At 44.5% G+C, this 288,358-nt stretch overlaps 1 protein-coding gene and 1 long non-coding RNA gene across 7 annotated transcripts; both read left to right on the top strand.

Moving 5' to 3' along the window:
- The first annotated feature begins 41,537 nt into the window (after positions 1-41,537).
- LOC128348883 (uncharacterized) lies at positions 41,538-124,904 on the top strand. 2 transcript variants are annotated; one of them, XR_008318399.1, is made up of 5 exons: positions 41,538-41,647; positions 41,968-42,191; positions 47,657-47,750; positions 74,700-74,840; positions 124,243-124,904. It is a non-coding gene; the product is annotated as an uncharacterized LOC128348883 (long non-coding RNA). The 2 variants fall into 2 exon arrangements; XR_008318400.1 differs by lacking the exons at positions 74,700-74,840; positions 124,243-124,904 and adding an exon at positions 64,998-66,693.
- A 42,116-nt stretch (positions 124,905-167,020) lies between these two features.
- ERCC6 (ERCC excision repair 6, chromatin remodeling factor) lies at positions 167,021-283,379 on the top strand. 5 transcript variants are annotated; one of them, XM_053309151.1, is made up of 21 exons: positions 167,021-167,449; positions 168,762-169,198; positions 171,868-171,988; positions 174,422-174,527; positions 180,726-181,449; positions 209,064-209,189; positions 215,734-215,892; positions 219,710-219,845; positions 229,103-229,273; positions 239,484-239,660; positions 241,530-241,646; positions 243,571-243,666; positions 244,203-244,421; positions 245,197-245,307; positions 248,737-248,856; positions 255,138-255,232; positions 257,450-257,595; positions 257,679-258,350; positions 260,634-260,835; positions 261,797-261,875; positions 273,329-283,379. In XM_053309151.1, the coding sequence occupies exons 2-21, from the start codon at positions 168,765-168,767 to the stop codon at positions 273,746-273,748; spliced, it is 4,431 nt and encodes a 1,476-aa protein (XP_053165126.1). In that variant the 5' UTR covers positions 167,021-167,449; positions 168,762-168,764; the 3' UTR covers positions 273,749-283,379. The 5 variants fall into 5 exon arrangements, with proteins under 5 accessions (XP_053165126.1, XP_053165125.1, XP_053165124.1 ...); XM_053309150.1 differs by lacking the exon at positions 167,021-167,449 and adding an exon at positions 167,457-167,662 and having other exon boundaries at positions 261,800-261,875; XM_053309149.1 differs by lacking the exon at positions 167,021-167,449 and adding an exon at positions 167,457-167,662.
- The last annotated feature ends 4,979 nt before the right edge of the window (positions 283,380-288,358 follow it).

The following is a 288,358-nucleotide window of genomic DNA, read 5'->3' as shown; positions in this document are numbered from 1 at the left end:
GTCCTACAGGCTGCCAATTGCTAGCCACTGCTTATATTATTTTATTTATTACATTTACTGTATATACCAACTCATTCAAATGTCTCATGGCAGTTCAGTTTACAAATAAATGATACAACCAGAATTAAAACCCAACAATAAAACAGTTTAAAATCAAAAACATTAAAACGGTTTAAAACAACCAATTAAACAGCATCAAGCATAAAAAACCCAACTTACAGCTGGTTGAACGCTTCATGAAATAAATGTGTCTTGAGTGCTCGTTTAAAATCTGCTAAAGATTGGGAAGTACTCCCAGACTATGTGCCTGTTTCTTCTGAGGGAGTGTGACCCCTTGCAGAATAGGAAGCTTGTTCCAGAGCCTTGGGGTAGCTATTGAAAAGGCCTGATCTTGAGGGCAGCCCACAGGTGGACTGCTATAAAACACCTTGATAGGCAATGGGGGTCCTGAAGTAGAAGGTATTCTCTTAAATATCTGAAGCCCAAGCTGGTAATCACCATATATTCCCCAGAAACATATGGGCAGCCAGTGTAATGTTCATGAAGTGGGAGCAATGTGGTCTCCTTGGGTTGTCCCGGAGACCAGTCTGGCTGCCACATTTTGTACCAACTGCAGTTTACAGACTGCATGCAAAGGCAGCGCCATGTAGAGCACATTGCAGTTGTCACCTGGAGGCTTTACACACAGGGCTTCTGCCCTGAATCTTCTTCAGAAGAGAGTGTGTGCATTTACACACCAGCCAAACTTACCTCAAAGTTCCTTCGAGATTTTTGGACCCACTCCACACACAAACCGGGCTTTGTGATGCAAATTCTAGCTTATCTGAATGAATGTCCGGGTTTTTTAAAAGCTGGTTTTAAGCTACTTTTTCTGAAAATGAAGGAGCAAATGGCAGAGGCATTGACATAGAATCATTAACATGATAAGAGGCATGCTCTCTTCAGAAATGCAGACCTATCTCTGCGGGAGCTCCTGGCCTCAGCTCAAGAAACCAGAGGGAGGTCTGGGTCAAGAAGTACTTCCAGATTACAGTGAGGGAAATAAGTATTTGATCCCCTGCTGATTTTGTCCGTTTGCCCTCTGACACAGAAATGACCAGGCTATAATTGGAATGGTAGGTTTATTGTAGCTGTGAGAGACAGAACAACAACAAACAAACCCTCAAAAGCCCAGTGCCCAAAAGTCAGCGATGGATTTGCATTGTAGTGAGGGAAATAACTATTCGATCCCTTCACAAAAGATGTCTTAGTACTTGGTGGCAAAACCCTTGTTGGCAATCACAGAGGTCAGACGTTTCTTGTAGTTGGCCACCAGGTTTGCACACAACCCAGGAGGGATGTTGTCCCACTCCTCTTTGCAGATCCTCTCCAAGTCAGAAAGGTTTCGAGGCTGATGTTTGGCAACCCGAACCTTCAGCTCCCTCCACAGATTTTCTATGGGATTAAGGTCTGGAGACTGGCTGGGCCACTCCAGGAACTTCATGTGCTTCTTCTTGAGCCACTCCTTTGTTGCCTTGGCTGTGTGTTTTGGGTCATTGTCATGCTGGAATACCCATCCACGACCCATTCTCAATGCCCTGGCTGAGGGAAGGAGGTGCTCACCCAAGATCTGACGGTACATGGTCCCGTCCATCGTCCCTTCGATGCGGTGAAGGTGTCCTGTACCCTTAGCAGAAAAACACCCCCAAAGCATAATGTGTCCACCTCCATGTTTGACGGTGGGGATGGTGTTCTTGGGCTCATAGGCAGCATTCCTCCTCCTCCACACACGGCGAGTTGAGTTGATGCCAAAGAGCTCGATTTTGGTCTCATCTGACCACAACACTTTCGCCCAGTTCTCCTCTGGATCATTCAGATGTGCATTGGCAAACTGCAGACAGGCCTGTACATGTGCTGCCTTGAGCAGGGGGACCTTGCAGGCACTGCAAGATTTCAGTCCTTCACGGCGTAGTGTGTTACCAATTGTTTTCTTGGTGACTATGGTTCCAGCTGCCCTGAGATCATTGACAAGTTCCCCCCATGTAGTTCTGGGCTGCTTTGTCACCGTTCTCATGATCATTGCAACTCCACGAGGTGAGATCTTGCATGGAGCCCCAGACCGAGGGAGATTAACAGTTATTTTGTGTTTCTTCCATTTGCGAGTTATCGTGCCAACTGTAGTCACCTTCTCACCAAGCTGCTTGGCGATAGTCTTGTAGCCCAGTCCAGCCTTGTGCAGGTCTACAACCTTGTCCCTGACATCCTTCGACAGCTCTTTGGTCTTGGGCATGGTGGTGAGTTTAGAAGCTGAGTGATTGCTTTCTTCTATGGACAGGTGTCTTTTATACAGGTACTGTAACAAGCTGGGATTAGGAGCACTCCCTTACAGAGGGTGTTCCTCATCTCAGCTCGTTACCTGCATATAGTGAAAAGACACCTGGGAGCCTGAAATCTTGCTGGTTGATAGAGGATCGAATACTTATTTCCCTCACTACAATGCAAATCCATCACTGACTTTTGGGCACTGGGCTTTTGAGGGTTTGTTTGTTGTTATTCTGTCTCTCACAGCTACAATAAACCTACCATTCCAATTATAGCCTGGTCATTTCTGTGTCAGAGGGCAAACGGACAAAATCAGCAGGGGATCAAATACTTATTTCTCTCACTGTATGTACCTGTTTCTTCTGGGGGAGTGTGACCCCTTCCAGAATAGGAAGCTCTAACCCATCTCCTGAGTTATGTCCCCCCACAATAAGTACCTCAATTGCTTGCTTGGATAAGTACCTCTGACTTGCTTGAATGGCTTGTATGCAACAACAACTCTGGAGGGAATGGCTTAGTGGGAAGAATGAACACAGGTTAATGACAGAAAGTTTACAACTAGCTAGTATGCAACAACAACCCTAGAAAGAGGCAATCAGTGAAACTCTATTTGCTTGCCAAACTACTCCTCATTCTACTATAGTTAAACCACTTTTTGAACTGCTGAGAGAACCCAAAGTTACCACCAAGCATACTCAAGGGCAACAACTGATAGGGCTTTCCATGCCATCTCACTCTGAGGATGTAGAGATTTGTGACTGGGTAAGGGAGAAGCAACAAAAATTACAAATTGTATGTGGATAAGAAATGGAGTGAGAAACAGGGAACATTTCAGGTTTGTTTGAGTATGGCTGCCTTATAAAGTAAGAAAGTGATGTTCCCAGTATTCTGAACAAAACAAATTATCAAAATCCAAGAAGATTCTGTCAGATTGGATGATGGAAAGAAATGGAATAGTTTGAGACTTTCCCGTATGCATACTCTGAGAAAACAGGGAAGGGAGTCTGATTTCCAGAGAGAAATTTCATCTTGCCTTCTCCAGTTTTGACCTCACACAGGAGGCTTATGAAAGTGTACCAAATAAAACATCACTAACAGCTCCTGTGCCAGAGAACCCAAGAATTAAAAGTGTATAAAACAGGAGACCACCTAAAAGGCTTCAAAACTTAGTCACTGAATTTTAAATTAATTCAATTCTGATGGATATAAAGGGGAGGGTTAGGTTATATTCTATCTAGAAATCTTTCATGTTTTGTTGTTGAGAAGTTTGTCACAAAGGAGATCATGTAGAGAGTGGGCTGGGGGTGGGAAAGGGAAAGCCAGATAGAAAAGGAAGGGAAAGGAGGAGAAAATGGAGTTGTTTCTGAATAAACCTTTAGTTAAATCTACATATTTTTTCTTTGTGTTTATGAGGGAAACACTATAAAACATTTGAAGTCATTCCTTATGCACACTCCAGTTGGTTTATTTCTTTTATTTGAAAGACCCCTGAGTTTGTAATCAGCTCGAAGTTATGCATTGTTAATGGCTCTAATCACATTTTTGAGGACTACATGTGAATGCCATGTGTTTTTCATCAAATTGCCATTGTTAATTCAAAGCTGCAGCTTCAGAATATGCTTTGGCATTTTCTGTTTTTTGCCCTGAGGGCACTCATACTTCAACATTTTTGGAAGGACCACAGAGACAAAAGTATGGCTCATATGGGCCAGCAAACTTTACTTTCTATGATGCTTCATAGCAAAGTTTTAAGATCTGCGTAATCTGCCAAAACAGAATAGCAACAGAGTGTGCTCGTTTTACAGAAGGCAGAAATTAGGTGTCAAGAAAACAAAAAAAAAGGAACCAGATTTAGAGCCAGTTTGAAAGAATGGTTCAGGTTAGATAGGCATTCAGATTGGTTATCTGTTTCTGGCACAGCTCCTCACTGTTGCTATCCACCTACCTGACAAGGAGAAGAGTTAACCTGCTTCTGTGGCAGGTGAAGGAAGGGGACAAGGAGGAATGTGGGGGAACTCTGGGAGAATGGACAGTGGGTGGGGAGAAATGGAGTGCTTCATGCCAGTGTGGGGCTGGCAAGAAGCCCAGCCCCACACTGCTTACCCCCATGACCAGAGGGGTGTCTGCTCCCTCTGCCCTTGCCAATCAAGGCTGGCCCCTGCAGAGAAATGGTCCCTGCTGAGGACGAGGGCTTGCCGATGCCTGGGAGCATCCCATATGACTGTGGGGAGCTCTCACAAGATTTTGATCTGAGATCTCAGCCTCTCGCGAGAGTTGCCTCCTATATTAAGGGCTGTGAGGAGGGCTCAACCTGGAGGGAGCCTGAGGACTTGGGCTAAAGGCCCAGGTCAGCAACCTCCAAAGGGTCTCATGGAGACAACAAGCCCTTACATAAAGGATGCACGCCTACCCTGTGGGAAGTTAAAGGACTTTGCGCTGTCTCTTGTCTCAGACAGTGGAGGACAGACCAGTGAGTCAGAGGGCTAGAGGGCCAAGACATTGTCACCCCTTCTTCACTGCTCTGACACTATCCCTTTGAAATATAGATTGCTAATCTCAGGGATTAACTTCCTTCCTCTCTCTCTTCACTACCTGCCCTTCTACCTTGCAACATGGCAAGCTCCTCTCCCTGCACCATGTGTGCAGAGAAGATGCAGAATCCATCTGCAACCAGCTAGATAGATAGAGATCCTAACTCCTCACTTTCCTATCTAGAATGGAGTTCCTTAATAAATGCCTTATATATTGATTTGAAACTATGAATTGGCTCCAAGTTACTTTACTCTCAGCATACACGCATGCCTAACTAAATTCCGCTGTGTTGTGCCTCTGTGCACTCTGCTATAATGAGAAAGGGATTCTCTCACCACAGAGAATTTCCAACATACCCTGCCAGAACTCTGAGGCCCTGAGTGGGGACCCGCCCAAGGGAGGGCCCGACAAGGAAGTTAGGGAGGAGGGAAGGAAGAATATGGCCACTCATCAGCCTCATATTAGGAGTGATGTTGTTGCCTCACCCCATTTTTTTAAAGGTATGGGGCCTCAGTCTTGCCAATGGAGTGGCAGGGCCCAGAAGGCCATTGCAGCCATTCCACTCCTTCCCAGGTTCTGTCTTTGCCAAGTGGGCTCTCTTTCCTTCTCTCCCTGAGTGGAGAGAGAGTGGGCTTTGCTGGTTGTCCATTTGGGGGCCTGGTGTCATGAACCCCAGTCCCTGTGACTCTTGCTTCCCGATCACTGCCATGATATTCTGCACTATTCCCACTGCTATAACTCCCTGTGTGCTTCTTCATGCATTTTTGTGCCAACATTGTTTATGCCAAGGACTGTGAAAGGAGGAATATGGCTCAAGAAAAACAGCACACAAGATCCATTGAATTAGCTATAAGCAACCTTGTGAAGTTCCAGCTGTAGGTTTCAAAGAGATTAGAATGGAATTTCCCTTTCCTGCTAGTTGCATCTTTGTATTAGGGCCTAGCTTGGAAGAAAACTGGTCACCATATTATGTATTCTTAGGTTGCAGATTTACAAGGCTTGGCACAGCATCCTGTGTATGAAAAGGACTTTGTTATTGCAATTGCCCCCTCCCGCCACATCCTCTCTCACATTTATGGTTATGGTAACTGAAATTTTCCAAGTGGCCAGGAAACAACTGCCTTGAGATTTTTTCAATGAAAGGTGGTATACAAATTTAACAATTTTTTTTTAAAAAGGACAACAAACAACCAGATGGATGTTTGTGGCCTATTAATAGCTTACATAAAAGTCCATTGGTCTTCCCTGTATGTTCTCTAAAAGGGGTAAAATCAATCTGCTAAGTGGAATGCTATAAAATTTACAATAGGGTAGAATATGGGCCAAATTTTTGACTTCATCTGGTCCACAAGAACACTTACGTAGGTGATAGGGTATCTTTTTCTATAGATACCCCTCCAACCAAGCTGATGGCAAAACATTATAATGCTAAGGTAAAGGCTCTCTGATGGGTTGGGCATGTCAGTTATAAAAATAGCTTGCTGGGGATAAAATTGAGGTGACCCACTGGTTCTTGATACAGTTAGAGATGTAGGGAGCTCAGAGGCTGGCTTTTATTGTCTTGGGGAATATCAATTTTCATGCCAGGGCTCCCCTAGTAGGAGCAGTTCTGTCTTTCATGGCCACCCTGACAACCATGGACCTATTTTAGTTGGTAGCTCATTGGGCTCTACCGATGTGGCAAGACATATGCTGGGTATGATTTTTGCTGACCAGGAAATAAATGATTTAGAGGTTGGAGTGTGCACAAGAGATATCTAATGCCTGTTGCCTGCTTCTGGCCTTAAAGGCACAGCTTCCTGCCCAACAGTGAGTCCAGTGGCTGGGGGCAGCATCATGATCTCGGCGGGGGGAGGTGAGACTAGCAAGGGGGGATGTCAACTTCACTTAGAGCAGCACCCCTCTTTGTGTCACCCCTGAAGATTTAGCACACCACTTCTGAAAGGTTGCCGACCCCTGGACTAGACTGAACTTCCATATTCAGTACACAGAGAGTAAAAATTAATAGCTGTTTTGCTCCTCTCCATATATGGTAATTTCTACACAATATGCAATGAGCATTCTTTGGAAGAGCAGCGAACACAACAGCTGGTGGGGTCTTCAAGCTGAATTGGGTGAAAAAGCAGAGAAGAAAATTATGTAAACATCTTAAGATGAAGCTTCCTTTCTGGCACATGATTGATGTGGGCCTATGATAAAAATGAACATGTGGGCAGGGAGAGAGGGTTTGACTTTGAAATATATGTAGAGAAACATTAACAAAATCTGAATGTAGGAAAATAAATCAACATAATGGCAAACGATCGCCAGCTGCCAACTTGGGTGACTGTTTGCAGCCTTGGTGGCAGAGTTATATAGATTAAAGCATCTCCTCAGAGACAGCCGGGAACAAGTCCTTTTTTCATATTTGGTGTTTTTGGAATTGCTTGAGGCTAAAGAGTTAGCATGGTGGAAATATTTGTTCCTTTCACAAGAGGCACTAGTTTCTGGAACTGATGTCTGGGAAAGGCAATGATGTGACCAGGGATGCCTTGCTTCCTTTATTCCACAATTGAACTCTAGTCTGTATTCCATGGAGAGAGGAGACTGAAGGCAATATTACATGCAACATTTCAAAATCCATTTGAAAAATATGGATGCAATATGATCAGAAAAGAAACAATAATCCAGTTTGGCATGTGTTTTCACAGCAAAAAGCCTCTAAAGAGACACAGGGCAAATAAGTGAGAAACAGTGAAGCCATGACCCACTGCATAGCATGCTTTGGTCCAGAGAAAGCCATGTAAATGGAGGGTGTCTTTGCTTAGATTATTGCACAAGGCAAGGAATACTGAGAAAGATGGGTAAACTCTCTTGTGCCCTACACATCTGATTTAGCAATGACGGGACATCAAAAAAATGACCATGCATTTTAAAAACAGCAGCAGAGGCACTAAGCAGGAAGAATATTATAGCACTATTTTCAAGTAGAATTTGTAGCCAGTGTAGAGGAGTAGGTCAGATGCTCCAGCTAGAGTTGCCACACATCCAGGATTGGCCTGGACACTCCAGGATGTAGCAAAAGTGTCCTGATTTGCTAAATATCCAGGAATTTGAGCAGGAAGATTGCTTTATTTATTTATTTATTTATTTATTATTATTTTTTAATTAATTCAATTTCTATACCGCCCTTCCAAAAATGGCTCAGGGCGGTTTACAAAGAGAAATAAAACAAATAAGATGGATCCCTGTCCCCAAAGGGCTCACATTCTAAAAAGAAACATAAGACACACACCAGCAACAGTCACTGGAAGTACAGTACTGTGCTGGGGGTGGATGGGGCCAGTTACTCTCCCCCTGCTAAATAAAGAGAATCACCATGGTAAAAGGTGCCTCTTTGCCCAGTTAGCAGGGGTTTCATGCATGTTACCCATTTTTCTGGTGCTTCTCTCCAAGTGAATGTTTAAAACTCCCATTCTCTTGGTGTCAATGTTTAAAAGCCCAAAATTCTTCTTTCCAAGTGAATGTTTAAAACCCCCATATTCTTACCTTTTCTCCAGTGCTGCTGACTGGCTACATAGGTGATCTGTGTTTGGCTCAGTAAACCCCTTCCCCTCATTTCTGGATCATTCCAAGAGTTGGTGAGGGTGATAGTGGGCTTCTGGGCTTTAGCTGTGAAGTATATGGAGCCCCTTTTTTGATTTCTCTCTAGAACACTCATTGCCTGTGAAGGCACGTAACCCAAGAAGTACATTACAAAACCATGCACTATATTACGAGCAATTTCTCTAATTTCAGTTTATCTAGACCATTGTAATCACACTTCTGCAACATAGGTGCAGATATCAGGTGGCCCTGACTTCTTCAACACGATCTTGAGTAATCTTGCAGCACAAGTCTTCATACACAGTCAATAAGATTTTATGCTGGATTTTCTTCCTGTATTTTTATGCTTCCATTCGCCACACAAAATTGTACATAATTTTAAATGAATAGGGTACAAATCTTCACCACTGCCTTATCTAGTGGTTTTCTTGGTAAAATACAGGAGTGTTTTACCATTGCCTCCTCCCACGCAGTAGGAAATGATGCCTTTGTTGTTGTCACTGAAGTGATCGTCTGCCTCCAGCACCTACCTATATCGCTGCTGCTCAGTATAGGTGCCTGCTTGCTTTAGCTGGGCATCTGGATCGTTGTCACCTCTAAAATCCCTTTTTGCATTCTTTATTGATACAGTCCAGTATACATCACACTTTTGCTTTGTTGAGCCTCTGTAACTTGTCTGAATACACTGAGGCTGTTCACACATGCAGCCAAGAGTGTGCTAAGGCAGCCAAGCCTGCTCTTGGCTGCAGGGGCATATCTAGGGTGGGGCAGGCAGGGCATGTGCCCCGGGCACCACTTGAAGGGGGGGTGCCATTTTTAAAAATTTAAATTTTTTAAAAATGGACGCCAAAAACAAAATGGCCACCGTGCATGCTCAAATGGCCTCTGTGAGGCCCTAGGCCATGCCAGGCCTTGCAGAGGCCATTTGAGGATGTGCGGTGGCCATTTTGTTTTCAGTGGCCATTTTTTTTTTAAAAACCTATTTTTAAAAATGGCCACTGCGCATGCTCAAATGGTCCCTGCGAGGCCCTAGAGGCCAGCGGGGGAAGGGGGGACCTTTACAGACCCCCCATGGCCTTTAGAAAATGGCCACTGCACATGCTCAAATGGTCCCTGCGAGGCCCTATAGGCCAGCGGGGAAGGGGGAACCATTTCAGACCCCCCATGACCTTTTCAGACCCCCCATGGCCTTTAGGAAGGGGGAACCTTTTCAGACCCCCAGGTTAAAAAAAATTAATATGTCACTGTACTCATATTCCAATTGGCACTATGTACAGAGAATCAGGGCTTGTGAACACTGAACTGAAGCTTATGAGCTAGGATTGTATTCATTTGCTCTTTCTTTGCTTCTTGTGATAAGTGAGTTAAATGTGATGTCTTAATAATATGGCTATTAATGGCGAGTTTGTCTTTGAATCAGTGTGAAATCCTTAGTATTAAGGTCCATTGGGAGTTTCTTGCTCTCTTTCTCTCATTTTAACTGTCTTTCTGAAATACTAGAATATATACCAAGCAGTGACACAGTTTACTCTGCATATCCTTTAATTATTTTCAGAGTATCTGGGAAAAGTCAAATTCTCCATTTATTTTTAAAACTTATGTAATAGTGATGCTACAATGCATAGTAGAGAATTAGACAGGCTAAACTGTTTCGTTTTCCAAGTACACCTCCATATAGTATTTGGGTATTTCATGAGCCCCAGCATACTGAAATTTGTAGTTTTCCAGCATTTTTTGGTCTGGCTATGTCTACTGCTAAATAGTTTTTGAAATGTTAAAAGATTAACGAGCTTGACTTGTATTTTTGAGCTGATATTATGGTAAAATTATCTGAAAGATGGGTGTGGGATGTTTGGACAGGGGGCGCAATTTCAGTGCTTGCCCTAGGCACTATTTTCCCTAGATATGCCTCTGCTTAGCTGCACATGTGAACTGCTGGGAGGAAAGCAGCTCCTGGCAGTGGCATGGTGGCAAACCCACTTAGGGAGCTTGCCACTTAGCCAGGGTTAAGGGTATGAGGGCACCCTTAACTAGGGCTAAGTACTCATGTGTCAGTGCCGCACAGTGTATCTCACATTGGCTGCCTCTGCACATAATACAAAACTGGAGGCGAATGAGCCTCCGGTTCGATTTTGTGGTTGTCCAAATGTGTGAAACCACGGTTTCACGGTTTCATTACAAGAGCGACCTGGGGTTTTCCTTCCCAAACCATAGTTTGAACTTTAGGTTTGTAGTGAGTTTTGCTGCTTGGACCTCAGGTTTTAAGGCACTGTCATGTTGTCCTAATTCCACCACCATCATAACCTGGGTTTTGTGCTGTGGCTGCTCCCAAAACTATAGGGAAGATGGTTCAGACCAACCCATAGACACGTCGGCTCTTTGCCTGCTGTGCCTCTCACTGGCCACTTCTCATAGCCTTCACCCCACCCCTTGCCTTCTCTGGAATGTGCTCCCTGCTGATGTAAGAGCCTCCCCATCTCTGGCAACTTTTAAAATATCCCTAAAGACTCTTCCCCCCCACCTAAGTTTATTTATTTGACTGTGGTTTTAAATTGTTTTAAGGTTTTCATTTTAATTTGTTTTATGTTGTAAACCACGCAGAGATGGAAGTTTGGGATGGTCTACAAATTTGAGAAATAAATAATTAAAACTTGTGTAGATGAACCCCATGATTGTATCGCTGGCCTTCAAATACAATGTTTAGTGATCCCTCTGCAAAATTTCTTGATTCAGTGCAGATGTCCCAAGGCCAGCATCTGCAAATCATGTGCATATAATACTCAAGAGAACATTCGTTGTGTGAAATTCCTTCAGTCACAAAATATCTTTAAACTGCTCTGTGTGTTTCCAGGCTACTGCTACAGCTTTAGCATACATTGCTTGATTGCAGACAACTAGTATTAGCAGTCATACACAATACATCCTTAATCTGGACAGCTTCACATAGCATTTCAAACACTATAGCTATCGATAATTGCAGGAGCATCAATTGTAAGAAGGTATTCTACTTTGTCCGGTGTCAGATGGTCATAATTTTAAACCTGAATATTAAAACCAGTCCAACTACTACTAGTCTGGCATAAAGTGTCCACCAGTTGATGTAACAGGGTTCATATTAGGTTATTACAAAAACCTGGCCACATAACAGAATCAAAGTTGCCATCTGCAGCTGTCAATAAAGAAGGCTGTCCAGTCGTTATATTAGGGAAGAAGGAAGGGCTCCAGTTCCAGACTCCTCTTTCCCCCCCTTACTTTTTGTGTGGGTAGACCTACAATTCTTGGCTGTACAGCTATTCCATTTACTCAATGTGTAATGCCAGCCCCACTCTTGTCTATTAGTACTGTTGAATTCAAGGAGAACGTGGGTGAATGCTGTCAGAAAGTACAATGCCACTGTCAGCAACTGCTGGTACAGTTTAAGCAATTTCCGGAAGTTTTAAGTAAAATACAGTGATCCAGTAGATTCAAGATTTGTCTCAACTGCAAGCTCCCTGTCAAAGACTTCACAGGTATGGGTAAAAGGCTTCACTTTTATCACTGTTGTGGTTTTAATAGCAGTAGCATCCTGAGGCAGATGACAATGATTTTTATTATTAGATCAAAGAACTTTACTTGAAAACTTTGTATGTTCCTACAAAATTCTACAGAAATATCATGCTTTCTGAGAATGTTCTGTAGGTGGATGCTTCCAAAGTACTAAACAGTGTGTGTGTGTGGGGGGGGGGTTAGTATTGATATGGGAAAATTTTTGTTTCCATTTTAGCTATCGCTTTTACTTCAGAGAGAAAATGTTGGATTAGTAATGTTGTTTGGCCACCATATGGCTACTGTTGCTTATTTTGCATGTTTAAGCTATATTTTACACAATAAGCTGGTTTTGGGGGGTGAAAGCTGCTGGACTAGGACTGGGGAGACCCAAGTTCAAATCCCCATTCAGCCATGATACTAGCTGGGTGACTCTGGGCCAGTCAGTTCTCTCTCAGCCTAACCTACTTCACAGGGTTGTTGTGAGGAGAAAACGCAAGTATGTAGTACACCTCTCTGGGCTCCTTGGAGGAAGAGCGGGATATAAATGTTGTTGTTGCTGTTGTCAAAGGCCATCATGTGATTCTATTAGTGTCATAAACAATTAAAAAAAACACCACCCCGTTTATTCACTCAAATTATACCAATCGACCGTTTTTTAGACCCTTGGTCCATAGACTATAACATATAACTTCCCTCTATTGTTACAACAAGAAAGATGAAGCTATGCAGAAGAAACTCCACCCCAACTACTGCTCCCAAAACTATATGAGCTCCTAACGCTCTTCTGTGCAAAGAACACTCTAGGGGGGAAATGTGTGAAGCCACTGCCAAGCTCTACTGTTGAGCATTCTTTCCAATCCTGGTTTTAAAAAGGGTTGTTGTTTTTAAAGATTTGTTCTCCCTCCTGCCCCACCAACCTTTGTGTCCAGGAATTCTCTCCAATGAATGCAGCAGCTCTCGATCCAGCCCAGAGAAGGAAGTGCTCACTGACATTTTTATCATGCAAGGAAAACTAGACTAAGTATTATCTAAACTAGCACCACAAAGAAGAAAAACAATATTACATTAATCATTTCACAAGCTGTTAAACAAATTAATAGGCTTTCTGTAAACCACAAACACTACTAGCCTAAGAAAGCCAAGCGGTTCTTCTTAAACAATGGAGGGTGAAGGGCCTATATAATGTCAGAATTTAACTGATTAAGTCCTGAAAAAGCTTGGGGGTCCCTAATCTTGCCTGAGAAACAGAAGAGATGCATTAGCAATCCCCTCATCTTCCATTTTTGATTTTCAGATGTTCCTACAGAGTTCGTGGCAGTTTCTAAACCAGCAGAACTGCTCATGCATATTGTCTAAAAACAGGATGTAAAAAACAGAATATTGATGCAATCACATTATCATATCAGGATTTCTTTTTTACTAATCCTCAAATTGAATTCAGAAGTTGTCCACATTAAATCAGGAGGGAGGTAGAGCGCAGTATGAAAGAGGACAAACCTTTGGAAAAATAATGAAATGGAACAGGGGGCATCATGCATCTCCTTATGTAAATCTGCAAGCAAATCTCATCTCTTTTTGTGTCACCAGGTGGGATGAACTGCAACTACCACAGCTGTAACAATATATAAGTTTGTCACAGTTGTAACCCCATATGTCTAAATGGTTTTTTTAAAAAAACACCTAATAAAAACTTTGAAAAATGCTGACCCAGAGTAAAATGCTGCATTTCTACGTTCAGACCCATAGGGAAGCCCTAAATCACTGCATTGTCTCAGGGTGCTGAAATTCTTGATGGCTCCTTTATGCTTCTTAGCTGCCATTATAGCTGTTGTCTTCATATAAGCTGTCTACTTGTACTGCTGTTCTTGCAGTCTCTTCCTCCAGAAGCTTGAAACCCCTGTGTGTTGGGGTTTGTGATTATTTAGCAAAGCACCAAGGAAGCTATCAGTCCAGTGACAGAGTGCAGAGTTTAGTTGTTGCAGCCATTTAAGTAACATGCATGGAGATCACTGTAAAGTCTAAATTAAATTGATTTATTGGTGAAGTACATTTGGGAAAGGAAAGGCCTATCCTATCTATTAGCTACATAATGAATAGATAGGACGGGAGAAAGAGAGATGCTTCCACCTTCTCTCTAGGAGGGAAAGAAGAGGACTGACTCACTACAGGAAGTACCTGAGGAGTCACAGCAGGGGTGATAGAGTAGAGGCAAGCAGGGACAGGTAAGGAGACCCTCACTCACTACCTCCGCTCCCACTGCCCCTAGTGGTCATTCAGATAGTCAGTGCACAGGAACTCCATGTCCAACACTGGACATTTTCACAAGTGATATTTTAGGCCTGAATCCCTTACTTCTGGTGTAGTGTGTTTATTCTCCAGTTTTGCTCAAGTTAAGAAATGCAGACCAATACCCATCACAATTAAAAATACAAGTGAAAGCCAATCAAGAATAAAAATGTACAATAATGGACTTGCAACAGAATCTTGCATGGAATCCCTGATATGCCAGCAGTGAGCATGCCCTTTACTCCAGGTTCAGGATAGTGTGTTTGCTCGGGCTACATGCAGCCTGAGCAGACACAGAGTCGGGTGCCAAGAGGCTGCTTGCATGGTGCATTTAGGGATTCCTAGAAGCCGCAACTCATTTTCCCGGCCTCCAGAGATTTGCACTACCAGGAGCAGCATGGTTTGTGTGGGTGCGCAAGCAGCATGTCCCACACATCGACCAGAATTGTCTGGGGGGAAAGCAAGCTCGATCATGTCTTCCCCTTGCGCCCTCTCCGCCCACGTAAAATGATCATGTGCATGCTCTTATTGTGTCTCAGCACAGTGAAAAACAAACACGAGCAACAAAGACAGAAGTGCCTGCTCTAACTTGGGTCTTATTTCATATGCAACCTTTCAGCTACCTGTTTTCTGGGCATTTTTTTGTATGAGGACAGGGAGTGCTCAGTCCCAGGGCCTTTTCAAAAGCCTCTCACCTCAGAACTGTAAGATGGCTGGTGAGAAAACAAAAGAGTTTTAGGGATATTTTCCCCTCAGATTTTTATTTATTATTATTTACATTTTTATATCCCACTCTTCCTCCAAGGAGCCCAAAGCGGTGTACTACATACTTAAGTTTCTCCTCACAACAACCCTGTGAAGAAGGTTAGGCTGAGAGAGAACTGACTGGCCCAGAGTTACCCAGCAGGTATCATTTTTGCTTCGTTTGTTTTCCCTCATCTTTTGTGAGCTCATTCCCAGCTCCTTTTCAAACACTTTTCCTTACACTTTAAGAAACATAAAGCTGTGAAGTGGCTGGTGAGAACACACCTTCCCCCCTTGAGAAGCAGAAGGGCTTCAAGCCAATAAATTCACCACTCCTTTTCTTCAAGCCCTTCTCCCCCACCATCACAGAGTTCCATTACTTCTGCCCATGTGCTTGTCTGTTAAACTGCACTCTGAGCTGAACATTCTGACCCCATTGGCTAGCATGGGAGCACTTGGTGGTGGGTCTGGCCTTTTTAGGGTTTTTGTCTTCAGGTTTTTCCCCAATGCTGAAGTAATATATAGATTGTACACATCAGTATTAGTTATTACAAAAGCACAAGACTGTAAAGAATACAACATAGAAGAAAGAGTAGAGAAGAAGAAAGCAGCATGGGTGAGGTCATGTCAATCCCCAATATCTCTAATTAAAAGGATCTTGGGTAACAGAGATGGGAAATACCTCTGCCTGGCACTGAAACATAGGCGATAGCACTAGCTAGTTGGACCAGCACAGTGATGCAATAAGTAGGAAAATAATCAGACTATATTGTTTCTTCTGAAAATAGATAGGGAACAAGTTGTAGAGGACCAAATCATTTTTAAAGCGGTAACTTGATCACAGAAATCAGAGGCATATGTACTGCCAAATGTAGATGTTATTCATGTAGTGAAGGGCATGAGTGTGGGTTCATGGCCCATGGAACTTATGAGATTTCCAGGTAGGTGAGTGTGTGAACCAGACCACTGCCCAAGTACATTCCAAAGTTATTGAGTTAAATTGGTTTTTCCTTCAGCTTCATCAAACTGCTTGCTATCTAAAGACTTAGTCATTTTAGATCTGTTGGGTGGGGGGTGGTTATAGCTGGAATTTCTGCTTAGTTTTGCTGGTGTTCTGAAGTGGAATAGTTAGTGGATTTCTATTTTAAGGCCTTGCTGGACTCTTAGGTCAATCACCTTTAGATGGAAAATTCCATCAGAACTTATCTTCTCCCACAGGAAATGTCAACTTGATGAGAGCGCATGTATTATGTTGGAAATTTCTCAGCAAGCTTTGCATCTAGGAACTGAAGCTAAGTTTCTGTAAGTTTCTGTAAGATCCTGTAAGTTTCTGTAAGAGCCATATTCACTGACATCTTCATTGAGAATCTGTGTGAACCAGTACAGAGGGAGAAACTGGGAGGTGTGACTAGATGAGTATTATGGCCTATGTGAAGGAAGTATTATGGCCTATGTGAAGGATAACACCAAGAAGTAGTGAGGGGTAATGAGCCCTCCAAATAACTTCCTACTTCCCCATTTGCTCCCCAGCTGTCAATCACAGTATATGAAGATCTTCTATCTCAGTGTTCTTAATTGCAACGTCCGGGAGCCAGTAGCACCTCCCATCAAGCCTAAGTGCAGTTCTCTAATTGTTCTTTAAGGCCTATGTGGTTGCAAAGCTTCAGCCAAAGTCAAATATGCCACAAATGCCCTCTAGCACTACAAAGAGGCAATCATTTCCACCATGTGCTGCTGTGCTTTGCCCATCACCATTAGGACTCCTTTAAGGAAAATGGAACCCTCTTGAGCCTCAGTATTATCTTGGAAGGCGTGCATGAAGTGCTGGGAAGTGTAATTCTTCCAAGCACTTTACTCATAGAACACTTTTCTCCATAGAAAGCACTGGAAAGGACTATACTTCTCAGCACTCTGTACACACCTTCCATGATGGTGCTGTGGCTTGAGGGCCTTTTCTTTCTTTAAATGAACTTGTAGAGAAAAACTTTCTAGAACCTTCATCAGTCCCAATATATTGGAGGTAAAACTCCATTTTCTGAGGGCAAGGCTAAGAGTATCTTCTGCCTGTATCAATCAATCAATCAATCCTTTATTATGGTCAGAGACCAGCATAAAATTGATACAAGTTAAAAATTACTTGTTATGTGATGTTGTTATGATGAGATGATGATACATAACTTGACAAATCTAAAATGAAAGATGACGCAATGTAAAAGGTAAGTTAAAATACATATTAGTACATAACATCAGAAGGCTAAAACTAAAAATGATTGCAGATTAAAAAGTAAAATAGATAGAATATACTCAATAAAACTAAATAAGCTAAAAACCTAAAATTACTAAAGCTAAAAGAGATAAAATAATATAATGATATAGTTTCTATTACAGAAATGCCCAGAAGAAATAAAAAGGGGAGTATAAAATTGTAAAAGTCCAGATTTAAAATTATAAAAAGCAATAAAAGGAGAAGGGAATGTAGTAAAATGCAATAAAATGCAGTACAGTGCAATAAAACAATAGGCATGGAGGCATGGGCAAGTACAAGATCAATCCAGAGTCATCAAGAATCGGATTAAGGGGGCTCACAGCCTATCATCTTTCAATGGATGCCAATCGCAACTGCACAGAACTTGGCAACGCTATGTGTAATGGCAGGGTTAGAGTTAGAAAGCAACAGAAAACTGTAGAATTGTCTCAAACATCCCAGGAACTTGCTTAGCAATGGGAGAATAAAGGCGACATGTCACAAATGTCTTTATAAAACAGGCAGTATAGAAGGACATGCTCAATAGTTTCAATCTGTTCTGAGCCACAGGGACATAATCGCTCTGCAAATGGGATCTTTCTGTAACGGCCCTCTAGCACTGCTGAGGGGAGACCATGGCAGCGAGCCAAAGTGAGCGCCCTTCTGTGATTTGGGCAGAGGTGTATCCAGGGTGGGGCAGCCAGGGCATGTGCTCTGGGCACCACTTGGGGGGGGGTGCAAGTGCCATGCCCCACCACGCCCCCACCCACCACCACAAAAAAAAATTCTTCCAAAAAAAATACCCCCCCCCCATTTTTTTCCAAACAAAAGCCACTGGCGCCACCGCCATCGGGCGGGCCCACTGCTGCTCACCGCTGCCACTGTCTCTGGCTCCGGGCACCCTAACCCTCACCCCACTACTCACGCAGCCACAGCAGCGGGCGGCGTGTGGCAGACGGGTGCTCCCATTGGCTGGTGGAGAGTGTGTGCCCCGTGCTTACTGGGCTACCACGCTGGTTCAATTTCTGTGTGCATGCCTGCAGCACGACCACGTGGGTGGGTTGAGCGAGCAGCAACTGCTGGGCATTTCCTGTTGTTCTCCATTCCTCATTCCCGTTTTTGCCCACCAAACTGCCTGCCCAGCTGTGCTGGCTGCATTCATACATACACTCAAGTAAGTGGATCTTCCTTCTCCTCCTCCGTCCTGCTCCTCTCCCCACAAATCATTGTAGAAAGAGTCCTCGACTCGGAGGTGGGGTCTGGGGAACTCTCGGGCCAGCCATGTGCTTTGATAAAGCAGGGTTCGGGCCAGAGGGGGCTCTTCATCACTCTCTGGGGCCGCTGCCGCTGCACCTGGGAAGGCCTGGCTGCTGCATAGGAGGAGGAGGCAGAAAGGCAGGGGGAGGCAGCAGGCAGCAAGCCCTCCCCACCTTGCCTCTGTGTGTGTCACGTGGTGCGTGTGTGTGCATGTGTGTGAAAGAGAAAGAGAGAGCGCACACCCTACCCTAATGCTGCCTAAGCCTCCCTTCAGAGAGAGAGAGAGAGAGAGCGCCATACCCTGCTGCTGCCTTAGCCTGAGAATCTCTTGCTGCATAACCGCTGGCTTCTCTGGATCTATTCCTCTCCTCCCTCCCTGGCGTGTGGTGAGTGAGAGTGACTGCCGGGATGGAAGAGCGGACTCTCTGCTTCTCCGCAGCAGCCCTGAGAGGATCTGCTGTGCTTTAAAAACAGGGGCCGTGGACAGGCAGCAAGGAGAAGTGCATGGGAAGCGAGGCACCATGAGCTTAGCCGGTGAGTGCCCAACAGGATGAGCAGGAAAGTTGTGGGGATGTTTTCTTAGATGCTCCTCCAAGCCAGATGCAGCTGGTCAAGGTAGAACCACAAAAGCGGCTGAATGCACAATACAAGGAAACTCTTCCCTACCCTCAAATCCAGTCTCTCTCTTTCTCCCTATCCCTCCTTTGAAGGGGGGCATGAAGTGTTGACTTGGGGTCTTCCTCCATTTAAAACAACTTCCTCTGAGCTGGACATTCAGCTCCTTCAGTTCCCATGCTTGTATTGTCTGTGCTCCGGAGTCCTGTTCATTCTGTTTCCTTTTTTCTCATGGGGTGGGTGAGGAGGAGAGATGAGTCCGGCTGTTGGAAGGAGTCAAACCAAATGCCTATAGGTCTTGACCCCACCCCCACCACCTTTTTTTAACCCTTTCTCCCTCCCCCATCACCTTTGGAGCCCCCCCCCCAACCAATTCATTGAGAACTTTTCGAATGGAATACTTTTCTGTTGGACCGAATCTAGCCTGAGAACAGAGGGTGCGATGCTGTTGTGGCTGGCTGGTGGGGTTTTGCTGTTTTCGGTGGTAAAATCGCCTCGTTGTCTTGGGATCGTAATAATCGAGAGTAAACAAAGCTTCCGGTTTCCTGGCTGATGTAGATGGATCTAAATTCATTCCTATTTTGCGCCCACTAAAATAGAAAGAATCCCCACTGTCCTTTATCTATTGGTAGTTTTTTCTTACTCCATTTTTGGGGGTTGTCTTGAAAAACCATGAGGTGCTACCCAAAACAAGGGATTTTCTTCCAAAGACCATTTCTTGCTTGTTTTCCCAGGCAAGAAAGTTTTTGGTTTCTTTTTAAATTGTCTTCTAGCATTCAGAAGGGTGTAGACTGTAATTGTGTGAAACATAAAAAACTAGAGGCACACAAATAGGAAAGATGAAAACTATTATTGGATCCATCTTTGCTGTTCAAAGAAGATATAGCAAGTTTTTGAGTTACCCAGAACACCACATCATTGGGCAACTGTGCCATGATACTTGAGTGTATTCTTGATATACTGTGAAAGACTCCTTGTAGTTTAAACTGATTTGATTATGAATCCTCTGGAGCAGGAATCTGTATAGTTCCAGATGTCCAGCTGTCACTTCATAAAACTAAGAAGTGGATTTGAGCAGTTATCCTTGTTCAAATGTTGCTGTGGTGATAAAGTGGATTTATCTCATTAAAGATTTCTTCTTTGTCTAATTATCTGACATGCTTTCTGTTTGGCACTGCTTTTTCTTAAAATTTTGTCTCTGTCTGTTGGATCATGATTTAGAAAACAAATAAAGGTGTATTTTTATGTCATGGGCCAAATTAGGAAGAAAAAAACACTTTGTTTTAGATTAGAATATGCTGCAGAGATACAGTGTTTAGTGATTTGCAGGATGTTGTACTGTATTTTAAAATATTTGAATTTGTTTGTTTTGCAGCTAATCTCTTTGATGGTTGATCTTCCTCTTTTTAAAAAAAATTGTTGTGTGAGAGCTGCTTGCTAATTCACTAAATAATTTTTGAGCTGACATTATGGTAAAGTTATCTGAAAGATGAGTGCCAGATGTTTGGACAGGGGGGCGCAATTTCAGGGCTTGCCCTGGGTACTATTTTCCCTAGATATGCCTCTGGGTTTGGGACCTCCAAATGAGTGAGATATGCTGCAGGAGAGGCAGTATATCTAAGCTCCTCACTGATATAAAATTTTGAGACACTACTGAGGCCCATTTGGCGCTCAATGTTTGTAATGCACTGCTTAATAGTTGCTTTTGCCTGATCATAGCCCATGTTGAGCAGGGACAGTGGGGAGAGGCCCAGGGAAGCTAATTTTGCCTCAGTTGCCTGAGCCCAACTAGACTGATAATCATCATGCAGAGTTAAAGGGGCAAGACCAATTGGGCAAAAGGATAGTCTAAGCCAACAGGAGAGAGTGGCCATCCACATCCTGGCCTCAATCTTGATTTGGCCTATCTCCTGTTGTAGGGTGGCATTGGAGACGCATCTTGGTACACAGAGCGCTGCCCTCAGGAACTTGGATTGTACACATTCCAGGGTCATAATATTGGGGAAAGGACCCAGTTGAGCACCATAGAATAGCTGAGCTAATGACTTGGCTTGAAACAGTTCAAGAGCTGTGGGAAAGTAGTGACCTCCTCTTGTACGCATAAATTGAAGGATGGCGGAGGAGCTTCTCTGTGCATTTAGGGCCACATGTTCTCCATGGGCTTTTCTAGAGCCCCCAGAATGAAAGACTACACCCAGGTACTTAAAATGAGCCACTTGTTCTATCTTGTGTCCCTCAGTCCTCCATGAGTGGATCTTGGGCCTCCTAGCTAAGGCCATGCTTTTAGTTTTGTGATAATTGATTTCCAGACAATCTTCCTTACAGTGCAGCATCAGGGCCCTCAATGCTCTTCTGAGGCCTATGGGAGTCCTTGAAAAGATGGCTGCGTCATCCGCATATGGCAGGGTGGCTATATGTCTCCCTTTGGAGGGCCAAATCAGTACTGCTGAGCTGGGCCACCACTGTTGATACAGAAGTTGAATAGGAGCGGGGCCAAGATGCATCCTTGTTTGATGCCCTTCTGTGTTAGAACAGCACTTGTAAGGTGACCTTGTGGACTACATCTCACCTTGAATAAAGTATCTTGGTGCAGAGTTCAAATGAGATATAGCAGGCGCTGGTCAATGGTGGAGGCCTCCAGCTTCTCCCATAATTTGACACATGAGATGGAGTCAAATGCTGCCTTCAGATCAATAAAGGCAGCACATAGAGAAGTCACCCTACATTCCCTCACTCACATGATGGCTCAGTCTTCTAGAATTCATCATTGCTTCACTAGCACAGTAAAACAGTGTTGGACACCATGAAGATCCTATTAAATAGGATACAGGGAAACATGGAAGTGAGATTTCCTTCAGGAGGGAAATAAAAAGAAAGATGAAGAATTGGTTAGAGTAAAACTCAGGGAAGAGACATTTAGGGAAACCTAACATTCCACTAAAAGGACTGTCAGAGGAAGATTATCATCAAGGACTCATATTATACTTGGAAGAAACATTTAAGTGAAGGATATACTTTGGGAATTGAGCCAAGCCTATAGGGTCAAAAAGGGGGCTTTCTCACAATGTATTTATTAGTTTTCTGGTATCCACATTAGGGAGGAAATTTTTCATAGTTTATAGAATGGTCAAACATCTATAATGGAGGTTAAAGAACTGGAAATATGAGCAGATGTCCAACTAGAAGTCCTACATATAAGAAGGGAATTTATGTCCAGGAGAAAAACAAAAAGACATAGGTAGGGACCACTCCTCAAACTGAATGTGCTCCTGCAAGCAGAGTAGATCATTATCAGTAATAGAACAAATGTTTTAGTCTCATACTCTAAAAGGGACCTGCACGGTCATTATACATTAGTTAAAGGGAAATATAGGGGGGGAATACATCAGGACTGCTGTATGTTGCATGTTTGGAGAAAACAGTTTTTTCATCTTTAAAAAAATCAATGAATTTAGGGGATGCAATTTATTAATGGGATAATGAATCCCTATATGGATATATTTGCAACTACAAGCTTGAGACTCTCCACCGCATCTGACTTTTTTTGTTTTTATTTTATTCTATTCATTAAAATGTTTTATCAGCTAATCCAAATGGCTCTAGGCAGTTTTATTTTTCAAAAAACTCTCCATTGTAGATGTGAGGAGAAAACAACAACAAGAAGAATTTGTATACCGCTTTTCAACAAAAGTTTCCAAAGTGGTTTACATAGAAAAATAATAAATAAATAAAATGGGTCACTGTCCCCAAAAGGCTCACAATCTAAAAAGAAACAAAAGACAGACACCAGCAACAGTCACTGGAAGTACTGTGCTGGAGGTGGTTAGGGCCAGTTATTCTCCCCCTGCTAAACAGAGAGAATCACCACCTTGGTGCCTCTTTGCCCAGTTAGCATGGGAAAATATAAATCAAATGGAGAGAATGTGCACTTTTCAGTATATTTGAAACCACTTGAATTTGAGAATATATATCTAACATCTACTTATTTCTTGGATTAAGTAGAAGGATATTAAATCACACACCCCACTCACTGTCTGCCACTTCCACTGCCCACTTGCCTCTGCCTCCATCCACTGCCACTTCTACTCTCCCTGCCTGAGCACTGCAACTTTCCCTCCCCTCCTCATCCTCCTGTGCCCATCTGCGCTGTTTGCAAGCACTCCCTGCTGCCACATGTGGGAGCAGTGGAGAAGGAGGCAGGAGGTGCATAGGCTCCAGCTGAGGCAGGCGGCAGGAGCGTGTGTGAAAGTGTGGGAGTGGGGCAGCAGTGGCTAGCCAAATGACCAGTGGCTAGAGGGGAGGAGAGCCATAGCCCTGAGGGGTTGAAGGGCCCCAAGGGGCAGATTGGCCCATGTTATGGGGACACCCTAGAACACAAGTAGCTCCTCCCCTTTTAGAACCTAATGTAGGATATTGCTGTATTTTTAATATAAATAGAGCTATATAGTTGTATTTAGGGATAATTTCTCTTCTTTTTCTAATGGTTATGAAGACATAACATTGAGAACTCCTTCTGAAGGCATAAGTCTGAAAGCTTTTTATAAACTCTGGCGGCCATGAATTAAGGACAGGCATACAGTCATCTTCCTGAGAAAACAAAAGCCTGGCAAGCAAAGGACTTTATAAAGGAGTTGAGACAATGAGGTGGGGATGACATCAAGGCTCCAGAATGTGGATTAATAACTCACATGATGTTTCCATTGCCTGGCCATTCATTCCAGCATTAGGTTCCAACGTCTCTGAGTCTGTGTTCCCTTGAGGATTCTTATAACAGAGAACATTCTTGTACAGAGTAAAATTTACAATATTTTAAGCCCATTTTTACCTATTCTTGGCATTAAAAGGCATTTTAGACTGTAAACATCTTTGGAGTTCACAGGGAGATTGAAAGGATGGCATACAGATCTTCAGTGCTAAACCTAGTACATTGCTAACGTTTTGTTGCAACTTGTAGAATCGTTGCAGTACCTGTGGAATTATATGATAACTACGTGTACTGGTCAAAGACCGTAATAAAGTTTATCTATCTATGATAACTGCATTGCTGCATATCTCCTATAATGCCCTTTCTGGAAGATTGCCTCTGAACCTATAGTTTAGCTTAGAGTGAGCACAGGAGGTAAACAATACCTCTGATTCTTGTGACTTTTACAAGGCCTCAGCAAAACTTGGGGCATTAGCACCACCTTCAGTGTTTCTGCACAGATCTAGTACAGTCTAAGGCTACCATATAGGTCTAGAGGCTGTTATCAATATAAACTACTATGCTACACAAAAGCAGAGCAGTTCCAGATAGTGACCAGAGGTTGCTAACATGCCATTGTTATTTTAACAATAAATATAATTTGCCAAATAAGGGTGGAACCTGAGTAGTAATGCATTTGGTGCATTCACATGCGCACACACACATTATGGACACACACACAGCTTCCTGATCATTCACAAAACACCTTCAACATAGTGCATTTCTAAGAAAATAATTACACAAATCCCATGGAGTCATAAAGCTTCTGAAGCATTCAGGGTTATGAGAATAAATATAATCATGTACACAACTCTGGGCTTCTCAGAGGAAGAGTGGGATATAATGTAAAAACAAAAACAAATAAATTTATAGATGGAAAGAGAAATGGCTTGCAGTGAACTTGGTCATTTTCACCAAGTGGGGAGGTGACTATGACATCTTTGGAGAGGAGCACACAACTTTCAAAAAATGTAAATAAACAAAAAAGAAACAAAAGCCTTTGAAACAGCAAGGATGTTGAAGAATGGTGATAAAGACGTCTGTCAATAATCACCACTTTTTTTTTTGTCTGATGTGCCAGATGAGCACCCTCTGCTTGAGCCATTGAGAATTCAAAAGCTCTGAAAAGATAGGGGAGAGAAGGCATTCTATTTCATGTCATTGTGGTTCAGTGGCACTATCCAGTAATTTGCATCCTGTGACAGTCCAATCAGAAATCAGATTTACATTAAAACAATTATGGCAGTGTCCACAGGCCTTTTGCAGCAGTATGCACCATTGCAGTAGCTGCATTTTGTATTCAAATTCTACAGTTTGGAGTTTTATAACTCCCTAGAAGTTTATAGTATGATGTATACTATAGTATGAAGTTTATAGTATGAGAGTGGACAGAGCTTGATTTTCATCCTTCTCTCATATAACCCAATGAAATCAATTAGCAGTAGCTTCAGAACAGAGAAAAGGCATTGTGAAATTCACTGCCACAGGATACAGTAATGGTAATTTTTAAGATGGTTTTTAAAAGACACTAGAGCATAGGCCCATTTGGATGATACCTTACTTTCCCACACAATTAGAAAGGAGATGTGCCGAGAGCTCACCCATTGGGACATCTTCCACAGACATCCCAATGCCCTTCTGGAGTGCCCTTTTATTGCATGGGAGTGGGATATTCATCCAAAAGGCCACAGAGCCATTTAGAAAAACCACGACTGGGGTTGAAATATTCAGCCCCAGCAATTGACCATGATGTTGACAATTTGAGAGGTTTGACTGAGTTTAGAACCCCTGTCATTAAATTTCCCAGAGTTTCCCAGATTTTGAGGATAGGGCAGGGGAATTACTAAAGAGGTGGTACTTTTCTTGCTTTTAATACTGAAAATTCTGCTGCCTCTGTGGGCATCAGCAACAGCAGTCCTAGGGACACCAGGGTAATAGGGCATGATGAGTGCTATCTACCACCCAACTCAAAAAAGAAATGAACAAGTGGATGGTGTAAACCTTCTTCCAAAAAACCCCATAGGATCCTATGGAGTTTAGGTTAAAAATATTTTCAGATGACCTGCTTGCCCATTTCTTTTGTGGGTTGGGTAGTGGGTAGCACCCATTATACTGTACCACCCAATCCTAAGACCTACCCATGAGGAACAGTTGGGTGATTCAAGTTCCCCATTGTTCCCTATGGGTGAAACAAGCAGAAGGCACACATTTTGCAACCCTGCCTTAGGAACATAGGAACATAGGAAGCTGCCATAGACTGAGTCAGACCATTGGTCTATCTAGCTCAGTATTGTCTTCACAGACTGGCAGAGGCTTCTCCAAGGTTGCGGGCAGGAATCTCTCTCAGCCCTATCTTGGAGATGCCAGGGAGGGAACTTGGAACCTTCTGCACTTCCCAGAGCGGCTCCATCCCCTGAGGGACATACCTTACAGTGCTCACACTTCTAGTCTCCCATTCATATGCAACTAGGGTGGATCCTGCTTAGCTAAGGGAACAAGTCATGCTACCACAAGACCAACACTCCTCTCCCAGACCAGCTCTCCTCTCCCTTGAAAAACTGCAGTGCTGAATAGAAGCACAAACAGTCCCCCTCAATATAGAACAGATTTTACCAAACACAGAGTCCAAAGATGGCCAAAAAAGAATCACTGACCAGAATCCACTGCCAGCCACAGTGCCTGTGCTACAGTGACATCATTTGCACAAGTTGCTCTCTCTCACACACAATTATGACTCCTTACTTCAGCATTGCAAGAGTTGCCACAGCACACAGCACCAAGCATAACCTTAAGCTCAACTACAGCAGCATCTTCAGCCACATTTTGATATTTGAGTACACTTTGCAATGCAGATTGCAGAGCAGACCACAGCAGTGATGAAGATTTGGGGTTGGACAGTATGGGGCAAACTGTCAGAGGTGTTGTTCTTGGTCTGGGGCCATTTTGGTAGTGGTGGCGGTGGTGGTACTGGGGCTGCGAGTTTGTTTTGGAGCCTGCCACCATCACCACCTTCTGTCCGGGACTGAGAAGGTCCAGGAACAATCAGAATGACTTCCTCCTGCTCATCCTCAGATGGTGCAGGGTGGGTGGGTGGGCTGCCAACAAGGATTGAGGAGGATGGAGAAAGCTATCTAGATGGGCTAGCACTGATAACACCTCCTCCTTTGCCCCCATGGGAAAAGCTTCTTCTCTAAAAGGGGAGGATCTCTCCTATACTTCTACAACTGCTACAGGGGCCTACGCTGTAGGGCCAGGCTCCTCTGGACAGAAAGGCCTGAGCACAACCACATCAGCCAGGATGACTTGAGTAGGCCCCTCTTGCCATGACTCACCATGACCAGCATCACCCCTCTGCCACTCTGCTCCTGGCTCTGCTTTGCACCCTCCCGGACATCTTGTTTTTTTTGTTTTTTTTTAATTATGCCTGAACTCTAATGGCGGGGTGAAGAAGTGCCTTTGAGGGGATATGGGCCTGCAGGTGGTCTATTTATGCTTTGTTTGCCACACACAACACTATCTATAGCACTGTAGTGCACACACAGAAGCTAGAAAAATTAAATAGTCCCAAATAAAGAAGCAGGCTTTATTTGGGCGGGGGGGGGGATGTTCTAGGTGGGGACTGAGCAACAATGGGGCAAGTTGAAGGGAAAAGAAGGCCAAAGGTAGGCCTCTCTCTAACCTACCCCTCCTTTTCTACAGTCCTGCCAGTTAATCCCTCCCTCCCCCAAAATAGGCTCTACTTAAAAAACGTAACCTGACCAAGGTGCATGTGTGTGTGGGGATCTTCCAACACCTTCTGCTGTGGGCTTCTGGCAGCATCTTCAGCTATTGTCTGCCAGGTGTTGCTCTCAGAGGCACTCTTGGGCTGAGCAGTTGAGGGGAGGGGAAGTGGGCACCAGTCAGCCCCAGTCTGGGCAGGCTGGGCACCAGACAGAAGTCACAGCACACCAGCCTGCAAAAAAAAAAAAAAAAAAAAGTTAAAATCCACTGAAGGCAGCAGCAGCAACGATGTGGTGCAGCCTGGGGCTGAGAGAGAAACACCAGTGCAGCACCCTATTTATTAAAGCCTCTAGGGGCTAGCTACAAGCAATAAGCTTGTTGGAGGCGGGGGGGGGATAAAAAAGCAATAAGCTTGTGGGGCAGGGGAAGCCACACAAGGGGGAAAAATTCCAAGCAACACCCAAGCAGCACTGGGACTACTGCTACAATTTTAAAATAATAACCGAGCAAGCACTCTCTGACTCTCTCTCCACTCACTGGGGGCCAGGCAGGCAGGCCAGATCGGGCCGGGCCGGGCCAGGCCAGGCCAGGCCACCGCCACCACCACCACTACTCTGCTCTCAGTGCTGTTGCAGTCTCTCTTTCTGATCCTTCTGTCTTGAGGCACAAAAGCAATGGCTCTCTTTGCCTTCAAGCAGCCCCTTATATACATTTTCAAAACTCCTCCTTTGGCCTTCTCCTCCCTGCTCTCTCCCCTCAGCCAATGGGGGCACAGTTGCCCATGCCAACACTTGATTTGAATGACAACAAGCCAACCAAGAAGCAAGGAGATCTCAAATCAATCAGCAAGGGGGAAACATAGACACAAAATGGCACCCACACTCAAATCCATTTGCATCAAATCAGCCCTGATTTGATTCAACCTTGAATCAAGCCCTCCATTTTAAGAGCTATTTGATTCAAGGTCAAATATGTGAATCACCCCCAATTCAGTGCAAATCAATTCATGTGTGAATCAAATTGCAAACCTCTAATGGAGTGGTCAGAAGCAGAATAGTTAGTATTCTAAGCATGGAGGACTCCAGTCATGTTCCTAGAGACAGCATACAGTTGCACTGGCAAAAGAGGTGGTGTAAGTTCACTCCCACTGAATTCAAAGGAGGGCCCCAAACAGGGTTCCCTATAACATAGATTTCGAGATACTGAGGTGAGTCTCACAATCAGTGAGACTCGCTGAGAGCGGGTTAGCCTGCTCTCCCTGCGATGATCATTCAGGCAGAGAGCTTAGAGAGCTTAGAGCTGAGAGAGCTTAGCCTGCTCTCCCTGCAGACGATCATTCAGGCAGCCTTGGGTGGCCGGATCGGCTGCCCACATGACTGCCAGCTCCGTCATGGAGCCAGCAGGGGCTGTGGGGATGGGGGGCCGCAGAGCCCCCGGAAGTTCCAGGATGCCCCGCATGAGCCGGGGGGGCATCCTGGAGCATCCCCCCAGGGCCAGGAGGCTTGTTTCAGCCGCCTGGCGGGGGTCTCCTCATGTGTTGCCATGACACAGAGCCACGCTGTGGCAATACATGATCAAATAGACGGGCTTAACGGAGCACTCACTCCACTAACCTCGTCTAAGGGGAGGGGTATTCAAGTGGGTCACCCACTTTGGAGAAACCAGGCTCGGCTGTGAGCCCGATTGTTCTCATGCTCGGCCACAATCGGGCTAAGCTCCCTTAGCCCGATTTTGGCCAATCATGAGAATTGCCTCAAAGACTACAACTCCCATAATCTCAGTTGACCTTTGGCCATTGCAGCTGGGTATTATGGGACCTGTAGTAAACAACATCTGGGAATCATTGCCATGCCTCTTAATTCACCTCCTCAGCCATGGTGGTGCATAGGGTTCTAACTAACTGCAGCAGTAAGAGCACACCAACAGGGACATATTCTTAGAGAGCTTGGAGGGGAGATTTCTTCATCTTCCCCAGCTGCAGCAGAAGTGCACAGGTAATCAGATCACTGCTTAATATTGCCTGGGGACATGGTGTTAAGGTTCTAAATAAAGTAGTTTATTTGAGAAATCCACCAGGGAGATAGATAAGGCCTACATGCCTTGCTGCTAGTTGCATACAAGGGAATTGTGGAAGTCTCTATCGCCAGGTGAGAGAATGAAACCTAAGACTATCAGTCTAATAAATGGTGCAGCAGGGATAAGTGCTGCCGTAGACTATGGGAAACACCTATATCGGGCAGCAGTGATATAGGAAGATGCTGGAAGGTATCATCTCATACTGCACAGGAGGAGGCATTGGTAAACTCCTCCTGTATTCTACCAAAAGAAAATCACAGGGCTCTGTGGGCACCAGGAGTCAAAATCGACTTGACAGCACACTTTACTTTACATACCTTGCTGCTAGTTGCATACAAGAGTGGGACGGGAAGAATGGAAATCTCTATCTCCAAGTGAGAGAATGAAACCTGAGAATATCAATCTAATAAAGGGGGATCAGAGGAGAAAAAGCATGGTGCAAAGAGTCAATGCCGTAAGGAGCTGCATCTCCAACACATATAAACTTTACACGGGGATATATATTTTAAACAATAAGGCACACAAATGGGGTCTCTTTGATGATCGCAATAGAAATGTGTGAGCTTGCTCATTTCAGATTAGGCCAAAAATGATCCAGTCACTTCCTCAGAAAGCAAGGAAAACAATTGGACCATTTCACCAACCAATTCAAGCCTCTTTCCCCTCAAAACACTCCTCTCGTCAGCTCTCTGCATTCAAAAATTATTCTTCTATCAATTCACACAGATAATAAAATGGATATATTTAACTTCACTGAAGTCCTACATACACATATAACTTTAAAAAGAGCAGAAGAAAAAAGAAAAGTACAAATAGGCTTTTTGAGGTTTTAGAGGTTCATGAACAAGCCAGTAAACACTTCTTAATCATTTAAAAAGAAAAGCCTGTACAATCCCAAAGATTGTAAAAATTCCCTAGCAAAGTTCTGGAAACCCCCAAAATAATTCCTTCAAGATCTCCTTGGCATTTAACATTCTTTGCAATTGCACTGAGCTCCCAAAAGTAGGTCTCAAAAGACTCTTTTCCAGATTCTTTTGCAAGTTCAGTTTGCATTTCCATTTGAACTGCAAAAGGATTAGGAAGAGAAATTTTTTCAACAGTCTCCCAACACATACACACACACACACCAAATATGTTTAAAAGCTCAGTGCAACTCCAATGTCCCTTAAATTGCCAATGGATATTGAAAGAAGTATTGCTGGGGTTAAAAACACCTGATCATAACCTAAAGGGCTACAGTGAGGCTTGGAAGGGCTATTAGAATTACAACCAAACTCTTGTTTTTGAAAAGGGTTTACTTGCTTTAAGAATTCAGTTGGGCAAGTTTGAGGATTCAAATTTATTATTATTACGGTATAGAAAGACTGGCTAACATCCTGATCCTAATGGTGTGCATGTGCTTCTAACAAAACACACATGGAATGCTAGCCTGCCCATTTCCAAAGCATGATGCTCTTGTCTTGCACAAGAAGACAATGAGGCCCTTCACATGACTGGTGTGAAGCGCTATTCAGGCTAGTGCAGGGAGAGCAGGCTTTTCCCGCTCTTCCCACACATTGGCAGGGAGCTGTCCCTGAGCGGCCGAATCGGCCACCCACATGATTGCTGGCTCCGTCATGGAGCTGGCAGGGGCAGCGGGGGTTGAGGGCCAGCCGGCCCCTGGAAGTTCCAGGATGCCCCGCGCATGTGCGTGAGGCATTCTGGAGAGACCCCCGGGGGCCGGGAAGCTTGTTTTATCCTCCCGGCGGGGGTCTTCTCATGTGCTGCCGCAGTGCTGAGCTGCACCATGGCAGCACACGATCAACCAAACAGGGCCGCATGGCTCTCATGGCAGCAGATGACCAGGAAAAATTGGGCTAGGCTCCCTTAGCCCAATTACTCCTGGTTGTGAGAATAGCTTCATGGATGTTTGCTGCTCAACCCTTGCTCCAGAAGCATTTTCTGACTTGAAATTGTGTCCCTGAGCGTCACACAGACCTCGGTAATGTATTTCTGTGGCTCAAATAGAACTTCTAGAGCAAGGGGGGGAGAGGCAAAAACTGGCGCACTCTTGAACTTTGGCTAGCACTGCTCATATGCTTCTGTTAGAAGCATGTGCATACCCTTCATCAGAATATTAGCCACTACCTTAATAGTGATTTCTAAAATAAACACATATTTATATGTTGTTGTTAGTAGATCACACACCCCACCCCTACCCCTGTGGGTTCTGCTATCAATACTGTAATTAAAAAGAATAAAATTTTAGTAATTAATTTTAAAAGGTTGTTTAAGTCCTTTGGTATTCTGTCTTAACTGATGACAAATAATGTTGAGAGTTATGAAAAACAACACTGGTGACCTTTCCAAACAAAAAGCAGCTTTCTAAACTGAGAGAGCCCATTTGAGCTTCACTTTTTCAAACTCCTGACCGTCTTTCAACTGAAGTTTGAAAAAATTGTTGGCATCTTTAGATGGGAATGCTGGTGTCCACTTTACACAGAGAACCAAGAATAATACATGAATATATAAAGCCCTGCTTCAGGGCTGTAGACAGAACTGTCCCCCACACACAGAATAAGACCATCAAGGGCACCGCTCTGACTGGGAATGCAAGGGGAAAGTACCCTAATGCCACACAGGAACGGAAGGGAGGATGCCATATTGTTGTCCATAACCATAAGAAGAAAGAAGAATGAATAAAACTTTAATCTGCTGCTTTTAATCTAGAACAATTTTAATCTGACTCATCTATTCGTACAGCAGTCGTAAACCTTCCTCTGTTCTAAAAGCCCCGTGTGACCTTAAGGCATATCCACAAATAACCATTTTTGAAATATGACTAGTGTCTAGCTCACCCTGCTACATCCACAGCCTGCTGCGTCCACAGCCTCCTCTCACCCATCTCAATAGGAGAAGAGCTTCAGATTGCCAGTCCACACTCCCTTCATGGGGCAGCTTGAGGCAACCCTGTGCCAAGCCTCATCTCCGCCTTCAAGAGGACACCAGCCCACAAGACAGCCCACAGACTAGATGAACTGAGGAGATCCCAGAGGATACGGTGCCACCTACTAACAATATAAGGCTGAAGTTATTTGAATAAATGCACTCCAGGTTGATTGTCATATGGTCTCCTTTCTTTTGCTGCTTTTGTTCTCTGTTATCCTTTGAGAACAATTGTATTTTGTAGCATTGTTTTGCATGCTGTGCAGACAAAGAGGCTGGACTAGCCAATGCCTTCCACAGACTCCCAGGACACCTGACTGGAGGCTGCAGTCAGTGGAAGAAGTTGCATTACCAACTAGGGATGCAAATTTAACTTGCAAAGGGTCTCTTGAGGGTGGGGTACCTCTCCTTCCAGGTATCTTGTGGACTTTGATGCCATTGCAGTGCAGAGTAACCTACTAAGGAGGAATTTTAGAGAAAGTATTGGGTGGTGTGGGGATGGCTCCAAAATCTGAGCATGATTTAAAAGGCTTGCTGGGAAGAGGGGCCTGGAGAGGCTACAAGCTTTGTCAAAGTAGAATGAGTGTTGGTTGTAAGAGTGTTTTTAGAGTGCTTGTCTAGGGTTTTGGCAACTCCCCCCGCCCCCAAGATAATTTTTTTTGGCTTGTCTAAAACGCTCCCCCCCATTTTTTAATGATAGCATTTTAAAATAATTGGTTTGTAATTAGTATATGACCCCTTTTTTTCTTGTGTTCTACAACTTGCTTGTTAAGAGGTAATTTTGAAAATTTACAAACAAATTTCCATGTCTAAGGAATGAAGAGCTTGGTTCTTCCACTTTGTTTACTTGAGCCTCTTGAACCCAAGCTTCAACAATTTTGCCAGCACCTTAGTTAATGATTTAACTTAGTTAGCACCTTAGAAACATACTTTTCCCTTTCTTGCAGGTTCTGAGATGTATGCTGTTTCAGTAACCCAGACACCTTTTTTCATGATCCTGTCAAACTGAAACCACTTGAGCTGTGATGTCCTTTCACAGGCGTTATGAATGAAGCATAACATACTGACTGTGTTCAGTATACACAATATCAAGTCCTCAAGTTCCCTTTGGGGATTTCTATCATCATAAGGCCCTGTCTTGGTAGGCCATGTCAACTCTTTGACAAATCAGCTGAGCTCCACATTTTAAAGCCAAATCATCAGCTTCTCCTAACAAGAAGCTTGCCTTTACAAAGTAAGAAGTAGTCGCTCTGTAAGGTGACAATTAGGATTGAGACTATCATGGTATGAACATAGGGAAAGTTTAATAGCAATAGCACTTACATTTATATACCGCTCTATAGCTGGAAGCTCTCTAAGCGGTTTACAATGATTTAGCATATTGCCCCCCAACATTCTGGGTACTCATTTTACTGACCTCGGAAGGATGGAAGGCAGAGTCAACCTTGAGCCCCTGGTCAGGATCGAACTTGTAACCTTCTGGTTACAGGGCGGCAGTTTTACCACTGCGCCACCAGGGGCTCTTTACCCTTTACTTCTGTGCCATTTTCTGGCCAGATAGCCCTTTCCTACAATAGCTACTTAATCCTAATAGTGCTATTAGCTACTTTTGTGATTAAACAATCACTGAGGGGCAGGGTGGATTTCAGCAGGAACATGGCGCAGAATTGTCACACACACACACACACACACACACACACACACACACCCATTGTCACATCATCAGTCTCTCAAGCTGCTACTTAAGAGTAAAGGCACATTTTGACTACCTGGCATTTCATGTCACATGTAGTCAAAGTCCCTCTCTTTGAACTAAATTAATAAATTAAGCAAATTGAAATATTCACATTAACATGATGGAACCCTCTGCTCCCAGCATACACTTGGACCTCTTCAATATAGCATTTCTAGCCACAGTGGAGTGATTTTGTAAATTGGTTTCAGCAGTGTGAGACTAATCATATTTTAGTTCACACTGCAATGGGCCTTGCCACCAAATGGTTTCCCATACCTCCTATGTCCCAAGCTGAGACATAACCTGGTTAATCTTACAGAGGATTTTCTGTAAAACTGAAATTAAGCCAGAGCTCCAAATAGAACTTGTGCCCCCAAATATCCCAATGCAACAAGATCTCTCTAGTAATTTGCTCTTTAATCTCCTTTAGAGGGCAACATTGAAAATAAACAAACCACAGAATTTCAGGACTGGGAGATCATTTGCCAATCTTTCCACAAGAGATAGGATTTAGAGTGATCAAAAGCATCAGCAGAACACATGATATCCTTCTCACCATTAGTCCATTTGGTGGCCCAATTCTATGTTCTCTTTTCTCATCAGTTAAGCAGGGCAACAGGAGAAACACATGGGCCCATCCTGGATTTTCATTGGCTCCACATTTGGATAATAAAGCATTTCAGTAACTGAACTGGAATACAGGATGACTCAGGTGGGAGCAGATTAATTAATTAATTAATTAATTAAGTAATTCAATTTCTATACCGCCCTTCCAGAAATTGCGCAGGGCGGTTTACACAAAGAAACAATAACTAAATAAGATGGATCCCTTTCCCCAGAGGGCTCACAATCTAAAAAGAAACCTCAGATATACATCAACAACAGTCACTGGAGGTACTGTGCTGGGGGTGGATAGGGCCAGTTACTCTCCCCCTGCTAAATAAAGAGAATCACCACGTTTAAAAGGTGCCTCTTTGCCAAGTTAGCAGGGGTTAGCAGATGGCCTCACAAGTGCCTGATTGCAACTCTGCCCCCAATGACACTCTGCCCCTATATCTCTTCTACATATATAACCTCTTCCTAAAGGCAATGTTTTAGCCAAAGATGAACTAATTGGTGTGATACAATAGTACTAGTAGGAAACGTATAGTTGTCTTGTATTTCAAGGGAAATGAGATAATGTGTGTTGCTACACTGATAATACACCCTGTAACTCCTGACTAAACTGGCTATCCTGGTTGTCATTTGATGCCAAGGAATGTATTCAGTTCAGTCCCAGTTCTGCAGAGTACAGCCTGGGTGCCTGCAGATTGTGCAAAGAGCAGCTGTGCTCACTCTTCTTTTTATCTGTCTTCACCTGGAGTGGGTGTTTTGATGGTACAAACTGATAGGCTTCAAATCCTCTCAGCACTTCAAAGGATGGCTCTGTCAATTGTTTTGAACTGGCCCTTGCTTGTCTGGCCTTTGAGGAAACAAAATCTCCAAGTTGCCTTTGGTGTGCCTCTTCCTTTCCTATCAAATCCACCTCCATACAACCTCTGCACCTCTGCATGACTGACCCAAGAGTGCCATCAATCAGTTCATTTATGCCCTTTGGGAAGTCTCCTCCCCCCACTTAGCTTTTCTCACTTCACTCAAAGAGGTTGAGCAGCCCTTCCCCTTCAGCAATTCAATTTAGATGTGTGCCATTGTAATTCATAGACACCGGAGATACCACGGGGGAGGGGTATGGACTGCTTCCCAGGGTGGGGGGTGATGGTGGGGCACAGGGCTAAACCTGGGACAGGCACAGGTATCTTAACATTTCTTGATATATCTTGCACTACTAAGTTTACAGCATGGCCTATACAGGGCACATACAGTGCTCTTAGTTCCTCTTGCTTCACTTAAGACTGCAGCCCACTCAGGGGTGCACCTAGGTAATTTGGGCACCTGGACTACCCAGCCATGAGGCATCCCCTGCACAAGGCCCTCCAAAACTTCCTTTGGGGGGCCCACCCCGCTAAACCTGTACTGTTTTTTTTTTTAAAAATTCTTATTGTGGCCGAGGGGGGCTACAGCGGGGAGCGGAGCAGTCCTTCTCCCTTCTCCCTCCCCTGGTGCCACCGGTGAGGACTGGAGCAATGCTGGGCCCGTCCATTCGGGCCAGTGTCTTTTATCAATTGCGAGGCGCGCTTGCGCAGTTTAGAGATCGTCGTAAGCCCATGACACCATGGGCTTGTGATGATCTCAACTGCGCAAGTGTGCCTCACAGCTGGTAAAAGATGCTAGCCTGAACGGATGGCCAAGCGTTGCTCTGGTCCCCACTGCCACTTGGGGAGGGGGGAGAGGAGAGATGGACTGCTCTGCTCCCCCCCCCAGCCACCCCTTAAGCGCGGTAAGAATTTTTAAAGAACAGTGGAGATTTGGTGGGGCGTGGGGTGGCTGCCGGAGGCCCCCGGCCATTTGGAGCCGCTCCCCCACCTTGGAGGACCAGGTCCCCAAGGTCCAGGGGTTAGAGCACCTCTGAGTCCACTAATGTGTCCATCTACATTAGTACATTGAGACTCCATCATAGCATTGGCCAGGGCACCTATCAAGAGGAAGATTAAAGTGGCAGAGCACATCTTTCAAAACAGCAGAAGAGTTTTAGATGTTATGACATCAGTTTAATAAAAGCCAAATAAGAATTCTTCCATAGATATATCCTCTGTGACAATGCAAAAGCAAAATGAAACCTGCTCCTCTGTGGTAATATCTGTAGTCTCATCCACAATTATACTGTAGAAAACAGCTTCTTCATTCTCTCTCACTAAAGTACATAGAACATTGTGAGTCATGGTTTTAAGCATCTCATGATAGAAGGTGAATTAGTATGATTCAACCTGATTTTAGCTGGGGAACATCATCAGCACAAAGCAGCAAGAGCTGACTAAGGTTTGACTCTTCCTCAATATATGACCATGAACTGTTAGACCCTGACAGGCTAGGTACCTTGCAGACATGGGCAGAGCCACCATTGCACAAATGGGTTTGAAGAACCTGGGCTGCCCCACTTCAGGGGCCACACCTCACGCCCCAGCCACACCCCTGCATCTGATGTCAGATGCAGGGGCATTATTTTGCTCGCAAACGGGGCCATTTGGCCCTGTTTACAAGCAAAATCCGGCCAGCACTGTGTTCGCAGTGCGGCCAGAGCAGCTCTCCCGGCCTTTTAAAGGCAGGGAGAGACGCTCCCGACCACGCTGCAATCGTGATGCTGGCTGGATTTTGCTGGCAAATGGGCTAAGTTACACAAACATAGCAGGGAGAGCTGCTCTGGCCATGCTGCAAACATGGCACTGACTGGACTTAGCTCACAAATGAGGCTAAGGTGTCTGGAAAGCAGGGGCGTGGCTTAAGTACATGTCCTGCATCTGACATCAGACACTTATGGGGTGGGGCTAGGGGGCCGCAACAGCGAGCTGAACCCGCTGGCCACTGCTGGTCTCCCTCCGCCCCTGCTTAAGGAGGATAAAATTTTCAGTAGTGCTGTTCTAACTTCTTACATATGCTTCCGTTTCCTGTCAAAGCAACTGACACGCACCTTTACCCCACCTTAACATCAGCAATACTCTGAACCGCTGCATGGTGAATGTTTGGATTTTGATCGCTCTAAAATCTTTCTAATGCATTCTTCCAGTTTGAGACGACTGTCTTAACAAAAGCTTCATATACATCCCTGTCTTTTTGGAAGAGGAGCATGCATTTCATTGTCTGTGCAACAGATGCTGCAATATGCTTTGCCTAAGTGAGCCATTCCTAGGTCCTCTTCCAAGTTTTCTTGTACTGGTGGCCAATAGAGGTGTGCACAAAACCAGTTTTGCTGTCTTGGCTCGAATTCAGACCAGATTCAAGCTGACCCAACCCAATTCAGTTTTGCCGCCATTGAACCAGACCCAGTTCTAGTTTAAACTGGGCCAGTTTAACCAGCTCAGAGCACCAGGAATTCTGTTGAGAATTCCCCTTTACCAGTAAAGAGGCAGGGAAGTTGTCCTAAGCATAGAGGGGGCAGGAGGAAAGTAAACAGCTACTTACAAGTGCCGCTGGCGGTGTCTGTGGTGGGAGGCTCCCCCCCCAACACACACACCAGCTTCCCCCAGAGTAGGCTGGGCTGCTGTTGGCCCAATTTGGGCCATCCTCGGCCTGGTTTAGGCCATTTTAGTGACCTCCACACACGTGCAGAGGCCACTGCATGACTCTGGGCTCCTGTCTCAGTCCCTGGTTCTGATTCTTGGTGGATTACCTGACTTGACTTCTGTATTCGTCGTATTTATGTACTTGGCTCTTGACTCCTGTTGGATCCTTCAACCCTGTTCATCTGCCTGAGAGTGCCCTGCTCCTGGTGCTCTCAGTCCTGGCCTTTGGACCTACACCACCAGGTACTGCTGCCCATGCCCAGCTGATCTGACAGGCAGCCAAAAGGAAACGCTCTATCCCTTTCTTTTCTGTTTTGGAGCACAGAATGGAAGAAATGTGGTCTTTGGCTGTTTCTCAGCCAAGACACACAGCACACCTTGGCTGAGCAGCAACGCGCCAGGACCACTCCCTTCTCTCTTCCAAAATGTCGAGGAAGGTGTCAAATGCTTCTGTTGACCTGCTGCTTTGCCCAAGTGCCCAGCATACCACATAGTTACCCTCCACAACTTGCTTTTCTGCTTTCTACTCCAAAAGGAAGTAGGAAAGGAAGGTGTGACCCATTATCATTATCTCCACATCATCTGACCCAGCCTCATTGTGCTTGCTAAAAATAGTAGAACAGAGTTTCACACTCATAAGACATCCAGGTTTTGGCTGGCCAGCTATTTCGCCACCCACTCAGGGGCGTAGCTAGGGGAGAGGGGGCCCATGTTCATCCCTCTCTCTGGCGGCCCCCCAGATTGAGGGAGATAATGAAGAAAATAGGGAGGGAGGGATCTGGAGGGCCCTCAGGAGCTGGGGGCCCGTGTTCTTTGAACCCTTTCGCTCAATTATAGCTAAGCCTCTGCTCCCACTCACCACACCCTGGTAGCTTGAGAAGAAGCAATGCTTTTGTACAGTGGAAAGAGTGAGCGAGCAAGCAGTATTTTTAACTTCAATGCCAATCATTCCCATGGACCACATGGATGAAGCTCTCAAACCACTGATGGTCTCCAGACCACAGTCTGAGAACTAATCTGTAACATAGATAAATGTCTCCATTTATTATGGAATGCATCAGGTATACCATATAATTCATTCAGTTACAGTTGCTAGCCTTTCAAGAATCGATGCCATATAATAAGATATTCTTAGTGGCCTTGTGTTGGTAATCATTGTTCCGAATATTCAACATTTTCACCCATTATCAGGAAACACTTTTTGATATTGTAACTGCCCTTTGTTTATAAAATGGGAATTGTGAGCTGTCTGATTAATTACTGTGACGATGTGAGTTGTAAAACATGTTGCTGTATGAAAGGACTTGAATTTAGAGGTGGATTTCAAACAATAACTTTTGTGAAAGTAATCCACTCTTTTTTCTCTTAAAACATAATTTATGGCCAGCTTTTCTTCTTCTGCAACACTCTGGATATCCAAGGAGGACACATTGTTTTGCTGTCACAGGAGAAACCACAAAGATCCGAGCACTTTGTGACCCTGAACACTCTCAGCTGTGCTCAATTTGTGGTGACAGAATTGCAGCAATCTAGGATCGCATGATACAGGGATGGTGAACCACAAATTTAATGTTGCCCAAGAGTTATGAAATCTTGCTTGCTGTAGAAGCAGAAAATTAGAATCTCTCCTAACTTGACAAAGCAGGGCTTTTTATGTTTAAGGGTACCTCTTATATTTAGTAGGGCGAGAGTAACTGTCCTCCAGCAGTCCCAGCACATATTCTCTCCAAGAGCTGTTGCTGCTGTGCTATTTCTTTCTAGAGATTGTGAGCCTCTTTGGAATAGGAGACCAGCTTCTCGTTCCTTGTTCTGTAATTGGCTTTTTAAACTTCTGTGGAAGAGTAATACATACATATTCTTAATGAAAACTAAGAACATTGCATTGGGTCAGTTAGTCTATTTTCAGTTCTGAAAGGCATAAAATACACATGAAAGATTGGTAGGTGTGCATGAAACACATTTTGTGTTCCATTCCAAGAGGCATGGCAGGGCGGGGGGGCTGGAGCCGGCTCCCGTGGTGGCGGGTGGGTGGAACAGGAGTGACCATGACCGCTGGAGTGATAGACTGTTGTCCACGCAAGGGTCACAGAGGCGGATGGTCAGCCCAGCAGCCACTCCCGCTCTGCCTGCCACTGCCCCGGCGAGGGGGGGGGGAGTGGTGCGCACAAGGTGACTGGGATACTTGAAAAGTGTTTCGGTGGCAATGGCAGTGGTGGTGGGGGGCTTGCGGTGGCTGCAGGGGGCTCAGTGGCAGGCAGAGCAGCTCCTACACCCACTCGCCTGGTAACGTGAGTGGCTTCTGTGCACGCGCAGAGGACCAAAATGGGTTGCAGATTGACTTCCCTGTTATTTGGGAGGCTGCCAGGGAGTGGCAGATTGATGGGGAGGCAGAGTCGCCACTTGGCTACGGCGGCAGTGGGGGGGGCAAGGGGGGTTCTTACCATCTACACACATTATACAGTGGGATGGGGGGTGGCACGGAGGCCACAGCTGCGGGGAGGGTGAGGGGGCGGGGCAGGTTCCCCCTTCTGCCTTCCCAAGCCATGCTGTTGTACGGTGGGATGGGGCGATGGGGGCTGCCACAGCAAGAGTGAAGGGGGTGGTGGCACATGTGGCAAGGAGGGAAGGTGCACACTCCCCATTGCCTGCTTGTCTACCCGTCCACTATGATCAGGGGGGCAACTGGACAGGGGTGGTCGGAGACACATCTCATCGCCCTTGCCACCAGCTTAGTGCCTGGGCTAGTTGTGGGGCATCTGGCAACTGCTCCAGGGGGCATCTGCTGTGTCCCTCCTGGATCTGGGGTGTGTGTTGGAGTTTGTGTGTGTTCATGTTGGCTTTTGTTTTGCTGGCTGCGGCAGCTGCAACGGCTCTCTTCTCTCTCCTGCCTTGTTGTGAGCAGGGTGTTTTGGGCATGGGAACAGAGTTCAATGCCTTTGACAGTGCTGCAGTTGCCAGGAAAGGGTTAACTGAGGCTACCAATCAGGGAGCAGCAAAGAGGGACTGCAGCTTGGAGCCCTCTGAGTGGTGTCCTTGGGTCACATGCTTGCCCCATCCACTCAGGGAACTGCTCTTGTCATGGGTGTGGCTGGAGGACCAACAATGCTACCTGGGGCTGGCAAACCTTAAAATGTTAATTGTGTGTCGCTCACACTCCGTGCTGGGTCTGCAGCATGTGCCCGTCTCTTTGCTATGAGGTAAAAATAGGGTTCTATCTGCTTTCAGGGGGTAACACTGTTTTCTGCTCGTCTGAATAGCTTCAAAGCGTTTTTATTGAATTCCAGTCAGATGGTATGTTTGCTATTGCACATCCATTTGTATGCACCAAGGAACCTAAAAACATGTGACTGTTTACAAGTAGGGATGTGCAAACAAACTTGATTCGACATTGAACCTGTTTGGTTCGGCAGTCTGATGTCAGACCAAACCACCACCAACAGGTGCGGGGGGGGGGGGGTTTCACAAGCTTTTTCTTAAAAAACAAAAAAAGAATTTTTTTTGTACTTACCACATCTAGGGGGCTTCTCTGAGGGGGGCTTCTCTGTCATGACCCAGGCCACACAGAGGCCCATTGGGCATGTGTGGCGGCCTCCACATTAGCCACTGCGATGAGGGTGAGACCTGGAACAGGCCAAAGACCGTCCAAACAGGGTGATTTAAGGCATAATGGAGGCTCGTGGGGGAGGGAGAACCTCCGGAGACACACACACCCATGGCCTTGAAGAAGCTCCCCCGGAGCGGGTAAGTAAAAAATAAATAAATCAAAAAATGTTTTGTATTGTTTTTTAATAAAAGGCTTGAGAATTTCCCTGAACCGGGGGGGGGGCAGTTCAAGGGGCTGCTGGACCGAATTGGTCCAGTCCAGTCCAGACTCGAACTGAACCAGGCCAGCTGGTTTTATGCACACCCCTGCTTACAAGCTACTTAACCCCTGTCCTGTCTGTGTGTGTGGAGGTGAAGCTTGGCTTGGAGACAACAACAAAACAGCTTAGCCCCACCCCAGCAGCCCCCGGTCTGACAAAGGAGCAGCTCATAGCTGGTGTGGAGGGAGGAGGAAGCACAGAATGAAGCCCCAAGCAGCATGTAGTAAATGAGGAGGTTTATTAATTTACTTGCTCTTTTTATTTCCTCCCCCCCACACACACACACATGGTGTAGTGGTTAAAGCAGGGCTGCACAACTTTAGCCCTCCAGCTCTTTCGGACTACAGCTTCCATCATCCCCAGCCACTGTGGACAATAGTAAGGAATGATGAGAGCTGTAGCTCTCCTGTAGATGTTGGATTACAAGTTGTAGTCCGACATCTGCAGGAAAGCTGAAGTTGTGCAGTCCGGGGTTAAAATGTTGCTTGAGGACCGGGTAAACCAGAGTTCAAATCCCTATTCCATCATAAAACTCATTGAGTGATGGTGCCCAGGCTGGCTGAGAGACAAACTTACAGTGGCATTGTGAGAATAAACATAACTATGTATACTGCTCTGTGCTATTTGAAGGAAGAGTCTTCCTTCAGTAAATACTGAGGCTCTTACAATCAAGTGAGAAGAGACAAATTGGGTTTGCAATTGGCTAAGCCCGCTCTCCCTGTAGACGATCAGTAAGCTCTCCTGGGCAGCCACAGCTGCTGCCCACACGCAGAGGCGCAACTAGGGAAAACGGCGCCCGGGGCAAGCACTGAAATTACACCCCCCCCGCCGCCACCCCCGCCACCCCCCCCCAGCATACATCTGACTGACACACATGTTTTAGAAAACTTTTATTTGAAAAATTTGAAAAATTACAAAAATTACCAAAAATTTCAAAATGCGATAAATAACCAGAAATGCGATAAATAACCAAAAATCCAACAAATAACCAAAAATCCAACAAATAACCAAAATAGAACATCATCCAGTATGCTGGAATTCTTGCGAGCCAGCACACCCCCACAACCCTTTCTGTATTGAAGTCTGGGCGTAGCAAGTTTGTAGTGGGCCCAGAGACAAGATTTTAAATTCCTCCCCCCCATCAATGAAGATCAGCACATGAAACCAAGAGATGTTCAATATAACATCATCATCCTATAATATTTTTAAAAGGTTTGTTAAATTGTGGATGATGCAAGTCAATTAATAGTACTAGAGAAAGACATGATGAAGTGTGCAAATTAATTCATTTACATAAATTACACTGCTCAACATCAAATTGCATTTGACTTAAAGCAAACATTAATAGTCACTTACATTAGAAGGCTTGCTACTAAGCGCTGGTTGGTTGTGCCTGCAGTTCTTCCAGTCAGCTCAGCAGAGGTGCTATTATTGTTTTTTGAGAGAAAATAGTATTTATTTTTTGTATTTCAATTTATTTATTTTCACAGTCTATATCCCACTCTCCCTCCAAGTAGCCCAGTGTGGCATACAGCCAATGCGGTATAGTGCTTAGAGTGTCAGTCCAACACCAGGGAGACCCAGCATCAAACCCCCACTCAGCCATGAGATTCACTGGCTGATCTTAGATCAGTTATCTTTTCTCAGACTAATCTACTTCACAGTGTTAGGAGGATGAAATGAGGAGAGGGAGAAAAAACCATATTCACCACCCTATGTTCCTTGGAGGAAGCACCAACTAAGCATGTAAGAAAATAGACATTACATTTGTCTTTAACATGCAAAGGTGAAGTGTGCCATCAAGTCGATTTCAACTCCTGGCACCCACAGAGCCCTGTGGTTTTCTTTTGGTAGAATACAGGAGGGGTTTACCATTGCCTCCTCCTGTGCAGTATGAGATGATGCCTTTCAGCATCTCCCTATATTGCTGCTGCCTGAGACAGCAGAGCTCACACAAGGGCCCTCGCCATGGTAGCAGCGGGGATACCAACTGGCAACCTTCTGCTTGTTAGTCAAGCATTTCCCAACTGCACCACTTAAGGTGACATAACACGCAACGGGCTATGTCCTTAAAGAAAAAAATGGCTAACACATATTGCCCACAGCAGAGAGTCCTACTGATTTAAGTGGAACTTGCATCTAAGCCAGGCCTGCACACCAATGCCATGGGATAAATGGAAAAGCCAAATTGATATTTATCAGAAGGGAAGTATTCCTAGAAGACATTAATTTATTTACTTAAAATTTAATATTCCTTTAAAAAAAAAAAACAGGAACAGTTTCCAGTGATGCATTGATATACTTTTAAAATAAACACAAGTAATAAAAATGAGAATAAAGCATCACAGTTTAAGAAGAGATCACATTCAACTTCTTTGGCAGATTAGAAGCTTTCTTAAACAACATTTTAGTTTTTTTTCCATAAGGCAAGGAAAGAAGAGTGATGGCAAGCTTTGCTAAGCAGAGAATTTCATAGAACCACCACTGTAAAGGCCTGTTCCTTGTACCTGCTGATGTTAGCTGAGTTAAGATTCACACATTTGAACAAAGTATGAGTTACATGCAAATGCACCAGCTACATGGAAAACCACATTCAGAAGAAGTACATTTTTTATTTAACACATGGTGTAAAAATTTGTAATGGCCATCTTTATCACTATCATACCTGTGAGCTTCCTGTCCTGTGAGCTTCTACAAACACCCTGTTTTATTGTAATTTCAAATAATCAGAACAGTTCAGTAACATAGTCAACCTTAAAACATCTTAGATAAAGAGCAGGACTTCCAGGTTTATTAAGCATTTTCTTTCTTTATTTTAAATTTTATATCCCACTTAAAAGGTGTTCAAAGTAGCTCATAAGAATTTTAAGCTAGTCTGGGTAAAATAATTAACAATACAGTAGTTAATAAAATAGCATTCAGTATTCCAGTGAGTAGAGTGGCTAGCAAGATGATTCCCCCGCACAGTTGATGAGGCTTTTGTTTTTGGGGGAGTGGAGCAGGAAGCAGGAAAAGGGATTTTTGCGTGTCCCACCCCCATCTACTGATACCATTGATACTCGTGTGTGGGGGGGGGGTTTGAACACCGGTTTCTCCCATTTCAAACCCACCCCCCGTTTTTCTTTTGCAAAAGGAGGAGAAATGCGCTTGATTCACTCGTTTAAAAAAAATCAAAAAAACTTCCCTCCAAGGTGTGGAGTCCATTCTCTTCTCTCACCTCATCCTTCACTGCCATTCGGAATAAACGTTCTAACTCGAGGGCGGGGGGGAATACCCTCCTTTCTTATAAATGAAAACCCGAAGGCACAGCGAAACAGGCTAACAGCTCCCCCCCGCCCCCACCTGGAGACCCCTTTAGAGCGTCGCAATGATCCGGCAGACACAAAGAGGAAGGAAGGAGGCAGCGCGCGCAGTACAGGGGAGTGGCTGGGGTTTGTTGAGTCTGCACTGGAGTGGGGGGGGGGAGCCTCTTTTTTTGGACAATCGGCCCCGAATCAGTTGCTGGAGCTCAAAGAGACCGCAGAGGGAGCTGCAGAGCGAAGCGTTAGAGCAAAATGAAAAAGAAAAAAAAAGCAATAGTTGGGGAAAGCCTTGGGGACGAAGTGGCTTTCCTTCAGACCCAGCCAAGAAGACTGTAAAAAGTGAAAGAAACCTCTCCAGATCTCCCTGTCTTCTCAGGGATCCGGCAGCAGGAAAAAGGAAAATAAATAAGGGATTATATATTTGAAAAAAACCCAAACCAAAACCACTCCGGCAGAAGTTGTCCCCTCCCTCCCCTCCTTCCCAGCCCGCTCCCTTCCTTCGCTGGTAACCATGGCAGGGGCTGGCCGCTGCTGGGAGATAATGTGTTGCACGATCTTTGCTCTTCTGGGCTGCGCTGGCCGCCGCGGCTTCAGGAGGATTGGAAAGGAACACACCCCCCCGCTTCCCCGCTGGCGCCCCTGAGCAGGGCTAGCCGCTAGCAAGGCTGGGCAGATTTGATTTCACAAAAGACACACACACCTATTGTTAAATTGTTTGTCCTCGGACTCCTCTTGCTTGTCCGTCGTCGCTGGGCTGGCCCAGCTAAATCCTTCTTCCTTCCTCCGCTCCGTCCGCAGTCCGCTCCTTGGCTGTCCGATGCACTGCACGAGACAAAGTGCACGTGCAGGCTGGCGGCGAGCTCCCAGACCAGACACGCATGCGCGGCGTGTCCTCCTCCATCCCAATGCATGCGCGACTGGTGGCGGGGTGGCATGGGGCGGGGACTCGTCAGAGACTCAGAGACCAGACTATGAAGAGGCCGCAGCGCCCAGAGCTGATCAATGGGGGGCGGGGCCGCCGGGACCGTAACCGCTGCGCAAAAAAAATAATTTTTTTTCAAAGGCAGGGGATCGGCGCGGGGGCACTTTTTGGCGCCCCCTGCCAAGTGGCGCCCGGGGCACGTGCCTCCCTGCCCCCCCTGCCCCCCGATCGTTACGCCTCTGCCCACATGACTGCCAGCTCCGTCATGGAGCCGGTGGGGGCTTGGGAGTTTGGGCCCCCGGAAGTTCCACGTGGCCCCTGGAAGTTCCAGCATGCTCTGTGCAAGCGCGCAGGGCATGCTGAAGAGACCCCCAAGTTGGGGTGCTGCTTTTTAGCCTCCCACTCAGGGGTCTACTTGTGAGTTGCTGTGGCGCAGAGCCACGCCGCAGCAACACATGATTTTAAAAACTGGGTTTGCGGAGCACTCGCTCTGCAATCCCGGCTTAAGGGCAGGGGCAATTCAGCAGGCTACCTGCAAGCCCAGTGGTTTATATGACCAGCAAAAATTGGGCTAGGCTCTCCTAGCCCAATTTTCGCTGGTTGTGAGAATAGCCTCATTGTCTGAGTTCATTGTCTGGTTGACAGTGAGAATAGCCTCATTGTCTGGTTTTTGATAGAATCCCCCTATCTCTTTTTATTTTTATTAGGCAGCATTGTCCAATCATGGATGTTTTGACTTTTGTAGATATAATTTGATATCTAATATCAACCAATAGGCTGAGTTCTAATCTATGTATAAACTGTCTCAGTATAAGACAGCTTCCTGTGTAGCTATGGACACATAGCTACGCTGTTAGGGTGAGTATGGCTATGGGTGCTGCCAGCTGTCCCTGACCTTTTACACAACCCCCCAGGAGGGTTGTAGAAAATGCCCCCCCCCATTTTCAGTGGTGCCTGTGATGCTACATAAATTTGAAGAGGCCCCAAAACTCACTTTGCAGTAGGCCCCCAAATCCCTTTGTCTGCCCTTGTCTTTTAATATATCCTGTGATTACAACAATAAACTTACTTATACCTTTTTTTTAGTATGGTATTTTCTGTTGATTCACTACCTGACAGGACTCCTATGACACAAACAGCTACATGACAAGCAGAAGTTCAAGAGGTGAAGCCTTGCGTATTACGGCACCAGTGAACAACTTGTGGCAATAAGGTGAATTACACACTGAGGGGAAAAAATACGTTTTCCAGCTTCTGTAACAGTGCTATTCTGTAATAACTCCCAGTATAATTTACAGAAAACAGACTGGGAGTGATTTACGGGCCTCCAAACCTCCTCTGAATGGCAAACCAATTACTGGCCGCTAATGATGTTTTCTGGGCATAAGGAATTGCGTAACATTTCTGCAGTGCAGAGTTTGGCCACAATTTTTTCTGTAGCTGTGAATTAGTAATTTAATGCACTCAAGCCATGCAATGAGGCTGGAAGGGCCTGGTTTTCTGCTGCTGGAATGCACTTTCTTTTTCTTTTTTAATTTAAGTATTCAGAATCTTTCAGCTGCTGGTCCTAATTAGTGTTTTTTCCCCCCCTTGTCTTTTTTTTTTTTTTAACAATGCAAGTAGCTTATACATGCCCCACAGAAATTGGCACAGCTATTGCTGTTTCCTGTTTTTGGCATCTATGAAAAATGAGGCAACGGGCCCCTATTGGTCTTGTTGGTCTGTGTGACAGAAATAAATTCAGCAAATGAAGCTTGTCTATCATGGAGGTTCAGTAATGGGGAGTCACTGGACTGTAGAATTAGAGGGGAGAGGTCATCTAGTCCAGCCCTCTGTTTGATGCAAGAAATCCAGCTCTAGAGCAACAGACAGGTGCCCAGCCTGTGACTGAAGACCTCCAGTGAGAGAGAGCCTGGACAATTGGCTCTATTGTTAAATTCTCTTATTGTTTCTCCTAATGTACAAGTTCCTCCTAATGATCAAGTACAATTTATCCTTTTGCAGTTGTGCTTGCTGCATTGCCCCTTGCGCCCTCTCCAATAACTCCTCATTCTCTCTAAAAGATGGAAACTTTCTCCTCCAATCCTCATCTTCTCTTTTGAAAGAGCAATCAGCTTCTTCAGTCTATGATTGTTTTAAGGCATGAAAACAAGCACAGCACATGTCAGTAATGGCTGGTGTGGGTGATGCCGAGGTGGTAGCGGCGATATTAATAATTAATAGGTAAATTAATAGGTGCTTAACTCTGCTCTCGCCTCACCTGTACACTGCCTGGAGCAGCAGCACACCACCCAGCACCCCCTGTGGCAGGAGATCACCTCCACCAGGGTCAGGGGTGTCCATAAATGATGTTGGAGGTCATTTCCAGCCGCCATTTTGATTGCGGGAGCCATTTATGGTCCATCTTTTTAAAAAAAACACAGCAACCCCCCCCCCCACAATTTCCTGGTGAATTTCAGTGACATTTCTACTCATGAGGGGCATCCTTGGTCTCCTGAAGGCCTGTAGAGCGTGGTAGGGCACTATCTGGCCTGTTTTCACATTTGAGGGGCAATTTAAGGCAGTTTGGGGGTGATTTTTGGTGATTCATTTTGAGTTTCAGGAACCTAACCCCCCATTTTCCATTGACTTTAATGCCCCATTATCCACGGCCCCTGCAGAATGGAACCCCGGTGGATAATAGGGTTCTTCTGTATTTTCAGCAAGTGCAGCATTCTTCAGTCCCTCAGGAAAAGTGCAATTCTCTTTTGTGCAAGGTACAAGGAGCCTTGCTATTATCCTTGCCATCAGCTGCCACAATCCATTGCACTAGAGTAGCAATAAATATTTACAACAAAAGACACAATGAGGCTATTCTCACAATGGGGGGAAACTGGTCTAAAGAAGCCCAGCCCGATTTCCCCCCATTGTGAGAACCAGTGGGCTCACGGGCAAACCCACTGGTTCTTGGGTGGCTCCCCATAGCCCTCCCCTTAGCCCAGGTTAGCGGATCGAGCACTCCGGCTGCAAGCAGCCTCCTGGGCTCGGGGGTCTCTCCAGGATACCCCGTGACAGAGCTGGCAGTCGTGTGGGCGGCCAGTCAGGCCACCGAGGGCTGCCTTTGGATTGTCTGCAGGGAGAGTGGACTAAGCCGGAAGAAGACCTGGAAGAAGCTCTTCTCACTGATCGTGCTTACTTAGCTTACTTAGTCAACACTTCAGAGAGACTGGTTTTGCAAGATACAAAGTAAATTTTGGGACCAACCCTCATACCTTGGATAAGCTAGGTCTGGGCTCCCACAACCTCAATTGAACTTTTCAAGATCTGCATTCAAAAGCTGTGTCTTCCAGCAACCAGCCAAACATCACCACCAAGTGTTGTGGTTTCAGGAATTGAGCCAGTTGAGCCAATATGCTTCTTGAACTTGGCCTAACCCAGCAAGAGGGATTTATGCATGGCAGCAATCTCCCATGTGCATAGCTGAAACAGATGTTCATCTCTATAGACAATGCTATGGGCTTGGTCATCCAAACCACATCAAACTAGTGGATGACTCTTTTGATACTCGTGATATATTTTTCTACTGGCCATTACTTAAGAATAGCTGGCCACAATTAGAACTGGATTGTGCCCAATTGCTACCTAGAAAGTCAATTGGGGAAATAATTTAACTAGCCTTGAAGCTGAGAAGTGGTGTTACATGATATACCACAGGATGTACAGTAGCAAGTCATGTCTCAATTGTCCATGAAATCAGCTTACTCCTGAAATCCCCAGGAAGGAAAGTGTCTGTGCAACTGCTCTTTGGAGCTGCAGTTGCAGTCAATTATAGTATTTGTAAATGTTTTATCCCAAAATGTTCTACCATTCAGTGACACAAACTACTTGGAAAGATAACACAACACATTTCCACTTGTTGTTGGTATCTCTTTCCTGTAACAATAATTACTTCCAATACCTTTTGGCATGTTCTAGTTGTGGTATTGTCTGTGGATTGTCTTTGGTAATGCAAGGCAGTTTATCTAGCTTTTTAGGACAGACTCTTGTAATTTACAGCAGCCCAGGATAATCATTCCTCACCATCTTTTGGGGGAAAGGAGCAGTTCTCTAGGAAGAACAGTGCCTGAGTTATCCTTATCCAGAATAGATGCAGTCCATCATGACTGTTTCTGGAAAGATGCAGCAGCCAGCAGCAGCAGAGACCACTTTCCTCACTGACAGCTGCTTCTACAACACCAAATAATTCTTAGATGAAGTTAATGGTCATCTGCCATTTCAGTTGTGACCTTATTTTCTAGAGACTGAAAACCTGAACATCAAGTTGACAGCTAGAACATTAAGTTGACAGCCTGGGCAATTTCTATTACAATGGATTAATTGTATGAAGCTAGTTTTGATATTTTAAAAGGAAGTTTCATGTGAACTTCAGTCATTGCCAAAGGTGGTATACTGAGAGTCCTGCAGACAGGTGTTCTCTGTTAATCCCCCCAAGCGAGTACAGCACGTACAAAACTGAAGTTGGATTTCTTTCCAAAACCTTCAGACAGGCCTTAATCTGCTCTCTAGGAAGGGGAGTCTCATGCTTGAGCTCTTCAAGAAATTGCTGAGTTAATGAAGTAGGCCATTGTCCACTGTTTGACTAAGAAAACCAGTCCCAAAATCACTCTGTCCAGGAAGCACCAGTGGTTTCCCCACCAGTATGAATGAGGGGGGCCCTCAGGAATATGGAAGGAGCAGTGTCAACCCATGGTTGGGCAAGGTGATTGAGTGGGTGGCGGCCTCTCAGCTCCAGGATGTTTAGGATGATGCAGTTTCTAGACCCATTTCAAACCAGCTTTCCTTCTGGGTCACCTGAGGGAGGTGGGATTGGGTGGCACTGCTTTATTTTGGTTCTGTTCCTACCTCTCTGGTAGATTCCAGCTGGTGTCACTTTGAGACTGCTGCTCTGCAAAGTGAGAACTAAAGTATGGAGTTCCACAAAGCTCCATACGGTCTCCAATGCTCTTTAACATCTACATGAAACCTCTGGGAGAGATCATCAAATATTTGGTGCAGGGTGTTATCCATATGCTATTTATTTATTTGATTGGATTGATTGATTGATTGATATACTGTCCTTCCAAAAATGGCTCAGGGAGGTATACATTGAAGTAAAAACAATTACAATCAATTAACAATTGAAAAACAGCATAAAACTAATTAACAGTTAAAAGCCCTGGAGAACCAGGCTGAACACTTACAGCAGTTAAAAACAATTTACAACAGTTTAAAAACCCTGGAAGGCCAGGCCAAACAGATAGGTTTTAAGGGCTCTCCTGAAGGCCAGCAATGTACTCAGATTACAGATTTCTGCTGGGAGTGCATTCCACAACCCCAGGGGCATCTTACAGAGAACAGCCACCTCTGCATTGCCACCAGACGAACTGGTGGTAACTGGAGATGGACCTCTTCAGATGACCTTAGCGTGCAGTGGGGATCATGTAGAAGAATGCACTCTCTAAGATAACTTGGACCTAAGCTGTTCAGGGCTTTAAAGGTAATAACCAGCACTTCATATTTTGCCCAGAAACATATCAGCAGCCAGTGTAACTGTTTCAAAACTTTATTATTTACTACAAAATTATTTACTTGCATAGTGAAGTAATTCCATTTTTTCATTTGCTTTATTTTGGAATATGGGAGACCAAGCCACAAACTCACACTTACTACTACAACAGTGAACACTTATATACCGTTTTTCAATCAAAATTCTCAAAGTGGTTTATATTGAAAAATAAAGAGTGGATAGATGATTCTCTGTCTCCAAAGGACTCACACTCTAAAAAGAAAAATGTGGTAGGCACTAGCAACAGCCACTGGACAGATGCTGTGCTGGGCCTTCTCTTAAAAGGCACATTTAGCAGGAAAGGGATATTTTATCTAACATGGACCAGATAAAACAGGTAAAGTTTTAACTTTAATTCCCAGAGTTTTTGATTTAGGAATGGAAACAAACATTCCAAGGAAAAGAGAAGGGCAAGATTGGAAAAAGGCACAAACCATATAGTCTGTTAGTTCTGCTATCATTTAAATCTACAATCTAGCATTTAGAAATAGTACAGCTGGAAACTTATGCACCTGAACCCTCGAAGTGCCACATATCATACAGGACAGAGGAGGACAGAGGTTTCTCCCTGCCCCATCCCTTCAAGAAAGTCTACTGTTTACAGGATTCTTTCGGCCATGCCCCAAGGGAAATACATTACATATAGTGCTTCAAATGCAGAACAGGCAGAGCATTTTCTTTGCAAATAGGTCGAGACAACACATGATTGCTACTATAAGATTAGCAGCTTATCAAGCAAAACTAAAGCCATTACAGTCAGAAGTTTCTTCTCCTGCATCAGATTTTTATCCTGCAATTAATACCCACATAGTTGAGAACCAGTGTGGAACTGTGTAGTGATTAGAATGCTAAATTCTAGGACTGGGGAACTTGCGAAGAAAAGTAACCGGCAAGGTCTTGTATGAGCTTTGCAAGACTCTCTGTGCATCCTCCCAGCTACAACTTGCTTGGCCAAAACTAGCAACACGACAGGAAATTTTATGAAGGAAAGGGGTGAGGTCCAAAAGGCATCACCAACCTGCAGCTTTAGGTTTTGAAAGCAAAGGCTAAGGCTCCCTGGAGAAGGTCTGGGCTCTCTGTGTATATCTTTGTTCTGCTCTCCTGCACTCCCTCCCTGCTCCCCAGGCCTGAGATTTTTTTAAAAAGACTTGCTTGCACCTTTGATTTTGTCCTAGCCTCTGCTTCAGATGATCTGCCTGCCTGGTCTGTCTCCAGCTTCACTTGGAACATTTTTCTTTCTGGCCTCTGGGATTTCTTGAAGTAAAAAAGTATTTTCCTATTTTTTTTTTCTCTTGGAGACATTGCAGTCAGGGCTGGAGAAGGTTCTCCTGCAAGCTTCATGGTCTCTTTCTCTCCCTGTACCGGCTAGCCACGTCACCCCGCCCTTGCAGCGATTACTGCCTGCCCCCCTCCCCTTGCCACTCAGAGAGTGATAAAGATAAAGATCTGCTGAAAACTTTGCAAGTAATGGCCCATTACTTGTTGACAGGGGAGGAGTGCACTACAGCTCAGCTGAGCCTGCTAATCGAAGGCAAGTGAAGTGAGAGCAGGCGCTCACTGAAGCCCTGACGGAGGCAGGAGTCAACAGAGCCCACTTCTCAGGACGCTCTTCTCCATGCCCCAAGTAGAGAAAGCAGAAGGTGCAATTGGAAGCCAGGCGTGCGGAGCCCTCAAAAACAGGAGGCCTGTAGCAAATGCTACATTTACTAGTTGCTACTATGTTAATCCACCATAGTATCCAAAATGCTAACAATATGTTTAGCTTTCTCTTTCATTTCCTCTTCTTCTTCTTTTTAATCTTCTTCTGAGCTAACTCTCTCACACATCTCTCCTTTAGCCCCTACACACACACACACCACACACACACACACACACACACACAGAGTGCACAAGTTGGCAGCATTGACTCAATGGCCATGATTTAAGAAAGCTTAATTTTTTTTAAAGCCTGCCTATCTGTCTATATAGACACACACACACACACAGAGTATCCCCAGAAGACTTTTAGTTTGAATCTCCTCTGGAATGGAGTGGGCCAGTCCACATACTAGCTGCATTTACCCTGAAGTCCCTGTGGCTGTGGGTTATCAGGGACCAGTACAGACAGGGCTCTGTTTCCCCCCGAATCAAGACTATGCATTCTGGCTTAGCTCAAAGAATGTCCAGCTTGAAAAAAATCCACTAAGTTGTGCTTTTGGGGAGGGGAGTCGAGTCTTCCTATGCTTTTTACATAGACTTTAGATATGCAGAATGGAGACTACAGTGAGCTTCGGAGGGGGTGGCCAAAATGACAAAGGAGGCGCTCCCCTTCAGAGCTCTTTTGCATCTCAGCCAGCTGGTGCATGCTTCCTGAAGCCTTCCTCCCACCCACACCCACCCCACATCCCCTTGGATCTATGAGGGTCCTCCTGCCCAATTCTTCTCCCCTGCCTACCCCATCTCAGCAGGCAGCTTGAGAGAGACCAGTCAACCAGACAGGCTTTGCAACAAGCGGCAGACTCTTGGCCATTTCCATTCCCAATTTCTCTCTCGCAAAGAAAGTCAACATGCTGAGGAGGTGGCATTGTTTGTTACTAGTTCTGCTGCAGACAGAGGAGACTTAAAATTTGGTGTCAGTTTCCCAGGCTGGATGGGGAGCTTGTGTTTCCTAAATGCATCCAAGGAAGGCCTCTTTGCAGAGGATTAATTGCTTTCTGCAGGCTTGTTGCTCTTATACAAGTCTTATCATTTAGGATGTGCTTGGCTTTAAACCCTGCCCTCCCATGAGATGAGCATCAGCCTCAGTTGTGGTTACAGATCAACCCATCCGGAGTGACCCAGATCAACCCATTCCAATAGAGGCCATTTACTGGTAAAATTGCTGGCTGTGTCATCTAAGGGTTAGTTGGCCGGCCAGTGGGGGGTGGGGGTTCAACCCTGTATTTTATGTTGGGAATATGTCTCTTCAGGGTCATGTTTTAGGTTCCAATTCTGCTTCCAGCATAGTTGTTCTCTTTGTGGGGGACCTCACCTGGTCAGCTCTTGTGCAAAAGGCAAGGGTGGTCGGGGCCAGGCCAAGGACCAGCAAACCAAGAGAAAAGGCAGTGGCAATGGCCCTGCTGCACAGTGTAAAGGGTCCCAGTCCAATTAAATCGCAGCCATTACTTGCATGACTTCAACATCACCTGAAGCATGAGGATACACGATACTCAGCGGAGAGCTTCTAGCATAGTTTTTATATCCTTTATCAAGGGCCCTGTTTAGCTTGTCATGCAAATAATCTTACATCAGTGTTGGGAATGGAGCAAGTGGTTAGGGATAAGATCCACAAGGAGCTGGCAGAGGAGTGCATTCTGGGACCTTTTGGCACATCTTAGAGTGCCACATCTTAGGGTGTCTACTTTGGCGGTTGTACCAAAGAAGTCTCCAGAGCAGTATCACCTCATCCATTTGTCCTTCCCCAAGAAAGGATAGGTGAATGATTCTATACCTCTTTTGATGAAGCAGTTCACATGGTGGGAGAAGGGCTGTGATGTGTGAGTGCGATATTAAATCTGCCTTTCGGCTTCTTCCAGTTCATCTGGATGATTTTGACCTGTTGGGATTCACTTTTGAAGGGTTTTTCTACATGGATATGTAGAAACACCCCAATGGGGTGTTCCATATCCTGTGTGGCATTTAAGCTCTTTAGCTCCATGTTGGAATGAGCAATTCAGGATTGTTTGAGCTGGGATGCAATTATCTGTTTTCTCAATGACTTTCTGCTTGCCGGCCTGCCAGACTCCAATTTATGCACATCTCTCATGCAGTCCTTTCAGAAATTGGCTATTGAGCTTGGCATGCTGCTCGCACATGAAAAACCAAGGGTCCTTCAAAATGCCTTTCTCTTGGGGGGAATAAAGATTGATACAATTGCGCATACAGCCAGTGTTAATGCCCCATCAGCTAAAATTTGAGCATAACTTTGAAGCAGGTTAGGGCGTAGCTGGGGGAGAGGGGGCCCGTGTTCATCCCTCTCTCTGGCGGCCCCCCAGAGTGAGGGAGATAGTGAAGGAAATAGGGAGGGATGGAGCTGGAGGGCCCTTGTTTGCTAGGGGCCCGTGTTCTTTGAACCCTTTCGCTCAATTATAGCTACGCCCCTGGATTAGACATTGCACTTAAGAAAGTTTCAGCATTCAGATGCCCTGCCTGCCTCCTTGCAGAGTAAAGGGAGTTTGAAATCCCTGGCCCTCACAATCTGAGCTGAACAAAGTCCCCTGGTTCTATATAATTGTTTATATTGTCCAGAACCCTTTGAACAGCATAAATGTATTATGAATTCAAGTTTGTGAATTTGGACAGAGTACACTCCTTTCGTGATGCACTATTGGGGAATACATCCCCAGTAGTGCATCACGAAAGGAGTGTACTCTGTCCAAATTCACAAACTTGAATTCATAATACATTTCAACGCCATTAAAGCGTGCATAGTTCCTGTTATAACGTTGAATAAACTGTAGATCCGTGGGTGGGGGTTCTTCAGGACGACCTGCTGATTCTTCAGAAGAGATTGGCTGGGAATCCACTGAGGCCCCATTGTGAGTACCGCACTGCTCAGGTGTTGTAATCTGACAGCCAGCAACACTATGTGGCTCTACAGGGGGTTCAGACACTGTATCAGAATCAGGAGCATTCCCGGAACCCTCTTGTTGACCGGGTGACATGTTCCCTCCCCCCGCCTGTATGCAGACAGGGTAATGTTGATCATTTTTATTTCTGTCTACAAAATCACACCGTGGTTCCACATCTTATCAGAGCTTGCAGCTGATATGTAATATCCCTAGCATGAAATTTGTCTTTTGCACAGCTGTTGCGCAATGAGTTGACACTTTCAATGAACTGTCCACCATGACCCCCAAGATCTCTTTCCTGGTCAGTCATTGATGGTCCAGACCCCATATGAAGTACAGTCCAGCACCAAGCATAACTTTGTACTGGCTTACATTGAACTGCATTTGCCATTTTATCACCCATTCACCCAGTTTGGAGAGATTATTTTGGAGCTCCTCATGATCTGTTGTGGATTTCACTGTATTAAATAGTGTATGTCATCTGCAAATTTGGCCACTTCGCTCGTTACCTCAACTTCTGGATCATTTATGAACAAGTTAAAAGAAGCACTGGTCCCAGTACAGATCCTTAGGGGACCCCACTGCTTTCTTCCCTCTATTGTGAGAACTATCCATTTATTCCTACTCTGTCTCTTCTCCTTCAGCCAGTTACTGATCCACACATGAACCTGTCCCCTTATCCCATGACTGCTAAGTTTACTCAAGAGCCTTTGGTTGGAAACTTTGTAAAAAGCTTTTTGCAAGTATACTATGTCAAGTGGATCATCTTTATCCACATGTCTGTTGCCAATTTTAAAGAACTGCAAAAGGACCAGCAGAAGCCATGCTGGATCTCCTTTGGCAAGGCTTGTTCTTTTATATGTTTAACAATTTTGTCCTTAAGTATGCTTTCCATCAAATTACCTGGCACATACATTAACCTAAATGGACTGTAGTTTCTTGGATTCCCCCTGGATCCCTTTTTGAAAATCGGAGTACATTAGTTAATCTCCAGCCCTCTGGTACAGAGCCTCATTGTAAGAAAAAGTTACATATTTTTGCTAGGAGATCAGCAATTTCACATTTGACCATCTGGTCCTGGTTAATGTTTATATTTTCAAGACAGTTTAGAATACTTATCACCTCAGATTGGCCGAGTTCTTCAGCCTTCAACCCTGAGAAGCTCAGTTCCAGAACAGGTATATAGTTAATATCCTCCACCATGAAGGGAGACACAAAGAATTCATTCAGCTTATTGGCAATCTGCTTATCTGCCTTAATAATCCTTTTCATGCCCTCATCATCTAAAGGTCCAACAGCCTTCCTGGTGGTTTTATTTTTGTTTAAATAAGTTTTTGTTAATCTCCTTGACCCCTTTATCTATATGGTCTGCAAACTCTCTTTTTGCATCCCTCATAGTCTTTAGGGATGTGCGAAGAGCTTGAAGGGTCAAACTGAACACACAGACACACCCTGCTCCGATGGTTCAAGGACATTCACAATTTTTTTAAATTTAATTTAATTTTTCCTTTAGCCCCTTCAGGGGGGCTTCCTCTAGGCCATTGGGGGGGGAGGTTTCAGCAAAGATTCTCCCTACCCCTGCCGGCCTCAGTCATCACTGCCATGGCCCTTTGGGCCACTTATTTTGGCCCATTTGGGCATCCGTACGTTGGCACGGTGGCCATTTTGTCTGCCGCTGTGCATGGGCAAATAGCCTCTGTGAGGCCTGGCCCAGCCCAGGGTCTCACAGATGCCATTTGCACATGTGTGGTGGTCATTTTAAAAAATGGCCATCGTGCATGCGCAAATGGCTTCTGCAAGGCCCTGGGCCATGCCAGGCCTCGCCAAGGCCACATGCACAGCGGCTGACAAAATAGCCACTGCGCCAACATGCAGAGGCCAGAATTGGCTGAAAAAAGCGGCCAAATGGGCCACGGTGGTGATGACCGAGGCTGGTGAGGGGAGGGGTAACCTTCGCACGCGCGCGCACACACACACACCCCCGTGGCCTAGAGGAAGCCCCCAGAAGGGGTTAAATTTTTTATTTTTTATTTTTTAAAAATCATGAACCCCCCCCAATCAAACCAAACCGGGGGGGGGGGTTTCAAAGGGGTGACAGACTGAGCTGGGCCAGCCGGTTCCATGCACATCCCTAATTGTCTCCTTGCATTTCTTTTGCCAGAGTTTATGTTCCTTTCTGTTCTCTTCCTTTGGGCAGGACTTCCACGTTCTAAAGGAAGTCTTCTTCCCTTTTATAGTTTCTCTGACTCTACTTGTTAGCCATGCTGAACTTGGTGGTACCTTTCCTCCTCCTTGGTATACATTCCTACTGAGCTTGTATTATTGTAGCTTTGAATAAGTTCCATGATTTGTCCTTCCTGGTTTTCCCTTTCAGCTTCATTTTTATTAAAGGTAAAGTGTACCCTCAAGTTGATTTCAACTCCTGACGCCCACAGAGCCCTGTGGTTTTCTTTGGTAGAATACAGGAGGGGTTTACCATTGCCTCCTCCCACACACTATGAGATGATGCATCTTCTTATCTCTGCTGCCTGATATAGTAACAGCGGGGATTCCAACCACCAACCTTCTGCTTGTTAGTCAAGCATTTCCCCGCTGCGCCACTTAAGGTGACACTCATTTTAATTAGTCCCCTCATTTTTGAGAAGTTTCCTCTTTTGAAGTCTAACACATCTGTGTTAGACATCCTTGGAGATGTTCCACTCGCATAAAAGGTGAATTGGATCACATTATGGTCACTGCTCCCCCATGGTTCTTCAACTGTGACATCTCACACCAAGGTTGCCTTCTCTCTGGTTAGTCCCAGAACCTAGAGCCCTTTCTCACGAGCAGTGAGACATGGCAATAGGGTTTGTGGGGAGAAATCCCTGAAGAGCTTACCTCCCTGCAGATGATCCATTTTCTTCACTTGGGCCCAGATGAGCACTGGCTACTGTCGGTAGCTCCAGAGGTCGGGGTGCCGGGGTGTGTCGCCCCGCGTTGCCCTGGCCCCCAGAGCTCCAATAATGCACCGCACAATAATGCACCCTCCCTGAGGGCGCCACAGTTTGTTAGCCAGCAGGCAATCCAAAAAATGAGGTTAGGAGAGTGCTTAGGAGGGAGGCTCCACAAGCAGGTTTGCCGCCGTGGCGCTGCCAGGATCCGGCTGATCCCGGCAGTACACATGCACATGCAAAACCAGGCAGGGCTTCCACACCCGTGTGAATAACCTCCAAGTGTTCTAGGGCACAGTCATTAAGCATGTCTAGAAATGTGGCCTCTCTGTCAATACCCAAACATGAATTTACCCAGTCTATGTGAGGGTAATTGAAGTCACCCATTATTACAGCTCTGTCTCTCTTTGACACCTTTCTGAATTGTTTCTTCAACTCCACGGCATTTTCCAGATTACATGCTGCTGCATACTTGCAACGTGTCCGCTAATTGCCCATCTGCTTTGCCTATGTTTCCACTTTATTTATTTATTTATTTATTTATTTATTTATTTATTTTTACATTTATATCCCGCTCTTCCTCCAAGGAGGCCAGAGCGGAGTACTACATACTTGAGTTTGGTGTTGCTGCGTTGTCAGCAGGGTGACATTCACATTTCCTGGATTCAAATTATAATGATGCATTTTTGCCCTACAACACTGTAAATGTGTTTCAGGAAAGTAGCTATATTTGGAAAGTAGCTGTCTTTTTCCGTGGTAGGGAGGCTTGCAAAGCACTTTATGCATTGCAGCATGTGGCAGTATGGACAGTTTTTTCCATTCCTTTGAAAAATCACTTTTCCTGATTCTTCCAGCCGGGGTTGTGTGGGGATGTGTGGGAAAATGTCGAGCTCTCATGATGGAAGGGGAGGCGGTGGGCACTGAATATGGCAGGGAGGGCAATAGTCTCCCTTCCCTTCCACCCCCGCTGGAGGCAGGGGAGGCGGCAGGCGCTGCTTATTTATTTTATGTATTCAGTTTATATACCACCCTTCCAAAATGGCTCAGGGTGGTGAGGGGAAATAGTCTCCCTTTCTCCATCCCACCCCCCAGTTCGTTGCTCAAGCTGCCCCTCTCCTAACACTCTCTGACCCCTTCCTTAAATATTTTTTTTAATTGTATACACAGGCTTTTGCACAAAGGTACAAGCCCATTCCACTATGCTTTCAGCTGCTGATCCCAAAAGCATCTACACTTCTTTAGTACAGGAATGGGATTTTTAGGAAAGGCACTGTATCCCTCTTTTAGAACTATTTAATGAGCAGAATTTTCAAATGGCACCTCTCCCATACTTTAATCATTTCCCTTGGCCCTCAATAACAGTGCAGTTTCTCCTCTGTGCTCTGCTCCCCCCGCCTTTATTTTGCTCACCCTCACTGGAGGAGGCTGGCACCACTGTCTCATCCATGCATTGAGACCCCTCGGCTCTGCCTGTCCTACTGGCATTGTGCATGGAACAAGTAGCACTTCAGAGAACACTGCCCTGAGGTCCTGGACTTCAATATGCTACCTTACAGCCTAACCTTGGCTTCAAGGACCTCCTGACTGCATTTCCCAGCATTGTTGGTGCTGACCTGCACCATGAAAGCTGACTCTTCCACAGCACTGCCTGATATTTTATCTACATGCGGCATGATTTCTACAACCTTTGCACAAGGCAGGCAAGTCATCGTGCTGTCTACATGCAGGTCACAAACCCATCTCTCTATGCCCCTAATGATCAAATCACCCACTGTTAGGAGGTCCCCAACCCCCAGAGAATTATCCTCTGTGTGAGAGAATATGGGTGCATCACCCAAGGAGGGGGTCCCTTCTAAGAGAGCATACCCTCTTCCTCAGAGTGATGTCTTCCTTTCCTGATACCTTCATTCTTCATGACAGCAGAGGAGCTGTCAGCCTGGAAGTGGGATGCCTCTATCACATCCCTGAGGGTCTCATCAACATGCCACTCTGCCTTTCTGAGATACTCTAAGTCAGCCACCTTGGCTTTGAAGGAACAAATGTTCCTGGAGAGTCAGAAGCTCTTTGCACCGAGCACACACCCACAACATCTGCCCCTCAGGCAGATATTCATACATGCAACATTCTGTGCAATACATTGGAAAGCTCCCCCCACCTCTGCTGGCATTCTACCTTCATAACTGGTTTTATTGGCTATTTAGAATATATAGAGCTTGTTTACTTGAAAGTTAGGTCTTAGCTGCAGTTGTCTGCTAATTTAAGGTTTTAAGCTCTGTCCTCCAAGAAAATTACAAAAGTGGGTTAGTACTCACCTTCTCCTCATGCTGGGTGTCTCCTTTGAGCACCTCCCTGGACACTTCCCCACTAAACTCCAAGCAAATCTCCTTCCATATCTATTATCAAACTCCTGTTTACAAAGCTTCAGGTAGCAAAGCTCCCTTGGTCTAAGCATTGTCTTTTCAAGAGCTGCTTTCAAACTGAGCCACCTCAGGAATGTGGCTCCACAAGCTGTGTGACTCACCTGCAGCTAATCCCCACCCACTGTCTCTATAGGCACAACTGAAACTGAAACTGCCCTGTCAAAAACAAATAAATCCTCTGTATTTATTGGATACAGTCACCACCACCATTGCCACCACTTCCCTCCCTCTCATACCCAGCACAAGGTGTTGCCTGGGCTGGCACTCTTAACGTTGAGATAAAACTACCCAGCAGCTGTACCCAGATGGGTAATGATGGATAGATGTGTAGGAGGAAAAGCCCCCCTACCCAGCTGTAACCTCTCACATGGTCCTGGTTATGAAATGTCCAGGGAATTGAGTGAGAAGATTGCTTTAATGAATTTTGCCAATTTTTCTGATGCTTCTTTCCAGATGTTGTCAATGTTTAAAAGTCCCATATTCTCATCTCTCTTCTGGCACCAGTGCTGCTGGCTATCTATATATGGCTCGGTAGACCACTTCCTCTCCTTTCTGGGTCATTCCTAGAATTAGCAGGGGTGGTAGGGGGCCTCTGGGTTTAGCTGGGAAGTTTATGGTGAGAGAGAGCCCCCTTTCCTCTACTGGCATTTGTGGGGGTCCGCTTCTCTCTAGAACACTTATTGCCTGATACAGTAAGTCTTAGCCAACAGGAATTATTTCCTCTGTGGAGTAGCCAGAAGAAATGCAAGGAGCAACAGGGCTTAAAACTGTATTGTTACAACATGGAAGATGAAGCTCTGCAGATGTTCCATGGTGGTTCCAAAACTGTACAAACTTTCCTTCACAAAGAACACTATAGAGAAAAGTGCACAAAACAGCCACCAAGTTCCACTGCCTAGCACTCTTCCCAATCCCAGTAAAAAGCATACAGGTGTTTTTTTATTCTGAAGTTCCCCCCACCCCACCCCCTGATGGCTATGACCAGGAATATTCTCTTACAAATGTGGCAACCCTACTGGACCTCCAGTGCCCAACCAGACCAACTCATCATTACTCCATTATCCCCAACTGCAGTTTTCTATCTGTTTATTGGTGCTCTCATCTTTCCATAGACGCCTCCCTCTGAATATAGCTGAAAATTATAAGGGAGGGGAAGAATATGTTGAAGTCCAGCTGAGGAGAGCAGTTGAGTGACAGGAAGAGATAGCACCATTTCATATATTGGAAGAGAGTTCTAGACTTGAGCATACCTACAAGATTCAGAAAGATCCAAAAGCTTACCTCTGAACACATACAGTGTTAACATACATTATTGTTATTTAAGGGCATTTGTTCAATTTCCACACTTCACAATTACTATCACTAGCATTTTTCTTCTGAATGTTGCCTGAATTGGCAACATTATAGGAGACTACTTTCTCTGCAGCAGTGGTCAGCCTGAAAAGGGGGTTGGAATAGATGTTTAATTTAATGGCCCATCCCTCCTATCACCATCTGTCCCTTTGAGAGTCTCCATCCTAATTTTTCTCCCATTAACCATGAAGAAGATTCTGAAATATCAGGCAACCTTTTAGATAAATGACACAATTTTTCTTTATGAACAAATTATGAATCCAGTGGCATGGGTTCTGCTGAAACTGAAAATCATGTTTGAAGCTTTGCACCTCCATTTTGATTTTGCCACCCTTGAAGGTGGAGAGGGGGGGCGGAGAGCACATTAAACAATTTTACTTGCTTTCCACACACACCAACAGGCTTCCATTGTCCAAGCCTGCGCTAATCAATGCTTTGTCCAGACTGACGGCAGAGTCCTAGTACAATTTTCTCAGCCCCATCTTCTGACCAGCTCTTTGGAGAACTGATTATTACTGGCGAATAGTGGTCTTCATGGAATGCAAGAGCTGGCCAGTAGATGGCACTGAGACAATCATGCTAGGACTCTGCTGTCAATCAGAACCAAGTGTTGATTAGCACAGGCTCTGACAATGGAAGCCAGATAGGGTGCTTGGAAAGAAAAAGCCCTGTTCTAATGCTGTTCTCTGAGTAGTTTGAACACTAAATTCTAGTGTAGAAGTGCATAAACTAGCACCCCTAAATTAATACTAGTCCAAGAAGAAGGCTGGTAAGACTGGAACTTGTATAAAGTGGTTAAACTTGTGCTGTTAAAATAACAGTGTTGCTGCCTCCAAAATGTGTTTCTTATTAGAGGTCTGTCCTGACCCCAAGAGGCCCTGTGGTGTATTTTTCTTACACATATGCAGCACACACAGACTCCACTCATTTGGTTCGTTTCAAAAACTGGCAGTGTCAGCAGTAACAGCAGTTACGAACATTTCCCTTATTTATTGCTCCCCATGAGTTGCCAGATTCATTGGAATTGAAGAATAAGATACTTTATTGTAGCTGAAAGACAAAAATAGACAGATCTGGCAAAGTCTCTGCAATAACATCAGTTCAGACCCTCATCAGAGTGAAGTGAATAACAATCTGAAGATTTTATTAAGAAGTGAGAAGGATCTTTTCCTGCAACTATGACACTTGAAACCAAGAGGTGGCCCAGCTGAATTCTTGCTCTGCTCAGAGCAATGAACTATTATTCCCATTGAGCAATGTTGTGGGTTGTGGTTTCATTCCAATTCCTAAAATTTGTCAATTGGTTTATCACTGAAACATGTTCTCTTGCAATAGACACATTATGCCTCCTTCTGACCCATATTTAAATGTTTTGAAAGTCAACATAACATGTTAGGTCTGGCTAAACAGTATCTCCCACCTGTTAGCATCAGTCAAGAACTCAGAATCAGTTCCCCTCAGTTTTGACAATTGCTTATAAAAGCTAAATGTTATGTTCTCAAATTCCCTGTGAAGTCATGGCTTCCTCAAAGAACTGGGCTCAGGAGCAAGCTGTGTTATTTTTGTTTTGTTTTTTGTTTCCAGAAAAGCCAGCTGGGCAGCGTGTTGGTGACAGTTATAAAGCCACTTTCACCACTATGCTGGGAGCAGTGTTTGAATGTCTAAAAAAGAGCTTAAAATAAAAGTTATGCAGGCAAACTCCAGAGCAAAAGTCAGAATTGTGCAAATGCAGTTCCAGTGTTTGTGCAGGAATGTTCTTGTGTGGTTGTGTGAACATTTTTTTTAAAGAGCACGTAACACCTAGAGATGTACATATCAGGTGGTATAGATAGACAGACAGATAGATAGATAGATAGACAGCCTGTGTAGAATGTCAGCCATTAGTAGTAGTAGCAGCAGCTGACATCCTGACATGGATTGGTGCTTCTGAAAAATTCAGCTTAACTCATCACTGCTAGCTAAGTGGGGGCAAAGTTTGTTGACCTCCCCTTTCCCAGGCAGGGTTCTGTCATTCAGCCCTGAGGGACATATTTTTGGGTGACACAGAGGGCTTCCATGGGAAATGAGAGGAATTCACACAGAAACACACACATACATGTACCAGTGCAGTGTTGGTCTGCAACATTTCTAGGAGAGAGCATCCATAATGAGTGTAATTAGTTTAAAATTCCATACACAGTTCTTTCTGCAATACTATGGGTTTGGTGCCCAGTGAAATCACACATTGCACATGCAGGTTCTCAAACGGTGGTAAGTCAAGCAGTAAGCCAGTAACATCTCAGTGAAATGTAGGGATGCGTGGAAGCGTGCCTTCCCATCGGGCATGATGACTGAACATGACCAACTCCAGTCCTCATGCTGTATTACTGACATTTCAATTACTTCAAGCTGACTTCTGTAACCAGGAATTGAAGTTGGTTTGACCAGGTTGGAAAAATGTCAGCAACACACATTTTACCAACTAGGAACCGTTCAGGCATCATGTCTGATGGAAGCGGGCACTAATATTTTATCAAGATCTTACCAGTTGACTGCCATGCCAATGGTCATTAGAAGCCACCCAGGAGGTTGCTACATATGTGGTGGCTGTGTGTCTTGAGGTGCAAACAGGTATACCTACCAACAGGGACTGTTGCTACAATTCCTCAGTAAGTTTCAAAAGCCAGTGGTGACAAAAGAACTCTAATAAACTGCTTTTAAATGTAAACATCTATCATTCTTCTCCTTTTTATAAATTATAATGTCTGTGTGATATGAAATAGCTGTATTAAGAATGCAAGGAAAATGTCCCTGGATGCATTTCAGCCTATGACTTCAGGATTTCCAGACTGTCAAACAGAAGAAGGTCCATTCAAGACCCAATGGTGTGGAGTGAAATCAATTCTCCTCCTTTCAAGGGGCTGCTTGTTATATCATTAAAGAAACTTGAGTGGGAAGGGACTGTGCAGCCTCTTCTATGAATTGCAGAAAAATTACCGGAACATCTGATGAACTGGGTTGTAGGCCACAGAATGGGCTCTACAAACGTTTATACCACAATGCCTCTGTTACTATTTAGAAATCATGGCTACAAGACTGCTTAAAATAAAAAAAAAGTTCCTGTTTAAGATGCCACATTACTTTTTGAGTTTGACTTCTTTTGAAATTAACTTTTTGAGATTGACACAGATGCTCAGTCTCATCCCTAGGGAAAGAATTTATTTAAAATATTCTGATATCTCTTCTTAATAGTAATTCATGTGACTTACAACATATTTTAAATATCAGACTGTAAAAACAAACAAGCAATAATAAAATTTAACCGATCAAAACCATCAGTGGAGTGAAGCAGCAGCAGAATCACAGTCACATGAAGGACCTTTACAAGCCAAGGGAACTCAGGCTTTTATATGAGTGTTGCTGCTGCTGCTTCTAAGCTGTGTTTCATGGTTTTACCTGTATATGTTTTTTAAACTTTTTAAATAGACTTCTTACATTCCAATTTAATAATTGTATTGTTTTAACTGTTTAATAGTTTTGTATTGTTTTTAGATTTATAATATTATTTTAATAAAAGATGGTTTTAAACTGAGGGCCAAGAAAGACCTTGAATTAGGGATGTGCACGAAATGTGATTTGGATGCCAAATCGCAACACATCCCTTTAACACAGACAGATTATACATCCCCTTCACATAGTTTCAAAATCTGTTCATCCTAAATTAGCAAGATTTCTTTTTTTCAAAAATATTCTAGAATTTTCAATCTTCTTTTAGAAGACATTACCCTCCTTTCTGTACATATGTTAAGAAAACATTCATGCTTTAAAACCATCTCAAGGAAATCTGAATATTTCTATTTTCAAGTTTCCTGTGCTTTCAAGTTTCCTACTCTCATGGGTTTAAAATGAAGTGTGGAGTCACATGACCATTTTTCTACAGCCAGTGACTTCTGGGTAATTGATTTATAGTAAAAGTCTACAGAAGGAATTTTCTGAATGGATTGCATCATATTGCCCATTGTCGAGTAAGACTTGGCATATTCTGATATCACTTTTGGTCGCTGACATGATGTGCAGCGTAATACTGTTTCCCTTCCACTGCCCTTAGTGGTGCAATGGGATGCATGTCTATTGTTTTCAAGTGCACATTTTCAACTTGCATTTCCAAGTTGTTGCACAACTGTGCTCTTGACCAACTCCACTGGAGCTAGATTTTATGTGCACAGAACCCCTAGCAGAAGGGAAATATCAGTGTTTGTTTGGCTGCACCTTGTGCTGGCCACTATTATTATTTTCTGTTTTAACCAAGAAGTTCTCAAAGTGGTTTCCATAGCAAAAGGAGTGAAAAGGTGATGCCCTTTCCCAGGAGGGGCTCAAATTTCAAACATAAACACAAGGGAGACACTAGTAACAGCCTCTGAGGCGGTAGGGACACTGTGCTGGATTGTATATGAACAGTTGCTCTTCTCCTGCCAAATATAGAGCCATGACTTTAAAAAGTGCCCATTTCCCAGTTAGCAGGGAGTATAATGAGGCTTCAGGAAGGTTTCATTCTTGATGGCATTTGCTTCCCATCTTTCTGACAGTCACAGGTAGCCATCTTGACCTCTGCAAAGAGCCATTGCGATTGCAAGTGTAGAGTGATCCCCTGGGCATTTGCAGGCACCAAGCAGCTATTTAGCAGGAAGCAGTGGCCCCATTTCATTTTTAAAATTCTTTGAGCTTCAAACTGGAGGCTCCACAGGAAACAGCACAAATTTCCCCACCCAAATTAAGGAAGAGACATTTCTTCCTTCTCTCATTTTCCCCATATGGATTCCACATTCTGTGGAAATTAAATGGCTGTTAGGGGACTTAATGGACATGGATGCCCGTTTGGGAATGGGCATTACTTTTCTGCACAGCTGTAAACTCTGAGCTTTTAAATTTAACCCAGGAAAGAGCCCAGTGGGTTAGTGTTTGATAAGTAGCTTAAAGAGGTAAATATTGACTTTGAAAATGGGACATAAATACTTTTACTTGCTGAAAACACAAGGCATTTGTTTTTTGGTTGCTTGGCCTCCCTTTGTTACTTTGATCCTTGCCCCACACCCCACACCACTATATGATACTTGCTTCATATAAATGATCTAAGTGTCACAGCACCCTCTGGTGGAAAGCCCTGACATTGTTCTTCCTCAGCTAAGCCCCAGCCCCCAACTAAGATATACTTACTTACATTACGTTCCCTTTGGTTTTGCTGCTGTGGGGAAATGCTCACACATGCATGTCCATACACCCAGCATGACATTTCTTTACATTTCTTTTTTTACAAAAGGCCCCAGTCTGGAACTAATTTGTGAAATACTGAATAAATGAGTTATCTAAATAATTAAAAAAAAAAAAATCTAACCATCCTGGCAGTAATAAGACCCTTCCAGCAACTTAGCTGCTCCCTTTCCTCACCAGTTAAATTGATTTAAGAGCTTTGGCTGTGCATTTGGGTTCCCATGGTAACTCTCTGGATCTGAAATCACAAGCCCATGGGGTTTTTTGTAGTGTTAAACTCATATTTGTATTTTAAATGGGCCTTGAACTGCCTGCACTTCCTCCAGCCTCTGACGTGCAGTGGCATTTCCTTGCCTGCATCCAGTTGAGGCCCATCAGACCAGCTGGCTGTTCCAACATGCATCAGCGAACAGAATCCCTTTGGTCAACATGTGTGATTACTGGAGAGTCTCTCGCTCCAGCAGCACCCCTTGAACTCTCATTGCCACACCATGATGAGTAACTTTGAACCAATGTCAGGTTCAAGTCTTTCGGCCCCTTGCACACTTACCTAGTAAGGCTGAGGTCCCGGGGGGTGGGGGACTTCCTTTCATCCCCCTCCCCTGCCCAGCACAAATATATTCCACTTAATTCCACAGTTTCTAAGGACAAGAATGGGAACGGTGCGGGAGATCTCTGCAACACACTTGAATTTTTAAAATGCTCAAAGGAAACTTTTAAGCCATGTGTGCACAGAGCCATCTCTAGGCTTCAGGGGGGCAGCAGTTTGGGTCGTGGACAAGTACCCCTCTAGTGGGCCCCTTTCCCCACTCTGTTGAAAAGTAGTATATAAGTATCCATAGTCGTAGACGTACTGTGTTCTAGCAGCGTAGCAACAAATTTATTTATATGGTCTCATAACCAATTGTTATCTGAGCGGGTCACAAAATAAAACAGTAATACTGCAGTAAACTAAAATATACAATTAAACCTCATTTGGTGGGGCACTTGGAGCAGGGCCTCTGCAGTGGATCTTAAGGTCTGGGTAAGGGCATACGGGGAAAAGCGCTCTTTCAGGTAACATGGTCCCAAGCTGTTTAGGCCTTTGAAGGTTAAAACTCAGTACGAAGCACCAGTGTAATGTAATCAAATGAAGTAAGGCAGGTGACAATTAGAGAGAGGCCTTTTTGGTGATGGCTTTTGTCTTTGTAGTTGCATTTGTGGTTAGTTTTTGTTCTTGTTCATTTTAATATGTTTTTAATTATATGTTTTATATTACTGCTGTTTTACAGTTTTATTTTGTGAGCCACTCAGAGATCAATTGGTTATAGCCATATAAATAAAGTTATTTGTTTGGTGGAAGGTGGGATGCACCCTAACCCTAACCCTAACCCTAACCCTAACCCTTACTCCTCCCTTCTCCTTTCTACCTCTCTTTCTGCCTTTCCTCTGTCCACCCCACCCCCACTCCAGGATTGTGTAGAACCAGTTCTATTCAAACCTGGTTTGAATAAAACAGGCCTAGTTCAAGTGGTTTGAACTGGACCAGATACCCCAAAAGGGATACTGATCTGAGTTTGAGCCAAACTAGCCCCAGTTCTAATGGAACCGGTTTGGAATCAGTTTGGCAGGCTGAGGGGGCACGCTTGTAAAGGGGACTCAGGTGAGAATTCTCCCTTACAAGCAAAGCGGGAAACCCTGCCTGCCTAAAAATAACTCCAAAGGAGAGCAGCAAAAAGGCACCTTGTAGTCGGCTGTGCAGTGGTGGTGTGGCTTCTCTCCCCAGACTGGGCCACACTGGAGCACCAGTCCCAGTCCAGGGGATTCATAGGAGCCACACCACCACCAATGCACTGCACAACTGACTTCGAGGTGCCCTCTCACTGCCCCTATTAGGAATTCTTTTTAGGCAGGCAGCGTTGTCCCTTTTGTTTCTAAGGGGGAATCCTCACTGCATTCTCCCCTATGAGCATGCCCCATTGAGCCAAATCGAATCAGTTCAGCCCGGTTCAACCCTCGGACTGAATTGGGGGCTAATTCGACTCAAACTGGCTCACAGGCAGATTCAAATTCAGCTCAAATTCAAACCGAAGCACCAGAATCAGTTCCGTGCACACATCCTTTCCTCCCTTGCTTCTTCCCCCATTTCCTGCTTTGTGCTTCCCCCATCTTCCTGCTTCCTACCATTTTTCTCTTCCCCCCCACCACCCCACTTTCTGCTTTCCTCCATGTCAGCATTGGGTAAATGCTGCTGGCATGGAGGACTTAGTGACTGGGCTCTCCCCTGGGCCCCCCAGCCCCAGTGCCCACCACCCACTACTGCCCTCATCCAGTTCATTACTGCACCCAAGTACTGTTTCAGGATAGTTACTGCCTCAGTTACATCTGATGAAAAAGAGAGATGCAACTTGGTGTCATACACATACTGATGACACCTCAAGCCAAATCTGCAGAAGCCTTCTTCCAGTGGTTTCATGTAGATGTTGAACAGTATGAGAAAGAATGGAATCCTGTGGAACCTGAAACCAGTCCCTCAGCTCCATCCTATGGAAAGAGGCCTCCCACCCTCAATAAGCTAGCCTATCCAGAAGGATATCATGGTTGAAGATATTAAAAGCCACAGACAGATCAAATATAATTAAGAGGATTGCATTCCCCTTGTCTCTCTCTCTCTCAGCAAAAAAAACCTCCACAGGGTGACCTGCAATTTCCATTCCAAAATCAGGCCTGAAGCTCTCTAGGTAATAAATTTCCTCCAAAGTGTATGAAGCTGATCAGGACACATTCAAGCACTTTACCCAGGAAGGAGATGTTAACAACAGGTCTATAGTAGTTAACATCCTCTAGATCCAGACTAGGTTTCCTCAGGAGTGATCAGACCATGTCTGTCCAGATGATTTATTATTATTATTATTATTATTATTATTATTACATTTATATCCCGCTCTTCCTCCAAGGAGCCCAGAGCGGGGTACTACATACTTGAGTTTGTCTTTCACAACAACCCTGTGAAGTAGGTTAGGCTGAGAGAGAAGTGACTGGCCCAGAGTCACCCAGCTAGTTTCATGGCTGAATGGGGATTTGAACTCGGGTCTCCCCGGTCCTAGTCCAGCACTCTAACCATTACACCACACTGGCTCTCTCAGATGTGTATTCTTGACATACTTGCTCATTATATCAACAAGCAGAGATTAAAAATACTCATCTGTGTAACTTGGTATATCTAAATAGCCATCCAAAAGGAGGGGGGAGGGGGCTGGGGGAGGGGAGGAGGAGGAGCCGCCTCTTTCAGCGAGGCATTTACAACCTGCTAGACTCAGCCAGAGATCCCTTCCCTGCTAAACATGGCCATGAATGGTCAAGAATACAAGTGGTTGACTGAACTCAACCAAACAAATCCTTGGGTTCCAATAACTGAACTCATCAAACAAAACTGGGCCTGATATTGCTCTGGACACCGCCACCAATGATACTGCATTACTTGCAGAGTCCAAGTTGTTATGCATATGAGTGGCTTTACCCACAAACTGTTGTGCAAACACATCACAGCATCCTATCAAAAATCCATCCACCTTTTCCCCTCTGTGAGCTCAGGCAGGTAGAGCTCAGGCAATACTCAGGTAGTGGGAATGAGTGTTATGCCAGCAGAATCCCAACTACAGGTACAAACATTCTGAACTGGTATACACTCGGGTAAGAGGACTAGAGAGGGAGATAGAATTTGTATTCATTTACAGCAGTAGCAGCTCATACTAATGATCCAGCTGACCCAGCTTTTAACCCAAGCCTTTTACCAAAGTTAAGGGTATGAGCATGCCCTTAATCCTCATTCTGAGGTTGTTTGACCGCTTGGACTGTTTGAAGCCCAAACAGACACATAGAGGGGTGCTTAGCATGCCCATCACACAGGGGGCGTATCTAGGGAAAATAGCACCCAGGGAAGCACTGAAATTGCGCCCCCTGCCCAAACATCTGACACCCATCTTTCAGATAACTTTACCATAATATCAGCTGAAAAATACAAGTCAAGCTCATTAATCTTTTAATATTTCAAAAACTATTCAGCAGTGGATGTAGCCCGACCAAACAAAATGCTGGAAAACTACAAATTTCAGTATGCTGGGGCTCATGAAATACCCAAATATTATGTGGAGGTGTACTTGGAAAACTAAACAGAAGTGCTTGTCTAATTCTCTACTATGCATTGTAGCATCACTATTACCTAAGTTTTAAAAATAAATAGAGAATTTGGCTTTTCCCAGATACTCTGAAAAAAATGAAAGGATATGCAGAGTAAACTGTGTCACTGCTTGGAATATGTTTTAGTCTTTCAGAAAGACAGTTAAAATGAGAGAAAGAGAGCAAGAAACTCCCAGTGGCCTTAATACTAAGGATTTCACACTGATTCAAAGACAAACTCACCATTAATAGCCATATTATTAAGACATCACATATAACTCACTTATCACAAGAAGCAAAGTAAGAGCAAATGAATACAATCCTAGCTCATAAGCTTCAGCTCAGTATTCACAAGCCCTGATTCTCTGTACTTAGTGCCAAACTGAATATGTGTACAGTGACTTATATTATATTAAATTTAAAAAAATTGTTTACCTGTAGCCCCTTTGGGGGGCTTCCTAAAGGCTGTGGGGGAGGGGATCTGCAAAGGTCCCCCTCCCCTCACCAGGCTCTTAATTAACCACCGCAGCCCGTCCCAGGCTGATTTTCAAGCCTGTTTGGGCCTGCAAAGATTGGCATGGTGGCCATTTTGCAGGCTGCTACGCATGCTCAAATGGCCTCTGTGAGGCCTGGAAAGGCCTAGGGCCTCTCAGGGACCATTTGAGTATGTGCGGTGGCCATTTAAAAGTTTTTTTAAAAAAACTGCCACCAAAAACAAAATGGCCACCACACATTCTCAGATGTCCTCTGCAAGACATGGCATGGCCTAGGGCCTTGCAGAGTCCATTTGAGCATGGGTGGCAGCCATTTTGTTTTTGGTGGCCATTAAAAAAAAATTCATTTAAAAAATGGCGCTCCCCTTAGAGTGCCGCCTGGGGCATGTGCCCTGCCTGCCCTACCCTAGATACGCCCTGGTATTCCCCCAATGCTCATTGTGTGGTGCATTTTGGGATACATGGAGGCCAGGGTGCATCATATCAGCCTCTGGAGATGCAGATTGTGTGGGAGTGCAGTCTACACTTCCAACCACTATGGTAGGATAATTAGTGGGAAGGTGAGTTTGTCACAGTCTTTCCCCCCACCCACCTGCCCTTTCTGCCTACTGGTCATGTGCATAGGAGACTAATTCCTCCCAACATCCCCACCCAGATCTCAGAATAGAAACCGGGTCAACCACTTCATCTACAATTTGATTGTGGATGACAGAGGTTTTATTCTGGACAATCTGTCATTAAGCAGTGGTGCCAGAAGCAACTCTGCACTCACCTGCTCCTTCACCTCATTCAGTCAGAGGCTGCTTGCACTGCAATTCCTGTCCCAATTGCAAGCAATCATGGCTGCTAAAAACAGAAGCTGTCCAGAGAGAGGCAACAGGTTCGAGTGTGGCTACTGCTGTGACTTTTAGCTTTCAAGCAGGTGAGTGATCAGCAGTAGCAAAGAGTAGTAGCAATTGCCACATGCTGCTCAATCTGGAGAACTGTTGCTTCAGGAATCAGTAGCACTTATTACCTGAGAAGGCAAGAGAAGCATGGCAGCAACCAGCAGCCAACCACCACCATGAATGTAGGGACACTTGAGTTCATCAAACATCAGGTTGGTTAAAGATCAATTTTTCAAAAATAAAACATTTTTATTGTGTTTGTTATTTTAAAGTACCTAAATACGACCTTTTAAAAAATAAGTTGGTTGACAATTAATTCTGACTCAAGGAATACGTTGAGTGGAATATCTCACACTTTTTAGTTGAGTGTAATATAACACAAGGCCATGCCATATCGACAGGTATTTTAATATGTCATGATTTGGCAGGCCCTTGTGACCCATTGGCAAAATAATGGATTATTCTACTCAGTTATAGGGAATTACTGTGTGTTTTGGTAGGTATGATCCTTGAAATGGAGATGGGGAGTACCTGGCTTGATTATTAGTACACTGCTCTGGGCTCCTTGGAGGAAGAGTGGGATATAAACGTCGTCGTCATCATCATCATCATCATCATCATCATCATCATCATCATCAGGAGTGAGTTAACTGCTAGGCCTGTGCATCCCAAAAAATATAGTTTCAGATCTGATATGATAAATCTCTCTCTCTCTCTCTCTCTCTCTCTCTCTCTCTCTCTATCTCTCTATCTCTCTATCTATCAGGATTAGGGCATTTTGATGATGTTGAATAGTTGTATCATATCAATTTTCTTATCAGACATTCCAATAGTTTGGAAATATCCCTATAGCAGTAAATGGAAAAAAAGTGTGTGTGGGGGGGGCAAATTGGGAATGACTTGGCAGAGAGTTCTGAAATTTTGCACAGTTTGAGTACAGGATGACAGGACTGTGTGTATTTTAGTTTGAAATAAACTGGGCAATCTGTTGATTTTTAATTATTTTTTTAAAAAAATGAAAAACACTTCTAAAAGAAGTGTTTCACAGCAGAAACTTTCAAAAACTACAGGAATGGAAAAATTCTTCTCTGACCTCATTTGGAAGAATCTGCCCTTTGTAGATTCTTGAGCCCTTTCTCACGACTGAGTGAGAGGACTTGAGGGTGAGTGGCAGGTTATTGGAGGTAGCAGAAGCTTGCCCGCAGATGAGCAATGTGGAGTTGCTGTGAAAACAAATTGTGCACCCAGACAGTCTGCCACTGCCATGGGCAGCGCCAAAGTGCAGGGGTTGGGCTGCATCATCCCTGACCCTGGAAATCCCACAATGCACCATGCGAGTGCATGGTGCATTGTGGGAGTCCCCCCATTGATAGGGAGCAGCCATCAGTGTTTCACATGGTCAATTGAACAGGGTTAAGGGAATGTTTGCTCCAATAACCTCGTTTAAGGGCCCATCTTCTTAGTCGGGTTTCCCACTGAGGTGCCACTGGGAGCCATGCAGCTCCCGGAGGTTCCCATGGGCAGCCAAGCTGACCTAGTCCAGTCTTGGCTGCTTGTGAGAACAGCCTTAACATGTATGCCATTTGTTTTATTTCTCTTTGTAAACCACCCTGAGCCATTTTTGGAAGGGCAGTATAGAAATCGAATTCTTCATCATCATCATCATCATCATCATCATCATCATCATCACAAGCACAAAGAAGCCATGTGAATTTTGGAGGTTCCCCCCCCCTTTGTTTTGTTTGACAGATCTCTGGATTTTGCATCCTTGAGAAAAGTTGCTCTTCCATCCATCCCAGAGAGACAAAAAGGGACACACAGTAACCCCATGTTACAAAACAAGAATGTTTGGAGAACCCTTTGCATTTAGCAACAAGTAAAGGAGGGAATAAAGACCCAAGAGCATACTTCAGCCTCCCCCACACTAGTTCATTCTCCATGAGAGCAATCTACCAAAAGGTTTTGCCCTTGGGAGAATCTTTGCAAACACTGCAAAATTAGATCAGGACAATAAATGAGGTCAGAATCTTAGTTTCAGGAAACAACAAAACAATGTCAGATTGTTTTGTGAGCACATTTGGCATTGTAGTGCGGTACTTCCAGCAGACTAAGTGGAGGCTTCACAACTTATTAAAACACTGAATACCCTCATCTGAGTTACTCTGGGGAGAGCTGGAATTTGTACAATGAGCCAATTGGAAGATGGTTAATGAAGCACCTTGACTGTAGACTTGACCTCCTGATAACACATTCCTCTCATTCATCAGCATACAATGACCATTGTACTTTTAGGGTGACTTCAGTTGCAGAAATTTCTTTAGTAGGGAACTATATTTACATTGTACATTCAAATAAGTAATTTCCCTATTATATTTCAGAGAGGAAATTTAAAATATTGCCCTTAGAAGGAAAAATAAGTGCAATGCTTTGGTGTAAATAAAATATTCCCCACAAATGAATGGGAATTGCATTTTAATGTTCAGCGTAACTATACTAAAAAGTGTTTACAATATAAACTGGTGGGTATGTGAGCCTGTGCAGTGGGGAAGCAGCTTGCCTAGGGAGCAAGAGGTTGTTAGTTCAAATCCCTGCCAGTGTGCTTCCCAGACTGTGCCTAGTAAATATATATTTGTAGTCACCTATATTGGGCAGCAGCGATATAGGAATGTGCTGGAGGCAGATGCTCAGTTCAGTGACAAGGGCAAAGGCATCATCTCATACTGCACGGGAGAAAGGCAATGGTAAACTACCCCCATATTCTACCAAAAAAACTACATGGCTCTGTGGTCACCAGGAGTCAACACCAACTTGATGGCACAATCTTTCCTTTCCTTTCCATGTGAGTTACATTGGAGAGCATCCGGATTAATGCTGTGCTTGCACAACCAACAAAGTTGCAGCAGTGCAAGAAAGTTGTGTAGCAGTGCTAAGTTGTGGGGATGTTTGAAGTTGTGCTCTTCCACAAAATTTCCCTAAGGAATAGATTTCACAGCTGGAAGTGCACCATCTTGTTTTCACTAGCAATACTTGGGAACAGTCAGAGGCGTATCTAGGGAAAATAGCGCCTAGGGCAAACACTGAAATTACGCCCCCTGTCCAAACACCCCATACCCATCTTTCAGATAACTTTACCATAATATCAGCTGAAAAATACAAGTCAAGCTCCTTAATCTTTTAATATTTCAAAAACTATTTAGCAGTGGACTTAGCCAGACCCAAAAATGCTGGAAAACTACAAATTTCAGTATGTGGGGGCTCATGAAATACCCAAATACTATGTGGAGATGTACTTGGAAAACTAAACAGAAGTGCTTGTCTAATTCTCTACTATGCATTGTAGCATCACTATTACATAAGTTTTAAAAATAAATGGAGAATTTGACTTTTCCCAGATACTCTGAAAAAAATGAAAGGATATGCAGAGTAAACTGTGTCACTGCTTGGAATATATTCTAGTATTTCAGAAAGACAGTTAAAATGAGAGAAAGAGAGCAAGAAACTCCCAGTGGGCCTTAATATTAAGGGTTTCATACTGATTCAAAGACAAACTCACCATTAATAGCCATATTAGCAAGACATCACATTTAACTCACTTATCACAAGAAGCAAAGTAAGAGCAAATGAATACAATCCTAGCTCTTAAGCGTCAGCTCAGTATTCACAAGCCCTGATTCTCTGTACATAGTGCCAATCTGAATATGTGTACAGTGTCTTATATTATATATTTATTATTATTATTTTTACCCGTAGCCCCTTTGGGGGGCTTCCTAAAGGCTGGGGTTTTTTTTGCAAAGATTCCCCCTCACCCCGATGGCCTCTAGGGCCTCGCAGGGACCATTTGAGCATGTGCAGTGGCCGTTTTTAAAAATAATCTTTCTTTTTTTAAAAAAAGGCCACTGAAAACAAAATGGCCACCGCACATGCTCAAATGGCCTCTGCAAAGCCTGGCATGACCTAGAGCCTCACAGAGGCCATTTGAGCTTGCATGGTGGCCATTTTGTTTTTGGCAGCCTTTTAAAAAATAAATAAATTAATTTTACAAAATGGCGCCCCCCTTCAAGTGGCGACCGGGGCACTTGCCCTGCCTGCCCTACCCCTAGATACGCCCCTGGGAACAGTAGCTCCTGACTGAACTCTTCTGGCTAGTGCTACATCCTTGCACTAGTGCATCATGATTGTGCAAATGCAGTGCTAGTCTGGATGTCAGTCATAAAATTGGACCTATGATATTCTGTTATTCACCTTGAATGTGATTCTTCTGCCATTTCATGTTACACTAATTTTGACCTAGGACTGCTCCTAATAATGGGCTGGTTCTAGTGTTGTACAGAAACCACCTGAGAAAATTGACAGAAATTTCTCCTTGGGGAAAACTTGGATATATTACTTAAATTTCAGTTTCTCCTCGGGAGGAACACTTAAGTCTGGGCTGTCAAACTCACAGCACATGTAGCCCCTCTGTCTGCCCCCCAAACCATTGCTGCCACCAATGCAACCAAGAAGTGGCCATTGCTACCAGCACTGCTGCCAAGAAGCGGACATTGCCACAGCCCTAGCCAAGAACAGGCCATTGCCGCTGCCACAGCCAAAAAAAAAGCCATTGCTGCCGCAGCGGCACCCAAAAAGCAAGCAGCGAGGCCACAGCTTCAGCATGTGGTGGGTGACAGGTGCTGGATGCTGCCTCCCCCTTCAGCTGGCTTCCTTCTTCCCACCAGCCACTGGTGCTGAACAGGGTAGATAAAGATGGAGGAAGAGGATAAGTAAGAACATAAGAACAGCATTGCTGGTTCAGGCCCAAGGCCCATCTAGTACAGCATCCTGTTTCACCCAGTGGCCCACCAGATGCCGCTGGAAGCCACAGGCAGGAATTGAGGGCATAACCTCCCTTCTGCTGTTACTCCCCTGCAACTGGTACTCAGAGGCATCCTGCCTTTGAAGCTGGAGGTAGCCTTTAGCCCTTTGACTATTAGCCGTTGATAGACCTCTCCTCCATGAAGTTATCCAAACCCCTCTTAAAGCCATCCAGATTGTTGGCTGTCACCACATCTTGTGGCAGAGAATTCCACAAGTTGATTATGTGTTGTTTGGAAAAGTACTTCTGTTTATTGGTCCTAGATTTCCTGGCAATCAATTTCATGGGATGACCCCTGGTTCTAGTGTTATGTGAGAGGGAGAAGAATTTCTCTCTATCCACTCTCTCCATACCATGCATAATTTTATAGACCTCTATCATATCTCCCCACAGTAATCTTTCTTCTAAACTAAAAAGCCCCAGATTTTGTAGGCTTGCCTCATAAGAAAGGTGCTCCAGGCCCCTGACCATCTTGGTTGCCCTCTTCTGCACCTTTTCCAGTTCTACAATGTCCTTTTCTAGATGTGGTGGCCAGAATTGTATGCAGCACTCCAGGTGTGGCTGCACCATAGTTTTGTATAAGGGCATTATAATATTAGCCATTTTATTTTCAACCCCTTTCCTAATGATCCCTAGCATGGAATTGGCCTTTTTACACAGCTGCCGCACATTGAATCGACACTTTCAACAAGCTATAAATGATCCCTCTCCTGGTCAGTCACCGACAGCTCAGATCCTATTAGCATATACTTGAAGTTGGAGGTTTTTGTCCCAATGTGCATCACTTGACACTTGCCAACATTGAACCTCATTTGCCACTTTGTCGCCCACTCCCCCAGTTTGGAGAGATCCTTTTGGATTTTGCTACTCTAAAGAGTATCGTCTGCAACATTGGCCACCTCGCTGCTTACCCCTGCTTCTAGATCATTTAATTTATGAATAAATTAAAAAGCACCGGTCCCAGTACAGATCCCTGAGGAACCCCACTTCTTACTTCCCTCCATTGTGAAAACTCTCTGTTTATACCTACCCTCTGTTTCCAGTCTTTCAACCAGTTAGCAATCCACACATGTACTTGTCCCCTTATCCCATGACTGCTAAGTTTCCTCAGGAGTCTTTGATGAGGAACTTTGTCGATAGATTTTTGAAAGTCCAGGTATACTATGTCAACTGGATCACCTTGATCCAAACACTTGTTGACACTCTCCAAAAGGTTTGTGAGGCAAGATTTACCTTTGCGGAAGCCATGTTGGTTCACTCTCAGCAGGGCCTGCTGTTCTATGTGCTTTACCATTTTATCCTTGAGGATGCTTTCCATCAATTGGCCTGGAACAGACGTTAAGCTAACCTCCCGTAATTTCCTGGATCGCCCCTGGATCCCTTTTTGAAAATCGGTGTTACATTTGCTACTTTCCAGTCATCCATTACAGAGCCCGATTGCAGGGATAAATTATATATTTTAGCAAGGAGGTCAGCAATTTCTCATTTGAGTTATTTGAGGACTCTTAGATGGATGCCGTCCGGCCCTGGCGATTTGTTAGTTTTCATTTTTTCCAGACAGTTTAGAACATCATCTCTTGTCACTTCTATCTGACTCAGTTCTTTAGCCTCCATCCCTGAAAAGCCTGGTTCAGGAACAGGTATATGCTCAGTATCCTCTGCTGTGAAGATGGACAAAAAGAACTCATTGAGGTTCTCTGCAACCTCCATATCCTCCTTAATAATCCCTTTCACTCCCTCATTGTCTAATGGTCCAACCACATCCCTGGCAGGTTTCCTGCTTCTGATGTATTTAAAGAAGTTTTTGTTATTCCCCTTGATACTTTTAGCTAAATGTTCCTCAAACTCTCTTTCTGCCTCCCTGATTGTCACCTTGCATTTCTTTTGCCAGAGTTTGTGTTCCTTTCTGTTCTCTTCATTTGGACAGGCCTTCCAATTTTGGAAGGAAGTCTTCTTCCCTTTTATGGCTTCCTTGACATTACATGTTAGCCATGCTGGCATCCTCCTGGACTTAGTGGTACCTTTCCTCCTTTGGGGTATACAATCTAACTGGGCTTCTAGTATTGTGGTTTTGAGTAAACTCCATGCACTCTGGAGCCAAGTGACTCTCCTGATTTTCCCTTTCAGCTTTTTTTTCACCATACTCCTCATTCTGGAGAAGTTTCCTTTTCTGAAATTCAAAATGTCTGTGTTAGACTTCCTTGGTGATTCTTTCCCTGCATGTATGCTGAATTTGATCGTGCTATAGTCACTGTTCCCTAAATGGCCAATGACACTGACATCACGCACCAGGTCCTGGATGCCACTCAGAATTAAGTCCAAGGCCGCCTTCTCTCTGGTTGGTTCTAAGACCAACTGTTCTAGGGCAGTCATTCAGCGTATCTAGAAATTTGACCTCTTTGTCATGACCTGACTGTGAATTTACCCAGTCTATGTGTGGGTAATTGAAGTCACCCATTATTACAGCCCTGCCTCTCCTAGACGCCTCCATGATTTCCTCCTGCAACTCCCAGTCACTGTCAGCATTTTGATCCACAGCATTTTGATCCACTGTCAGTGTTGATCCACAGTAACCACAACCAATAACTTTGTTTCTTCAGAGTGAGGAATTCGTTCTATAAGGCAGCTGTCCCACTCCTCTTGAGGGGCATTAGGAACTTGGAAGGAACAAAAAGTTCCAGGGAAAACCAGTAGGGATGTGCACAAAAGGGCTCCCGGAGGCAAAGGGGTGGGTGGGTGGCAGTGCCCAATGAGTGGAAGCTACCACCCAGATTTCAAAGAAATTGGTGAAAGGGGTGATTGTTTGCATGTCCTTAAGCTTTTCCCCACAGGGAATAATGGGGGTTTCAGCAGCCTTGTAGCTCCACATATGTGGCACCAGGGTGGCCCAGAGTGGGTTGTGGTGGGTGGTAGTGCCCAATGGGTGTAAGGAAGCTACTACCTATATTTCAAAGGAATTGGGCAAAGGGGTTGTTTTTAAAAGATTTTTGAATTTGGCATGTCTTTGGGGCAGATTCGGGGCATAAAAGGGGGTTTGGGTGTAGAAGAGTGGGTCAAGTGGTAGTGTCCCAATGGGTTGTGGTGGGTGATAGTGCCCAATGGGTGCAAGGCAGGGAATAATAAGGAATTTCAGCAGCCCCATAACTCCATTTGGGGGGCACCAGGGTGGCCAAGAGCAACGTGTGGTGTAGCGCACATAGGGTGCCAACCACCCCGCAAAATGACAAGCCCATGGGGCACTGGGCTTTGTTGTTTCTGAGGTGTTCTTCTGAGAGTAGATTCTCTGGTAGGAAATGAGAGTGGATTCAATGACAAACATTGAATCCACTCTCATTCCTACCAGATACTTTCCTTTCACTCTCCCTACAGCTGGACTAAATTTGGTCCAAATTGGTTAGGCAGTTCACAAGTTAGTCCACTTCTGCCTCAAATGTTCACACATCCACCATCTTGAAGTGGATGACATCATTACAAACTATGCCTTTGAGGTGTTCCTATGTGTCCTTACAGATATACCAAATTTGGTCCAAATCAGTTCCCATTTGCACCTCAAATATTCATGCACCCACCAACTTGAATCAGGGTGGATTACATCATCACTGGATTACATCATCAATTTTGCTGGTAAATGACCGAATAAACTTATAACTAACTAATCATCACAAACTATGCCATTGAGGTCATAGGGGCTCAGCCCACCTGCAGTGCAATGGATGAGCCTCATCCTGGGAAAAGCTCCTTCATGATCAAGGTGTCTCCCCTATGTGTACATTACAACTGTTGAGGTGTCTCTATGTGTACACTACAATTGTACCAAATGTGGTTTAAATTGGTTAGACGGGCCACAAGTTAGACCACTTGTGCCTCAAATGTTTATGCCTCTACCATTTTGAATCAGGATGGATGACATCATCACAGATTATGCCATTGAGGTATCCTTATGTGTCCCTACAGCTGTAGCAAATTTGGTTCAGATTGGTTAGGCAGTTCACAAGTTAGCTCATGCACCTCAAATATTTATGTGTCTGTCATCTTGAACTGGGATGACATCATTGGGATGACATCATCACAAACTATGCTATTGATGTGTCCCTCACTGCAACTGTACCAAATTTGGGTGAAATCAGTTAGATGGTCCACAAGTTAGCCCACTTGCACCTCAAATGTTCACACATCCACCATCGTGAATTGGGGTAGATGACATCATTACAACCTATGTCATTGAGGTGTCCCTGTGTCCCTATAGCTGTAAATTTGGTTCAATTTTGGTAAATTTGGTAGAAAATTTGGTTCAAATCGGTTAGGCAGTTTACAAGTTCCGCCTTAAATATTTATGTGTCGGCCATCTTGAACTGGGAGGACATCATCACAAACTATGCCATTGAGGTGACCCTATGTGTCATAGGACAGAGGGACATAGGAAGCTGCCATATACTGAGTCAGATCATAGGTTCATCTAGCACAGTATTGTCTACCCAGACTGGCAGCGGCTTCTCCAAGGTTGCAGGCAGGAATCTCTCTCAGCCCTATCTTGGAGTTGCCAGGGAGGGAACTTGGAACCTTCTGCTCTTCCCAGAGCAGCTCCATCCCCTAAGGGGAATATCTTACAGTGCTCATACATCAAGTCTCCCATTCATATGCAGATATACTCACTACCAAATTTGTACCAAATTTGGTTCAAATTGGTTAAATGGTCCATAAGTTAGCCCACTTGCACCTCAAATGGTCGCACATCCACCATCATTCTTGAATTGGAGTGGATGACATTGTTACAACCTACATCACTGAGGTGTCCCTATGTGTCCCTACAACTGTACCCAGTTTGGTTCATATTGGTTCAAGCATTGCAAAGTTGATAGTGGGGGACACAAACACATAGACACATATACAGACACACACTCAGAATACTGGATGATCTCATAAACTGACTTTCCTTATGGAAAGTAGCATAAAAACTGTCTACTCTGACTTTATTGCCCAATGAGTAATTGCACGGAGAAAGAATGCTTGCAAGGGAAGTTATGGTTTGCCATATGCTTTCCCATCTCAAATGACAAGCTATCACTATGGGGTGTAGTGCTCACCCTTCTTAGTCTTACATCTCCCCCTTCTAGAGGAAGATTATTTGAGGGATCCCAGCAGGGGAACAGGGGTTTGGGGAACTGCATGGCCTTGCGGGGTGTGTGTGTGATTCCCAGCCCTCAGTAAGAAGCTGCTACCCTCAGAATCCTCACCCTCAATAATGTGCATTGGAGGGTTGCAACCTGGTTTGGGGCATGTAGAGATCACGGGGAAGGCAAGGGGTGTGTTACTGCCCTCAGTGGGATCATGGCCAGCCCTGTTCTAGAGGGGCAGTTTCTCTTATCAGCAAAGGAGTTCCTGTGCACCACATGTCCATATCTGTTCTGCTCCAGAGTGCAAGTGCTCCTGTTGGGCCGCACAGCAGAGGTGCCCTGCATGTAGTCCTGCAGACCTTGGAAGGCCAACCCAACCCAAGGTTGGCAGAGCGTAGGGGCAGCATCCCACTGGTGGGCAGGTACACCTCTGACGTCTTCTCTAAGATCCCTGATACCAGCAAGGAGCCTCTCAAATATCTGAGTGTCCTTCTCCAGAGAGTTCGCCATCCTTCTCCTGTCCTCAGCTCACTCCTGTGGTAGAGTAATGTCTTCTTCTGCACTCCGGCTCATTGACAGCTGCCCTGCACCTCTCTGCTTCTTCAGCCCAGCCGTCAGCTTTCATGCCGACATCAATCCATTCTCAGAAAAGCTCTTCTATCCTTCCTCCTGTTTTTGTCTTACACTGCAGCTAGGAAGACAGCTTGCTGGAGAGAGGGTGGCAGCAGGCGGCTGTGTTGGCACATCTAAGAGGTGGCACATGGCTGTGGTTACGAGCAAGGAATCAAAAAAATCCAAAAGACCCATACTTTGCACTGACAAGCGGTGTGTGGCTGAGAACCCAATTGCAGGAGCTAAGCAAATTTGTGAAGCGTTCCATATTTTTATCCCACTCACCTGATGATTTGAAGTTCTTTGTATTGTTCAAATTTAGATCAAGGTCCTTTGATAAACAGGATATACATAGGATTCCCCTCCAAAAAGAGACTTATTTTATTTTATTTATAAGTTCAAGGCAGGTATACCTAATGGGTTAAATGTAAACTGTGATTTCTCCTGTTTCCTTTAAGGGTTATATGAAGATCACTATAGCTCACTAATTATTTCCACCTGTTCATGTTACTGGTTGACTTATTTAGGGAGTGTTTAACTCCAAGGCTGAGTGCAGTTTACCAAGGAGATTAGCATGCTCTTGTTTCTGTGCTGCTCTAAGAGACAAGGCTTTTCTGTGTTGGAAGTTAAGGACTTTGCGCTGTCTCTTGTCTCAGACAGTGGGGGACAGACTAGTGAGTCAGAGGGCCAAGACATTGGTCATCCCTTCGTTACTGCTCTGACACTATCCCTTTGGATATGTAGATTGCTAATCTCAGGGACTAACTTCCTTCCAGCCACTTCCTCTCTCTCTTCCCTACCTGCCCTTCTACCTTGCAACATGGCAAGCTCCTCTCCCTGCACCATGTGTGCAGAGAAGATGCAGAATCCATCTGCAACCAGCTAGATAGATAGATTAGAGATGCTAACTCCTCACTTTCCTATCTAGAATGGAGTTCCTTAATAAATGCCTTATATATTGATTTGAAACTATGAATTGGCTCCAAGTTACTTTACTCTCAGCATACACGCATGCCTAACTAAATTCCGCTGTACTGTGCCTCTGTGCACTCTGCTATAATGAGAAAGGGATTGTCTCACCACAGAGAATTCCCAACATTCTGGAAAGAAGGTTTGGCTTTGTTGTATTTAGACACATTTTCATTGTTTATGTTGTACTGTTGGTGTATCAATTTGTTTGGTTGATGTGCAGATAATTGGTACTTCTGATGAAGACTATCTTGAAACTGACCTTTGCCTAGGAAGTCTGTCAAGTTTCTTGTTCGGGACTATTACCTCTCACCTATGAGGATCTATTACAAGCATTACATCAACTTCTGTCAAGAATATCTTTTAGTTTGTGGAGCTTTTCATTAGCCCACATTGTCTGTATTTACATTATCTCTGTACTGCTGATGCCTTTTGAGGTTTGTGAGTCAGATTATACTTGGAGTATTTTTTTTTTCACCCTTTGCATGTGAGAACTGCCATGATCAGGCCTGATCCTGGCAGATCAGTGTTACCTGGTCCCACTTTCAAACCTGGCTGTTAGCCAAGGTTAAGGGAGTGAGCACTCCGTTAACCCAAGCTAACTACTTGTGTGTTTGCTGGGGCTATGTTTAGCCCCAGTGGAAACAGAGAAGGGTGCCTAGAGTGCCTGTATCCTGGGGGAATCCCCCAATGCATTGCTTGTGTAGCGCAGTACACTGTGGGCTTCATGGAGGCTGGGACAATGAGTCCTGACCTCAGATCAATCCGCCCTGCTACACAGTGCATGGAGCAGGGCTGATTGTGTGGGAGCACGCTCCACGCTCCCACCAAGTACTGATGATCATCTGGGGGGGGGGAGGCAAGGTTTGGGAAGCTTTCTCCCCGCCTGTCCATCTGCCTGGTAGGTTGTGTGAATGGTCCCATTGAAAAGGACTTGGATATTGAGCAGAAGCTGACAAACTTGAAGAACCCATTCCCAACCTACATCTTCTGGCCCTTCTCCCCCCACCCCCGCATCCCCCTTTGCTTTCTCCTTCCTCACTGTTGTAGCTGCACTTTAGAGCTCTTACTGTGGTTTGTAATAAGAGTGTCTGAATCTAGTTTGCAGCACATAATGCCACCTACTACATCCCTCTGTTTCAACTGCACTTGAGTCCATGAATTGACCTGGTTTTTCAGCTGATTTTTGATACCACACCTGCAGGATCAACACAGCAATAGGTATCACAGTGGCTGTATGCAAGATCAACATACAATGCTATAACATGGGGGTGGGCAAGAGAAGAAACAGGTTTGTTGCTTAGAGACTACTCATAATGACTGTCCTTTCATCTAGGATTTGGAATATTTTATTCAGCAGTAAATTTAATTACTATCAATTTTCTAATGGCTAAATTAGATGAGTTGGCCCTGTGATTACCCACCTGCCTCAGAAGAATTACTAGGCAGTATAGGAGTGAAATGACCTATGCACAGGGCACTTACTTTGCAAAAACCCATTGGATGAAAAGAGTTGTTTAAGAGGTTGTCTCTGCTAAATAGTACTTAAAGTTGCCCAAAGTGTGTTAGTACATGGTTTCTAGAAACACCACACATTAGTTCAGGAATACTGTTTGAAAACCTTTTAAAGGGGTATTGTTTAAAATTTAAAATATACCAAATTAAGAGTCTGGAGTACAGCTGAGAAGAGACTTCCACCTAGTGGCAACTGAAAGTTTTGCACTTATAAAGAATGTAGAACTTCTGTGAGGCCTAATTCTCAAGATCAAACTGTATATGAAGCTTGGTCATGTGAATACTTCCCCATAGGTGCTTTAAGATGACGAAGAGACAGTTCTGGGAAGTTGCAATTTGGATCAGAAATTTGTAGAGCAAGGATTTCTTTCCCAGTGGGCCACTGTTCTTATCAAAACAACCCTCTACAAGCTGCTTTTTGCCCCAAAGAAAGTACCTGTAACCCCCCCCCCCATGGGGTAGAAAAGAGCTTGGAGGGACTTATATTGATAAGACAAATTGCCTGAAGGGAAAGATAAGTCTCACCCTCTGCACAAACATCTGGTCCAGATTGTGGTGGCCAATATCTGCATTGGAGAAACCTATAATGGGTGTGTGTGTGTGTGTGGGGGGTAGAATTAGTCAAACTGAATCCTCACTGTGGTGAAAAACCTTTGACAATCCAGAAATCAGGCATCCAGGATGTAGGGAAAGTGTCATCCTGGGTATGAAATATCCAGGAATTTGAGGCAAAATATTGCTTTATTAAATTTTACCATTTTTCTGCAGCTTCTCTCCGGGTATTATAACTACAGGTGAAACTCGGAAAATTAGAATATCGTGCAAAAGTCCATTAATTTCAGTAATGCAAATTAAAAGGTGAAACTGATATATGAGACAGATGCATTACATGCAAAGCGAGATAAGTCAAGCCTTAATTTGTTATAATTGTGATGATCATGGCGTACAGCTCATGAAAACCCCAAATCCACAATCTCAGAAAATTAGAAAATTACATGGAACCAAGAAGACAAGGATTGAAGAATAGAACAATATCGGACCTCTGAAAAGTATACAGTGTACTGTGCTTTATTGGCCAGCAAACTTGCCTGACCTGACCCCATAGAGAATCTATGGGGCATTGCCAAGAGAAGGATGAGAGACATGAGACCAAACAATGCAGAATTGCTGAAGGCCGCTAATGAAGCATCCTGGTCTTCCATAATACCTCATCAGTGCCACAGGCTGATAGCATCCATGCCACGCTGCATTGAGGCAGTAATTGCTGCAAAAGGGGCCCAAACCAAGTACTGAATACATATGCATGCTTATACTTTTCAGAGGTCCGATATTGTTCTATTCTTCAATCCTTGTCTTCTTGTCAACATTTAAAACATTTAAAAATCCCATATACTTACTTCCCCCCCACTCCTGGTTGCTCAGTAAACCCCTTCCGCTTCTTTCTGGATCAGTATATGAGCAGAGGTATATGGAGAAAAGAGCCCCTTTTCTCTAGTAGCATTGTTGGGGTCGCAGTTCTCTCTGCAATAGCCATTGCCCAAAGCAACACCTGCAGTCTTGTGAGGGCCCCTCCTAGCTAACTGGAAATATTGCTTGTGTGCAATAACAGGCAGAAATATAAACAGCAGCAGGCCTTAAAATATAACTGTCTTTTATTCTTCAGTATAAACTAGACCTAATTCTTAAAGAGGCTGCTCCATCTTCTATTAAAATTTGAAAGGGTTATCATATCTTCTACAGTTGTTTTTTAACTCATTCTTTTGAGTCTTAGTTGGTTCTTGTTGTGAGCAGGCTGCAGCGCCCCTCCTGGCAAGGGAGAGAGGGAGCACACAGCCCCTCCCAACTTAGTTAACTCTGGCTACCCCTAGTTCGGTTCTGAGCAATCATGTAGAAGTCGGGAGGGGGAGAGAAGAAGAGGCGTCACCCACAACTGTAGTTTTAGAAGCTTTATTAAGGCAAAATGGTTACAGCTGAGCAATTAAGCATGCAAGCAAAATCAATCAATTAATTTCTTCCCCAGCATAGTGTAGTGTTGGCAGTGACAGCTAAAATCATTTCCCCCTCACTAGAGATAACAGCAATAAAAAGCATTTTATTTCTCTGACTAGCAGTGAATCCTGTGTGTATATGTGTGTTATCTCCACAGCTGTTCTGTAGCTGAGACACAACATTTGCAGTTTCAGTTTTAAGCAGATAAAGGGAAGAGAGCCAATAATCCAGGCGTGGGAAAGAGAGGGGGAGGGAATGCCCATTCTGGCTTCGGGCTGATGGTGTGAGTGAGCTGAGGGGAAGGGATGGGGGGGGGGAGAAAAGCTGACAGGCTAAGAAGGAAGAGACAGAGACTTTTCTGGGAAGCAGGAGAGAGGGAAGGAGATCCATGGGATGGGAAGGGAGGGGAAGGGAACTAAATGTTTTCAGATGCTGGGCTGAAAACACACATCTGCAGATAAATAATTACCAGGTCTTATAGGTCTGCGTCGGCTGTGGGGGCCTTGAGTGTGCAGAGAGGCATGCACCTGTCCAAGTGACTTGCTGGGCAATCGAATATGCAGGAATGGAAGTCCCTCTGATCTCAAAGACTGGGGCAATTCCAGCATTCTGCTAGGCACGAGTTAGGGGCTACATGCTACCCCTCTCACAAGTGAGAGCATGTCTTCCCTTCTATGGGATGGTGGTTACATGCTACTCCTCCCACGAGTGAGAGCATGCATTTTCCTTGCCTTTTGTGAGTCAGCCTTCTGGCTGCTGCCAGTCCACCCCAGTGACTTTGACCTCTTGGGTTTTGCGTTCAGGGGCAACTACTACATTGATAGGGCTCTCCCCATGGGCTGCTCCATATCCTGAGCGGCCTTTGAGGCCTTCAGCACGATGCTGGAATGGGCGCTGTGGTGGAGGGCGGGGCTTAACTCCATGGCTCATTAGCTTGACGACTTTCTTTCCGGAGGCCGAGCAGGCTCCACCCAATGCCCCACGCTCCTAAGAGCATTCGTGGCCTTATGCAGCGAATTGGGGGTACCCTTGGCCAAGGACAAAACAGAGGGTCCATCCACCAGGCTGACATTTTTGGGCATCGAGCTGGACACCCAGGGGCAGCTGTCCCGGCTGCCGGGGGACAAGCTGGAAGCCCTAAAAGTGATGCTGAGGGACTGTGGGAGGGCCAGGAAGGTCACACTACGCCAACTGCAATCACTAATTGGACACCTCAATTTCGCCTGCCATGTGGTTGCCCCGGGCCACCCATTCTTGCGGCGTCTTTCAGACACCACAGTCGGGTGCAGGCTGCTGCATTTTCGAATCAGGGTGACGGCAGCCATGAGGGAGGACATGGAGCTGTGGTTGAGCTTCTTGGACTCCTTTAATGGGGTGTCCTTTTGGAGGACATCGCAAATGCTGGAAGCTGATTTTCAGGTGCAGTTGGACGCTGCAGGCGGCCTTGGCTTCGGCCTGTACCTTCGGGGCCGGTGGTGCGCTAAGCGTTGGCCACACGAGTGGGCAGATAGGGGCATCATGAGGGATCTCACTTTCCTCGAGCTGTTCCCCATAGTGGTTGCCATGCACATCTGGGCCGACCAGTTTCGCGACTCCACAGTGCGCTTCTGGTGTGACAACCTAGCGACGGTTCAGGTGATTAAACATCAGACTTCCAGGTCCCCCAGGGTCCTGGTCCTGGTCCGGGCCCTGGTGCTGGCCTGCCTGCACAACAACATAGTTTTCACTGTGCGGCACGTGCCGGAAGCACAGAACAACATTGCGGACGCTCTGTCTCGTTTTCAGATGCGGCGCTTCTGGCAGCTGGCCCCCGACGCTTTCCCAAGGCCCGAGGAGATGCCTGTCAATTTGTGGAGCCTTGGAGTGTAGAGGCGCTCAGGGCAATCGAGGCCTCTTTAGCGCCTAGGACGCGGGCCACCTATAGCAGGAAGGTTGCGGCCTTTCAACAATTTAGGCAGCAGGAAGGGGTTGAGCAGGCCTGGCCGGCCCCGCCTGAACACCTGATGCAATACCTGGTGCACCTGCGGGGAGTTGGGCTCACCGTTAGCACCATGGCCGGGCACATGGCAGCCCTGGCATTCTACACAAAGTCCCGGGGGTTACCCGACTATTTGGGTGACTTCCAGGTCCAGCGCATGCTGGAAGGTTGGGCCAGGGAGGCACCGGCGCGACCTGACCAGCGCCGGCCCATTACACCTGAAGCCCTGAAACGGGCCCTGCTGTGCTTGGGGGTGGTATGCTCCTCCCCTTTTGAGGAAGCCTTGTTCAGGGCTGCAGCCCTGGTGGCTTTCTACGGGGCCTTTAGAATCGGGGAACTGTTCCCCAGGGGAGCCCGGGGCCCTACCTATAGGGCCATGCAGAAGGGCGATTTGGTTGTGGGACCAGCCAGGGCTTCACTGAGGCCCCACTTCTCTAAGATGGGGAGATCAGCGTGGCCGGGGAGATCAGCGTGGCCGGGGAGATCAGCGTGGCCGGGGTCAGCTGGTCACCTTGCACAGGGCAGACGAGCGCCTCATGTGCCCAGTGCAGGCTTTGGAAGCCTACATGGATGTCAGGGGTGGGGCTGAAGGGTGCCTATTTGTGCACACCGACGGCAACCCCCTATCGCAGTACCAATTTTGGGCGGTGATGAGGAAGGCCTTTCACACGGCCGGGGTGTCCACGGGCCACCTGTCATCGCACTCTTTCAGGATAGGGGCGGCCTTTGCGGCGGTGGACCTTGGCTACCCGGGGGCTGCTATCCAGCGCCTCGGTCACTGGCAGTCCGCTGCCTACCGCAGGTACATTCGTTAGGGCAGCAGGGGCCCCCTCCCCCTTCTGCCCCCCCACCTTTTCTTTTGCCTTTTGCACGCACCTCACCTTGTGTTCTCTCTTCTGCACGGGCGAAGCCTCCAGTCAGGAGGGTCAGAGTCCTGGTACTGGGCCACTCCTTTGTATTCTGGGCCCTCAAGTGGGCTCAAGGCATGGATCCGGGAACGCAGCTGGGCCTAGGATGATGGGCCACTGTCCAGTGGCTCGGACGTCGGGGTATGCAAAGAGCGCAACTGCTGCCCATGCTGCGGGAGTACCTGGAGCAGAACCCTGCACCGGACATCCTGCTTTTCCATTTTGGCAGGAATGACTTAGTTAGTCAGTCAGGCATCTCCCTGGCCAGGCAGATCGAGCAGGACCTATACGTGGTCCTGTCCTGGTGCCCTTGGGCAGTCATTCTTTGGTCCGATATCACCCAGCGCAGGGTCTGGTGGGGTGCGCACAGGCAAAACAAGGTGGACAAGGCCAGGAGGGGAGTCAATGCAGCCATGGCGCGCTTCCTGGCAACCAAAGGAGGCGGCTGTATTCCGCATGACGACATAATCTACTCGCAGCCCGCCCTATACAGGGGTGATGGCGTCCACTTGTCCGCCTTGGGCATGAGGTTCTTTTTGGATGACATCAGGCTGGGATTGGCAACAGCAATTGCGGGTCTGTGGGGTGCGGGGCATTAAGCTGGGCTAACGCCCGCTGTGGCAGGTACAGTGCGGTGACTGGATGCTAATTAAAGGGTGTGGCACCTTAGGTAAGAGGTAAATCTAGGAGGAGGAGCTAATCCCTTGAGGCTTGACAGATCAGGGATGACGCTCAACTCCTGCCCCCCCCTTCAGCAAGCGGCACCCTATACGTATGGCTGTGCAGCGTCGTTTGGGTGGTCGCTGGGGGCGGTTGAATACCTGACCTTAGGTCGGCAAAGAAGGGCACCTCCGCTGGATTGCAGAGGGCCTGCCTGGAGCCAAGGTGCTATCACCAAGGTCTGTTTAGGTGGGGGCGGCCACGGCGTGGCTGGCCAGTAGGCACCGCACTGCAGTGGGGGATGAATATGCAATCCCAGCCAATCGGCCTGTACCATAAACCTCAATAAAATGACCGTTCCCTCCAATAGCAATGTCTCCGTGTCTCCTTGGGGGTCCGGGCACAAACACTCCGGATCCCCCTGCCAGACTCTCTTACTATATTTGGTCAAGGAGTCTACCAATCTTGGGGTGTGTATCTGGCACTTGTTTACAGACTCAGATGGAGCTGTTTGGTGTTCTCAAAACATTCCTGTTTCTGTCCATATTGACAGGTTTGCAGTTGTCTAGAAGCAGAGCTGGTGCCTTTCAGTCCCAAGAAATATGTTAAGAGATAGCATGCAAAGATATTCAGCAGCTAACTGTGTGAATATAATGTATGCCTAAAATATGTAGGTAGCTCATATCTATGTGCAGTTTCCTAAGACTAATGTGATTACTCTTAGCAAATTTTAAGCTAGTTTTCATGATTTCCCCTTAGCATAGCACAATGCACAAACAAGTTTCAAGGCAAGGGAGGTCGGGTCTCCCCTATCATCAGTCCTTGACCAGAGAATAAACCATTTCATTCAGTTACTTTGGCTCAGCAGAACCAAAATTCACACTCCAGTTTCTTGCAAAACAGCAGCCCCAGATACAGGCCTCAGCTTAGCCTTTTGGGCTTTCAATGCTGGTCCCAATCCCACCAGTGCATTCACAACATTCTAAAAAACTGGAGATAAAGTTTGCTCTGAAAATTTTAGCCATGTGGTCTATGTCTTATGTCTTCTGAACTATGTCTTATAGTTCAGAATTTTCTCTTCTAATATTTTTATTGGTTGGTTGGTTGGTTTAACATATGTATATACTGCCCCAGGGTGGTTTACAACTTAAACAAATAGCAGCTGAAACCTAAAAAATCATATAAAACAGATTAAGATTACCATAAATAAAACTTTTAAACCCTAAAACATTATAAACTAAAAGCCTGATGAAACAGGTGGGTCTTCAAAGTGCAATATTTCATGGATTTACATGTCACATGCATATGCATGAAACAAAAGCCAGACAGCTGCTTTTCACAGAGAGAGAAGGATGTGGAGTGTTGGGGGAGGGGGGGTGTTTCACTGTTGCCCACCCTCTCTACAGATTACTCCATATAAGGCACCCTTCCTCCAGGGTGATTGTAAGCACAGGCTTTTGTTACATACATATCCATGTAACATGTCATTCCACCCTAAGTGGTGCTTTTATTTTCTCAAGCGGGACAACTATAAGTAATCACTATCAAATGTTCTTGCTGCACATCTATGCTCTGGAAAGGAAAAAGTGAAAGGAAACAAATGAGATGAGAATGGAACTGACAAATAATCCACTGCAATCGGATTAGAGATAAATCATCCTGTTTAACTTAATCCCAAAACAGGGCCAGGAAGGAACCTGAGGTGATATCACTCAGGTCTCCTTAGGACTATGCCTTGTGCCACTGTGTGTGGTTACAGTATTCCCAAGATCCATGAGTTTTGGAAACAAAATGAGAAAATATAGGGTTGGAGTGCTGAAGTTGTTGGTGCTGAAAACATGAATTTTTCAGGAGACAGATGATCCTTTTTTCAGGGCAGCAGAATGCTGCCTCTGAACTACATGAAGGCAGACACTTGAGTTACATAGAATTATGTCTGGGAAGAAAAGGAAGTTTGAGTATTTTGACAGCTGTAGAGCTGAGGATGTCTGTGTTATGAAACAATGCAGGGCTTTGTGGACAAGGGAGGAGAGGGACTCCAGCTTGTGAGCCCATACTGTCAAGCAGACCCATTTGAATTCCAGAATGTCCATGCATATGGACATATCATTCACGTCCATGTCCATAGACAATATACAGTTGTCCATGTATATAATGGTTCGGAGTGCCTGATTCAGTTTCTCAGTACTGAGGAGACTGCTGGGCCACAAAGCAGATTTGCAGTCAAATTCATACAGCAAACTGTTTCATGAGCATCCAATCATTTCAGTAATGGTATTCCCAAATTGTGGATTTAAAGCTTATCTGCATTTGTCCCAGTTCTGAGCATGATTTGACTGATGTTCTTTTATTGCAGCCACAGGCCAAACAGAAGCAAAAGTGACAATAACACAGCCATTCAGAATTACAATAGAGTAAATATAACAATACGTATACAAATAAAACTAAAACTACCATAAAATCAAACCTTGGGTGAACATAGAGAAGCCTCCCATGAGTTCTCCATGTGGAAGGCATTCCTCTAGGGGGCATCAAGTCTCTAAAGCAGATCAGGTGTGCCATTTATCTTCTGCTCCCTTGGACTGCATTTCGAGTTCTGGCCCCACGGTCTCTTCCGCAAGGGTTTGTTCTTCTCCCTCTGAGCTAGCTTTGATCTCCCTGGAAGAATCCGAGGATTTCTTTCCTTTGATTATGTTGCCAGTTGGAGCGCCCCTGGAGTCGCCCACGCCTGACCATCATCATGGTCAGCTAATTCCCCCTGAGACCTCTTCCGACGCCATTCTAGCTATGGCAATGGATGAGTTGACTAAAATGAAGGAAGCACAAAATCCTCCTGTTTACACTCATTCCCTGGAATCATCTGATGAGGAGAATGATTTACTCAGGGAACCTGGATCCCTCCTTAAGGATGTACTGTGGTCCAATATCTCCAAACTGTCCCACCTTGAAACCATTCGGCAGAAAACCACAAACATATGAAGAGCTTTCTGCAGGTGAACCCTGGGAATTCAGTCAACACTTCCAATCCCCCTTGCAAGGGGTTCTCCTCCAATCCAGCTCTTAGGTAAGGTCCCTTGAGTTTTGAGCCTTTTGGACTTGCACCACATCAGACACAAACTAAAATCACCAACTCCCCCCTGTAGATAGACAGTATCACCCGTCAACCCAGGTGTCGGCCTACCCTCAGATATGACTGTCTAGGCTGCAGCCATCTTGGAGTGGATTGCCAAACATGTCTAATAATTCAGTTTACTCCATGTTCAACTTCAAAGGAGCGTCCTCCCTCCAGGAAACGCTTCTGTGTGATATATCTAGTCATCCTAGTGATTTAGCCATACATGAGCATTCTCTTCCCACGGGCCTGGCACGTGGTGCTTGAGGTTCTGACCATGTAAACTGGAGTTTTATTAGTTGGAATATAGCGGGGTGGGCTGGGAAAAGATGTAATCTGGCATTTTTATTAGGGATGTGCATTTCATTTCTGATACAAAGCGTTTCGTGCACCAAACAGGCCATTTTGGCTGTTTTGTAGCCAAAACAAAACACTCAGTGCTCAAAACAGAAAATTTTGTAGCCAAAACAAAACATCCCTGTTTCGGATACAAAACGTTTTGTTGTTTCGGCTGTTTTGGAACTCCATTTTGCAATCGCAAAAAGTCTTTCTCCACAGCTCTGCTGTTGTTGATGTGTGATGTTGATGTTATTTGGGGTGGATTTAGGGCAGAAAGGGGGCTTTGGGGGCAGAAGAGTGGTTCAGGTGGTAGTGCCCCAATGGGTGCCTGCTGCCACCCAGATTCCAAAGGAATTGGGGAAAGGGCTGATTTTTAAAGAATTTCTGAAGTTGACATGTCTTTGGGGCAGATTCTGGGCAGAAAGAGGGCCTGAGGGGCAAAACAGTGGTTTGGGTGGCAGTGCCCCAAGGGGTACCTGCCACAACCCAGATTCCAAAGGAATAGGGCAAAGGGCTGATTTCTTAGGAATCGTTGAAGTTTATGCTTCTTTAAGGTATTTTCCCCCTAGGGAATAATGGAGGTTTCAGCAGACCCATAACTCCACCTGGGGGGCACTGGGGTGGCCAGGAGCGAGTGGTGGTGTAGTGCACATAGGATGCCAACCGCCCTCATGGATTGCTAACCCATAGGGTGCTGGGTTCTGTTTCTGAGGTGTTCTGAGTGTAGATTCTCTGGTAGCACATGAAATTTTCAATGACAAACCACGAATCCACTCTCATATGCTACCAGAGAATCTGAATCTACACTCAAAACATCTCACAAGACAACAGAACCCAGTACCCCATGGGTTAGCAACCCATGGGGGTGGTTGGCACCCTATGTGCTCTACACCACCACTCGCTCTGGGCCACCCTGGTGCCCTCCAAGTGCAGTTATGGGGCAGGAATTATGGAGTTCCATCATTCCCTATGGGGAAGAACTTTATAGACTCACAAACTCCATTACATCTTTTAAAATCAGCCCTCTGCCCAATCCCTTTGAAATAATTCTGGCAGCTTCCTTGCCCCCACTTGGCACTAACACCCACCCTACTCTGCTCTGGGCCACCCCTTTCCCCCCAACATGAAGCTATACTTTTGCTGAAACCTCCATTTTTACCCATGGGGAAAATCCTATACTTCAAAAATTCACCAAAAATCTGCTCTTTGTCCAATTCCTCTGAAATTTGGGTGTTAGTTTCCACCCATTGGGCACTACCACCTCCACCCACTAGTTTTTCCCCGGGGCCATTTTTTCAAATCCAAAACATTTCAGATTCAGATTTTGCAATTTTGAGCAAAGAACAAAATGGGGGTGTTTCGGATTGGCTGATTTCGAACAAAGAACAAAATAGGGGTGTTTTGGATTCGGGCCAAAAACAAAACAGAAAAAAAAACCAAAACGCACAACCCTAATTTTTATTCTTTTTACAAAAGTGGGATGTGTTATTGCTGCAGGAAACATGGTCAAAGGAAGACTTAAATATCAATGACTATGTGGTTTATAAACTGGATGCTCATTCTGACTCCAATAGGGGAAGACTTAAACGGGGTCTGGCTTGTGTTTTGTTCTCCTTAGGAGTGAACTCCCTATGGTTGCCTGATTTTTTCCTTTTGCAATGGCTGTTTTTATTAAAACCCCATGTGAGGATATATTGTTAATTAATGTCTACATCCCCCCTGGCTTCTCTATGGCTGCCATTTGGGATCAACTGAACTCTTACATCCTGGAAACCAGTTTGAAGACCCCATGCGCGGAGATTCTGCTCGCGGGTGATTTCAATGCAAGATGTGGCCTGGATAATAATGCAGTAATCGCCTCCCATTTATAGAGTGGGAGTGATAATTAAGATGGTTCCTTGATCCATATTCGTTTATCTAAAGATAGAGTCCTTAATAAGGCAGGGGCTAAATTGTTCCATCTTGCTAGATCTTTTGATCTGATCCCTTTAAACGGTACTGTTCCCTCTGACATCCCGGGTGAATTTACATATTTATCCTCTTGCGGCAGCAGTGTGGTGGACTATATTTTGGTTTTTCCCCTGCTGCTTAATTGGGTCGTAGTGTTTGAAGTGGGTGATCAAGCTTTTAGCGACCACTTGCCCCTTCTTCTTTGTCTTGATATACCACGATCTAGGCAAGACTGTTTTATTCCTAGCTTAGCTGATTCCTTTCCTACCAAAATGGGATGGAAGGTAAATTGGTCATCTGATGTGGAAAGGGCATTGAATACCCTGTATTCTTCTGCAGTTGGCATTGAGCTATATAACACTGTTGTGCAGGCCCTGCTGGGAGTGCTAGCAATCTCCCGTTATGAGAAGCTTGAGGGCTGGCCACTCAACACTAGATCACTGTATCTTTGTCACATTCATGGATTTGCGACCTGCTTTTGACTCCATACCAAGAGAGTTACTATAGGCTAAACCTAGTGAAACATCTATTGATAAAAGGTTCTTATTCCTAATCAGATGTCTTTATGCCAATTCCACAATCCGAGTTAGATACAATCCCTCAGGCGCCTTAACTGAACATATTCCTACCACCCGAGGAGTCAGGCAAGGTTGTCTGCTGGCACCTGCACTGTTTTATTTATTTATTAATGACCTGGTCCAGGTTTTGGGAATGGTGGATGCCCATTCTCCTAAACTGGCAGATGTGCGAGTACTGGCGTTGCTATACACTGATGACACAGAGCTTTTATCTCAGTCTCGGCTTGGTTTAATGAGACTTTTGGAGGTGTTTGCCCAGTACTGTAATATGACTGCATTCATGTTTCTCTGAAATCCTGACATCCCAGGGATAAGAATGTTTTAATCTTACAGCTTGGAAGTGGTTTTATTTGGTTCTTGTGTTCTCCAGTACCTACATATCACACATCTTCAATTGATTGATGTAGATTTTCACAAGGCATGCTATGAAGACTTTTTGTCCAGAATATACCACTACTGAATGTTGTTAATGCTGGAAAAGGAGAATAGTGACAGAGACCACAGAATCCCCCATAAAAGTACTACAGCATCACTTGTGTCCTCTGACTCCCTGTAAGGTACCATACTTCAGGCCTCAGGACACAAACATCCACCAGAAATCTTGACTCTGCAAAAACACAGTTAAGTAAGGGAGAAGGAGGTGGTCTTTGGTAGCAAGCATGAATTGTCCCCTTTGCTAAGCAGATTCTGCTCTGGTTTACATTTGAATGGGATACTATATGTAAGATATTCCCCTTAGGGTAGAGCACTTTCATGCAGAAGGTTCCAAGTTTCCTCCTTGGCATCTCCAGGATATGGCTGGGAGCAACTTCTGCCTGCAACCTTGGAGAAGCCTCTGCCAGTCTGTAGACAATATTGAGCTAGATGGACCAATGGTCTGACTTGGTATAAAGCAGCTTCCTATGTTCCTGTATTCAAGTTCCCTCTCAGGATGGGCTACACCCTTCCTCCTTCCTCAGCTGCACTCTAGGGATGTGCAGACAGTTCAAACTTGAACCGGTTCAAGTTCAAAGCAGTTCAGTTCGAAGGTTCAAACTCGGACCAGACAGGGTTCTGGTTTTGCCCTTTTGGTCCGCGTTTGAACCAAATCAAATGCATTTGAACTTGTTCGAAGGTGCTATGGAATCCCTAGGGTCTGTTTGTGTCTCTGTCTGTCCTCCATTTTCAGTATCATTGTTTTGCTCCCTTCTGTCCTCCATTTTGTAAGCCTTGTTGTGGTCAATTTGCAGACTTTGCATTGGTTGGGCTATTGATCCTGTAATTGGCTAGAATGAGTCTTGCACTCTGGTAGGCTCTTGACTGTGCCACTGTTTGAGAGCTGGCACCCTGTTGGCCAGCAGGGGGAATGCAAAGGTGGGGGCTACCAAAGGAGGGAGTTTTAAGGAGCCAGCGTGGTGTAGTGGTTAGAGTGCTGGACTAGGACCGGGGAGACCCGAGTTCAAATCCCCATTCAGCCATGAAACTCTTGACCCTTGCCCTTCATGGCTAATAAAAGCTGCCAGGGAGGGGACAGGTAGATGGCCGGAGGTGATCGTTAATGCTTCGTTGAGGGAGGGCAGGATGCCATCATGCCTCAAGGAGGTGGTGGTAAGACCTCTATTCAAAAAGCCCTCCCTAGATCCCTCCAACCGGGACAACTATAGACCTGTATCTAACCTTCCCTTTCTGGGCAAGGTGATGGAGCGTGTGGTGGCGTCCCAGCTGCAGAGGGTCTTGGATGATACAGATTATCTGGACCCTTTTCAATCTGGCTTCCGCCCCGGGTATGGGACTGAGACTGCCTTGGTCGCTCTGCCTTGGTCGCTCTTGGTCGCTCTATGACTGCCTTGGTCATAGGATGACCTATGCCGGGAACTAGACAGGGGGAGTGCGTCCCTGTTGGTTCTGCTGGACCTCTCGGCGGCCTTCGATACCATCGACCATGGTATCCTTCTGGGCTGCCTCTCGAGTATGGGGATCGGAGGCACTGCGTTGCAGTGGTTCCGATCCTTTCTTGAGGGGAGGGTCCAGAAGGTGGTGCTGGGGGACTATTGCTCGGCCCCGTGGCCGTTGGCCTGTGGGGTCCCGCAGGGTTCGGTCTTGTCCCCCATGCTGTTTAACATCTACATGAAGCCGCTGGGAGAGGTCATCCGGGGTTTTGGACTGAGTTGTCAATAAGATGCGGATGACACTCAGCTCTATCTCTCCTTGTCATCTGATCCTAGGGAGGCGGTGGATGTCCTGAATCGGGGGCTGGAGGCCGTGATGGGTTGCATGTGGGCTAATAAACTGAAATTGAATCTGGACAAGACGGAAGTACTGTTGGTCAGTAGGAGAGCCAATCGGGATGAGGAGATTTTACCGGTTCTGGATGGGGTTGCACTCCCCTTGAAGGAGCAAATACGCAGCTTGGGGGTACTACTGGACCCGGCTCTGCTTTTGGAAGCTCAGGTGGAGGTGGTGGCCAGGGGTGCCTTTGCACGGCTTCGGCTGGTGCACCAGCTGCGTCCCTTTCTTGAGAAGGCAGATCTGGCCACGTTTACCCACGTCTTAGTCACGTCGCGGCTGGATTACTGTAACACGCTCTACGTGGGGCTGCCCTTGAAGAATATCCGGAAACTGCAGCTAGTGCAAAATGCAGCAGCGAGGGTTTTATCCGGAGCTGCCCACTGGGAACATATCACCCCCATTTTGAAAGCGCTGCACTGGCTGCCGGTTTGTTTCCGGGTCCAATTCAAGGTGCTGGTTTTGACCTTTAAAGCCCTAAACGGTTTGGGCCCAGGGTATTTGAGGGACCGCCTGCTCCCAAGGGTTTCTGCCCGCTTGACTAGGACATCTGGGGGGGCCCTGCTCCGGGTGCCAACAATGAGGGAGGCCCGGCTGTCGTGCACTCGGGACAAGGCCTTCTCTGTTGCTGCTCCTCGACTCTGGAATGCTCTCCCGGTGGCCATTCGTTCCTCGGACTCCATCACAGCTTTTAGAAAGCTTTTAAAGACTTGGCTTTTTACCCAGGCTTTTACATAATCATTTTTTACTGCTGTTCTTGTGTGTTTTATCTGCTGTCTTGTTTTTATGTATGTTTTTAGCTTGATGTTTTTACTGCTTTTATTGTATGTTTTAATTTTTGTAAACCGCCTTGGGGTTTTCTTTTAATGAAAGGTGGTATAAAAATGTAAAAATAAATAAATAAAAATAAATAAATAAAAACTAGCTGGGTGACTCTGGGCCAGTCACTTCTCTCTCAGCCTAACCTATTCACAGGGTTGTTGTGAAAGAGAAACTCAAGTATGTAGTATACCGCTCAGGGCTCCTTGGAGGAAGAGCGGGATATAAATGTAATAATAATAATAAATAGGTTTGAAAAAGCCTCTGGCCTGGAAAATTCTCTTTGGCTGCAGTTGTTGGATCTGGACCATGTGCTCGCGAGCTCTACTGGTGTGCAAGTCCTTCAGACTGTAGTGGCTGCTCTTTTCTTTTGTCCCTCTCCCCTCTCTTGCCTTCTCTCTGCCTTGTGTCCTGTCCTCTCTCCTCTGTGATTTACGTTTTACATCTTTTACCATTTGGGGTCTCCCATTCTCTCTCTCTCTCTCTCTCTCTCATTCCTTATGTAGATTGATTCAATTTTACCCTGCCTCTCTTCTTGTCCTCTTCTCCTGTTCTGTGTGCTGCTTTTTGCCTTGAATTTTGTTTTTGTTTAGTGTTTTTTTTAATTGTTGTTCCTGCCTCCCTGCATCCCATCCCATTCCCTGGCTTGTGTGGCCCCCTCCTTCCCCTGCATCCATTCTGTGGTGTTTGTGGGGTGTGTGTTTTTTGGCTGTGGTATTTGCCTACCCTCCTCTTCCTACTACATCCCATCCCAGGCCAGTCCCTGGCTGACCTGGGCCCTGCCCGGCCTGGTCCCCTCCCTGAACCTCCTGAAACAAAAAATGCAGGAGAGAATGGCTGGCACAGACAGAAGGCTGGCCTGGCAGCAAGGCAGATGTTAAAAAAAAAAAAATTCTCTTCCTCTTCTCTCTTTCTCAAAAAAAAAAAGAAAGGCTGAAATAAATGCAGGAAAGGCAGGCAACCCGCAAGGCAGAGCAATGGCATAAATGCTGAACAATAGCTGCCGGCAATGCTTGCTGAGCAAAATGGAGGCAATGATGGACGATAGGGGCAGCAAGGCTGAGCAATCAGGCAATAGAGCTCTCTCTTCTCCCACACGAGGCAGCACAAAGGATGAAAATGGCGACTGCTGGCCCTTTAAATACCCTCCTGCAAAGCCCTCTGAAAATTGCCCCCTTGGCTCTTCCTCCACCTCTCCCTGGCCAATAGTGGGTTAATTTGGCCCCTGCACACCAAATATGGCCATTCCTCTGCAGATCGAACCTTTTGCATTGAAGTCAATAGGAGGCAAAAAGGCAGGAAATTCAAGGACATGTCAAGCTCAAAATGGAGGAGGAAGAAGAAAGACTTTATCAGCCACAAAATGGAGGGCTGAAACCACAAATAATTCAGAGCCGAAACGGGGGTGATTTGTTTTTGCTCCAAAACATTTCAGGGAGTCAGGAGGGTGATTTGTTTTGGTGATTCAAATCACCCGAAATAGGCAGTTTCGAGTACAGATCGTCCTATACCTGAAACATTTCACACATCCCTAGAATGAATGAATGAATGAATGAATGAAGAGTGACAACACAGTGGAATACTAGCTGCATGTAAACAGCCTGGTTTTCTTCCTTAGGGCCTCTGAGAAATCTCACTAACACAAGAACAGAAACATAACTTTCTGGATGTTTTGCTTCTTTAGTGCAGCATTGACCAGGACTGCCTGGATTTAAGGGAGGCACGGGCATTTTCATGTTAATCATACAGTAACTAACATTGCATCTGACCTGTAACAGCTTGTATATTTCAGGCTTTATAATGTAAAAGATGAGTCATGATAGATGCCAGTTTTACAGATTAATCTTACTTACATATATGTCTTATTTCTCCCTCAAGGTTAGCCAGGAGCAGTTATTTCTGCTACACTCGAAACAAAATCATAGCCAAGCCTCTTGAGCATTGCATACTGCAGACTCCATCTCTTTGGCCCACCACATTAATTTCCTTCAAATGATACCAAGGGACCAATATGTTACACTTGTACTATCACTTTGACAAAATTTTGGCTTTTATTTATAATCATTTGTGTAGAAAGCATCAGTTTGGGTTTGCTTATACCTGTTGTGAAGGGAATTGCTTCACCACAGATCACTTAAAAATGGCTTTTGCTTGGTATACTTGCTGAGGTTTCTGTTTCTACTGCAAGTAAATTGTACCTGTGATGTATACAAATCTCTTATGTATAGGTAGGAATGGGATGGGATGGCAGAGAGAAAAATGAAGCTTATTTAATCTTTTTGCAGGCATGAATCTGATTAAAATGATTAGGCCTATTCCTTGCTAACATCTCTTCAAGGAATCTGTTGCAGAAAGTGTCCACTGGAATAACCCTGTAGCAAATCAGGCTGATATTTATTGTGACCCCTGTCAGAAAACTGTCTTTTCAGATGTGCCCTTCCCCATATGAAAACATTGCTAGAGTAGCTTCAAATGTGCAGCAGAGTAGGGATGTGCACAAAACCGGTTCGCCCGGTTCGGTTCGGATCCGAACCGGGTCCGAACCAGGAGGGGGTGGTTCGGTTTTGGTTTTGTCTGAACCACCCCCTGGTTCGGTTCGGATCCGAACCGGTTAGGACAGGTTCAGACACCTGAAAATTGGTAGTATGGTAGCTGGCACCCAGGGGTACCTGTCACCCAAACCCCAAAGAAATTGGACACTCGTACGGTTTTTTATGAATTTTTGAAAATTATTTTTATTTTTTCTCATAGGGTATAATGGGACTCCAACCAGGCCATTATTCCTTATTGTGGAGCACCCATGGGTGCCAACAACCATGCAAACCCTGAAGCAATCATATACCCCTATGATTTTTTATGAATATTTGAAATATTTTTAATTATTTTTCTCATTGAGTATAATGGGACCTGAACCAGTCCATATCCCCTATTGTGGCGCATCTAGGGGCACAAAAGTGGGGTGGGTGGTAGACAGACAGGGGTGCCTACCACCCAAAAAATCCCAAGGCAATTGGACACTCCTCTGATTATTGGTGAATTATAAAATTATTTTTGAATTCCTCATAGAGAATAATTAGGATTGCAGCAAATGTATAGCTTCACGTTGGGGGGAAAGGGGTGTCGTAGAGTTCAGTGTGGTGGGTGGTAGTTCCTAGGGTGGGCAAGGAAGCTATCAGAATTATTTGAAAGGAATTGGGCAAAGGGCTGATTTTTAAGTGATTTTTGAAGTTTACGCGTCTTTAAGGTTTTTTTCCATAAAGAAGCATAGAGGTGTCAGCAAATGTATAGCTTCATGTTAGGGGGAAAGGGGTGGCCTAGATCAGTGTGGGGTTGATGGTAGTGCCAGGTAGGGGCAAGGAAGCTATCAGAATTATTTGAAAGGATTTGGGCAGAGGGATGATTTTTAAGTGATTTTTGAAGTTTACGCGTCTTTAAGGTTTCCCCCCATTAGGTATAATGAAGGGTGTATCGCTTCACGTCGGGGGGAAAGGGGTGGCCTAGAGCGGTGTAGAGTTGGTGGTAGTGCCAGATAGGGGCAGGGAAGCTACCTGAATTTTTTCAAAGGATTTGGGCAGAGGGCTGAATTTTGGTTAATTGTTGAAGTTTACGTGTCTTTAAGGTTTTTCCTCATAATAAGTTATAATGGAGCTTTCAGCAGCCCCATAAGTGCACATGGGGGGTGCTGGGGTGGCCCAGAGTGAGTGGTGGTGTAGTGCACATAGGGTGCCAACCACCCCCATGTGTTTCTAACCCATGGGGTACAGGGATCTCTTGTTTCTGAGGTATTGAGTGTGGATTCTATGATAGCATATTAGAGTGGATTCATGGTGTCTCATTGAAAATCTCATTTGCTATCATAGAATCACACTCAATACCTCAGAAACAAGAGAACCCTGTACCCATGGGGGTGCCCCTACCAGAGATCGGTTCGGATTCGAACTGAACCGGGGGTGGTTCGGTTTGGATCCGAACCGGTTCGCACATCCCTACAGCAGAGCTGGGCCAGACAGCCTGATGATAGTGACTAACGTATCCAGAGTCAGAGGAAGCACTTATTTGTTAAATTCTTTAGATTAGGAAGCTTTTCCTGATGTTTCGCTTAATTGCATCTCTTCATTGTTACCAGACCTGCTCACTTTGCCATTTTGAGATGCCTCAGTGTACCTCCTAAACTCAAGTTTCAGGCATTTTTAGCCTACTTGTTTCTAGTAGGCTTATGAGATCAACTGGCATTCCATGTGTGTGTCCATCTGTATGTCCGTGTGTGTCCCCCTGCCATCAACTTGGCAATGTCTGGACCAATATGAACCAAGATACAGTTGTAGGGACACATAGGGACACCTCAATGGCCTAGTCTGTTATGACATCATCCATCTCACTTCATGGTGGACACATAAACATTTGAGGTGCAAGTGGGCTAACTTGTGAACTGCCAAACTGATTTGAACCAAATTTAGTCCAGTTGTAGGGATAGTGAAAGGAAAGTAGGCAGATTAGTTCTTACTAGAACAACTTGTTGAAATAATCAGGCAGACGGAGCTGCCCTGGTGACTTCAGAATGCATTTACTCTCCAAAGAAGCAGTTTTTTGTAGCTGGTCTGTGCTTTACTTGTGGCTTGTACAGTTCTTTTCGTGTGTGTGTGTGTGTGTGTGTGTGTGTGTGTTCTTGCGTTTTAATCCTGCCGTGTTAGATACAAATCTACACACTACTGTAGTCTGGTAAAGCACTATAAAGCAATAAATGTTTTCCATATTTCTCTATATCTCTGCTGATGAGCAATTGAGATTTGTGTGTGTTTGTTTGTATTTTGATCCCGTGTTAGCTACAAATCTGCACATTGCCAGTTATTGCTAAGGCACCTGCCTAGCCCTGGCTCTACCTCTGCAGCTGCCCACAATTGGCTCCACCTCTCACTACCTATGGCTCCACCCATCACCTGCCCTGCTTAGCGCCCCCCCCCACACCATCCCAAACCTGTTCCATGCTGCAGAGATTCACAACTCTCTGCTCATACTTAGAATCATCTTCTTATTACTTCAGATAGTCCAAGAAATGTTTCAAAAACATGCGTGTTTTCACTCATTGTCAGATGTAAACTTCAAAATGTAGCTTTTGCTGAGGTTAAATAAGTTTATATTCTGCATCTAAGCACATACACACACCCTCATTTTTCTATAAAATGACCCCCTCCCCCATTGAAGTCTAATTTTAGATTTTCAAGCACTTGAGCTATTTCTAATTCAGATGCAATTTGTATTTTTACCACATCTTGGTACCTGTGAAAATAGGAAACAGAGGTTCCCTGTTAAAATAAAAAGTTGATTACTCAAATTTACATCTCTTGGTTTTTTGTCTAATTGCCCTCCCATATCCATCACCTGTTGTTTAAGTGCCAATATAGCCTGCTCAAAGCCCATCACCAAAAGACACCCTCAGAGAAGCCATAATAATTCAATTTCTGTAGGAGAGATCTTTTCCACTTGGTGTTAAAATTATCAACACACACCAATTGGACTAATCCAACAGGATAAAAAGATAACCTTAACCAATAACCAAAGATATTTAACCATAACCCCGTCTTTACCTTGGTCACACCAGCTTCCTGGTGAAGAACCGCACTTGGTGCACAATGTGCTACGTGGAAAATGTTTCATAGGGACATAGGAAGCTGCCATCAGGGGTGGATTAAGCTTTTTGCTGCCCATAGGTAAAAAGGCTTTTGCCGCCCTTTTACCTGTTTAAGGTAAATAAGGTTTACCTTTTTAATATACTGTATAAGGTAAAAGAGGAGACTTTCTCCACACCCACTCCACCCTTGCTACACCCTGCCGCTGCCCACAGAGAAGGGCATCAAAAGGGGCATATTGCCTCAATTTCCTTAAATTATGCCACCATTGGCAAATGCCTACTCTGCCTCTCCATTAATCCACCACCGGCTGCCATATACTGAGTCAGACCATTGGTCTATCTAGCTCAGTATTGTCCTTACAGACTGGCAGTGGCTTAAATTTTGATTGTACAGCCTCTAATGAAGCAAAAATGCCATATGAACCAAGCTGTGCACCATTCAAGAACTGTGCTTGGGCTTTAGCTAAACATAGCTTTATTGCTGCTGGAATAAATAGTCTACCTCTAGTGTAGTAAAAAGATTGTATGGCTGATGCTGATTTCTGGGTGTTTTGCAAAACATAATCCAAATGGGCACTCTGCCTATCAGAGGTGTGAAAAACTACTCCCAAATATTTAAAGATTTTAACTTGCTTGATTTCATGGCCATTCAACTGACAAGTATGGACTTTAGGACATTTAGAAAAGGTAAGGATTAGGGATGTGCAAAAAATTTCGGGCACAGATCGATCTGTGCCCGAAATGAGCAATTTCGGGTGATTCGGGGCTGAACCGAATCACCCCGATGGCCTCCGATATTTTTTCGGGGCCGAGCCGAATCACCCAAATTTCGAGGCCAAAAAATTCGGGTGATTCGGCTCATGACTGATTTTTTGGGAATTTTTGAAGTTTTAGTGACTTTGGGGCAGTTCGGGGGCATAGCATGGGATCTGGGCAAAAAATGTGGGGTAGGGTGGTAGTGCCTAATGGGTGCAGGCTACCACCCCAATTTCAGGGGGATTGGGCAAAGGGCTAATTTTTGGGGAATTTCTGAAGTTTTTGTGTCTTTAGGGCAGATTGGGGCATATTGGGGCAGAAAGTGGGGCCTGGGGCAGAAGAGTGGGGTGGGGTGGTAGTGCCCAATGGGTGGAGGCTACCACCCCAATTTCAAGGGGATTGGACAAAGGGCTGATTTTTGGGGAATTTTTGAGGTTTTAGTGACTTTGGGGCAGTTTGGGGGCAGAAAGTGGATCTGCCCCAAAAGAGTGGGGTGGGGTGGTAGTGCCTAATGGTTGGAGGCTACCACCCCAATTTCAGGGGGATTGGGCAGAGGGCTGATTTTTTGGGAATTTTTGAAGTTTTGGTGTCTTTGGGGCAGATTGGGGGCAGAAAGTGGATCTGCCCCAAAAGAGTGGGGTGGGCTGGTAGATAGTGCCTAATGGGTGGAGGCTACCACCCATCCCCAATTTCAGAGTGATTGGGCAGAGGGCTGAATTTTGGTGAATTTCTGAGGTTTTTCTTCATAAGGTGCAGTGTGCTAGATTGATCCATTCATCATATTCTTAGTAAATGAGAGTGTGAAAAAGTGAAAGTGGGGTCATGAGAGTTGTTTAATTGAAAAAAATCTCATTTGCTATCATAGAATGAGAATTCACACCTCAGAAAATAAGGGAATAACATCCCTTCAGAAAAACTTCTGAGGGGACGGGTGAAATTGGGGACAGGTGGTAGCCTCCACCCATTAGGCACTATCTACCAGCCCACCCCACTCTTTTGGGGCAGATCCACTTTCTGCCCCCAATCTGCCCCAAAGACACCAAAACTTCAAAAATTCCCAAAAAATCAGCCCTCTGCCGAATCCCCCTGAAATTGGGGTGGTAGCCTCCTCCCATTAGGCACTACCACCCCACCCCACTCTTTTGGGGCAGATCCACTTTCTGCCCCCAAACTGCCCCAAAGTCACACAAACTTCAAAAATTCCCAAAAAATCAGCCCTTTGCCCAATCCCCCTGAAATTGGGGTGGTAGCCTGCACCCATTAGGCACTACCCTACTTTTTTTGCCCAGATCCCATGCTATGCCCCCGAACTGTCCCAAAGTCACTAAAACTTCAAAAATTCCCCAAAAATCAGCCCTTTGCCCAACCCCCTGAAATTGGGGTGGTAGCTTCCACTCATTGGGCACTACCACCCCACCCCACTATTTTGCCCCTGGGCCCCTTTCCCCCCGAATCTATTCGGATTCGGATTAAATCTAAATCCGAACCGAATCAAGGGTGATTCGGGTGGCCCATATTCGGGCACAAAACAGAACAGGGGTGATTCGGTTCGGGTCCCGAACCGAATAACCAAAAATCCGAATTGCACACCCCTAGTAAGGATCTTGGTCTTAGTGTAATGGATCTCTAAAGCTTCCTCATTGCAAAATGAAACAATAGAGAGTAATGCTTGTTTTAGGCCCACCAGGGTCTGAGGCAGCACCACCGCATCATCTGCATAAAGTAGTATTGCTATATGTTTATTTGCCAGCTTCAGAGAATGATGGGCCAAATTATTCAGATGAGTCATTTTCCTAGATGTTTCTGCCCTTTTAGTCGAGGAAATGTGTTATGTTCTAAGGCAACTAGGCAATGCTCTACATCTACTTGTTCTTAACATGCAGTTAAACACAATGCATAAAGTCAGGAAGTGTTGTAACCTAGCAATCTTTCCTCTCTCCCCCATTCAGATTAAGGGTCAAGAATGTCCTTGCATTGCCAGCAGCCTGAAGGTAGTGGGGATAAAAGGCTTCTAGAGGAATATGTAAAACAGCTACATTTTTTGAATTTCTGCCTGGACGTTTACTATAGTATGAAGCATTTGGAGGAAGAGCTGTGCATGGCAGAGATGCATCACATAGAAATCCATCAGGTGTATCTTTAGAAAACAGGAAACTATGGTGGCTGGATTGGGGACCTGTTGAATTTCTGGCTAGATTATTATATATATGGCATTTGGGAGAAACACTGCCTTGTAGAGATGCATCAGGCAGAAATTAATCAGGGACATCTCTAGGAAGTGATTGGAGAAGCTGCACCTGATGAATTTCTGCCTGAATGCATCCCTCCTCAGCCCAATGTTCAGTTGAAAGATCAATGCAATGTGTGGTTGCATGGAGCCTCATTTGTAAAGCCAGTGTAATATACTGTAGGAGACTGTACAAAGTCTCTACGGCTTATATGGTGTGGAAGTTATGATAGGCACCTTAACATGACATTTCCGTTCTTTTTAGCGCAAGAGTGACAATGTAAAGGGCTTAAACCGAAGATTTTTGGATGACAGTCTGGATATAAAATAAGCTGGAATAAAGCTGAGGGAGCATCCTCTTCACTTGTATTATGTTTGATCATTGGCCATTTAAATTCCAGAAAGCTCATTTAAAATATCTAGGTGTACTGTTAACAAAATATATTAGGCAGACACGTAAAGTAGATTTTGACTGCTTAACTTCTCACATTGAATCTGATTAAAATAAATGGAAATTGTTTGGTTTTAGCCTTTGGGGTAAGGTGAATGTGTTAATCTTACGTTATACCAGAAATTATATATGTGTTAAGGGGTTTAACTCTTTGTACTTATCAGTCTTTTTAAAATGTTTGATAGGCTCTTTCAAATTGAAATAGAATACATATTGTGCTGACCAAGATGCAATTTATCTTTCAACAGAAGTTTCAATTTCCTTTTTCCTTTTCTCTTTATTTCAGCCAACAAATAAGCAACAAAAGATAACAATAATCCACATGAATGGTTACATAATTGAAATTTTAAAAAGAAAAAAAGAATACACTAATCGTAGACAATACATAAGGCATGTTTATTTTAATAATAGGAAGGAAAATCTTCCAAGAATATTTCTCTTTAAACCATAAACAGTTCATTAAAATGAGACCATGAGACCAGATCACTAAAAACTCTTTTTTTCCATTCCATCAAAAGAGAACCAGTTCAAATGCCACTAGAGAACACATCAGTTATCTTGGAGGTCAGAAGCAGATTTGTCCTTTAGTGAACTTCATTTTGTTGATTTTGGCCCAATGTTCAGTGTTGTATAATAATCCTTTTAAAAATTCCCCATGCTCAAAGGGTCATAATTCTTGATGTAGGATAGCTTCCATATTAGGAATATACCATAGAAAGCACATAAATGCCATTAACAAGCAAAGATCTTTGCAAAGCAGGTGCAGATCTACAATTGAGCCAGGAACATGGGCTGCCACTAGGGGGAGCCATGCCCAAATTTCCATCATAATTTCCCCTTAGGGATCAATGGGAAACTGAAAAATTTTAATAACTCCCAAATGGCTGGGCAGAAAGCTCTGAAATTTCACATGGTGTTCTTACACAATTGTAGCATTACATGTGAATGTTCAAGGAGATCAAGCCACCCATTGATTTTTAATGAATTTTTAGAAGGTTTTTTTTTTTAAAAAAGTTTAAAAATCAACAGGCAGTCTGATCTTGACCATCCACATATTTAATGCAACCATCACATGCCACCACCATATGAATGTTGAAGCCTTTCTGCCCAGCCATTCTGGAGTTATGATATGAAGCTGGGGTTGAGAATAGCTAACAGCTTCGAAAACAGACTTAATATTCAATCCAATTTGGACAGGCTCAAATACTAGGCCCAAACTAACAATATGAAGTTCAATTGAAACATGTATTCTCCTTTGTTGGAGGTTTTCAAACACAGACTGGACAAGCCATCTATCAAGGGATACTATAGCAGTTTCTTCACTGAGCAGGGGGTTGTACTAGAAGACCTCTAGGGGACCGTCCAACCTTATATTCCAGGGTGGATAACATCATAACAAACTACACCATTGGTGCACCCATATGTGTCCCTACTCCTGTAGCAAATTTGGTTCAAATCACTTAGGCAGTTCACAAGTTAGCCCACTTGCACCTCAAATGTTTACGTGTCCGTCATCTTGAATCAAGCTGGATGACATCATCACAAACTATGCCATTGAGGTGTCCCTGTGTGTCACTAACTACAATTGTACCTCATTGGGTTCCAATCAGTTAGACACTCCACAAGTTAGCCCACTTGTGCCTCAAATGTTTATGTGACTGCCATCTTGAATTGGGATAGATGACATCATCATCACAAACTACATCATTGTAGTTTTTAGGGACACCTACAGGTGTAGCAAATTTGGTTCAAATCAGTTTGCCAGTTCACAAGTTAGCCCACTTGTGCCTCAAAAGAAAGTTTACATGTCTGCCAACTTTGATTGGAATGGATGACATCATCACAAACTGCGCCATTCAGGGCTCCCTATGTGTCCCTACAACTGCACCCAGTTTGGTTCATACTGGTGCAGGCATTGTGAAGTTGGGGGCGGGGGACAAACATACAGACACACGAAATGCCGAGTGGCCTCATAAGCCTACTGAAAAGTAGGCTAAAAAAGGACACCCAACATCATCATTACTAACCCCTGTCATGGAACATTAATAATTTTGCATCCCTACCACTTAGGGGCATAGCTATGGAAGAAGAGGCCCATGTTCACACCTCTCCCTGGTGGCCCCTTGGAGTGAGGGAGATAATGAAGGACATAGGGAGGGGTAGGGTTGCGCATTTTGTATTTTTTCTGTTTCAATTTGTACCAAATCCGAATCAACCCCATTTTGTATTTTGTCTGAAATTAAGCCACCTGAATCACCCCAGTTTTGTTTTGTATCCGAATAAATCCAAATCCAAATCTGAATTAATTGAGATTTAAAAATGGGCCACATGGCCAAAAGAGTGGGTGGGGGTTATTGTTCCCAATGAGTGGAAGCTACCACAAAAATTTCAAAGGAATTGGGCAAACGGCTGATTTTTGGTGAATTTTTGAAGTTTGCACATCTTTCAGATTTCCCCCATACTGTATAATGGAGGTTTCAGGAAAAGTATAGCTTCACGCGGGGGAGGGGGGAGGGGTGGCGTGTGGTTGGTGGTAGTGCCCAGTTGGTGCAAGGAAGCTACCACAATTTTTTCAGAGGAATTTAGCAAAGGGCTGACTTTTAAAGAATTAATGAAGTTACGTGTCTTTCAGATTTTCCTTATAGGGTATAATGGAGGTTTCTGCAGTCCCATAACTCTACTTGAGGGGCACTGGGGTGGCCCAGAGCAAGTGGCAGCGTAGTGCACATAGGGTGCCACCCACCCACATGGGTTGCCAACCCATGAAGTACAGGGTTTTGTTGTTCTAGAGGTGTTCTGAGAGTAGATTCTCTGGTAGCATGTGAGAGTGGATTCATGGTTTTACATTTTAAAAATCTCATTTGCTACCAGAGAATCTAAACTCAACACCTCAGAAACAACAAATCCCAGTACCCCAATGGGTTAGCAATCCAGGGGGGTGGTTGGCACCCTCTATGCACTACACCACTACTCACTCAGCACCACACCAGTGCCCCCCAAGTGCAGTTATGTGGCTGCTGAAATCACCATTATTCCCTATGGGGGGAAAGCTTAAAGACACTCAAACTTCCCCAAATAAAAAAAATCAACCCTTTGATGAATTCCTTTGAAATCTGGGTGGTGGCAGGCACCCCTTGGGGCACTTCCACCCAACCCACTGTTTTGCCCCGGCAGACCTCTTTCTGTCCCAAATCTGCCACAAAGACACACAGACTTCAGCAATTACTTAAAAATCAGCCCTTTGGCCAATTCCATGGAAGTCTGGGCAGAGGCGTATCTAGGGAAAACAGCACCTGAAATGAAGCAGAAATTCCCGGGTTCTGTGACAAAGACTGACACCAAGGTGAGAGAAAGCAGATTTATTTATTTGCTGGCAAATGGCCCCAGCGGAATAATTTCCAAAGGCTGAGACCCTGATCACACTGCGGCCTCACCTTTTATACACATAACAATTTACATATAGTGGGTACAATTCTCATTGGTAAGCATCACTTAATCATCATCTTAACAATTACTACCAATCAGACAATTTCCCTACTAAACTATAACTAAGCATCCCCCCCCCCTTCTCCCTGCATATTACTACAAAGATTTCACTCCCTGCAGCTGTGGCCTTCAGTGAGTGCCAACCAGCAGTTTGTTATCTAACAGATAGTAAGGGGGCCCCCCTGTCTACATACCAACAAGTGGACAGGAGTTTATCATGCTGTCAGCAATTTGTAATTAGAGCAGCTTGGTTTATGCAGACTTTCTTTAACCATTTCTTGACCATAAAACTGAGTCTGCCTCAAGGGCAAGCACTGAAATTGCGCCCCTGTCCAAACATCTGACAGAGCAGACCATTATTTCTTAGATGGTTGGTAACCCCACACAGTAATTAATGTATGTAGCAGGAGGCCAGAACACAAGGCATTTTCTTTCCCATTTCACAAATAAGTGCAACCTAGAAGCAGCCTACCCTTCTATTTGAAGAATCCTGACTCTGATTCCAGAAGCAGAGAAATGGAGAACAATACACACAACAGTCTATAGGGTTGCCACCTTTTCTTTTACCAGTGTTCCTGTGCCTTGAACAGCAGTCTGTGAGAAACAGAAAGTTAGCAACTGAAGCCTTTCCTAGAATGAAAATGCAGGGGGTGGAAGTGTCACCTGCTTCATTACTGGGAGTTGGGCTGCTATTAAAGGTGCAGGAGCAGAGCTGATTAAAAAAAAGTGGCAAGCATACAGTATCAAAAAGCATTTGCAAACCACTGGCAGCAATCAAAAGCAAATAGCAGCAATGAAGAACAATATACACAGCACAGTCTATAGGGTTGCCACCTTTTTTAACCAGTCTTGTTCCTGTGACTTGAACAGCAGTCTGTGAAAAACAGAAAGTTAGCAACTGAAGCCTTTCCTAGTATGAAAATGCGGGGGTGGAAGTGTCACCTGCTTCATTACTGGGAGTTGGGCTGCTATTAAAGGTGCAGAAGCAGAGCTGATTTAAAAAGTGGCAAGCATACAGTACCAAAACGCAGAGTGGGGACATTTGCAAACAGCTGGCAGCAACCAAAAGCAAATAGCAGCAAAGTTTAGCTCCTAATAAAGTCACAACTTTGAGAATTTCTCAGCTTCATTCATGCAAACAAACAAACAACTATCGTCCCCCTCCCCAGCAAGGCTCTTCTCCAAAAGCACAATAGGCACCAGCAGCAGTTTAGCTCCTAGGCAAGTCACCACTTTGAGAATCCCTTTGCTTCATTTGTGCAAACAGCTAATCATTGGTCCCCCTCCAAATCACAATAGTCAGCAGCAGCAGTTTATTTGCATGAAGTGGTGACTTGCCTAGGAGATAAACGCACAGCCTGCCTGCTTATCTCGCCACTGAAGGAACACAAAAGAAACCCACCCACCCATCCCTGAGCAGCAGAAGGAAGGCAGAAGAAAAAGGGAGGGAGGAGAGAACGTTGGGGCGTTGCCAAAGTTCTGTTCTGAGTAGGGAGTGTATGGGGGAGGCACTGACTACTCCAGCAGGGCTGGCTGTGGTGGAGCTTCCCAGCAAAGGGTGGGTGGGGGAGTGCAGAAGGTGGCACCAGGATGGGATTACTTGAGACTGAGGGCTCCTCCATGTCTCTCACCAGTCCTGGCTGTGTCCTCCTCAGCTCAGCTGCAGCCCTCCAAAGCACCACCACTGCCTGACATGGAAGAGCTCACTCCGGGTCTTTGGAGCTTGAGGCCACGCCCCCTTTACATGTGACATCCGCACAAAGGAGGCGTGGCTTCAAGCTCCAAAGAGCCCGAGCGAGCTCTTCAGTCTCTCATTTCAGGCAGGCTTGCTGCCTGAAAGCGTCTATTCCTCCTTTCTCTCCCTCTCTGGAGGGAGAAAAAGGGGAATAGACGCTTTCAGGCTGCAAATGCTGCTTGAAATAAATGGCAAGTGCCCCGAGGCTCCCAGTGGAGGAGGGGGGTGGCACTCCTGGAAGGACTGCAGCCCATGAGAGAGTGCCCACCCTTCCGCTGGTGCCTGGACTTGAGTGGCACCTGTGCGAAGGGTGGGGGTGTGGGGAGGCCATCCACCCTTGCGGCAGTGGTGGGATTGATTGGGGGGACGGCGGCACCGGGGGGGGGATAAAAAATTGTGGTAGTTGGGGGCGAGGGGCGGGGCATGGCAGGCACTTTGGGCGCCCCCCTGCAATGGTGCCCAGGGCACGTGCCCTGCCTGCCCCCCCTTCATTACGCCCCTGAGTTTGGGTTGTAGCAGGCACCCCTTGGGGCACTTCCATCCAACCCATTGTTTTGCCCTGGCAGACCACTTTCTGCCCCAAATCTGCCACAAAGACACACAGACTTCAGCAGTTACTTAAAAATCAGCACATTTCCCTTTCTTTCCCTCCTCCCACATGGAGCGGTTGCTCCGGGAGGCAGGAGGCTTGCTTGCAGTGCAGGCCAGGAAGAAAGAAATATTATATTCAAATACCAAAATTAGATAAAATCCCCCTCTCTCCCAAGCTTTTTTTTTTTTTAAGATTGAATAATTTGGAGAAGAGCAAGGCTCTTCTCTTCTCTGGTGGGCCAAAAGACACAAACACAGCTTTGAAAGGAATAACGCCTCAGGATTGTATCTAAGGAAAGGCGGGATATAATGAATAATAAGTACAAGTATAATGTGTTATGGCAAAATAAATCATTAAAGAAAGGTGAGATATTATTTATTTATTTATTGTTAAATTTATATATTGCCTTTCATTAAAACCATCCCAAGGTGGTTTACAGCAAAATTTAAAAACAAGATTATAAATATGATACAGTTAAAATATTGAGCTAAAAATATGAGACAACTCTGATTTAAAAAATTTAAGACACAAGTATAAAAACAATAAATACAAAGTACAAAGAACAGCAGCAGAGACAAGCATATAAATATAAATATATAAATATAAACTCACTCAACAATAAATAAACATTTAAAAAGTCTGGGGGAATTCAACAAGTAGAGGCTGCTGTGCAGGCAGGCTGGCATGCAAGCATGGATGAAATATGTTTTACACATAAAAGTAGATATAATCCCCTTCTCTCCCAAGCTAATCTTTCTAAAAGCATTAAAAACTGTAATGCAATATAAAAGTCTGTTTAAAGTATAAATAAAAGTAAATAATCACCTTCACACGCCTTTCTTTTTTTAAGGCTGAAAATACAGGAGAAGCAGAGAGAAGAAAGGTGTGGGGAGGGAAGCTCTGGATATTGTTAGTTAGAGTTGGCACTGTATTGGCTACTCTTCAGGTTAATCATTGCACATGCATAATCACTGAAATACAATACAACACATTCTCAACTAAATCATTCATGTCCAAGGAAATGTGTGTCTTCAAAGAAGATGTGCCCCTTTTTGCATATATTATCTTCTTTTATGCTAATTGCTAATTGTTAATCCTTTTGACAAACACTCAGTTGCTGAGTGGAGAGACCAACAGGACAAAATGCAATGCTGAAACACAAATGGAGCTACCAAGCGTTTTCCGGAGTACACAAACTTCGGATCCAAGAGGAGGAAATTTCAGTTTGTAAACAAAAATTATCGGAGGTCTGATTCTGGTTTCAATTTGTAGACAAATAATCCGAAATTGCCATTTTCGAGCACAAATCGATTTGTGCCCAAATCGAAATGCACAAGCCTAGATGCAAGCGTTTTTAAAGGCAAAAGGATTACAAAAAGCCCTCACACAGAACAGGCCACAAGATGGCACTGCTGCGCAAGAGGCATGGGATCAGAATAATGACAAAGTGATGGGTTTGATCCTGCTAAATGTGAGTGATGACTTGATAATGAATTTCAAAGACATTATGACTGCATCTGAGGTCTGGGAGAAAATGAAAACTCTCTTTGGGAGAGTATCCCCGAACATTGCATTCCTTCTAATTCAAAGGATTTGCAAAATGCAACTACAAGAAGGAGGAGACCTTTCAGCCCATCTGAACAAAATGCTGGAGGTCAACAGATTGCTTAAACAACATGACTCTGCTTTGAACAATAAAGTTTTAATTGGGCTGATTCTGAGGTCTTTGCCACCAAGTTATGATCATGTCAAGATGGCTTTGGAAGTTTCTGAAAAAGACTTCAACTAGACAATGTCATTGAAACTTTGCAGGACTTTAGTCTCAAGGAAATAGACGCTGAAAAAAGCACTGTTGCCCAAGGCTGGAGTGGGCCCAGAGACAAAATTTTAAAATGGGCCCCTCGCTGATACACACACACACTTCACAATATATCGTCATGTGACATGGCTCTGGGGGGCCCCTCGAGGCGTGGGGCCCCCCAGGCAGCCGCCTCCCCTTGCCTAATAGTAGTTACGCCCCTGCTGTTGCCTATTGTGGCAGGCAGAAGAAAAGTTGTTTCAACTGCAATGAATCTGGACACTTAATAACTGATTGCCCACACTTAAGAAGTGCCGCTAAGGTGGGAAGGAATTACAAAGGCAGGAAGCCTGGTTATCATAAATGCAGAGGTGAGTAGCCTGATGACACAACAGGAAAGGGGATGGGCTTTGCCCACAGGCCTCACAGTCACTCTGAGGAACAATACAAAGAAAGGAAGGCAGCCCCAATACAAGGATCTATAGTGTGGGAATGATCACAGATGAAATCAATGTTTTTATTATCAATTCAGGTACTAACCAGAATATCCTGGACTTTCCTGAACTGTTTGTTGATTTAGACAAAAATTACCAAGTTTCTATTTGTGTTGCTAACAGGACTACACTTATGTCCCAAGGATGAGGAGATGCAAAAATCATTTGCAGGGATAATCGACAGGTTGCTGAAGAGATCTTGATTAAAGATGCCCTCTTTGTCCCTGACATGGAGTGTAACTTGATCTCTGTGGGACACGGAATTAGTAAAGGTTGCAAGACTGTTTTTGAGAACAAAACTTGTTACATTACCAAAAACGATGATTTGATTATGACAGCTTATATGCGTAAGGATGGTCTTTTCCAATTGGACTGTGTAACTAAGCAGGCAAGGATTACAACTTAATGCCAACACAAGAATTGTCTAAAAATGTGGCATGAAAAATTGGGCCACAGATCTGTAAATGTGATAAATGCTTTTGGGAGAAACGGGCTGGTTACGGATTTTAAAATCGAGCCATGCAGGGAAGTGGCCACCAGGCACCACTGTTGCTTAATAAATAAAGGAGTGAGAACCAGTTTTACCGGAATACAAAGAGAGGAATGATTACAGGAATTTTTGGAATTGGTGCATTCTGATCTTTGTGGTCCGCTTGAAATCAGCATTGGTAACAATCATTACGTACTCACATTTATTGATGACTTTTCAAGATTTACTTATGTACTAGCTGGGCCGGGTGCAGAGCATCTGCGCCTCTAGTTCTCAGCCCCCTCGTTCTCAGCCCTCCCCCCTCCAATGTTTTTTCCTCACTTTTTCAGGTCACCCGCCGCCACCATGACCCCGCCGTTCTCTTCCCCCACCGGCTGCTGCTGCCACTTTCTTCTTTACCCCCCGGCCACTGATTTCTTCAACCTCCCGCCACTGCCACTTTCTCCCCACCCCCGCTTTCCCTGGTGCTGCTTCCCCTGGCACCGCTTTCTTCACCCCCCGCTGCCCCCACTGCCTTCCCGGCACCACTCTCTCACCCTTCCATCCATTTCTGCCCATTTGCTCCCCCCCCCGAGAGTTCGCAGATCGCTCGTGAACTCTCACAAGTGCTACCACACATGGGATTAGCGACAGGTACGTTTAGGAGAGAGAGAGATCCACTGAAAGAAAAAAGTGAAATGTTTGAGAAAATTAAAGAATATGTTAAACTTGTCAATAATATATTTGGAAGAAAGCCCCAGCATTTGAGGTCAGATAATGGAGGGGAATACCTGTCAAATCAGATGAAAGCAGTCTTAAAGGGAAATGGGATTTCTCATGAAAGTGGCACTGCATTTTCACCAGAGCTTAACAGTGTGACAGAGAGGAAAAATTGCTCTTTTAGAAATGACCAAGTGCATGTTACATGGTGCTGGGTTGGCAAATAAGTTCTGGGGAGAGGCAGTGATGACTGCAAACAACTTGCAAAACAGATTGCCAGCCAAGGCAGTAGACAAAACACCATTTCAATTATGGTATGGGCACAAACCCTGTCTAAACCATATCAGAGTGTTTAAATCAAAGGCTTGCACATATATACCAAAGGCCAAGAGAACCAAACACAATTGCAGATGCAAACTGGGAGTATTGGTTGGATAAGCGTCTGGCCAAAAGGGATACAGAATCCTTGATCCTACAAGTGGAGAGGTCAGAATTCGCAGTGTGGTGTATTTTGATGAAAGACAAGGACTAACCATAGGTGATGTACCAAAACTTGTGCCAGAGATCCAGGCAAAGGAGAAACTATGTGACTGGATCTACATTGAACCCAAATAATCTATGCCAGAGATACAGATTCAGAAGGGGATGCACAGTCTGAGCCAGAACTAAGGCTCTCACAAAGGTCCAACAAGGGGGTTCCACCAGAAAGACTCTCACTCATGACTGAAGGATGATAGATACAAGAGCCCAACACATAATGAGATATAGAGAGGATGCCAGCTGAAGAAGCTGAGAAATGGAGAAAAGCAACATTAGAAGTAATTGATTCCCTGCACAGAAATGAGACTTGGAGACTTGTGGAACCTGGAGACAAGTGGGTCTTCAAAGCCAAGCAAGATGCAGAAGGGGATGTGCAGCACTACAAAGCCAGACTAGTAGCCAAAGGATACTCCCAAATCTATGGTGAGGATTACAATGAGACCTTTGCACCAGTTGTGAAATACACTTCCACTGGAGCGCTCTTCAGCGTGGCAGCAGCCAGAAAAATGCAAGTTGACTACGTTATGATATAAAGACTGCCTTCTTCCATGGGGAAATCAAGGAAGACAACAGCCACCAGGCTGTACCTGGTACCTGGAAAGAAAGGGCTTGTGTGTAAACTACAAAAGACCATCTGTGACTTAAATGGAGAAACCACATCTCATTCTAGCCAGAGCATGGAATGAGAAGCTGAATCAACTACTTCTTAAAGAGGGGTTCACGCAAGGAAAGGCTGACCCCTGCCTACATTCAAGACTCAGAGACAATAAATGGACTTACATCCTGACTTACACTGATTATTTGATCCTTGCATATGAGGAAAAACAAGACAGCCATGAGACTGTACAGCACCTAAACAAGGAAATAGAGGTGAAGGAACTCAGAACCATCTCCTATTACCTTGGCATCCAAATAGAAAGAGAAGAGAATGGAACATTCCTTCTCAACCAAAAACAGAAGATAAAGGATCTTCTAGAATGCCTGGGACTGACTGATGCCAATGAAGTCAGCACACCAATGGATGATGATTTCTGGAAGCAAGATGAGGACAGTGAGCCTTTACCAGCCAATAATCAATACAGAAAGGCAATCGGAAAACTTTTGTACATAGTGACAGTGACAAGGCCTCAGCAGTAGGAATCCTGAGCAGAAAAGTGAGTGCACCAACGAACAAGGACTGGATAGCGGTCAGAAGACTGGGAAGGTACCTGAAAGGTACTGCACACTATGTTTTGGAGATTCCAGCAAACAGCAAACCCAAACTCGTGGGATATGTGGATGCAGACTGGGGCGAGGACAGAACAGACCACAAATCCACAAGTGGGCACCTGTTCTTGTATACCCATAACTTGGAGTAGCCGCAAGCAGTCTCTTGTCATGCAATCATCTACAGAAGCAGAGTATGTTTCAGCAAGTGAAGTGTGCAGGGAAGCAGTATGGATACACCAACTACTATCGGATTTTGGAATTGAGGAACCAATGCCCACATGTTTGAGGATAACCAAAGCTGTATCCAGCTCTCCCAAATGGAGAAGATGAAATCTTGAACTAAGCATATTCCCATAAAGTACCACTATGTTCGGGACTTACAAGAAAAGACAGTGGTCCTCTTGAGGTACTGCCCTACAGAAGAGATGAATTAACCAAGCCATTGTCCAGAGAAATATTCCAGATGCTTCGTGAGAAGATGGGAGTCGTGATCAGGTGCGACAGGCGATGAGAAGGGGTGTTGGAGATGGACTTCCAGTGCATCATCCTTTTGCACCAACTGTCCTAATGACCACTAGGGGTCATTGACCATTAGGTCAAAAGGGGCCTTTTTAATCTTGTCTGTAACTCTTCTTGGCAATCCAGAAGAGTGTTATTCAAACACCAACTTTTAAATGTCATCTTTTTTGCCTTTCTGTCCCAAATTATTTTTACAGGAGAATGATCTGCATAAATTTTAGCAGGCATTTCAACTGACTTTTAACTCTACTACTCTGTTTTCAGATATAAAAATATAATCAATTCTGGTATATGTATTATGCCTTCCTGAATAAAAAGTATGGTCCTTCTGAACTCCTTTCTTTTATCTCTAGGCATCTTTCTACCCTCTGTCCTGTAACTATTTTTGTAGACTGCCAGCCCAGGTTGTATTGAGTGATTTGTCCAAACGAACATCCATAACTGAGAGAGCCAGCGTGGTGTAAACCAGCATAGTGGTTAGAGTGCTGGACTAGGACCGGGGGGACCCGAGTTCAAATCCCCATTCAGCCATGAAACTAGCTGGGTGACTCCTGGGCCAGTCACTTCTCTCTCAGCCTAACCTACTTCACAGGGTTGTTGTGAAAGAGAGACTCAAGCATGTAGCACACCGCTCTAGGCTCCTTGGAGGAAGAGTGGGATATAAATGTAATAATAATAATAATAACAACAATAACAACAATAACAACTCCATTAACATCTCCCATTAGTACTATTTGTCTGTTTGGATACTCATCCAATATGTGTATTACTTCATCATAAAAGTGACTTTGTGCAGTATTTGTTGCATACATTCCTGCTATAATTATTTCCTGATCTTCTAAAGTACCTTTTAATTGTAAATACTTATCTCTACTTTTTTTGCACATAATATATTTTTATTGAGAGATGTTTATTTATTCCTATCACAACCTTCCACCACCACCCTCCCCCTAGTTTCTACTGGTGCATGATATATTGGCCCTTTTTAAAATATTCTTAAAATATTTCTTTTCTTTTTTTAAAAAAATAGACGTCTTGTCTACATATTATTTATAATTCCTCAATTCTTAAAACATGGCCACAAATCTTCTTTTAAGAAGATTATTCTTGCCACTTTATGTCATAAATTTAATAATAGTTTCCATTTTAATCATAGTAAGCTGGATTGGGGAAAGAAAAAAGGGCCAGCGTGGGGCAGGAATTATAAGGCCTGTCATATTTAACAATTTACATAGAGCAATCATGCAATGTCCTGCATTCAAGGTACATCTGTGTAGAAACTGGGTAAAGACTGAGGCTGCCCCAAGCCAGGATATGTTTATGTACTTACTGTACCTAAACATTAGAATCTGTGTATATAGCAAGACCCTGTGTTCTGAAGAGAAAGTATTCTTGGCGCAACCAGTATGGCAGAATATCCAGTCATGACAATATCTGATGGCTCAACTGGAAGAAAGATTGAGGTGTTAGGGAGAATTAATGGCAAGAAAAAAATCTTCTTGATCTCAGCACTTTTGAGGTAACTGAGGTGTATGACGAAGTCCTAAATTATTCAAAAATTAACCAAACTTCTTTGATATCAATGAGATTCTTTGTACCCTTGACTATTCTAGAAACTGTTCTATGATTTTACACTGCTAATTTATCGCTGCCTTCTATCTGAAGTACTGTCTTATGGTGGAAGAGGCAGTCGGAATGCATGATCTTATTGAAAGTAATTGTATTAGTATTGAGATGTTCTGTATTTTACTTCCACAGAATTCTCTGCAGGAGGATCACTGGCAGAAGTTGGAAGAAAGTCGACAACAACAGTTCAAGATGCTTCAGAATGGTTTTATGTCAAGAGAAGTGGCTCGGAAAATGATTGCATATGAGCAGGGGCGTAACTTCCATTAGGCAAGGGGATTCAGTCGTCTTGGGGCCCCCCTGCCTCGAGGGGCCCCCCAGAGGCACATCACATGACTCCCCAGCCGCCTATGTTGCACCCCCTATGAATTATGTTGAGTCTCTTGGAGATCGGCAGGAGCAGAGAGTAAAAAAAACTAGATTGTGAAGTGTGTTTGTGTGTGTATATCAGCGAGGGGCCCATTTTAAAATCTTGTCTCTGGGCCCACTCCAACCTTGCTATGCCCCTGATATGAGGCTGGGAGAACTGGAACAACTGCTTGTATATTGCATTCTTAAGTCAGACAAAAACCACATTTCAATTTCCTAGATATGGCATAATACAATACCTACAAATGCACTTCTAGAGCTGCCCTTTAGAAGTATTAATATAGATTTTAAAATCAAATTCTACATCATTCTAAAGAAGATGGGAGCTGCTTTTGTTCACTTTGTAAAAACCATTAAGCCTTAATATGTTGAGCTCTGTAATATTGGTAATATTACTGGTGGTTGAAAGAAATAGCTGTAAGTCTTAGAGAACAAATGTGATATATTCTACATGATCTATATTAAGTTTTCAAAATATAAATATGGGAGATGAATCTGTGTTAATACACATACTAATATTTTTCAAATAGATTTTCCAGAAACATTCTCCCCTGCACTTTATCTCTTCAGTTTTGCTTCATTTACAGGCCTTCTACCTCTATATTGCCCTACATTCTGTGAAATTCAGTCTGTTTACTTGTTTGTAAACACGGCATTATTTTAAAGGTGACCCTTGAATTCTGGTCACAGCTTGAAGTGCAAAGTATAGTGAATCTAAGATTCACCTAAGATTCACTGACAAGAAAGCATTATGGAAAAGCTTTATAAAATAAATGTGGCACCTGTGAAAAAGCAGCTCCGCATGGTTGGAGTGGGCTCTGGAGCAAAAAATGAAAATGTCCTTTGGAAGAGGTGGGAGTGGGAGAGTGAAGAGCAAGGTGTTGCTCAGCTGGTGGACCCTCTCTTTCTCAGGGGCCCAAGCACATCTGTTGTTCCCTTGTCAAATTACAGCTATACTGTATAGCGCTGGAAGACAGTACATACCTGTACTGGTTTCTAGGAGAAATTGGGTGGGCGGTGGGGGTGGGGTTCAGGTTTCAGCACAGGCAAACAGAGATCCAAGGGTCAGAAGTATCTGGCTTACTCAGTGATGGGCTGGAAGTCAGATTCCAAAGCAGGCCTACGGAAAGGCAGAGCAGGGCTTGTTTTCTGCCTTCTTCAGATAAGGAGCTCAGACTTGGAAGCCAAGCTAGGGGAACTTCTTATATAGGGCCAGCAGAGATCCTGTTGTCTCTCCAAGTCATCTGATTCCTTCTGGAGTAGCTGGCTGCAATTTCCCTTCTGACCATCAACAGAGGGCCCTATGTAGCAGCAAGGCGCAGTTCAGCCAATCTTTCCCAATAGCTGTCTCAGCCCAGAATCAGCCCAAAGTGCGAGATACTTGAGTTCTGCTGTGCAAGGGCTCCTGGTTTGAGCCTCCTGGAACCTTACAGTTTTCACATCTTCCACTTATTGATCTGTGCTGCTTCCGTATAAAATAACATAATAGTTCATGAACAATACTGATTTTTATCAAATGCTGTTACAGTATCTGTTCATGCATATCTAAAATGAAATTATAAAAACCCTGCCAGTTTAAGAGCAGAGTTAAGGCCAGCAAAGATGCCCCACATTGTCCTGATCTTACATAGGAAGCTGCCATATACTGAGTCAGACCATAGGCCCATCTAGCTCAGTATTGTCTACACAGACTGGCAGCAGCTTCTCCAAGGTTGCAGGCAGGAATCTCCCTCAGCCTTCTCTTTGAGAAGCCGCGGAGGGAAGTTGGAACCTTTTGCTCTTCCCAGAGCGGCTCCATCCCCTAAGGGGAATATGTTGCAGTGCTTACATATCTAGTCTCCCATTCATATGCAACCAGGGTGGACCCTGCTTATCTAGGGGACAAGTCATGCTTCTTTATGAGGCATCTGCCCTTACTGTATTGCTAGAGGAAGTCCTATTATGTTGCAGATCTAGTTCTAGAGTAAAAAACTTAAACTCTCATCATTCTTCAGGGGAGCTCCTAGCTCAGGTGATATGGTCAGCCCCCTGGAGCACCAGGGCACGCCTCCCTTCTTGGGGTAATGTATGATCCCTTCACCTACCAGTGTAGCACTCTCTTTTTCTTCCTCCCCTTCTGGTGCTTCACACACCGGCTGCGGCTTTAAAAACAGAACTGTTAGGGACCATGGCTGATGAAGATGCTAGTGACTCTAGCTGGGCAACCTTTCAAAAGTGGTGTGCCAAGTCTTCGGGGCGGGGGGCCTCAAGGAGGAGTATCATTCAAAGTGAAGTTGGCATTCATGCCTCACTAGCCCTGCCCCCTGCATGAGCTGGATCGTGACACAGCCCCATTTCCCATGTCCAGCCACTGGTTTCACCACTGGTCCCACACTGATCACCACCTCTCTTCTTCCCAGTGGTGTTCAGCACTTTTCTCCTGGCATTATTTATTTATTTAGTATATTACCACACAGCCCCCAACTCACATCTTCAGGAGGTTTACAACAAACATAAAACAAAACAGAAATTAAAACATTGCAATAGTTTAAAACCACAATTCTAGTTTAAAAGCTTGGGTGAATAAATGCATCTTAGGAGTCTTTTTAAAAGCTGTCAGAGATGGGAAAGATCTTATTTCATCAGGGAGTGCATTCTAAAGCCTCAGGACAGCAAGAGAGAAGGTCCATCCCTGAGTAACCACCACACGAACTGGTGGCAACTGCAGAGGGAAGTCTCCGGATGATCTCAATGGGTGGTGGGGCTCATAGCGAAGAAGATGCTCTCTTAAATTCCCTGGGACTAAGCTGTTTAGTATTTTATAGGTTATAACCAGCACTTTGTATTTTGTCCAGAAATATTTTGCTAACCAGTGTAGTTCTTTTAATATAGGAGTAATATGGTCTCTTTGAGATGACCCAGAGACCAATCTGGCCGCTGTGTTTTGCACCAATTGCAGTTTCCAGACTACATACAAAGGCAGCCCTACATAGAGCACATTGCAATAATCAAGTCTGGAGGTTACCAGAATATGCACATATGTAATATGCAATATGCTTTTGTTCAGAACAAATATTTTACTTTATCTGTGTTAGTTTCTCCAATCTGTTGCTTTTTGCATCAAGTTTACTGTAGCACAGGTGTCAGCAACCTGTGACCTAAGTATTGCAAAACATAAGCAGTAAGTTTTGAGGTCATTTATCTCAAAAAACTGACACAGCTGGCATATCAGCCGAAGCTGATGGAAAGCATCACTGGCCACTGCCTGACCCTGAGACACCAAAGAGAGGTTTGGCTCCAGAGGTACTCCCAGACTTAACCATCACCACTGGCATTAAGCATCACCAGCTGGTCTGACTCTTTATCCTTCAGAAAACAGTTGTACTTTATCTCCTCCATTTCAAGAGCAGAGTAATTACTTCCTGAAGGAGAGAGCAAACAGGCTGGGGAGGCTGGTTGCTACAATGCCCACTGCCTGCCTCCAACTGGCATGTCACTGCAGTGGATATCCAGGATTGGTGTGGCAGTACCTCTGCTTGTGCCAGCTTGCTGGCTTTCTCTCACACATGCACTTTCATTTTTGCAGAGCGTGTGTGTTCAAGAGAGAGCCAGCCAGCAAGACCTCTGCTGCTCATCCTGGATGTCCACTGCCTGCTACAGCAAGCAGTGACATGCCAGCAGGAGGCAGGCAGTGGGCATCATAGTGACTGATTTTCCTAGTAGTGCAAGTGCCACTCAAAATCATTTCATGTGCTGCCTTTGGCACCTGTGCCAGAGGTTGCTGACATCTGCACTACGATACACTTCAGTTATTCAACATGCAGCCTTTTACAGCCATAACAACTCTCTGCCACGCACATCCCTCACTTCTACACCTGGATAGACCTCTGCAGTCCTCTTTCTTGTGGCATATAGTCTACTTCCTGTCATCTAGCAAAGCACAAAGGTGGGCTTAAACAATGTCCACCCGGTAAAAGCAGAAAAGGTGAATGTAAAACTCTGCTCAACAGAGTCCCTAACAGAGCTGACGGACTTGGTCTCAGGCTTGGTGTTGAAGTCCCCCAGGCTTGTGGTGCTGGGGGACTTCAATGTTCATTTCAGGACCAATTTGTCTGGAGTGGCTCAGGAGTTCATCGTGGCCATGACAACTATGGGCCTATCCCAGTAGTCTCGGGACCAAAACACATTGCCGGTCACACGCTTGATTTGGTCTTTCACTCTGATCAGCGTGGTGTTCCATGGGTGGGCAGTCCTGTGATTTCCCCATTGTCATGGACGGACCACCATCTGGTTAAGGTTGGACTCACAATCACTTCCCACTTTTGCAGGGATGAGGGACCTATTACAATGGTCTGTCTGAGAAGGTTATTGGATCCAATAGGATTTCAAGAAGCCTTGGAGGGATTTAGTGTTGGTTCTGCCAGCAATCCTGTTGATGCCCTGGTAGAGAACTGGAACAGCAAACTCACCGGGACAGTAGACATGATAGCTCCTAAGTGTCCTCTCCAACCCGCTTCAAAACTGGCCCCTGTTATACGGAAGAACTATGGGGGCTAAAGCAGCAAGGTAGATGACCTGAGCACAAGTGGAGAAAGACTCAACTCAAATCCAACAGATTGTAACATAGAGCGCATTTGAAGATCTATGCTCAGCCAATACCTGCGGCAAAGAAGTGATTCTTTTCTGCCCATATTGCATCCATAAGTACATGTGGTTGTTCAGGGTTGTGAGAGGGCTAGTATGCGCCCCTCCTCCCTAGAATCAGAATCTGGAACCATCAATTACCCGCTGTGACATGTTTAATGAATTCTTTGTGAGGGAAATCTCTCGTTTTTCAGCCAACTTAGACTCTGTCTCCACAATTACTTCAGTGACTGATGTGGAGGCGTCCAGTGACTCATCTTGTGTGGTTAAATTGGATCAGTTCCAGTTTGTGACTTCTGAGGATGTGGACGAGCTGATTGGAACGGTGCGACCTACCACCTGTTCTCTTGACCCTTGCCCAACATGGGTTAATCTGGCAGCGGGTTGTTGTAGAAGATCTGGTAGGGATTATAAACGCTTCTCTGAGGGAAGGCAGGATGCCTCCTTGTCTTAAGGAGGCAATTATTAGACCGCTTCTGAAGAGGCCTAGCTTGGATCCCTCAGAGTTGAGTAACTACAGGCCTGTCTCCAACCTTCCATGGCTGGACAAGGTAATTGAGAGGGTGGCAGCCTCCCAGCTCCAGACAGTCTTGGAGGAAACATTATCTAGACCCATTTCAAACTGGCTTTTGTGTGGGCTATGGGTTGGAGACTGCTTTGGTTGGCCTGATGGATGATCTCCAATTGGGAATTGACAGAGGAAATGTGACTCTGTTGGTTCTTTTGGATGTCTTGGTGGCTTTCAATACTATCGACCGTAGTATCCTTCTGGAGTGTCTGAGGGGGTTGGGAGTGGGAGGCACTGCTTTGCAGTGGTTCCACTCCTACCTCGGGCAGATTCCAGATGATGTCCCTTGGAGACTGTTCATGAACTCAGTTAAGGACTCAGTTGGGCAGTAACAACAGAAGTCCCAGTCTATCCCTGGTCCCCAAACTTGAGTACATACTTTTGATATGATCATATACTTCAACAGGGATCCTGGTATGGGGGATGTTAAAGACCACAACCACTCCACCTCTTCACCCACATCCCCTCACCTGTTCCACTACAGAGTACCCTGAAGGGAGAAGCTGGGACTAGACTGGGCCACCAGCATCCCCCAGCCAAGTCTCTGTGATACACACCAGGTCAGCCCTTTCATCCTTAATCAGTCATGGATGATTTCTGGTTTATTGTAAACCGACTTGACGTTTATGTATGTAGCTAGCAATGAGGCATGTAGGCCTCACTCTATCTCCCTGATGGATTTCCTAAATAAACTACTTTATTTAGAACTTTAACTCCATGTCTCCAGACAATATTAATTAGCAGTGCTCTCCTTACCTATGCACTTCTGCTGCCACTGAGGTAGATAAATCTCCCCTCCAACAGGGATATGGGTGCAGTGAACCCAGAGAAAGCACCCAAAGGCAAAGAAAGCCCAGCAAAGCAGACAAAGAGGCACAGTAAGTAAGTGGATTTTTCTCTCTTGATTGGAAGGGTAGCAGAGAGAAAAAGGCAGGGAGCTTTTTCACCATGGAGACTTCAGCACAGAGGCTGCCAATGATCCCAAGGCAGAATATATTTAACTGGCCATTTAGGATGGAATCTTATCTGATGAGCATGGAGCTGGAATATTTTGCTGAAGACCTGAAGCAGTTGGAGAACAAGCAGAGTGGGATGCTAAAAACATAAAAGTCTACAGACTCAAATGATGGTGCATGTGAATGACCCATTCATTGTGCATTTGAAAAGACCAAGATAGCTAAAGAACCTGTGGAGACTTTAGAATTCCTGTATCATAGAAAGACAACTAATACTAGCATTGATCTGATTGTCAGACTGTGTAATATGAAGCTCAGAGAAGGACAGAATTTAACTGAGCATGTTAATCAAATCCTAGACATTGTAAGGAGATGTGCACAAGAAAATGTAAAATACCCAGATGAAGCAATTGTTGGATTTATTTTGAATAGTTTGCCTGAGATATTTCAAATGGTACATTTTGCTTTGGAAGCAAGAGACTATTGATTTGGAATTTGGAATTTCTAGACTTCAGGATTTTGATATGAGATCAGATGCAGCCTCTAGTGAAGTCCCTGACCACAAGAGTCAGGTTACAGCATTTCAAACCAAACAAAAGAGCAAGGTCTGCTTGCTGTGTAGGAAGCTAAGCCATTTGCAAGTGAATTGTCCTCAGAACAAAGGCCCTGGCCACAGCCAGGTGCCAGCCTGGCAGCAACCACTCCAAGAATTTCAAAATGGGTAAAAAAAAATACAGCCCCTAAAGCCACTTGGCAATGTAATCCTGCCCCCAGCCCCCACCCCCGCAGCCCCATTTTTTAAATTCCTGATTGATGCCAGGCTGGTACTCCCTAGAAATCAGGCTGGCTGGAACAGCTTGATTAGCAGGCTGTTCCAGCCAATAAAACCAAGGAAGGAAGCAACAGGCAAGGAGGAGGGGCTGGAGGAAGCTCCATGCTTTTGAGGATTTGCTGGCTGCCTGTACTTGTAAGTTTGAGTTGCTCTGGTAGCTTGTTTCTTTTGTTTGATGGGAGAATGCAAGTCTTGGCTCTTGAGTTCTCTTTTCTGCCCCTCTTTCTCCTTTCCCTGCCCTACCTTTTCTTCTCTCTGCTTTCTGTCTTTTGGCCCCTTGCTTCTTCCCCCTTCTGCCTTTTGACCCATCTTCTTCCCCCCTTCTCTCTTTTGGCCCCTGCTTTCTCTCCCTCCACCTTTCTGCCTTTTGGTCCTTGCCTTCTTCTTCTGCTTTCATCTCCCTTTTTGCCTTTTGGCCCCTGCTTTATCCCCCCTTTCTAGTTTCTGCTGCCTCTCCACTTTCTGGTTTTTTTCTTTTGCCATGCTTTCAGCTTCCCCGGTTTATGATTTATTCTGTTTGCCCCGCTTTTCTGCCTCCCTCCCTGCTTTCTTCCATGTCAGCAGATTCCCCCAGCCCCACCTCAGCATGGAGCACATTGGGGGGGAATGTTCCTGCCTTGGTGAGTGGGCTCTCTCCCCACCCCAGTCCTAGTGCCCACCAGCTGCCATTGGCTAAAAGAGAAAAGCCAAGTTCTGGAAAAATCTAAGGAGTATGTTGCAATAGTGAGCAAGGAATTTGGCAGAAAACCTCAAAGATTAATAATTTATAATGGGGGTGAGTTTATATCAAAGAAAATGCTCAATTATCTAAAGACATGATTATTTAAAGAAACAATTATCTAAAGACACTAAAGTGTCTTAAACCCCACAACAGAATGGCATAGCAGAAAGAAAGAACTGTTCCCTATCCGAGGTGACAGGGTATATGTTACAGGATTGGCAAGTTGATTTTGGGGAGAAGCAGTCATGACTGCCAATTACTTCTTCTTCTTCTTCTTCTTCTGGATAATGGCGTACCAGGACCATAAGGTCCCACAAATGCCACCTACTGGAGATCCAAAAAATATACACAAATGTTGAAAAGGAGGAGATGGAGTCACAAATATTCAAAAAGATGAGACGATTTAAGGAATCTCCACAAAAGAGAGGTAGCAATCTTCCAATATTGGCGGTCCAAAAACAGTTCTTGGAGAGATCTGCCAGAGATTAACAGAGTGAGGAGATAAAAGGAAAAGCTCACGTTCATCATAAAAACGAACACAATCCCACAAAAGGTGATCAATTGTCTCAGACACTCCACACAAAGAACATAAATCGTTCTCAGATTTTCCAAGGAGATGAAGCTTGTCTCTAATTGAACAATGTCCCGTCAAAGTTCTAAACAAGGAGACTTGATGAGTTCTTCCCGAAATATTAAAGAGCTGAAAGTCCCTCAGTTTCGGACAAAAAGCATATACCCTCTGACCCATAGAGTCATCATCCCATTCCTTCTGCCGAATCTTCCTCATCTCCATCCCAACCCAATTTCTGATTTCCATAACATTGAAAGGAACCTCACAATCTACAAACAAACGGTCCAAAGATCGTTTTGCAATAGTTCATTTCCAGAAATCCCAATGTGAGAGCGAACCCAACGGAACCTAACGCAAAAACCCCTCGAAAGAAGAAGATTATTCAAATTCCATATTTCTGCAACCACAGGAGACTTATTCGAAAAGCTACCCCCTTGGATGGCCTGTAAGCCTGACAAGGAGTGCAATAAAATCACAAAACCTCCAGGATGCATATCCTGAATCCATTCTAGAGCCAGGACCACACCAGTCAATTCAGCAGTCATTATACTAACACCATCAGTCAATCTACAACCCTTTTCTATACCCAAACTGGGTACAACAAACGCAGTGGAGACTCTACCATCCTGAGCAGATTTAGAGCCATCCGTAAAAATCCTACAAAAACCAGAGTCAAAAGACAACCTTTCAAAAGTCAGATATTGTATTACAATATTAGGCCTATAAGAAAGTCCACACTCCAACTTATCAAGCGGAACCTCAGGGGGATGGAAAAGCCAAATTGGATATAAAGGTGGCATCTTCCCCACCTGCTGCAAACCTTCAAGAAATTTAGATTCAGGCCACAAAGGAAGTCTAACAGCATGAGGATAACGGTCCCCAGAAAACTTCCCAGGATCACTAAATTCCCAGCACAAGCCATACACATTGCCCCAGTTCCCAAAGGATAGATTGCGTAAACGGTTCCAAAGCATAATGTCCAAATATTTCCGCCGCAGGCTCCCTGGCAATTCACCAGTTACCAGGGTGTGGTCACAAAAGCCCTGCAGATAGTTCAAAGAGCTGTAGATTGGATCACCTCCAATCTGTATAAAACGGACTTGGAAGCAGAAGAAAAAACCTGGCAGCCATAATCCAGAACTGACTGGACCATGGCACGATAAACCAATAGAAGAGATCTTCGATCCACTCCCCAATGACTTCCAGAGATACTCCTCAACAAATTAAGACATGGCCTGCACCGGTTCTCAAGATATCGAATATGAGAAACCCAAGACAATTTAGGATCAAAAAAGATGCCCAAGAACTTACATTCAGAAACTATCTCAACTTGGGAGCCAAAGATCAGATTACCTACAGATCAGAAACATATATATACACTCTGATATGTCCTAAGCTGGGTTTGTTCCCATGCCATAATTCAAAAGGTGTTGCTTTGGTTTGCAGTCTGATCTGTGTGTGTGTATACACACACACACACACACACACACACACACACACACACCTGCAGTTAGTTCAGTGTATTTCTTTTCTCTTTAGGAATATATATATATATTCCTAAAGAGAATATATATTCCTAAAGAGAATAGATATATTTCTAAAGAGAAAACTGAACTAACTGCAGATGTGAAGAAGGGTATTTTCTGAATATACACAAGGAGGGAAAGGATACAGAATCTTTGATGTGGCCACTGGAATAGTGAGAATATGCAATGTAGTATACTTTAATGAAGACAAAGTCCAATCATAAGTGGCATGTCAGAAATTGGTCCAAAACTCCAGATGGTAAAAGAACCAAGAAAAGAATAAATTCTCATAAATTTTCATAAACCAGTGAACCAGAACCAGAAAGGGAAGGCGAAGCTGAGCCTGGTGTTCACAAACCCAACAAAGGGGTTCCACTCAGGAGATCTCCTACATGGCTGGAAAGGAAGAAATCCAGAAGCCCTGCACATGGGAAGACATTGAAGGATTGCCAACATGTGGAGCTAAAAATGAGAGGAAAGCTGCAGAAGAAGAGATAGAATATCACAAAAATAAAACATGGACACTGTTGCCAGAACAGCTTGTTTTGGGGCTGCAGTCAGCACTCTTCGATGTAATTTGGAGCTGTGGGCTCACAGCCTCCATCTTGGATACCTGAGCTCACAAGATCATGAACTCTGCACATGCCCATATTTGGCAAACTATGCAATTTGGTCGCTTAGCACAAGCAAACATGGGGTAATGCTACCCAAGGTTAGAATAACAAGTGACTGTAGGGAGTTATCTCCCTAGCCTCCCTTTCAGAAGAGAAATAAAGCTAGCAAAGTAGACCCTGGGTCAAAGTGACCTTCACAAGCAAAATAGTTAACTCCCTTCTTGCAAAAGAGAAGTAACTTCTCTAACCTTCCCCTCAGGAACTCAGGTAAGCATGGCGCAGTCTCACCTCACCATCAACATGCTAAGGATTGGGCAAGGAACAGAAGGTGAAGTTGTTAAAATTCAAAAGAACCATATCTCTCCACTTGGAGACATCCTGATTGGCAGATAAGCTTTAAGTTCACCCATTCAAATCTTTCAAGTACACTTCACCCAAGCCATTTCAGTCTTTTGTTCAGTGGGTTTTGTTCCGATCCAAGTTGAAGAATCTATGCAACATGAATTCCTTTGTTCCACATAAGTTTCAGCCCCTCCAGCCAGGGGGCATGACTTGTGCATTGCCCCAGGGCGTGAATTGGCCCATTTGTACCCCAGATCCAAGCACATGTTTAGAGTACTCAGGCCTGATGAGAAAGGACCCTGCACCCACACTTACACAGACCTAGACCACGCTGGTTCTTCAGCCCACGAGTGGTCATGCTGCGCCACTTGCCTCTTCTTTTCCCCACCTTTCAGCTCTACCCCTGTGAGGAGGTCTGCCCAAGTATTTCCCTGCAACTGCAGTGAACGTACCAATGGATTGGGACTGGTAATACTAACTTCCTATCACTCCTCACCCCCATCTCTTTCTTTCTTTAAGCCTACATTTTAGTCCTTTCTCCAGTAAGCCTTAAGCTGAATCATTGACTATTCGGACCTTAAGCTAAAATGCCTCTACATGAGATGCTTGTTCTTACTGCTAGTTAGAATTGTATTGCTTTGCCTAATCAACTTTCTTCTCTTCCTGTACCCCTTTTATCCTTAAATAAGTCTGACTTAAATAAGTCTGACATTATCCTTGAATGTCTGCCGCCTCCTCATTTTCCAGACCAAAGCTTTGCTTAATTAATGGACTGCTTCATATAATCACACTGATTCCCCATATTAGCCCAAAAGCCCGACTGGGGTGTTTAGCCAGCACCCTGGAGCAGTTCCATCAACAACACTTGTGGAACTACCCACTGGAAAAAAACTCAGTAGGATGGAAATTGGTCTTCAGAACCAAATACAGTGCAGAAGGAGACATCAAGCTCTACAAAGCCAGATTAGTAGCTAAGGGATACTCTCAAAAATATGGTGAAGATTATGATGAGACATCTATGCACTGTACTTCAATAAAAAATACTTCTCAACATAGTAGCAGCAGCAACTAGATCGCCTAGATGCTAAAATTGCATTTCTGCACTGAGAAATAGAGGAAGAAATCTACATGCAGCAGCCACGAGGAATTGTAAGAACCTGGAAAAGAGAGGCTTGTATGTAAACTCAAAAAAACCCAACCCCCGAGCCTACGCTCCACTGTAGCAACCATGCTCCCAACCCCATGCTCCACTGCTGCAACCCCTAAGCCCACACTCCACTGCTGCAACCACGCTCCTGACCCCAAGCTCCACTGCTGCCATCCCCAAGCCCATGCTACACTGCTACAACCCCAGACCCCACACTCTACTCCTGCAACCCCCAAGCCCATGCTCCAATGCTACAACCCCCAAGCCCACAATCCATTGCTGCAACCTGCAAGTCCATGCTCCACTGATGAAACCCCAACCCACACTCCACTACTGCAACCATGCTCCCGACCCCACACTCCACTGCGGCAATCCCAAGGACAATGATCCTCTGCTGCAACCCCAAGCACACGTTCCACTGCTGCAAACCCAAGCAAACCCACCACTGCTGCTACCCCAAAGACCATGCTCCACTGCTGCCATCCCCAAGACCATGCTCCACTGGTACAACCCACAAACCCATGCCTCACTGCTGCAACCTCCAAGGCCATGCTCCACCGCTGCAATCCCCAAGCCCATGCCTTACTGCTGCAAATCCCAAGCCCACACTGCAAGCCCCAAGCCCAGGCTCCACTGTTGAAACCCCTAATCCTATGCTCCACTGCTGGAACCCCAAGACCATGTTCCTCTGCAGCAACCCCAGACCCCATGCTCCACTGCTGCAACCCCAGTTCGAACCTCCAAGCCAACCCTAACCCTAACCTTATAGTTAACCTTAACCCTAACCCTAAACCTAACCCAATACTAACCCGAACCTGAACCTGAACCAGCTCCAACCTAAACATAACCCTACCTCTAACTCTAACCCAGACCCCACGCTCCACTGAAGCAACCAGTAAGACCACACTCCACTGCTGCAAACCCCAAGCCAATGTTCCACTGCTGCAACCATGCTCCCAAACCCACGCTCCACTGCTGCAACCACCAAATCTATGCTCCACTGCTGCAACCCCCAAGCCCACACTCCACTGCTGCAACCCTCCAAGCCCACTGCTGCAACCCCCAAGTCCACACACCATTGCAGCAACCAACAAGCCCACACTCGACTGCTGCAACCCCCAAGCCCACGCTCCATGGCTGCAACCACATTCCTGACCACACACTCCACTGCTGCAATCCCCAAGCTCCACTGCTGTAACCCCAAGTCCATGCTCCACCACTGCAACCCACAAACCCATGCTCCACTGCTGCTACCCCAAAGCCCACATTCCAACGCTCCAACCCCCAAGCCTACACTCCACGCTCCCGACCCCACGCTCCACTGCTGCAATCCCCAAGCCCAGCCTACGCTCCACTGCTGCAACCCCCAAGACCAAGCTCCATTGCTGCAACCCCCAAGCCCACGATCCACTGCTGCAACCTCCAAGCCTCCTTTCCATTGCTGAAAACCCCAAGGCCACTCACCATTGCTGCAACCTCCAAGCCCATGTTCCACTGTTTAAACCCCCAAGCCCACGTTCCACTGCTGCAACCATGCTACCTACCCCCACTCCACTGCTGCAATCCCAAAGACCACGCTCCACTGCTGCAATCCCCAAGCCCACGCCTTATGTTTGAAAACCCCAAGCCCATGCCCCATTGCAGCAATCCCAAAGCCCACGCTCGATTACTGCAACCCCCAAGTCTACGTTCCACTACAGCAACCCCACTCCAAACCCCGCACTCCACTACTGCAATCCCAAAGCCCACAGCCCACCGCTGCAACCAAACTTCCGACCCCACACTCCACTGCTGAAAGCCCCAAGATCAAACTCCATTGCTGAAAAACAAACGTCCACGCTCCACAGCTGCAACCTCCAAACCCATGTTCCACTGCTGCAACCCCAAACCCAGGTTCCACTGCTGCAACCCTCAAGCCCACGATCCACTACTACAACCCCCAAGCCCAAACTCCACTGCTGCAGCCCCGGACCGCACACTCCACTGCTTCAACCCCAGCGCCATCCTCCAAGCCAACCCTAACCCTAACCCTAACCCTAACCCTTCCACTATGGAACCCCTAAGTGCACACTCCAGTACTGCAAACCCCAACTCCATGCTCCACTCCTTTAATCCCCAAGCCCATGCTCCACTGCTGCAACCCCCAACCCCATGCTGCACTGCTGAAAACTCAAGCCCACTCTCCACTGCTGAAACCCCCAAGCCCATGCTGCACTACTGAAAATTTAAGCCCATGCTCCGCTGCTGCAACTAACGCTCTCGACCCAAACCCACACTCCACTACTGCAACCCCAAACCCACGTGCAACTACTGCAATTCCCAAGCCCACGCTCCATTGCTGCAACCCCCCCAGCCCAGCTGCAACCCCCAAACCCACATTCCACTGAAACAACCAAGCTCCCCATCCCATGTTCCACTGCTGCAACCCCCAAGCCCAAGCTCCACTGCTGCATCCCCCAAGCCCATGCTCCACTGCAGAAACCATGTTCCCGAACCAACACTACACTGCTGCATTCCCCAAGCCGACGTTCCACTGCTGCAACAACGCTGCAGACCTCATGCTAGACTGTTGCAATCCCCAAGGCCATGCTCCATTGCTGCAACCCCCAGCCCACGCTCCACAGCTGCAATCCCAAAGGCCATGCTCCACTGCTGCAACCCCAAGCCCATGCTCCAGTGCTGCAAACCCCAACTCCACGCTCCACTCCTGTAATCCCCAAGCCCACACTCCACTGCTGCAAACCCAATGCCCATGCTGCACTGCTGAAAACTCAAGCCCATGCTCCACTGCTGCAACCCCAAAGCCAACGGTCCACTGAAGCAACCAAGCTCCCAAGCCCACACTCCACTGCTGCAATCCCAAAGCCCACGTGCAACTGCTAAAACTCCCAAGCCCATGCTCCATTGCTGCAAACCACCCCCCCAGCCGAAGGACCACAGCTGCAAGCCCCAAACCCACATTCCACTGCAGTAACCATCCCATCCCATACTCCACTGTTGCAATCCCCAAGCCCACGTTCCACTCCTGCAGCCCCCAAGCCCACGCTCCACTGCAGAAACCACGCTCCCCACCCAACACTTCACTGCTGCAATCCCCAAGCCCACGCTCCACTACTGCAACCACGCTCCAGACCCCATGCTAGACGGTTGCAATCCCCAAGCCCATGCTCGACTGCTGTAACACCCCAGCCCACGCTCCACTGCTGCAATCCCAAAGGCCATGCTCCACTGCTGCAACCCTAATTATCCCTATCCCTATCCCTATCCCTATCCCTAACTCTAAGCCTTTCCGTGACCCAAAACCAAAACCTAACCCTATCCCTAACCCTCAGCCTAACCCTAACCCTAACCCTAACCCTAACCCTAACCCTTAAACTATGGAACCCCTAAGTGCACGCTACAGTGCTGCAAACCCCGACTTCACACTTAACTGCTCTAATCCCCAAGCCCACGCTCCACTGCTGCAGCCCCCAAGCCCACGCTCTACTGCAGAAACCTGGCTCCTGACTCAACACTGCACTGCTGCAACCCCCAAGCCCACACTCCACTGCAGCATTCCAAAAGACCATGCTCCACTGCTGCAACCCTAAGCCCATCCTCCAGTGCTGCAAACCCCGACTCCAAGCTCCACTGCTGTAATCTCCAAGGCCACCCACCACTGCTGCAACCCACAAGCCCATGCTCCAGTGCTGCAAACCCCAACTCCACGCTCCACTGCTGTAATCTCCAAGCCCACCCTCCACTGCTGCAACCCACAAGCCTATGCTGCACTGCTGAAAACTCAAGCCCATGCTCCACTGCTGCAACCCCAAACCCAACAGTCCACTACAGCAACCATGCTCCCAACCCCACACTGCAATCCCCAAGCCCACATGCAACTGCTGCAACTCCCAAGCCCACATTCCCCTGCAGCAACCACTCTCCCCATCCCATACTCCACTGCTGTAATCCCCAGCCCAAGCTCCACTCCTGCAGCCCCCAAGCCCACGCTCTACTGCAGAAACCACGCTCCCGATCCAACACTTCACTGCTGCAATGCCCAAGCCCATGTTCCACTTCTGCAACCACGCTACCGACCCCATGCTCCACTGCTGCAATCCCCAAGCCCATGCTCCACTGCTGCAAGCCCTCAACCCATTCTCCACTGCTGCAACCCAAAAGCCCATGCTCCACTGATGAAATCCCAAAGCCCACGCTCCACTGATGAAATCCCAAAGCCCACGCTCCACTGCTGCAAACCCGAACCCTGCACTCCACTGCTGCAACCACACTCCCGACCCCACGCTCCACTGCTACAATCCCCAAGCCCATGCTCCACTGCACGAACCCCCAAGCCTACACTCCACTGCTGCAACCATGCTCCCAACCCCATGCTCCACTGCTGCAATTCGCAAGCCCACGCACTGCTGATGCAACCCCCAAGCCTACGCTCCACTGCCCCAACCTCCAAGCCCATGGTCCACGGCTTCAACCCCCAAGCCCATGATCCACTGCTGCAACCCCCAAGACCAAGCTCCACTGCTGCAACCCCCAAGCCCACGATCCACTGCTGCAACCACGCTCCCAACCCGAACCTACACTCCACTACTGCAATCCCAAAGCCCACGTACAACTGCTGCAACTCCCAAGCCCACACTCCATTGCTGCAACCCCCCAGCCCACATTCCACTGCAGCAACCACACTCCCCATTCCATGTTCCACTGCTGCAAACCCCAATCCAATGCTCCACTGCTACAATGACCAAGCCCATGCTCCACAGCTGCAATCCCAAAGGCCATGCTCCACTGCTGCAACCCCAAGCCCATGCTCCAGTGCTACAAACCCCAACTCCACGCTCCACTCCTGTAATCCCCAAGCCCACACTCCACTGCTTCAACCCCATAGCCCATGCTGCACTGCTGAAAACTGAAGCCCATGCTCCACTGCTGCAACCCCAAAGCCAACGGTCCACTGAAGCAACCATGCTCCCGACCCCACGCTCCACTGCTGCAAACCCGAAACCAACACTCCACTGCTGCAACCACACTCCCGACCCCACACTCCACTGCTACAATCCCCAAGCCCACGCTCCACTGCTCCAACCCCCAAGCCTATGCTCCACTGCTGCCACCACGCTCCCGATCCCATGCTCCACTGCTGCAATCCCCAAGCACACGCACTGCTGGTGCCCCAAAGCCTACGCTCCACTGCTCCAACCCCCAAAACCACGCTCCATTGCTGCAACCCCCAAGCCCATGATCCACTGCTGCAAGCTCCAAGACCTCTCTCCATTGCTGAAAACCCCAAGCCAACTCATCATTGCTACAACACCCAAGACCAGTCTCCATTGCTGCAATCCCCAAGCCCATGCTCCACTACTTAAAACCCCAAGCCCATGCTCCAGTGCTGCAACCATGCTACCAACCCAACAATCCATGGCGCAAAACTCAAAGCCCACCCATCTATGCTGCAACCCCCAAGCCCATGCCCCATTGCTGCAATCCCAAAGCCAATGCTCCATTACTGCAACCCCCAAGTCTATGTTCCACTACTGCAACCCCACTCCGGCCCAACACTCCACTGCTGAAATCCCAATGATGTGTTTTAGAAAACCAAAGCAACTCCATTTTACTTAGAAAACCTAATTCTAACTTAAAGTAACCCCAGCCCAGCCCAGCTCGGCTCAGAGCCATCAAGGCCTCTCATGATCAACGTCATTATCTCTCTCCACTAAAATGTATCTAAAGAAACTTGGTTCTCACAGGACAGTTTAGAAAACAGGATGTAACCAAATAAGGAGTGATCACCAGATGAACAATGAATCATTCGCATGCGTACTAGATACTTAGTCCACCATTTTGTTGCCACGTATGCTATGTCTGGGGTGTCAGCATCATTCAGGTTGTTTGTATAAATGTAAGATGCACCTATAACCAATTTGTATTCAATGTGAAGCGTGAGCTGCATTGGATACCTTGCTATCACGAAGCAATTAAAGCCTCTGATTGATTCCCTTGAGTCTGTTTGATTGGCTAAAAGCGGACCCAAGTCGAGCCGGGTATTCACATCACCAAGGCCCAGGGTCCACGGCTGCAACCACACTCCCGACCCCACACTCCACTGCTGAAAGCCCCAAGACCAAACTCCATTGCTGAAAAACAAAAGTCCACTCCACGCTCCACAGCAACAACCTGCAAACCTATGTTACACTGCTGCAGCCCTAAAGCACAAACTACACTGCTGCAGCCCCAGACCGAGCCTCCAAACCAACCCTAACCCTAACCCCGCCCAGAAGCAGTCGAGTGTTTTTGGTGCTCCTGGAGTCTCAGCTTCTTTTTGATAGTTATGCCTCTTCGGGTGGCTCAATTGAACATTTGATGGATCAGAATTTGGAAAAGGATCCTTTGGGGTCAAAAAGAGACCACCCTGAAGATTCTCACTTGAGGGGAACAGGTTCTACAGCACTCTCTCTTTTGAGGCCTACAAACTCAGAATCGAAAGCGAAACCAGTAAGTAATATGGAGCCAGATTTCCTGGGGACAGACTCTATTTGTTCAAGTAAAGAAGAATTTACAAAACCTAGAGTTTGCGGGGAGGAGGCGATAGATGCCCAAGAGTCTGGAGAATCTTTGGAATGTAATGAGCGGGAGGGATCCCCAAGTAAAGAATCACCAAAAGGAAAAGGAAATGAGGCTTTATTTTCTCCAATAAAGCTGAGGCTTGGAATACAAACAACAGAGCAGTTGTTACAATCCTTGGTAGATTCTGCAGGAAAACAATTACCAATGGTTGATATTGTACCCTCTTCCCCTGAAGAGGCTACCTCTAAGGGTTTTGGGGAGCAGGGAGCAAAATTCAAAGAAATTTCAAAGAAAATGTTTTTAAGGAGCTCAACTCTGCTACAAAGGACTCAGAGTGTAGAATGCTTGTTTGAAGAAAGCAGAGATAGATCTATTAAAAGTCCTGGGAGGAATACTCGTTTTCAAGCTACAGATTTTGGGGAGAGCGAGGACATCATATCCCGACCCTCAGGGAAGAAGATGTTATCTTTGTCTATGGATTATATTGAAGATGAGTCTATAATGGCTCACTTAAATTTACTAGATGATTCTTCTGGAACCCCACTAGTTACCGATGCTGTCATACATAGCAGGGAGGAAAATGTTGGAGGAAAAGAGGCAATGCTAGCAGAGGGAGAGGATGCCAATCTCTCAGGAGTTGAATCTTTGGAAGGGTCTGAACTTTTTGAGGATTTATCAGAAAATGATGATGTTGAGTTAGACAGTGAAGATCAAATTAAGGAATGTGAGAAACGTATCTCAATTATTAGAGGTTTGGAGAATGAGGAAGATTTCCTTTTTAGTGATTTTTTTTGGAATTTGAAGCAAAGGAAACTTTGGAACAAGAGGGTCGGTATACTTCTTCTCAATGGCAGGAATTGATGAAGAAGGATATTAAAGAGGTCTCAAATTTTTTGCTGACATCGGAATTCCGCCCAATTGAAATGTTTGAGTTTTGGGCCTTTCTTATAGCCCATATTACGTTACCCAAAATTAAGCTTTCTGAGGCGACTTGGAAAAAGAAAAGTACTTTTGAACATTGGAAAAGATTACAACAGGACTATGATCTTATTTTTCAATGGTTCTTAGGAGAAAATAAGAAATCTGAATCTAAAGTTGCGGTTGCTGTAGCAACCAGCAAACTAATTTTGGACAGAATGATGACTGAGAAAAGGGCAAAACCCATAAGGAAACCAAAAAACCCACTGAAGTTTCCGAAGTGGTTGTGTGAAATACACTTATTGAAGGAACTACAAAGATTGATTCACTTTTTGCAGACAAAATCTTCAGCTGATGATGTAAATAAATCTTATGTGACCCCCTTTTCGAAGGGGATAGAGGATTCTGCCCTACCTATGCCTGTCAGTCAATGTGTGGATTGGTTATTTACAATCACAACATATCTAAAACAAAGATTGAAGAATAAGAAGGCCGATGTAAAACAATTGATGGCCATACAAGACAAAGAGCAAGTACAAAGTATAGAACAATTACCTTTGAAGGAGACACGATCCAGCTTCCTCAAAACTAAACTGCAAACTAAACTGCAACCTGAGGTGACTCCTAAAGGGTCGTCTTTAGAGCCTGGGTCGATTATGGATGAGGAATTTTCAAAACAGGAATCACCACGGGTGATAAAGGAAATGGCAAAGGAGAATACTTTAGTAAGTACTGTAGCAAAGAGGCCTAGATTAGAAGAGACAGTGCAACACCAAGGAACTCGAGTTGAAGGAAGTTTAACTGACCCTGTGGGGCATTTGGAGTACCAGCCTCAGGAACCACCATCCAAGACTATAATTCAGAGTGAAATGGAACGCTTGCTCTTAAATAGAGATGGGGCCTCTGGAATTGAGGAGAACTCTCAGATATACCCAAAAGAAGTATTACCCCTAGCAGAACCGGAGGTTTATGCTAAAGAAGGAGCTAGACCAAAGACAAATGAGGGACAATCAAAAAAAGGCATCCTCTGAGAAGGAGCTGAATAAGGTCTCGACATCTTCTGAGTCTTCTGTAACCAAGTCACAGTCAAGGACAGAAAACCTGGCTTCGACATCAAAAAGGGGATTAATGGAGAGACCCGTTTTACAAGAATCTGATGGCGCCTCTGGTAGCAAGCCTAGATCTTCTCGTACCTACGCTTCGGTAGCTGATTCTGATAAAGGACCTTGATGGGAGAACCACCGGGAAATCCAGTGATGGGAGCACGGATCCTCAAGCTCAATTCGAGCTTGAAGATGAAGTTATGGCAGCACTCCCGGATACACTTACTGAAAATGAAGATCCGAAGAAGCGCTTAGTCATCAGGATGCGCTATGTAGGAAAGGATGATCAGAAAGCAACTAGAGAGTATGTAATAAAGACAGTTTTGATTGACGCAATGGATTTCACACTTTCGTGGGTGCTTGCGGTCATTCAACTAGAAGGGTCAAAAGAGATTGATGTCTGTCTGCGACATCAAGTGGCATATCATAGATTTTGGTCAGACTGTAGAAGGGTAGATAAAATTATGCCACTCTTATTAGCAGGATTTCAGCTAATTCCTTTATTTAAAGCAGACACAAGAGTATTGACTATAGCTCTTAGGACAACGACGGTACCGGCGGAGGATGTGGCGATATGGTTGGGAAGACACATAAAGGTGTTGATGGGACCATACGAACGTAAAGATTCGTATGGGATATGGACAGGAGAATATCACTGTATCATAACACTTCACACAGATCCGCAAACAGGGGCTATGCGACACCTCCCGAAATATTTCTTTTTAGGATCGGACAGAGCCAGCTTACGATATAGTGGTCAGCCACCGGCATGTTTCCATTGTGGTGCATATGACCACATTAGGAGAGATTGCCATGTTTCACTCTGTTCAAAGTGTGGCGTTCACGGCCATAGTACCATCAACTGCCACAAAAGCATTCGATGTAATCTGTGTTTAGGTATTGGACACACGTACTTTTGGTGCCCAGAGGCACATTATAACAAAATGGATGAAGAGTGAGCGGCAAAAGTGGCCAAAGTAGCGGAGTCTGGAAAACAGAGGGCGCAGAGGCAGGAAAGACGACAACAGCCAGGACGTTCGAGAGATGAGGGGAATGAGGTGGAGATGGACCCAGGCGCAGCAACGAGTCCAAGGATGCCGAGCGATGGAGAAAGGGAAATGGCGGAACCTGTACAGCCCGAGTGGGCGCAAGTTTCCTCACGAAAAGTGAGGAATAAAAGACACTCGGGAGTGGGAATGATAGTTTACCCCTTTTGGGAAACAGGTTGCTTTCTTCTGAAGGTTCAGGAAAACTTGTGTTTGGAACGAATAGGTTTGATGTTTTGGGAGTTGAGGAGGACAACCTCCCTGAGGAGAGTGGAGAGGTCATTGAACATCATCAAGCCCCTCGAAATGGAGGGAGCAACCCCCCAAAGGAACAGAGGAAACAGAACAGAGTAACAAAAAATGTGCTCAAAGTAGATTCTTTGGATAACAGGTTTTCCGGGAGCCATTGGGGGGTCCACGGGAAAGAAAGAAAGAGTAAACAGGACATTATGAGGGATTTGGAACAACAACTTCAGGTGGAGACAGATCGAAGAGAGGAGGTTTGGAGCCTTCGTACGTACTCTAAGAAAAGACTTGGGGATTTAGGAAAAGAAAAAGTAAGGGTGTGTGAGCTCATAAAATCAAAAGACCCTCTAGAAAAAGGAGGAGGAGACAGGGACACTGAGGTGGGTCAGCTGGATAAAATTTTGATGGACATTCAGTCGGAGGACAAGGAATTTAAATCTTTGGATTCTAGATATTGTCGCCAATTGAGTGTGTTGCAGAACATAGTGGAGGACATTGAGCGTCTAAAGGAACAGATGAGGAACGATTCCTCGGACTCAAATGTGTACACGATTGAAGTTGACGAGTCGAAAGTATCTGGTGCATGTATTGTAAGTGATGAACTAATTGTAATAGATGAACCAGCTGTATTAGATGAACCAATAGCACAGGAAGAGGTTCAGAAAGCGGTTAAAAGTAAAAGGTGGGAGGATCAGGTGGAGCGGGCATTCCCATTAGAAACTGCTTTGGTATCAGAAAAGAGTGTGGAGCCTGGCGATGGATCTCCCCTCTCCCCAATCCTCCCCTGTTTCCCATGCTAATGTTCCTGGTCCCGTACCTGATCCCAATCCCGATCCTCCTTCAATTTCCCATCTCCAACCCCCCCCATGTGACCTCCGCCCCGGAGTCCCATCACCTTCAAAGTAAGACTACACTCCCATATGGAAAAGATAGGGGAGGGGTAGAAAGTACACCCTTGGCCCGAGAGGGCATTAAGGAGATGAGATGATGGCATTGTGATGGAATTGTATTCTCTCGCTTAAAGTGGAAATTCTGTGTCTGTTTAGAGGATCTTTGCTGATCTCAAAATGTTTGTTATCAATGATGGACTTTTTCCTCTTTTGGAAAAGTGGTTATATAATATTTTTGGTTTATTTATGCTATATTATGCTTGTCTTTATTACTTTAGGATTTGTTTGGGTTTGATATTATTAACTTTATTATGGCTATACCTTTCAATTTGTTGACCTGGAATGTTCATGGACTGAAGTCAATAGACAGGAGAAGGGATATTTTTCATTTTTTGGTGCGCTTAAATTATCAAATTTATGTTCTGCAAGAAACACATTTTGAACACGAAGGTCACCGCTGTTCAGCACAGAATCAATGGACTTGGGGCCCCTCTTATTGGTCCTACGATGGGAGTGGCCGGGCGGGGGTGGCTGTACTTTTCAAACATAGATCGGATCTGAGAATTGATAGTGTGTTAGAGGTTGAACAGGGGAGACTTATGTACAGTGGTCCCTCTACTTACGAAATTAATCCGTTCCGAATGCACATTTGTAAGTCGAAAAGTTCGTAAGTCGAAAAGCGGTTTCCCATAGGAATGCATTGGGAACGGATTAATGCGTTCCGGAGCCTAGAAAAAAGACCCAGACCCCCAGTAAGGCTTGCAAACTGCACAGGAACATTTCTTTTCAAGAATAAACAGGCAGTAAACAGGCAGGCAAGTCAAGGAAACCGCATGTAAAATTCGTAAGTCGAGGAAACCCCATCTAAAAATTTGTAAGTCGAAAAAACCGCATCTACAACCGGATCTAAAACTGCCGTTTGTAACTCGAAAAATACTTATGTTGAGTAGTTCGTAAGTCGAGGGACCACTGTATGTGGATTTTACTATTCTTGGAGATCAGACTCTCGGGACTAAGAAGGGTGCATTTAACCTTGCTTTCCGTTTATGTGTGGTGTATGCCCCAGTTAAGGCCTCTTTGAGAAGGAACTTATGTGCTAAATTAAAAGACATTACCAACACTAGACGCCATATCCTAGTGTTGGGTGATTTCAACAATAGGGCATGTCCTGGGGATCGGAGGAATTTCGTAAATGGCTGTCCGATCTCATCCCCGAATTCCTCCTTGACGGCTGAGGAGCAGAGTTTACAATTTTATCTATCAAAGACTTTGGGATTGGAGGATAAGGCTCTGGATGTATATAATTCCCTGGAATTTTTCCCAATCTCCCATCAATTGGCCTTTGTACTTAATTATAAACAGAATTTTGAGTCTGGGAGTAAATTTACTTATTTCCATCCAAGGGTAGCCAGTTGTTTGGAAAGATTATGGGCACCCTCCTCTTTCCAGGTGTATGGATGCAAACGAAGGCTAACCCCGTGGTCAGACCACACAGTGGTTGGATTCACGTGTACAGATGGGGATGTTTTACCAAGAGGGAAGCCATTATGGCATTTGCATCCAAAATATTTGAGTTCTGATTATTTTAAGTCTCTTTTGTTGTTAGAAGTGAGTCAACAGACGAGGATTTTTTTAATGACTGATGGAGAAGTTTCGAGGAGCTGGGAGATCTTAAAGAAGAGGATTTCAAATAGTATAAGATCAGCGGATAGTAAGGTCTATAGAAAAGATATTCAAGAATATCAGGGAGCCATCTCACAATTACTGAGGATCACAGATAGAATGAATAGAGGAGAGGTTTTTGATGAGGAGTGACGTCGGAAATGTAAAGCTATCATCTGTGGATTTCAAGATCAACTACGTCAAAACCGTCTGACGAGTAAAATGTACCAAAATAGGGGTGCTATAGTTGATAGAGATGAGTGGGCCAAAGGAAACATGTTGAGACCTCATAGGGGTTTTCAAGGGCTGAAGACAGAGGAGGGCGTCTTGAAAGTTGATCCTAAAGATATGCTCAGTATCATGTCCCAGTACTATGAAAGTCTATATGCAGAAAAGGCGATTGAGAGGGAGGACGTACGTGCGTACTTGGAGAGTTTCTGCGAGACAGAAGGAATCGGAGCGGGCTGCTCTTTGACAGAGGGTGACTCCATGGTGCGATCGGTAACGTTGGAAGAAGTAAAAGGAGTTATTTCGGGAGGCAAAGGGACTTCAGCCCCGGGCCTGGACGGCCTGACGTGGGCGTTTTATAAAGAATTCACGGATCTCCTGTCCCCAGCTCTCACTAAGTTGTTTAATTTTAGTATGGAAAAGGGTTTTTTGGGCAAGTCTTTCGGAAATGGGCTTTTGATATTTTCCCCGAAAAAAGGGGACACGTCACTGCCAAAGAATTGGAGGCCTATCACCTTGACAAACGTGGACTACAGGATATTCGCTAAGGTTTTGAACAATAGATTAGCCGTGACAGCTTTTAAGTTAATTCATAGCCTTCAAACAAGTGCCGTGCCGGGCAGGAGAATGACCGACTCTCTCTGCCTGATGAGAGAAGTGTTTCAATCTATTCGGCGGGATCAATGGGACGGTCATCTTTTACTCCTTGATCAAATAAAGGCTTTCGATAAGATTAATCATATCTATTTATGGACAGTACTAGAAAGCAAAGGCGTTCCCCTGAGATTTGTCAACTGGGTAAGAATGCTCTACTCTGAGGCGAGGGTTTTTCCACAAGTCAATGGCTGGAGAGGTGACAAGATTGTCTTGCATTCTGGGGTTCGCCAGGGTTGCCCCCTGAGCCCTCTGCTGTATGTATTTGCCTTGGACCCGGTCCTGAGGAGGATCCAGCGTGAACCCTGCTTGCCGGGCTTTGTGGTTCCCCTGCGCTCACCGGGAGAGTTCTTCCCAGGTTTTGCCATGGAAGAGGAGCAAGCTCTTGTGGGGATGGACTCGGAGTCACTGCTGGGACTTGAAGAAAAGAATCTGGAAGATTTCAGAGTAAAGTTCATAGCTCACGCTGATGACGTGACTCTGTTACTAACGACTGAGCAGGAAATCCGGGTGGCGTTGGACCACTTTACGGAGTACGGAGAGATCTCCGGATCTGAGGTAAATGAGGAGAAGAGCTTTTTCATCGAGGTGGACCGCGAGTGGGGCCGATTGCGCCATTTACCGGTATCGGATCGCACGGCTGACGGCTTAAAGGGGGGCGGACCCTCGTGAATGGGAAGATACAGTACACGTTCTGGGAATTGCCTTTGGAGTCTGGCGCCAGGTCTGGAAAGAAGACTGGGTCGCCTGGGAGAAGAAGGTCAACAATAAGCTAGCCTTATGGAAAAACTGGAGGCTATCGAGGTACCAGAGGGCGGTGTACGTCAGGACATACCTGGTGCCTTTTGCCAATAATCTAGCAGTGGTCTACCCTCTTCTGGCTGATTTCCTGAGGAGGGTAGAGGGACAAGTTTTTGCATTTGTATGGAGGATGAGCACCTTTCCGTTACCTAGGGCTGTGGCCTATCAGACTGTGAAACAGGGAGGCTTGGCTTTGCCAGCCCTGCAATCTTTCTTCTTGGACAAATTTGTCTCTTATAATTTTGGAATATGGACCTTTTATGCCGTACATAATAAGAGTAACGTCTTGCAAAGACTCTGGGCGTCTTTATTTGCGATTGGCTGGCGGAAGTCCTGGTGGGGAGTCAAATGGTGGGAGAGAGGTGCTTTTACGGGGAATGTGACCGTGAAGATTAAGGAGGCCATCCCGGATTTCTTCGAGGATCTCCTGGGCTGGATGAAACGTGTGAAGATCGTGCCTTCTGTGCTAAGAATGTCTCAGTCTGTCCGTCAAATGAATAAGATCGTATACGAGACGGCACTGATGGAGGGACCCTTTCTGCGGATGCAGAGGTGGAGACTGTCCAGGACGGGGATTTCACAATACCTGCAGCATACGGGCGAACCGGTTCCATTCTTGAAAGAAAAGAGAGTCCCATTCTATCTCTGGGACTTTCGATGGAGAGTATACCATCAGATCCTCCCTCTTAATGCAAAGAAACCGTGGCTTTCGCCTGATCAGCAACTATGCCCGAGGATAATCTGCCAGCAAGAAGCTGCTGCTCTAGAAGCACGACCTATGGAAACTCACGTGAATTTCTTAAAGGATTGTATAACGGCAAAGGAAGTGTGGCAAAAGGTAGGTGTGCTATTCCGATGGCCCGAATTGAGTGAGCAGACTTGGGAAACCCTGACCTCGGGTATAATTGGGGATCCCCTTCCGCCCGGTCCCCGGAAAAAACCTTTTCGGAAATGAGATGGGAGGGGTGAATTTGTAGGGGGTAGGTGGAAGATTCCGGTGTATGTTTTCTGGTTGGTTAATCTGTATGTGATGAATGCCATGTTTTCCCACTGTAATAGGGAAATTAAAAGGGATTATGAGATTGGAGTGGATAAAACGGTGCAGTTGGCCTGGAAGAGGCTATATGGTTTCATTCAGAAGGAAAAGGGTACATTATTGAGGGCAGAGTGGGGAAAATGTTGGAAATGGACAATCGATGTTCCCCGTCCCATTACCTGATTGTATGATGATGCCTGTATATCTCTGTATGATCTGGGTCTGTAAAAATGTATTGGAATGTTCTGGTGATCCTTGTACAGGTGAAACTCGGGAAATTAGAATATCGTGCAAAAGTCCATTAATTTCAGTAATGCAAATTAAAAGGTGAAACTGATATATGAGACAGACGCATTACATGTAAAGCGAGATAAGTCAAGCCTTAATTTGTTATAATTGTAATGATCATGGCATACAGCTCATGAAAACCCCAAATCCACAATCTCAGAAAATTAGAATATTACATGGAACCAAGAAGACAAGGATTGAAGAATAGAACAATATCGGACCTCTGAAAAGTATACAGTGTACTGTGCTTGATTGGCCAGCAAACTCGCCTGACCTGACCCCATAGAGAATCAATGGGGCATTGCCAAGAGAAGGATGAGAGACATGAGACCAAACATGCAGAATTGCTGAAGGCCGCTAATGAAGCATCCTGGTCTTCCATAATACCTCATCAGTGCCACAGGCTGATAGCATCCATGCCACGCCGCATTGAGGCAGTAATTGCTGCAAAAGGGGCCCAAACCAAGTACTGAATACATATGCAAGCTTATACTTTTCAGAGGTCCGATATTGTTCTATTCTTCAATCCTTGTCTTCTTGGTTCCATGTAATATTCTGATTTTCTGAGATTGTGGATTTGGGGTTTTCATGAGCTGTACGCCATGATCATCACAATTATAACAAATTAAGGCTTGACTTATCTCGCTTTGCATGTAATGCGTCTGTCTCATATATCAGTTTCACCTTTTAATTTGCATTACTGAAATTAATGGACTTTTGCACGATATTCTAATTTTCCGAGTTTCACCTGTAATGTACCTCAAAAGAGTTTATCATGTATTTTAATTTGTATTGATGATTGGTCTGTATATAATTGTGCAACTGTATCGTAATGCAAAATTTCGTAGTTTGTTTTATCAATAAAGAAAACCTTGCCAAGAAAACCTTGCCAAAACCTATCCCTATCCCTATCCCTCACCCTCAGCCTAACCCTGACCCTGACCCTGACCCAGACCCAATCCCTTTCACTAACCATATCCCTAACCCTAACCCTTAACCTATGGAACCCCTAAGTGCACGCTACAGTGCTGCAAACCCCGACTCCACACTCCAGTGCTGCAAACCCCGACTCCACACTTAACTGCTCTAATCACCAAGCCCACGCTCCACTGCTGCAATCCCCAACCCCATGCCCCACTGCTGCAACCCAAAGCCCACGCTCCACTGCTGCATTCCCAAAGACCATGCTCCAGTGCTGCAAACCCTGACTCCACACTCCACTGCTGTAATCTCCAAGCCCACCCTCCACTGCTGCAACCCACAAGCCTATGCTGTACTGCTGAAAACTCAAGCCCACGCTCCACTGCTGCAACCCCAAACCCAACAGTCCACTACAGAAACCATGCTCCGAACCCCACACTGCAATCCCAAAGCCCACATGCAACTGCTGCAACTCCCAAGCCCACACTCCATTGCTGCAACACCCAAGCCGACACACCACAGCTGCAACCCCCAAACCCACATTCCCCTGCAGTAACCACTCTCCCCCATCCCATACTCCACTGCTGTAATCCCCAAGACCAATCTCCACTGCTGCAACCCCCAATCCAATGCTCCACTGCTGCAACCCCCAATCCTGTGCTCCACTGTTGCAGCCCCCAAGCCCATGCTCCACTGCAGCCCCCAAGCCCATGCTCCACTGCAGAAACCATGCTCCCGACCCAACACTTCACTGCTGCAATCCCCAAGCCCACGCTCCACTGCAGCAACCACACTCCTGACCCCATGCTAGACTGTTGCAATCCCCAAGCCCATGCTCCACTGCTGAAAGCCCTCAGCCCATGCTCCACTGATTCAATCCCAAAGGCCATGCTCCACTGCTGCAACTGCCAAGCCCATGCTCCACTCCTGCAACCCCCAAGCCCACGGTCCACTGCTGCAAATCCAGACCCCACGCTCCACTGCCACCACCCCATACACCACGCTTCACTGCTGCCACCCCACTCTCCACGCCCACTTCTGCAACTCCCAAGTCCATGCTCCACTTCTGCAACCCCCAAACCCATGCTCCACTGCTGCAGCCCCAGACCCCACGCTCTGCTGCTGTAACACCCAAGCCAATGGTCTACTGCAGCAACCACACTTCTGACTCTACGCTCCACTAATGCAAAACCAAGCCCACACATTACTGCTGCTACCCCCAAGACCACACTCCACTGCTGAAATCCCCAAGCCTATTCTCCACTGCTGCAACCTTAGACCCCATGCTCCACTGCCACAACCCCCAAGCCCATGCCTCACTGTTGTAACCCCGACCACACGTTCTACTGCTGCAACCCCCAAGCCCATGCTCCACTGCTGCAATCCCAAAGCCCATGCTCCAATGCTGCAACCCCAGACTGTACCCTCCACTGCTTCAACCCCAGACCCATCCTCCAAGCCAGCCCTAACCCTTACTCTAACACTTACCCTAACTATAACCGTAACCCTAATCCTATCCTTAACCCCAACCCTAACCCTAACCCTAACCCCAAACCCAGACACAACCTCCAAGCTAACCCTAACCCTACCCCCAACCCTAACCCTAACACTTCCACTATGGAACCCCTAAGTGCACGTTGCACTGCTGCAACCCCTGACTCCACGCTCCACTGCTGTAATCTCCAAACCCATGCTCCACTGCTGCAACCACCGTCCATGCTCCACTCCTGCAACCCCCAAGCCCACGCTCTACTGCTGCAACTCCAGACCCTACACTCCACTGCCAGAACCCCATACCCAATGCTCCACTGCTGCAACCCTATACACCATGCTCCACTGCTGCAACTCCCAAGCCCATGCTTTGCTGGTGCAACCCCAGACCCCACGCTCCACTGTTGCAACCCCCAAGCCCACACTCCAGTGCTGCAACCCCAGACCCCATGTTCCACTGCTGCACCCCGACCCCACGCTCCACTGCTGGAAGCTCCAAGCCGACACTCCACTCCTGCAATCCCATGTTCCACTGCTGCAACCCTGGACCCCACACTCCACTGCTGCAACCCCCAAGCCCATGCTCCACTGCTGCAGCAAACTACAGCTTACCTCAGCTTCAAGTGTACCATAATCTCCACCAAGTTAGCAATTCTCATCCACAGACATTTTTCCCAACACATCAACTACAATAGCAGAGCTTTGCAAAGAACCAGGTTTCCAATGTACAATCACACAGATGCAGCAGAACAACAAACCATCTTAGGCAGGCAGGCAGGCATTTGAATTGCATTATATATACAGTATATACACATACATTGTAACTAAACAGAGAGCAGTAAGGGAACAGAGAGACACAATATAACTATAGCTACACAATAGCTAGATTCTCCCACACAGAACCCCTGTTTCAACTTCCTCTAAACTAAAACACAACACAGAACTTTTTAAATTCAATTGCAACCCCAAACCTCCCTCCAACTTGCCTCCTCACTCACTCAGGACACTGGTGGCTGCTGGCACATGGCACAGTCAGGCATTGAGGCTATTCACACGATGGGATGAAATCGGGCTAGCCTCCGCTAGCCCGATTTCATCCCACTGTGTGAACCACTGGGCTCGGCTGTGAGCTGGTAGTTCCTGAGTGGGTAACCCGCTCAAGTAGCCCGCCGCTTAAACCAGGTTTGCGAAGCGAGCACTCCACAAACTTGGTTTTTGGGTTTGTGAGTAGCTGCACTGCGGCTCTGCACTGCATCTACTCATGAGGAGACCCCTGACCTGGAGGCTTAAAAGAAGCCTCCTGGCTCAGGGGTCTCTCCAGTATGCACTGCATGCTCCCCAGCCCCCCCATCACGGAGCCGGCAGTCATGTGTGCAGCTGATCCGGCTGCCCAGGCAGGGCTTCCCGATTGTCTGCGGGGAGAGTGGGCTTAGCCCACTCTCCCTGCAAACCCAGACAAAGTGGGTCTCACTGATTGTGAGACCCGCCTCACAGATTCTCTCAAGGGGGTGGGGGGAAAATCTTCTGGAACAAAAAAGCAAGCAATGCAGCAGCAGATTAATCCATCCCCAGACTGGCATGCAGTAGCCATAGCAGGCTTGCTTGCTGGGCTCAGGCTGGCAGCAAGGCAGGCATGGCATCATGGAAACTTGACATGCAATGCAAAATTAGTTCTCTCTCTCTCTCTCTCTTGAATGAGGCAGCCAGAAAGGCAGAAGCAAGTGAGTAACTTGTTGATTAATTGAACCAAACTCCCGCCCCCCACCCTCAAAGCAATCAGCCCAGACAGAGTGGAAACAGGGCATTGTTTGTTAGAGCTGGCAATGGTTAATCAGAATTTCTTAGCACATAATTGCATCATAATAGAACACATTCCAAGGAAATGAGCTTCCTCAGAGATGCTGTGCCTGCCTTTTGCATATCTCATCTTCTGCTAATCTCTTCTTGACAGACACTCACTGCTTCGCTAGTTGCTGCAGTCAGGAGACCAAAGGTCCAAAGAACAAAACAACAAAACTTCGGCTCCAAAATTGAGTCATTTCAATTTGTATACAAAAGATTTTGTTTTTAATTTTTGCATTTCGATTTGTATACAAAACGTCCAAAAATGCCGTTTTCTGACACAAAACATTTTGTTGCCAAATCAAAATGCACAAGCCTAAGCTGGGCACCCTCAGAAGCATTGGGGAGCAGGGAGTGGTTTCTTTGAATCCATCCACTCAATTATAGCTATGCCCCTGCTACCACTCCATAGCATTAAACAAGCCCCTCATTTTCACTGCCCGACAATGGAGCCCTCTCAGTTCATGATGTAACATCATTCCAGAGGGACTTCTGGGGGAAATGGCAGCTACCAGTGGGCTGAGACAGATCTCAAAATTAACCAACCTGCCCTTCTCCAAAACTGCAGATAGAGAGAGAGAGAGAGAGGCTTTTGCTAAATAAGAATGCAGTGGAAAAATTGGGAGGAACATTTCAGATCAGCTCCATCTTTTGGGGAAAGGAAAACTGGTGCAGGATAAGAACTGAGCAGGGCCACCCTCCTCCATATTTTTCTAGCTCTGCAAGATATATTATTTTGACCACATGTATCAGAAAATTTCTTTTAAAAAGAAAGTTTAAGATTTAACAATGACCTCTAGGAATGAAAAAAAGCAATTCTAAACAGGAGCCTTTCCATAAAGGTTCCCAAGTAAGGAAGACAAAGAACTAAAAAAGGTAAAAATATTTAGGTCAAAAAGATAAAACGTTTCAATATTTTTCTATTATCTACCATGAGTATTCCATTAAACACACCTCCTGAGCAAACCTTATCAGAGAGCAGAAGAGGTGTGCTCTTGTACTTTTCCATGGAGCTTTTGCAGGAGAGATCCTCATTGGATTTTTATGCTTACTGAGTTTTTACATGGATCCTCAAGCTGTTCTTGAAGTCTGGGTATCACTTCTTTTGCAGTTCTGACATTTCTAAGACATCTCCTACTCTGTGACACTTTAATTATTGAGAGCATCAGGGTTTTGCCAGTGGAACATGCTGCCTATTCTCTGTTCACTCATTCATTAGTTTTAATTAAACCCTTTAATTTATTTATGCTGTCACAGACTGATTAACAATTTGCCAGCACAAACCAGGATGTCTTAAACAGCACCTTGAGAAATCTGTACGGAAATCTGCAGGGTTCCATATGCAATACTACAGAAATCATGTCAGCAGTTTCTACTACAATTTTCCATTTAACTATTTCAGGAAAATGTCTTTAAAAGAGTATGTGGCATTGTAGAAGATGAAGGGCAAGATTCTCATAGCATATTAAAGGCTAGTAGAAGCTACTGTGAAAAAGTGTATGCTATATTCCTTTTCACATTATTTATCTGCACATTCTTCCTCCTGGACAAAAATAGTTCACTGGTAGTAATGGACAGACCTGCCCAAATTTTGCCTGGTATTCATTCCAGGTAAACAGATTAATTGTCAGAATCTGCTGGACATTAAGAAGAAGAAGAAGAAGAAGAATCTGTATTGAGGCAGGAGTGGATCAGTCCCTCTAAGTCCTGCTGCTACATTTGTTACTAGATTCGTTCACTCTGCCATTTTAGGTGCTTCAATGTAGGGATGTGCATTTTGGTTTTTTTCTGTTTTGTTTTTGGCCCGAATCTGAAACACTCCCATTTTGTTCTTTGTTCAAAATCAGCCAATCGGAAACACCCCAATTTTGTTCTTTGTTCGAAATTGCAAATTCCGAATCCAAAATGTTTTGGATTTAAAAAAAACACCCCGGGGCAAAACTAGTGGGTGGGGGTAGTAGTGCCCAATGGGTGGAGCTACCACCCAAATTTCAGAGCAATTGGGCAAAGGGCTTGTTTTTGGTGAATTTTTGAAGTTTTTCCCATAGGGAATAATGGAGGTTTGAGCAAAGGTATAGCTTCACGTGAGGGGCCGGGAGTTTAGGATTTTAGGATTTAGGATTAACTACCCTCTTTTCGCTTTCTGTATCCCATTACCCCTCAGTATAGCAACTCTGTTTTCAAGGCAAGTGTCTACTCTCTTTTGTCCTTTCCAACACATCCAACTTTCCCCTGACCTGGAGGCTTAAACTTTAAGGTTAATATAGAAACTTAAACTTTAAGGTTAATACAGCTGTTGCCTGGTCTGCACCCATTTGAAGCCAATTAAAGCATAGTCACGGAGGGTGGTAACTACTACGCTTCCTCGCAAACCCATTAACACATACGAATATGACAAGTATTAATATACCACTTTTCAACAAAAGTGCCCAAAGCGGTTTACATAGATATAAATTAAATTAAATTAAATTAAATTAAATTAAATTAAATTAGATAAGCTCCCTGTTGCCAAAGGGCTCACAATCTTAAAAAGAAACATAAGAGAGACACCAGCAACAGCCACTGGAGGGATGCTGTGCTGGGGATGGATAGGGGCAGTTGCTCTCCCCCTGCTCAATAAAAGGAATCACCACTTTAAAAAGGTGCCTGTCTGCTCAGTTAGCAAGGCACATGGTAATGACATGATTGCTGTGCATCACAGTCTAGGTATCTCAGTCCCTATGCTCCCTAGAACCCTTTGTGATAGAGGATGGCAGGGATAAGTCTGCTGTGGCAGAGCCTGAGGTTCTACCATTGTAGCATATGCTCATGGAAGCACCCAGGAATGCTGGAAACTATCTAGTTCCTCCTGTCTCCTATATCCCGGGACATTGGGACATGGTTCTGATTGCTTACAGGATAGAATTTGACATGAGTGCTGCTGAGTACTGGTTTATTCAAATTCGACATGATCATCCCCTTCTGCTGAGCCTCCTCTCAACACCTTTCAGGTGGTGGCTTATTTCATCATGAACACTGATCATTACAAGGGATCTTGTGCACCACTCAGATGATGTTCTCTGTATCCTGTGTGGCATGCATCCTACCCCTGTGAAGCACTTGCTTCTTTTTATTATTCGATTAATCTGGCATGGAAATATGAGCAGAAAAATTTGTTCCATCAGCATAGATGTGCCGTCATCCAAAAACCTTCAGTTTAAGATGAGAGTTAAGATGCTTTACATTTTCACTCATACTCTATAAAGCATGGAAATTCCAAATTAAGGCACCCATCTTAACTTCTGCACCAAATAAGCTCCAAAGACTTTGTATAGTCTGGTAAATTATGCTGGCTTTTGAAGAGAGGCTCCATGCACTTTGCCTTGGTCTTTCATCTGAACATTGGGCTAGGGAGGATTTTTTTTTTAAAAAGAAAAATCAGATTTAAAAAGCCTGCTTTACCTGGCATCTGAAAGAAAAAGGTGATGGTGTCAGGCAAACCTTCCTGAGGAGGCTGTTCCATAAATGGGGGCAACCACTGAAAAGTCCCTCTCCCTAGTAGTCACCCACCCCACCTTGTTTGGCAGTGTCATGCCTCCACTCGAGGACAGTGGAGAGGAGTAAGGGGCAGACAACTTACTGCATGGTGGGGAGGCATCTGAAGGGGAGCGGTCTGGTATGTATTAGGAGATAAAGGCCAGGGCAAGGATTTGGCATAGGAGGAGCTATCAGAACCGGGGGACCTTTGGGGAGAAGGGTCAGGTTCTGAGCCAGTGTGCACGGCCACCATCCCCTTGAACACGCAGACAGGAAAAAGGCCAGCAGCAGAGGTGGGAACTTCAAAGAAGCTGGCGTCTCATGAGGCAGCAGGAGCCAGACTGAATCCATGGCAGCTGGCAGGGGTGGTGTGTTAATTAAGGCCAAGGACTATAAATCAGGCAGCTTGAGCTTCAAACAACTGCTGGAAACAACACGTCGTCTTGGCGTGGGCTTCTGACGGAGAGACAGTAACCGTGATTTCGGGGTTTCTTCTTCCTGACTCCTGTTAATCCTGCCTAATTAACAATAAACCTGAAACCAGAGCTGCTGGCTCATGTAGCATATATCTCTAGCTGGCGTCTTCCATCAAGTGAGCTCGTGACAGGCAGGGGCATCAGAGCAGAAACTCCAAAGAAGATCTTAAGGTCCAAGTTGGGACATATGGGGCAAGCCGCTCTCTCAGGTAACCTGGACATAAGCCATTTAGGATTTTAAAGGGTAAAACCAACATTTTGAATTGGGCCCAGAAATGGACTGGGAACAAATGCAACTGATTAAGCACTGGCGTTATATGATCAAAATGCCCAGTCCCAGTTTCTGCAGCCCTATTTTGTACCAGCTGCAGTTTCTGTACCATTTTCATAGGCAGCCCCACATATAATGTATTGCCATAATCTATGCGAGAGGTTATGAGTGTTGGAGATGTAGTTTCACTGCATTGACCTTTCGCACCAACTGTCCTAATGACCACTAGGGACATTGGGAGTAGAGGTAGTTAGTGAGGGTCCCCTTACCTGTCCCTGCTTTGCATAGGTGAAACTGGGGGGGAGCCAGGGCACATGCCCTAGGCATCACTGGGGGGTGCCAGTGCCATGCTGGCCACCACCCCCTCCCCAATTCACAGATTTTTTTAAAAAAAATTAAAATAATTGTTTTTGAACCTGTAGTCCCTTTGAGGGGCTTCCTAAGGGCTTCGGGGGGTCTGCAAAGGTTCCCCCTCCCCACACCGGCCTCTTAAATCATTGCCACAGCCTGTCCCGGGCTGATTTTCAGGCCTGTTTGGGCCTACAAAGATCAGTGCGGTGGCCATTTTGGAGATCACCGCACATGCTCAAAAGGCCTCTGTGAGGCCTGGCAAGGCATAGGACCTCACAGGGACCATTTGAGTATGTGCAGCGGCCATTTTTTAAATTAAAAAAGGGCTGCTTAAAATAAAAATGGCCACCGCACATGCTTAAATGGCCTCTGCAAGACCCAAGTCAAGGTTTTTCCTTGATCTAGGGAGTCAGAAGAATGCAATGTTGTTGACAAGGGACTTGAGCATTTAAAAACCAGATATAAATGACACAAAAGTAAGTGGACAAAACAGCCCTTAAAAAGACAATATTAGTTTAATACCTTGTAAGTTGGCCAAACCGAAGTGTGTGGGGGGGAAAGGAAAGGAATAAAATGGAAATATTCACTCGCATGCTGTTTAATTCTCTATACAGAGCTCTATCTTTATCTGCATATTTGTCAAACAATCTGATTATAAGGTTTGTGGGATTTCATACTTGGAAAGTGCCTGCCTTTAACTTGTGTGGTGCTTAAAAAAAAAAACCAAAACCCTGAATATCACACAGTTTTGCTGTTCTGTGGCTAGTTGCAACTTCCACCTTCTTCCTGATCAGGCTGCTGGATCCAAGCCTATTGTAAGCTGTTGGATAATTTCAGATTGTTTGGGGCCCCTAGGATTTCCCATTGCAGCCATCTCCCTTTAAGGCAAAAGGTGTTTGGACAGAAAAAAACCCATCCCTGAATTTCTTGGAGGCAGCAACCTGTAGTGAGGTGTGCTGAGGTGGCAGAGCATTTGCTAAAGAGAGCTTTCACTGCTTAGCTCTATGGAGGCATGCCCAGCACATGGATGCGCTGTGTTTCCTTGGGAAGGCGACTGGCACATATGTGCCACATGTGTGGTTGTATGTGTGTATGCATGTGTGTGTTGCTTACAACCTGTTTCTCCTGAAAGTGTCTGGAGTTGTATTTTTGAGCTGATATTATGGTAAAATTATCTGAAAGACGTATGTCATATGTTTGGACAGGGGTGCAATTTCACTGCTTGCCCTAGGCGCTGTTTTCCCTAGATGCGCCTCTGCTGCTTTGCCTTTCCTCTATGACCCTTGCCTTGACTCCTCAGGTATTTCCTGTAGTGAATCAGTTCTACTTCCTTTCTCCTTGGAGAGCAGATAGGAGCATCTATCTTTCTCCTCTCCTATTCACTATGTAGCTCATAGTTAGAACAGGTCTTTCCTATCTCAAATGTACTTAAGCTAAATCTTATTTACTTCATACTGTACTGTATGATCGATGAGCACTCACAAACTATGAAACTGGTCTTTCAGGGGGAGTGCAACCCCTTATAGAACATGATGAACATCATTCATCCAAGCAGAGGAACCACCAACCAACAGTACTTCTGTCTTGTCTGGATTGAGTGTCACCTTGTTCACCCCTATCCAGTCCATTACTGCATCCAGGCACTGATTCAGGACAGTCACCAACTCATCTATGTCTGATGAAAAAGAGAAGTACAACTGAGTGTCATCCACATAGTGATGACATCTCAGACCAAATCTCTGGATGACATCTCCCAGCGGTTTAAAGTAGATGTTAAACAATATAGGGGAAATCATGGAACCCTGAGGAACTCCAAAGCACAACAGCCAAGTAATTGAGCAGTAACCCCAGCACCACCTTTTGGAAACTGGCCTTGAGGTAGGAACAGAACCACTTCCAAGCAGTGCCTCCCACACCCAACTCGTCTAGCCTATCCAAAATGATACAATGGTCAATGGTATCAAAAGCTGCTGAGAGGTCCGAGAATACAGTTGCACTCCCTGTCTCTCTCTCCACACAGGTCATCCCACAGAGAGACCAAATCAGTTTCTGTTCCAAAGCCAGGACTGAATTCTGATTGAAATGGATCTAGATAATCCATTTCCTCCAAGATAGTCTGGAGCTGGTCAGCCACTGCACATTCAGGCACCTTCCTCAGGAAGGGAATACCATAGGCCTATAGTTGTTTACATCTTTGGGGCCCAGACTGGGTTTCTTTAGGAGTGGTTGAATAAAATCTTCCTTCAATGGAGCTGGGACAACTCCCTCTCTCAATGAGGTATTTAGAACCTATTGGACCCAGCTAAAAATTTCCTCCCTACTAGATTTAATAAGCCATGAAGAGTAAGGATCAAGCATGCATGTGATCAGCCAAACTAAATTATACACTTTGTTCACATCCTTTGGCATCAATAATTGAAGCTCCTCCAGCAAAACTGGATCAGGTATTACTCTGGACACCTCTCTGCATGAACTGTAGAGTCCAATTCACAGCAAATGCGAGCAACTTTACCCTCAAGGTGCTGTGCAAATGCATCACAGTGTGCTACTGAGGGTTCTAATACACTGTGCCTGGATCCAGATTTCAAGAGGCCCTGCACCATCTGGAAAAGCCCCAATGGATGACATTGAGAGGATGCAATGATGGACAGAAGGAAATGCCTCTTATATTCCATTACTATTACAGAATAGGCTTGATAGTGAGCTCTAACCTGTGTTCACTCAGACTCACCCCATTTCCTCCACTTGCATTCCAGCCATCTCCTAGCTTGCTTCATCGCCCACAGCTCAGGTGTATACCAAGGCACTGCATGGGCTCTGCTTTGCAGGACAGGGCACTTGGGAGCAATTAAGTCAACTGCTGAGCCATCTCTCCATTCCAAAGAGCAACTAGAGCTTCAGCAGGTACACCTGCCATACCATCTGGAAAAGCCCCCGGAGCCCTCAGGAATCCATTGGAGTCCATCCTGGGGTGGACCATTTTAAAAGGTCCCCCACCCTCACAGAGTGGTGTAGTCATTGAGACTCTAAACCTCAGAAGGAAGTTATCTGACCATAACAAGGGCATAGATGACATATTCCCCACTTTCAAATCACCACCCTTCTGTTCAGTTGAAAAAAATAGATCCAGAATGTGTCCCAGTTCATGTGTTGGGCCAACAACATGTTGGGGCAGCTTCTTGATTGTCCTGAGCCACTGCAGACAAGGCAGCCTCAGCATGGATGTTGAAGTCACCCAGAACAATCATTCTGGGAGTCCTCAGCACCAAATCCAAAACCACCTCTGTGAGCTCAGGCAGGAAGATAGCTGTGCAGCGGGATGGGTGGTACCTAGAGAGGAAAATATAAATGACTGTCTCAGAGTCACCCAGTGAGTTTCATGGCTGAATGGGGATTTGAACTTGGATTTCCCCAGCACACTAACCACTGTACCACTCTGGCTCAAGTTCCTTCTTCTTGTTGTTATTTATTATTATTATTTGTATTCGTTTTTTAAATGATCCAGCAGACAGAGCTGCCCTGGTGACTTCAGAATGCAATTACTCTCTGCAGAAGCAGGCTTTTGTAACTGGACATGTGCCGATTTTTCTCCTCTCGCTAGTCAGTTATCACAGCCCCATTACCCACACTGTCAGGATTAAAAAGCACAACAAAAGTTCCAGGACAGAGGAACTGGGATAGAGGAACCGGCTCTCTGTACTTGTGGCTTGTACAGTTCTTTTCCAGTGTGCTTGTGTTTTGATCCCGTGTGTAGATAAAAATCTACACTCCAGTGTAGTCCTGCTAAGCACTATGAAGCAACTGCTGTTTTCCATATTTCTCTGAATCTCTGCTAATGAGCAATTGAGAATTGTGTGCTTGAGTGTGTGTTTGTATTTTGATCCCACTCGTTAGCTACAAATCTACACTTATTGCTAAGGCACCTGCCTAGTCCTGGCTGCACCTCTGTAAAAGTAAAGGTAATGAGTGCCGTCATTTCCCCGCTGTGCCATTAGTAGTGCCTACACCTCTGTAGCTGCCCACAATTAGCTCCACCCATCACTTGCCCTACCTAGCACCATGCCTCCGACCCAGGAACCACCAGCTGCCACTGCCCTCACACACACTTGATTAGGTGGCAACATGGGCAGGACATTCATGTTCATATCCCTAATCATGTGGGAGCACAACTGGTCAGAGAATGTTGTCTAAACTGGGCCTTTATTTTATCACTGTTTCATAAATTATAAAGTTATATATAAAGTTCTAATAATTTTTTTAAGTTCTGCACTTCACTTGGCAGCTCTGAATCATCCACCCATAGAGGGCGCCAAGAGGAGATTCCATAGGCATCTTAACTGCCACAAATAAGTCTGTGAGAAAGTCTTTGTTATGTCAGAACATTAATACAGACTTTTAAAAAGTTCTAGACTGACAGTTCCATTATCTGATGGTAGGGACACCATTCCCCCCCCCCCTTGCAGGCGAGATAAAATTGACAGCTGCTGATAGTGAAGAAATCCAAAACAGTGCTATTATGTGATGGAGCAGAAAAGTCCCCACCCCCCACAAACAAACAAAAAATGCCAGCAGCAAAGATAGGAATGTATGTTCATTCTAAGTCAGGCCTTATTTTGTGCTTTTTAAAACTGTGGGTTTTAAAATTCTTTTTAAACTTTGAAAAAATTGCTCTGCTGATGCAAATGCAAACACAGTCATATAAAACAAAAGGTTAATAAGATTTCAGTGCCCAAATTTCAAGGCTCTCCACTGTCATTCCCAAGGCTTGTAATGTTCTAACAGGCTCCATACAAGTACAATTGCAGAGGTAGAGCAGAGACTATCGCTTAAAGTGGTGGACAACAGCTGCCCTTCTGCATTGTAGTCCAATTTTATCATTCCTATATGAATGACTGAACTGAGTGTGCATAACAGGCTGGACTTAATATTCTCATTTTGTGACAGCAGCTGGAGTCGGGGGGGTGGGCGGCTGGGCAGGGTGGCTGAGAGTATAATATAATCCTGCTCTGGAACATTTAATACACCATATCCACCCTTTTGAACAAGTAAGTTTGTTGTTAATCAGTGCTTTAAGTGCTGTAGTCATACCATGACTGGTTATGCATTACCAGAAATCTGAAATACTGGGAAATATCTATATATATATTTCTCCTGGGTGTGCCCAGGAGAAATGTGTCCTGGCAGCCCAGCTGATTGGCTGGGCTGCGGGGGCGCCTGATTGGTCCTGGCGCACCCAGGAGAACGGCGGCGGCCATGGCCGGGGAGCCAGGCGGGCCCGGCCGCGGAGCCGAGGCGGCGGGCCTGGTTGGGCCCGGCGGCGGCAGCACTCCTGGGCCCGGCCACGGCGATGGGCCCGGCGGTGGCGGCACCCTCGGGCCCGGCGGCCGCGGCACCCTCGGGCCCGGCGGCCGCGGCACCCTCGGGCCCGGCGGCCGCGGCACCCTCGGGCCCGGCGGCGGGCCCGGCCGCACTAGAGGCACAGATGCTCTGTGCCCGGGCCCACTAGTTCAAGGAATTGTCTGAAGAAAGAATCAAGAATTTATTCAGTATTGATGAGTTGTGGTAAAACGTTGTATATGCATTGTTAGTACTATATAGCAAGGCTTTCTCTCTTAAAATACAGAATCTGGCTATACTAAGAAAAGTAGTCCCCGCTGGCCACAGCAGGCAAGAGGGTGGATAAAGCGTCCAAGGCTGGTGCCAAGTGCCAACCTGAATCACGTGGGATCCAGGGTCTTCAACCTCCATCCCCTCCCGTGTCCGCCGGCTTGCCCACCCTCCTGGCCAAAGCAGGCGGCGGGCAGAAAGGGGGTGGGTGAGGGGCGGGCACCAGAGAGCACATGTCTACCTGCTGCTTTATGGCGGAGGTGGCGGCGGCAACAGAAGCAGCGAGGAGGGCCGGCAATGGGGAACAGCTTCCCACTCATCCTCCTTGCCGTGCGTAGCCACTGCCTCCACTCGCTGCAAAAGTGGCGGGAGCAGTGAGGAGGGCGGGCGAGCTGGCAAGTGTTCCTCCATCCCCATCGTCCGCCAGCCCTCATAAAGTGGCAGGTAGAGGCAGCCCACCCTCCTGCCTGCCGCCTACTGTGAGAGTGGGCGAGCGGGCGAGCCAGCGGCCACGGGGAGGAGACGGAGGGGTGCGCTACAGTGCAAAATCCTTATTCTGTGGTTCATCCCGTAAAAAGCCCCATGGGGTTTTTTTATAAGTACCAAAAATTCCAAGATCTAATCCAACAGTTCATATCCGTGTAGCGACCACAGATTTCATTTCAAAAGTCATGGATCTCAGGCAAGGATCCTCTTTTTTTTACACCCCAAATCATTGTCCCATCTCTACTTATTGCACTGCATCCAATAACGGAAGCATTTCTATAATAACATTTGTATCCCGCTCCATCACTCTCTGCCTGTGTTAGGCAAGCGGGTGCGGGGGTCGGGGGTTCAGAATTCCGCACAGAACACATTTCGAGTTACAGCAAAAGTTAACAAAGATAGACTGCCAGCTTCATCGCCTCCTCGACCTTCATGCATCCAAACCAAGCGTTCAACTGAATACGGAGTCCTGTGCTCCGTTCATTTTCATACAGTTTGGCTTTTACTTCTCTCACGGCACAGTATGAAAACTCCCATTATCAAGCTAAAAGGTTACTCTAGTATTTCTATCTCTACGCACGTTTCGCGGGAGCGCATGTGCGTAGCGTCGCACAGGTTGGCGTGTTGACGTGCCGAGTGATCGGTCCGGGTAGCTTCTGCGCTCGTGCTCTGTGAGGTGAGAACCGGGCTAAGTGAGGAACCCTTCGGTGCAATTGCGCGATGAGACGGCCAAAGGATTCGTGGGGGCGCCCTGCTGGAAAGCAGAGATTCGGCCCCAGTTAGGACGTGGCCCTTGATTGGGGCCACGACGTTCCCCCTTAACTAATCAGAACTTGGTGCCCGGATGTGGCTGCTCCGCTTCCGTCCGCCTCCTATCTTTGTTTCGGAGGTGCGTGGGGGCCAGGGGGTCCGATCTTTAGAGGCGGGGAGTGGCATCGGTGCGCCGCAGGGGAAAAAAAAAAAGCATCTTTGCGTTTTCCAGCAGGTTATCTGGATGCGAAATTTGGGCTATTTAGGTATGTTTATTCGGAAGTAGGGCCAGTGGCAGATTACAGGATTTGCATAATGAAGGTTCCAAATCCATTCCTTGGCATTTCCTGTTTAATGGATCTTGTGGGCTCTGTCTGGGACCTTGGAGGAACCACCCCTAGTCAGTGAACAATACTGAGCTAGGTGGACTTTCCAACTGAGTTCAGTGGGATTTACTGTCAAATAAACATGCATAGGATTGCAGCCTTAGGGTGAAATCAATGTGATTTTTGTGCTTTGTTTCCTTGGAAGCAGGATTGCACCCCAGTGTTATTTTATTTCGTATAAAACTGCCAGTAGCCCTTGCAAATAAAGAAGATTGTAAGTCCCAAATAAAAATAAAGGTAAAGTGTGCCATTGAGTTTGTGTCAACTCCTGGTGACCACAGATCCACGTGGTTATCTTTGGTAGGATACAGGAGGGGTTTACCATTGCCATCTCCCACACAGTATGAGATGATGCCTTTCAGCATCTTCCTATTTTGCTGCTGCCCAATATAGGTGTTGGGAAATGTGCCAGCGGGGATTCGAATCGGCAACCTCTTGCTCCCTAGGCAAGTTACTTCCCCGCTGCGCCATTAGGTGGCTAAAAATAAATAACCCAGTGTCAATGTAGTTAATACATAGTTTATTGGTTTTGGTATCACTTTAACTGCAGTTCTTATTGCAACCTTCTTAAAGAGACTTTAAAAACAAACAAACTGAAAAGTGCCCAAGGCCACTCAGTGAATCTGCTGTGACTGAGCAGAAGTTTGAATATCAGACTCTCAGATATAATGCTACATGATGACATTTAGAGATTAGAATAGGTTATCTTATCCAGCTCCTTTGGCTTAAACCAGATCTAGGGAAATGGGACATTGGGATCCTGCTTAAAGGTGAACTTTTTTTGATGATCCCCAAAATGAAAAACTAAAATGACTAAAATGCAGAGCACCACACTTTCTTGTGTTTATGTAGAGGATGCCTGCTGAAAACCCCCAGCCAGAAGACAGTACTCAAGGACAGAATCATGGTACCAATCGGAATGATTTGAATAATGTAGGAACAGTAGAGGCTAAGCAAGGAAGTGATTTGCCTCCCAGCGAATATCAGATTGGGAACTCTTGGGAAGCTCTTGCCTATGAGAGCAGGCCATCCACATCTTCAGCTCCCACATCATCTGGAACACTGAGAAAGGGACAACCACCGCTGCACATCAACAGGCAGCAAATCCAGTCTGTAAGGCGTGGTGCTCAAGCAGATGAACTCAAAGATCTGGAAGTTGATGTGTATGATCAAGATGTGTTGGAACAGGGAGTCCTTCAGCAGGTTGACAATGCAATCAGTGAAGCAAATAAGGCAGTGCAAATTGTTGATGCAGAAAAAGAATACCAGTCTGTATTGGATGACTTGAGGTAAGTTGGGCTATTTATTTTATTTATTTATCAAATTTGTAGGCTGCCCCAAACTTTTGTCTCTTTGCGGTTTACAATAACATAGAACCAGTTAAAAATATATACAAAAACTTAAAAACAATTTAACAATTTAAAAATAAACCAGGAATTAAAACCCCAGAATATTAGGAAGCTGAGAAAGCTTGGGCAAAAAGATGGGTTTTCAGGTGTTTTTTTGAAAATTGCCAGAAAAGGGGAGGATCGTATCTCAGCAAGGAGCGTTCCACAGTCTTGGGGCAGTGACCAAGAAGGCCCGTCTCTGTGTAGGCACCAAACAAGTTGGCAGTAACTGGAGACGGGTCTCCTCAGATGACCTCAATGGGCGGTGAGGCTTGTAATGAAGAAGACGCTCTCTTAAATACCCAGGGCCTAAGCCATTTAGGGCTTTGTAAGTTATAACTAGCACTTTGTATTTTGCCCGAAAACCTATTGGCAGCCAGTGTAACTCCATCATTAAAGGAGTAACATGGTCTCTTCGAGATGACCCAGAGACCAACCTGGCTGCCACGTTCTGAACCAACTGAAGTTTCCGGACTACGTACAAAGGCAGCCCCACATAGAGCGCATTACAAAAGTCAAGTCTGGAGGTTACCAACAGATGTACCACTGTTTTGAGGTCATTGATCTCGAGAAACGGGCGCAGTTGGCGTATCAGCCGGAGCTGATAGAAAGCACCCCTGGCCACTGCCTCAACCTAAGAAACCAGGGAGAGGTGTGAATTCAAAAGTATCCCCAGACTGCAAACCTGTTCCTTTTGGAGAAGTGTGACCACATCTAGAACAGGCAGATCAAAATCATCTCTAGAGTTCTGACCCCGCACAATAAGCACCTCCGTCTTATCTGGATTCAGTTTCAGTTTATTCTCCCTCATCCGGCCCATTACTGCTTCCAGGCAGGCATTTAGGGAGGATATGCCAGCTCCTGAAGAAGTTGACATGGAGAAGTAGATCTGGGTGTCATCAGCGTACTGGTAACACCCAGCTCCAAATCCCCTGATGATCTCTCCCAACGGTTTCATGTAGATGTTAAAAAGCATTGGAGAAAGTACGGAGCCTTGAGGGACACCATACTTAAGTTCAGATTTCGAAGAGCAATAGTTTCCAATCGACACCATCTGGAATCTATCCGAGAGGTAGGAGCGGAACCACTGTAAAACAGTGCTTCCCACCCCCAACTCCCTCAGACGTTCCAGAAGGATACTATGGTCGATAGTATCAAAAGCCACTGCGAGATCCAAAAGGACCAACAGAGTCACACTTCCTATGTCAATTGCCAATTGGAGATCATCCATCAGGCCGACCAAGGCAGTCTCCACCCCATAGCCTGTTCTGATTAAGTTTGAATGTAAAGATTAAGTTTGAAAGTAAATTGGGTTTTCAAAACACAAGCATCCTGGTTCTCATAGCAGTCCACATTTGGAAATATTAGAGTGGAATCCATGTAACATATAAGCGGCACTAGACATGCTTGCCTGCATGATCCATTAGTTGGAAAGCTCAAGCTGCCAAGCTGCACAAATTTAGGTTTAGTTATCGATAAAAAGGCATGAGCAGGGAAGGGAGGATAGCAGTTATTTTTAATCTAAATTACCTCTTTGATTTATTAGTCCCTGTAAAGTATGTGTTAGTAAGGTTGTAAGGTTAGTTAGTAGAGGTGCTGAAACTACACCATTGTCTTGTTAGGTTATTATCAGGTCCCTGCCTTCCTCTCCTCTCCAACCTAGTGAACACTTAAGGTAAGGTAATGTGTGCCATCAAGTCAATTTAGACTCCTGGTGCCCACAAAGCTCTGTGGTTTTCTTGGAATACTGGAGGGGTTTACCATTGCCTCCTCCCTCTCAGTATGAGATGATGCCTTTCAGCATCTTCCTATATTGCTGCTGCCCGATATAGTAGCAGCGAGGATTCAAACCGGCAACCTTCTGCTTGTTAGTCAAGTATTTCCCCACTTCACCACTCAAGGTGACAGTGAACACTTGGGGTGACATAATTTACCTATGGACCCTGATGGCCTCTACCATTGATCCAGTAGGCCCATGTGTTCTCCCCTAGTGTTGTGATGGCACAGGTATACTTAGTGTATGTAGAGTATGTGAACTGCAGTTAAAGATGAATGGTTGCCAGGGAAATGGCTATCAACAAGTCTTGTGGTGGTTGCACAACTTAAGCAGTAGTAACGAGGTTCTCCTGCGTTGACCAGTCTTAGCAGAGGTAAAAAGGCATATTGCTCCCCACAATTAATTACTGGATGGCCTATCCAAAGTAATTCATGGAATGGGTATTCTTATAAACTATTAGATGAACAAGACTAAAAATATCTTAGCTGTATTTCTGTTCTCGCTCATCTAAAATTTTATACCAGAATACCCAGTGATCATTCTGGGAATTAGCTAAATAACATATAGTTATTAGAGATTTGAATGACAATTGCATTAACTAGGCTTTTTTTCTTTTGCTACTTGATTCTTATGTCTGCAAAGTTGCATTAAGTATCTGAAAACCAGCGCTTCCTTTGGAAAAATATTAGGTTTTGTTTTAAACATTATTTGAGTTGAAGGTGTTCTTTTCTGCATTCAACTCTTAAATCTTCTCATTGATGCTTAGTAAATCATGACTGAATTTGTGTTTCAGGTCATGTTTAACATCCCTGAAACAAATTGCTACAATTATTAAGCAACTTACACCTCAAGCTGCCACCAGTAAAGATATTAACAGAAAACTAGATTCTGTGAAGCGGCAAAAATATAACAAGGTAACTGGAAGTTACTAATTTGTGTGTCTGTGTTAAATACCCTTGAAATCTTTTAAGGTTGTTGATGTTGGGATGGGCTCTGCACAAGCATCCTTGAAACAATTCATAACAAAAACTATGATATTTGTGCCTATCACTTCAAGAGTCAAGATTACTTTATTTTTCAAATAACGGCTGTTGTAGATTGAAACTGTGTTGTCATAGATCCAGAAATGAGGGCCATGAAGCCCTCAGGGACATAGTTTCAGAAGGCACAGGACACTTTTGGAGGCAGAGAAGACTGCCCTCCCCCTAGGTGTGCACAGGCACAGTGGCAGTGGGGAAGCCTCTGGCTGTGTTAAGAGCAGCCTCCTGCTGTAAGGACACAGCTTTTGCAAGCTCACTCAGTTCAGTTCAAAGTTTATTATGGTCTATGACCAGCACAAGGGGAAAAATACAATAAAAATATAAATATAAATAACAATTAAAAAAATAACAAGTCAACAGTCTAACCCACAAAAGCTCACTCTGTTGCTCCAGATGTCAGTCATTATCACTTGTAAGGACTTGTTCTCACCCCCACAACCATTGACTGAGCTTGTGTAATATTGTAGAAAGCTCATTATCATTCTGAATGCTAAAGAGAAAGCAGTTGCCAGCAGAATGTGACTGATCATTTGTACAAAAGAAATTAAAGATCAGCCCTAACTCACAGGCCCTAAGAACATGGCCTGCGAAGGTGGGAGTGCTGAAGGAAAGAGATGGAGTAGGCAGTAAGATGAAAAGCAGGATCTTGAGTTGGTAGTGAGGAGACAGAAGTCACAGAGAAAGGGTGGTATGATGATACATAGATAAGAGGCCGGGAAGGGCTAGTAAAGAACCTTGCAGTCTAACCAGATATATTTAGTTTGCATCCCTAGTGTTCCTTATAATATGGATTTGCAGCTTCTCACATACATGTGTAGAAATTTTAAAAATTGTAAAAGGTGTGGGCACTGTCACTTGCTTGTGGACCAAACTTGCTTCCAGTTTTACCAGTGTAAACCACTGAAAAGCTCTGAAAAGTGGAAACAACTTTCGGTGGAACTAGGAGTGTCAAACACCCTAATTCAGTGTTTGGAATCTAATAAGAATGTGGAGGTGGGGGCATATAGGGAGGATTAAATGGAGAAATGGGTGCTCAATCACTCACATATCCACTGATTATCCCCTGCAAAATTGTGCCCTGGCCTCTATAATTTGGCCGTGGTTTATGCTTAACTGAGGTTCTGACTGGATGTGGCTGATCTGACTGAAACTGAAATTGGCAGAGATTAGGATTCCCAGTGTTGGTGATATTTGGGCTCCTTTGGGTTTTGTTTTGTTTTTTTGGCCTACTTTCTGTAAGGAAATTAAGCTTATGAGATCACCCGGCACTCTGTTTGTGTGTCCAGATGTGTGTCTCCCCCACTCCCTGCTGCTGCTGTTTGTTTGTTTGTTTGTTTATATTTATAAACCGCCCCATCCAGAGGCTCTGGGTGGTGAACTTCACGTGCCTGGACCAATAAAGTCCAATTTGGATAACAGTTGTAGTTGTATACCTCAGTGGCATAGTTTGAGGTGCAAGTGGACTAACTTGTGCACTGCATAGCCAATTTGAACCAAATTTGCTACAGGTGTGGGGACACACAGGATGCCTCAGTGGAGTAGTTTGTGATGACGTTATCCACCACAATTCAAGATGGCAGATGTGTGAACATTTAAGGTTGAAGTGGGCTAACTTGTGAGGATGGTAATAATCAATTAAGATGATTAATTGGTGAAAGGAAAATTGGCAGATTAGTTCTTACCAGAGTAACTTGTTGATTGTTCTGATGGTTCAACTGGTTCAGAATGCTAACAGGCTATTGAGCACATTACATCAGTCCTCCAGCATTTGTGCTGGTTCAGTGTTGCCTTCTGAACTTGATTAAAGTTATGGTTATAACGGGCAGAGCCCGGCCCTTTATGGCACTGCAGCATCTAAGATCAACTGAGTGCACAAGCTTGCAATCTGTGTCCCAAGTTAGAATTTCAGGGTGTGCAGAGAGGCATTATTTCAGCTACTCTCTGTGAGACTTCTAAAATCCAAATCTGAAGATCTTCTAGAAGCTGTATAAGAATTTATAAAAATGTAATAGTATTTGGGTTTTTATGTTTAATATGTTGCACTAAACTCTTTGGATGGAGCAGTGTTTGTAGATATATGCAAATATTTTATATATAAAATATGTTTATGCAAATATTTTTATATGTGCACATTATCTACCAGAGCAGTCAATATAGAAAATACTTTGATTTTTGCAAAATCTTAAATAAGCTTTAGAAACTGTGAAAGAAGCTGCTAATGTTCTCATTTAGCCTGCCTCTTTCTTTCTTTTTTTTGGAGAACAGAAAATTTGCTACTTAGTTTTAATGTTGTATACTCTTATGCAGGAGCAGCAGTTGAAAAAAATCAAAGCAAAGCAAAAGCGTCTTCTAATAATTCTTGGTGAAAAGATTCCTGATGGAATAGATGATGCTGGATCTGAGGAAGATGGAGGTGAGAAAATGAAACTGTAGTTTATTTGGTCTATTTTGGTATAAAATCATGGTGTGTGAGCACATTCTTTTTTCAAGTGAACAAAAGTTAATACATTTCAGTGATTAGTTCTTTGAGAGATTTAGAACTGTCTTAATTTTGTGCACCTGCGAAATTGCTTATCTGACTTGCTCATGTGGGAATTCTCATGAATGAAAATAAATCTCAACTCCGAAGGGATGACTGGTAGTTTCTAGAATCACTAGAGCATTGTTCTTAATAAATTGAAAGTGTTAATCAAATTAGCTGCAAAAATGTTTGTTGGCAAACACTATGATTACTGCAAATACATCTTGCAGTGAAATACTATCAGTCAACACAATTTTTAATATGCAAAAAGAAAATTCTGTACAGTGAACTCAAACATAATACTGTGTGATGGAAAACACTTAGATATGCTGCCTCCTCCCACAGCTCCAGCTCAGGTGCACCATTACACCTGCAATGGCCATAAATATATATCAAATTAAAGCACACAAACTGTAGGTTTGCAGAAAACTAGTAGTTTGCTACCCAAATCAGATCAACTCTGCTTTAAAAAGAAGAAAAAGAAAATGTGAATGCAGTGGCACATTTGGTAGCAGCTCTCCATTTTCTCAGGCAGCCATATTTTCTATTGCCCCACAAAGCACTTAAAGCCACGACAAAATAATATACAAAATATACAATATTGTTTATTCAAATAGTAGTTTAGTAAAACGTTTAAGACCAATAAGACAAAATGAAATCTCACCAGAAAAAAATCAAGGCAACAAGTTAATTTTTTTAAAAATGACATTGAAATGTCATACTGTCAATTCAGTAAATAATGTTCACAACATATACCCTGAGATTTGGAGATTGCTTGTAACAAAGAAAACACAGTTCAAAACCAGAATACAGATAAAATATTAGGTAGTGATAGACTGGCCAGACGCATTTTCAGTTATGCTGCTCATCATCAGTGGCCCATTCGATAAATTAGTCGAGGTTTACAGACTTACCTTTAGCGTATTGATTTGCATAAATTGTAACTCCTTGCTCAACCAGTTCTTTTCACTGTAGCAACTAATCTCATCTCTACTGTAATCTCTTATGATTAATTATAATTAATTATATTAGTGGTATCTCTACAGGTTTCTCTGCACTATAGTAATGGCTTTCCTTCAAGTCTGGATTCAGCTGTTTCTTCTCAGTTTTCTCTTCAGAGCATTTATTATATCTCTTATGTGAAACATACTAATTTTGGCTAAGTGAGGTGGAGGAGGAGTGACACCCGCTATCAGGAATATCAGGAGGGGATGTGACACCACTTATTGGGAAGCTATCAGGAATATTTATTTACTACTAGTACTACTACTATGGATATTTATATACAGCCCTTCAACCAAAGTTCTCAAAGCAGTTTACATAGAAAAATACTTAAATAAGATGGTCGCCTGTCCCCAAAGGGTTCACAATCTAAAAACAAACATAAGGTTGACACCAGCAACCGCCACTGGAGAGATGCTGTGCTGGGGTTTATTTTATTTAATATAATTTTATACCGCCCAGTACCAAAATCTCTAGTTTACAATAACAAAACAATCAAAAATTAACTCATTTAAAACATATTTAAAATTAACAATTAAAATAATCAAATAATTCAACTAAAACATCAACTAAAAAGCTTTTCTGAAGAGATGTGTCTTCAGTTGTTTCTTAGAAACCATCAGGGATGGAGCAGCTCTAATCTCAGCAGGAAGTGCATTCCACAGCTCTGGGGCAACTACAGAGAAGGCTCACATTTGAGTTGCCACCAGAGGACCCGGTGGCACCCTAAGACAAATCTGCCCTGATGATCTTAATAGGTGGCAGAGTTCATAACAAAGAAAGCATTCTCTTAAAGACCTTGGGCCCTAACTGTTAAGGGCTTTATAGGTAATAAACAGCACTTTGTATTTTGTCCAGAAACCTATTGGCAACCAGTGAGGCTCTTTCAAGACAGAAGTGATATGGTTTCTTCAGGACAACCCAGAGACCAACCTAGCAGCAGTATTCTGCACCAATTGCAGTTTCTGGACTATGTACAAAGGCAGCCCCACATAGAGTGCATTGCAGTAGTCAAGTCTGGAGGTGACCAGTATGTGCACTACTGTCTTAAGATTATGCTCTTCCAGAAAAGGGAAGAGCTTCTGAATGCAGTGCTCTTGTCCACTAGGCTTTGTCATATAAGATCAGTAGTTGTCTGTTTTGGTTTCACTGCTGTGATCTGTTTTTAAGTGCACATGCCTCCTCTTATGCTCACAGAGTATTTCCATGCAGAATTCCTGTTTCTCTAATCTTTGTGAAGAAACTGATTGTGCATTTTACCGGGAGTATTAACCGTTGGCAGTGTTAAAGCTGTCAGGAGGCATGCTGCTGTGGCTTTAACTGCTGGACTATGATGCTGGGGTTGCAAAGGAAGATGCTGAAATTCCAAATCCCTGCAACTCTCACTGGTGTGGTTCGGGTAGAGAAGGGAACAGGAAACAATGGTGCTACATAGTGACATCTTTTATCTGTGTAGTTGCTAAGATCTCAGTAATGGGGTGAGAAGAGAGAGACTGCAGTAACAATTTGGGATTAGTATTTCAATTTAATTCCATTTACATTCAGTTTTCCTCCAGCTTGCTTGCTTGCTTGCTTGCTTGCTTGCTTGCTTGCTTATTTATTTATTTATTTATTTATTTATTTATTTATTTATTTATTATGCCACCCAAACCAAGTGTCTCATGGCGGTTACAGAAAAATAAACACAATACAACCACAGTTAAAATCAAGCCATTAAAACAGTTACATTATTTTTAACACAACACCACCTTATAGCTGATCAAATGTTTGATTAAATAAGTGAAGGGCTCCTTTAAAGACTACTAGAAGTGGGATGAACATGGAAGGCCCAACCCTTAATTGCCACCAGATGAGATGGTGGGCCCGGGATACCTGAGGGACCGCCTTCTCCCAAGGGTTGCTGCCTGCTTGACGAGGTCATCTGAGGGGGCTCTGCTCCGGGTGCTGACAATGAGGGAGGCTCAGTTGTTGTGCACGTGGGACAGGGCCTTCTCTGTTGCTACCACCAGACTCTGGAATGCTCTCCCAGTGGCTATTCGCTCCTCGGTCTCCATTACAGCTTTTAGAAAGAATGTTAAATTATGGCTTTTTAGCCGGGCTTTTATTTGATTGTCTCTGCTGCTGCTCTTTTGTACTCTGTCTTGCTTTTATGTTTTGTTTTAAATTTTTAATCGGATTTGTTTTAATTAATTTTTTAATTGTGTCTTTTTTACAATCTTGTTTTAAATTTTGCTGTTAACCGCCTTGGGATTGTTCTAATGAAAGGCAGTATATAAATTTAGCAATAAATAAATAAAACTATGGTGGACTTCTCCAAAGTGGGGGAATCAGGCAGGTGAAGGCTCAAAGCCCTGGGGATCTAGAGGCTGCCCTCCGTGAAAGCCTGGCTATGGAGCTGGTGGTCCTGAGCAGCTCTGACCTCGGGGGTTGTTCTGCCCTACCCGCACAAACCTGGCCCCTTTGCGAGGATAACACAATGACACTGGAGAGCAGCACTGTCCTGCATGGCATCGGAGGTGTTTCGTGAGATTTTGGTCCGAGATCTCGTGGGACTTGCTCTGATTGTCAGGGATGTTTTAGTGGCCAGCCGGCCAATGAGGAGGAGGGGGGGGCAGTTGCTTAACTAAGAGCTCACCCTGGCAAGAACTCTGTGACTCGGGCTGAGGCCTAAGGAGGCATCCATCTCCAGAGCGGGTTGCGAGCAGAGCAAGCCCTCACAGGGGACAGGAGCGCCCCTTTCTTGGACACTCCGAGGCTGAGCTGAGCCTTGACAGACACTGCCAATCGCTATCTTAGTGGGCACAAGGAAGATTACAAAATAATGTAAAATGTATTACTTTTTAAAAAAATCCGATAACCATAACATACAATGAAAATAGCCTGCCGGTGCTTCTTTAGGCATTGCTCTTGTTGTGTCTGCCATTGCTAGCTGACTTTAGGAGTCCCACTTATGTCGTGCAGATGTAATGACTGAAGTGATAGCCATTTTAGCTGGATTATAGAATTGGCTGTTAGAAATGTAATCAAGTTCTTGCTCTAGACGTCTAGTCCCCCTTCTTTCCTTTTCCACCAAATTCTTTTGTCATTTGTAACCACTGCATTTATTTTCTGTCATCCCGTTTCCTTGTTGATCCCCTCCATTTGCCTGTTCCGCTATCCTCACACTGCTCTTACAAGGTTTATGATGTTCCTTCTCTCTCTCTCTCTCTTTTTAAATTTTTTTACATCTTCTATCCTGCTCTTCCTCCAAGGAGCCCAGAGCGGTGTACTACATACATGAGTTTCTCTTTCACAACAACCCTGTGAAGTAGGTTAGGTTGAGAGAGAAGTGACTGGCCCAGAGTCACCCAACTAGTTTCATGGCTGAATGGGGATTTGAACTCGGGTCTCCCTGGTCTTAGTCCAGCACTCTAACCAGTACACCACGCTGGCTTTGATATCCTGATGAACAAAATGCACGCACTTTGAAGGACTGCAGGAATGTGCTGCAAACCTTCATGCAATTCCCCATGTACTGTTGTGCCAGCAGCCCACGCTATGTAAGCACTCTGTAAGATCAGAAACATGTCTTTTAGGGTCAGTGACTTGTTTCTGGTTTTACAGAGTGCTTCTATACTGCTCTGAACTTTAAGGACTCTGGCACAATAGTATGCTCAAGGGTACTGGGTGAGGGCTCCTGGTATATCCCTGCAGTCCCTCAAAGTGTGCACGCTCTGTTAGGATGTCAGCCAGTGATTCCACAGATAACTTCTTTGGCTTTCTTATGCTGTGTTCTCTCACTAGGTGCTTTTAATCGTTTATATGACTTTGGTACCACATACCAAATTGCCCTTCAGTCCAGCAATATTTCCTATGTTAACAGTAGCACCACTCTGCTGCTGAATCATACTCTTTACAGCAGCTTTGCATGTCAACATTGTTCCCACAAGATTGGTGTGAAGCTGTGGTACCACATGGTTACTCCCAAATCTGTTTTATCCTTGATCTCTTGTCTTGTATCCAGTCCCTTACTGTTTGACTGTTTTGTTTTATACCACCTTTCATAAGGCATCCCAAGGCGGTTTCTAAAAGTTAAAATAATATAAAACTCCATAAAAATCACATTTAAAACATTAAAATCAGTTAAACAATAAAAACCATACAACAACAAAAAGCAACCTTTAAAAAAGACAAACAGAAGCAGGAAAACTGAGAGACCCAGCAGCCCTTAAGGGGTAGAAGCCTGAACAAATACAAAGGCCTGTAGTTTTTTTAAAAGCAGTCACAGATGTCAAAGAGTAGCCAGGCACTGGGAGAGCATTCCAGAGCCTGGGGGCAACAAAAGAGAAGGCCCTGTCCTGTGTACATGACAATTTAGGTTATTTCAACGTCGGCACACAGAGCAAAGGCCCTTCTGACAACCTTGTTGGGTGGGCAGAAACCACTGGGAGCAGGCAGTCCTTCAGGTATACAGAACCCAAACCATTAAGGGCTTTAAAGGTAATAACCAGTACCTTGAAATTGGATCTGGAAACAAATTGGCAGCCAATGCATCTCTTTCAAAATAGGTATTATATACTCTGAGTGATCAGTTCCAGAGAGAACCCTGACAGTTGCATTCTGTACCAATGGAAGTTTCCGAATGTTCCTCAGGGACAGCCCCACGTAAAATACATTGCAGTAATCCAGCCGTGACGTGACTGGGTACAAAGCAGAGCTGGTCCTGGAACATCCTCTAGCTGTGCACTTGTTCTTTCAAAGGGAGCAAGGGAACATCCACTGTTCACTGTAGATGCCTCACTGGCAGCTCAAATTGAATATCACCTCTTACCAACTTTTCCTTCTACCATCTCCACCTCGGCAGAAATCACTTTTATCTTAATTCTCTTCAATTGTTTTTCCTTAGTTCTTTGCATTCATTCCTGCCTCTTTGTATATTGACTTTAAACTTAATGCCCTTTACTTTTAAATGTTTCCACCTGTTTTCCCATTTTTATACTGAATTTAGCATGCTTAAAACAAAACTGTTCTTTTGAACTCCAGGGAACTCCCAAAATATCATCCTGTCAGCAATTATATACCATTTTATTTATTATTGATTGATTGCAGACCCTGGTCCTTCTACCCTTGGCAGTATGCTTATGCCAGCCCAGGAAACTGAGTGGGAAGAACTCATCCGTACTGGTCAGATGACTCCTTTTGAAACAAAAATACTCCAAAAGGAAAAGAAGAAACCTCGTCAGATAATGTTAAATGAAGCATCTGATTTTGAAAAATATTTGGCAGATCAAGCAAAGCTCTCATTTGAAAGGAAGAGGCCATTGTTTCATAGAAGGACCAAGCAGAAAGCGCTTCCAGAGAAGAATTTGACCGAAGCTCCAGTATGTTCTACCAAAGGCAAAGGAAAGAAGAGTAAAGGCCTGTCAAAAATGGATAGCCACTTGAAGAAGCACATGAAAAAACTTCAGAGTCACGTTCTTCGGATTCAGTCAAAGGCCAGACTTCCTAAGACCAAAGAAATACAGATAGGCGAGCAACAGGAAGACAGTGAAGAGTCTGAATATGTGCCTAATGAGGATTTCAACAATACAGATGAGGAGGAATTTATTCATTATGATAGTGGCACTGATGATTATAAAGTGAAGCCTCTGCTGCAGGGAGGTAAACATTTATTGATAAGACAGTTTCAGAAAGAAGGTGAGAGGGATGATGACTTTTTCCCAAGCTCTGAAGAAGAAGAAGAAGAAGAAGAAAAAGATCTTATTGTTGGAAAACACAGAATGAAACGATGCAGAGATGATGGCAATGAAGATTACTATAAACAAAGGTTAAGGTTAGTATTAAGCACATCTTTGTATAGTGGCAGTTATACAATGAGTAGAACATTGAATGCCTTTTGTATTTCAATCTGGTAATCAAGGACAGAAGAGTTTAAATTCAAAGTAGATAAAGAGTTCAGTTTTTCTTGGTGATCCCTTGTACTTCAAATCTGTAATTATTTGAACATTTTCATTGCTCATGTCAATTTTCATTGCCAAGATGGGATGTTTCCCATATTATTTTTCAGCCATTAATTTCCATATTGGAAAAAGCCTCTGGCTGCATTCAGACATAATGCAAAACCATGATTTGTGCTAATCATAGTTAAGAACACAAACCATCATTCTGGATGTACAACAGACAGACTGTGATTGAGAGCTTGTCTTTTTTTCTTTTCCATCAGCTCAGGACTCAGATTCATAAAGTCATAAGTTCACTTCTGTTGCCATTGTTCCTTAACATCTTGAGACACAATAGTGACTCTAACTGTGGTTTATCAGTGGCTTGTGATTTCAAACATAATGCAATGCCACAGTTAGCACTCACTGTTTTCAATCCAGTTTCAGATCCTGGTTTGTTGACTCCAGATAAGCCATTGTTTATGGGCAGGTTTGGGTTAAGATATAGTGAGTTGGTCCAGATGTCATGTGGACTCTCCATTTATTTCATGTAACCTAGGTTGCTTTTATCATTTGAACCCATGCCATGACGTTTGTAAAGGAAGAGGGGGTCCTGAGGGGGTCAGACCTTGGCAGGGACCCCTAAATTCCTCCCTTACAAAGGTTGTTTGCTGCCACCAGCCAGCCTCAAGGGAACCTCCAGAAAAGACCACAGATTGGACTTTCAGCGCAGACAAGGAAGAGTCCAGCGTGTTGCTACAGGAATTTCCCCTTTTTCCCCAAAAGGGGAGTTGAGCCTCAAAAATATTCCTCAGAATGTTTTTAGTCACCAAATGGCCCAACAGTGTGTGGGTAGAGCAAACAAAGTATTCCCTGCACAGACCAGAGTATAATTTTAAAAAGTTAAAAATGTAATTTATGTAAATAATAATTAAAGGGACAGTTTACAGCCCATTATAATTGTAAAGCAGATGTTTAAAAGTGAAACAAGGTATCTTTTCATCCTGCTCTGAGATGATGTTTGATTCAGGAGGCGAATAGTATTTAATTATAAAGATACATTCTTAAAAATTGAAAGCTAGCTGCATGGTGGCAGGTGTTTCTGTCCAGCCAGGGACAAACTGATCTCTGCTTAGTCTCAGGGAACTCTGGAGCCTATGAGTTGGACTCTCCTCTTCACAGGAGTCCCCATCCAAGGACAAGAAGATTTTGTATAATATCTCACTTAACATTTATATGGAAAGATTTGTGTGTTCCCTGTTTGGCACTGGGAAACTGCAGAGCTATCTTATGAGAATTTAGCTGCCTATCTATGCAGGCATCTAGGCTAGATGATCAGCAGTTGACCTGCTGACTCAATGACTTAGATGTTCCTTTGATAGTTGGACAATGGGGAAACTAATTTGCAACATATCTCCTTCATTAACACCATTTGGTGGTCTGTCACAAAAGGGAAAGGCATTCAGAATGTTATGTAATGTGTGCACATGCGCCAGGTACTTCTGGTCCAAGGAGGTAACGGGAGGTACGTTGCCGCTCCACTGGACCGTTTTTAAAGAGAGCACCGCGGGGGAAACTCAGTGGCGGTGGGGAGTGCACCCTCCCCAGTCCTTAATGTTGTCTTCTCCCTGCCTTCGAACTGGCAGGCGCCGGTTCTGTGCACACCATTAGTAGGAAATGGTTAACTGTGCTGATGGGAGACTGGGTGATGAGAGAATTAGTGCTTAACAACTTCTTTGCCTTCAGTAGGGAGCTGAGAGCATCCAGAGAACTCTGAAAGTGGGCAGAAGGAGCAAAGGGAGCTTGTTCCAGGCGTGCCCACCCCCTTTGTAATTGGGACCAATGGCTGGGAAATGAGTGATGGGAGCAGGGGCTTGCTGAGAGCAGGCAGCCTGGAGTAGCATATTATTATTATTATTATTATTATTAATTTGATTTCTATACCGCCCTTCCAAAAATGGCTCAGGGTGGTTTACAAAGAGAGATAACAAATAAACAAGATGGCTCCCTGTCCCCCAAAGGGCTCACATTCTAAAAAGAAACATAAGACACACACCAGCAACAGTCACTGGAAGTCCTGTGCTGGGGGTGGAGAGGGCCAGTTACTCTCCCCCTGCTCAATAAAGAGAATCACCACGGTAAAAGGTGCCTCCTTGCCCAGTTAGCTGGGGATATGGGCTCCAGGAGGTTAAGACAGGGGAGGGAGGCCACAAACAAACCATGGTTAAGAGAATCAAGCACTGATTATTGCAGCACTATTCTCAGTTTAATTGGTAAAGCCTGCTAAAATTTAACTGAGATTCCATACGATGAGGAGAGGTAGCAGGAAGGAGAGGATAGCTGGTCTTGTGGTACCAAGCATGGCTTGTCCCCCTAGCTAAGCAGGGTCTGCCCTGGTTTCATATGAATGGGAGACCACATGTGAGCACTGTAAGATATTCCCCTTAGGGGATGGAGCCGCTCTGGGAAGGGCAGAAGGTTCCAAGTTCCCTCCCTGGCTTCTCCAAGATAGGGCTGAGAGAGATTCCTGCCTGCAACCTTGGAGAAGCCACTGTCAGTCTGTGTGGACAATACTGAGCTAGATAGACCAATGGTCTGACTCAGTATACAGCAGCTTCGTATGTTCCTATGATGTTTGAACCAACCCAATGTGAAGCCATAGTTTTACACTCTGCCTGTGGTGTATGGAATGTATGGATAATGGTTCAAGGTGCTATATCTTACATTTAATATTTATTATAATACATGTAATATATATTACATTTGTAAATATAGTTGTCAAGATACAATGTGGCCAAAAAATAGGCCATATGTCTTGGTAAAACTGTTCATGTTTGTGTCATTCCTTGACTCATGCGACTTTTCTCTTTGTTTGTGTCACAAATTCTTAGCACAGATATGTATGTTTTGCAGACTGTTGATATCCTACAGCTCCAGTGTTAGGTGGTTATGGGGCTGCACAACTCTGGCCAAAGGCTGGAGTAAGAAAAGGCCAATTCTCGGTTGCTGCAATCAAGGCCATCTCGATGGGTTATCCCCCTCCTGTGCTCCAAGGCAGGACTATGCTAATTAGCTGAAAGATAAACGTCTCTAGAGCCTGAGGGGGATGACCCTGCCCAGTTCTTACAGTCCTGTGTTGCTCCAGGCAGACTTTCTCTTCTCTCTGATCTTCCCTTGCTGTTCTTATAGCTGAATTTATCTTTTACTCTGCTTTGTTCCCTCAGTCCTCTCTCCTCTTCCCCTCTCCTACTCCTCTTAACTGTATGGAGCACGCAGGAACGCCTATAGTGTCTCTGTTCCTGCGAGGAGAATGAGGAGTGTGTTCCCTAGGTACACGAGAAGGCCTGAATCCCAGTCGCATCCTTGCCGGCTTCCACAGAGCCATCTGGCAGGACGCAGGATAAAGTCGCAGCCAGTCTCCTGCCCTCAGGCCCGAGCCTCAGCATAAGACGACATGCAGGCCGCAGGTTGAGGTCGCAGCCAGTCTCCCACCCTCGGGCTGTGAGGAGTGGATGGGAACAGCGGCAGCTACTAACTCCAAAGGGGCTCTGTTCCTTGCAACAAGGCAAAGCGCCTGGGCCTAGCCCAGGAGTGCTGCAACCAACCATGAGGGTTGGTTGTTCCAGACGCTGCAGCTTCAGCTTGGAGAGCCCACCGAAACTGGTGAGAGCGCTGTGTAGTGGTTGGAGTGCTAGTTTGGAACCGGGGAGACCCGGGTTTGAATCCCCATTCAGCCATGGTGATTCTGGGCTGGTCGTTTCTCTCTTGGCTTGGCCTGCTTTGCAGGGTTGTTGTGAGGAGAAACTCAAGTATTTAGTACACTGCTCTGGATAAGATCAAGGCCAGCAAGCATCCTATGGCCACAGACCTGCCTAGGCGGTGGCACCCTCTCCCCTCTTCCAAAAGCAAGAGCTTACACATTTTAGAAACTAGTTTTTCATCATTTTCACACAGCTCCTTCTAAAATCTCGACATTTGATCCTCAAATCCAACTTTAAGATCCTTCTTGTAAACTTCATTTAACTGATGGTACTGAAACCAATTACTAACCAAATTTTGTACTTCAATAAAACTTTTTAACTTACAGTCCTTTTCTTGAAAACATAACAAATTCCTATAGATATCCCATTGCAATTGTATATTTACCTCTTTACGTACTAGAGCTTCAATCGGGGATAACCATAACGCAGTTTTAGGTTCCAACCATTTTTTATATTTTACCCAAACTCACATTAAACTCCTTCTTATATAGTGGTTAAGAAAATATGTACTTTACTTTTGTCATACCACAAATAGGAGTGCCATCCGAACCTTCTGTCAAATCCCTCCAGATCAAGTATTCTAGAATTTCTCAGTGTTATCCATTCTTTTAACCACATCAAACAAACAGCATCAAAATACAACCTTAAGTCTGGTAGGGTAAGACCGCCTCTTTCTTTTGCATCTGTTAAATTTTTAAAATTAATTCTTGGTCTTTTCCCTTGCCAAACAAATTTAGTTATGTCTTTCTGCCATTGCTTAAAACAAGAGTCTTCCGATCTTGTCCAGTGGATTTTCTAAAAAACACACGACATCATCCGCAAAGGCTCTTAGTTTATACTCTTGTTTCCCAATTTTTGGGCCTTGTATTTGATCATCTTCTCTAATATTTCTACAGAGCACTTCTAATAAAAAGTAATGGGGAAAGTGGACATCCTTGCCTAGTTCCTTTTTGTATTTTACAATTGTCTGATAATTCCCCATTTACAATAATCTTAGCATATTGCTCCGAATAGATTGTCTTGATAGCCCTAGTAAAATTATTACCAACGCCCATTGCATCTAATAACTTCCACATGAACTGCCAGGAAAGATTATCAAAAGCTTTCTCTGTGTCCAGAAAAATCATAGCCATCTGTTTGTCATTGTGTTTTTCATAATACTCCAGTACATTCAAAACTGCTCTCACATTATCTCTTAATTGTCTCTTTGGCAAGAAGCCAGCTTGATCCTCATGAATAAAGAGTCTTAATATAGCCTTCATTCTTCTTGCCAAAATGGCGGCAAAAAGTTTATAATCATTATTTAAGAGTGACACTGTTTTAATCTCTAATGGGTCCCCCATTATAGGTAGTGACATGGCAAGCACCAACCGCACAGTCAACTTATGCCATCTCAGTCTAGCCTATTGACAGTCTCTCTCCATGCAAACCATCTTAGCCGTGAGATGATGGCACGGGGCAATGCCTCGATCAATATCACTGTTTTCGTGACTAATTATATTCCCATCATGGGATATATTACCACAGGCTCATAACCTCTCACAGGCTTATAACCTCGGGTCTCTCTCCAGCTATCTTAACATTCTCGCCTAGCTATTCTTCTGGGGTGGAACCCCCCCCCCGGCAACAGCTAGGATAGAAGGTCCATGACCATATAGTTGGATGACCACACCCAACTAATCCTAGAGAGTTGTTGTATTGCTTGCAGCCTAGCCTAAGGCAGGCAAAGTGTCTTCGTTCCTGAGTGGTGCTACATGCTGACGTCTCCCTCAGTACGTCAGCTGGGCACTTGTCCAGTTCCCTACCTGGGCATGAGATTTACTGGGCAGATGACCAGAGGTTAACAGGCTCCCTAACACAGTAGAACCCTCACTGTTAGCCTTACAGAGGAACCTAGGATATTCGTCCGACTTTGACTTTTCTCTTGACGTCCTAAAGACCAAGGACAACCAAAACTCTCTCAGGTGTAACTATGGCACAACTTGGACCTATATCAGCAGCTCAGTCTCATTCCATAAAACTGACTGCCTGTCAATTTCCTTCTACCAGGATCACTACCAGGCAAGGCAGTGACTTCTCCAACTATTGCCAGATGGATTAGTGCGTGTATCATTCTGGTGTACAAAACATTCAGCCTCCCTTATATATCACGGCCCACTCAATGAGGGCGGCGGCAACCTCAGCCACCTTTTTTCACCCAATGCACCAGTCCAGGAAACCTGTAGGGCTGCAACCTGGAATAATCTGTCTACATTCACGCAGCATTTTAAAGTGGACATTATGCCTCCACCTAGGTGGCTTTTGGTAGACGAGTTCTGTGAGGGTGCTTCTACAGGAGCGGTCAAGAGCGCATCCCTCCCTAGTGACGTACAGGCTTTGGTATGTCCCATCAAGATGGCCTTGATTGCAGCAACCGAGAACGGAGCATTGGTTCACTTACCATGAAGGCTTCTGGTTGCTACAGTCAAGGCCATCTCGGCCCTCCCGGCTAGCCGCTCTTGGGTTGCTCCTGATGGTGGCAGGGTGTTGCTGTTTTTGTTTTACTTGTTTAGTACGAGTGCTGGAATTAGATCTCTCTTTCAGCTGGCAAGGGCTCTTCAGTATCGTATGTCCATCCAGCTCACCTGTCTGTTCTAACTTACTATGATTTACCCCATGTATCTTAATCTGTGGTTGGAAATATAGGTCAGTCTTTATTTGCTAACTTGGCCTGTAAGAACTGGGCGGGGTCATCCCCCTCAGGCTCTAGAGACTTCTGTCTTTCAGCTAATTAGCATAGTCCTGCCTTGGAGCACGGGAGGGGGATAACCCATCGAGATGGCCTTGACTGTAGCAACCAGAAGAAGCGTTCACGGTAAGTGAACCAATGCTCTGTTCGGATGGATACTGGCCATACTTGCTCAAACACCCTGTTTTTGTAAAAGCAGTTTTTCATATACCTGAAACTTTTAAGAAGTATTAAAAACCTCATGCATTTTAAAATAAACTGTTTTTTAATCATCAGTTTTTATTCACTCTTGCCCTGTGTTTATTGCAAATAGATTTTTCAAATTGATCTGAAGCACCCTGATTGACTGTTGCAGAGCAGAATTATGCAATCTTTGAAATTACTTAAAAGGTGATAGAATCACTTTATTTTTAAAGAAAGACCATATTCTCTGAGGAGAACCCAACCTCTGGGTAAAGAAATAATAGCCTTCCTGAGAGATGTACTAAAGAATTAATAAATGTATTAATCTGTAAAATATGTGCTAGTTCACTGAATTGAGCTGTACTTTTCCCATTGACTTAGCTTATATTAAATCATTTTTAATTCAGTGTTTTCATCAAGAGTAATTTATTTTGATTGAAGGTTTTAATATGATTCACAATTTAAATCCATTCAAACACATTTTTAATAACATTAAGATTGTAACAATTTATCCTTGCTAAAGTCATACATTTCCTTCAGTTGCTAAAGTTACAATAAAAGCCTAAATGAATTTCAGAAATATCAATAACTGTAATTGCCACCAAAACATTACATCTCCTAAAATTTCATCGCTCCAGTTATTGTGGCTGTTAAACTGCAGCTGTCCACATTGATGTTGTTATACTAACACTCCCCAGGTAACCTGTCCTGTGGGAAATGCTGCTAGAAGTTAAAATGGAGTGAATTTGCTACAGAAATGTCATTTGCTCCCATTTACATCTCATTCCTTGTCAGAGTTCTAGTTGTTGATAAAAACAACTGATAGAAGTATGGCAAGTTTCATCCCCAAATGAGAGAGCAGTCCTCTTGGATTGCTCAATTGAGCACTTCACTGTGTGGGGAGTCCCACTTACTTCAAAAAGCAAGAAAATGAGTTTTCTTTCCACAGTGAAGCTTTCAAGATTGTATTGGTGATGAGATGGACCTGCATCAGGTTGAAAATATTGTGCTGTTAAAAACTTGACAGTGAGCCAGCTGTGATTCTCCTCTGAACATCTGAAGCATGAGGCCAATTAAAAGTTTGTGATTCCAGAGGGAGATTTTTGAACATGCAAACAGTGAAATTCTGTGGTAGTTCTGGCTTGTCATTTTTCTGCAGCAGATTGTTCTGAGGGAGTGGGAGAATGAGCGCCTGGATTTTAGGAAGAAAAATGTAAGGGTGGATGAGGGAGTTTATTTCTTAGTGTGCACAGTTGTGGATGGGAAACTGGTCACTGAATGTTACACTATTCCAAAGGGATACACCAACTTAATAGTGTGGGTAATCATGTGGGTAATTTCAGTAGTGGGGGTAATAGTTTAATACAGTTTAAATTGCAGTTGACTAATGGTTAGATAGCAGTGATGGTCTAAAGATAGCATACTTTTCTGAGTCTAGCAGGGGCATAGAGGTGTTAGTATATTTTTGTCTTTAGTCTGATTTTAATAGACTATTCATTAAATAGAATAGTCAGAGCAAGGAAGCAGTGGTTCAGCAAGTGTTATGTTTGCACCCAGCAAACATAGAAATAAGTGAGATGGAGGCAGGATACAAAACAAACACACTTCACTTGGTCTAAGTCAGTAGGCAACTGCTTACATGCACAGTTGCCTGCTTTTATACAGGTGAAACTCGGAAAATTAGAATATCGTGCAAAAGTCCATTAATTTCAGTAATGCAAATTAAAAGGTGAAACTGATATATGAGACAGACGCATTACATGCAAAGCGAGAGAAGTCAAGCCTTAATTTGTTATAATTGTGATGATCATGGCGTACAGCTCATGAAAACCCCAAATCCACAATCTCAGAAAATCAGAATATTACATGGAACCAAGAAGACAAGGATTGAAGAATAGAACAATATCGGACCTCTGAAAAGTATAAGCATGCATATGTATTCAGTACTTGGTTTGGGCCCCTTTTGCAGCAATTACTGCCTCAATGCGGCATGGCATGGATGCTATCAGCCTGTGGCACTGATGAGGTATTATGGAAGACCAGGATGCTTCATTAGCGGCCTTCAGCAATTCTGCATTGTTTGGTCTCATGTCTCTCATCCTTCTCTTGGCAATGCCCCATAGATTCTCTATGGGGTCAGTTCAGGCGAGTTTGCTGGCCAATCAAGCACAGTACACTGTATACTTTTCAGAGGTCTGATATTGTTCTTTTCTTCAATCCTTGTCTTCTTGGTTCCATGTAATATTCTAATTTTCTGAGATTGTGGATTTGGGGTTTTCATGAGCTGTACGCCATGATCATCACAATTATAACAAATTAAGGCTTGACTTATCTCGCTTTGCATGTAATGCGTCTGTCTCATATATCAGTTTCACCTTTTAATTTGCATTACTGAAATTAATGGACTTTTGCATGATATTCTAATTTTCCGAGTTTCACCTGTACATACTCACTGTATGTATCTATACTTACTGTAACTTGACATATGAGTAATTCTCAAACACCCAAGTAGTACTAATACAATCACTACATCTCCCTTTTTTCAAAACAAATTTACAAAGCCCATCCCCACACCCAAAGTAGTAATCTACTCAAAAATCTAATGAGCCTTTAAATCATTCTTTTCCTTGATGTTGGCTCAACACTGGCTTAACAATATCCTGCTCTACTTTCTTACAAGTCTCTTTTATTATGGTATCACTGACAGTTTGTTGTTCTTCCTCTCCTGTTGCATCAGTCATAGGAACATAGGAAGCTGCCATATACTGAGTCAGACCATTGGTCCACCTAGCTCAGCATTATCTACACAGACTGGCAGCAGCTTCTCATGCAAGCATGCAGATGTTCTTCCCAGAGCGGCTCCATTCCCTAAGGGGAATATCTTACAGTGCCCACATGTAATTTCTCATTCAAATGCAAAGCAGGGCAGACCCTACTTAGAATGTATTGCTGTTATTTTTTTAGTTTGTAATTGGATCCCTGCTGGTATGTTTCCCAGACTATGAGAAGCACCTATATAGGATAGCGAAGCAGCAATATAGGAAGATGCTGAAAGGCATCATCTCATACTGCAGTGGAGGAGGCAATGGTAAACCCCACCTGTATTCTACCAAAGAAAACCACAGGGCTCTGTGGGCGCCAGGAGTCTAAATCAACCTGATGGTACACTTTAAACCCCTTCTATAATCATTTGTGCTACATAGGATCTTTGTGCATTATTTTTCAACCACTTGTGCAGGTTTCGACAGTCCATCTTGTTGGATATTAACTTTGTCTTTCAATTTTAAAGGGGCCAGGACTTTTGAACCTCAATCATAATATTGCTTTTATTTGTCCTGTCTCATCTTCAGTTATTCAATTATGTTTCCTAGAACAACATGTGGTTCCAGTAAGACTCCTGTTGATGGCAATCTTGTTCTTAAACTTTGTACCATCAAAAGTTGAACTGGTGACTGGTCTATAAAAGGTGTATTACTATAATCTAGAAGACTATGGTATAAATCTAGGTGGCCAAATTTGGCTTAAAAAAAACCAAATTCTGGCTTACGGCCCATTTGACCCACGAGTATACCCATTAGGTTCTGGCAACTCTGGTAAATCAGTATTAGTCTCCATAGACTTTTGAAACATCTTTTTCATAGTCTGTATTGCCCTTTCAACTATTCCATTTGACGGAGCTTTGCCTTAAATGGACTTGAAGTGGTAAATAAGAAGTCCCATTCTTTTGCAATATGTCTAAACACTTTTTAACAAAAATGAGGACCATTATCATTTGCAACTTCATCAGAAATCCAATGTCATGCAAAGATAGGTTTACAGAGTACAGCCACAGATTTACTGGGCATATTTTTCTAAAAGACAAACTGCTAAGAGTTTTGAATAGCAATCCACCACTAGAAGATATTCTCTATTTTGAAAAGCAAAAATTTCAATTCCTACTTTTTTCCATGACCTGGAAGGTACTTCATGCAACAAAATAGGCTCTTTACCATTTGTTTCTGTAAGAGTGACCTTACAAGCTTGTACCAATGGCTCTATTCAGTAGAGCACACATACTTGGCCAATAAACAGAACCTCTAGCTCTTTTCTTACAGTTCCTTTCCTAGATGACTCCCATGGATTTTATATAAGATATCATTTCTCAGTTTCTATGGCATGACTATTATGCCTTTCAGCAGCTGCAAAGTATGATCTTCTGACATAAGTTTTAAAGCCTTCAACTTTGAATCAGAAATAGGTAAATAAGACCTCATTAAGTTTACTCTGCTGCATCAGCTTCCTCTGTATCAAAGTCTTTTCTATATTTTAAAAAAGTTCTTGACAAAGCATCTGCAATAACTAATTCCTTTCCAAGCTTATAAGTTACTTGCAGTTTATACATTTTAAGGTTAGCCACCATCTTTGAATTCTAGGAGGTGCACTAGCTAATGGTTTCTTAAAAATTGCTTCCAATGATTTATATATCTCTATATCTATATCTATATCTATCTGATAAACAAACTGATAAACATCACTGCTAAACAAACTGATGAAATCTTGTACATCCAAATACTATGACTAACATCTCTTTTTTTATTTGAGAATAATTTTGCTGTGTAATTGTCATTGTCTTAGACTCATATATCACTGGTAACCTTTCTTGTAACAACACTGCACCTAAACCTGTATCGCTTACATCTACAGAAACAGTTATTCCTTTTTCTATATAAAAGTATTTTAACTCAGGTGCTTTGCTTAATAGATTTTTAAGCTTCATGTATTGGCATCTAGCTAAACACAAGATCCTGTTGTAACAATTGTCTTAATGGAGTAATAACAGTTCCATTCTTGGGATAAATTTTGCTAAATGATTAACCACCCACCAAAATCTTTGCAACTCTGAATTATTCTGTGGACTAGGCGTTCCAACAATAGCTTTTATTTTGGTCTGATCAAGTTTTACTTCTTTTCCAGTTAGAACGTAGCCCAAGCGCTTTGTTTCAGTCAAAGCAAATCTACATTTAGACTCATTTAGTTTCTTTTGCTACATCTCTCCAAGACTTGCTTCTAGTGGTGTGCACGGAACCACAGAGGCGCGGTCCGGCACTGAGGGGGGTCGAACTTTAAGGGCGGGGGGGTAGTACTTACCCCTCCTGCCGCTCTTCCCCCTCCGGCGCTGTATTTAGAAGTGAAGTTTTGGGGGCGGCAGCATTCCTCCCTGCCGCCCCTGCCCCCGTCGTTGCCAGGAAATAGTGTAAATAGCAGCACTCATGCACCTGTCGTGGCGCGCGCGCCGCATACATCACACGCACTTCTAAATACAGCGCCGGAGCGGGAAGAGCGGCGGGAGGGGTAAGTACAACCCCCCCCGCCCTTAAAGTTCGAACCCCCTCAGTGCTGGACTGCCGGACCGGCCTGGTTCCGAACCGGTTCAGAGGCCTCCAACATGGCCTCCGGACTGGTTCGTGCACATCCCTACTTGATTCACTCTCATATCGTTTATTGGTACCCCACACTAAAATATCTATATATTTAATCCTCCTGGGTGCGCCTTTAAAATGTGCATCCTGGCACCAAACTGATTGGCTGGGCAGTGGAGGCGCCTGATAGGCTGAGGCACACCCAGGAGGATTGGGTGTCACAGTGGCAAGGCGGCGGCGGGCCCGGCTGCGGCAGTGGCACTTACACGCCTGGGGAGGCGGCTGGGCCTCCTGGAGTCTGGCCTGCACTGAGGCACAGCCACTGGACCCAGCAGCTGCGATGCGGAGAGGCCGGGCTGCACCAGATGGAGCCGGCAGCTTGCAGGGGTGAAAGGCGGGCAGCAGAGCTGCGCTGCAGAGCTGGCCCAGGAGGGTAGAAAGAAAGTTGGGGGGCAGAAGTGGCGGTGGGGAGGAGAGGCGGCTGGGCTCGGCACAGGCCGGCCATGGTCAGGAAGCGGAGACTGGGGCAGAAGGTGAGGGTGGGAAGAGGTAACTGCCAGCCCCAAAGAGTGCACAGATGCTCTGTGTGGGGTCAGCTAGTAATCAGTATAACACATAACTACCTCAGTATCTTCAAAGGTGTGCAGTATCATTCTCTGATAAACTTCAGGAGGTGAAGAGATACCAAACAGAAACCTTTTAAATCTGTACCTACCAAAAGGTATATTGAATGTACACAGCTTGGAATTAGTGTATTTTCCAAAAATCCATTACTACCATCCAATATTTAAACTATTTAGCAACTACTAATCTAATGGTAATTTCTTCAACAGTTGGTTACTGAAATACTTGATTTCAAAATAGTTTTATTCATACTCCAAGAATCCAAACAGATTCTTATCTGCTTCTTTCCTGGTTTATCCACAATCACTATAGAATTAACCTGCTCTGTAGGTTCCTCCACTTTCACAATCACTACCAATTGCTCCATTCTTTTAAGTTCTGCAGCTACCTTTTCTCTCAATGTAACAAGAATTTTTTGAGGGGCATGTACCACTGGTGATATTTGTGGATTTGGTTTGATTGAATAAATAACCTGGTAAACATCTTGTTCCTGGGAGGGATGAGTGAAGTATGCCGGGAAGTATACTTCCAGTAGGGTCACCCAAAGTGTGAAGGTCATCCCAGGTGCCCAGCTAAAGTAAGCAGGCACCTATATTTGGCAGCAGCGATATAGGAAGGTGCTGGAGATGGACAATCACTTCAGTGACGATGACAAAGGCATCATTTCATACTGTGTGGGAGAAGGCAGTGGTAAACCACTCCTGTATTTTACCAAGAAAACAACATGGATAGACAAAATGGAGTGATTGTTGATGTAGTACCGGATGATGGGCCCCTCGGGTAGGATGGTACTCAACATGCTGCTGAGGAAGAGCTGAGGATCTCTCAGAGTACAGATGGTGTTTATGAAATTACAATAGGGACGTGGAATGTAAGAAGCATGAATATGGGAAAGCTTGACACAGTGAAAAATAAAATGAATCAACTACAGATTGACATCTTGGGCATCAGTGAATTAAGTGGACTGGGATGAGACACTTTCAGTCAGAACACCATACCGTTTACTACTCAGGCACAAAAACCAAAGGAGGAATGGTGTTGCTTTCATAGTCAGAAAGGATATAGCAATGACAGTAAGTTAAAGTGTGCCGTCGAGTCAGTGTTGACTCCTGGAGACCACAGAGCCCTGTGGTTGTCTTTGGTAGAATACAGGAGGCGTTTGCCATTGCCATCTCCCGCGCAGTACGAGATGATGCCTTTCAGCATCTTCCTATATTGCTGCTGCCCAGTATAGGTGTTTCCTATGGTCTGGGAAACATACCAGTGGGGATTCAAACCGACAACCTCTGGGTACAATGCGGTCACTGACCGACTAATATCAATTAGATTTCATGGACAACCTTTTAACATGACAGTTCTTCAAGTCTATGCTATACACGTGGACATCACCAGATGGAGTACATAGAAATCAAATTGATTCCATTATTGGTGCAAGGAGGTGGAAGAGCTCAGTTATAACAGCAAAGACATGGTCGGGGGCTGATTGTGGAACTGATCACGAATTGCTCATGTGCAAGTTCCAAGTCAAGCTAAAGTGGAAAAACAAAGCTATCCAGCTCCCATGATATGATCTTGAGAATTACCCACCATTTTCAAGGAGAACACCAGGAACCACTTTGAAGTTCTGAACCTCATTGATAGGGAGCCAGAGGAATTGTGGAATGAAATCAAAGAAGTTGTGAGGGACAGATGTGAAAAGAGACTGCCAAAGACCAAGAAACAAAAGAAAGCAAAATGGATGTCAGAACAGACGGTGGAAATTGCCAAGAAGAGGAGAGAAGCCAAAGTCAAGACCTCAGGAAGGAACTTAATATGGAATTTCAGAAAGCTGTTAGAAGAGACAAGGAGCAATACTACAGTGACATATGTAAAGACCTTGAGGATGGAAATAGACATGGAAAAACAAGGCAAGTTTTCCAAAAGATCTCTGAACTCAGAGGGAGGTTCCAACTTGGAATTTGAATTTGAATTCAATTCAAACCTTGAATATGTTAAGGGACAGATAGTAACTGATTCAGAGAAGATCAAACAGAGATGGAAGAAGTATACAGAAAATCTGTACAGCAGGGACATCAACGTCCAAGATACTCTAGAAGATATTCTCTACTTGCAAGAACCTCTAGTACGGGAAGATGAAGTTAGAGCAGCACTCCAGTCATTACCAAGTCGGAAGCCTACAGGAATTGATGGAATAGCTACAGAAATATGGCAGGCAACAGAAGAAGAATCAGTCAAGGCTCTAACCAAACTATGCAAGTAAATTTGGAGAACACCACAGTGGCCAACAGATTGGAAGAGGTCAGTCTACATACCCATACCAAAGAAAGGAGACTTAACAGATTGCACGCCATCGCACAATATCCTTAATTTCACATGCTAGCAAAATAATGCTCACTAGCTGAACCCACACAGAGCATCTATGCTCTAGTACACTGAGCCTGTGGCATCCCCCCTCCTCCCACAACTCACCCCACAACTTGCTTTCTCTGTCTTTCTCCCCCCCCCACAACCCTCTCTCTTGTGCCCCCCCCCCACAACTTGGCCCTCATCCTTGGCCCACCGGCGGCCGCTTTCCTTTGGCCTGCCAGCGGCCGCTCTCCCACCCACAACTCAGTCCTCCTCCTCGGCCCGCCGGTGCCCACTCTCCCTTCGGCCTGCCAGCCGGCCCGGCAGCAGCTGCTTCTCCTTGGCCTGCTGGCTGACCTGGCAACAGCCGCCTCCTCAACCCAGGCCCGCTGCTGCCTCCACCCGCCTCAGGGCGGTGGGGCTTCTCCTTCCCCCGCCAGGCCGCTTCTCCCCCCGCCGCCACCTGAAGCCATTTTTGGGCGGCCATGCTGCTGCCGCGTCACCATCTAAGCCCGTTGTCTGTCCCGGCGCTGAGCAGCAGCTCCACCCCACCTTTTCATTGGTCATGGCTGCAGTGGGCGTGGGGCTTGCCAAACATCCACATGTATCCCTACATCCTCCCCACAAAGTTCAGTTGGCCGTAAGAGAATTAAATATATAGATAATCATCCAACGCAGATTAGATTCCTATGTGAAATGAAAATGAAAGGGAAATGCCGGATGCTCAAGCTGGTTTCAGAAAAGGCCGAGGAACAAGAGACATCATTGCTGATGCATGCTGGATAACTGAGAAAGCCAACGAATTCCAGAAAGAAGTCCATATGTGCTTTATTGACTACAGAAAAACCTTGATTGCATCAACCGTATCAACCTGTGGAATATCCTTAGGAAAATGGGCATCCCAGAACATCTCATTGTTCTCATCAGAAATCTATACACTGGGCAGGAAGCCACAGTCCAGACAGAACATGGTGAAACAGACTGGTTCCAGATCAGCAAAGGAGTAAGACAAGGCTGTATGCTTTCTCCATATTTATTCAATTCATATGCTGAACATATACTGAGAGAAGCTGGATTGGAAGAAGATGAGCGTGGTTTTAAAGTTGGAGGAAGAAACATCAATAACCTGTGCTACGCTGATGACACCACTCTGATAGCTGAGAATACCGATGATCTGCAAACTCTAGTAATGAAGGTCAAGGAGCACAGTGAAAAAATGGGACTACAATTAAATGTAAAGAAGACTAAACTAATGACAACGGGTACAGCAACCAGCCTCAGAATTGACAATGGAGGCATTGCAGTGGTGAATAGCTAAAGGATCCAGCGGTCAAGAAATACGCAGCAGACTAGCACTTGGTAGGGTAGCAATGATGGCCTTGGAAAGGATATTTAGATGCTGTGACGTGTCTACCCCTACAAATATTAGAATCGTTCGGACAATGGTTTTCCCTGTGACACTCTATGGATGCGAAAGCTGGACCTTTAAGAAGCAAGATCGAACAAGTTTTGACGCTTTTGAACTTTGGTGCTGGAGAAGACTTTTGAGGATACCATGGACAGGCAGGAAAACAAACCAATGGATCATAGAACAAATCAATCCAGAACTGGATTGGCACAAGGCACAAATGGCATCCTTAAGGCACAAATTACCAGGCTCAAACTATCATACTTTGGACACATTATATGAAGACCCAGCTCCCTTGAGAAGTCTATAATACTGGGGAAAGTTAAAGGAAAGAGAAAATGATGGCCAGCAGCAAGGTGGATGAACTCGATTACGACAGCAATGAATGCACCACTGAGAGACCTTAAAGGCCAAGTTGAAGACAAATCATCCTGGAGAGACTCCAGGTGATTGCTAAGAGTTGACACTGACTTGATGGCACTTAATCGATCAAACAAACAAACATCTTAATCCTTTATATACATCTGTGTAATCTCTAACAGAATCATTCTCCTCTTTTCAAATCAACTCATTGTACCAGATTTAAATCAGTTACTACCGTCAATCCTCACTCAATCGTGAATTAATGATATATATCCTCACTGCTGCCACCGCCAAGGCCACTTGTTCCCCTCAGGCCGCTGACAGGCCCAGGCCCATCTCTTGCCTGCCTCCCTCCCTCCACCAATGGCCTTAGTAGCCCCAAACAGCAGCAGTGGTTGATTGGGCCCTTCCTTGCTGTCAGTAGGCGTTGCCATGGCCGCTCATTCCCTTTAGGCCACTGACAGGCTCGGGCCTGTCCCTCGCCCTTCCTTCTCTCTTTCTTCCCTCCCTCCCTTCTTCTCCTCCCCCCCACTTCGTGAATTAACAGATCTTGTTTATCTTGTTTCCTTATCTAATTCACACAACAGCAGCCTCCTTCTCCTGAAGGGGCTCTTTCCTCCCTCACGACCCCTCTCTTCGCAGACCCCTGCCTATATATATATATATATATATATATATATATATATATATATATATATATTCCTCTCCTTTACAATCAAGAACATCTTCCAACCAGTAACAGTTGTATTCCAACTGTCCTTAACTATCACAGGCTTCTCCTCCCTATCTGCATATGGAATCTCCACTCATCATGGTGCTTCTGTTTGCGAGCTCTCACAAGAACTGCCATGCACGGGATTAGCCATGGGTATGCCTTAGAGAATTATGTATAGGGAGATTCACACCTTATCAGGAGCAGTAACTCCTGATGTTGTCAGGAAACTCCGGGAGGAGACCATCTGCTGGACTCCCCTTAGCCTTAGGACATGTTCTTGCCTATAAGAACCCCCTTCAATCATGGGATCACACTTCTGCTTTTGGGATCACACCTTGCTGTTGCCATTGCATTTGTCACACTTGCTACCTGTGCACCTTGCCATTGGACACTGCAACCCCGCTCTGCCCAGGTGTGCTAAAGAGCTCGCTCTGTGCTTCAACTCCCTGGAGAGAAGAATTCCCACAGCAAGATCTAGGTAGATCTGGCAAATGGCTTTCTTCTTTCTCCCTTTCATCCTCAAATCTCTTTCCCCCTTCCCAGTATAGCCACTTGGTAACATGACCAACCAACCACTTTTTCATTTCCTATACCCCTGTTACCCCTCAATAAAGCAACTCTTTGTTTTCAAAGTCACATCTCCATCCTCTTTCTTTCCCTTTCCAGTGTGTCAACGTCACAGTCGCCTCCTGCACAGCTCTTAAGTTATTTTTATTCCTGTTTATGGATCTGCACCCATTGACACTAATTTCCCCCACTTGAGCCAAAACATAAACATGGGGGGTGGTAGATGACACACCACCTGATGTCTTTCAAATGAAGGGCTTGTTCCAAACTCGGAACAGAACGACTCCATTTTGAGTTGGAACTGTCTGAGTGTTTTGAAATCCAAAATGGCGCCTGGAATGTTCTGAGTCAGAACAGGATTGTTCTGACAGAACAATCTGCGTATTTTGCATTCCGTTTCGAGCTTGGAACAGAACACAAAATCTGTTTCATGCACATCCCTACAGCTGACCAAATTCACAAGTCTGTTCTAGTAGCTTTAAATCAGTCACATAGGGATCTATGTTTTCCCTTCATGTTGTGATCTTGTGAAAAAATTGTGTGTGTCATAGATAACATTCCTTCTAGGTATACAATAAGCTTCAAACTTATAAAAGAACACTTGAATCTCTTGTTTGTGAGCTTCATCATCAAACTGAAAAGTATTGAGTTTGGCTTCTTCTGGCTTCTTCTCCAGCAATATGTAGAAACAAGACTGACTCTCATTTTTCTCATCTGCTCCACTGGTTACAAAGTATAATTCAAACTCTTGTTTCTCCTTTCTCCAGTTTTCAGGCTACATTTCCTTCTAGCAACAACTTATCTGGACATTTTAGTTGATCCATTTTCTGCTCCCCGGTGCAGTTTTGTAGTTAGTCTGGAAGTGCTCCTCACCACACCAGAGCTTCTTTGCTCTGGATATCAGCCATTTTTGTTGTGCATATATTAACTATATATAGGGCAGGTGCAGACAACACACAAAAGGCCGAACCTCCAGTTCCCAGAGTTCAGCAGCAAGCTTGACTTCCAGTGAGTTGTGGGAAATACGTTGCTGTTGGTCATGTTGTCCAAGCCTGCCAATGTCGACTCATTCCACCTGGCTTCTGGTTCTGGACCCGACATCTGTAAGCAAAAATTGAAGTCAGGTACAGTTGTGTCCAGAACTGAAAGTTGGGCAGAATATGCTGGCATTAGTGGGTTCAGATGGCACAACCAATGTCAACATATCCTTCCTCTCCTCACTGGAAGTTGGGCTCACTGTTGAATTCCAGAAACTGGAGGTTCAGCTTTTTGAGTGTCATCTGAACTCGCCCATAGTATAATATGATAAAAGAAATTGGCAGCACTATGTAGGCTAAGTGTCAAAATGTTTTAACAATATATTAGAGCATGAGCATTCATGGGTGACAGCCAGCTTCAGCAGGTACAAAGGAGGAACATATTGAGAGTTGGTCTATATATCTTTTATCTTACTGTTTTTATTGCAATAGACTAATATGGCTAAGTAAAACAATATATACAGTGGCTGACATATTGTGGAAAATGTCTGAAAGTTAGTCCCATTCCATTTGGAATGTCAATAGGACTACATTTCCCTCAATATATCAGCCACTATGAGCATGTGTTGCTTATTTTTAGATCAGAGTGGACTAGAATTTAAATTAGTCATTAATTGTGCCTTGTGTGGTTTCCATAATCTCTTCTTGCACTTGATCTTGTGTGTTGCTCTCCTCTGGTGGCTAAAGGAGGAAGAGGATTCTTTCGAACTAGTGAATTAATGATATTGGTTTGTTTCTGTCAATATATGTCATTTCATTCAGGTTCTCTCATGTTTGAGTTATGCTTTGAATTGAAAGGAGATTCCAGGATGCAGTATAGCAGCAACCTTGGAGCACCACAGAAGCCTTATTGAAATAAATGGAAGTTGAACAGTAATAGTGTGTGGGGAACTGCATCTTTTCTTTCTGTATCCTTAATGAGGGATGCCTACCATAAAGATTTTTCGTTATCTAATGAACTTATTCTATACAAATAAATTTGCATATTAGCCCCCCCCACCACTTTTCAATTTAAAAGCAGATTCCCAAAGTGAATAAAACAAAATAAAAATGTGTCTACAAGCAAAAGATAAAAGCATCAGAATAAAGGAACCCTGCAGAAGAATAAAATCATTTACTAAATTCTTCTGGACATTGAACAATAAAACCATGTTAAACTGTCTGGTTGAATTGAAAAAGGCTTAACTGACACTGAAAACCTAAAAGCAAATTTGTACCATAAACCTCTCAGGTTCTTCTTTAACCATTTAATGGAAGTGTAGAAAAAGAAAGCTCAAAAATAAAAATAAACAGAAAGATCCCACACCAAACTGTCCAATGATGAAGAAAATAATAACCACAATATAATAGTTACTGAGTCGGGTCTCATGCTCAGTGAGACCCGGTTCGGGAAGCTCAGCGGGGAGAGCGAGCTAAGTCCGCTCTCCCCGCAGACGATCAGGGCAGGAGCCCTGGGCGGCTGGATTGCCCACCCACACGATTGCCGGCTCCATGACGGAGCCGGCAGGGGCTGGAGAGTTTGTGCGCAGGGCATACTGGGGAGATGCCCGAGCTGGGAGGCTGCTTTTCAGCCTCCCACCGGGGGTCTACTCATGAGTAAACGCGGCACGGAGCCGCACCATGGCTACTCATGATAAAAAAAACCTGGGTTTGCAGAGCACTCACTCCACAAACCCGGTTTTAGGGGCGGGCTACTTGAGCGGGTTACCCACTGAAGAACCAACAGGCTCGCAGCCGAGCCTGGTGGTTCTCATGATTGTAGAAAATCGGGCTAGCGGAGGCTAGTCCGATTTTCTACGATCGTGTGAATAGCCTCACTATGTTAGAAAATGTATTCAGTATGGATCAGTTGATGACTATAGATAGCACAATTGTATTGTTAACAATAAACAATGGAATCCATAGTAGAAATGAACACATTGAGATAATAAAGTCCACATTTGATCAAGTGGCTCAAGCCTCATTAGGGCTTGTTTTTGATCAAGTGGCTCAAACAAGCTAAAACTGAATTCAAAGGAAAAGACGCAAGGATGGTTAGAAATGTTCATAGTGTAAAAACTGAATTTGTTGGTCATTGTTGACTATGATCTGCCAACTTCTTGTTGAATGGGGCTTATGGTATGGCAATGCATCTAACTGTGGTTTCTTCTGGAAAATCAGGTGGCAGCTGAGTTCAGGAATGCTCTTTGTTAACTTCATGTAATTGTGCAGCCAGCAAGATGTTCTTGATCTGAGCTAGATAAGATTGGTGGAGCTGTTTAGTAGGACCACCTTGATTATGACCTAGAGACTATGAAACTCCCTTCCTAGAAATACATACATTTTGGCTACTGCCCCAAACATAAGATTTAGAAATGCAAAATGCATGACTTGTTCATGTTTCCTTTTTCCTTGTCACTGACTACTATGTGTGTCACTTGTTTTGCATTTTTAATTGCTGCAGGGAAGAGGAGATGTAAGGCTGCTGGTTTTGCCAGTCACAGAATCTTAAACATGAGCCTTGCTTTTTTGCCAATTATTTGATAATGTGTTTTTATTCTGAGATAAGGTGAGCTTTCCCCACCCTCCTAGGAATTCTGTAGTTTATGATTCAGGAACAGTTCCTTTTCTTGAAGCCCCCTCTACAGTTTCTTTGAGCCCCACTATTTAAAAATTCAGGTGACCTTTAGTCAGTCTAAAAAACTGAGCAGTCTAAAAAACTGGGGGATCCGCAACCCTAAGGGGAGCACAGAGAGCTGCTGATGGAAGGGGGGGTAGCTGAAAATCGTGCCTCCCGTCATGCAACATAAAATATTGTTGCTCCGGCATGGCATTAGTTTGGATGTCAGTTGTATTCTTCTAAAAAGTGCAAATGAAGATGCAGTCACATTCCATCATTGCATAATTTCCTGCCCTTGGGGGATTGATGTTAGGTTACCTATCTGCCCTAACATCTCCCCTTTTTTGTTGATCATAAATTCAGTCATGATCAGACTGAATCCACCTCAGTCGCCTTGGTCATACACCTCAGTCTAGATCTCTAGTCCAGACCCTCTTCCTCCTGAGAATCCCTGACCCCATGAGGGGCACAGGACCCTTCAGGTGTGATAACTGAAAGCAAGATCAGTACTTCTTAGAAGGAGTAGAAATGTGCACAAATTGGATATCACTATTTCACTAATTGGATTCGAGTTCAAATCAAATCAGAAAATGAGACCCAAATCAGTTCATAAAACAGTGGCCAAAACCAGCTGTTTAGATGAATCAACCTCAACATTTGAGTGTTTTGAGGCCTGTTTTTTTTTTCCTGGGGATTGCTGGTCTACCCATCGGGTTAGGCAGATAGAGCAGTCCTCTGAGGCAGGCCAATGCACAAAGGAGGAATGGAGGACTGGTTTGCCCGCCAACCCCAATTGGAGACCAGCTCTCCCCAGAAAAATGGCTTTTTCCTGGGAGAGCTGGTCTGCTAATTGGGGTTGGCAGCTAGACCAGCCCTCAGCTCCGGACTTAGCGCATTGGCCTGCCTTGGAGGACTGGTCTGCCCACTGACCCCAATGGATAGACCAACTCTCCCTGTAAAAAAAGGCCTCAAAATGGTGCTCAAAACTTGAATTTATTCAAGCTTGACAGGATCATTTCGATTCAAACTAGAAACAGGCCCTTTATTTTAAGGGTGCTTCATTTTGAGTTTGAATCACTCAAAATGGGCCGTTTCAAGCGTGAATTGTTTTGCACAGCTTTGTGTGTGTGTGTGTCTTTGTGTAAACCACTTTTAGAAAAGCAGTATACAAATGTTTGTTATAGTACAATAGTAGTATTCTGGTCTCCCACAAATGCACCATGGACTATTGCTGGAAGAAGCAAACATCTGCAAGTACTCAGAATACTTGTAAAAACATAAACTATGCTAATCCTTGCATCTCTTGCACAAAATAAAAATGTTTGCTAATTAGCAGTAAATTGCAGTTAATTACTTGTGAATCTTAATATGTTTCCATTGAACTGTAGCTGATATATTGATACTTTTGAGTGATTTTTGTCACAGATGCAGGGGCGCACCTAAGTAAAACTGTTGCCTGGGCTGCCCTTGCTGCAAGGGGCCCTCCCCTTCCATGAGGCCCCCTGCATTTGGAGGAGGGCCTTTTGCTGTCACCCGCCACGCTGAACCGCAGTTATCTTACTTTATTTACTTTATTTTAGCCACCGTTGTGTGGGACGGGGGTGGGTGATGAGCTGAGCAGGCCTCCCACTGCCCCGTGGAGGTCATGATGGCCAGAGTGGCCACTGAGCCTGCCTGTCCTAGCAAACTGCGAGGCACTCCTTTCTGTGCAGGTGCACTGGAGCACCTTGCAGTTTGCAAGGACCACTGGGCAGGGCCAGCCAGCTGGGCCAGCGGCCACTCCGCAGCCACCACAGGGCAGGGGGAGGCCTCGGCTCACCCTCTACCCCCACCCCACACATTGCTAGATAAAGTAAATAAAGTAAGATAACTGAGGTTCAGCAAGACTGGCACAGGATGGCAGCAGCAGGCCCCCCTGGATGTCCGCCGTCCATTGGAGGGCCTCCAGGACTTTGGAGGCCACAGGCCGGGTCCCCAAGGTCTAGGGGTTAGAGCGCCACTGCACAGATGCAAAACCAGGAGATTGTAACATGCACTTTTTATTCTCTTGTTTCATTTTCCTTTTATTTGATGTTCTCTGTAGCATCCATATGACATTTGATTTTTGTCTGCTAAATGATGTTTTAGCAGATTGTGTTTGCTTACTGAGAACTGGTTCTGACATTTAGCACAGTGGTAAGCTGTCATGGATGATGAAGAACTGGTCTCAGCCATGTGAATCATGTCATGTGTGAGCTGGGCATTGATGTGTAAAAAGGTGTGCATGTTTCATCCATTTTCTGTTCCACTCTTTGGATAGGGTAAGGAATGTGGAAGTCAGAGAAACATTTTATACACATGAATGCCCAAATAGTACTATAGCTTCATGTGCAGTGATGGATACTATACCACCTCACCGTGCATTGGAGCTTGTTACATTGAAGTTCCCTAACGGGACATTTGCTTCACTTAAAGTCTCCAGCCATTTCAGACCTAGAACCTAATTTTTTTTTTGCAGGGCTTCTGTATCTTTTTGTATTCTTTTTGTTAAATGTCAGTTCACAGTTAAGCTTAAACACATAACAATCAGACAAAAATCACCAAAAAGGTTGTTATACAGAGTCAATCAACCTCCCCTGCTTCTAAGTTATATTTTAACCCAATACATAAATATAACAATATCTTACTAACAAGATAGTACCCCCCCTCTGTGTGTGTTTGTGTGTGTGTGTGTGTGTGTGTGTGTGTGTGTGTATATATATATATATATATATATATATATATATATATATATATATATATAGGAAAAAGCCTTCTTTTCTTCCCCCTTCCCTTTTATCTGCTTCTTTCTTTTAAAGGAATTCCTTCCTTTTAAAATAAACGTATACAATAAGGTTTGTATAGGTGGCGGTGTCATTGGTTTAACCTGCCTTAGCATAGGGCATGACTTTTGTATTCTCCATACTCACCATTGAAGACCATGGATTCTACACAATATTGAATCCATTTCTCCATCTAACAGACGTGTTTCTCTTGTGCACCAGAGGGCGCCCTCTTTCTCCAGAGGGAATAAAGCATCATTCATTCATTTGAGGTGGTTTTTATTTTACCAATAACATTAGAAATACAAATCTATCCTTACACATAGTTACTGTCTATTTCAGTCACGGAGCTGGATTGTTTCTTCTTGTAGGCAGAGAGACTATCCCTTGCCACACAAGGGGGAGGGCAGAAAGCTCCACCCCTCCCCTCATCTGTATTCACAGATTGAACAGGGCCCCCAAATGTACATCTATGCATAGAGTACCATCCATGTGATTTGAAACCTTGCTTTTGCAGGGCTTCTGATGTATGGAGAGGGGAGAGGTCCCAGTGTGTGGCTGTATGTGTGTGGGGCATGGGTTGGCCAGGGCTTGTTTTGTGGCTTTCTGTTTGTTTCCCTTTGGACTAGAGAGAGATAGTAAGTGGAGTGAGCCTAAGGGCTGAGGTGAATCACACCTGGTGAAAGGGGCCACATTCCAGTTGAGCCTGTTTGCCTCATTTTGAGGGCTACTCTCTGTATGGGGTAGCAGGCCAGGGAGCTTAGTGACCAGAGGTTAGCCAGCAGGAGTTAGCAAACAGGTGTCAATGGAGTCTTGCATGTTTTGGCAGGAAAGTGGGAGGGGAGCCTGAAAGTAGTCCCTCTTGATCACAACCGTAAGAAAAGATGACTCTACACTATTTAATGGAATCCAAATCAGATTGTGAAGAGTTTCAGAAGGATCTCTTCAAACTGAGGGAATGGGCAACAAAATGGCAAATGTGATTCAGTGTAAGCAAGTGTAAAGTGAAGCATATTGGGGTAAAACTTCACATATACACTGATGGGGTCTGAGCTGACCAGGAGAGAGTAGGGGTGTGTCCGAACCGGTCTGGAAGCCATTGTAAAGGCCTCCGGACTTTCCAGACCGGTTCGGATCTGGCTGGTCCGGGTCCGGGTGGGGGGGTTCCTTTAAGGGCGGGGAGGGTTTACTTACCCCCCCCCGCCACTTGCCCCCGTCCAGCGCGCGTATTTAATGTAATAATTGGGGCAGCAGGATACTTCCCTGCTGCCCCTTGTCCCTCTGCAATGCCGCCAGCTTTGACTCACAGTTTTGAAAATAAATTACTGCTGCCCAGTGCCAATAATGAAGTTGAAGAAGAAGCCGGCCTCCACTTCGGCGCCTCTCCGCCCGGCGGCTCCCCGAGGAGCCGCCGCCGCCTCCCAGCAGCCACTGAGAGAGGCTCTGCCATGGAGGATGTGCCGCGGCAACCCTCACTTCCGGCTACCATGCGACTTCCCCCGCATACAGAGTGGCTGCATTCTGCCACTCTGTATGCGGGGGAAGTCGCATGGAAGCCGGAAGTGATGCAACCCTCACTTCCAGCTTCCATGCGACTTCCCCCGCATACAGAGTGGCAGAATGCAGCCACTCTGTATGTGGGGGAAAGTCGCATGGTAGCCAGAAGTGAGGGTTGCCGCGGCACGTCCTCCATGGCAGAGCCGCTCTCAGTGGCTGCCGCCGCCGGGCGGAGAGGCGCCGAAGTGGAGGCCGGCTTCTTCTTCAACTTCATTATTGGCACTGGGCAGCAGTAATTTATTTTCAAAACTGTGAGTCAAAGCTGGCGGCATTGCAGAGGGACAAGGGGCAGCAGGGAAGTATCCTGCTGCCCCAATTATTACATTAAATACGCGCGCTGGACGGGGGCAAGTGGCGGGGGGGTAAGTAAACCCTCCCCGCCCTTAAAGGAACCCACCCCACAGTGCCGGACCACAGCTCTGCGGTTCCGTGCACACCCCTAGGAGAGAGGTCTTGTGGTCATAGTGGACAGCTTGTTGAAAGTGTGGACTCAGCATGTGGCAGCTGTTTTTTTAAAAAAAGGCAAATTCCATGTTCAGAATCATTAGGAAGGGGGTTGAAAATAAAACTGCTAATATCAAAATGCCCTTATACTAATCTATGGTTCGGCCACATTTGGAGTACTGTGTACAGTTCTGTTCACCATATCTCAAAAAGGATGTTGTCGAACTGAGAAAGGTACGGAAGTGGGCAACCAAGATGGTAAGGGTCCTAGAGCACCTTCCTTATGGGGCAAGGCTACAACAACTGGACCTTTTAAGCTTAGAAAAAAGACTACTAAGGGGAGACATTATAGAGGTCTATAAAATTATGTATGGTGTGGAGAGAGCAGATAGAGATTTTCCTCCCTCTTTCACAACACTCTTTTACAACAAGGGGTAATCCCATGAAAATGATGTTCAAGCAATTTAGGCCAACAAAAGGAAGTACTTTTTCCACAGTTCACAATTAATCTATGGATTTATTCAAAAGCTGTATAGCAGACTGCACAGAAGTTAGGTGAAAGTTTCCATGTCAACATTTAATTCTTCCTGACTGAATTAGTGAATTGTCTAGGCAACATATTTTGGGTCCAGAGACTTGATTGTTTGGTGTGTGTGTGTTTTCTGTTTTGCTTCAATCTCACTCTGACTTTGTAGAATACTTTCCTGTCTTTCTCATTTACATTCAAACCAGCTTTGCTGTGCCCATTTTAATAGATCACCTAAGTCTGAACAAGAGTGCCTTGCCCAAAATATCTTGGAAAGTATATGATTGAGATGGACCAGGTTTCTCATGTTAAAATCCAGCAAAGTCTGTAGTCTGCTGTCTGTTGGGCCACAGTGGCTGCATTTTGATTTATTATTTGTTCTCTTCTGGTTGTTTAAACTTTATACCATATCAAATCTGCTAACAGTGTGGATTCTCTCTGTAATTGCAGGAGGTGGCACAAACAACGATTAAAAAGTGGAGAGGAACAATGGAGGGCAGGTGAAGATTCTGATGACAGCGATGTGGAATTTGAGGGTTTTAGAGTGCCAGGTTTTCTCTTCAAGAAGCTATTCAAGTATGTATCTAATATGAAATGTTCATTTGCATGAATTGTTTAATAATATCTCTGTTTCAACTGCAAATGTAAGGCTTGAAAAGGTTGTAAGGTTGAAATGTAAGGTTGAAAGTCTGCCATGATATTCTGCCCAGAAGAATTCTCTTTCTCTGTGTATGCTGTTTGTTTGTTGTCCGGCTGGGTAGGGGATTTGACCAAGTCTACATGTCCATGATCAGTGTGTAAAGAAAAGGGACCATTTCACTCAATTCAAATCCAGATCGTTGCAGTTTTATCAAGTGTAGCTGAGAAACATGTAGCTGAGAAACGACCTGATTACAATACTTGGTTGGTGTTTTGAATTGTGTCTTGTGCATTCTCAGAACTCCCTGTTTGGTTGGCAGGTGCCTCATCAATTGCTGTATGGACTTGTAGAGTGTTATAGTGCTGAAACTATCATTCTAAAAATAGATCTATGATCTGGGCAGTCCAAAGAGAATTCAACCAAGACATGCAAATAAAAATGAGTCTTGGCAAGATAAGCTTCTCTAATGAAGAGTATCCCCATGCAAGCATAAGTCAGCTGGCAAAACTTCCTGAGTGGTTAAAAAGATCAATTGAGCTGAATGAATTGTCAGACTTGAGACTTGAAAGCTGAGATCTCCACAGCAGGAAAGAGGGCCTGTAGTTAGTAGGTACTGGGGAGTCTGTTCTGATCATGTTGGAGTACAAAGGTGGCAGCTATGGATCCTAAGATGGATAAACTGAATCCCAAAGGAGTTTGTTTCTGCCTTAATTTTCTCTGCAATTCCTTGAAATCCTGCGTTTTTGTATAAAGGTAAAGTGTGCCGTCGAGTCGATTTCGACTCCTGGTGCCCACAGGGCCCTGTGGTTTTCTTTGGTAGAATACAGGAGGGGTTTACCATTGCCTCCTCCCTTGCAGTATGAGATGATGCCTTTCAGCATCTTCCTATATCGCTGCTGCCTGATATAGTAGCAGCAGGGATTCAGACTGGCAACATTCTGCTTGTTAGTCAAGCATTTACCCGCTGCGCCACTTAAGGTGTAGGGTTTATTAATTTAGGTAGAATGTGGTCCAGAGACACTTTTTTGAAGCACAGAAACCTCAGTTTTCATTTTTAAAAGAGCTTGTTTCTCTTGCTGGTGTAGGAGGTCATTCATCATGGGTTATCCTGCCCACTTGCACCAGAAGGCAGGAAATAAGTCACTGAAAAAGACCCTAACAAGCCCACAAGAGGCGGTCCTTTCCAGTCCTTGGCTCCAGTTGGTCATATAGCTCTTAGCTCTCTATCTTTTGGTACCTATTAGGCCTTTGGATTAGCTTTGTGTACTCTTTCCTTGATGTTGTCTTTCTCTAATTTCTTTATCTCTACTCTGCTGTTTGGTGTTACTGTTTAGATAAAGGGAGGGGGGGATAATTTCTTTATCTCTACTCTGCTGTTTGGTGTTACTGTTTAGATGGGGCGGGGAGGAGATTTGTTTTTTGTTAGTTTCACTTTCTTTCTTCCTGTCCTCTCCTGGAGAGGAGAGCTGGTCTTGTGGTAGCAAGCATGACTCGTCCCCTTAGCTAAGCAGGGTCTGCCCTGGTTGCATGTGAATGGGAGACTGCATGTGTGAGTACTGTGATCTTCCCCTTAGGGGATGGAGCCACTCTGGGGGGAGCAGGGGGTTCCAAGTTCCCTCCCTGGCTTCTCCAAGATAGGGCTGAGAGAGAGACTCCTGCCTGCAACCTTGGAGAAGCTGCTGCCAGTCTGTGTAGATAATACTGAGCTAGAAGGACCAATGGTCTGACTCAGTATATGGCAGCTTTCTGTGTTCCTGTGATCTTTATTCTCCCTACTGGAATTCTCTTTCTCTGTGACCATGGCGGGGGAGCAAAAGATTCCAATGGTGCTGGCATTTCAGGCACAACACACTACAACTCAACTGTTGAAAGTGTTCCCACCACTTTTGCAGGAAGCCTCCTCGATAGGGGACTCTGTAGGGAGTTCCATGCACCTTTGGGTCTCGGCTTCTCCCATTGTCGTCAGCCACCAGGCAGCCAGAGGGGAAGCCCGGTTCACTGAGAACGGGGCAAAAGGCACACAGATCCCCAACTGGCCAATGAAAGAAGCAGAGCTTCTGTTATGTTATTTGCAAATCTCGAACGTATTCATGTGATGCTATCTTGTCTGGTTGATGACCAAAATAAAGTGATTCTGAAGAAGCGGAGCTGCTCTTCGCCGAGAGGGAAGAAGCACACTCGTCAGCTGTTGGGGAGCAAGAGCGCATCAACACGCGGCCAGACACCATTGCTCCCTTCTTCCCCATCACCCTCGGTCCTCTCTGCATTGGGGCGGCACCTTTCTCCAGGCCAGCGTACAGTCTCCGCCTTGCCAGCGCAGCAGACCCCCTCCAGGGAGAATGAGCTACATGCGCTGCTCCTGGCATCTGCTTGGAGCAGAGTGGTGAAACTATTGAGGAGACAAAGGATGCCATTAGCGGCTGTGCAGAGAACAGTGGAGGGGAATAGGCCCAGAGAGAGAAGACTGCCATTGAATTGGTGAGCGCTACCCTGCCTGTGTGTGTGTGGGGGGGGGTACAGGGAGGCTTTGCCTATTAGCTGCAATACGCAGCTGGAACAGTGCGAAGAGGTGCCCCAGGGAACTTCGGGAAAGTGGGGCACACACGGGGCGGGGTGTGGCTTGACAAAAATTTTGACTGGTAGGAATGGATGCCAATGACGACAAAAAAAGCCACAGACATTCCTCTTGTCTCAGCTTTCACGTCAGATGCCACACTAGACAGTATCCGGTATTCATCTAAGGCTATCGCATCTAACGTCACCACTCGACACAATATTTGGCTACTCCATTGGCGGGTGGACAATACGTCCAAGGCAAATTTGACTGCTTTACCCTACAATGGAGTAAAGCTCTTTGGGGATGAAGCACTGAGGGATGTACTGGTGGAAACCAGGGATACGTGTAAAGCCCTTCCCTCTTCCCACACCTGGGAGGCCCCCTTCCTCCCAGGTGTGCCAATATGCTGAAAGGCGGCATATTGGCACGCCTCGGAGGCCTCCGCCACAGATCACCAGGTGCTTTTGATTGTAAGAGAGGGTTACAGGATAGAACTCTCAAGAACACCCAGAGAGAAGTTTTTGTTGACCCCAAGGACGAAAAAGCACAGAGGTATATTGTTCGCCATTCAACCTATTAGACATAGAGATGATAGAGTTGGTACCCATGTCACAAAGTGGAAAATAGGTTTACTCAATAATTTTCATGGTCCCTAAGGACAGCTCTCTCAGAGCTGTGCTAAACCTGAAATCAGTCAACAAGTTTGTGATAAAGAGATGTTTTTGCATGGAGACGCTAAGGTCCATTGTAGAGGCTCTACAGGAGGGTGATTTCTTGGTTTCCACAGACTTGAAGGAAGCGTACCTATCAAGCACAGATTGTCTGCACTTTTGTTACGGGGGGGGGGGCACTTTCAATACATCCATTAGCTGCATCCCATTAGCTTATGAGTGGCATAGTTTGACTCCCCTGGCGGGGATTACGGCTCACTCCACAAGATCTGCGTCTACCTCTGCTGCATTCTCCTCATCAGCATCGCTTGTTGAGGATGTTTCCAGGGCTGTACGTGGAAGTCCTCATCTACATTCTCACGTCATTATAAATTAGAAGTGCACACCTCCTCTAGGGTGGCGTTTGGTAGATGGGTGTTACAAAAGGTCCTCTCAGGGCAGTAGGTTCTGGTCTGGGCTTGTTCCCTGTGGTATGACCCACGATGAGTGATATCCTACACCAGCAAGAGAAAGGAACATTGGTACTCACCGTGAAGTTTTCTTCTTTCTGATGTTACAGAGGTCACTCGTGCCCACCTGGGATTTTTTTGGCCCAGATCTACCACCTGGATGGGACTGGTGCGAGGGGTACATGTATCTTTCTCCTGTTTCTCTGCCTTCATATCCTGCATTGTTTTCATGTTGTTAGTTGACAATTTTTGTTGTTGTTTGGGACTACTCTCTCTGATTATGTGTGGACTCAGGCTTTTCCCCTTGTGTGCTTGTTGGGGTATTTTTCAGTGATTATTTCCTACCTTCTGGAGGAAGTGGGCGGGATAACCCACGATGAGTGACATCTGTAACACCAGCAAGAAGAAACCTTCATGTTGGGTACCAATGTTTCTTTCTGCCTCTCATGATTTACTGAGATAAGTTTGTAAAGTGCTGAAGGACTGGAAACAGAAGTAGAAAGCTGTGCAAATCCATTTTTTCCAGCTTTCAGTTCTGTCTATATCAAAAGTAAATATAATGGGTCCAAGAGTGACAGGTTAATGTCTATTATATTCTGGAAAATGATGCAGCTGATAGACATTGTAGATCATATGATGCAGAGAGGCATAAGAAACTATGGTGAGGCACCAGGGTTTATATATGTGACTTGGTTAGGCCTTCAATTTCATTTTTATTAGAGTATTTATCCCATTCATAGTTATCATAGCATTTCAGAGTTGGAAAGCACCTTGGAGGTCCTCTAGTCAAATTTCCTGCTCAGTGCAGAAAAATCATTTCCAGGCTTTTCTCTGCGTCCATTAGGACTAGAAATTTGTTCTTTTGTTAAAATGAAGCCTCTAAACCACATGATTTCCCTTCAGCTACCAAATTCAGAAGGTGAAACTGTAAAATGATATCTAACAGTTCCTAAACTGGTGATATCCTTTGTTTCCCCCAGCTTTTCCATTCTAGTGAGACTAGCAGAATGTTGCATCCCTGTTTGTTGGAAACCACTTTCTGTCTTCCATCATAAACTTAGTTACTGCTTTTGTACTCCTAGTCTGCTTTAATCCTTTTTTGCTATGCTCATCCCTCCAAATTTGGTTAGTTTGGTATAGTATTATGGCTAGTATTTCAAATATACACATGCTGGAGCATGTGTTTAGGGGCCTGCTGTGTTTCTCAATCACAGTGGGGGCTGTTCAAATAAATGTCCCATAAACATGTTTAGGGGTCATTTGAATGAACAGCCCCCACAAACACCACAAATGGTGCTCATTGTGGGGGCTCAGAATCTGAGGGATGAGTTGGATTTCCCTGTGCTGGAGGGGGTTACACTCCCCCAGAAGGAGCAGGTGCGCAGCTTGGGAGTACTCCTGGACCCAGGCCTCACCCTGGTATCTCAGGCGGAGGCCATGGCCAGGAGTGCTTTCTGTCAGCTTCGGCTGATTCGACAGCTGCATCCATTCCTCGGAGAGGATTACCTCAAAACAGTAGTGCATCAGCTGGTAACCTCCCGGCTTGACTACTGCAATGCGCTCTACGTGGGGCTGCCTTTGTACGTAGTCCGGAAACTTCAGTTAGTTCAGAATGCGGCAGCCAGACTGGTCTCTGGGGCAACCCGGAGAGACCATATTATGCCTGTTTTGAAACAGCTACACTGGCTGCTGATATGTTTCTGGGCAAAATACAATGTGCTGGTTATTACCTTTTAAAGCCCTGAACAGCTTAGGTCCGAGTTATCTGAGAGAGCACTTTCTTTTACATGATCCCCACCGCACGTTAAGGTCATCTGAGGAGATCCGTCTCCAGTTGCCACCAGTTCGTCTGGTGGCGACGCAGAGGCGAGCCTTCTCTGTAGCTGCTCCTGGGCTATGGAATGCACTCCCGGCAGAAATTCGTAATCTGAGATCATTGCTGTCCTTCAAGAGAGCCCTTAAAACGTACTTATTTGGCCTGGCCTTCCAGAGTTTTAAATGATTAATTGTTTTAAACTGTTTTAAATTGTTGCCCTGATTTTCAGGGCTTTTAGCTGTTTTATTGGTTTTATTGTATTTTAATAGTTTGATTTTAATTGTTAATTTGATTTTAATTGTTTTTATCATGTTGTGAACTGCCCTGAGCCTTATCGGAAGGGCGGTATATAAATCAGATAGATAGATCAGATAGATCAGATAGATAGATTAAGGGACACAACTGGAGGGCATTGGGATGTCCATGGAGGAAATCCTGATGGGTGCTCTCACAGTACATCCCCTTATTTTTCCTGTGTGCTGCTGGCTCAGTTTGAGTGCTTTGGCAGAAAGGTGAAATATAAATGAAGTAAACAACATAACTAAGGCTAAAATTGCTAAAACACCCACTACTTCTTTTGGAGAATCTGTTTATCTCTTGTCCTTTCAATAGCACACATTTGGTGCCTCCACTCTGTAATGCTCCATCACATATTAACAAACCTCTTATATGCTAACACTTTTGTATTTGTTGGTATAGAAAAAGTAGGGGGTTGCTCTACCACCATTTTAAAAAAAATGCAATAAAATACCCTCTAATTATCATGTCTTGGTTTAATTAGAAATACTTTAACATTGCATGAAGAATGGACTTATCACATCTAATGTCTAAGGGCATAAAAAATGCATGAGACTGTAAATACGGCCCTCATGTAAAACACACATGCAGCATGTTACGGTAACAAGCTTTAGAACCTTGTGAATGACTAATTCATGAGACCTTTCTGTTATGATCTCTTTGCCATCTTATTTGCCTCCTTATTTGTAGGTACCAGCAGACAGGTGTTAGGTGGCTCTGGGAATTGCACTGCCAGCAGGCTGGAGGAATTCTGGGAGACGAGATGGGATTGGGCAAGACCATCCAGATAATTGCTTTCTTGGCAGGTCTGAGCTACAGCAAGATCAGGACTCGTGGTTCAAATTACAGGCAAGTGCTCTTCTGCAGACTGTCAGTCTGTGGAACTCAATTAATATTTCATTGGATGTATTGCTGTGGAGGAGGACCTTGTGAATTATTAACGACATTTCAATTACAATATTCCTTTAATTCTTTTAGTGGGGGACATCAAAGGAAAAATTTTACGAGACAGTGGAGCTGGAGGGCAGGAAAAATTAAACATGTAACACTCTTAATGAATTCCAGGCATTGATGCTTCATTTTGCAGATGAGCCTCACCAGATATTTTGGGTCAATACTGTGTCTAAGGTTAGCTAGCACAAATGGATTGCTTACAAACTCAATTATGTTAATATCAATAGTTTACATAATATGGGCTTTTCAATTAGATGCAATACCTTTAGGTCAATTTATTACATTTTACATTAAAGTATTTGCTCTGGTAAGGTACCAGGTGACTAGAAGTCACAGGGCTCTTTGTGATTATGAATGTGAAATTCAAGAGTGGGCAAGAAACTTCTTTGCAAAATCCCTTCTCAAGTCAGCACAAACAAGTTGTTCATGAATGGGGATTCTCCTTTTCTTTTAACACACTCCTTATTCTTCCACCTCCTCCCACCTAGTCCTGGAACCTCAAGTAGCAATGTATTAATTGCTATCAGCCCAGCAGTTGCAGCAACCATAAAAATGTCTTAACTCCTGGGAGACCTACTGGGTGTCCACAGATCCACTTGCCAGGGGAAAGTACCCCAAGCCTTTGGATGTAAGCCTTCCTGCAGCCTCCAACCAGCTATTTGAGTTTCAGTTTAGAGAAGGGGAAGATTGTGATAGCTCTTTTATGTGTCCAGTGAATATTCACCTGTTATGTTCAAATATAAATTGTTGTAAAAGTACAAAGTTCACTCAGTAGAATGTTTGTAAAATCTGCATTATAACACTGAGAGTGCACTATACTTTATGAACAATTTAAGCCTTGAATAAAGAACAGTGACTTGCATCCTGATGAATATCACACTCATAGAACTATGTTCTAGTTATGCAAGGGAAGATAGGTGATTTTCATCGCTGCCCCTAATCCCCTCAAAAATATGCCCCTGAAGATCCCCCCAGCCCTCATGGATGTTTTTGGGAAAGAATTCAAACTGCAGAGGGCAAAAGATTTCCCCACATACTCCTTTCATTTGTGCAGCATTAGTCAGGATATGAGCCACTGAGTATGCCTAGGATATTCAGCATAATTTTAAACTGCATTTACTTCAAAATACGGTTGAAATCCCTAACTGGAACTTGGCTCCTTGTCTATTTCCAGAGCCACTTGATTTTATCTTTTAATGTATCAAATGGATTGAGATTTGGGAACCTAAAGAATGGCTCTTCTCATGTGACCCTGCCAGGTTATTAAGATCCTCCTTTGTGTCTGTGCTCCAAGTCTGCACCCCACCCCCTCACCATAAGAAGTAAGACAGACGGTGACCAGACATAGAAACATAGAAAACTGTCTTATATAAAGTTGAACCACTAGTCCATCTAGCTCAGTACTGTCTACACAGACTGGTAGCAGCAATCCCAGGTGTCGGGTAGAATCTTTCCCTGTCCTACCCAAAGATGCCCATGATGAAGTCTGGCACCTTTTGCGTGCAAAGCAGGTGATCTCCTGTAGTTTGCTACAGCCCCACTTTTCTCAGTTGAATAGGCCTTTTCGGCTATGGAATTTTCTCACCGGGGAGTGCTACCTGGCCTCTTTTGGGGGAGTATGTCTTTTCTCCTCCATAATGAGCATGTAGACAGGTTGATGCCAGATAGTTCAATAGCACATACAGGAACATCAGAAATGCCATACTAGCTTGAGAAAAATGCAAATTGAGGACACTTTTAGACGTGTCCCCTCAGGACACATGTAGGAGCTGTAGCCCTTTTTTGATTAGCAGCTCACTCAGCCTGGTGTTAAAAGATGATGAATCCTTTCAGAAGCCCATCCTTTCTCAGATATGTTCCATGCTTTAGTGTCCAAAATGGCAGCTCTGTAGATTTGAGAACATTCTAACTTTATAATAACTGCTTCTGATAACTTGTTGCTTATGAATTGAAACTCTTTCTGTAATGGGACAAATTGGAAAATATCTGGGCTTGAAGTGATTTGCGTACCTTCTTCTTGCCTTCTCATTCTCATTCTTCTTCTCATTGGCTGGTTTGAGACTTAGACTAGACAAGCATCCCTGATATTGGGGGTAAAAGTGTGATTTTCTCTCTCTCTCTCAGTAGCAAATCACCCTCCATATTTGCAGCTACTACTAATATATAAGTGATAGAGTCATTAAGCCACTGCTGTTATATCCTGTGATCCATAATGAAAAATTATGCTGCATTGGACTATAGCCCAGATCCCTTATTAATACAATATTATGGTGGAATTTCTCCAATACAAGAGTGCCTGATATATTAACCTGAGAACTAAATCACTTATAAATGAAAGTGTCCGCAGGAACACACTGTCCCTTCCCGCTAAAAGCCAGCTGATGCCCAATACAAAGAGCCAATTATATTGCTTCCCTTTCCTTGATTCTTCAGATGGTGACCAACACTCAGGTTCATTTTCTCTCATTTTGAATCCTTCATAAGAAAGCCTCTATTATCTCTGTTCAAGTTCATATGGATTCAAGATGCCAAAGTTTGTTTATTGTGTATGTATGTTGTATGTTCTCTCTCTCTCTCTCTCTCAAAATACGTGCGAAGTTAGGGTTAGTTAAAGCCAACTTTTAATAATCGGTTACAACTCTTACTATGGTTAGAGAAATGAGGTATCAAATTAAAGCACTGAACATGTAGATGTGCAGAAAAATAATGGGTTTGCCAATCCATGCTAAAATTAAAAAAAAAATTCAACAAGTGTGTGTGTGGGGGCGGGGGGGGGGTGATTGCTGTGACCTCAGAACATTGATATAAGACCACCTTACCCATTAGCTTCACTGCTTAAGTGTTTGTTTTTATTGAAGCCGAATCCAAACAAGGTTAAAATAATTATGGTTGCTTAGACCATGAGTCTTGAGACCATGGTTAGGAGCAGTTACTGTATTTACCCAAATTGAAGAAGATTCTGAATTTGACGATCCTCTTAAAAAGTAGAGGATAAATACAGGTTACACCTGCCTTTATTCAAAAGGAATAGGACTCTGAATTTAAAACGACCTCCCGATTTCTAATATTATAAAACTTGGATAAAACCTCTTTTCAGATTCAGGTAAATACAGTATTACTGGAACTTTAAAGGCCCATGCACCCAAGATATGTCAGGATCTTTGCTTTATTTGAAACTTCAGGTTGCAGGAGTAGCTTAGGAGTCAATTTTTTATCAGTTTCATTAGCGAGAAAGTGGCAACCTTTTCTTTCATCTTGGATTGATTTCCACTCTTCACAGTTCCTCTTTGCAGCTTTTGGAATGAGAGGGGGTTGAATAGAAGCCTTTCCATCACATAGCTCATGTAAAAATTGTAAAACAATAATAAAACCATAAAATTCCAAACAAACTTGGCAGTGAAACTTAGCAGCAGCAGGACTCTTCAGCACCCTCAGGAACTGTTCAGCACCCTTCAGAGACCACCTGGAGCACATAGGTTTTAGCCAGGCTCCAGAGACCAAACATCAAATGTTTCTGTGAATGTACATCCCTGTTAAATGTTGAACAGAATACAATAGCAGTGTCATTCACTTCAGAATTAAATAACAATCTACCATACATTTTGATTGTGCTTTGATAAAACACTTGTCCCACCTCCAAGTGGTCAGTTATCCTGATGGCTTATATAATGCTTGTTTATTTATGGTACTGTCATCTTACATTCTGTTACAGGTTCAAAGGGCTGGGTCCGACAGTGATTGTGTGTCCAACCACTGTGATGCATCAGTGGGTAAGAGAGTTCCATACTTGGTGGCCTCCATTTAGAGTTGCAGTTCTGCATGAGACAGGCTCTTATACCAACAACAAGGTAACTGCTCATTCAGCCTTCTGTAAAACAAAGTATTCAAGCTTTCACCTATGCACTTCACTGAATCTCACTATAGGAACCATTTCTTCTTATTTCAAATATTTCTTCAAATACTTTGTTAACCAATATTTAGCATTATTTTACACGTATCCAGTATTTTAGGTTTGCTCTCTTTCTTGATAGAGTGACTGTCCTTTGACCTAGACATTGACCTAGACATGGCTAGTTCTATCTGTAGAGCACCTTAGAATTCTCTGCTTGTTTCATGCCATGTATCATTGAGCTAGCCAGTCACAGCACTGAAATGAAGGCTGGTAAATCTTCACTGCCTGAAGATATCTGCTCATGATTCAAAAGTAATGTGGCTTATACTTTTATAGTGTATTGTTCCCAATGTGCACATCTTACTGCTTGGCATGTAACCTTTCAAGGTTATTATGATGGGTCTTAAGACACTGCTAAGCTCTATATCAGACATGTAGAATTCAGATGTAGTAATAAGTATCTACCTGTGCATAGAAAGAGGTATGCATGCACACACATGCACTCTAAAATGCAATGTGCCCTTCAGGCATCCCCAATTCCACCTGCTATGGCAAGTGCCTCTGTGGAGGACACCCAGTAGCTTTCCACAGGCCCTTTCCACAGGTGGTTTGGTAGACTCCCCCATTATATCTAACATTCTCCAGACTGCAATGCTAAAGAGATCAGTTCCTGACTGTCCCTGCATATGTTTGTTGACTTGAGGAAGAGGCAGGTTATCCACCTACCAGTATTCTGGAGGTGGAGAATTTCCTCCAAATTCCCAGTAGAATTTTTTCTCCCCACTGTTGTGAGAGCCCCCTCCCAGTTCTCTTCTTGTCCTTTTCAGGAGAGCAAGATTTCTTGTTTCTCTGAAGGTTTTTGCCACAGAACTGCTTTTGTGTGCGTGCGCCCTAATGGCTTATCTTCCTTTTTCTCATTTAATGATATGGTGGCTTTTGGGGAAAGCTCCCATTTCCAGATGGGAGGGGAAAGCATCAAACAGAATAAACTTCTGTTTCAGGGAAATGAGGAGGCAGTGCTGGAGTGACAATCTTTTTTGAGAGGAAGGGAGAGAGAGGCGGGCCCAGACCTGGTGTCAGTGGTGGGCCCTCCGGGGTGCTGGAGCCCAGTTGCTCTCTCAGTGGCTATTTCTATACAAGCTGTACAGCCACGTTCCATGGCATGTCCTCCTTTTAGGCCAAATGAAAAATTGGACTTGCCATTAGTGGTTCATATTGGAGGATATCCTTCCTTGCCCATTTTGGTTGGCCAGCTACTATGGACAAAACTGTAGGGTCCATGCTCTGGGCCCTTGTTCTGTGATGGTAATTCACAACAGAAAGAAAGGCTATTCACGCAACAGAAAGGCTATTCACGCAACCGGCAGACCAGCAGGGAAGAAGGCTGTGCCAAACTTACCTTCCCCCCCAGATGATCCTTTCACGTTGGTGGGATGTATAAATTGTGCTCCCACACGATCCGCGCTGCTTGGAGCAGTGCAGATCTCCGGAGGCCAGGACAATGCATCTCAGCCTCCAGATATCTCACAATGCACCACGAGATGAGCATGGTGCATTGGGGAAATCCCCCATTAGTCGGCCGCTCTAGGTGCCTGATTCTGGGCATGCTCGGGCTGCAAGCAGTCTTACACGACCTTGGTGCTAGTAGGGTTAGGCAGGCAGGCAGCACTGGGATCCTCATGGACGAGCATCCTAACCCAGGCTAGGCTCGGCTGCCCCTGTCTGGGTTAGGCTGCTCTTGTGAATAGCCTTATAGTGTTGGAGGTAGGATCATCTTCCTCGGCCCATGCAATCATCCCTTTTCCAGTCCAGGTCTAAATTAGTGCACTTCGAGTATCTCCAAAGTGCTAAGTGTTTTTCCTCTTGTGGGAAAGGACCAGTTCCTGTCTTCTCTGAGACTTTTCAGGTGTCTATATATAGTTCTGGTTCTCAACTTTTCTCTAGTTTTGAGCATCAGAGAACTGGCAGCTTGGGCATAGCATATTGGCACAGAATTTAGTCTTTAGAAAGCTAGCTTATTATTATGGTTTACTTCAAACATTGCTTTCCCCCTTCTATGGATAATACATCCATCAGCTCCCTAGTGCACATACATCATGTCATGAAACAGACATGTGACTGGTCATCACACATGACAATCTACAGAATGTTTGCATGTTTCATTGATGTTGCACCTTCTGCATCTTGGCTTCACAGTCCTGGACTAATCCTTTTATTGAATGTAGAGGTCTGACCTGTGCTAGATTTTGCCTTTCAGTTTTTTTAAAGCCCAGAAAATTCCTTTTAATTTCTGTTTTGTTTGCACCAAAAGAAATTTTAGAAGAAAGGAACAAATTTATTAATTAAATTAAACATTATTATGTTTATTATCCTTATTGTCCTTATTATGTTTGCATGAATTCTGTGTAACCATGTGAATAGTTTCTGAAGTTTACTTATCACCTGCAAGGAACTTCTCTTGCTCAGGGAATACTGAAATAAGTAGAAGTTGTGAGCACAAAGACTCTTCCACAAAATTTCCATTGGTGTATTTTGCTTGATTTTATGTAAGATAATGTGATTTCTTCAGTTTGTTTTTGCATCTTTTTGATTTGAGCTACATTGACTATAATGCATTTTTTCTGTTAGTGATCTCTTATGAGTTTGGTTTTGTCCCCCATGCTGTTTAACATCTACATGAAACTGCTGGAAGAGGTCATTCAGGGACTTGGACTGAGTTGTCAGCAGTATGTAGATGACATTCAGCTCTCTCTCTTCTTATCACCCAATCCTTGGGAGGCAGTGGATGTCCTGAATTAGGCTAAAGGCAGTGATGGACTGAATGTGGGCTAGTAAAGTGAGAATTGAATCCAGACAAGATGGAGGTGCTGTTGGTCAGTAGGAGAGCCAGTTGGGATGAGGCGATTTGACTGATTCGGGATGGGGTTGAAAGAGCAAGTGCACAGTTTGGAGATATTGCTGGGCTAGGCTCTGCTTTCAGATGCTCAGGTGGAGGCTATGCGTGCCTTTGCATCACTTCAGCTAGTTTGCCAGTCCTTTCATGAGAAGGCAGATCTGGCCATAGTTACCCACGTTGTAGTCATGCCACAGCTAGATTACTGAAATGCGCTTTATGTGGGGCTGCCCTTGAAGAACTTTCAGGAACTGCCCTTGAAGAACATTCAGGAGAGCCAGTGTGGTGTAGTGGTTAGAGTGCTGGACTAGGACCGGGAAGACCCAAGTTCAAGTCCCCATTCAGCCATGATACTTGCTGGGTGACTGGGCCAGTCACTTCTCTCTCTCAGCCTAACCTACTTCACAGGGTTGTTGTGAGGAGAAACTTAAGTATGTAGTACTGGGCGCCTTGGAGGAAAAAGCAGGATATAAATGTAAGCAATAAATAAACAAACAAACTGCAGTTAGTGCAAAATGTGGCAGCTAGGATTTTATCAGGCGCTGTCCACTGGGACCATATTACACCCATTCTGAAAGAGCTACATTGGCTGCCAATTTGTTTCTGGGTCCAATTCAAGGTGCCTTTAAAGTCCTTAACGGTTTGGGCCCCAGATATCTGAAGGACCGCCTGCCCTCAAAGGTTTCTGCTCACTTGACAAGGTCATCAGAGAGGGCTCTGCTCCTTGTTCGTGGGGCCTTCTCAGTTATTGCCCCCAGGCTTTGAAATGTTCTCCCAGTGGGCATCTGTGCCTCAGTCTCCATTACAGCTTTTAAAAAGAAAGCAAAATCATGGCTTTTTACCCAGGCTTTTATATGAGTAGTTTTCTTTCTTGCTGCTGTTGTTTCATGGTTTTATTGTGTATATGGTTTTTTAACTTTTTAAATAGATTTGCATTTTTTCTTATATTTTAATGTAATGTTTGTATTGTTTTAGCTTTTTAATTGTTTTTTTTACATTTATTGTAATTAATTTGAGATTATTTTAATGAAAGGCATTCTATAAATCGAACATTAAAATAAATAAATAAATCACACCACATGTAAAAGGAACAATTGTTGACCTATTAATCATCATCTATTATTAGAAGTAAAAATATTCCAAATTTGAATGCACTTAAATAATACTGGGTAGTACCTGGGGGAAAATGCTCAGGGTTCCACAGGGTCGTGCAACCCCCTTTCCTTTGCAGAAGTTAAGAGATATATGACAAACCTTTTGTTAGTTTAATCTGAACACGGAAGTGGTCAGTGATGAATGTGTAGTGTTACAATTGTGGTTGCCTTTCTATGTTTTCCTTCATTGTCAGCACAAATCCTTGTTTAATACAGATTTGGCTTGAAGGAAATTTTAATTAATTACAGGTTCAGTAAATCCTGACTAGGACTCTGCTGTGCTGTGTCTACAGTGAATGGCCTTCATGTGCCTGTGTTTTTACTTCTGTTCTCTCTGCTGTCTGACAATGTGATTTATGGCTGTTGTTTTCTACCACTACACTGTTTGCCCTCTAGGAGGGATTGGTCTCCTGAGCCTCCATAATAACAGCAGCACTTTCACAAAACATCTTTTAATGACAACATTTTAGCAGCCTTCTGTAAGTCAGGCTAATTGCAGACATACCCTATTAATTGCAGAATCTAGGAGAGGTTACATATTTTACAAGCTTTTAATTTGAAATCGCCTGAGATTATTTGTCTTAAGTGTTTGGGTAGCGATGCCTATATTATTCTGCAGTAGACCATTGCTAGGAAATAAATACATAGCAAATGTATGTTGAGAAAATGTGTGCACTACTGTCCTAGAATTTTTTCATTCAGGTGTTGTCTTTAAAAATATTAGATTTTTCCAGGAGGGTAAGAGAGTTCATGGTTTTTACAGCAACTTTTAAAAATACTCAGTAGCAGAACCCGTATTGATTTTAACCAGCCAGATAGAATCTGTGTTGTTTACTAAACTAGTAATTGGATGCCCTCCTTTGGCAACAAAATTCTTTCAAATAAATGTTTGACACTGGAGAAACTTTACGGAATTCAGAGGTACAAAACCCTCCAGTCCAGAATTTTGTGAGAATTTGTTTTAAATATATATAATTTGTGCAAGCCTGCTCTTATTTTTCTTCAATAATATATCTACTTTATTTCTGGAGTGTTGAAATTAATGGGAAATTATTTTATTCCTTTTAGAAATAGCACTAAATAGCCTGTTGCCTTGGGGCAGTCAGCATTGTTTAGAGGAAGCACAAGTCAGTCAGACAAAGGAAGCAGGAGATATAGCTGGAACTTGTGCATCTCAATATGTATGCTGTAAATGTGCATTTCTCTGTGGGGCTAACCCACCAAAAACATAATTTTTTTTTTAAATTTTGCCTGTGGATGATGTACAAAAATTAAAGCATGTTGCAGGTTTCTCCCTTTTTCTTCATTTGGAGAAAAGCCATGTGGTATTTAAAAAGCTAAATTTAAAAAGAGTACTTTAAAAGTTTCAGTATTAGTCAGTGGGAGTGAAAAAAGATCATGCAAAGTGGGGTGGGCGTTAACCCTCTCTTCTCTGTGCTATACAGTTAGTATAAAAATGCACTTTCGCGGCACACAAGCAGTAGGCCCTGCCACTTGCACAGCACACAAGTCACAAGTGAGTGGCTGAGCCAGAAGCTGGCAGGAGGAAGTCCTCTGGCATCCCACAATGCACTGCGCCAGCAGAGTGATGCATTGGGGGATTTCCCCATTTCCGGGTGCTCTTGCTGCCCGGCGTTGTTCCCATGACTATGGAGTGGGGTGGAAGGGCATGCTTACACCCTTCTACCCCACTATAAGCCTGGGTAAAAAACCCGGGCGACCTGGTTGCAGAATGCCAGGAACAATCGCAGCGCTTCTCACAACTGACTGTATCCACTGGTCAAGAGAATGACTTTAGTATAAAGCAAACTCTTGTAGAGCAACAGTGGAGTTCAAATCTATTGTCTTCTTCACGCACCCCACCCCCACTGTACACACGCACACACACACACACACACACACACGACTCACAGTTTAGTAAGATTCATTTTCAAAAAATGAGGACATTTTATGCTTTTAAAAGTCTTCAGTTTAAGAGAAGAGTTAAATCTTAAGGAAGAATTAAGGAAACTTCAGTTAGTGCAGAATATTTCTGCTCAGGTTTTAACCAAGGCCAGTTTTCTGGAAAATGTGACTCTTGTGTTGATCCAACTGCACTGAATCCAAGCATGACCATTTAAAATGCTGATTATTACCTTTTAAAGCCTTAATGATTCGGGACCGGGAGATTTAGAATAATCTGCCCAAACAAGAAAGTGCCCACACTCCTTAAGATTGTCCAGAAAGGGCTTTCTGTGCATTATAACAACATAAGAACAGCCTTATTGATTCAGGCCCATTTGTTGCCCTGCAACTGGTATTCAGAGGCACCCTCTGAGCCTGTAGTCATCAAAACTAGTAGCCATTGATAGATGTGTCCTCCATGAATTTGTCTAAGCCCCTTTTAAAGCCATCCAAGCTAGTGCCTATCATCACATCCCGTGGCAGAGAATTCCATAGATTGATTGATTGTTTGTTTGTTTGTTTAACTTATTTTTATACCACCCAAAATGAATGTCTCTGGGTGATTTACACACTGTTATGCACTGTGTGAAAAAGTACTTCCTTCTGTTGGTCCTAAATTTCCTGGCCTTCAATTTTGTGGGATGACCCCTGGTTCTAGTGTTGTGAGAAAGGGAGAAAAATTTCTCCTCCTTCACTCTCTCCATCATTTTTAGAGGCTTAATTCGAAGGGATATGTGAGAGCCTTCTCCTCGGTGGACCCTAAGATGTGAAATTCCCAGTTTCAGGAAATCTGTTTGGCATTCCCCACCTTTTGTAGACTGTTCAAGACCTGGCTTTTCCAGCAGACCTTTAATTAGTTATGTTGTTTTCTCTGGCTCTCTTATTATTGATTTATATTGCTGCATTTGTTTTTTATTTTATATTGTTTTGCTTCATGTTATTTGATTTATTGTGTTGTGAGCCACCATGAGCTCTCTGACTGGAAAGGTGGGATATACATCCTCTAAAAGAATAATAATTGAATAAAATATTAGTTCATTCTTGCCTCTGCCCCCAAACATGGAAAGGTTTCCTCCTCAACTTGTCTCTTAAACAGACAAGTTCAGCAGTGTCACATATTGTTCTTGCTTATAGCTTAGTCTCCATAAACTCACGGATTTCGCTTGGTTTTTCATTCCCAATTCTCTTGCTCTACAGATTGAATACTGGAGCTGATGATAGTGCAAGCTACACAGTGCCTTTCTGCTTTCCCTGTAGATTTCATAGCATTGAGCAGTGCAACTTAAGATAAACTTTGCAAGAAATCAGTTGTCAGAATATAAGGAGATACACTTGCACAGTGTAGGGCTGTTGCATAACACACCAAAATCTGCTTTGCTGAGGCCATGTGGCTGGCTCCTCTGTCATCAGTTCACTGCTGTCTCTTTCTCCCCACTCCTCTTGGGGAGCAAGATGCCCTGCAGCTACTGAGGTGGGAATAGAGTGCAGCTATCGAGCACTTTTCAAGACCAACAAGCAGAAGTGTTGGCAGAACAGTGCCAAAAGGCAGATGAGTGAACTGCCTCCTTTTATGCTCCCTCCATTCCCTCAGATTGAAAGAATTTGCTGCTGCTGCTGCTGCTGCTGCTGCTGCTGAAAAAGAGAGTACCCTATGCACAGAGCAGCTAGTGGTTGCGTGTATGATTAGAAAGTGAATGCAGAGCACATTTCCAGGACTTTAAGTCTTTTTTTTTTTATATGCCTCTGTGTGAGAGAGGCATGAACTGCTAATGAGCTAGCGTGGTGTAGTGGCTAGAGTGCCGGACTAGGACCGGGGAGACCTGAGTTCAAATCCCCATTCAGCCATGAAACTAGCTGGGTGACTCTGGGCCAGTCACTTCTCTCTCAGCCTAACCTACTTCACAGGGTTGTTGTGAAAGAGAAACTCAAGTATGTAGTACACCGCTCTGGGCTCCTTGGAGGAAGAGCGGGATATAAATGTAATAAATAAATAAATAAATAAATAATGTGGTGCAGAAGTTAAGACAAGTGGCTTCACTTACAATTTTCTTGTTTTAGGAAGATAGTGAGGGAGAGAGCATTTATGAGCGTAGGAACATACGAAGCTGCCATATACTGAGTCAGATCATAGGTCCATCTAGCTCAGTATTGTCTACACAGACTGGCAGCGGCTTCTCCAAGGTTGCAGGCAGGAATCTCTCTCAGCCCTACCTTGGAGAAGCCAGGGAGGGAACTCAAAACCTTCAGCTCTTCCCAGAGTGGCTTCATCCCCTGAGGGGAATATCTTATAGTGCCCACACTTCTAGTCTCCCTTTCATATGCAACCAGGGTGGACCCTACTTAGCTAAGGGGACAAGTCATGCTTGCTACCTCAAGGCGAGCTCTCTTCTTCAACCTCAACTTGTCTCTTAAACTGAAGTTTGTTTGATCTTAGAATTGCCTTTTCAGGTTTTGGCATTTTTCTTATGATATTGGAATTTAAATATTTTTTTTAAAAAAAGCATGCTTACCTTCTGTAACAAGATGCTGTGTGTGATGACTCCCCTGGGGGTCGTGGAGGAGGATTCCTCAGATGAAGACACAGAGCAGGGAGAGCAGGCTGAAACTCCGTTTGACTCAGCAGAGCCAGAGCTGACAGGCCTACAAGCCCCTTTGCCTCCTTCCCTCCCTCCTCCTGATGAAGCCTCCAAGGCTGCTGAAGTCAAGGTGCCTGTCCCAGATCCCCAACAGTGATGTTCAGCCAGAGTACAGGCTCAGAGGGAGGAACGCCTTACATCGGAGAGGCTAGCCAGAAGGAACGGGTGTCCCAGCTCTGGCCTGGCTGAATCTCCCTGACAAGGCCCAGGTGCAGTGATGGGTGGGGCTCTCAGCACACTTCCTGTGGTGACCAGCCCTACCATGAGCAACCTTGATCTAGAAATCTGGACCTGTTTGTTGTCTGACCCCGATTCGTGTTTACCCCTGATCCTGCGGAATTCCCGCTGTTGACTTCTGGCAATGTTTGTGACTACTCTCCATTCCTGTCTGTCCGCTCTCCCCTCCCCTCTGAAAAGAATGGTTTTCACAGCTGCTGGGCAGTCGGCCAAAGTAGGTCATTACACTATGTTAGTGCAACTGGAGCATCAGTTTTCCAAAGCAATATTGTCTTCATTTTAATCCTTTCTGTTTTAATAACTGTTTTAATCCTTTCTGTTTTAATAACTGGCTTCTTCCTCTTTGCAGGTGAAACTGATTCGGGAAATTGTAGCATGTAATGGTATTTTGATAACTTCCTATTCAAATATTCGCTTGCTGCAAGATAACATCCACAGCTATGACTGGCATTATGTGATTCTAGATGAGGGACATAAAATTCGGAACCCAAATGCTGCAGTTACACTTGCTTGCAAACAGGTATATTTTTGGAAATGAAACATTTATCATTTTTGTTTATTTTATTTAAATGAATGCTAAACTTGGTCTTAAACCAGCAGGTCATTCACTTTCCCATACTGCTCCAAATTGTGTCCCAAGACACCAAATTCCGTGGCACACTCTGAAAGTTCACATTAAAGTACAGATTTTCTTTTGTGTGTATCAGCTCCCCTGGGCTTTTGGGTGGGCCATAATGAACATATAATGAACAGGGATTTGTTTGTTTTCCCTCATATTTATCTACTTTTTGAACATTGGATCTGGTGTGTGATCCATTGAATCCATTAGAATGGGTTCTGTGCCTGCGCGAAAGCCTCTCGGTGTCGAGCTCCACAGCTCCTTTTTGATGCCTGCATCCCGCCCCACGTGGCTATTTATGGCAGGAGTTAGTGCAGGCACCCTAATTCCTTTGCAACTGCCGTGGAGATCTGTTCACTCGGTTTCTGCGGCTCCTCATTCTGGTTCCTTTGCATACTAGCGATTACCTTGCAAGTTCTATCTTCTCCCGGCTATTTGACCTTGGACTATATTCTGGCTAAAATTTTCATCTTACTGATTCTGATTGTCGACTGATTGGACTGACACCTGGCACTTACGACCTATACACCTAAGCAAAAGAAAACCTTTAAGCGTTGCGACAAGTGTAAAGCAAAATTGCCCTCAGAAGATGCCCAAAGTTTGTGCTTGCTATGTCTGGGAGAGGCGCATAACACTTCAATGTGTAAAATTTGTCAATCTTTCTCCAAACAAACCCAAAGAAATTGTGAGCTTCGATTGAGGGCTTCTATAGGAGCCAGTGTGGTGTAGTGGCTAGAGTGCCGGACTAGGACCGGGGAGACCCGAGTTCAAATCCCCATTCAGCCATGATACTAGCTGGGTGACTCAGGGCCAGTCACTTCTCTTTCAGCCTAGCCTACTTCACAGGGTTGTTGTGAGGAAGAGCGGGATATAAATGTAATAATAATAATAATAATATTTATGATGATGTTCTTGAGGCGCCTTTTTCTTCGTCAAAACAGTCTCCTCAAGTGCATGGCTTGAGGGCTCTGGATTCCAGCCCATCTAAAACCTTGTTGCCCACCAATAAAACCCCAAAGGCCTTGAAAAGGCAGGGGGACAAAATGGCGACCGCGAGTGAACCGGCCAAAAAGACACGGAAGCTTTCGACTTCGGTACCATCGCTGACATCGGCTCAAGATGTAGTTTTTGTGTCTATATCTAAGCCTACAACATCAACAACTCACCCGGCATCGACAAAATCTTTGGCATTGAAGTCGATACCGTTGACACCAAAAACTATGAACCACTAGACATCAACTTCAATGCCGATGGATACCTCGACATCGAAGCAGCTGAATGAGACCACTTCAACATCGACACCTCCATCAACATCAGAACAGCGACCTTCGACACCGAAGGCTCCAGAAATGCCAGCTTCATCGACATCAACGCACTGGATACTGGCGGCTCATAAATTGATGCCTGTACCCACCCCGTTAAGATCCCCATCGACATGAAGGGTTGAGGAACAGGCATCAACTCTGAATACTCCAGCAAGTATTACTACAGTCACCCCTCGGTTTCGAGCACCGGTGACTTTTGCTCCTGAGGAGGATGACCTTTCTGATACTGAGGGAGCACCATTGGATCAAGGCACGGCTCAATGTATCCTTTCTGTGTTACATTTCAATACGATCACTCTGTCTATGTTTAAAGGGTTTCCTCACTCAGAAGATGATGCTCCTTCCGTACCTACCAACCCTACTCCACAACTGCTAATGGCGACTCAACTTACTACCACTACAACTTGGCATACCTGTAGTTTCAGCCACAATGTTTCTCCATAGAAACAAACAGCTTTGCCTGCAGCAACCTCACCATACCTTGCTTACAATTACGATGAAAGCAGGGCTTGGAGGCCAAGCACGTTATGGGACACTGTAACCCAAGTTGCCACCTATAGCATACCGATCTGTACCTTATCTGCAGGTGATGCCCCTCCTGCTCCACCGACCAGGAAGATCCAATCCTCGACCGCCTCCACACAGACTCTGTGTCCAATGACTACAAAGCAGATGCAGACCACAGTGCAGCAATAACTACAGCTGTTCAAACGGATGAGCCTTCTCCACCTCCTCACTCTCACTTACCATCGCCAAGCAGGGGTCCTCCTCTGTGCTTTCCTTCTGCAGTGGCTTCTGAAAACAGTCACCATGGTTCTTCAGATTTCGAATCTGATACCGAGACCACGGAACCTGATCCTTCTCCGGATGTAGCCACACCTTCCCACGTCTCATCGACCAAGGAATTGAAAGTTTATCACTCGCACGTCAAACAAATGGCAGCTGCCTTAAGTCTAGATCTGACTCCTCAGGTAAAAACAATTGATGACCCAGTCTACAACTTCATGGCTAGGTCCCAGTCAGCCCAACCAGTGGCCTTGCCTCTTCTTCTGATCATCTTAAATGCTGCTCAGTGCGCGTGGCGGATTCCTCATACCACTACCCCAACTTCAAAAAGACTGGAAAACATCTACTGGGTACGGGAACAGGATAATATCTACTTGTTCAAGCATCCCGTACCTAACTCCTTGGTCATTGACTGTGCTACCACCTCGAGATTAGGGAGGCAACACACCACTCCTGCAGACAAAGAAGGCAGAAAATTGGACGTTTGGGGTAGGAAGCTATATTCCACCTCCTGCGTTTCTGTCAAGGTTGCCATTTATTCCGCCTGTATGGCGAAATACAGTTATTGCCTCTGGGGAAAAGACCTTGATACACTCCCTCCTGAAGAATTCAAAGCTTGATTCAGGAAGACTCTGCAGAAGGCAGGTGACGTCACCTGTCAACAGCTTAGCACCTCTAAGCACTTGGCGGAATTGGAATCTCAATCAGTTGCTGCTGCCATTACCCTTAGACGTCATGCTTGGCTTCGGTCAGCTTCCCTTCAGCAAGATATGAAGGACAAAATTGAAGGCCTTTAGTTTGACAGCAAGGGCCTTTTCTCAGAGGAAACAGATGCGATGATGGAAAAGATGAAGAAGTCAAAATTCACAGCAAATACTTTTACTACTTCTTCTTCTGCCTCAGTAACCTGTCTCCAAGCAAAGATCCTATTACCGTCACTGTTCTTCATTCAGACCTCAGGAACAGAGAGATTACCAGAAGACAAACCAACCCTTCTTAAAGTGGACCTCCCAACACTTGGCCCAAAATACACTTTGTCCCAACGCAACAAACAGGTGGAGGGCGACAAACAGCGTCTTTGAAATTCAGGACTGCCCATCGCAACCACTACCATTACCGGACCATCTACTTTACTCCCCTTCTCAAAACATCAAGGAGGATGCTGTATCAGCCCGCAACATCAGTCAGCCGACCTTGCTAGCCATCAGATTGGCAAGTCATGCGCAAGCATGGTGTGACATAACATTGGACCGGTGGGTCTTGAAAATTGTTACCTCCGGCTACGCGATAGAGTTCAAGACTCGCCCTCTTTTCAGTGGTCTACGCTTCACGAGTGCAACGCCTGCACGATCTATCAAGAGGTACAAGAGAGCAATAATCCGGGTGCAATGGGTTCAACAATGGGAAGGTTTCTACTCCCATTATTTCCAAATTTCAAAGAAGCATGGAGGAATCCAGCCTATAATGGACCTGAGACATCTCAACAAGTTCATTTACGTGCAAAAAGTATCGGATACAATGTTACTGCCACTTCTACAGTGTGTCCTGCCACTTCTACATCGGGAGCAGTGGCTTGTGATTTAAAAGATTTAGATTTAAAAGATTTAGATTTAAAAGATGCCTATTTTCACATAGGGATCCGGCCATCCTTCCAAAAGTACCTGAGGTTCACTGTAGGGTCCTCGATCTATCAATACCAGGTCCTTCCTTTCGAGCTCTGCACTGCTCCACGTGTATTCACCAAATGCATGGCAGTAGTGATGGTCCACCTGAGAACAAGGGGCCTGAAACTGTATCCCTATCTGGATGATTGGCCCCTGACATCAAGAGACAAAGGAGAGTTACTTTCGCAGATACAGTACACGTTGAATCATCTCCAGGACCTCGGGATTCAGATCAACTGGAAAAAGTCTTAACTTACCCCAGTGTCCACCCTATCTTACATGTGCAGGAAGGGCTGTGCAGGAAGCGCATTCTTGCTATCAAGCCATCACACTGATGGTTCATCAATTTCAAGCCAGTCCTTTGCAGACAGCACAACAAATACTCCTGCTTGTCCTGATGGCCTCTTGCAAGTCCACTGTACACTACACTCATTTGAAGATGAGGAAGCTGCAGCTGTGGTTCCTGTCTTCTTTCCAACTGAACAGGGACAGTCCCAGAAAGCAGTTACTCGTGCCTCTGCAGATCCTTCGGTCATTGTCCTGGTGGGCATGGAGACTCAACCTTCTAAGAGGAATTCCATTCCATGTGCAGACTCCAGCGGTGTGGGTCACAACAGATGCTTTGCTCCGAGGTTGGGGCGGGCATTGCAATGCCAAAGTGACCCAAGGTCTCTGGACCTGCACCCAATGTCAATTTCATATAAACTTCCTGGCACTGTTGGTGGTTTTCCAAGCCATGAAAGCCTTCCTTCCTGAGGGAGAGGGTAGTACAATTGCAGTTGGACAACACTACTGCAATCAGCTCCCTCAGCAGACAGGACGGAACAGTCTCCAGGTCTCTGTGCACTGAGCATTCAGATTTGGCATTGGTGCATCAGGAACAGCATCACCCCCGTGGCCCTTCACATCAAAGGCACAGAGAATGTTCTAGCCGAAGTCTCTCATTCTCAACAGAAACCCGTCATGAGTGGAAGTTGAATGACATTTACCTGTGGGAGATCTTCAACCTATGGGTATTCCCATATGAGATAGACTTGTTTGCTATAGCAAAGAATGCAAAATGCAAGCGGTACTGCTCGGGAGCCGGCCACAACCTGCGATCTTTGGGGGACGCTTTCCAGATGGACTGCTCACAACATTGGACCTACATGTTTCCCCCACTGCCTCTAGTGAACAGAGTGGTGTCACGAATCCTAACACACCACGTGAAATGCATCCTGATCACACCATGGTGGCCACGCCAAGCATGGTTTTCACATCTACTCAAACTCTCATCTCACACATACGAGAGACTTCCAAACTGTCCAGACCTTCTGATTCAGGAAAACGGTCAGATCCTGCATCCAGGATCCTGCATCCTACAACTAACAGCATGGAAGATCGACTATTGAATAAAATCCTACTGAACTAATGAAAGCCTTCCACCAGAAAAAACTATGCTAGCAAGTGGAAAAGATTAGCTACCTACACATTGCGGCATGGTTTCCATCCTTTAAGAGCATCCATCTGTGAGATCCTGCTCTACCTCACCTCACTAAAGACGTCTAAGCTCTCCAATGTGTCTATTAAAGTATATCTGGCTGCGCTTTCATCAAAACACCCTGGATGGGATGGAAAAACAGTTTTCTCCCATCCCACCTGCAAGAGCTTCTTAAATAGAACAATGGAGCATCTCTCTGGGCCTTTCTACATTAACTGAGCAACCCTTTGAACCCCTGAGGTCAGCTACGTTAAAGCTTACATCCTTAAAAACTGCCTTCTTGGTGGCTTACAGCTTTTAGGATGGATATGCCTTATGCTCACTTCTACCCGGATAAGGTTCTCCTATGACCTGACATCATCACCTTACCAAAGATTGTGACAGATTTCCACATAAACCAGGACATTGTGTTGCCTACTTTCTTTAAGTCCCCGACCATGCCTTTAGAGAAAGCTCTACATTCTTTAGATGTGCGTAGGGCACTGCTGTTTTATCTTCTGAGAACAAAGGCATTCAGGACGTCAAAAAGGCCTTGTCCCGACTGGCTTGTCAGAAACCATCCAGCTAGTCTACAGTCTGCTGAAAGTTCAGCCCCCAAAGTCCGTCAAGGCACATTCGACTAGGACTTATGGTGCTCATCTGTCCGGCATATCCTTTCAGGACATTTGTAAGGCCGCCACTTGGTCTTTGGAACAGCCTTTTGTAATTATGCTATTGACTTGTGTTCTGCAGCGGAGGCTAATTTTGAGAGAGGTGTTCTCAAAAGGGTGTTGCAATAACTACTGCTCCTTCCTTCCTTATGGAGCTAACTAAACACCCAATCTAATGGATTCAACAGATCACGCACCAGATAAACAGGTTGCTCACCTGTAACTGATGATCTGGTAGCGATCCGTTGACATCCATTAGACCCTCCTGAATCGCCCCTCCGCAGTAGTACTTAACACATTTTGTATGCTGCATCAAATTTCTCCACTGCTTTGGTGGTCTCCAAAGGAACTGGGGTGCCTGCGCTGCCTCCCACCTTAAATAGTCATGTGGGGCGGGGCACAGGTGCTAAAAAGGAGCTTTGGAACTTGACACCAAGAGGCTTCCACGCCGGCGCAGAACCCATTCTAATGGATGTCAATGGATCACTACCAGATCATCAGTTACAGATGAGCAACCAGTTTTTATATTTTTAAAGAGATAAGCCCCCGTTGTGTCTCTAATACCCCGTTGTGTCTCTAATGCCAGATTGAGACTGGAGACGGGTCTAGTCAAGGTGGAGGCTAGATATTGGATACTTACGATTTTTTACTGGATTAAAATCCATCACTCCCATTGGTAGTTTAGTATTTCTCACATTACAAGATTCATTTCATGCCTCCTGGGAACGCAGAATTCTATCAAAACTAAACTGGCAACTTTGGGGTTGCTTCTGCTTACCCTGCTCAAAATGGAAGTATCACAAGCCCGTGGCTTGGTGAAACAGAAAATATTAGACACGGAGCGGCAGGAAGATTTATCTAAGTCTCCGGGTTTCTATTGTAGTGATACCACAAGGTACCTTGTTGCTCCTTTAGCTTATCTGCAACAATTAGACATCCCCAGATATAGGTTGGCTTTTACACAGGCCAGATGTAGATGCCTTCCCTCTGTTGTCCTTGAAGGTGGGACTCAAGTCTATGCCCCTGTGGTGATGGGGAAGTTGAAACAATCGAACATGTTTTGCTTTATTGCTCCTTTTATAGGGACTTAGGTTTAGAACCAATATCTTCACTGCTGGCTCGTTTCCCAGGAAATTCGCCTAGCCAACAAGTGGCTTTCCTGCTTGAGGACAGCATACCTGCCATTACTCGGAAAATGGCAGGTTTTTGTGCAGCAGCTTGGAGATTGTGTCAGTTTTTAATTAACAGTTCTAGTGCTGTTCTATAACCTTTCAGTTATAACATTGTTGATGGGTTAGACTGTTGACAGGTTATTTTTTAAAAAAATTATTTATATTGTATTCCCCCCCCCCTTGTTGTGCTGGTCATAGACCATAATAAACTTTGATTGATTGATTGATTGATTAAAAGAGCTAAGCACTGATGAGAACATAAAATTATTAGGGTTTTGGGTACTAACATTAATTCTAAACTGCCCTTCCTTCTGAAGCCCACTGGGCTTCACATAAATATGTCCCCGAGGGCCTTGCAGTCCTAGCATGGATGTAGCCACTATTTCAATGACATTCTCATGATTTGCTGAATTAGTAACTCTGTCAAAAAATGAGATAAGATTGGCTCCAGGAATTCTCAAAGATGACATAAGTCGTTCTGAGATCACTTCTGCAAGTTTCTTCAGCATCTGGTGGTGTAACTCATCTGGACCCGGAGAGTTAAATTTATTTAGAGTAGCTAGGTGTTTTCTCCTTTCTATGTTAATGCAGTTTTTTGCACAGTTGAACTACATTTCCCTTGGGAAGACAGCTGCAGAATAGGAGTGAAGAAGCACTGCCTTCTCACCATCACCTGTTACCATTTCACCATCCTCTTCATGCTTGAAGAGGATGGAACTACCTCTTCCTCGACTATATTTGGAAAAAACCTTTTGTTGGTTTTTTTGGCATCCCTCGTAAGCCTTAGCTCATTCTGAGCCCTTGCTTTCATGAAAGCATCCCTAAAATAGAGCCAGCATAGTGTAGTGGTTAGAGTGCTGGACTAGGACCGGAAAGACCGGAGTTCAAATCCCCATTCAACCATGGAACTCACTGGGTGACTCTGGGCCAGTCATGTATCTCTTAGCCTAACCTACCTCACAGGGTTGTTGTGAAGGTAAAAATAAGCATGAATTCTGAGCTCCTCAGAGGAAGAGTGGGATATAAAGATGATGATGATGATGACGATAATATAAAATAAAATAAAAGTTTAGGGTACATTTTTGTGCCCTTATATATCCCGTTCCCTATACTTTGGGGGAAGGAGTTTTTTTAAAAAAAAACCAAAAAACTTTTCAGCTATTCAGAGCGCTCTCTTTGCATCTGCACTAGATTCTTTAGATGTCTCTCATTTTTCCTTCTTGTGAGAATTGATGCAATTGTCTAGTAATTCACGTGTCAGACTCTCCCATCTTTCTTCTGGATCTTTTCAGATTTATAACCATGGGATTCTATCTTATTTTTCTTTGAGCTTGTTAAAATCAGGTTTCCTGAAATCCTGGGTACTCATCCGACTTGCCTCAGTTTCTTTTTCTTTTCTTTTTTAACTTTTATATCATTTTAAACCCTTATATCATGAATTCAAAATGGCATGACCACTTTCCCCAGGGTTCCCCCCACTTTCACAATTCTTTCCTGTTGGTAAGTCCAGGCTAGCCAACTCCCTTGTTCTTTCTTTTTACCTTCTGAAAGGTGAAGTTGTCAGCACAGCAAGACAGATCAAGAATGCGTGGGTTATGCTACTTGTAACAGAAGTAGACTTCTGGCAGATATCAAGATAGTTGAAGTTTCTCATGAGTACTGTGGCCTGCCTCTTTGAAAGTTTGGTAATCTGATTTAGGAAAGCATCATCCATGTCTTCTGCTTGACCAGGTGGTCTGTAGAGCATTCTCATGTTAATATTGCTTGTATTTCTCTCTCCTTTTATTTTTATCCAAACATTTTCAGCAGGGCTTCCATACTTGTATTAATAGATTTCTGTGCAGAAGTATACATTCTTTACATATAATTACTACTCTCCTCCCTTTCTGTTTAGTCTGTTCGTTTTGAAAAAGTTATTCTTTTCAAGTATTGTGTTCTAATTATGAGTCTCATCCCCACCAAGCCTCAGTAATACCTATCATATCGTATATTTACTTTTCCATCTTAGGATTTCAAGTTCTTCCTGTTTGTTTCCCATACTCAATGGGAACATACTCAATCTAGTGTGTAGATATCAGAGACCATGGGTATCATCTCCTTCTGTTGTCTTTCTTGCTAATTTCCAAACACCCCCTGCTGCTTCTGTCTTTGTTGCATGTATTTTTGTCCCCAGTGCTTGACTTTATACTTGGTTCTGGGCTTTGTCTCCTTCCCCCTCAGGATTCAGTTTAAAGCCTACTTGGTATGGTTAGCAGTATGAAGGACTCCTGGCAAGAGATGGGTTGCATCTCATTAGGACTAAGAAACATGTTTGGTTTGCTAAGTGTAGACTGTGGTCCAAGAATTGGAACCTTTCTCAATGGCACCAACTTAGTTTACATCCAGAATTTTATTTTACTTTCCTGCATCTTAAACTTCTGCAGGAAGGATAGATGAAAACACCACTTATGCCCCCAGCTGCTTCACTCTCCTACTCAGTGGCTCATAGTCCCTTGAGATCCATTCCAAGTTTCATCTAGCAGTATATTTCCAAAGTAGATCATCAGGAATGGGTGATGGTCAGTGGATCTGATGAGTTTTTACAGTCTCTCCGTCACATTCTGGATGCACTTGCAGGAAGACAACACACCTCCCTCGATTTCATGTAGGATCTGTAAACAGCTTTCTATCTCTATCTTAGAAGAGAATTACCCATGTGTTTCTTCCTCTTCCTCCTTCAGTGCAGTGATTATGTTCCCCTGATCCATGGGATTGCTGATAGTCTTCTTCTCTGTTGAGTGGAGCCTGGAGTAGCAAACCCTGTCCAGGTGTCTGCGCCTCACTCTCTGTTAAAATTAGCAGTACTGAAGCACATAGTAAATTGAAGTTTTGAGTTTTGGGGTATATTATTTGGGATATATTATTTATGTCATCCTGTTTAAAAAAACAAGTTAAGAATATCCACCATTAAAATATGAAAACTTATTGACAGAATTTGCACATTTCCCCATGTTTTGGCATCATATGAAAATGCATATTTTGTTTCTTGTTGTAGTTCTGCACTCCTCATCGAATCATATTGTCCGGGTCACCTATGCAGAACAACCTTAAGGAGCTGTGGTCCCTCTTTGATTTTGTGTTTCCAGGGAAACTGGGAACATTGCCTGTCTTCATGGAGCAATTTTCTGTTCCAATAACCATGGGAGGGTATTCAAATGCCTCTCCAGTTCAGGTAAAGTTACATGTGCAATCCACAGGGAATGTGGTTTTGTGCAAGTCTCAATTTAGCAAAGTTAAATTGTAGATTTTAATGTGCCATGTTTGAGCACATTCACTAAAAATCTCTTGGCTAGCATTAGCCAAAAGAAACCTTAGCCAGAAGAAACATAGTAGAAAACCTTAGAATGACTACAACAACATGATATATGAAAACCATATAGCATCAGAAATGTTAACTATGCCCAGTATGATATGGAATGCAAATGTAATTGCAACTGAGCAAAGAGACACCATTTAAAAGTGGTGATTCTCTTTATTGAACAGGGGGAGAGCAACTGGCCCTATCCAACCCCAGCGCAGCATCTCTCCAGTGGCTGTTGCTGGTGTCTGTCTTACGTTTCTTTTTAGATTGTGAGCTCTTTGGGGACAGGGAGCCATTTTATTTATTCATTTATAGCTATGTAAAGCACTTTGGACACTTTTGTTGAAAAGCGTTATATAAATATCCATTGTTGTTGTAATAGTTGGATGTCTTAAGCACAGCAGCCAAGAACAACCTTTCAATTGGTTGTGCAAGGTCAAGAGAGCTTTGGATGTGTATTATTGAATCACTTTTGAAATGAGGATCTTTCCAAACATGGTTTTGATGTCTCTAGGGTCATTTTAAAATGTTATTTGCAGCAGTTCTGGAAAGCTTGCAATTTTCCATATTTCATGAATATCAGTGTTTTAAGTGGGGGGAAACTTGTGAGTGTCCAAAAATTCAAGTGGTACATTAGTAAATGTTGATAGTCCTCTATTTTATCAATATGCACCAGTATATGTTCCCACTGTGGAGAAACATATATCTATTCACAGCATTAATTTGGGACTCACTGAATGTTGCGCGTTCTTACTGTATAGTTCCTTGGACCATCAACCTATGTAGGTAGGTAGTTTGATTTTGCAGTAATTGGCTCTGTTTGTTCTTTTGCCTGGAGAGAGATAGAGAGATTTGCCATTTCTGTCCTGTAAGTGCTGCCTCAGTCATTACTTAACCACCTACACCATTTCCGCCATGTAACCATTTAATTTGTAATATCAGAGGGATCTTGTATTGTAGTTTCAAACAGACCTTCCCTTTGTGTGGTAACATCTGCAGCTGGAGGTCTGTAATCTTCAGTTCCTGTTAAAAAGTATTTTGATAAGTTATATATGAAAGGATATTTAAACATGTTAACAAAACATAGCAAGATTTCAGTATCAACCTAAATATATCACATAGATTACATAGTTTTTATTTTAACTTTACATTATATAATGCCCCAAAAGAGCACTTTTTTAAAAAAAAAAAGCATCTTAAGATAAAAGACAGGTGTTGTAATGGTTGGAGACTGGGACAGACTAGGCAGACTTGGATTTGAATCCCTGCTCTGCCATGATGCTCACTGGGTAAGTTTCATGATGTGGCTGCACCATAGATTTGTATAAGGGCATGATCATATTAGCATTTTTATTTTCAGTCCCCTTCCTAATGATCCCTAGCATGAAATTTGCCTTTTTAACTGCTGCTTTACCACTGAGTCAACTCTTTCAATGAGCTATCCACCACACCCCAAGATCTCTCTCTTGTTCAATCACTCCGCTCAGATCCCATCTATGTGAAGTTGGGTTTTTTTGCCCCCAATATGCATCACTTTACATTTGCTTACATTGAACTGCATTTGCCATTTTGTTGCCCACTCCCTCGGTTTTTAGAGATTTTAACTTACTTTGTTTTGAATTGAAGATAAAATGGGATAGCCTCATTACATGCCACTCCTGAGCTCGTTGAGCAAGAGAGGGATGAAAATATGGGAAATAAATATAGTAAATGGATTGTCACCTTTTTCTTCTTCAAAAGGTGAAAACTGCCTACAAGTGTGCTTGTATTTTACGAGACACCATTAATCCCTATCTGCTGCGGAGAATGAAGGCAGATGTTAAAATGAGCCTCTCGCTACCAGATAAAAACGAACAGGTATAGTTCAATTGCATGACTTGTCCGTGTTGCACCTTGGTACTTCTCTGAGAGTAGCATCACATAGTTTGAGGAAGATCTTTGAGTAGCTGGTGGGGCAGGGGATATCATCTATATGTTACTTAAGAAGTGGAAAAAGAGAAATCACTACTTGCTTGCTCAAATGTTGCTTTCTCTTAACACATGAACTCTCCTAAAAACTTCCATTAAACTAATAAAGGTCTGGGCCAGAAATAGGGGGTATGATTTAAAACTGAAAAAGAGTTGATTGGATTTTTAGAATCAACATAATGGGCATGGCGAGGATGTGAATAATGTGAACAGGGGGGTAGACTATACATGACAGAGAGCCGCTGGGTCAAGAAGAAGGCTATAATAGCTAGAAGGAATTGGAAAGTGCTTGAACTGGGGACTACAGATCCCAGATTCCTCTGATAGTGAATCAGATATGTTTGCACTTGTTCTTTCTGCATGGCTGCTTCAGCTCTGGCACTTCAAGGAATTTGCTTATTATTCCCAATGAAGGCAGTCAGGAAATAAAGGTAAAGTGTGCCGTCAAGTCGACTTTGACTCCTGGAGCCCACAGAGCTCTGTGGTTTTCTTTGGTGGAATACAGAAGGGGTTTACCATTGCCACCTCCCACACAGTTATGCCTTTCAGCATCTTCCTATATCTCTGCTGCCCAATATAGTACCAGCGGGGATTCGAACTGGTATGAAAATAGCTGTCAGCTGTCTTTTAACATAGGAACATAGGAAGCTGTCTTCTGCCAAGTCAGACCATTGGTCCTTCTAGCTTAGTATTGTCTATAGACTGGCAGTGCCTATAGACTGGCAGCGGCTTTGCCCAGGTTACAGGCAGGAGTCTCTCTCAGCCCTATCCGGAGATGCCAGTGAGGGAACTTGGAGCTTTCTGCATGCAAGCATGCAGGTCCTCTTCCTAGAGTGGCCCCAACCCCTAAGGGGAATATCTGACAAGACTCACATGTAGTCTCTCATTCAAAATGCAAACCAGGGTAGACCCTGCTTAGCAAAGGGGACAGTTCATGCTTGCTACCATAAGACGAGCTGTCCTCTCCAACTGTTGTTGGCGACCCTCCAACTGTTGTTGGCCTACAACTCCCATCACCCCCATTCACAGTGGCCAGTAGCCAGGGATGATGGAAATTGTAGGCCAACAACACCTGGATGGTTGCAGTTTGACATCCCTGGCATAGAGCAAAAGTGCAAGAGCACTCAACCTTTGGTTCTTCACTTTGTCTTGTAATGTGTAAAGCCACTCTGAGACAGAATTAAATTATTCTGGAGTGCAAGCACATGGAAGCATTTTGTAGGGTTTTTCATATCACTTTTTCAGGAATTGGACTGCTGAGCAGAACTTACAATAATTTTGCTTACAGATCCATCCCTGGAAAAGTTGTTCATCGAGGTAGGGAGAAAGATAGAGAGAAAGCACACAAATGTTGACCATGTTCTCCAAGCAGCTGCATCAGGACATGTAGCATTACCCTGCAGGAAGTAGCACTCGCAAACAATTTTGGAAATACTCAGAAATGGTTCTCTAGTGATGCTGGGCCTCTGCTTGGTACCTGGCATTGTCCTCTTGCAAATGGCACCAGTGGGAGGAGCTTTCACACAGCTCTTAAACTGATCCTGCCCTATTTATAAGGAAGCAGGGTTCTAGCATTACTCATAACTTTGTAACTCTGGTTTTATTCTTCCCCCTCCCTACCAACATCTGCACCAGGGATTGGGTTGTGGGAACGTGAACCCCTTGGGAGAACAACATTCCTGGGGGACAGCCTTCCCCTTTCTTCTTTGTAAGCTTCTTAAGGAGGGGCTTGTGTGTGTCACTTAGGTTGCTATGTATGGTGCCACATCCTTTGATGGCATTGTATAACTTCTTCTTGAGTCTCTCTCTTTAGGTTCTGTTTTGCCGTTTGACGGATGAGCAGCACCAAGTTTACAAAAACTTTATTGATTCCAAAGAAGTATATCAAATTCTCAATGGAGAAATGCAGGTCAGTGCAGATAAAGTTACACAATAGACTTGGGGGAAGATCCTGATAAAGAAATTGATTACCAGGTTGTGTAAAAGAAAAATGTTTGTCTTCTCTATCTTTACTTTCAAAGTATGTTGCCTCTCCCATTCCTCTCCTCCTTTGCAAACATGGAGCTAAATCTGCCCATTGGCTTTGATATTGGGGACAATTCTGTAGAGAGATCCCTGGGTAGAATTGCCTACAGTATTGAATTCAGTGTATTAAAGCAGGGATGGAGCGTCATATTTGAATGAATATGACCAGCATGATAATTCAAAATCTGGTTTTTGAGTCCATCAGTGATTGTCCTACACTGCATTGTTTTAATACAAAATTCCTTTGAACCTCCCAAATAATGGATTTAATAAATACAGATTTGCTTCAGATAATGCAGAATTTATTTATCTGTTATCTATTTATTTATTTATCTATTTATCTTATGTCATCACTATAACATTTTTAATCCAGTAGGAATATTTTGAAAATGAAAATGTTTGACTCTGTATTTTGTGTAGATTTTCTCTGGATTGGTAGCCCTGAGAAAGATCTGCAACCATCCAGACCTCTTTTCTGGTGGCCCAAAAATTTTGAAAGGTATACCTGATGAAGAATTAAATGAAGAGGATCATTTTGGATACTGGAAACGTTCTGGAAAAATGATAGTCATAGAGTCTCTGCTGAAAATATGGCACAAGCAGGGGCACAGAGTACTTCTCTTTACTCAGTCTAGACAGGTAAGTGCACCTAACACATGCTTGGTGACTGCTCTGTCCCAGCTGCACAGTTATGATCTGTTGCTCTAAACTAGAAACTAGTTTGCAGAAAATTACACAGAATGCAGTGCTTTAAAGCAACCCCACATGGGAAAGTAGTTCTTATTTAGCTCTTATTCTGATCAGAACATAGTTCTGATCAGCATGCCTCTGTCTACGTGCATTTTAAAATTCAGCTTTGCTCATCTAGCAAGAGCATTCTTTTCCCTGAGTCCAGTTTGCAGCATATTATCTTTGGTTTCTTCTACAGTTAAACTGAGTTTAGCTTTCTATTGCTCAGCAGTGTATTAGTAGCATATTCTTCCAGTGGCTGCAGAAATCTGCTTCTTAGAATCACTTCCAATGTCATGTTTGGAAGCCATGGGTAAGTGGACACAGTCTAAGTCTAAGTAAGAGGAGTATGTGTGAAGTTTGCAAGCATATTTATAGCATATAGCATATGTATTTATTTATTCGATTTCTATACCGCCCTTCCAAAAATGGCTCAAGACGGTTTACACAGAGAAATAACAAATAAATAAGTCCCCAACAGGCTCACAATCTAAAAATATAGATTTTCATAAATATTCACAATATAGATTTTATTAGATTTAATAGATTTTATCAATACAGAAATATAGTTTTTTATAAATATTCACAATATAAAAATATAAACAACTGTCACAACTTCTGTTAGGAAGATTATTAGTTAGTTTGGTGCCCTGTTCAACAAACGTTTTTCCCCTCAATGCTGCAGATGCTCCACATCTTGGAAGCATTTCTGAGGAAGGAAAGCTATTCTTACCTCAAAATGGATGGCACCACAGCAGTTGCGTCAAGGCAGCCACTTATTGCAAGATACAATGAGGTGAGGAATTCACAGTCCAACGGATGGTGTCTGGTTTCCATTTGAGATGCATGGCTTTAAACATTTTGTCTAGTAAGGGTTGGGATAGATAACTGCCTTGGGATAATTTTATGAAAGACAATATATAAATCTAACAAATAAAGGGTTAACAGCAAGAGGAGCAGCATCCAGATATATAGAACAAGAGTAAACCTGTAACTGAACACAGATTTTTTTCCCTCTGCAACATCATCATCATTATTATTGTTACATAATATATTTACCACTTTTCAACAATAACGTTCACAAAATGGTTTACATAAAAAAGAAATAAGATGGTTACCTGCCCCACAAAAGGTTCACAATCTTAAAAAGAAACACACAGTTTCTTTAAGTGTTTTAAGAAAACACTCCCAGTCAGCCACTGGGAAAACATTACCAACATATTTGAACGAGAACCCTTTGGATAGAAGAGCAATTACTCAGAAGAACAAACCACTGACATGATTCAGGTGATACTCTTTGCTGATATGTCTCCTTCGCATGATGGCAGTGGCAAACAAGAACATGTCTAGTTTCCTTCTCACCTGTTCTGCATCTGTCATGCCTCAGAGGGCCTCCAGATATCACATATAGGTGTAACATCTGAATAGGATGTTTCATGAATAAAATCTGGTGCATATAGACCTTAGTGATGTAAGAGACCAAGCACAGCTATTAACTAATGCCTCTGCAAAAGGTTTATGATAAATTCTTTTTAAAAGCAGAGCTCCAGCTTTTAAATTGGTGCTACTAAGAATCCATAGCCAGTTTCCTTACTTTTAAAAGGATAAGCCACTAAAAAGATGGTATTTAAAAGAAAGGCATTTAAAATAAAGGGAGAAATTCTACCTCTTCATTCAGTCCCTGTGGGTTCAGAGTCTTTAGCGCCAAGATCCAGCACATCTCTTTTCTTAGTAGGACTTTTAGCATTGTTTGAATAAATCTTCTCTACTGCCCAAAATAATATATCTGATGCTTTTCCACAAATGGTTCACCATTGGAGCACCTATTTTTTTATGCTTAATGCAGATGTTCCCCTATCCTCCTCTTAAAGGGTCTGGAAGTTTTGCCTACATACAATGCCTTGCACAGACATTGAATGATATACACAACATTCGGTGTACTACTGGTGGTAAATGATATACACAACATTCAGTGTACTACTGGTGGTAAATGATTTTTAAATAAATATTGTTCTTTGTTGTGGTCTCTGTCCATCATACATGGGCGCAGGGACAACTATTGGAACCTCTCAAGCTCTGATTTTGGGCGGTAGTTCCGTCCCAGCCTTGTTCTTGCTCCCCTCCTAGTCAGTTCTTTATCATTTGCTGAGGGATCAACAGCTCATAGGTTTTTCCCTTGTTCTCTACATTTTAAAATAAGGTTGAATTTATCCGTTTACTCTGCCCTATTCTTGTTTGGTTATATATTTTATTCCTGCCTCTTCTCCATGAGTTTTTCCTGCCTTTCTCTGTTTGCGTTTTGATTTCTGCCCGGGTTACCCCCACCCTCCCCTTGTCTGCCCCGCTTCCCTTCCTTTTCAGCTGAGGGAAGCTTGCTGCTACACTCTTTATGGTGGGGTCGGAAACTCCTCTTGGCCCCCACCTATTCTCACAATTTTGTTCTGCTTGGGAAGGGCACCTTTGTCGGGTAGTGCGTCCCCTTGCAGCAGTCAGAAATTTTTCCTTCAAGCTTCTGTCCATTGCTGTGGAATTTTTCCCTATTGGAGGGCTGAATTTTAGTTCAAAGCAAAATCTTCTAGAGTCGAATCCTCCCAGCAAGCAGGTTAGTAGAATTTTTCCACGCAGGGCTTTGTAAGACGTATATACATATACGTCTGGTTAGACTTGTGGCTTTGCAAAACAATAAAAGAAAAAAAGAAAATCAAAAGAGAGAGAGAGAAAAGAAGCCATGCCTCTCTCCAAGTCTATCCTCTTCTCCATTCCACTTCTCCATTGCAAGTTCTTATCTGCCGAGAAGTTCAAGGCGGGGGGGGGGGGGTGTCACAAAAAGTTTAAAATGGAAAAAGCAAACAAAAAACCCATAATGATCTCCAACGAAAGCTATAAATAGTTTAGAGTTCAAGATTAAAGTAAGAAATAAGTAATTGCTGGAGTATCAGACATTTAAAACAATTCTTCAAGGCAAAACTGAAAGCTGTTAGCATTGGAATGCTGAGATCTCCAGCAAAATAAAGATAGCAGGAAATGAGCAAGAGCTATCGATAAAAAAGCCGTAGATCTGCCAAACTCACGGCCATGGACATCTCAGAGATTTATTAGGAAAGATAAGAGTTAGAGCAGGTCGTCTGTGACTAGGCGAATATGCCTCTTCCCATTCGATCCGATGATAGCAGAAAGGTCTCTCCAGATGTTCATCCAGGGTTTTCCAGACTTTTTAGGGTCCGAAGGCCCCCTGGACTCCCAGCTCTGGAAGGAGGACCAAGCCCCGCACACATACCGACCTCCATCTAGCCAATGGAAGGTGATAAGGCCAAACGGTTGGGAAAACCCTGACAGCTGACTTAGTCAGGAGTTTTCATTCAGACACCATATTGCTTCTCTGAGGAAGAAGGGGGGGCATTTATCCAGGTTCACTTCTAAAATGAACACAAGCACAGTCATTCACACAAACATGTACGAGTATACAGGTATCTGTACACTCGTACAGCATAATGTCTGAATCGGGCTAGAATGTCACCCTGTAAGTAAGTAAATGTGTGTGTTTAGATTGTGGACACTGAGGAAGGCAAATATTTTCTCATACATTTGAAAAGTGGTGTATAAATGTATTATTAATAATAGTTGTGGCTTAAATTCTTCACAGTGTAATATGGGCAATTCGGCACTGCCCATGCTGCTACATATGTCTAAAACACCACCTGTGGTGCTTTGGAATAGGGCCATTCTGCTACAGCTCAAAATTGTGCAAGCGCAGTTGCATGATGTTGTCCATTATTTCCAGTGGATGTCATGCCACACAACTGCACATGCATAGGTTTAAATCACACTGGAATAGCTCTGTTTTACAACACCATGGATAACGTTTTAGACTTATGCAGCAGTGCCCCTACACTGTGCAAAATGTGGGCATCATCTCTTCAATTGAACAGAAACCAATATTCAACAGATACTGCTGCTGAGCTCGCAGCTTTGGATTATTTACAGACTTGATTTGTATTTACATTATTTTTTCTTACACTCTAGTCCTAAACATATTTACTTAGAGGTAAGTCCCCAGTCATGTCAGTGAAACATGTTCCCAACCAAAATTGCATTACATCACAGCCTTATGCAGCTAAAATACATTTTCAGTTCCTTTGCAATTTCCTTTGCATTTTCAGTTCCTTTGCAATAGACTGGCAATTAAAATGTTTCCTAAATGTGCCTTTTATTGTGTGTGTTGCAGGATACATCCATATTTGTATTCCTTCTTACTACTAGAGTTGGTGGGCTTGGTGTTAACCTGACAGGTGCAGACAGAGTGATTATCTATGACCCTGACTGGAATCCAAGCACAGACACCCAGGTAAGTTTCACAGAAAACCAGAAATTTGAAAAGGATCTAATGAGTAATTGGGGGGTGCACGAATCGATATTTCCATTTCGATTTATACCTGAATCGAAACACCCCTGATTTGTTTTGTGTCAGAATCTGACACACATACACCCGAATCACTCCTGATTTTGTTTGTACCTGAATTTTTCCAAATGAATTTGGATCCAAAAAAAGGATCCAAGGGCAAAAAGAGTGGGGGTGGTAGTGCCCAATGGGTGGAAGCTACCCCCATATTTCAAAGGCAAAGGGCTGATTTTTTTGGAATTGTTGAAGTTTACGCGTCTTTAAGATTTTCCCCATAGGGAATAATGGGGGCTTCAGCAGCCCCATATCTGCACTTGGGGGGCACTGGGGTGGCCCAGAGCGAGTGGTGGTTTAGTGCACATAGGGTGCCAACCACCCCCATGGGTTGCTAACCCATGGTGTACTGGGTTTTGTTGTTTCTGAGGTGTTCTGAGTGTAGATTCTCAGAACACACATCCACATCCATTGTGTCCCACCATCTCCCCCCACCCCGAAATGCAACAGTGTGAAACAACAATGAAATGCACTGTCCCACGCGTCCCCTCCCAATGCAGGGTAACAGTAACAGCCAGCAACAAGCAAGCAAGTAAGTTAGTGCGATATCACAGATGCAGTAGACTAGGGCCAACAACAACAGCATCAAATGTGCCCTGCCCTCCTTCCCCCAAGCATTTTTCATCCGCAAGCAACAGGCACAGCTACATCTGTGGCACCTGGCCATAAAAGTCAGGAAGGGTGCAAAAAACATTCTGCCAGTGGAACAGCGAGGTTTGGCCCCCTCCCACCTACACAAGTAGAAGAGTGATGATGACAATAATGGCACACAATTTGGCGCATTTTTGATATTTCTGCATTTTTGATATTCCTGTGGCACCAGCACAACCTATTATGCAAGCAATCTAGTTTGAATAAGATGGATGATGATGCTAGAAGTCACCATATGAACCAATCTTTATTGCAAAGAAGTCCAGAGAGAGAGAGAGAGAGAACCTGTCCTGTGCCCATCCATGAGGTCCCCAAAATACAGGCACAACAATGAACCATCCAAGGCATTTGAATTTGAATTGCATAATACACACACACATATTGTAACTAGGAAACAGATACAATAGGAAACAGATAGGGAACAATAAGGGAACAGATACCAGGGGCCAGCGTGGTGTAGTGATTAGAGTGCTGGACTAGGACCGAGAAGACCCGAGTTCAAATCCCCATTCAGCCATGAAACTAGCTGGGTGACTCTGGGCCAGTCACTTCTCTCTCAGCCTAACCTACTTCACAGGGTTGTTGTGAAAGAGAAACTCAAGTATGTAGTACACCACTCTGGGCTCCTTGGAGGAGGAGCGAGATATAAAGGTAAAATAATAATGATAATGATAATGATAAACAAAACAGGCCTCGGATACCAAACATCTAAAACATCAAGTAAAATCAACCATCTGCTGTACATGGGCAATCTGAAGTTGTATGGAAATTCCCAGTCAGAAATTGAATCACTGCTAAACACTGTCCGTATATTCAGTAGTGATATAGCAATAGAGTTTGGACTAGACAAGCGTGCTGCATTAATAATGAAAAGAGAAAAAACAACAAAAACAAAAGGAATAGAACTGCCCAATGGAAGCATCATCAAGAACCTGGAAGAGAAAAAACATTACAAATACTTGGGCATTCTCCAGATTGATAACATTGCACACACTGAAGTTAAAAGAAAAATTGGAAGTGAATACATCAGGAGAGTTAGAAAGATCCTAAAGTCCAAATTCAATGGCAGGAACACCATACAAGCCATAAACACCTGGGCTATACCTGTTATCAGATACACTGCAGGAGTAATAGACTGGACCCAGGCAGAGCTAGAGACGCTAGATTGTAAGACCAGGAAAATCATAACCATCAATCATGCTCTGCACCCCCGCAGTGATATAGATAGGCTATACCTCCCTCGCGGCTCAGGTGGAAAAGGAATGATGCAAGTCCAGTAGAGGAGGAGAAAAGAGGCCTTGAAGACTATATAAGGGACAGTGAAGAAGATGCACTTCAAATGGTCAATAACTAGAAACTATTCAACACCAATGAAAAAAAAGCAGGCCTACAAGAAAGAACAAGTCAGGAACCGAGCAGAAAAATGGAGAAATAAGCCCCTGCATGGTCAATATTTGCACAATATAAGTGGAAAATCAGACATCACCAAGACCTGGCAATGGCTTAAGAATGGCACTTGAAGAAAGAAAAAGAGGGTTTAATACTGGCTGCACAAGAACAGGCACTAAGAACAAATGCAATAAGAGCAAAAGTCGAAAAATCCACAACAAACAGTAAGTGCCACCTTTGTAAAGAAGCAGATGAAACAGTGGACCCCCTAATCAGCTGTTGTAAAAAGATCGCACAGACTGACTACAAACAAAGGCATGACAAGGTAGCAGGGATGATACACTGGAACATCTGCAAAAAATACAAGCTACCTGTAGCCAAAAATTGGTGGGACCATAAAATTGAAAAAGTGGTAGAAAATGAAGATGTAAAAATATTATGGGACTTCCGACTACAAACAGACAAACATCTGCCACACAATACACCAGATATAACTATAGTCGAGAAGAAAGAAAAACAAGTCAAAATAATCGACATAGCAATACCAAGGGATAGCAGAATAGAAGAAAAAGAAATAGAAAAAATCACCAAATACAAAGATCTACAAATTGAAATTGAAAAGCTGTGGCAGAAAAAGACCAAAATAATCCCAGTGGTAATTGGCGCCCTGGGTGCAGTTCCAAAAGACCTTGAAGAGCACCTCAACACCATAGGGGCCACAGAAATCACTATCAGCCAATTACAAAAAGCAGCTTTACTGGGAACAGCCTATATTCTGCGATGATATCTATAATAACAGCAACAACATTGATAATAAAATTCAGCCATCCCAGGTCCTTGGGAAGGACTCGATGTCTGGATAAAACAAACCAGTCAATAACACCTGTCTGACTGTGTAAACAAGAAATAAATAATATAGATACAATATAACTAGGGATTAGTGACAGAATAGATACAATATAACTAGGGCAGATACAATAATAACTAGGGAAGATACAATAGGCTGCTGGGCAGAGAATATTAATAATGACATATTATGACGCAGAGGGCTGGAGGAGGACAGACTTCTGTTTTTTAAAAATGTCCCCTAAAAAATCTTTGGAATGGGAAAAAAGACAGAATTGTTTTTTGAAACCACAAGGCTACACTACCCTTCTAACCACCTACTAGTAACGGGGATCCCTCCCAGACAGAACCCATGTTTAAATTTCTAAACTATGCACACAACTTTTTTTAATTCAATTGCAACCCAAAACTTCCTTCCAAACAGGAAAAAAGTCCAGGAATACAGAATTCCAGAGGGGTGTGTGTGTGTGTGTGTGTGTGTGTGTGTGTGTGTGTACTCAGTCTAGGGCTTCACCCAGTTGTCCACTTCTGTAGTCTGGTCTCTGTCTACTCTTTCTTCTTCAATCTTCTTCTTGACTTCTTCTCCTTCTTCAGATTTGTGTTTTCCAGACAAAAGCCTGGAAAATCTGGGGAGAAAGGGGGTGGCTGGCTAGGGCTGGTGGCTGCTGGCACAGATAGGCAATGATTCTCAGTCCCAAGAGGGTGAAAAAAGAATTCTTCTCAGGATTCAACAAGAAAATAAAAAAGCAATGCAGCCGAAATAAATTTTAATCCATTCCCAGGCTGGTAGCCACTAGCCAGCAGGGGCAGGCAGGCTGGCTGGGCTCAGGTTGGCAAGGCAGAAGGCAATAGACATATGAGCAATGGCATGGTGGCAAGCAAAGCAAAGTTCTCTCTCTCTTATGAGTATGAGGCAGAACAAGGCAGAATGGTGGCTGGCTGGCTGCTGCCTCTTTCAATCTGAATGAATGTGAATGAATCCCTCCTTGAACTCCCTCCCACCCTTGCCCGTTCTTCGACCTTTCCCCTGGCCAATGTGGGATCAGTCAGAAGTGGCAACAGCATATTTGGAACAAGGAGGGAATCGTTAGGAGATCAGCCCATGCTTTCGTTCACTGCTCTGAAGGCAGGAAATTCAAATCGCTGTCAAACACAAAATGGAGATCGCCACAAAATGGAGGTCTGAAACAACAAATCTTTCAGAGACAAAATTCGGGTGTTTTGTTTTGTCTCCAAAATTTTCAGAAGGTGCAAAGGGGTAATTTGTTTTATTGACAAATCACCTGAAAAGGCCCGTTTCAGGTACAAATTGTTTTGTACCTGAAACATTTCGCACATCCCTAGTGAGTAATCCAGTCCCAACATCTTCTTTGAATCACAATAACTTTTAGATATCTGGCAGATAAATGTCAAAGGAAAATTTATCAAAGGAAAGAGGAGTGGGAAGAAATATTCAGAAGTATGCAAGGATTTTTTCCCCTTTAACATTTATGTCCTGCTTTTCTTCTCCATCATGGAGAAACTCAGGGCAGCTTATAATCAAATTTAAAACAAGAAAAGCAAGAAGTGTAGCCAAAACAAAAAATTAAACCAACAGCAGCAATAACAAAAGTACAAACAAAGCCTAAATCAACCAAATACTAAAATGTTTTTACCTTCTTAGGAGAGAGGTGTTCCTTCAGGTATCTAGGCCCCAGGAAACAACCAGCATCTTGAATTAGGCCCAGAAGTAAATTGGCAGCCAGTATAGTCACGACCCTTGGCTCCAGTCAGTAGGCTGATAGTTGCATTCTGCAGTCATTGCCGTTTTCAAACAGTCTTTGCAAGCAACCCCATATAGAGTACATTATCATAATCCAACCTCAGTATTACCAATGTGTAAATAGCCATGACCACTTCTAACCTATCTAGAAAACATGACCACTTCTAACTGATTTGGGCGCAGCTGGTGCTGAAGCTGGGCAAAGGTCCTTCTAACCTTGTCTGCCATCTAATCATCCAGAAATCAGGTCCAGAAGCACCACCAAGTTGTCCTGATTTTTCAAGGGGAGTGCAACCTCATCAATGAGCCCCTGGTGGCGCAGTGGTAAAACTGCTGCCCTGTAACCAGAAGGTTACAAGTTCGATCCTCACCAGGGGCTCAAGGTTGACTCAGCCTTCCATCCTTCCGAGGTCGGTAAAATGAGTACCCAGAATGTTGGGGGGCAATATGCTAAATCATTGTAAACCGCTTAGAGAGCTTTGGCTATAGAGCGGTATATAAATGTAAGTGCTATTGCTATTGCTAATGATAGGTCCATCACCGGATCAGCAGATCTCATGATCACTAGCACCTTTATTTGTCCAGACTTAATTTGTTTGTTCACACTCATCCAACCCACCACTTACCCAGACAATGGTTTAGCACCTCCACAGCCTCCCAGAAAAGATGAAAAAGAGAGTTAGTGTTTGGTGTTTGCATATACCAATCCCATATCCTGGACTTCCCCAAGCAATTTCATGTAGATTTTTAAAAGACAGAGCTGAACCCTACAGGACACTTTAGGCCAATGGCCAAAGCATTCAAAGGAGTTCTCAAGCACCTTCTGGAATCCATCCTACAGAAAGGACCATAATCAATGGAAAACCATGCCTCCAAGGCCTGCAAGATGCCACTGAGAGGTCCAAAGACCAACAGGGATGCATTCCTTCTATCCAGTTACCAATGTAGATTGTCGACTAGGGTGACCAAGGCCCAAACCCAGGCCAGAAGCCAGACTGACATGAGCTGAAATTAATGTTTCATACAAGAATTGCTGGTATCACTACTGCTGGTCACTACTCCACAGTCAGTCACCTTTCCCAGAAATGGAAGATTGGAAACGGGCTGATCGTTGTCCAATATGATGGGAAAAGGGTTTTTTAAGTGGAGGCTGAACAACTGTCATTTTTAGGCAGAATGGAACAGAATCTTGTCAGTGAGGAATCTGTCACTTGCCCTGCCCACTTGGCCTGGTCTACCCTGGCAGCGTTTATAAGCCAGGAAGAGCAAGAGATATAGAATATATATAGATAGACTCACACTTCCAAGAATCCTTTTCACATTCTTAGGCTGAACAAGCTGGAAAGAATCCAGAAGCAGTAGACAAGAAGGTGCAGGGGAAACTGTGTGTGTGTGTTTTGTTTTTGTTTTTTTACTGTAACATCTATAAAGAAATTTTTAAATGAGATTTTCTTTATGCATTGATGTTAAAATATATGTTGAAGCTCCTTTCTTGCCATTTGCTAAATACATCTTTGCTTTCCAGGCTCGAGAGCGTGCATGGAGAATAGGCCAAACAAAAGAGGTGACGGTTTACAGACTTCTTACTGCAGGTACTATTGAAGAAAAGATTTACCACAGGTCAGTAGTAGTGCATTGATTCGCTAGTGGTGTACCAGGAGCAGCATTTATTTTATTATTAGTAGGTGAGGCCTGCCATTGACTGACAAAGTCATTTTGCATAGACTACACTTCTAGGAAAGTTAAAGAAATTAAATGTATCTAGTAGAATCTTAGGCATAACGGTTGCTAATCCCATGTATGGCAGCTCTCGCAAGAGTTCAATCAGCTGCCGGATAGCAATGGGGACGGGTGTGAGGGAAGAAAATGAGCAGGCCAGCCGGTGAGGAAACAAAAGGGTGGCGAGCACCGGCAGGCAGGCAAAGAGGGAGGGAGGCCGGCCGGCCGGACATTCAGAAAACAGTTGTGGAGAGTGGGGGAAGTAGCGCGGGCGGGGGAAGCACGGGGTGAAATGACAGTAGAGGTTGGCTGGCAGGCAGAGGCGGAAGAAGATGGTGATAGCGGCGGGGGGAATGGCAGCAGTGGTGAACTAGAGGCACAGATGCTCTGCGCCTGGTTCAGCTAGTTTTTTATTAATGTGCTTGCAAAAAGGGAGGTAAAAGTTTGACATTTGTAGTATTTCAACTTCAGACTTTATTCATTTTATTAAATAACTACCATATATAGTAAGTTTGAATAATAGTAAATTTGAATCTGAGGAAAAAACTTCTGCTTCTCTTCAGCATGATGTTGCTTTAGAATTACTGATCTGATTATTAAGTGTTAAAAATCTGTTGAGAACAATGTTGAAATGTTATGATTCTATTCAGAATTTCTTCTTTTAAAAAAACCAAATTAAACCTCTCCACCAGCATATTTCAATGTAAAAAGTAATGCATTCAGCTAATTCCAGTGCAGGATTGTGAATGCAAAATTTGGTATCTCTAGGTCATCGGGGCATTTGACTTTATTGCACACAAGCATACATATATATTCTTCAGAATATATAATAGACTAATAGGTGAGGCCCATCATTGACCAGGAAAATTAAATATATGTAATATTTTTTTTTATTAATGTGTTTGCAGAAGGGAACTAAACAGTTCAAAACCTGTAGGATTTCAAACTTCAAACAGTATTCATTTTATTGTATAATGACCATATATGGTAAATTTAAATCATAGTAATTGGTAGACCAGACCTCCGTCCTGGACCTAGAACATCAGCCTGCCATTTTGAGGCCTATTTTTCCAGCGAGAGCTGGTCTACCAATTGGGGTTGGCAGGTAGACCAGCCTTCTGCCCCGGACGTAGCGCATTGGCTCGCCTCAGCGGACTGGTCTTCCATTATGAAACATTTGGATACAAATATGCAAAGAAAAATGTTCACTCTTGCATGGCATAAAGCCCTGGAAGATAAACAGGTTTCACCTCTGAGGCTGGAAGGAACTAAATGTTTAATGTCCCCAAAGATAAGCTTATGGCGAGTATAGTATCAGTCCATCAATGAGTTTTCATCTTTCAGTCTCTCTTGTCTTCAGACATGAGCCAACCATGGAGAGGAGAGCTGGTCTTGTGGTAGCAAGCATGACTTGTCCCCATAACTAAGCAGGGTCTGCCCTGGTTGCGTGTGAATGGGAGACTTGATGTGTGAGCACTGCAAGATATTCCCCTCAGGGGATGAAGCTGCTCTGGGAAGAGCAGAGGGTTCCAAGTTCCCTCCCTGGCTTCTACAAGATAGGGCTGAGAGAGATTCCTGCCTGCAACCTTGGAGAAGCCGCTGCCAGTCTGTGAAGACAATACTGAGCTAGATAGACCAATGGTCTGACTCAGTATATGGCAGTTTCCTATGTTCCTAACCTTCACTGTGGCTTGTTGGTTTGGACCCTTCTGCCTTTGTTGCATTTTGAACATTATTTCTTTTCTCCCCCCCTTTTTTTTGTTTTCCCTCCCTTTTCTTTTATAAGGTGTTTTGTTTTTGTTTTTGTTTTTTGCTTGTGAAACAAAGTGCACAGTGTTCAGTTTGTATTATTTTCTACTTGGAATAAACAGTGTCTCCAGATATTTGTTTGGGTTATGGGATTGTTAAATGCAGTAAATTTGTATGGTTAGCAGTTGGTGAATTGCTTAGAAGTTACTAAAGTAAATCAAGCATCTATGTGAAACAGGAGTCTTGTTGCACTGTGTAATTGTTCTCTAGGGTAAAATTCATATCGTTCTGTTTTTCTCATGGAATCTGGTATTTAGTGCTTTGAACAGAGAGCTACACATGTCTTAAAACAAAATACTATTTTTCCAGACAAATCTTCAAACAGTTTCTAACAAACAGAGTGTTGAAAGATCCAAAGCAAAGGCGTTTTTTCAAATCCAATGATCTGTATGAACTCTTTACATTGAGCAGTCCAGATGGAACTCAAGGGACAGAAACCAGTGCTATTTTTGCAGGTATGTCACAGAATGAACTTTAACATTTGTACAACAAAGAGGGAGAGAACAGCTATTGACTTTTCCTATGTAATACATTTCAGGCACTGGTTCTGATGTTCCAACACCAAAGTGGCAGTTAAAGCGTAAAGCTGCAAACCCTTCTAATGTTTCTAAAAGATGCCATCTTACAGAGCACAACCTACCCAGTTGCAGCAAGCTGCCAGATTCTTTCTCAGCAAGACAACATGCGAGTTCACCTACTACTACAACTGAAAGTATAAAGGGAAACTCAGAAACATTCCCCTGGACTTCTAGTTCTCAAAAAACGGATCGCCAAATTGCTGCTGCTAATATAGTTTCATTCACTGGAGCAGCAGCAGATGAGGGATCACTATCTAGAACACAGCAGTGGGGAAAGTTGGCTTCTGACAGTATGGGATGTTTGAGGAACGTCTTGCCAGTTGGTGAATCTAGTGTAAGTGGAGAAGAGCAGCATAATATTGTACACAAGCCAAATAGTCAGTCTACAAAGCAGGATGGAAATGGGCAACCAGATAATAATTACAACAAGCATACTTCAAAAACTAAACATCATCGTCTAGAACGTAAGGGCAGATTGAGGAAGCCCAAATGTTCCCAAGATGCCAGGTTTGAGGGTGAGCGAATTCCTCACCTGATGAAGCAGAGAAGGTACCGAAAGGAAGACAGTGAGGAAAAGAGTAGTCCTAAGAAAAACGAAGACTATGTATTGGAGAAACTTTTCAAAAAATCAGGTAACTCTGAATGTATATTATTTTGTATAAGTGTGTCCTGTTTGGCATAGGCTCCAAAAGCCCATTACAGCAGATTTTCCAAAATAACAGTTGCTGACAGCTACAATATGATATAGGGAGGGGAACACAAATTCTATCATTAGAATAGTTTCCTTGTGAATATCTATATTATTAATTCTCCAAGACGGGTCATGCGTGGGGACGTGGTAGAAAGAGGTGATTGGCTGACAGTGTTTGCAAGCAGAAGCACCTGATTGGGCAGTGGGGATTCCATATGCAGATAGGGAGAAAGAGCCCGTGAGAGCAGAAGCACCATGGTGATTGGGCAGTGGGGATTCCATATGCAGATAGAGAGGAAGAGCCTGTGGCATTGTGGTGATTGGGCAGTGGGGATTCCCTATGCAGATAAGGAGGAGGAGCCTGTGATGGTTAAGGTCAGCTGGAATGCAACTGTTACTGGGGGGAGGGAGGGAGCTGCGGGGGGAGAGCGAGGGAGGGAGGGAGCTGCGGGGGGGAGAGCGAGGGAGGGAGGGAGCTGCGGGGGGGAGAGCGAGGGAGGGAGGGAGGGAGCTGCGGGGGGGAGAGCGAGGGAGGGAGGGAGCTGCGGGGGGGAGAGCGAGGGAGGGAGCTGCGGGGGGGAGAGCGAGGGAGGGAGCTGCGGGGGGGAGAGCGAGGGAGGGAGCTGCGGGGGGGAGAGCGAGGGAGGGAGGGAGGGAGCTGCGGGGGGGAGAGGGAGGGAGGGAGCTGCGGGGGTTGCCACAGGCTCAGTGTGGGGTCAGCTAGTGTTTGTTTATTTTGCATCATCTTTAAAATGTAAAAGGAAGAAAAAATGTTCATGGGGAAGATATTATTTTCTGCTCAGAATTTGCATAGCACAATTATATTTGTTGTCCAGTGAACCTGGGCATCTCTCCTGGATGACAGGGCTTGCATACTCCAGTCTTTGCCCTCTCATGGCAAAATATTTGTTAATTAGTGGTGCTGATTCAGCAACATGGCTGTGCATGAAATCTCTGCAGGTGTGGTTTGTTTGTTTGTTTATTTTATTTTATTTTATTTTATTTTATTTTATTCTACTTATATATCTCCCTTCTCAGGCTCAGAGCGGTTTACATTAAAACAAAAAAATAAATAAAACAGTTAAATTAAAAAAAAAAAAACCATTTGAACCAGATCAAATTTAAAACTAGATATAATTAAAAGCAACGCTAAAAAGATGGGTCTTTAAGACTCTTCTGAAGGCCTCCAAGGAAGATAATCCTCTCATATCCACAGGGAGCGCATTCCACAACCTAGGGGTGACAATCGAGAAGGCCCAGTCCCAAATTGCCACCAGATGAACTGGTGGATTAATTCACCAGATGAATTGTCGTGGGAGGAACAGTTTCGCTACATTAATTTCAGGGACTTCTGTGGGTTTCTCAGGCTCTTCAATCCTTCTTCCCCATCTTGAAGGTCTGGACAGTCCAACTAGCCACAAATAACATGGCTATACAGTTTAGCTCTATCTGAACAAATGGGGGAAACTGCCTCATGAGTTTGGAAAGTGGTACATGGCTCACAGAATATACCTCCTTGCTCTTTTGTATATTCTTGAACGCTGTATTTTACAAAACACCTGAGTTTTCTTAATCATAGTGGCATAGAGTAGTTTACTGATTGTACTCATCTGTCATTGTTATAATACGAAACTGTCTCTCAAGAATTGGTGTAAACAACAATATTAACCATTTCCATTAATGTACAGTCATCCCTCACCAACCGCTAGGATTCCGTTCTGGCAAAACCTGGCTGTTGGCAAGGCATTAAAGTATATGGGAAATAGGGGCTTAGGGGAACCATGACTGCAAAAAGACCTAAAAATGCAGGGGAACATACCCCTCCCCCCGCCATGCTAAAAAAAAATCCTGTAATATTGCCAAGAGTCACCAAGAAGAATGAGCAGATTGAACCGCTGGAAATTTTTTGAAACCCCCAAAATCACTCAGAAGGCATTTTAAATTGGCAAGGGATAGCAAGGTCAGCAAGGTTCACCAAGAGGAATGAGCAGATCAAACCTCTGAACACCCCCCCCCCGCCACATCACTGAAAACCCCTCCCATCACTAAAAAACCTGACCAGCCATGGATACTTGGGTCGTGGTTGGCAAGACCTGTCACAATTTCCTGCATATGCTCAAAACTACAGTTGATAAAACTATGGTTGGCCAAGGGGTGATTGTATAATGTAATTTAGACTTGGTTAAACAAGTCTTTTTGAGCAAGACTTTTTCCTCTCTTCCAGGAATACATAGTGTCATGAAGCATGATGCCATTATGGAAGCTTCCAGCCCAGATTATGTGTTAGTGGAAGCAGAAGCCAATCGTGTTGCTCAGGATGCCCTCAAAGCCCTGAAGATCTCTCGACAGCGATGCCAAAGAGCTACTTCTGGTGTTCCCACTTGGACTGGTACTAGTGGCCTGTCTGGCCTACCAGCAAGAGTAAAGTAAGTTCTATAGTGCTTCTTCCACATTAATTAGCTTTTACTACTTTAGATATTTCAAGTGTGCTTCTAGTACTTCATATTGATGAAGAATTTTGGACTTTTAAAGAGAGCAGGAAGGTGAATGACCAGTCAGATTTAAAATCTGCTTCTTACTGAAGTTATGCCTGCAACTTCTCTTAGCTTTATAATTTACCAGAGCATCATTGAGCTGGTTCAGTGGCTGACATGATCCACAGACTGATGAAGGGAGGGCTGCAGAGCCTTAGCAGTGGTTCAGGCATGGAGGGGAGAGCAACTTTAGCATCTCTTTCCAAAGGAAAGCCTTTGACACTTGTAGAAGAGGATTGCACAGTCTTCAGGAATAGATTTCTTCCGAGGCTTTTGGAAGGAGGGGAGAGATGCAAAGATTGCTTCCCCATTCCCTTCTGTGTCTGGAGTGCAGCAAAAAGAAGCCTCAGGATAGAGACGCTGAGGACTCTGTGCAGATTCACAGCACTCCACACTCCACCAGAGAACTGTGGGTCATGTCAGCCATTGCCCAAATAGATGATTTGAAAGTGTGGTCATGCTGTCCTGAGCTGCTAGAGGAGATCATGAATACATATGTTAGTGCTTCTTTCCAAAATTCAGGACAGATAGTATTTCATTTCCCTTGTTTCATTTAACTCCACACTACCTTTTGAGAGAGGTGATCACTGTTCCCATTTCACAAATGGTAAACAGGGCTAGAGAGACACTGACCCACCTATAGCATATTTTCCCGGGGGATGAGGAGCAAGTCCAAGTCAGGAAGGAACAGTGTTGGGTTCTCTTCACTTTTTCTGGATGCTACTGATGACATCTTTAGCCCTGTAGTATTTACAGTGGTCTCTTGGAAGCTTGACTGAAGCCATTAATTTATTTATATTATGTCAGAATCCAATTGTGAAGAATGTTTCTCTAATTCTTTGGTATGTTTCAGAAGCAGGTTTGGTCAGAAAAGGAACCCAGCCTTGGTGATGCCATCCTCCTTTTCTCCATCTTCAGGGGGAAAAAGCAAGGTGAGGCACAATTATTTAAATAAATAATTGTATTTATTTAAAATACTTATGCCCCAGCCCTCTAGTACACTACTGCTCGGGGTGGCTCAAAGCATCAACAAAACCAATACTAAACAGGTACAATGTAAAGTAAAAGATTAATACAGTTAAACAAATTAAAAGAGCAGGCTAAAACCACATTTAGAATTACAAATTTTAGCCGAGGTAATACATATAAAACATTGTTTTGCACTGGAAGCAGAGAAAGCATCATTTTCTTGTTGACTGTTTGATTGTTCTGTTGTAAGTACACCTTACAATGGTAAAAGTTGATCAGAAGTATTATTCCCAGATTTCAGGTGGGGTGCTGGGTCTGAAACAGTGACGTACTTAATAGATAAAAAGATGCTTTGATGACAAATTAATTCTAGAAGAAACCAAACCTGTCTTATTTAATTCATGCAGCTTATGAATTGGATATATCAAAATGATAGGGGAGGAAATATTTAGGGAAACATTTCCAAAATGGTAATTTAAAGATGGCTGTCACTTTAACATGACATAACACTGAACTTGGACAAATACATCATCCCATGCATTAACAATTCATAGCTATTACTTATCACTCATCGTTTTCCAAATGATACAAATATGAAATTTGGTTCCGGTGATAAAGCAAAAATGTGCTTAAATATTCTAGAGATAATAGAGATAATTTTTGAAATTACGTAGAGATAATATTTGAAATGTAATTCTCATATGTCCTTCGTCATAAAACCTATATATATTTGGAAATAACAATGTTCTTGAAGCATTCTCACTAAGGAAATGCAATGTTGTTTTTCCAGTGAAATGCCACTTGAAGAAAAGTACTAATTTGTCAAGGATATATAGGATTCATGATCCAAAGAGCTTAAATTTCCATCTCTTAAATGATTGTCAGATTATACACATAACTTGCCTGTACAAGCATCTTCAGCTGGTGCTCACTACTTTCTAAATTGTTTCCAAATTGCAGCCTCTATTGCTGGAGCCAGAGGAACATGTTTGGACAAATCCTTTTGCATCTCTGGTGGAAAAAAGTTAGAAATTTCTTCACTCAGAAACTACTTAAGCTCTTTAAAGAGCTCAAGTGGTTTTAATTCAAACTAGCTGGGCCGGGTTCAGAGCATCTACGCCTCAGGCCAGCACCGTGGCTGCCTCCCCATCTGCCAGCCCGGCTGGCTTTCTGGCCAGCCAGCCGGCTTCTCTTCTCTGCACCTCCCCCCCGTGCTTTCTGGCTGGCAGGCCAGCCAGAAAGCCAGCCCACCTCCTCCTCCTGCCCGCCAATTCCTGGCAGCGGCCACCTCCTCCCGCCAGGCCAGCCCACTGTCACCTCCTCATCCCTATTTTCTCCCCCGTTGCTAGTACAGCAGCTGCTCACTAACTCTAGCGAGAGTTGCCACACATGAGATTAGCAACGGGTACATTTGAGGGAACTAAATATATAGAGAGATAGAGAATTAAATATATAAATGTAAGCAAACATTTAAATAAGTTATTGCAGCCTGCCGTACATGACATGTTCCCCTCCATCAATAGATTCAACAATATGTAGCTATTTCAGGTTGAATGCAATTGGGGCTGCACTCTTTTTTTTCCTCCTTTTTTTTTAACAAGTTTGGAAACAATGGAAATAGTGCTGTGAAATTGCCTGGTAGCCGTTTTGCCTGTGCAATTTGCCTGGCAGCCGTTATTCTGCAGCTGCCCTGTTGCACAGCAGCTCTGGTGGGTCCCTAACGCCGATATTCCACTGTGTGGAATATTGGACATTTCTTAATACAATCTGACCAGCTAGCTGGAGAAAAGATTTTGCGGTTCATGTTAGGGGAGGGAAATGTTTCCTTCAAGAGGACAGACCAGGTTGTGACACTTCCTACCAATAATGCTGTGAAAGTAGGATCTAAGCCCATACACACAGATTCACTGTTACAATTCCAGCTCCTGAGCAGCATAGAACATAAACAAAAATATCTCACAAGCAGTGTTCCCTCTAACAGGGATTCTTGATGTTGTTGACTACAACTCCCAGAGTCCCCAGCTGCAGTGGCTTTTGCTTCGGGATTATGGGAGTTTTCCACAGCATCTGGGAATCCCTGTTAGAGGGAACACTGCTCATAAGTCCTTCAAATATGAATTACATTTGATAAGTGACCACCTTCTAACCAGCCAGGAATCCTGAGAGAGACAAATTCTTGCTAAAGCATTGTGGACTATAGGAGGTAGTGAGGTTCTCACGATTATCCAGAAACTAGTGGTTCACTTCTTCAATAATTGCTTTAGCATCCAAATTTAATTCCATCTGCAACATATATAATAACTGTATTTTGAAGAAGCACATTAACCCAATAACCATGGTTGATAATTATGAATCAGGTTGGACAACAAAGGATGAGACGTCTGAGAACGCAGGTACGCTTCACTGGAGCCCTGGCTATTCAATCAGCCGAGGAGCATATCCTTGCTAACACAGCCCATAAACAATGTTTCTTCAACATGCTAAATACAAAATGGGTGATTGCCAGATTCTGCAGGCAAAGGGTGATGCAGACTACCTTATTTTCAGACAGCCAAACAGACTTGTAAATGTTCACATAGCACTTTCATGCTATTATGTTAATGTGGACAAGTTCAATTTTCTTGAAAGGCCACAACCCCAAGATCTCTCTCCTGGTCAATCACTGACAGCTCAAATTCCATCAGCATATATGTGAATGGGGCAATGTGTGTGTGTGGCGGGGGTGTGTGTTTGGCCCAATATGCATCACTTTACACTTGCTAACACTGAACCGCATCTGCCATTTCGTCACCCACTCTCCCAGTTTGGAGATATCCTTTTGGAGCTCCTCACAGTTTCACAAATTTCACTATCCTGAAGAGCTTGAGCAACTTCTAGATCATTTATCAATACATTAGAAGGCACTGGTCCCAGTACAGATCCCCACTTCTTTCTTTCCTCCATTTCGAGAACTGTGCATTTACACCTACCCTCTGTTTCCTGTCCTTCAACCAGTTACTAGTCCACACATTAACCTGTCCCCTCATCCTATGGCTGCTAAGTTTTCTCAAGAATCTTTGATTAGGACGTTTGTCAAACACTTTTTGAAAGTCCAGGTATAGTATGTCAGCTGGATCACCTATGTCAACTGGATCACCTGTTGACACCCTCAAAGAATTCCAAAAGGTTGGTGAGGCAAGATTTACCTTTGCAGAAGCCATGCTGGTTCTCCTTCAGCAGGGCCTGTTCTTCTATATGAAGAAGAACAGGCATTCTAAATTTTATTTTTGAGAATGCTTTCCATCAATTTGCCTGGCACAGAAGTTAAACTAACCCTGTAATTTCCCAGATCCCTTTTTGAAAATCAGTATTACATTGGCTACTTTCCAGTCCTCTGGTACAGAGCCTGATTGTAGGTATAATTTACATATTTTTGCCAGGAGGTCTGCAGTTTCACGTTTGAGTTTTTAAGGACTCTAGGGTGGGTGCCATCTGGCCTTGGAGATTTGTTATTTTTTAATTTTCCCATACAGTTTAAAACATCATCTCTTATCATCTTGGTCTGACTCAGTTTTTTAGCGTCTGTCCCTGAATACAGGTATACGCTCAGTATCTTCTGCCGTGAAGACAAATGTAAAGAACTCATTTAGCTTCTCTGAAATCCCCATATCCTCCTTAATAATCCCTTTCATTCCTCCATCATCTAATAGACCAACTCCCTTCCTGGCTGGTTGTCCTGCTTCTGATGTGTTTAAATAAGTTGTTGATATTCTCCTTGATGCTTTTAGCTAAATGTTCCTCAAACTCTTTTTGTCTCCCTTGTTGTCTCATTTGTTTGAGTGGGGGGAAGTATGAGTTTTCAGAACTTAAGAAACAGTTCACATGTCACAAAGCAAGTAAAAGGAGTTCTGTAACACAGCATCCAAAAAAATATCACCAGCTTCAGAGCTGGTGAAGAGGTCGGGCAATTCCCTCTGGTGTTCCTGGTGAAAACCTGGACATACAGAACTATATATGGTTTTGTGTAACAATTGTGGCAGCACATCATTTACACATTTCTACCATCAATAGTAGCTACTGAGTATCACATATACATGTGTAATACCAAGTGCCATACTGGACAATCCATCCATGGCATTTGGTATTACAGGTGTAATACCAAATGCCATCGACATGGGGATGCCATGTGCATGTCGATGCCCTGCGCGCACTGCTGGAAAGAGGGAAGCAGCCGCATGGTGTGGCTTTTTAGAATGGACGGTACCATGGTGGGAGTGGAGGGGCAGTTACGGAGCAACGTGCCTCCTTTTAAAGTTACTGTTCTGCCACCCCAAAGATGCACGAAACACTTCGTGCACGTTCCTATTTCATATGTGCAGTGGAGGAGGAACCCTGTTTTCAGGAGGCAAAGAGGAATATTCTCCTTGCAGAAAGAAGGATCAGCTCAAATTGCCCTTCCCCTTGTGCATGCAAAGCAATATTAGGCATGTACAACATTCGTTTAGATGTTAGCCAGAAACTACAACCTGTAATAACAGACATACCCGTGTTTCCCCGAAAATAAGACAGTGTCTTATATTAACTTTAGCCCCCCAAAAATGCACTAGGGCAATTAGCGGTACATCAGAAATTACTGCTAGGTCTTACTTTCGGGGTAGGTCTTACTTTCGGGGAAACAGGGTAGCATCAGCTCCTTCAGTGGCATGTGACAAGTGCCATGTATTCCAATCTCTAGCCCTTTTTAGCATCAATATTATCAGTGATATAATACTAATTTTATGTTATACAAATTTTAAAATTAACTACAAAGATGTGTGTGTGTGTGTATTTTTAAAATGTCCTTAATGTAAATGCTTCAAGAACATTGTTATTTCAAAATATATTTTGTTGCAAATCACATATATAACAGGTTTATTATTTGTGACATTTAAGCACACTTTTGTTATATCTCCTGGAAGTAATGAACCAAATTATATTTGGATTATTCAAAAGCTATTATTTTTTAAAGTGAAAAGTCATAAGAGTGTTTTGTTAGTGCATGTGATAGCACTTAACTTTGACAAATATATCAAACTATGTTATCTTAAAGTGTCAGACATCTTTAAATTGCCATTTTGGAAATGTTCCCCTAAATATTTTTTCTAGATACTTGATACGTTCAATAAATAACTTGAACTGATAAATCTGATAGAATAAAATGGGTTTGGTTTGAAGTTTGGCATCAGCATTTATTTTTCTGCTGGTTTAGGAGGTCACCCAACATGGGTTATGCCCCCTACATGCTCCAGGAGGCAGGAAATGAAACTGAAAGAAGAACCTCTATATAGGCCTCCTGTGGGTGGTTCCTCTCAGTCCTTTTCCTGCCTGTGCTCCAGAGAGTCAACCTTGCTCACAGATCCATTGTTTGGCCTTAAACTTTTCTGGTTTGGTTTTTCTTTGTTGGGTCTACTGTTCTTGCCCTACTCTGGTTTGTCTATTGTTGTTTTACGTTCTCTCCTTCCCTTTTTTTAAAAAAAGGTTTTGCCTCCCTGCTCAGCCTTCTTCCCCACCTCTCACTGTCCTTCCTTACTGTATTTTCCCCTCTCCTCCAGCCACATGTTGGAGAAAAATAAGAAGAAGCTGGTGTGCTAACTTTTCAGAGCAGACATGCCCCAGCTCCAATTGTTCCTGCCAGAACTGTGGGACCCATAAAAACACTGGGTGACTTCAAATAAAGCAGGAGGGAGCTTAGCTGGTGCCATTGGGCCACAGCAGCTTACTCCCAAAGAAACTCGAAGGGGATTTGGGGGAAAGGACTCCCCAGGCCAAAAGGACTCCCCAGGCCAAAGCCCTGACTTCAAGAAAAATCACGCTCAATCTCTTCAGGGCCACAAGATCAATTCCTCAAGTGCGAACGAGGGGATGCCCTTACAAAAACAAAACTGGCCAGCAGCAGAGGCCCTCTCCTTTTCTCTTCCTTGCTCTCGCCAGCTGAAAAATGAGACCCTGGGATTCCAGTTTCTCCAGCATATTAAAGCAACAAACAGAGAGGGACTCTGAGGAGGACTCGACTCAGTGTCAGACCCACAGGAGGGCAGCATTGAGGATGATCCAGACCAGCAGGAGCCCGTCAAGGTGAAGGCTACTTAGGAGAGCACAACTACACTCCTGGTGAACACTCCTTATGGGGGAGGGGGTCAAGGGACTGATTCCTAAAACCCCTTATCCAACCCCCTAAACTTCTCCAGCCAGAGGGTACAGTTACATCGGGGCCCCAGTTTCCCCTCCGATTGGAAAAGTTGGATGCAGGACGCAATCAAGCAGACCATTACCTTGGGTTCTAATCAGAGTATTCTGGCATGAAACAAGCAGTGGAGTAGCTCATCTTCATCCTCTTTGCCCCAGCCTGTACCCACCAAAAAGCAGGAAAAAATCAGTGCATAAAAAGCACAAAAAACAGAACAGGCTCCCAGGGCCTCAGAGGAATCAGGCAGGGAATCCCCTGACCTTTTTCACTCAGTTGAATCCAGGGAACTAGGCAATTTAACTGAATCAAACCCAGACCCATCCTCTTCTGAAGAGGGAGAGATATCTGATGATGATTTTCAAAATGCTCACAGCCAACTTTTATTTTTGATAGAGGATTTTCAGCATGCATTTATTTATTTATTTATTTATTTATTTATTTATTCATTCATTCATTCATTCATTCATTCATTCATTCATTCATTCATTCATTTGTCTGTCTATCTATCATATTTTTGTACCACCTGATATGTATATCTCTAGGCAGTGTACAAAATTTAAAATATTTAAAAGTCACAAATTAAAATACATGAAAATAAAAACAATAGAATAAAATTATTAAAACCAGGTTTTTTTTAATTATTACAATTAATTCTAATTAAAAGCCTGAGAGAACAGGAGGGCCTTGAGGTTCTTCCTGAAAACAAACAGAGAAGGAGATGCTGCTATTTCAGCAGGAAGCTTATTCCAGAGCCCTCGGGCAGCCACAGAAAAAGCCTGGTCCTGGGTCGCCACCAAACAAGCCGGTGGCAACCATAACAGGACCTCTCCAGAAGATCATAGCAGGCGGCAGGGATTATGACAAAAGAGGCACTCTCTCAAATAGCCTGGACGAAAGCCATGAAGGGCTTTATAGGTAATAACCAGCACTTTGTATTTCACCCAGAAACATATTGGCAGCCAGTGCAGTTCTTTTAGAACTGTTATGTGTAATGTAGTCCCTTCGTGTTGTCCCAGAGACCAATCTGACTGACGCATTCTGTATCAATTGTAGTTTCCGGACTACATACAAAGGCAGCCCCACATAGAGCACATTACAGTAGTCAGCTATTTTTACCCTGGGGTTGAAATCCGACAATGTAGAACAGAATTCACTGGTTACCACTTGTGCTTCCAAAACCCAAAGCACAGAAAACAAAGTCAGCAATGCCAGAGGAGTTTACCAATTCTATCGGGGAGGAATGGAATGTGCCATCTACATCCAAATGCATGTCTGCCATAGTCAACAAGCTATATGATTTTGAGGAGGACACATTAGACTTGCTTAGAGTCTCCCTTGTGGATGCACAATTATGGCCCGCAGTGGTTCCCAAGGATGGAGAATTTACGCTAAAGGATTCCACTGACAAAAAGGCAGAGGCCACCATTCGTAGGGCCCACAAATCTATCTTGGCCATTAATTGGCCATTAGAGCCAACACCACTGCCTCATTGGTTTCTAGGAGCTCTTTGCTCTGGATAGATGAGCTACTGAATTATCCACCTTCTGTCCAGCCTAAATTGAGGCACAAGTCTTCATGGTAGATGCCACACTGGACAAGATGAGGTTCTTAGCAAGTTCTGTGTGTGCCAGTATTTTGGCCAGATGTTACATTTGGAAGTACTGGAAGGTGGACAGCACCTCTAAATCTAACCTGACCTCTGTCCCATATGTGGGAGGGAAGTTGTTTGGTGATGAAGCATCAAAGGATGTACTGACTGAGATTAAGGAGAAACATAAAGCATTACCCTATGCCCATAAACAGGAAGACAAGGGATCACAGAATAGGTTTTCTTCTACTTCCTTCCTTTCGCCCAAGAGAGCCCACAAGAGCCAGTAGACCTTACTGGAACAGATCCAGAGGACAGGGCAAACACTCAGAACAGGGCCTCTTCCTCAACCCAGTCCAAGGGCCTGAGGCAGCAGTCCTTACGGTCAGTATATGGAGGTGCGGGTGGGGGGCACCTTTTGGACTATTGGCTCACCTGGAGAGAATCCACTTCAGATCTTTGGATTCTCTCCATAGTAAATCAGGGATACAGGAAACAACTTCTGCATCAGCCAAGGGACAAGTTCCTAGTGTAGTGGTTAGACTGCTGGATTAGAACCAGGGAGACCTGAGTTCAAATCCCCATTGAGCCATGATACTAGCTGGTTGACTTTGGGCCAGTCACTTCTCTCTCAGCCTAACCTACTTCACAGGGTTGTTGTGAGGAGAAACCCAAGTATGTAGTACACTGCTCTGGCCTTCTTTCGAGCAGGATATAAAATGTAAATAAATAAATAAAATTCAGCACCATCTACAGAAGAGCCATAGAGCCAGTTCCAACAGACCAAACAGGCAAAGGAGTGTACTCTATTATCTTCATGGTGCCAAAGAAAGATAGCTCCTTAAGAGCGGTGCTAGATCTCAAGGCAGTAAACAAGTATGTGGTGAAGAGGAAGTTTTGCATTGAAACACTCCATTCTATCGCAGAAGTCCTCCAAGCAGGAGACTACTTGGCATCCATAGACCTTCAGGAGGCCTACCTCCATAATTCTGATACATCCACACAGCAGGAGGCTGCTATGTTTTTGCTGGTGGGGGGGGGGCTCACTTCCAATACAGGGCCCTGCCATTCGGCCTGTCCTCAGCCCCCCAAGTATTTACAAAGGTCCTGATGCCACTAGTGGTGCATCTGCAACTGCAGGGAGTTCATGAACAATCTCCTCATAAGAGCCAAAGCAGCAGGGGAAGTGCTTGTAGCATTACAAAAAACAGTCTTTTGCCTTCAACAGCACAATTTCCTGGTAAACGAGGAAGAGCCAGTTCACTCCATCCCAACGTCTTCACCATCTAGGGGTCATGGTGGACACCAGGGACACCACTTGTATCTCTCAGAGCAGACAGTACATTCTATGCCTAACCAGGCTACTGGGTCTCATGGTAGCAGCCATGGATTCAGTTCCTTGGGCTAGATTCCATCTTTGTTGGTTGCAGTGATTCCTTTTTCCACATCAACAGAGCATTGCCTACAAACAGGACAGACTCATTAGGGTCACATGTGCACTTTGCAAGTCCCTGTTCTGGTGGACCAGCCCATCAGGTTGAATTGACAGGAGATACACCCTGTGGAGTGGAGTCTGCACCAAGTATTCCAGTGGGTAACAACCAAATTGGGGACGCCCTTTGAGTTCTTCAGTGGGGATTGACCTGTTTGAGTTCTCCAGTTGAGTTCACAACTACCCACATTCTTTTCATGATTCCCAACGTTGGGTGCAGAGGCAACGGATGCACTTGCAACTCCATGGCTGCCACTTCTGTTGTATGCTTTTCCACCAGTTCCACTGTCTACATGCTGTCTTCGGAGGATTCGGTCATGCCAAGCGACCCAGATCTTGGTGGCACCCTATTGGCTGAGGGGACCCTAATTCTCAGAGATTATGGTGTTGGCGGAGGCCTTCCATACGCCTTCCTGTAAGGGAGGATCTCCTCTCACAGGGACTGATTGTGCATCCAGACCTGGCATGGTTGCAGTTGACAGCATGGAGGCTGAGAGGCACATATTAAAATTGAATCACCTGTCATTAGCGATCATTGATACTATATTGGCATCCAGGAAGGATAATAACAGCGTTTACCAAACCATGTGGCAGAGCTTCCTCAAGCGGGCTGCCAGACACTCTGTGCAGCTAGAGCAGTGTAAGCTTTGTCACATTCTGGATTTTTTGCAAGAGGGGCTTTCCATTAAAGGCCAATACATTAAAAAGACATGCAGCATGCCTTCAGCAAATGTTGTTTCCCCAAGGTAAGGGCTCACACCCTCTTCTACAAAAGTTCCTGAGGGGTACAGTGCAGCTTTTGCCACCGATCTGAAATTGGTTTCCCACCTGGGATTTGCATATGGTGCCTAGGGTGTTTCATCTTGCTCCCTTTGAGCCTTTCCCTCAAGATGCTGTCATTGAAGGTAGCCTTCCTGGTGGCTGCAAGGAGGGTATCAGTTTCTGCATCATCTCAGAGGACTCTGTGCGTCTTATCCCAGATCCGTCCTTCACACCAAAGGTCAACTCTGTTGACATATCAGATCAGCTGACGTATTCCTACCGTCTTTTTGCCCTATGTCTCGATATTCCAGGGGAAAGTAATGGCATAAGCTGGACGTGCAAAGGGCGCTTCACAATTGACAGAATTGCTTGTTTTCCTAAGTCAGATACTTTGTTCATTTCATTTCTACCATCCACTATGTGCCAGAAGGTGTTGATGGCTGTGATTGCTTGTTGGATCAAGTCATGTGTCAAGGTGGTGTATGATTTACAGCAAATCCTGGGACAATTACAGCACACTTGACGAGGTCAGTGGCTACCTCAGCTGTTCTGGCTACTAATACATCCTGGGAAGAGATATGCAAGTGGCATCTTGTAAATCACCACGTATCTTTTCCAGGCACTACAAGCTGGATGAGCACGCTTCTGCCTGGGTGGCATTTGGTCCTTCCCAGTCAATAGATCCAGCTTGGACTTGTTCCCACCCGTGGTTGAGTGCTGTGGCATTACCCATATTGAGTGACCACCTACACCAGCAGAAAAAGGAACGTTGGTACTCACTGTGAAGGTTTCTTCTTGCTGGTGTATGGAGGTCACCCAAGCCCGCCTGGGGTTATGGGGCTGGATCTCTGATCCAGGGAGGGGCTGTCCATCATGTCTCTTTGTTCTTTCATTCTACATATTATGTATATTTGTTATTTGTTAGGTCAGTGTGTTCTTACACTGAGTATACTTTTTCATGTTGGGGCCATTTTTTATTTTTACTACTTTGGGCTAGAGCTGTTCAATGAACTGAGAGGAACTGTCCACAGGAGGCCTATATAGAGGTTCTTCTTTCAGTTTCATTTCCTACCTTCTGGAGCAGGTAAGGGGCATAACTCAAGTTGAGTGATCTCCATTACACCAGCAAGAAGAAACCTTCACGGTGAGTACCAATGTTCTTTCCCCAGTACTTTACTAAATTATGAGGCCACTTAGCGACTTCATGACTGACACAATATTTGATCTAGGGATTTCTGGACTTGTACTTCCTCTGCCACTGTGCAGTAGTCTTCCTTTGTTCAAGCCACAAACTGCTATGTTCTTCACAAGAGGTCAAGTTTTGTACATGTGAAGGCTCCCTTTAAGACTTTTCTATTTATGTCTGCAGGATACTGAGATAGGAAAAGAAGAGAATAAAAATGTTCCTAGTTCTCATTTTGATGGAAGCATGGAAATAGGACAGCCCTCTTCAGATACCTTAGACTCCTCAGCTCTGCTGGCTAAAATGAGGGAAAGAAACCACTTAATAGTACCCCAGAGAACAGACTATCAAAGAGCGGAGGGTCAACTGCAAGCAGCAACAGTGCCAACAGAACATGATGAGTTGCTTGTGGATGTCCGAAACTTCCTAGCTTTCCAGGCCCGTGTGGATGGTCAAGCTACCACTCAGGAAATACTGCAAGAATTTGAATCAAAGCTGACTGTGGAACAGTCTTGTGTCTTCCGGGAGCTCCTAAGAAACCTCTGCACTTTTCACAGAAGCTCAAATGGGGAAGGACTCTGGAAACTAAAACCAGAATTTTCCTGACAGTTATTTTGGATTAATGGTTTCCCATTTAACACTCTTGATTCTCATGACTATTTTAAAAAAACAAATACGGTAGTTTTATATTTTGTTCATTATATTTAATGAATTGGTGCATTACATGCTGCTATGCTTTATTACTCCAGTACACTGCACTGTTTTACATAAATTGTGCCAGCTACCTCATGATGTAGCAATAGAGGCCAACTGGACAGTGTTTGGGGTTTTTGTTTTAATCTTATGGTGATTGGGACTCAGAATACCGAACTTCTTAGTGTGGACTTCTGTTAAGCTTTCTGATAGACTAGCCATAGAAATCAGATAGTATAAACTGCTAGTCTGGATGCATATTGCACATGCTGACATCTAGGGATGCTCAAGGAATGTTTTGCACACCTCCAGGGGGTAGAGAGTGGGTGCTTTAAAAGAAGAAAGGCAGGTCTTACCTGCCCCCACCCCCAGCCGTACTGTCGGTATTAAACGTTGCATGTTTGCAGGGCTTCTCCAACACATAAATGCCAAGGGCAATAAGACCTGCCTTCCTCCTTTTAAAGCACCCACTCTCCACCCCCTTCCCCAGATGTGCACAAAACGCTTCATGAACATCCCACTGAAATGATTCGGCTGGGGCAGCTCAAAGCATTCCGATGCCTTGAATTAGAGGCGCCAAAACACTTCATGCACATACCCACTAATGTTGGTTGTTTATAGTTCTTACCAGCATTAATAAAAGCAGATCCTTTTCAGTGCTCAGATAATTTGTGGTGGTGCTTCTTCTCAGGATTTGTAACCTGTGAGAGAAACTCTAGCACTAGAAACAATGAATCTAAAGACATAGAAACTGGCAACATTTTGGCGTGTTTGTGCTGGGGCAGAATTCCATCTATCAACTGTTCAGATCCACATTAGGACTCAACAGCACTCACAGACATGATGTTGCAATGCCCTCCTCTGGCTGCCAAATGAATGTGATGGGGGGGAGGGGTTGTCTTTTTGTCTGCTAAGCCCTTGTGTCTTCATTACCCCAAGAGCTGTGGGAGAGGAGAGGAGAGGAGAGCTGGTCTTGTGGTAGCAAGCATAACTTGTCCCCTTAGCTAAGCAGGGTCTGCTCTGGTTGCATTTGAAAGGGAGACTAGAAGTGTGAGCACTGTAAGAGATTCCCCTCAGGGGATGGAGCCGCTCTGGGAAGAGCGTCTATGTTCCAAGGTCCCTCCCTGGCTTCTCCAAGATAGGGCTGAGAGAGATTCCTGCCTGCAACCTTGGAGAAGCCGCTGCCAGTCTGTGAAGACAATATTGAGCTAGATAAACCAATGGTCTGACTCAGTATATGGCAGCTTCCTATGTTATCTTAACCTTAGCTAAGTCATAGTGCACCAACTTGATTAATAGCCCAACCAAATGAAAGCACAGTTTTATTTTCTACCGTGTTACAATGCAAACTAAGTATCTCAGGATTTTTACCAATTCTTTGGGACAGCATTGGGTATGAAGTTCTAGTATTTAAGATGGTTGGTCTCTTCTCCAGGTACTCCCAGTGGAAAATCTACATATGTCTTGAAGATACACTGTCCTTATGTCTAATATTTTTGTAAATTTATATAAGAATCTTGCATCAACTGGCTATAATTCAAAAGATGTTCGTTGAATGTAGAGCTTTATCTGGACATCAGGGGACTTTAAGATGATTCAGTTGGATTTTATGAGAAAATGGCTGACATGATTTATTCACCACTAGCCGGCCCCACACAGAGCATCTGTGCGCTTGTTCGGGCCAACTACCCCGCCCTCACCTTCTGCCCCAGTCTCCGCCGGCCCGCACCGGGCCCAGGGTGCCAGGCTAAGTGCTGCTGCTGCCGCCTTGCCTCGCCTCCGCAGCCAGGCCCGGCTGGGTGCGCCTCAGCCAATTAGGCGCCTCCATTGCCCAGCCAATCAGCTGGGCGCCGGGACGCACATTCCAAGGCTCACCCAGGAGAATTAAATATAGATGAGCCAGCAATATGATGCAGCTGCTAAAAAATTCAAGCAGAAACATAGTGTCCCATTCACAAGAAGTTATCAACCCCGTTCAGACATTGTAGAAAGTGGGGGCACTGTATTTGCATACAGCATCTCTTGGAAGCCCCACCCGCATGCTGACATGCTCTGAAATGCTGTACCCGTGAAGAGATTCTTCCTCTGTTCAGAATGCTTGGGTGCCCCAGTGTTCCACATTGCGGGGAAGATCTTGTCAAACACTGTAAGCATGGAGAACGAGGAGCAGAGCTTCCAAGTGTGCTGACAGGGATGCTGTATGACACTGTCCCCATTTTCTATAACTGTGCAGGATAGTTCTCTGCTGCTGCAATCCAAGGACGTCTCAGTGTGGGTTATGCTTATCCACGTGGCTTGAAGGCAGGACTATGCAAATTTAGTCGAAGCCTTTAAGAGTCAGGGGAGCATAGCCCTGTGTTTGGCTCCAAGCAGCTCTCTCGGTTTTTCTCTGATTGCTTTCTTGTTTCTACCTCATCTATCTATTTACATTTATTCTTCTTGACTGTCTGCTTTGTTTCTTTGTTCAAATATCTAAAACTCTTACCAAAAAAGAAACAAAAAGGAAAAAGAAAAGGCGGGGGGGAGGGAGAGGTTAGCTTTAGTTTTATTTTCAGTTTTGTTTTTCCCCCACACACGCACCTCTCTCCACTGTGTTCTCTTGCCTTCTTTCATTACCTTTGTTACATGGACCAAGTTAAATGCAAAGTTCACATTAGGGTCCCGAAGAGAAAGCACCAGCCTGAGCCACAGCAGCAGAAGCAGCGGCGCCACCTTCACCACTTTCCAGAGTCTTGTGGAGCATGTGGTTGCTGGGAATGACCCAGCTTCCTTGCTGGCCACCATTGCCTCCACCATCGGCATGTTGGACATGGCAAAGGCTGCCACTGAACGGGCTGCAGCTGCACCGGAGGGTGCAGGATCCAGCCATGGCCCAGCTGCAAAGGCCTCCTTGGGAGCAATAACAGTGGTCACAGGAACGCCACAGCAGGAGCAGGCAGCCAATCAGTGAGCTCGGCCCATGCTGGGCCGCTTGCACCTGCTTCTGCTTCCCTCTCTGCCCTAGCAAGCCTGGGCGGGGTCTGAAGCTTCCCCGCCTATGCCAGTTCAGCAGACTATACCAGATGCCTATATATATGCCACCTAGTTGGTGTTCTTGGTTTGTAGATACGCTGGCACACACTCATTTGAAAGTTATGACCAATTAAAAAGCAGGCTAGAAGGGGACCATCTTCTCACTTAAGTGCTTCATCCTCTGCATCAGGGAGCCTTGCCCCTAAGAAGGCACAGAAAAAAAGTGCAAAAACACTTTTTAAGAAATCTAAAAAGGAGAAGTCTAGATCTAAGCAATAGGGGAAAGAGTGTACACTCTTCTGTACTCTCAGACCCTGACATGCCTGACCCTAGAAGGCCGACTCCAGGGTTCCAGAGTGCCCCCCTCAGCAGGACCCCTCAGAACACTGGCTAAGCCTCCATCTACCCCAGGACCTATTATCCCCTTGGATGAGGATCCCATCCCAATGGAGGAGTCTCCAGAGGGCCCAGGGGACCCCTCTGGTGTGCCAGACCCTGAACACCCAGACAGAAGGGGAGTGGTCTGATGGGCAAGAACCAGAAGGTTTGGAGGCTTTGCATAGACATTTCCACTATTTGGACTTCTCGCCACTGATGAATAAGTCTATATATAATGTGGGGCTCAATCCACTCACGTCTCCAGAATCCCAGCCACCAAGTAAAAGTGTGCTGGTGTTTCCTAGCCCAAGGGTGAATAATATGGTCCTTCCAATTCCAAAGTGTGGTGTTTTTTTTGTCGAGGCAGCAAAGGTGGAATGAAAATTTCCCACCCCCAATAAAAAGAAATCAACAATAGCTAACAAATTCTATTTCTCCCACCCCACCCCAACAGATCCTCTGGTGGTGGCAATGACTTGGGATCGGCCTTGGGACAGAGAGCCTGCCCTAAAAGTCCCCACTGGTAAACGCCTGGAAGAGGCCATGAAGCTCACTCATGATTAGGCTGACTTAGCGATGAGAGCTTCCACAGCTGCCCTTATGGTAGCCTGGGCACTCTCAAACTGTAGTATCACTTGCATGAGGCAAACATAAAATTACTTGAGGCTCAGGCCTTTATCTCAGCTTCCACTCTTGACTCTATTCACCTTGCATCAGGGGCAGCAATGGCTTCAGTAGTGGGCCGCTGTAATTTATGGTTGAAATATTGCCAGATTGACACTGCCTCACAGCAGTACCCTTCAAATGGGAAAAAATTGTTTGGAGATGAGGCCTTAAAAGAAACTCTCATAGAGTCAAAAGATAAAAAGAAAACTATTCCCTCTTCAATATGTAAACCGGAGTGCACACAGGGGAGGAGACTGTTTTCAGCGCTTTTTTCACTCCCTCGTTCCTCCTTGGTGGTAGGGATCAAGGTTTTAGCTCACACCACTCCTCCTGGAACAGATCCAGGCCTTCCAGGCAGGGCTTTGGCAACAGGGCAGGCTTCAACCCCCACCCCCACCCCCCCAAAAAACCCAGTCTAAGCAGCAATTCTGACATGGGGCTGTGCTCTTGGGTGACTGCCTCTCCGCACACTTGCACGCCTGGGAGTGCACCACCTCTGTCTGCATGGTACTAACTTCCATTGAGGCGGGCTACTCCATAATAGTGGGACACAAATCCCCCTGAATGCTTCCTGCCCACTCCGACCTCCTGCCTACCCTTAAACCACAAGGGTCTCACAGGGGCAATTCAGCATCTCTTGTCAATAGGACCATAGAGCATGTGCAAACAATTCAATGGAGTACAGGTATATCTACTCCATCATTTTCACAGTCCCCAAAAACGACAGCTCCCAGGATGGTACTGGATTTAAAATTCTCAACTGCTATGAACAAAAAGTGGAAATTCTGCTTGGGAGTCCGTAAGGTCAATCACAGGGGCCCTCCAACATAAGAACAGCCCTGGTGGATCAGGCCCAAGACCCATCTAGTCCAGCATCCTGTTTCACACAGTGACCCACCAGATACCGCTGGAAGCCTACAGGCTGGGTTGTCTCGACTGGAGTGTCTTGACTGTCTAACCACAGTGGACAGTCAACATCTTGACGGTCTAAAGAGGCTTAGCACCTCACATATTTACAATAAACTGGTCTCCATATCCCCTCATGGGCATAGAGATATTTGCGTATCTGCATGAATAGTTGCTAAAATCTTCACTTCAGACAGGGACTGATGGGGACCTACAAAGCCCCCTTCAGGTGCTCCAGGACCATAGCTTCTTGATCAACAAAGAGAAAAGCCAGCTTACCCCATCTCACCAACTGTTCCATCTGGGTGTTCTGATAGATATGCAATGAGTCAAACTATTCCTACCCGCAGAGTGCAGGCTCACTCTGGGGAATGAAGTGAGACAAGCCCTAGTACAGAAATCCCTTCCGCTGATCTCCCATTCCAGAATCCTGGGTCTGATGGTGGCAGCCATGGGCACACTTTCATCTGAGGCTCCTGCAGCAGTTTCCTCTACCATTCCATCTAGAGATTGCAGTAAAATCCAGCAGATGCGTCACCCTGACGCCTCTTGTACTTCGGTCCCTGCACTGGGGGACGACTATTCCATACCTCTGGGTGGGAAAGGAGTTCTTGGATTCGCCCAGGAACATCATCACCACAGACACCAGCAAGTACAGGTGGGCCCACTGCCTCTGTGAGTCGACTCAAGGAAAGTGGTCAAAAGACAAAAAGCAGCATAGTATCAACTGGCTGGAGCTCCGAGCAATCCTGATGGCACTCTGGGCATTCCAGTCCATCAACACGTGTTCATACACACAGACAACACCACGGCAAAGACGCTCATGAATCACCGGTGGGGACCAAGTCGAGATCCCTGCAGGCGGAAGCAGTCCTTCAGTTCCAGGGGACCTAGCAGCATGTGACAGCCATGACAGCCCACCATATACAGGGAAGACTTGAATGTGTTGGCAGACTGGCTCAGTTGGAAGGAAATTCTCCCAGGGGAATGGGAGATGAACCCGAATACCTTCCACCTTATCACAACACACTTTGGCCAGCCATCTATGGACTTTTTTGTGACTCCAGCCAATGCAAAGCTACAGTGTTTTTTCTCCAGGTTCCCCTGTCCTCAGGCAGAGGCGGTGGATGGACTTTCTGCTCACTGGCTGGAGGGTCTCCTGTATTCCTTCCCGTTGACCCCGCTCCATGCCCAGGTCCTTTGGAGAGTAAAACTCAAGGTGCAAGTCATTCTTCTGGCCAAAACCCTGGCCACAGCAGAACACCTGATGCTACCGGTCACAGAGCCCTTCTTCAGCAAGGCTCAGTGTGTCATCCAGCTCCAGGCCATCAAAGCTAGCTGCCTGGAGACTGAATGGCACCTCCTATGTCTCCAGCATAGTGTAGTAGTTAGAGTGTTGGACTAGGACCGGGAAGACCTGAGTTTGAATCCCCATTCAGCCATGAAACTCACTGGATGACTCTGGGCCAGTTATGTATCTCTCAGCCTAACACAGGGTTGTTGTGAGGATAAAAATAAGCACGTACACTACTCTGAGCTCCTTGGAGGAAGAGCAGGATTTAAATATAAATAAATAAACCTGCACGGCTATTCATCCAAGGTGCTCAGCACAATATTAACCTCAAAAATGTTAGCCTCCAACAAGTAGGATTTACCAACATACCTGGAGGTCCTTCCTAAGATGGTCTACCAAGCATGCAATCCTCAAGGGATTTGCTACCATGAGGCACTTCCTCCAATTCCTCCAGGACAGATTGGGGTCCTTCTGCAAACATGTTAAAATGCCAGGCTGCCTCCCTGGTGGGACTCTTCTAAGGGGTTTCCAAATGCTCTCTGCAATAGCATCCTCACATAAAGTGTTTCCTCAGAGGGGCAAATCTGCTCTCTCCCCAGTGGGCACCATCTCCCTACTTGCAGTGGCATACTGTCCTTCAAGCTCTCCAGGGTTCCCCTTTTCAACCAGTGAAGTCCATTCCACTATGCCTCCTATTTTTAGAGCTTGCCTTCCTCATAGTGGTCACTTCGGCCTGCAGGTTGTAAGAGCTCCATGCCCTTTTGGTGCATAAGAACTTGTGCATTTTTTCTGATGTCTCTGTTGGGCTAATTCTGGCCTCCTTTTTTCGACCAAACATGGCCTCACCTTTTCACATGTCACAAGATGTGGTTTTGCCCTCAGTTTGCCAAAAGCCAATGGTGTAGGCCTGGAACAGGCTGGCCATCTGTAGATGTCTGAAGATGTACACAAAACATATTTGTACCACGGAATCACGTTCTGTTTCCTCTTTACCTCAAACAATGGGCCAGGCCATTTCCCCTGCCACCATAGCTTGGTGGTTAAGGGCTTGCATTGCCCTGGCTTATGAATCCCATATCTTGGGACTCTAGTTTGCTCATTCTACCAGGGCCGCAACTACCTCAACTGGATTTTTTTTACTAATGCTCCTGTTCAGGATATTTATAGAGGATATTTGTAGAACCTGGAGGGCTCCTTCTACATTCACCAGACTATATTAATTGGACTCCTTCACCTCTGTCCAAGCGACTTTTGGGAGGTGGGTTCTCCAGCTGGAGTAGGAGTGCTCCCTCTTTAGTTGGGGCTGAGGGCTGTGGTATGTCCCCACACTGAGACATCCTTGGATTGCAGCAGCAGAGAATGGAGCATTGGTTCACTCACTATGAAGGCTTCTTTTTGCTGGTGCCTCCAAGGACGTCTTGATCCTCCCTGAAGCACCTGTACCTCCTTTTATCTAGGGCACCTTTGGGAGTTATTTTTTTCTGACTGTTCACCATTTGTTCCTGACACTCTGGTGTTCATTTTTTGTCGTGGTTCGCAGTTCTGCTTGTTCTGTGTTTACTGATCAATTTTTACCTTTGAGGTACTCTTTGCCTCTTGGCCTAAAAGAACTGGGTGGGGCTATGCTCCTCTAACTCTTAGCAGCTTCAACTTAATTTGCATAGTCCTACCTTCAAGCCATGTGGATAAGCATAACCCACACTGTGAAGTCCTTGGAAGCAGCAGCAAGAAGTAGTCTTCACAGTGAGTGAACCAATGCTCCATTCTGACCAGCATGTCACGTGTATGCTGGTCAGAATACTGGCTGGCATCCTGGCTAATGAAGTGCTTGTGTAACAAGCAATGAGATCATAATTGCAGTTTAAAAAAATAGTTATGGGAAGAACTAAACTGCCTACTTTTCTTGCACTATCTTTCACAACCAATTGGGACTAAATTTGGTCCCAACTGGTTAGGCTAGGGTTTCTTAACCTTGGGCCCCCAGATGTTTTTGGACTACAACTCCCATCATCCTTAGCCACAAAGGCCATGTCTGGGGATGATAGGAGTTGTGGTCCAACGACATCTGGGGGCCCAAGGTTAAGAAACCCTGGGTTAGGCAGTTCACAAGATAGCCCATTTGTGCCTCAAATGTTCAGATGTCTGCCATCTTGAATTGAGGGGAATGACATCATCACAAATTATGCCACTGAGGTGTCCCTACAGCTGTAGCAAATTTGGTTCAAATCAGCTAGGCAGCTCACAAGTTAGCCCAGTTATGCCTCAAACATTCATGTGTATGCCATCTTGAATTGAGGTGGATGCCATCATTACAAACTATGCCTTTGAGCCAAACCTATGTGTCCCTATAGCTGTAGCAAATCTGGTTCAAATTGGTTAGGTGGTTCACACGTTATCCCACTTCCACCTCAAATGTTCATGCATCTTGTTGTCTTGAATCGGGGTGGATAACATCATCACAAACTATGAGGTATCCCCATGTGTCCCTACGACTCTACCCAATTTGGTTCATATTGGTCCAGGCACTGTGAGTTGATGGGGGGGAAGAGATGCACACGCACACACAATACCAGGTCCCCTGCTGCTGTGTGTCATATGCTATGTTGCGTTTGGAAGCGGGCTTGTCAAGCTAGGAGTCCTGTGCCTGGACTTATATCTTCAACTTTTGGTTGAAATTGATTTATTCCCCTTCTGGCCTAGTTCCCCTAATTTTTAAGGATGAACACCCCTCTGATTGGATGCATCTAATTACTGGAAAGCTGAAATCATATGGGCTGTCAATGGAATATCTGTCTTCTCCCTCTGGGCTATGATAACGTTATGGTGATCCTTAAGAGGCATATTGTTGATATGGAACGCCAGACAGATTTAAGCCAGGCACCAAGCCTTGTAAGACTTGGAGCCACCAAGCCCTCACAAAAACCAGCTAAATACCTGTATGACCTGATATATCCAGCACGCAGAAGAGACGTGACATTGGCTTAGCTGGATGTGCTGCCCTCTGTGGAACCAGAGAGTAGGTTTAGGAGACTTCCCTATTTGGAGAGGCTGTGCCCTTGTGGAAGTGGGAACATTGAAATGGTTGGCCATGTGCTTCTGTATTGTTCTTTCTACTGCGAGCTGCGTTCCAAATACATTGCTCCTCTCATTCTTAGATACCCTGACAATTCAGATGAATTTTATATAAACTTATTTCTTTCTGATAAATACACTTATGTCTCGCACTCAGTAGCCAAATTCTGTACAGCTGTGATTAAAATTCGCTCATGGTGTGTCAGAAACGGTCAATTTTAATCGTCCCTCCTTTTTCTTTTTAATTTGGTTTTATCCTATATATTTTTATCTCAGTCTTCTATGTAACTGATTTTTATATGTATATGCATGTATGTGTTTATATTGATATCTATCCTCAGGGTAGATATATTTGATCTGTATTTGATCAAAGATCGCAATAAACTGAACTGAACAATACTAGGTGATCTCATAAGCTTACTTTCCTTAAGGAAAGTAGGCTAAAAAGATAAATACAGTGCAATTGTGAAAAAGTTCCATGTTAAACAAATGAGAAGTAGCCCAGTTGCACATTGTTGTGCGAACATGCTTGCGATAGCACAACATCTGGAATGCAAGCAGCAGACTTGTGTAAATGCTTCATTAGTCAGGATGTCATCCATTGTGTCGCTACAAAACAGATAGCACCATAGAACTTGCTACAGAGATCAAACTGGTGGCTTTGTTTAAGAAAGGAAACAAGAAACTTTCTCTTGCTTCCATAGTGAAGCTAGCATGTTTTTTAGTTATTGGCTGATAGGGAAACCATACACAAGGTAAATAGATTCAAGATGGCTGCTGTTGTGCTAAGGCCCCACTTGCCATGTGATTTATTACCATCTAGGGACCATCTAGCCTCATGGGGAGCATTTGTAGGCTACAACTTAGCCATATTTGTGTTACATCATTTCAGTATACTAGCAAGAAACTAATATTGGTAGAAGAATCTTTAGAATGTGTTTTCTGAAGCAATACTGAGTACATTTGCATCCTCAACCCAGGGAGTGCCTGGATTCTATTATTAAAGATCAAAGTGATCAGTAAGATGTATGCATCATATTGGTGTTTTACTCTGTATGTCACTTTTCAGAAAGCATTCATCTCCTGGCTTTTACTCCTCCTGTATTCAGGGCCAAACAATACATGATGCTAAAAGTGTCATTCTGCTCCCTCCCCACACCATCCCCCACTCTTCTTCTTCTTCTTCTTCTTTTAAGTAATTATATAGCAGCTAGAGGATGGAACGATCTGAATTGGGAGTGGAAATCTTAAGGGTTAACCTTTTTGCAGAATGATAGAGGGGTCTTACAGGTCATTTAGTCCTGCTTAATGCAGGAAAACCATAGCTAGAGAATTCCCAGTAGATGGCTGTCCAGCCCTTTGCTTGAAGACCTCCAAAGAGGTGGGTATGCTTGCCTTCCCTCACACACACTGGTCCTGACAAAACCTCCACCAGTCAAACTCTTTGCCTTGGGAGGAAAGCTCCCATGGCAGTTGAGGAGATGGCTGTGGTTTTTTAGCACTGTGTGCAGTTTGGTCCTCTATATGCCTGTCGTCGTCCTTGCATGGAGAAGGCCTAACTGAAGAGGACTGTTGCAGTATACTTGCATTTTTGCAGCACTCAAAACTACAGTATTTTGTTACTTGGAAAATGTGATTGTTCTTGAAAACTAAGGTAAGAGAAGTAGACATTTAATTTAGATTTCAGGGAGTCGCTCCCTGATTTTTGGCAAGTGGATCTGACTCCCCACAGAACCTTGCTTAGAGAAGGGCCTAGAGTCTCTTAGAGTTCATGAGGAACTCTGAGGAGGGGTGGTGGTAGTCGTTTGCATGCTCTTTAAGCCAGACCTGCATTAAACAAATTTATTTGAAATCACATTTGGTGGTAAGGAACATTATCCAGCAGACACACAACACCTCCCTACCATATATGATCTGGCACTGATCGAAAATATGTGCTTGCATGCATGACAGCCAAACCATGAGCTATAACATTTGTCAACCTAGAATTTCAAATTAAGCACACTTTTTGCATTAAGATGCATCTGTCTGCCACCAATTAGGGAGACAATGGCTGACATCCTAACAAAGTGCTAACATAAGCAAAAACCAGAGATTTGCAGGACTGCACTCTTGAGCTTAAGCACTCTCGCGCAAAGGTCCACTTTAAAAGAGATTAGGTGTGCTGCTGGTTGTGCAACTGTTGCTCAAGCATACTTGTGGTAGAGCAACAGTTGTCTGGACTGCAAGCTCCAGACTTCATGCAAGTAGATAATGCAATCTTGTTTTAGTAAGGTGTGTAATGCAGCAGGATCCTCAGGTAGGGCTTGGTTTGTGCTAGTGCAACGTCCTTCTGCAAGTGTTTCATTAGGATGTTGGCCAGTGTTTTGTTCCTGAGCACCCAGCCTTGGCAGTGCTCAGGAACAAATTAAGAGAAAATATGTGGTTCTCTCCAGAGGTTTTGTTCATACACATAATCTCCTCAACCCTGCCCGCCTCACCCTAGGAACTGAGCCATACCTGTCTGAGGACCCTGCTGCATCACACACCTTACCAAAACAAGACAGAGAATAGGAACTAGAGCAGAATTTGAGACATGTCCATAAGTGGAATAATGCCACAGCAGAGGTCTATGCCCTGTTTGTTGACTTTCAGGCAACCAGCTGGTTGAACGGGATTGTGTCTTCAAAAGGGTAACATCTATCTATCTATATAATTATCCTGGGTGTGCCTTGGAATGTGTGTCCCGGCGCCCAGCTGATTGGCTGGGCGGCGGACGTGCCTGATTGGCTAAGGCACACCCAGGACGCAGAGGCCAGAGGCGGCAGCAGGCCTGGCCCGGCTGCAGAAGCAAGGCCCAGGAGAGGGGAAAGAAAGGAGGGCAGAAGTGGCGGTGAGGAGGAGAGGCAGCTGGGCCCGGAAGCGGAGACTGGAGCAGAAGGTGGTGGGGGAGAGGTAACCGCCAGCCCCAAAGAGCACACAGATGCTCTGTGCGGGGTCGGCTAGTGCCTATTATTGCAAGAGTGCCTACTGGCTAATCTGTTCCCCTAGGAGAAGTCCTGTGAATCACACAGCCATCTCCAGCATGCAGAAAGTTCCAAGTTCCCTCCCTGGCATCTCCCACAATAGGGCTGAGAGAGACTCCTGCCAGTAACCTTGGAGAAGCCGCTGCCAGTCTCTGTAGACAATAGTGAGCTAGATGGGCTAATGGTCTGTGACTCAGTATAAGGCAGCTTCCTATGAAGCTATTTCTTGATGGTCAGTGCACACTGACAGAATGGATACCATCAGCCTGCTGTATTTTGACATTGAAAGTGTCAGTGAGCTGTACCTGTCACTGATGGGGTATCTCCTCTGGGGCATGTGAAAGACAGATCTGCTGCCTTTCAGAGGACAGCTGCTCCAAAACATTTTGCATATAAAACGTTTTTGTCTGTAGAAGTCAGTGAGTGGAGTAGAATGATGCTTGGCTGAGCATCCACTTGGAATAGAAAACCAGGACTAGTAAATTATGTGCAATGATGTTCTGTAATAAGGAGACATTCTCTTCTAGAATGAGGGGCCTTAAATAAAGCCTAGTGGTCATTAGCAGTCCTAGCACTGGAAAGAGGAGGGGGTAGTGAGAGGTGGATGTGTTTAGGGACTAGAAATTCATGGCAGGGGTCTGAAAGATAAGTGGGAGTAAAGTAACAGTAGGAAGGGGTAGAAAACAGTGCAAAGGGGATATTTGGATATGCAGATAGGGAAGTATTTCAATGTCCTATTCTAATCAGGATACTGATCTATGTGTAATATATAAATCACTGGAAGGTAAATGACAGCCCTGCTATAGAAAAACCTCATGTTTCTGTGCTCAGCAAAGTACCCAGATGGCATGGTTTATGTAAGCATAATTATTTACAATGACTCAGGCTCACATTCTGACTAAGGTTGTGCTCATGGAAGTATTTTTCATTCTCACATGAGAGAAGGGTTGGTTTTTGCTGACACCTCCCCTTCCTTCTGCTGCCCTGATCTCCCCCCCACCCAATGTTACTGAGGGTTGGTGGCCCTTCAGGGACATATTTTCAGTGACACACCTTCTCGTGTGAGTGGAAAGCACAATGTTAGTCAGGTTGTGAACCAATATTTTAAAATCTGAACATTTAGATAATATACGTAGGTCCATTTTGATTATGATGAGAGCTAAAAATCTCTTCTGAAGTTCTTCATCCAGTGTCTCAAGCCCAAGGAGCTTGTGTGATGTAGTGGCTAGAAGGGTGGCCTTAGACCAGGATGGCCCAGGTTGGAAATGCTATTCAGACATGAGGCACACTAGGATCCATGTGGATTCTGGCACTGCTAAGCCATCAAACCCAGCTCTGAAGCCCGGCTGTTAGCCAAGGTTAAGAGCGTGAGTATGCCCTTAACCCAGGCTCCACCTAGAGCGCCCATCTCATGGGGTATCTCCCAATGCACCGCACTCATCATGCGGTACATTGTGGAATTTCCAGAGGCAGGGCTGGCCTCAAGAACACTGCATTGTGTGCAGCAGTGCCCATTGTGTGGGCACATGTTGTGTGGGTGCACAGTTCAGGACTCTGGTGGATCATCTACAGGGAAGGTGGGTTAACTCTAACCCCAAAATGGTCATGTGAATGATCTTTCTGTCTAGCCTATCTCACAAAGTTATTAAGATAAAATGAGGTACCACAAATAAATAGAAACTAGCCGACCCCGCACAGAGCATCTGTGTGCTCTTCGGGGCCGGCAGTTACTTCTCCTCCCGAGTGCTGCCTCCACGGACAAGCCCGCTGCTGCTGCCTGCCTCTGCAGTCGGCCCACCTCCGTGCCGAGTGCCATCTCCGCCAGTGGGCCGAGTGCCGCCTCCGTGGCTGGGCCTGCCGCCGCTGCCGCTTTCCTCCATGGCTGGGCCCACCTGCCGCTTGCCTCCCTTGTCATGCCCGCCGCCACCTCTGGTCTCCTGGGTGTGCCGGCGCCCAGCCAATCAGCTGGGGTGCCAGGACGCACATTCGAAGGCACACCCAGGAGAAATATATGTAGAGATATAAGAAGGTGCTGGACAGTGTTCCCTCTAACAGGGATTTCCAGATGTTGTAAGACTAAAACTCCCATAAGCCCCAGCCAAAGACCACTACAGCTGAGGATGCTGGGAATTGTAGTCAAGCACATCTGGGAATCCCTGTTACAGGGAACACTGGTGCTGAACAAAACAA

Source organism: Hemicordylus capensis, chromosome 3 (assembly GCF_027244095.1).
Source record: "Hemicordylus capensis ecotype Gifberg chromosome 3, rHemCap1.1.pri, whole genome shotgun sequence".
Classification (NCBI taxonomy): Eukaryota; Metazoa; Chordata; class Lepidosauria; order Squamata; family Cordylidae; genus Hemicordylus; species Hemicordylus capensis.
This window is presented reverse-complemented; position numbering and strand designations above follow the sequence as displayed.

Coding starts and splice junctions, on each gene's coding strand:
- ERCC6 (XM_053309149.1), top strand. CDS start 167,618: ATGTGGCTGCTCCGCTTCCGTCCGCCTCCTATCTTTGTTTCGGAG. Junction 243,667..244,202: donor TTCTCAATGGAGAAATGCAG/GTCAGTGCAGAT, acceptor TATTTTGTGTAG/ATTTTCTCTGGATTGGTAGC. Junction 260,836..261,796: donor GGCCTACCAGCAAGAGTAAA/GTAAGTTCTATA, acceptor GGTATGTTTCAG/AAGCAGGTTTGGTCAGAAAA.